General features: G+C 51.7%; 5 protein-coding genes, 2 long non-coding RNA genes and 3 pseudogenes across 17 annotated transcripts; 5 read left to right on the forward strand and 5 right to left on the reverse strand.

Moving 5' to 3' along the window:
- Positions 1 to 10,098: 10,098 nt before the first annotated feature.
- Positions 10,099 to 27,496, forward strand: LOC100065808 (cationic amino acid transporter 4-like). Of its 4 annotated transcripts, none has more exons than XR_011441686.1 (6): positions 10,099 to 10,251; positions 19,752 to 20,773; positions 21,239 to 21,816; positions 22,071 to 22,179; positions 22,287 to 23,393; positions 23,530 to 27,496. XR_011441686.1 is itself a non-coding variant. In XM_070276087.1 (6 exons), exons 3-6 carry the CDS (start codon positions 19,792 to 19,794, stop codon positions 22,352 to 22,354), a joined length of 1,737 nt encoding a protein of 578 aa, XP_070132188.1. In that variant the 5' UTR covers positions 10,124 to 10,251; positions 10,855 to 11,056; positions 19,752 to 19,791; the 3' UTR covers positions 22,355 to 27,496. The 4 variants fall into 4 exon arrangements, 3 of the variants coding, with proteins under 3 accessions (XP_023502514.2, XP_070132188.1, XP_070132189.1); XM_070276087.1 differs by adding an exon at positions 10,855 to 11,056 and having other exon boundaries at positions 10,124 to 10,251; positions 22,287 to 27,496; XM_070276088.1 differs by adding an exon at positions 10,855 to 11,042 and having other exon boundaries at positions 10,124 to 10,251; positions 22,287 to 27,496.
- LOC111774594 (uncharacterized) lies at positions 11,044 to 14,794 on the reverse strand. The gene is made up of 3 exons (XR_002809597.2): positions 14,009 to 14,794; positions 12,904 to 13,128; positions 11,044 to 11,299 (listed from the first exon to the last, which is right to left on the reverse strand). It is a non-coding gene; the product is annotated as an uncharacterized lncRNA (long non-coding RNA).
- Positions 27,497 to 39,516: 12,020 nt separating the features above from the next.
- On the reverse strand, positions 39,517 to 42,807 carry LOC106783473 (uncharacterized). The gene is made up of 3 exons (XR_011441687.1): positions 42,102 to 42,807; positions 41,282 to 41,407; positions 39,517 to 39,685 (listed from the first exon to the last, which is right to left on the reverse strand). It is a non-coding gene; the product is annotated as an uncharacterized lncRNA (long non-coding RNA).
- A 2-nt stretch (positions 42,808 to 42,809) lies between these two features.
- Positions 42,810 to 70,253, reverse strand: LOC138925476 (tubulin alpha-3 chain-like; annotated as a pseudogene).
- On the reverse strand, positions 58,257 to 65,665 carry LOC138925464 (mitotic-spindle organizing protein 2-like; annotated as a pseudogene).
- LOC100056096 (cationic amino acid transporter 4) lies at positions 63,732 to 98,741 on the forward strand. 6 transcript variants are annotated; one of them, XM_005612367.4, is made up of 6 exons: positions 63,732 to 66,194; positions 86,611 to 87,632; positions 88,099 to 88,691; positions 88,944 to 89,052; positions 89,135 to 89,409; positions 93,926 to 98,741. In XM_005612367.4, exons 2-6 carry the CDS (start codon positions 86,651 to 86,653, stop codon positions 94,037 to 94,039), a joined length of 2,073 nt encoding a protein of 690 aa, XP_005612424.2. In that variant the 5' UTR covers positions 63,732 to 66,194; positions 86,611 to 86,650; the 3' UTR covers positions 94,040 to 98,741. The 6 variants fall into 6 exon arrangements, with proteins under 6 accessions (XP_005612424.2, XP_070132183.1, XP_070132185.1 ...); XM_070276082.1 differs by having other exon boundaries at positions 89,154 to 89,409; XM_070276081.1 differs by having other exon boundaries at positions 66,124 to 66,194; positions 85,599 to 87,632.
- Positions 98,742 to 100,722: 1,981 nt separating this feature from the next.
- LOC100056265 (P2X purinoceptor 6-like) lies at positions 100,723 to 167,278 on the reverse strand (annotated as a pseudogene).
- Positions 139,392 to 160,210, forward strand: LOC100056225 (cationic amino acid transporter 4). The gene is made up of 6 exons (XM_070276086.1): positions 139,392 to 139,640; positions 152,265 to 152,427; positions 153,790 to 154,808; positions 155,273 to 155,865; positions 156,118 to 156,226; positions 156,328 to 160,210. Exons 2-6 carry the CDS (start codon positions 152,372 to 152,374, stop codon positions 156,498 to 156,500), a joined length of 1,950 nt encoding a protein of 649 aa, XP_070132187.1. The 5' UTR covers positions 139,392 to 139,640; positions 152,265 to 152,371; the 3' UTR covers positions 156,501 to 160,210.
- LOC106783461 (leucine-rich repeat-containing protein 74B-like) lies at positions 167,277 to 174,121 on the forward strand. The gene is given in 7 exon segments (XM_070275933.1): positions 167,277 to 167,317; positions 168,274 to 168,410; positions 168,822 to 168,956; positions 169,839 to 170,030; positions 172,778 to 172,808; positions 172,810 to 172,885; positions 173,863 to 174,121. Coding segments are annotated over 7 exon segments (732 nt in total). The 3' UTR covers positions 173,983 to 174,121.
- A 13,816-nt stretch (positions 174,122 to 187,937) lies between these two features.
- Positions 187,938 to 206,694, forward strand: LOC100056349 (cationic amino acid transporter 4). Of its 3 annotated transcripts, none has more exons than XM_070276090.1 (5): positions 187,938 to 188,110; positions 200,206 to 201,227; positions 201,692 to 202,281; positions 202,533 to 202,641; positions 202,724 to 206,694. In XM_070276090.1, exons 2-5 carry the CDS (start codon positions 200,246 to 200,248, stop codon positions 203,161 to 203,163), a joined length of 2,121 nt encoding a protein of 706 aa, XP_070132191.1. In that variant the 5' UTR covers positions 187,938 to 188,110; positions 200,206 to 200,245; the 3' UTR covers positions 203,164 to 206,694. The 3 variants fall into 3 exon arrangements, with proteins under 3 accessions (XP_070132191.1, XP_001490182.3, XP_070132192.1); XM_001490132.5 differs by having other exon boundaries at positions 187,939 to 188,110; positions 202,743 to 203,054; XM_070276091.1 differs by lacking the exon at positions 201,692 to 202,281 and having other exon boundaries at positions 187,940 to 188,110; positions 202,743 to 206,694.
- Positions 206,695 to 222,190: the final 15,496 nt, after the last annotated feature.

Genomic DNA, 222,190 nt, shown 5'->3' on the forward strand with positions numbered 1-222,190 from the left:
CTTGGTGGAGCTTCTGTTAAAAAATTGCCTGAGCCTCTTAGTTGGAAATGCATTTTTCAAGATTTTTGTGATGGCCTTTCAGAACAAGCAACATCTGCTTGGTTATGTTTCGGCCACACAGGAGCGAGGTGTGGGAGGTGTCACCCCTGCAGGAAGTGGGAGCCCATCTGAGAAGCTCCTCAAGACAATGTCAGCCAAATACGAGAAGGGAGCAAGGGGCTGGCTAAGGCAGAGTGCTCCAAGTGGCATCATCTGGTCTGTGAGTCCACCACCCTGTCACCAGCCCACTGAGCCAGACAGCCTGCAGGTGCCCCTAACATCCTATCCCACAAACCACGTAGAAACCTGACAACATGGAGACAGTTCTGGGGGAAGAGGATGACTGTTTTGGTTTTGCTTTGCTTGGATGGATTGTCCTCATTTTGCTGTGAACAAGTTAACACCCTGTGACACTAACCTTTCCACTTTCAAAGTGGGAAGAGCAGAAGGACAAAGACTGCTTAGCCCCAGGAATAAATAAGCTGGAGGCTGTTTGTGATGGTCACATGCTGAGACGCATGATGTGTCCCCATGATGCGGGGACTGGTATAGAGCAGATGCTCAGCCCATGATACCTCTCACAGATATCCACAAGTGGGGAGCTGCTGTTAGGCTCCTCAAAGGTCCTCAAGGCTTGACAGGTGCTCCTGGGCTGGGAGGGGCTGCCATCTGAGGGGCCCTAGTGTGCCCCAAACTGGAGGGCTGGAGGTCATCTGCAGGTGTCTGCTTGCCTCCTTTCAGGACACTGTCTGTAGCTGGAAGCTCAGAACAGCCAGCATGAGCTCTGCCAATTCACAGAACACTCCCCATATCCGGGCACTTCCTCATCAGTGGATGAGGTGGTTTCCTGCCATCCCATTGTGCCAGAGGTCAGGGACTGCCCAGGACCTCTCAGCCACATTCAGACCCTCATCTCACCAGCTTTTTGCCTGACTCCTGCAGCCCCCACACCTCCCAGGGTCGAGGGGCCTGGGTGGTGCCCAGCTGGTGGAGTCTGTGTGTTGGGATGAGAGATCAAGGAGGGTGTCTGAAGCAGTGGAAAGCAGGTGGGCTCCAGACCCCCTCCCCATACCTGGACGTTAACCTCCACAGGAATCCTGAGGCCACCCAGGTGACCTGGGCTAGTCACTTTCCTGGTCGCCTGGGCTTCCTCATCTGTGAACTGGACACAGTCATGGGGTTTCCCTAGAACCTGGGATTCTGGTTGACTATGTGAGGTGTAGGTAGGGTGGGCTGAGTGCATGTCTGACTGTGAGGCGGGGCCTGGTGCTGGATCTGGTGCCCAGAGTGGGGCTGACACAGCACACAGAACAGTCGTGATGGTAGGTTAGTTGCAGCAAGTCCTTCGGGGATGGACTTGGGCCAGAGAGGAGGCAAAGGCTGTGGTACCAGTGGACAGTGGCACAGCAGATCTGGCTCCAGGGGCATGTCAGGGTGTAGAGGTGGGGTGCTGGGTCTTGGATGCTGGGGGCAGGGCCCAGAGCACTGTCCACTCCAGGTGAGGTGTGCTGATGCAGCAGCCTGGTGGTGCAGGGGATGGGACCATGACCACTGCCATCTGAGGCCAGGTGGGTGCTTGGGCATAGCCCAGGGCCACAGAGTCGCTCCTCTTCAAGATCCTAGAGGCCGGGCTCAGCTCCAGGGAAGCCTTCAGTTTTCCCCCTGCTCAGAGATCCCAGAGCACTGGAGTGGCTCCTAGTTGGCTTCCTGGGGCTGCTGCCTGCCCACCCTCAGGTCCTCTCCCAAACATGCCCGTGTCAGACTTGAGCAGGCTCCCTCCTTTGCCTGGGAGGCAGGCTGAAGGGATCTCCATGCTTCCCTGTGACCTCCTGCCCACCCTGCTGGCAGCCCTGAGCCTGCCTCATCCCAGTGGTTCCAGGCTTGGGTCCCCAGGGCAGGGTCAGAGCAAGGACTGAAGGCTGGTCAGGACCCAGCTAGGCAACCTGTCACTCACCTCTCACCCTTGTATGTTCTGGCAGCTGGCCTGGTGCCCCTCTAGCTACGCATCATGGCCCATGGGCTGCCCAGAATTGCCAGCCTGGCATTCTTCTGACAAAGGCTGAATTGGCTGAAGGCAGAGGAGGAGACTAATTATGGAGATATCATTGTGTCACCACCTGACCACACTGGACGTGACCCTGCTGGGTGTAGGTGCCATGGGGAGAATGGGCCTCTATGTTCTCATGGGCACTGTGGTGAAGGGGATAGCTGTGGGTCTTCCTCATAGGTGGAACACGCTCCTTGAGTACCTCGTTGGTGGTGCAGTCATGGCCCCTGACTGCAGCAGCTTCCTGGATACCAGCTTCAGCCCCTGCATCTGCAGCTTCACTGAGGCCCATGTGGGCATCTGGCAGGTGTCTTCCTGGCCCAGTCTCCAGACTTTCTGGCTGCTATTGCCATACTTTTGGCTTCCACATTAGTCTCTTATGGAACCCATGTCTCTTCCTGGCTCAACCGCACATTCTCTGTTATCAACTGGGTCATCATCTTCTTCATCATCATCCTGGGGTTTGTCCTGGCCCTCCAGCACAACTCAAGCACTGAGGAAGGTGGCTTTTCACCCCTCAGCTTCACTGGCATCATTGCTGGGGCTGCCACCTGCTTCTTGCCTTCGTAGGATTTGGTTCCTTTGCTGTCTCCAGTGTGGAGGCCCGGAACACAAAGTGAGCTGTGCCTATGGCCATCACTATCTTGCTTGGCTTGTTGCTTGGTGCCAACATCCTTGTCTCCACCCTGCTCACCATCATGGTGCCCTGGCACATCCTAGACCTTGACTGGGCGCTCACTGATGTCTTCAACCAACAGGGCTATTGCTAGGTGGGTTTCATCTTGGAGGCTGGCTCCATCTGTGGTAAGGGGCCCTTCCAGACAAGGTAGGAGGGAACAGGGTGGTGGGACCCTGCCCCAAGCCTCCCAGGGAACACATCTCCATCTGGGCCTGTGCTCCCAGTTGCATGCTGGGCCCAGGAAGCTGCTAATGATTAGAGTCTCTGCCTGGGCTTCTTTGGAGGGACCTACTCATCACCCCTCCCAGTTGCACATAGAACGTCAGTTCTGGGCATGTGCTTCCAGATCCTTCCAGGCAGAGGGACTCAGCCCTCATCAGATTCTCCCATGGGTCTGTCACCTAAACAGGGGTGTCTTATTCCTGAGTGGGGAGGGGGAACAATCCAGCACCCACATACACTCAGGCTTACTCTTGTAATGGAAATTTTGGTCTCTGAACCTGGTGCCAATCCAAATAATGAGAACAGAATCTTGGGTCAAAAGGAAAAGCAGCTTGGCTTCCTTTGCCAGGCAGAAGGAGCAAAGCAATGGCTAGAGCCTTAGGAATTGCTAGCTCTACATTAGGGACTGGGGTCAAGGGGTTTAAAGGTTTGTGAGGAATGTGGCTGCTTGTAGGAAGGATGGGGAGGAAATAAAGGATTCCACAGGTAAATGTCCTTGGCTGTCTGCCTCTGTGGTGGACTCCGGTGCCAGGAAGCTGACGAGCTGGACCTGGGAAGCATCAGTTTCTTGATATTCTCCGGACATCAGCTTCCATGTAGTCAGCTTCAAGGGCCTGCAATTAGCCAAAACTTTTGTGTGAGTTGTAAAGCTCAGGGAGTCAAATGTTAAAAAAACAGGTATGTAAATACGAGTGAAACTAAAGAAGCAGAGAATAGAGATGAGTCTTTTAAGTTTTAACCCCATATACGCTGGATTCAATGTAGGGAAACCTATATCAGGGCTGGTATTAATTGAAGGTCTGTAACATATACCCCACTGTCATTTTTGGGTTCCACCTCTCTAGAAAAGGGGCGTCATGGTCGTCTAACTGCTTCCTGCTGAATTGGGGTGATGTGAGATGGTTTTCATGGTGGAAAGCTTGAACACACTTTTGCCAATTTTTTCTGTGGTAGTTATAGTATCAGTGGGAATATAGGGGAGAACGTGTTTAAACATGATATATATCCCAGCCACCAATAGGAGTATAGATAAACCAAAATGTAAAATGTCAATGTGGACCAGATTCCTCCCAGTATTCAGGAAAAGACACTTGAAAAGCAGTCACCAACACTTACTTTATAGCATTCAGTACCGAAGTGTGATGATCTGACTGTTGGCATTTAATAAGAAGCATTTCTAGAGAGACAAAAGGAAAATAAGCTTAAAGGCAAATTATAAATCAATTTCTGAGCCCAGGCACAACCAGTTAAAAGATCTCTAGGAGTCATAGTTGAAGCATCTTCTGTAGCTTGCCGTTTCTCTGATGGTGTCATCTGGCATTCAGGTATATTTTGATTGGCTTATACAGCATCAGACATGAATCTCTCTTAAGTTTATATCAAGTTGTCCAGCTCCAGTTTGCAAGGCTTCAGGAAAAAGGGTAGGTTCAGTTTTCAATGATTCTAAGTTAAATGATGGGAAAAACAGGGAACGTTAGTTTGGAGGTTGGTTATTTCAGATATTTTAGGAGACTAGAAGAATTCAGGATCCAGTCCAGTTCACAGGTAGAAAAGAAAACCTCAAAGACAATTAACAGAACCAGGATCTAATATCCACAAATGTGTATTATGGTTTCTACTGAAACATAATTTTTTTCTAAAATTCCCCTCATTTTTACTAAAGATAGCCAAATTAAGACTAACTGGTTTGCAAAATAAGTCTAGTCCCAATAAATTTGGCCCAATTATTTCCATAAGGACAGCAAGAATAGCAACGGATTACATAGGCTCTCTTAAATCTGCTTTGCTGGAACTTTTTACTAGGAATCTCACATTGAATTTTAAAGGCCTCTCAAGGCCAGGAAAGCCAAGCCAAGGACTTGTCATCCGATTTCACCTGTAATACCTACAGATTTGTGTGGATTCCTCTCTGTGTGAGGTCTCCCCAAATATTCTGGGGTTCTTTGCACCTGCCAGAGGGAGTGATATTCTTTACTCAACCTTACCAGGTTACTGGGAACCCATAAGTAAGGTACCAAGCCAATATTTTCAAGTGGCTTTATTCTATAAAGTCACCCTTTATTCCGCAAAGGTTGTCTGGTCATATCTGAGTCTGTATGTTTTTCTCAAATGTGACATTCTAGTCAAAGTCTTGGTAATATAGTGTTTCCAATTGTCTCTTGTATAAGAAGAACAGATTCTTATTGAACTTAGGTAATCAATTATATAGGCATGAAAATAAGAATAATTACTTATCAGGAGTTTTTAAATTCTGGAGGGATCAGATAAGGGAGAAAAAGATAAATGCTTCAATTTTGTTTGCAAATTTGTACAAGTTATAGTTTCTAAGAGACAAAGATCTCCTGAAATCTGGGGGTAAAAACCCAAAACAAAACATTTAAAAAACCAGCAATATTTTGAACAAAAAGTCATAAAAGATTATAATTAACCTCATCAATTATATTTTTTAAGAAAGAGAAAGCCAAATTCTAATTCTGTGCCAGCTTATCCTTGATATTGAAAATCATTTATTTAATTGAACTTATTTAAATCTCAACCAACTTGACCATGCACAAAACCTCTCAGGGTTTTACTTCCACAAACGTTCTGTCACTTACTTTTTACATTCAGAATTTGTCCCATGTTTTCTTCCCCCCCTTTTTAAATCTTTTTTAACAAACAAATATTTTCTTAATGAAAACATACATTTTATTTTCCTTGTATACATAAATATGTGCTTTTTTCATAGAAAATTCCACAGCATAACCAACACTTTTATCAATAAACCAAAGCATCTTTTAGTTTTTCAGTAATAAGAAAACAAAAGTAGACAAACTTATATTTAGTAATTAATGTCTAATATCTTATCTTATTTGAAAATGATCTAAATGTTTAATGAATTTTTATCCTTTAAATTAATCTAGCAAAACTTCAAAGTATCAAGTTACCAAAGAGATTTTTGAAGTTATTAAATACATGTTATATAATACAATTATTTTTAAAAGTTTACCCAACACTTTTATCGTTTCACATTTATTTAGTTTATTTACTCCCAATAATTATTTAGATTGCCTACAAAGCTTTGTGAGACATTTGGCAAAATTCTCCATTATTTTAAGTTATTATTTTTAACTAGTTTTGTAATAGAGATGACATCAGCTTATTTGACCAATAAATGTAGAATAAAGGCTGCATGCCTGCACCATATTCAATGCTGATAACTCTGAAAACATGTTTATTTTAATCAACCAACAAACTTAAATGAGCTTTCAGTTACCAAAGATTAATTTTTATCATGTTAATTTAAAAATCATTTGGGTTAATTTCTTTTACATTTAGAAACAATTTGGGTAAGTGCTTACTTTAAGCCAATTAAAGAGAGTTCTTAATTATTGGCCATACTATCTGGAGGGAAAATACCCCACACATATAACATACTATAGGCACACATACACAGTTTCCACAGCTATTGTTTTAAAAACTACTGCCACGAATCATGTACAGTAATACAAAGCTCCCTAGTTATGAATCCAAATTTTGTTTTAAGTCTTTTTATTAATATTTGTGAAGAAGACACTCAAGACACTGTATTTTGGGGGAGGGCATGCTCCTTCTCCTGTTCTTTCCAGGAAGGCCTGTAGTCTGAGTGCATTTTCTGGTGACACCTGTAGTGGGGATGTTTTTTCTTGGGTGAGAAAGTTATCTGGAGCATTCAGTTTACAAAGCAAATCTCACCTTGAGAGGGGAATGGGACAATCTGAGATACATAAAAGCTATGTTTCAGCTTTTGTTTTCCCAAGTTGCGTTCTGGCAATTGCAGCATGGGTCTCTGTTGAGTTTCGCCAATGAGTCCAACAATGGCAACCAAAGAATTACTTAATGATGTCAATTTGCAGTTTAACACTTAATAAGTGCCACCACTATCCACTAGAAAGTCAACCAATTGTGTCCCTACTGTCAGTTGTACCAGGGCTTGTGGGGGACTGTTGGAATGGGAATCACCAGTATTGCAAGGAACCCTGGGCCCCATTGTTGTCTTCCTCTTCTGCGTCTTGGACTCAAGAGCTCATGAGCTTCCTCAGGGAACCGTGATTTTTCTCTTTCGTGCCTTTTTCTAACTTAGGACACTCACTTTTCCAGTGTCCGTCTTCTTTGCAATAGGGACACTGATTTTTCTCTAATTTTTGGCATCCTTTCCTCTTTCTCCCATCCGGGGGAGCTGCATAAATCACTGTGACTGCCTTGGCATTATGCTGCTCTCGAGAGTTATAAACTTTGAAAGCAACTTCCACCAATTGACCAGAACTCATAGCTATGACCTCTTCAACCTCATTGAGCTTCCTTCTAATGTCTGGGGCACTTGCCATCAGTGGTTGTGTCACACTGAAATTAGGATTAAAAGGATTCAACACACTTAGGGCAGCCATGTCCTCATCAAGTTTTCCTTTTTGTGTCTGAACATCTTTGACTAACGGAGGCTTGGCTTTTCTTTGGACCATCAGCTTGGTCCCTGGCTGGTCACCTTCCTGATTATGTAACTGCATAAAAGCCTGCATGTATGGAATCTCATCCCATTTTCCAGATCTCTCATGAAACAACTCCAACTGTAAGATAGTGTAATAACTCAAAGCTACCTCCAATGGCCATCTTTCCTCACTTTCCAAGACAGACATTGGCCAAGTGGTGTTACAATAAAATACCATTTGTTTTTTTGTCTTTTAACTATAGGTTGACCAATCAGCCAAAGTCTTTCCCAAGGGTCTCTTAGGTGGAATACATGTGGTGTCTCCCATGAGTTACTGGCAAAACTCAACAGAGACCCCTGCTGGAACTACCAGGATGCAACTTGGGAAAACAAAGCTGAAACATAGCTTTTTATATATCCCAGATTGTCCCACTCCCCTCCTTGGGCAAAATTTGCTTTATAAATTGAATGCTCAGATAACATTCTCACCCAAGAAAAAAACAGCCCCACCTACAGGTGCTACCAGAAAATGCACCCAGACTACTTTTAAAAGGACAGACAAGCAACAAGCAAAGACCAAGCAAGCACACTTTCCTGAAAACTCAGTTTGGAAGTTCATGTTCTGCTGGATGAGGACGTGCATGAGGCCCATTTCCTTCATGGCTTCCCAGCTCCATTTCAAAGCCCTTAGACATGAGTGACTGTCTCACGTTCCACATCCCCAATCAGGTAACACACAAGGGGCCAGCTTGGGGGAAGCACTGGTCTCCCCACTTCTTACTCTGCTCCTCTGTTTACCAGGCTCCATCTCTCTCCGGCACCCAGCCCTTCCTGCCCCTGGAACTCTTTCTTGGAAACAGTTTGGTCCTTTATCTGTTGTTTTGGTAATAACTTTATTCACATACATAATACTCACCAACTGAAAACCTACACTTCAGTGGGTTGTAGTACATCCACAGCATTGTGCAGCCATCACCACTATCTAATTTCAGAACATTTTCATCGCCCCAAAAAAGAAACTCTGTCCCCATTAGCAGTCATTTCACGTTCCCCTCTCCCCCATCCCCTGGGAAGTACGGATCTACTCTCTGTCTCTATGGATTTGCCTATTCTGGACATTTCATATCAATGACATCATAGAATATGCGCTCTTTTGTAACTGTCTTCTTTCACTTAGCATAATGTTCTCAAGATTCATCCATGTTGTATCACCACTTTTCTCATTCTTATGGACAAATAATATTCCATTGTAAGGAGATTTCACATTTTATTTCTCTACCATGAGTTGATGGACATTGGGATTGCTTCCACTTTGGGGTACTATGCGTAAAGCTGCTATGAATATTCATGTACTAGTTTTTGTGTGGACACATGTTTTCATGTCTTGAGTCCATGCCTAGGGGCAGAAAGGCTGGGTCATACGGTCACTTCATGTTTGGCATTTTAAGGAACTGCCCAATGGTTTTCTAAAATATCTGCACCATCTTATATTCCCACCAGCAGTGCGTGAGGGTTCCAATCACTCCACATCATCCTCAACATTTGTTCTTCTCTGACTTTTTTTTTTTGCTGAGGAAGATTCTCCCTGAGCTAACATCTGTTACAATCTTCCTCTATTTTTTTTTTGTGTGTGAGCCACTGCTGCAGCATTGCCACTGAGAGATGAGTGGTATGGGTCCACACCCAGGAACCAAACCTGGGCCACCAAAGTGGAGCATGTCAGACTTAACCACTAGGCCACTGGGACCAGCCCTTTATCTGACTTTTTGACTGTAGCCATCCTGGGAGGGGGTTGCATGACATTGTGGTTTTGATATGCATTTTCCTAGTGACTAATGATGTCAAGAATCTTTCCATGTGCTTATTGGATATTTATATATCTTCTTCAGAGAAATGTCTATTCAGATCCTCTGCCCCTTTTTAAATTGGACTATTTATCCTTTTACTGTTGAGTTGTAAGTGTTCTTTCTATATTCTGGATACAGTTCCCTTATCAAACATATGATTTGAAAATATTTTCTGCCATTCAGTGTCTTATTCTCTTTTCCCCGTCTTGATGGCCTCCTTTGAGGCACACAAGTTTTTAATTTTGATGAAGTCCAATTTATCTATATTTTTCTTTGTTGCTTAAACACTTGGTGTCATATTTAAAGAAAAGAGTGGGGAGAGGGCAAAAGGGTAAAGGGAGTCAAGGATATGGTGATGGATGGAAGCTCCACTTTTGCTAGGGCACGCTGTAGTGTACACAGATGTTGAATTATAATGTTGTAGATCGGAACCTATACAATGTTATAAACCAATGTTACCACAACAAAAATGAAATAGAAAATAAGGAAAGAAAGAAACCATTACCTAATCTGCAGTCCTTTGCTTTATTCTAAGAGTTTGTGGGAGTTTACCTAAACTTCTCCATAGTGTTGCAGCCTCGGCATCCATTTTCTGTGGCCAAGCAGCCTGCAGGGGCCTTGAAGTGACACTAGCCCCTCCTGAGAGTGCTCACCCTAGATAACCACTGGCAGAGTCACAAGTCAGTGGAAGTTCCTGATATGGCTCTCTCAACTGCCCTGGTGAGACGCATTCTCCCCACCTCCCAGGGCCTTCCCCCTGTGAGTCCTTTAGATAAGAGCCCTGCAAAGCTTAGCACAACCTCTTTTTGGTTTGAATTGACCAATCCAGACTTAGCCCGGGAACCCCAAAACATTCCACCTGAGGGCCCCAATAGAGGCATATGCCCCAGGTCCTGCCATCTCTCTGCCTGCCCTCTGCCTTAAGCTCCTGGTGTGGCCCCTCAAGGTGTGCTGTGGACCTTCTCCAGGACTTGTGAGTAACAAACTTCTCTATTTCAATTTCCTTGTGGCCTTTTGTTGAACCCAATCTCACTGTCCAATATCCCCAGGGCTCTACTTAACAAATGTTAATTTAACAAAGTCACATCACCTTTTGCAGGCATACCTCATTCTATTGTGTTTTCAGATATTGCACTTTTTACAATTGAAGGTGTAGGGGAGGAGGGAGGAATTCTGCCCTTCTGGTTCTCATGGCTGGTCAAAGAATTAGAAATGACATAAGGCAGGATAGCAAGAGAAAATCACAGAGTTTACTATGTGCACATGGGGAACTCACATAAGCATGAAGAATTCCAAAGAGAGCTAGGAAAAATGAGGTGTACGTGTCCTTCTAGACTAAGGAGAGGGAGATAGAGGTCTGAGATTTCAAAGGGGGAGAAGGCAATTTACAGGACGATGAAAAGAATTCATGTCTGGTAAACAAATGCTTCCATTGTCCCATCTATAGACAATGGGACCTAAAAGAGACCTTTTGATAAAGTTGTCCTTGCTAGATGCTTTCCTGCCCCCCATACCTAGAATTATCCATGGTAAGAGTTCCTCCTGGGACAGGCCCTTCTCTCTTAAATTCTTTTAGGCAATTTGGGGGAAGGCAAAATATTCTTCCAGAGTCTCCTGAGCCTTGATTGTCTTCAGCTCAAAATAACACACGTACCAGAGTAAGACATCTTGTGGTGGCCTGTCCTGAACCCCGTCAGTTCCTGTAATCACCAAAAGAGGTCTTCTACTCGCCGTGAGACAAGCCAACACTCAGGAGGCAACGTGGTAAAAGAGAAAAGGTCTTTTTATTACAGCTTGCCAGCAAGGGGGAATATAAGGGATCCATGTCCTAAAGAACTATTTTAAAACTACAAAGTTTTGAAGCCTTTATATAGGGCAAATGGGCTGAAAAAGGGGGGTCTTGAGGTGTTAACCATCAGGAGTTGTGGTCCTTGAGACTACAGAGTATACTTTTCTCTCTTCGCCTGGTGACAGATATCTGCAGAGGTTTTTTCCTGAAGGTCATCACATCCCTGGAGAAGCTGAGAGAACAAAGTTATTGCCTTATCAGAATAGGGAGGTCTGTGTATAAGCCAAGGCTACAAAAATAGCAGAGCAAGCAGATGTGTACTTCTCCACGCTGCATGCAATCTAGAGCATTGCTAACAAGGGAAAGGGGTGTCTTGTTATAGCCCCAACATAGTTCCCCTCTTTGAGATGGCTTCCCTTATGCTAACCTATGTTAACCATTGGCTGAATTTATCTTAGCTATTTAGGTCGCACTAACATTCCCTTCTTTGAAACTTCCCTGGAAGTTTCACATTTTAAAATCTGAGCTGGTGACTGTGGAGAGAGAAAATGAGGTAGTAGCCAGTTAGTAAGAAATCAGCAAAGGGAGAAAAGAACATAGATTAGAAAGAGGATGAACAAGCAGATAGGAAGGGATGGGAGCCCATCTCCTCACATGCCATTAAGCCAGTTCCCGATCCTGTGAATGAGTCAGTCCAATGAAATGGGTGAGCTTCATTCGTCTGATGGAAAACGGGAATCTTCTCTTTATAGATGGAAGTTAGATACTACTTGCCCTGTTTTCACATAAAAGCAACACTTTTCACAAGTGACTACACAAGCTCCTCCTTGCTGGGCAGTCAGTGTGTCCAGAGCAGGTCAATTTTGGAGAAGCACAGAGACTAGGCAGTCAATCTGACTGGAGCATCACCAAGGTTTGTGTGGCGGGGTTGAACTCTTGTTCCATCACCAGAGAGAGACTGAAGACTGCCTTTTCCAACTCATAATTTCCAAAGCTGGGGAAGAAGACTCTCGATCCTGAAAAGAACTTGGAGTTGTGATAGACAAATGGATTCTCTACAATCTCTCAACTGGCACGCTCATGTGGCACAATCTTATGGACAAAGGCACCTGAGTCTGCAATGTGACTGGCATTTAGGGTGGAGTATCTGGAGACAGAAGGGGCCAGGTATCCAAGTCCACATCATCCTGGCCAATTAGCTGGGAGCCCTTTCTATACTTTGTTGTCACATAAAATAAAAAGACCAGTGTGGTTTACAGACAAGGTTAGAACTGAACCTGTAGTCCCCAGGGTCCAGAGTATTCCATGGCCTTTGCCCCTGGTGCTGTTAGTGCCTAAACATCTCCATTTTCCATGTGTTCCTGTCAACTTGGGAGAGCAGAACAGATGCAGAATAGCTGGTACAGGAGGCCTGCAGTCTGATTTGGGCAGCTATAAAGCCTGGTCCTGTCACCTGACCAAGTGAGTTCAGAGTTTGGATCCACCCATATGTAGTTTGTGGTATTGGCATATTGACCATGTGGGCAGCTGAAATACCCCAAGTTGCATAAGGGTGGCTCATAGGCCATCCAGAACTTGTGGTGATTTGGCAAATGTTTGTGCCATAGGGAATAGTGTTAGAGTCACTTACAATTTCCTTGAGAGGTTTAAATATGCCACCTGTGGAATCAAACCATAGAGTCTGATTCCAATACTGTCCTGGTATGTCACCCAGGAAAGGTCCAGTGTCCAGTTTACTTTCAATGCAAAGGGAACAACTTTCACCTACTGTCTTTATCTGGGCAAGGGACAGTCCTGGAGCTTCTATAGAGGTTTTCTGGGGCCCAAGTGACTCACCAGGAGAAGAGACAGAGTGACGTCTTCCTTGTCGTGGACACCATACCCTGTCGTTCATCCATCTTCTGTGCTTAATCCACCAGGTGTTCACGTCAGCAGGAACAGAGACCAGTTCAGGTTCTTCTGTGCTCTCTGGCTGTTGACATAGCCAACAGTCAGACCGATTATTTAGTGTGGCCAGGGTTTGGTAAACTGGCATAAGGGGGAGATTGGTTTGTGCTTGACCTGTTGAGAAAGAGAGAGTTAGTAACAGCAAGACAGAGATTGGAAAAGAGCTTGAAATAGAAGCTTAGGGAGGGGAAGTGGGACAGATGGAGACCAGCACTCTCCAGTCAGCTTTCTAATAAATGATTAAAAGGAATATACATATTCCATAGTAGTAAAAGTGTTATTGTTGTTGTTGTTGTTGTGTATGTGTGTGCATGTGTAGGGAGTTTTAAAAGCAAGGGGCAAAAATGGGTGAAAGATAGATTCCTTGATCCATGATCTTGGGAAATGCTGTCTACTCCATGAGGTCGGCTGCTTCTGGGACCTGGGAACCAGCCCTGGAAATCCTTAGTTTAAGGTCAACTGTGGGGACCGTTTCTGAGTGGTCTAAAGAGTGATGTTATAGGTCTATCTTGTCATGGCTTCTGTGGATGCAGGAAGACTTTTCCTATACTTTCATGGCAGTGTAGGTGGTCAGTAGACTTCATAAGGTCTTTCCCAGTGAGGTGACAGCACATATTTTCTTCTAGAGCCCTGGATGGACACCCGATCTCTAGGTCCAGAGGGAGGGCAAGTTTTGTCAGCAGGTGGGGGCCATGCCTCTTTTAGCTGTTGACCATTTACTTCAAGTAGACCAATTAATTTTTGTCTACAGCTACTCACAGCACCAAATCGTTCACTTAAGTTCCCATAATATTCACTTAATCCAGGTATGGAAAGTTTACCACTATGCGTTGGGTGTCCAAAAACTATTTCAAGGAATCAATCCATGTCTCCCATTTGGAGTCTGTCAGATCTTTATTAGGGCCAAGGGAAGAGGGTCCAGCCACTGAAGTCCCATTTCTTGAAAGACCTTCCTAAAGTCCTTTTGATGTCTATAATTTTACATTCCACTTACCCTGATGATTGAGGATGATATGGAGTATGAAATTTCAAAAGTACCCCAGAGTTTCTTCAAGCAAGTGGTTATCTCTGCTGTACAGTGAGCTCCTCACTCTGCTTCAATCTGTAAAGGAAGCCAGAACAAGGAACAGCTGCAGTTGTTAATTTCTGTCCCATTGTTGTGGCCTCTGCACGTCTAGTCGGATAGCATTCAGCGCATCCACTAACCACGCAGACGATCACCAAACAGTGAGAACAGCCTAAAGCTGGGGCAAGGCTGTAAAGCCCATTTGGAGTGCCACACAGGGCAGTGCGGGCCTGGGAGGACTTCCTGGGGTACACGGATTTCTCCAGAAACTTGGTGAGGTTGGCAAGTGGTGCACTGGGAAACAATTGGGTCAGAAATTTTGTGGCTGCCAGGGTAAAACCAGTCATCTTTTAGTTCCTTAACTCTCCCCTACCTGCACATAGTCCCATTTGCGGAGAGATAATTGCAAGCCAGAAAGTCAAAGGAAAGAGAGCTACAGGAAGTCCCTTTGGTGCAGTGTCTAATCCATCTGACCATTGTTTGACACCTCTTGGTGTCCAATTGTCTTTTTCAGATTGTGGGGCATTTGCCTGAGAGTTAATAATATCAGTCGTGCATAAAGTCAAGTTTAAAAATTGGTAATTATTGGCAATCAGCTATGATAAGAGCTCCTTCCTGGGACAGGCCTGTCTCTCTTGAATTCCTTTAGGCAATTTGAGGGAAGGTCCAAAGTTCTTCCAGAGTCTTCTGAGCCTTGATTGTCTTCAGCTCAAAACAACCTGCATATCAGAGTGGCACATCCTGGGCTGGCCTGCCCTGAACCCCATCAAAGATTTCTAGCAACCCCGCATCAAGCAAGACTATCGGCGCCATTTTTCCAAAAGCATTTGCTCACTTCATGTCTTTGTGCCACATTATAGTAACTCTCACAATGTTTCAAACATTTTCATTATTATTAATTCGTTATGGTGATCTGTGATCACTGATCTTTGATGTTAGTGTTGTAATTGTTTTGGGTTCCCATGAACTGTGCCCAGGTAAGACAGCAAACAATGGATAAATGTTGTGTGTGCTCTGACTGCTCCATAGACCAGCTGTTCCCCTATCTCTCTCCCTCTGCTCAGGCCTCCCTATTCCCTGGGACACAACAATATTGAAATGAGGCTAACTAATAGCCCTATATCAACTTCTAAGTGTTCAAGTGAAAGGAAGAGTCACACATCTCTCACTTTAAATCAAAAGCTAGAAATGTTTAAGCTTAGGGAGGAAGGCGTGTCAAAAGCCTAGATTGGCCAAAAGCTTGACCTCTTGCACCAGACAATTAGCCAAGCTGTGAATACAAATAAATGAATAAAAGCTCTTAAAGGGACCTAAAAGTGGTGCTCCAGTGAACACACAAATAAGAAATCAAAACAGCCTTAAGGCTGTATGGAGAAAGTTTGAGTGGTCTGGATAGAAGATCACACCAACCACAACATTCCTTTAAGCCAAAACCTACTCCAGAGCAAGGCCCTAACTCTACAACCCTATGAAATCTGAGAGAGTGGAGGATGCTGCAGAAGAAGAGGCTGAAGCCAGCAGAGCTTGATTTATGAAGTTAAAGTAAAGAAGCGTCTCCATAAAGTAAAAGTGCAAAGTGAAGCAGCAAGTGCTGATGGAGAAGCTGCAGCAAGTTCTCCAGAAGGTCTAGCTGAGATCATTAGTGAAGGTGGCTACTCTAAACAATAGATTTTCAAAGTAGATGAAACAGCCTTATATTGGAAGAAGATGCCATCTAGGACTTTCATAGCTAGAGAGGAGAAGTCAAGGCCTGGTTTCAAGATTCAAAGGACAGGTTACTCTCTTGTCAGGGGCTAATGCAGCTGGTGACTTGAAGTTGAAGCCAATGCTCATTTGCCATCCTGAAAATGCTAGGGCCCCTAAGAATGGTGCTGAATCTACTCTGCCTGTGCTCTATAAATGGAGCAAGAAAGCCTGGATGACAGAATATCTGTTTACAACACTGTTCACTAAATATTTTACCCACTGTTGAGACCTATTGCTCAAAAAAAGGATTTTTTTCAAAATATTACTGCTCATTGACAACGCATCTCATTGCCCAAGAGCCCTGACCCATTCTGAGTTCATTTTTGCATGTGGTGTGAGGTAGGTGTCTGAGGTCATTCATTTGCATGTGGAGATCCAGTTGTTACAGCACAGTGTGTTCAAAAGACTATTGTTTCCCCCATTGGATTGTTTTGGCTCTCTTGTCAAGAATAAATTGGCCATCAAGAGAATGAGAAGATAAGGCATAGACTAGGAGAAAATATTTGTAAAAGACATGTCTGATAAAATCTAGCAGTTTCTTACAAAACTATGCATACTTTTACCAAATGATTCAGCAACCACACTCCTTGGTATTTACTGAAATGAGTTGAAAACCTGTGTCCACACAAAAACCTGCACATGGATGGTACAGCAGCTTCATTCATAATCTCCAAAACTTGGAAGCAACCAGGATGCCCTTCAGGAGGTGAATGGATAAATAACTGTGGTTCATCCAGACAAGAAATATTACTCAGTGTTAAAAAGAAAAGAGCTATCAAGCCATGAGAAGACATAAGACAACCTTAAATTCATATTACTAAGTGAAAAAGGCCAACCTGAAAAGGCTACATACTATATGACTCGATTCCCACTACATGAACATCTGGAAAGGCCAAACTGTAGAGACAGTGAAAAGATCAGTGGTTCCCAGGGGTTAGTGGGAGGGAGGGATGAATAGCTGCTGCACAGAGGACTTTTAGGGCTTACTGTAATAGTGTGTGCATGTCATTATACATTTGTGAAACCCATAGAATGTACACGACCAAGAGTGAGCCCTAATGTAAGCAGAATTTTTTCTTAACTTCATTTCTGCATAGTTCATTGCTAGTGTATAGAAATACAATTGATTTTTGTATATTGACCTTGTATCCTGCACCTTACTGAACTGGTTTACCACTTCTAATACTTTCTGTGTGGATTCCTTAGTATTTTCTCTACACAGCATCATGTCATCTGAGCCCAGAGATAGTTTTACTCCTCCCTTTCCAATCTGGATTCCTTTGATTTCATGTTCTCACGTAATTGCCATGGCCAGATCCCCCAGTAAGGTGTTGGATACAGGGGTAGGAGGCCCTCCCAATGTTGTTCCTGAGCAAAGGGAAAGTTTTCAGTCTCTCTCCACTGAGCACAGCAGCCAAGGGATTTTCGTGGATGGTCTTCGTCAGTTTGAGGGCGGTCCCTTCTAGTCCAGCTTTGTTGACTGTTTTTCTGTGTCTATTGAGACCATCATGTGGTTTTTGTCCTTTATTCTATTAGTTTGGCATATTACATGATTCATTTTCAGATGGTAAATCAATCTTGCATTCCTGGGATAAATACCAAATGGTCGTTTTTATATGTTTCTGGATTCGATTTGCTAGTATTCACCTGCGCAATTCTGCATCTATATTCACAAAAGATATTGGTTTGTAATTTTCTTTCCTTGTGATGTCTTTGTTGGGTTTGGTGTCAGGGTGCTCCTGGCTGTGTAGGATGAGGTTGGAAGTGTTCTCTCTTCTCGTATTTTTGGTGCTTTCTCTTTACTGTATCTCCATGTGTTGCTCAGTGTAACTGCCTTGCTCGCTGGGGTCCAGCACTTGGCCCAGCCATCTTCCTGGAAGTTTATAGTTTACTGCATCAACCATGCTTGGCCAGGAGTATCCATTGGATGTTGGTACCTGTGAAGGGGGTGTGGTGAGAGCCCCTCTCTGGGTAGATGAACAGTCAGTGCTCTGAAACCCTGCACACCAGCTCTTAGGTGGCCGTCGGTCAGGCCTTGGGGGAGCTCCTCTTACACAACTGCCCAGGCCTCTTGGTTGGAAATGCATTTTTCTGGGTTTCTGTGAAGGCGTTTCAGAACAAGGAACATCTGCTTGGTTATGTTTAGGCCACAAGGAGCGAGGTGCAGGAGGGGTCACCCCTGCAGGAAGCTCCTCAAGACAACGTCAGCCACATACCAGAAGGGAGCAATGGGCTGGCTAAGGCAGAGTGCTCCAAGTGGCACCATCTTGCCTGGGAGTCCACCACCCTGTCACCAGCCCGCTGAGCCAGACTGCAGGTGCCCCTAACGTCCTGTCCCACAAACCACATAGAAACCTGACAACATGGAGAGAGTTCTGGGGAAGAGGATGACTGTTTTGGTTTTGCTTTGCTTGGATGGATTATCCTGATTTTGCTGTAAACAAGTTCATACCCTGTCACACCAGCCTTTCCACTTTCAAAGAAGAAGGGAGAGCAGAAGGACAAAGACCCCTCAGCTCCAGGAATAAATAAACCTGAGGGGGTTTGTGATGGTCAGGTGATCCACAAGTGGGGAGCTGCTGTTAGGGTCCCCCAGGGTCCTCAAGGCTTGACAAGTGCTCCTGGGTTGGGAGGGGCTGCCATTGGTGTCTGAGGGGCCCTAGGGTGCCCCAAGCTGGAGGGCTGGAGGTCATCCCCAGGGGTCTGCTTGTCTCCTTTCAGGACACTGTCCGTAGGTGGAAGCTCAGAACAGCCAGCATGAGTTCTGCCAATTCACAGAACACTCCCCACAGCCGGGCGCTCCCTCGTCAGTGGGTGAGGGTGGCTTACTGCCGTCCCATTGTGCCAGAGGTCAGGGACTGCCCAGGGCCTCTCAGCCACATTCACACCCTCATCTTACCAGTGTCTTGCCTGACTCCCGCAGCCCCCACACCTCCCAGGGTTGAGGGGCCTGGATGGAGCCCCGCTGGTGGAGTCCATGTGTTGGGACAAGGGATCAAGGAGGGCATCTGAAGCAGTGGAAAGCAGGTGGGCTCCAGACCCCACCCAGACCTGGACCTTAACTTCCACCTGCATCCCGAGGCCACCTAGGTGACCTTGGCTAGTCACTTACCTGGAGTCCTGGGCTTTCTCCTCTGTGAACTGGGCACAATCATAGGGCTTCCCTAGAACCTGGGAGTCTGGTCTAGAGCTTGTGCGGTGTGGGCAGGGTGGGCTGAGTGCGTGTGGAACTGGAAGGTAGAGCCAATGTTGGACATCGCACCCAGGGGTGTGGGGAGCCCCATGCACAGAGTAACGATAGCGGCCACACCAGGTGAGTTGCAGCAAGTCCCACAGGGAAGGACACAGGCGGGAGAGGAGGTGAATGCTGTTGTGCTGGCTCACAGGGGCATGGCAGAAGTGGTTCTGGGGGAAGCACGGTGAGGGCATATTGGGGCATACAGCCCAGGGTGCCCCCTACTACCAGAGGGGTGCATTGATACCACAGCCCAGCGCGGTGAGGAATGGGGTGATTAACACAGCTGTCTGAGGCCTGGTGACCACCAGGGCATAGCCCAGTGTCACAGGGTCGCTCCTGTGGTGGGTCCTGGAGGCCTGACCCAGCTCCCGGGAAGCCTCAGGTTTCCACCCTGCTTTGGGATCCCAGAGCACTGGCACCATTCCTAGTAGGGCTCTGTAGGGCTGCCCCTCCCCACCCTCAGGGCCCCTCCCAAACACCCAGTCCCTTGCCCAGGAGGCAGGCCTATGGGATCCCCACACTTCCCTGTGGCCTCCTGCCCACCCTGCTGGCAGGCCCGGAGCCTGCCTCATCTAGCCCTGCAGCTGCCAGTGGCTCCAGGCTTGGGTCCCCAGGGCAGGGTCAGAGCAAGGACTGAAGGCTGGTCAAGACCCAGGGCAGACTGTCACTCCCCTCTCACCCTCGTAGGTGCCGGCAGCTGGCTTGGTGCTCCTCTCAGCTGTCAACCATGGCCCGGGGACTGCCCAGCACCGCCAGCCTGGCGCACTTCTGCCAGAAGCTGTACCGGCGGAAGCCAGTGGAGGAGTCCCCCAGGGAGACACTGCCGCAGCGCCATCTGACCACGCTGGACCTGACTCTGCTGGGTGTGGGTGGCATGGTGGGCTTGGGCCTGTATGTGCTCACAGGCACCGTGGCCAAGGGGATGGCCGGGCCTGCAGTGCTTGTGTCCTTTGGCGTGGCTGCTGTGGCCTCCCTGCTGGCAGCCCTGTGCTACGCGGAGCTCGGGGCACAAGTGCCCTACACAGGCTTTGCCTACCTGTTCACTTACACGTCTGTGGGTGAGATGTGGGCCTTCCTCGTTGGCTGGAACGTGCTCCTCCAGTGTCTCTTTGTTTGCACTGCTCTCGTCCGTGCCTGTAGTGGCTACCTAGACACCGTTTTTGGACACCGCATCCGCAGCTTCACTGAGGCCCATGTGGGCATCTGGCAGGTGCCCTTCCTGGCCCAGTACCCAGACTTCCTGGCTGCTGGCCTCATGCTTTTGGCTTCTGCATTTAGCTTCTGTGTAACCCGTGTCTCTTCCTGGGTCAACCGCACATTCCTTGTCATCAGCGTGGTCGTCATCCTCTTCATCATTGTCCTGGGGTTTGTCCTGGCCCGCCCGCACAACTGGAGCATTGAGGAGGGCGGCTTTGCGCCCTTCGGTTTCTCTGGTGTCATGGCTGGCGCCGCCACCTGCTTCTACACCTTCCTGGGCTTTGACAATATTGTTGCCTATAGTGCAGAGGCCCAGAACCCAAAGCGAGCTGTGCCTATGGCCATCGCCATCTCAGTTACCCTGGTAGCTGGTACCTACATCCTCGTTTCCACTGTCCTCACCCTCCTGGTGCCCTGGCACAGCCTGGACCCTGACTGGGCCCTTGTTGATGCCTTCCACCAGCGGGGCTATAGCTGGGCAGCCTTCATCGTGGCAGCTGGTGCAATCTGTGGTAAGTGGCCCTTCTGGACAAGGGGGGAGGGAACAAGATGGTGGGGCTCTGCCCTAAGCCTCCAGGAAACACATCTCCATCTGGACCTGTGCTGCCAATGCATCCTGGGCCCAGGAAGGGGCTAATGATTAGATTCTCCACCCGGGCTTGTTGAGAGGGACCTATTCACCGCCCCTCCCAGTTGTACACAGAATGTCAGTTCTGGGCATGTTCTTCCAGATCCTTCCAGGCAGAGGGACTCAGTCCTTATCAGATTCTCCAGTGGGTCTGTACCTAATCTAGGGTGTCCCATTCCTGCGTGGTGAGGGGGAACAATCCAGCATCCACATAACATTCAGGCTCACTCTCAGAGCCCAGACAAACTCATGTCCATTTTCCCAAGGGGCCACCCATGCCCTGGCCCCCAGCAGCGGCCCCAGGTGGGCCTGTCCACCATGCTGACCAGTCTCCCACCCTCTGCCACAGACATGACCAGTGTGCTGCTCAGGTACTTCTTTTACCTGCCACACATCACCTATGCCATGGCTGCCGACGGGCTCTTCTTCCAAGTGTTTGCCCGCATGCACCACCGGATGCAGGTGCCCGTGTTCGGGGTGCTCATGGCTTTCATGGCGCTGCTGCTGGACCTCGATGCACTCGTCCAGTTCCTGTCCATTGGTGCACTACTGCCCTATACATGCTTGCCCACCAGCATTATCATTCTACGCTTCCAAAAGTCCCCTCCATCCAGTTCTCAGGGCCCAGACAGCCCTGAGGGCACAGAGGAGGCCTCAGCCCCTGAGCCTGGGCAGCTGCGACCAGCCCTGAGGCCCTACCTCGGCTTCCTGGGTGAGTGCAGGCCTGGAGCCGCTGTGGCTTGGGCCCTGAGTGTCCTGGTGGCCTCGGCCGTCACTCTGGACTATGTGTTGGTCTTCGGGGACTCGGCCCTGCATCTCCCACCCTGGGCCTACACCCTGCTGCTCCTGCTCAGCTCCGCCACGTTTCTGCTCAGTCTTCTCGTCCTTGGGGCCCACCAGCAACAGCGCCGGCAGGACATCTTTCAGGTACTTCCTCCAGCCAGCATGCACCACACTCAGCCCAGCCGGCTCCCTTCGCCCCTTCCTCCTCTGCCGTGGCAGGATGCACCAGGGCTGCAGGGCGGGGGAGGCCAGTACCCCACAACCCGCTCTCTGCATGGCGGGTGGGCCCTTGTCTCTGGAATCTCCAGAGGCAGAGAAAGGCTCTGTGGACTCCCGAGAAATCAGGCCCTGGGCCAGCAGCCCTTCCCTGCAGCCCAGCCCTGTCCTTGTCCCCTCAGGTTCCCATGGTGCCCCTGACTCCCGCCCTGAGCATCCTCCTCAACATCTTCCTCATGCTGCACCTGAGCTACCTGACCTGGCTGTACTTGTCCATCTGGCTGCTGATTGGTGAGTTGGGGCCCAACTGGGACTCTGGGGCAGGGTGCGCTGCAGGAGGCTAGCAAGCAGGGTGGCAGTGCTGGGACTTGCCCCTCACACTTGTGCCACCCTTGCAGGACTTGCGGTGTATTTTGGTTATGGTATCTGGCACAGCAAGGAGAACCAGCGGGAGCGGCCAGCCTGACTGTCCCACTTGGCAGCCTGGAGGAGATGGTGCAGGCCCTGCAGCTCCCAGCCAGGCACCAGCCCAGGACCCAGACACACTGAGCAGCCCACCAGTCTATGAGGACTGCTGGGGCCTGTCTGCCCTCACCCGCCTCCTCAGAAGGCCAGAGGGGTTGGTAGCCCCTCTATCCAGGGCAGCTTGGATTTGTAGGTCTGCCCATGCTGAGGGGACCTCAGGACCTCAGGACCTTAGCCCAGGTGCTGAGCTTTGAGTCTTTGGAAGTGGGCCATGGCCAGCGCTGGTGTGGCAGACTCTGCCCCCCATCCTCCAGTTTATGACCAATTCCAGCTACCTGGGCAGGTGGAGTAGGATGGGCAGGGAAGAGCCTTGAGTCCCAGGGACCCACAATAGGAACTGCTCAGCCAGCCATGTGACCTGCTGCCATGTCCAGTGTGGTGTTCTTTGTGGCACTGAGCCCTCATCTACCGCTGGGATCTAGACGATTGTCCCCAATCCACAGCAAAGGTACTAGGGTTCTGTAAGGGGGAGACACCAGCCCTGGGATGGCCCTGAGTCAGGAACATTCCCAGGCCTGGGTCACAGGGTCCTCCCTTAGGGCCATTGCGCTCTGCCCAGCTCTGAGGGGAGCTACACACCCTAACTACAGTGGGGTCCTTGACAGCGTGGGGACAGGCTCCCGCCAAGGCTCCCCACATGTCCTCTCGGGGGCAGATCCAGAGAGTAGAGCCTGGACCCCAAGAAGGCCGCCTAGAAAGTGCGGTGGAGTTCTGGGGTTCCCTTGGTTTCCCAGGGCTCCCAGAGAGCAGGGCATGTCCTGGGGCCTGCCCCGGATGGAGAAGCCCCCCTGCCTGGGCACACACATCTCTCAGGCACAGGCCCACATGGCGCACACGGTCTCCTGGGCGTGCACCCACGTGCAGACTGAGGCAGCAGCTGTTTCCCAGCTCAGGGCTGCCTACAGCTTCCAGCGGCCTCTCTCCTTGCCGCCCTCTCAGGGCTTTGTGACAAAGGCTCAGGATGGGACACACGCAGGCAGGTGGGTGCACAAGTACCTGGGCCTGCTCCAGGGACCTTCAGCCCACCTCTGGTGTTGGGACCCCATCCTTTCAGGTCACCAGGCCCACCCTGCACCCCCCTGTGGCCTCCCTAAGGCCATGCTCTTTCTACCATAGACACCACCACTTCCCCGTTCCTGCCTGTGATGACCACACAGGAAGCTGCTGGCTTTGGCATCTTTATTCCTCAAGTCTCTGCAGCCTTGGCATTACTTTCTCTGGGCCCCGAGGACAACCAGGGACACGTGATCCCCACTCCAATAATGAAGCCTCAGGACCATGACCTTTCACCCAAGCCCTTCTGACCCTGCCTCCATGGACACGGCCCTGGGGGTGAGAGGCAGCAGGGACCCCAAGGCTTTACTGAGGCTCCAGCTGCCAGATGATTCCAGAAGCTGCCCAGCCTGAGCCCCAGGTCTCCCCTACCCAGCCTGGTCCATGTTGCTCCACCAGAAAGCTGTCAGCATGGCCCTGCTCACCAGGACCCATGAGAAGGCAGCCCCTTGTCTCCCTGGAGTGGCTACCCCAAACGCTGCCCCGTCTGAGACCCAAAGAGGGCTTGGCTCCTGCAGCCCCATCCCTCCCCTCCTGACCGTGGGCCCGGGACACGGGGAAATTCTCCAGCAGGCAGGACTCAGGCCCCCAGGAGGATTCCAGAGCCAGAATCAGGCCAGCCTGCTGGGGGAGAGATAGTCTGGGAGCTGAAGGGTGGCGTTCTCCCCTACCCAGTCCTGCCTGGGTTTCATCCATGAGTCCTCAAGGTTAGGCCCCCACCCTTTTCCGTCCTGAACCCCCAACCAGCAGAGAAAGTCTACAGGCCTCAGGAATGGGCCAGCGAATGGGTCCTAGGGCCACCCTGGTGACGGTGTCCAGCTCTCTGCAGCAGCAGTGGGGACAGCTGTGGGGCCCCCTCTAAGGCACCAGGGCAGCCGGATGTGGGGGTGGGGAAGCTACCTTTCTGCTCAGGGTTGGCAGTTCCCTGAGGGACATTTACCAGCAGATGAGGACAGTACGTCGAGACTCCAGCCACCAACCTCCAAAGTGTAGCACAGGGTCAGGCAGGCCCACAGCCCCCTCCTCATGCTTGGTCCTCCAGTAGAAATGGGCTTCTCCATCCATGTACAACAGCAGCAGGTCACAGCAGAAGGTGATCTGGGAGAGGCAGGGCAGACCCATGGCCAGGACCCCAACCTGCCATCCCGTCGCCTCCCCAGCCCTCACACTGAGACTCAGTGTCTGCACAGGGGGCACAGGGGTACACTCATGGGACACATGCTTGCCGGCAGCCAGAGGGAGCCACGATGGCCAGACTCACCACACCCAGCCGGGCCACTCCAGTGCCCAGAGTGAGGGCTGTGGGGATGAGCCCAAACTTCCCTGCCTGAGAGAGATCTAGGCTGAGTTTCTCTGCCTGTGGCTGTCACCCCCTCCCACCCCCACCCCTGCCTGCCCACATCCTCCGCAGACTGACCCCTACATGCCCAGTGACCAGAATGTCAAAGCGGACCCTACAGAGCTGAGCAGGCTCCGGGCCTCCATGCCTGAGGCCTCCCCCCGGGGAGTGGCTGTCCTGGGGCAGGAGAGGGTCCAGTGACTGCGCTGCCCACTCCTGGGGGGCCTGGCCCTCACAGGCCTCATCTTACTCATCCACTGACTCCATCCACCACCAGCCTGAGTCCTGGGTCACAGCCCTGTGTCACTGCTGGGGACACAGGGGACAAGCAAGCTGGGACCTGCCTCTCACAAGCTCCCTGCCTGCTGAGGGGATGGGGACAGAAGGGTCAATAAACAGACACCAGCAGTGGGGGTGGGAGAGGTGGGGTAGGCCTGCTGCTGTGGGGTCCAGAGAGGGGCACTCAATCTCCCCCAGGAGCCAGGGAAGACTTCCTGCTGGGAGCCCCTCAGGCTGGATTCCCAGGGCTCAGGAAGGAGCTCCAGGTAGAGATGGAGGGCAGGGAGAGTGCAGAGGGGAGGGGGTCAGGGCATGGGCTGGTCCAGCCCCACATGGTTGCACAGGGCTGGGGGGCCAGCAAAGCCAGGCCAGGAGGGCCCAGTGTGCGTCACATGATGTCAGCTCCAGGCCTGGTGGCTGTGTGCACGTCTGCATGAGGGTGACAAGGTGACATGAAGGGTCAGAAGAATGGGACAGGTCTGCTTAGGAGCCTCAAAGACACAACAATACATGCAACAGCCTTGAGTGCATCTTGGGTTGGAAAATAAAAAGATTTAGGACTATTGTTGCCACTACTGGGGAAATTAAAATATTAGATTTATTTGCCAATGTTACATTTCCTGAGTATGACGAGAGGACAGCAGTCACCTGGGGAAGGTCCTCATTCTCAGGACAGCATTGTTGAGGGGTGAGTGTCTGGATATCTGCCACTTACTTTCCAATGGTTTCCTGTGAAATCCATCTAAATATACCCAGTTCCCTAGAGTGGGAGAGAGAAAGTGGGCCCTCCTGCAACCCTGTACCCCATGGACCCACCAGCAATGCCAGGTCCTCAAAGACCCCTCCAATCATGGCCACGAGGTCCCCAATGTGGAACACAGGGCAGTAGGGGCTGAAGTGTAGGTCACAGGAGCAGCACTTGAAATAGGTGTTGTCCCAGGTCTCGAAGGCATTAGACCTGAGAGGGGGTAGGGCTGGGCTTTGGGCCAGGAGGTGACAAGGAGGATCAGGGCCAGCCAGGACCCACCATGCTTACTTGGAGAAGTTGAACCTGCTGAAGGTGACAGTGTTTTTAATGAACAGCATGAAGTTCTCAGCCTGGACCAGCAGGGGCTTCCTGCAGGTGGGGGGAGGTAAGGGGCAGGCTCTGCTGGTCCTGGGACCCTGCCCTGGGTGTCAGGGACACTTACACAGGCACAGTGTCACTCTCCACAGGGCAGCAGGCCCGTGGAGGTCCCATTGAAGATCACACACTGCCCCTTTTTATGCCTTGAAAACATGAGACAAGGTCCAGGCCTCCAATCCCCACAGGGCCTGGGGAGGGAGTGGGCAGCACGCCACTGGCAGAAAGAAGAGATGCAAGGCACCACTGGGCCTGTACAAGCAAGTCACTCAGGGTCCCAGTTCGGCCCCCTGAACCCCATCCCAGGGGAGGCACTGGAAGATGGGGCCCACAGTTACCGTGGCTGTACATCCCCGTCTCCCCTCCAGGACAGTCCTCATCACCCCAGCCAGTCCCCAGTGGCATGGCAGGGGGCTGAGGTGGTGAGAGAGCAGAGCTGTCCAGGCCCAGGAGGTGTCTCCCCTGCATGACCCAGCCCTGCAGTCCCCAGGGACACACCCCTCCCCTGTTTAACCCCCAGGTTCCCTGAGTTTGGGGCACATGGGAAAGCTGGAGGGTGCAGATAAAAGGAGGTGGTCAGAGGGGGAGGGCAAGCAGCCCCCCGGCCAGACAGGGGTGCAGGGCTGTCTCCCAAGGCAGAGCGAGACTCCTTCCCTCCTGACAGTTCTGTCCCTGGGGGGGGCAGAAGTGAATCTTCAAGGCCCAGCTCCTCTGGTCCAATTCAGAGGACAGAATAAGGAAGCTGGAGGGACTCTGGGAGGGTGAGCTCATGCCAGGGTGGAGGTGCTGGGTGTGGCACACAAAGGGCGGGACCCTCAGAGGGGCCTGTACAGAAGTGGGACCCCACACACTGGCCAAGGGACCACAGGCCACTCCCTTCCCATTTGTTCTGCTGTAAACAGGGACATCAGTGCCTGCACAGGGTCACAGAGTTCTGGGCATCAGCCAGGAGAGGGCGGGGGTGAGCTCTCTGAGAGTCCCAGACCCTGGAGAGGAAGCACCCTCAAGTGTCAGGCACTGGAACAGACATGACTCTGCTAGGCGGCGGGTGGATGTTGCTGACCAGGCCCCTGGCTCAGAGGCAGCAGGAAGAACACAGCACCAGGGTGACAGGAAGGGCTAAGGGACTTGGTGGCCACCATCATGGAAAGAGAGCCTCCAAGGGTGGAAAACAAGGGCTGGCAGGTCTGATGGTGTCACTTGTGAAAGCTCAGCCTGGCCTCTGCATGGAGCACACCTGGGGACCCACAGGAAGATCACAGGGACAGCGGGGGCAGCAGGGAAACTGTCACAGATGGAATGGACTGGAGGGAGGGGCAGGGAGGTCTGGACCCAGGTCCAGCTTTGGCACTGGGGACATCATGGCCTCACTGGATGAAAAGAGGCCCCCCTGGGCGAGGGAGAGTGTTCTCTTGGACAAGGTGGGTGTGCACCAGGAGGCAGCTATGCTGGGGCAGGTGTCCCTGGGGTACAGTGTGGGCATCAGCAGAACAGAGGAGACGGGGGCTGTGGAGGATCTGGGTGGAGGGAGGAGGGGCTGGAAGGCAGCATGGGGCAGGCAGAGGAGGCACCAGCCTGCATGGCCCAGGGCAGGGAGGGAGCATTCAGGAGCTCCAGGCCCTGCCCCCTGCCCCCCACCCCTCCCTCAAGCTCAAGTGTTGAGCCCCCAGACCCTCCATTCTTCCAGATGCTCCTTTGTAAATGCAGTCCCTCTAGCCCGGCTTCCTGACTTGTCCCCTTGTCCACCTGGAAACCTCTTACACTTCCCTGAGAGCCTGTCCAGGGCCATTACTCTGTCAGGCCCTCCCTGAGCCCGGCCCTGTGACAGCGCCAGCACCCTCTCTCCATCATGTGCCCCTCTTGCACACACTCACTGCAGGGGTGGGGTCAAAGGTGTCAGCGCCAGGCAGCAGCACCCAGACTCCCACATGTAGTGGCTTTACAAAGTCACCATGTCCTGTAGCTGGTTCCCCAGCTCCTTTTCTGGGTCACGGGAACCCCTTTGAGTTTGGTGATGACAGAAATCTGGGTGTCCAGGTCCTGCTCCTGGTAGCCTTTTGTGACAAGGAGGGCCCACCTGGGGGGGAGGCGATGGGCAGAGCAGCATGTCCCCCACACAGTGGGCAGCAGCAGAGCTGGCCCCACCCACTCAGCCCCTACACACCCTATAGGCTCCCAGCACAGCGTTCAGGCCCTGCCTCTTCTCCAGCCTCATTTCCACACAAACACCCTACACAGGCCAGATGTTCTGGCCACACATCAGAGAGCCATGGGCTCAGAGTGAGCTGGCCACCTCCTTCCTCACCAGCATCCCCCTTCCCCTGCCCTGGCCACATCAGCTTCTTCTCAAAGGCTCCCCAGACCCAGCACAGCTGGTGGCCTTTCTCAGGGGCCTCAGGGCTGCAGCTCTCACAGGGGTCAGGGACTACTTCCTGCCCTTGTGGGGCCTCCTGGGCAGGGCAAGACCATCCTGCTCTGCGCCCAGAGCCCAACATGGGGCTGGGGACAAGGCCCAGGAAAGGGGGCAGGTGGGCACACAGGAGGACACAAGCACATGGCTCGCTCTTGTCCCTGCTGGCCTCTAGACAGACGGAGATCCTTCCTTCTGCCCCTCCCCTGTCCAACATGCCTCCTCCACCACCACCAGCCCAGCCCCTGGAGAGTCAGACCCCCAACCCTCAGCCCAGCAGGACCAGTCAGGGTCCCTCCAGCCAACTGTCCTGGAGCCATTCTCTCACCCACCACGTAGACCAGGACCCCGAGCTCCAGCAGCCTCTGCAGGGCGCTCACCCGCCACTTCCTGGTCACCACGTACTTCTCAGTTTTGTAATCCAGAAGTCCCAGCCTGTCCCGGCCCCTGGGGAGCCCCTGCTCTCAGTTCCTGCTGGCTGCTGGGAGCAGGAGTCAGCACAGCAGCTGCAGCCCCTGCTGAACAGCAGGCAAAGGCAGATGCCCAGGCCAGGCCAGGTCAGCAGCATTAAAGGGACACTCGGGGCAGGATCCAGCGGCACCCCAGCCCTGGGATCAGTCCCAACCCCCAACTGCCCTGGGCCTCCCTTCCTCACCACACTCCTTCTGCTGGGCCCTGGGGCACAGACAGGAGCACCTCTCCCCTGCCCTTTGACCTCACTTCCTTGGGGGTGAGGGCATGACAGGGTTATAGGTACTCTGAGAGGATGCCATGGGGGCAGCAGAGCCCAGAGGAGGGGCCAAGGAAAGCTTCAGGAAGAAGGGCCCTCTGAGCTGACACTGCAGATTCTGAAGTTCAGCAAGCGAAGCTGGGGAGGGATGTTCCTGGTGGAGGAAGCCGGACATCCGACGCTAGATCAGGAGAGAGAACTGGGACCCACAGAGAGACAGCTTGACTCTGGCTCCAGAGAGGAGGGTGGCTGGCCCTGCAAGGTCCCCCAGCCCCTCCTGTGCGGTACCTAGCAGAGTTGCCCCACCCCCAAGCACAGGGACTAAGCACAGCTCTGCAGTCCGGCAGGGTCCTCAGTCCGCGGAAGGGGGGCGATGCTGGACCCACGCGGACGGCAGGGAGAACAAGCGCCCGCCAGGCACCCAGCCCTGCGCCTGGCCCGTGGCGCGCGCCCTTCTGAGTCCTGGCCAGGAGCCGGCTCAAGGTCAGCGCAGGCCAGTGGCTGTGTCCACAGCGACCAACAGCCCAGGGTTGCCCGGGCGACCTAGGAGAGCGTCTCTACTGGCTGCGGGGGGCTCCTGTTCGCTGCCCGCCACACTCAATTGGTCCATGCGGCTGGCGGGTCCGCCCACATCCCCGGCGGCGCTCTAGGTGCCACCTGACTCAGTCCCAGCCTCAGTGCCCGGGACTGTGAAATGTGTGGAACTATGAGGGTTCCTGTGACAGGTCTGGGGAGAGTGAAGAGCGGGAGCAGGCGGCGGTGGTCGCTCGGCGTCCTGCAGGGGTCCGGAGGGCCAGGGGGGTTTGGACGCGGACTCCGACTCTGACCTGCAGGCAGAAGGTGCCCGGGCAGGGGGTTCAGGTCTGTCTCCTCACCTTGGGGCTTCTAGGCACGGGTGGAGGGAGCAGGCCGGGGCTCAGGTGGCAGAGGACCCGTGTCCAGCAGAGAGCACATCCCTCCGTGGGACACCTTCAGCTGGTGGCCCCTCTAGCCCCACCGGAAATGCTCGTGGCAGCAGCAATTTTTCCACCATTAGAACACGCTTCCAGAATGATGTTAAAGTGCCAAAACCAAGCCAAGCAGTCTAAGGAGGGGTGTCCCCCAGCTTTCTGAAATGGTATCAGGGCTGGATTTTTGGAACCCACAGGAGAACTAAGCTAGTGGATGTATAGGGCTTAGAGAAGGAATAATGGAAGGTAAAATAAAACAGTGTTCAGTTTTTGTTTTCATTTTTCTTATTCTTAAGTGACCTAAGAAATTCATTTTGCTCAAAATAGTAATTGTGAAAATACATTTGGTGATAATACTTCATGCATAAGTGGAGATGTTTTATACAGGATGGGAGGGAGGAATTGGGAACACTCTGTCATAAGGGACCTGCACTAACCATGAAGAAACACAGTGTCATTGCAAAGTGAACTGAGGTTAGTTGTAAATTTATATTGTAAGCTCTACAGAAACCATTTAAAAACTTCAAAAGAAGTATAATTGATATGCTAAAAGAAAATAAAAGGTAGGATCTTGTAAAATGCTCAATTAAAACCAGAGAGGGCAAGAAATAATTTAAAAAGTACAGGACAAAATGGAAAGATCAAAAGCATTGGATAGAATCAGTTACAAATGTGGTGGATATTAATCCAACTATAGCAATAATCACTCTAAATAGGAATGGTCTAAATGCGGCCAGTAAGAGACAGACTTCATCAGACCACATTAAAAAAATAAGAACGAACTACATGCTGTCCACAAGAAACCCACTTTCATTGTAAAGACACAGGTTGGTTAGGAGTAAAGGGACAGGACAAGACTAAGTCAGGATAGCACACATCCAAGGAAAGCTAGAGGAGCTGTGTTAATTCCAGATAAAGCCGATTTCAGAACAAGGAAATTCTCAGGGAGAAAGAGGCATTCCATGATGTGAAAGGGGGCACTTCTCCATGAAGACATGACAGTCCTTAACATACATGCCTCTAACAACAGAACATCAAAATATGTGAGGAAAAACTGATAAAACTGCAAGGAGAAATAGACAAATCCACTATCACAGTGGATGGACACAGAACCAGACAACTCCCCACGACAGCACTAAACACCGCTCTTTCAGTGAGTGACAGACGCAGCAGCAGGCAGAACCTCAGGAAGGACGGACTGGACGGTGCCACCCATCTGCTGGAGCTCAGTAACATTCATAAAAGGCCGCATCCAACACAGCAGAACACCCAGGCTCCAAAGCTCACATGCAACATTCACCAGATAGACCACATTCTGGGTAAAAACAATCCCACACCTCAACAAACTTAAAACAATAGAAATCAGACAACGTGTGTTCTCAGACCAAAAAGGACTTTGAAGTAGGAAACAAAAAGAGAAAGGTGACTGGAAGATCCCAAAATATTTGCAGATTAAACAGCATATGGATCAAAGAAAGAAGTCTTAAGAGAAATTGTAAATCTTTTCAACTAAATCAAAATGAACATACAACTAATCAAAATGTGTGTAATGCAGTGAAAGGAATACCCAGAGGGAAATTTATAGCATTGAATGCACATGTTAGAAAAAATAAAGATCTGAAACAATAATCTAAGCTAGAGAAAGAAAAACAAAGTAAGCCTAAAGCAAACAGAAAAAAGGAAATAATAAAAAATATTACAGCAGACATTAATGACACTGAAAATCGGAAATCAATAGAGAAATCGGTAAAACCAAAACTAGTTCTTAAGAAAGATTAAAATAATTGGATGAACCTCTAAGCAGGCTAACTCAGAAAGAAAAAAAAAAAGAGAAACACAAATTTCTCTTCTCAGAAATGAGAGAGGGGCTATGATTACTGACCCCATGAACATCAAAAGGATAATAAAGAAATATTTGACATTTGACATCTTCCCTGATGAGTTCTTTTGGATCTATAGTTAATCTTGAAATGAACAAATTCAAATCTTGCCCTGACCCTTTGACAGCAGTCTTTTAACTCAGATAACCAAAATATTGATGAGGATGTGAGTTAATGTCTGAATCATTTGCAACTAGTAAAACTCTACTACATATAAATTAGACATCGCTAAAATGAAAAACTTTTGGGATTCAAAGGACACCATTAAGAATGTGAAGAGAGATGGGGCTGGCCCCATGGCCGAGTGGTTAAGTTCGCGCGCTCCGCTGCAGGCGGCCCAGTGTTTCGTTAGTTCGAATCCTGGGCGCGGACATGGCACTGCTCATCAGACCACGCTGAGGCAGCGTCCCACATGCCACAACTAGAAGAACCCACAATGAAGAATACACAACTATGTACCGGGGGGCTTTGGGGAGAAAAAGGAAAAAATAAAATCTTTAAAAAAAAAAAAAAAGAATGTGAAGAGACAACCCACAATATAGAGAAAAATTAGCAACTCAGATATCTGATAAGAAACATACCTAGAATATATAAAGGACTGTGACAACTCAGTTATAGAAATACAGTGAATCCAATTTAAAAATGGGCCAATGAGCTGAGCAGACATTTCTCCAAAGAAGACACACAAATGGCCATTGAGCACATGAAAAGTCCAACATCGTCAGCCGTCAGAGAAATACCGATCAAGGCCACAGAGAGAAGCCATTTCACACCCACAGCGTGACTAGAATCAAAGACAGACGGTGAGTGTGGGTGAGGACGTGGAGGAACTGGGACCCTCACACGCTGCTGCAGGAACGGGAAATGGTGCAGGCGCTTTGGAGAAGGTCCTCTGGGCATCCAAACAGGGACACAGAGAGTGACCATCTGACCCAGCAGTTCCACTTCCAGGTGTGCTCCCAAAAGAAATGAAAGCAGATGTCCATGCAAAAACTTGTGCAAGAATGTTCACAGCAGCCATATTCATAAGAGCCACAAAGTGGGCACAACCCAAATGTCCCTCCCCTGAGGAAAGGAGAAATACATCGTGCTACAGCAGCACAATGGATATTCCTCAGCAATCAAAGCAATGAGGGGCTGACACACGCCATGACACAGATGGACCGTGAAACCACTACACTGAGGGAAAGGAGCCAGACACAGAAAGTCACATACTGTATGATTCCATTCATAAGAAATGCGCCAAATGGGCCAATTATAGAATCAGAAAGTGGATTTGTGTTTGCCCAGGCCTTAGGGGCTGGGGGAAATGGGCCTGTCTCCTAACGAGGAAGGTGTTTCTTTACAGGGATGGTCGAAAGCTTCCAGAATCAATTGAGGTGATGTTGCACAGTTTTGGGAATATATTAAAAAACAGTGAATTGCACACCTTCAAGTGTGACTTGTATGTGAACCGTATCTCACTAAAGCTGTTCCCATGATTACAATACAGCATTGTGACTCGTCAACACAGAATGTAAGCCCCAGAAGGGAGCACAGAATCTTGTTCACTCACCTTAAAGGATCTGAACTAGGGCAACGAAACCCAGAGGAATTCTATTAGTTAACATTCTAGGTAGCAGGAAATCCTGAAATATTGACAAGGATTTCCATGTTTTAATTTTTAGAAAAGGCACCGAAGGTTTAAAGACACATATTGACAAATGTCAGGAAAGAATCATCATCGCTCAGGGGGAGGGGACACGGGGAAGTCATCAAACAGAAAGAATGTCAGTTTGGGTCACAGATCTGCACCCTGAATGTGAAGGTGGACCCACATCTATCACTGCTCCACCCCCAGGGGTGACCTCAGAAGTCAGAGAGGACAGTCAACTATCTCTTTCGAAAGCATGTTTATGAAAAAACAAAATATCAAGAAATAAATATCGTGCAATCATTAGGAACTGAATCTTCCAGATTCCCAGTTTTAAAACTAAAAACTCTTGAAGAGTCCATTTCATAGGCACTGAAGGGACGCTCCTCCTCGTGGTTGGAGTGAATTCCAGACGTGACAGATGCTTTAGGAGACAACTGAAAAGAATCCACAGTGTTTGTAAAAGGCTCTTTGTTGACCCTGAATCCAACCCTAAACGCTCTATCAGACAACAGACACAAATGCGGGTCAGCACGGCCAGCAAGCAGAGAAACGAAGGATCATGGGAAATTCAGTACTTTGCAGTGATGGTACAGGGCGCGCATCTATTAAAATCCATCAGGCTTTAAGGTACCCTCCACGAGTGAGCAAACAGAAAGACAAAGACATTGTGGATTTGTCACAAAGCTGTGCACCTGTTCTTCATGCCAATCTTTGTTCCCCTTCAGTTCATGTGACCATCACTGACCTCAATACACTCCCCTGGATGCACACTGCTCACCAGGGCCAAGGTTCCTGAGGTGCTGGTTACACAGAAGTCCCAGCTAGTTAGCCAGTGACACCTCCAACCTCCACCTCCCCTCCTCTCTCCTGGGCAGGTCAGGAGGACATGCCCCCCAGCCCAGGGGCTCTCCAATGGCTGTCATGACATAGTCAGAGTTCAATGCCATTGGGGGCCTGGGGTCACCAAGTATGAATGCATAAAGAAGCTGCCCTGCATGCACACAATGATCACATCAAGGAGCGTTCTTGACACTGAAAAGGAAGGATGTTTCCAGAATAAAGGACAGACCATCCCAGGATACAGCAGTTGCCAAGTTCCCACTGACATGTGCGTGCACATAATATACAAATCGCACTCACCCCACCTTTCTAAGGGGTTCCCTCCTCCCTAAATGGAGATGATGAGAAGCCTGCACCCAGGGGTGTGGTGAGAAACAAGCACAGGATAAGTGTGAATCCAGCCCCAGCCCAGAGCAAGAGGGAAGACGTGTCAGCTACTTGATTCTCACACACACGTCTCCTCCGGGCCTTGATCTGCTCACTGCCCGCCGTCAGGGAAGACTGTCATGGGGCATCCTGGGGCAGAGCCCAGCCAAGGGGACCAGGCCTTGGAGACATCCCGGTGGGGACACCAGGTCACAAGGTAATTGGTGGCCTGCATCTGCTACCGGGGGTCACAGGGCTTCATTTGTACAAAGCTGCTCGAGTCCACTCTGCTCACCCACCTCAGCGCTGACCTGCTTTGTACCAAGCACAGCACTGGGCGGCCACAGTTGGGAACAAGACAGCTCCTGCCCCCCAGGAATGTCAGACCCAGGGAAAGGAGAACCAATGATGGCCTCGGACATCCGATGATCAGTGATCTAGTGCTCCTTATAGAGGTTTAAACAGAAACATAGAGAAGTATGACATTTGAAAATAGGAAACAGAAATTGGAAAGAAACATAAAATGAATCATCTAGCTAAACGAGCGTCGGGGAATCGTTTGCTCGTGGAAGTTTGGCAGGATGCTCGGGGCCTGTGATGGCTGCTGGCTGAGTGTGCAACAGAGGCAGCGGAACAGAACCACTCAGTGAGGGAGCCAAGCACACTGGGGGGAGACTCCACCCAGAGCGGGGCTGTCATCACTGGTCAGCAAATGACCTGTGGTAGAATAGGACCCTCCTCCAACATCTCCCCCAGCAGCTGTTTTATTCATGGAGACCCACGTGAGCACCGTGTGCTTTGAGCTCTGGAATAGCAGGACATCGACTGGCTCACACATACCAGGACCTGGCCTTGGTCCTCTACCCAGTAGGTGCCCTGGTGCCAACAGCAAGCCCACCGTGATCTGCCCGAACCCAATGGTAACAGTAGCAGCGGAGGTGAAACCTTTAATGACTGACAGAGCAGGAGATGACGTCCTGCAGGGACCCTGGCCAGCCAAGAGGAAATACTGAGTTGGTCCCAGCTCTGCCTGGTCCCAGAGGACATGGAGGATGTGGGCTGGGAGATGGGTTGTTGGTGGGACCGGGGCTAAGGGCCACTGGTGACACACCTGTTGTGCTGGTTTGGAGAGCAGGAAAGGGAGGCTGGGGGTCTGAGGCTCTGGGCACATCTCCAAGTGTCCTGGCCTCTCAGCAGAATAGGGTGCCGAGGGCACTTCCACCTCCCTTCCCCCCCAACACACACACAGGACAGCCCTCGGAATGCAAAGAAGGAAATGCTGAGAGCAGAAGCAGCCCCAGGAAGCAGGTGCCTCAGGGCCCCAGGAAGAGCAGAACCACAGCCCTGACCATGGCAGGAAGGCCCGAGGGTCTCACCCTAGAGCAGGAGCCCCAGGGCTCACTGTATGCAGCCCCACAGGAAGGCCAGCAGCACAGCACAGGCGGGCTCCTAGGAGGTGTAGAAGGAGACCAGGAGGGACATGATGGCCATGGGGGCCAGAGTCACATCCAGGAGGTGCCAGGAAGACCTACACGAAGCACCCATGAAGGCAGAGTAGAAGCCAGACTAATGGGGAGAGAGGTCGATGAGCCCCCAGGAGGCACACAGCACGCCCACAGTTTCCCTGGTGTAGACGTCTGAGCACAGGGGTCTGTGTGTCCACTGTGTACATTGGGCACACCAGCGCACACAGGCAGGGTAACCACTGAACCGTCTATCACCCACGGGTGTGACCTGCTGTGATCAGGGGACCTCTTCTCCCCACACCCAACTGGGGCCTCGGGTGCCACCTGTGGGAGCACAAAGGCCTGTGTGCCTCTGTATGAGTGTGTGAGTCTGAGGAAGCGTTCTTAAGGCCATGGTGAGCCATCTTGCTGGCCCCATCACACAATTCAGAAGCAGCTCAGTGCCTGTGTGGACATGTGTGACAAAAGCAGGTATAGGGGCATATGTCACATGCTCTAGATTGTACACTGAGGTTTCTTGGCCCAGTGGGACCAGAGGCCTGGGTGCCCCACGTCTGGAGGGGGCACTGTGTATTTCTCTTCGGCTTCTGGGTGGACACTGAGGCCTGGAGTGGGGTCAGGTCGTGGGTAGGGCATGTGGACCGCAGCAGGGTAGACATCTCACCTGGGGCAGGAGTCAGGCCCCTCAGCACAGGTGGATGACTGGGGAATGACCTTGAGCCCAACCTAGAACCTGGCCTTTAAGTCCATCTTCAGCCACAGCACAGAGTCCTGGGACAGCCAGGCCAGGATGCACAGCCTCCTCTGCACAGCCGCAGGGGGCCAGCAGAGGGCTGGTTGCGCCATGCAGGCACCTGAGGTCCTGGCCTGAGCCAGGGCTGTCACAGAAGAGGGCATGCATTGGGTGGGCCTGCAGGCGACACAGACCAGCCGTCAGGGCCCAGATGTCAGAGGATCCAACAATAGGGCAGGGGTCCAGGGCATCAGGAGAGGCACAATCTGTCTTCCCTCCAGGGGGGCTGACCCAGATGGGTTAAATGCCCCCCGTGTTGGTCTGAGAGAGGAAGCCAACAAGCTGTGCAGAGGGGCCTCCATCAAGGTGGGCCGTCCCCTCCCCTGCTCACTGCTCTCCCCAAATCCCCCTGCCCAAACCCTGGACGCCTTCTCTCCCTCCAGCAGCACTGGCCTGGAAGAACATGATAGAGGATTTCTCAGCGAGAAGCCTGAACGCTAATTAGACTCAAGGTTTGTCCTTCTGGAGGATTTTTTGCTTTAATTTTTCCTCCCCAGGGAATTTAACAGGGAGCAGCGTAGAGAGAAGCCAGGCCCAAGGGGCACCCTCATCTCGCTGGCGGGGAACGGGTGGGAGACCGGCTCCTTGAGGGCCAGGAGACTTTCCAAGTGTGCACCACTCCACCCACTGAGGGGGACGGCAGCGCTGGAGGGGGGTCTCCCAGCCTGAGGCCTCACCTTTCTCAACCCCCACCTGTGGCATTGAATCCCTAGAGAGGCACCAGGGGTTCTAGTTGTTTCTGGGAGAAGGATAGAGGCTCCTCCATTAATTCAGGATGCGCAGCATCCTCTGGGATCCCAGCGCCCCCTGCGGAGAGAACAGCCCTAGACCACCCCTCACCCTGGCCCTGCGATCCTGCTCCGGGCAGAACCAGGCCCCCACCCCCTGAAACAGCTTGCTCTGAACCCTGGGGTCGAAGGGTGGGGATCCCATGCCAGCTAAGGGTCCGCGGCATACTGGGCCCAGCAACGCCAAGAACGGCAGGGACCCGGGTGGGGACGCGGTGGGTGGGGAGCGGGGGTCACCGATGGAGGCGCCCGCTCCCGAGGACCTGCACCGCCCCTGGTGTCCCCTGCCCCCGGGTGAACCCGGCATGTCCCCAACAGCTCGTCCACCTCAACCCGGACTAGCTGCCTGCCTCGGACTCACCTGGCGCCGCAGCTCTGGGTCTTTGGCTGGCGCTGCAGCCTGGTCGCCAGGAGCCACAAAGGAGGGGGAGCGAGGGGCGGGCCTGGAGCGCCATCCTGCGCTGCCCCGGACAGGGCTCCGCTGCTGGGCCCTGGCTGTGCCTCGCGTCCCGGGCGCCACCAGAACGTGCTGTGGACCTTCCGTGAGCGCGAGCCGCCGTCCCGGGCACCGCCTTCCACGGCCGCCTGTTGTTCCTCCAGAAGTGGCCACTCGCCCCTCCCATCAGCGGTCAGTGCCTGACCCCAGCGTGCCCTGCAGCCCCGCTGCCATTCCCTCCCCGTCTCCCCTATGCTGACCTGAGATTCTTCGTGGTGGTCTCCTGGGAGAGGGAGGCAGGGGTGGCCTCGCCCACCTCGGCTCTGCGGGGGTCTGCCCAGCATTCAGCACCCGACTCCTGCCCCCCTACTCTGACCCTGCACCCCTCCCCCACAGCCCCGGGACCAGAGTGACCTGGGCTAACCTTGCCAGCCTCTAGAACTCAGGGATCCACAGATCCCAGAGGGGATGCCAGAAGAGGGGCTGGTGCCCAAGTCACCAGAGACCAGCCAGGGTGCCCAGGGGCTCTCATCTCCTCCCCACCACTTTCTCAGACCACAGAGCTCTGTGATTCTGTGGCTCAGCTCTCCTTCTCCTGGCTGAAGGGCACAGCCCACCACCACCCACCCACCATCTCCCCGGACCCCATCCCCTGCCAGGAACCCCAGGTTTCTCCAGTGCCCTGCTGTTCAGGAGACTTCAGGTTGGTGCCCTGGGCCCAGCTGTCACAAGGCAACCCTGTTCTTTCCTGTTTTGAGGTGTGATCCTCTGCCAGGTTCTCTCTTTCTGATGCTTTGTGGTCTAGCCAGGCCCTTCAGCTCAGCTCTCCACTGAGGGGCTCTCATCGACTGCCCCTCTCCCAGGGACAGGGGCAGAGAATCTGCATGTGGATCAACATACTGCCAGGCCTGGGATTCGTGCTGGAACCTTCCAGAGCCCGGGTGATGCAGCCCCGGGGTCAGGTCCTCTCTTGGTCAGCTGGGGCTGCTGTAACAAACACCAGGCATCAGGCGCTTCAACAACAGGTGTTTATTTTTCACAGTTCTGGAGGCTGGAAGTCCAAGGTCAGGGTCAGAAAGGTCAGTTGCTGGAAAGATTCTCTTCCTGGCTTGCAGGTGGCCACCATCTCACTGTGTCCTCAGTGGTGGAGACAGATCTCTCTCTCTTTTACAAGGCCACGATCCTGCTGGGTTAGGACCACCCTTATGACTTCATTTAGCCTTAATTAAAGACCCTGTCTCCAGATACAGTCACGCTGGGGTTACGGCTTCCACTCATGAACTTAGGGGGCATAGTTCCATCCATGGCAGGTGCACAGCCAAGTGCCGAGACCCTCCCAGCAGGTTTGGAGAAGGGCGGCTTTCCATCCTTGGCCTGCGAGCAGGATGCATGTCAAACGGTGTGACCCCAGCACCTCGTCTGCTCAACTGCCATCAGCTCATGCCCCAGGGCGTTCGGTGGCAGGATGATACCCCAACAGGAGGTTGACCATCCCCTCTCTTCAGGGGCCTCCCCCCAGTTGCTGCTGGGGGAGTTGGGGCAGGTGCTGGCCCTGTAGGTTCCCACTGGCTTCTTCCATGTGCCCCTGACCTCCTCTACTCCAGGACAGATGGAAGAAACTTTGTGTGATACAGCCTGGTGGCAGGGTCCCTGGTGCCCACTGCCCAGCAGTGTGGCCTTGGGTGCTACACCTCGCCTCTCTGAGGCTGACTCGCTTTCCTGTAGGGTGAAGGGCTTGGACTGGACAGTCTTCAAGGTCCCTTTAGGTTTGGGGATTGGTCCTGTCCATCAGTGAGAGGCAGTGGGCAGGAAGTGCACCCACTCACCCAGGTCATCAGATTTGCCCTGTGCATGGCCCTCCTGGCCACTGCCTCCTGCAGTGTCTGCACAGCCCGTGACTGCCCAGAAGTGCACTGCGTCCATGCGTTCAGCCACCACCTGCAAATGTGCCTGCCCGAGTATCATACCTGCTGAGGATTATGCCCCCCATGTGTCATGGTCGCTTGCTAACATGCCTGCCTGTGTACCATGCTTACCCGGCTATCACCCCTGCCTGGCGGCATTCCCCCTCAGGTGTCAGGCCTGCTGACTCTCATGCCCACCCGGGTATCACACCTGTGCAGTCTCACACCCACCCAGGGACCATGCCCGCCTGGGCATCCATCGCCCACCCAGGCCAGCTCAGCAGGACTCCAGGTCTTCCTCCCATGCTCCTGCTGCTCCTCCTGAGCCCAGGCCCCCGTGTGTGTCCTCTGTATCTCCCACCTTCCTCAGAGGAGGGAGGCTTTGAGAGTGGTGGCTGCAACAGCAGTGCCATCACCCCCTCACCCGGACGCCTTGGCCCATTGCAGCCTGAGTCCCTGCCATGCATTCCCCTCAGCCAGCAGCTGCTCTCCCAGTGGCACCAGCCTCCTCACCCACCTGCACCAGGGGAGGTGGGAGGAGGACAAAGAGGAGGGCATGAGAGAGGGAGAGCCCCAGATGCCTCTGCTGTGGGGCACCCCTCCCTGGTCTCTCCTGAGGGTGCCCCCACCCCTGCCGCCCAGCCCCACCTGAGTAGTCCATGTACAGGCTCCACCACCCACCCGTGAGCTCTGCTCCGCCACTCTGTGTGACCAAGTTCAAGTCACTTAACTCTGTGTGCCTCTGTCTCTTCCCCTGTCACATGGGGTTATAATAATGCCTCATCGAGGGCTTCCTGAAAGGTCCATCAGGCAGCTGTGGATGTGCTCCTGTCTGGGCGGGGCCGCAAGAACACAGAGGGGCTTTTCCTTCTCACCTGATGTCTTTCTGGTCTGAGTGTGTGACATGTGTCATGATCCCTCAGACACTAGAGAAGAGCTGGTGAATAGAAGGAGGCTGCTGCTGGTGTTTTCAGTCTGTGACGTGTGCTCCTTACAGAAACCTTGGGAAGAGCAGATAAGCAGAAAGAAGAAAATAAAAGCCCCCAGGGTTGGTGCACATTCTCCCAGTCTACTGTGTTTCCTGCTGATGTCCCACATGACGGACCGGTGGGCCTGTGGGGCGAGGAGGGAGAGGCGGGGGAGACCACCTGAGGTCCCCACCAGGGGCCCAGATGAGTGCCCAAGGCTACAGAGCGGCCCCACCTCCCGGCTGGCAGCATCACAGTGGAACAGAGGGCCAGCACCAGGAGCTCCATCACCTCGCCTCCTCGGGCAGGTGCAGAGCCTGCCGCTGCAGCTCAGCCAGGCCGACGGTCCCACAGTGGGGGCTTCGTGCCACCGTGGGGACAGGCCAGCACCTTCCCTCCCTGCCCCAGAGGGACAAGGTCTGGTCCAGAGCCACCCTCAGCCCCATGCCGCCTGCTCTGAACACTCATCTCCAGGCCCCGGGCCTCCTGGCTGGGTCATGGGTCCATGAGAACAAGGGCCTGGCTACCCTCACAGAGGCCATGGCCGGGCGTAGGGCTTGGGGGTGGAGAAGGGAGCCGAAGGCAGTGGGAGACCATGGGAGCTCTGCACAGGCCTGTCTCCAGCCTCCAGGCATCCCCAGGAGGAAGCACGTGGGGCCAGAGACGGCGTCCCCGATGGAGTTGGCGTCAGGAGGACGGCTCTGTCCTCCAGGTGGGGCAGACTCACTGGAATTAAGCTGCTGTTCAGGAACTCCTGCAGACTCGGGATGACGGGGCGATGAGGGCCGTGTCCGCTCCCCTCCCTCACACGGCCGGACCTCTGGACAATTAACCCTGGACACACGGCCCAGGGTCTTTCGTTGGGATTCTTGGAGTCCCCAGATGATGGGGTGGGGGTGGGGGAGAAGGTTCCAGATTCTCTTAGTTAATCTGTTCAGAGGAAGAGGAGACCCGGGGAAACTGAGGCAGTGGGGATCACAGGAGCCTTTCAGTTCTGGGGGAGGAGGTCAAGCCCAGAGGGCTGTTCCTTCCTGAGGACTGGGGCTCCCTGGGGTTGAAAGGCAGGTGGTGTGTCAGCCGGCTGACGTCAGGTCTCCAGCAGCCACTCCCTCTGCAGGCCCTCTACCTCATAAATTGGGGTCTGTGTCCCTCTCGTGGGCTCCTAGGCCTGTCCTCAGATGTGTGACTTTAGTGTCTGAGACCCTCTGATTCACTGGATCTGGGTACCCATCATGGGGCTGGCGGAGAGAAGCTGAGGACGTGGAATGACGTCCAGAAGCATGGAGGTTCTGGGTGAATCCACCCACAGGAAGGACGATGATCTCAGGCCCCGGCAGGAGGGCCAGCCCCTCTGCCTCCTGCCCCAGTTCAAGGGCAGCCCCCCATCCCCCACCTACCTGCTCGAACCCTGACTCCCATCCACATGTGCCCCACCCCCACAGTGCCTTACTTCATCACTGACACCCCAGCATCCTGAGGTGACCTGGCCACTCACTACACCACCATTAGGCAGGGTGACCAAGGATCCCGGATGGTGGGTGAGCCGTGGCTTGGGTCCCATCCTGGGCCAGAGGTCTGAAATCATGGCATTGGCAGGGCCGTGTTGACTCTGGGCTTCTAGGACCTTCCTGACTCCTGCAGCTTCTGTTGGCCCCAGGTGTCACATGTGACATGGCTGCCCCACTCCAGGCTCTGCCTCTGGTGTCACAGGGCCTTCTCTATGTCTTCTGATCTGCATCTGTGTCTCTCCTCCTCTTATAAGGACACTTGTCACTGGATTTAGGGCCACCTGGGTGCTTCAGGATGCGCTCACCTTGAGATCCTTGTCAATTACATCTGTAAAGAGTCTTTTTCCAAAGAAGGTCATGTTCACAGGTTCTGGGGGGGCATACCTTTTGGGGGGGTCACCATTCAATCCCCTACAAGAGGTGGCTGGCTTCCTCATTGCCCTGTTGGTGCCACTAGTTCACAGTGACCTGGGAAGTGGGTGGAGGTAAGGGATCCTCTCTTCCACCCCCCGCCCAAGACTGTACCTGGTAGCTCCATTGGCAGACGTGGGATTCCAGAAAATAGAATCCAGCGGATGGCAGGTAGCAGGTGCACAGGGGTGACACGGAAGTGCCAAGGGGTGGCTGGAGTCCCTGGAGGGGAGGGCTCAGGCAGAGCTGTGCAAGGCCTGCTCCAGGACGGGGTGCTGGTAAAGCTGGTAAAGCGATTGGCTCAAGTCTGGGCTCTGAGCCCCCATCAACAGCGTCTTCCTCCCTCCGAGACATGAGTTCATTCCCCCTCCGCCCCTTTGCTCAAGCCATTCTCCCTGCCTAGCGTGCCCTCCCCTCTCCATCCCACCACTGTCTTTGTCAAGAGTCCTCCTGCCTGGTGTCCCCTCCTCAGAGGGCCCATGGCTCTTTGTCCCTGGACACCTGAGTAGTCAAGCTCCCCTCCCTGCTTAGTGGGGGTGTCCCAGTCTCCCCATGGTCAGAGGACAAGCTCCTGTGGGACAGGGGTGGCCTCACTGCCTCCCTCCCATGCCCTTCAGGCCTCCATGGATATTCCTGACACAGGCACCTGAGAGCCCAGGTCAGGAGGAGGCGGACGGGGACACAGGCCTGGGAGAGAGGCCTTCCTGAGCACACTCTCGGTCCTGGGCGTGCGCTCACTCAACAGAGGCTGGCCTGGGAGGGGGCCAGCCATGCCTGTCACAGGATAGGGCCCCTGCCCGGAAGATCTGACATCCCCACAGAACAGAGTGCTGGAGGAGACCTTGCAGGTGGATGCTTCCAACTGGCCCATCCCACAGACAGGGACACTGAGGCTGAGGAGGAGGGCTTGGGGAGTGGCCAGGTCCACTGTTGGTCCTGAGACAGCAGAGCCAGCCCTGAAGTCCACGTCCAAGGCCTTCCCGTGCCCACCACACAGCACATCCCAGGGATAGAGAGAGCCTGGGAAAGCCCTTCTGCAGGTGGGACCAGAACCACAGAGGTCAAAGAGCCAGGAGGGCTGGGCTGTGGGTACCAGGGAGGGCTTGCCTGAGGCAGTCATGTCCCCACCACACCCCGAACTCGGCCTGTGTCAAACCAATGGATAGCCTCCCTCCCAAACCCGACCCTCCCTAGGTCTCAGCACTAAGACCTGGGGCTTCCACCTCCTGACCATTAGCTCCCTCTCTGTCACACGCCTGCCACTGCAGGCCACAGCCTCCCCTGCCCACTCATCCTCTAGCTGTCTACTGTCCTCACAGAGCCACAGGGATCTTGTTAAAGTGACAATCGAGCATTAGGTCTTCCCAGAGCCTTCCCAGATCAGCCCATCTAGCATGGGGCCCACTACTGAATCCTGAACCCCCCACATGGCTAATTCCATCAGCGCATGGTCCTGTCTACACCAGCTCTCAGGTTAGCACAGGCCTCTGACCACCTGTCTCCTTGTCTCCACCATGAGGGACAGTGTCTCTGTTGGCTGCTGTGTCTCCAGCATCCAGAATGTGCCACACGCAGTTGGTGCTCAATACATGCTGGGTTTTCTTCATTACAGTTGGAGGGAGGCCATGATGGAGAACATGATCTGCCCAATGAGACGACTGAGGTTGGTGCACGTGGGCAGCTCGATGTCCAGGTTGTGATGACATATGTCATAGATGGCTTCCTTGTCCACCATGAAGGCACAGTCAGCACGTTCCAGGGTCGTGTGGGTGGTCAGGATGCAGTTGGAGGGCTCCACCATGGCCGTGGAAACCTGGGGGGCTGGGGAAATGGCAGGTTCGAGCTTGGACCTCTTGCCATAGTCCACCGAGAGGCGCTCCATGAGCAGAGATGCAAACCCAGAGCCGGGGCTGCCCCCGGAGCTGTGGAAAATGAGGAAGCCCTGTGCACAGATCCGCCTGAGAGAAAGCAGAGGATGGGAGCCTACGTGGGCAGAAGGCACAGCGCAACCTCCAACCAGCCCCAGTCACTTCTCTTCCTCTGCAAGGTCACACCGTTCACACCCTCCACAGTGAACATGCATGGTACTTAGAGGCAAAGCAGACAGACGGTAAAGACGTATGGATGCACTGCAGCCACACTGGAGGGTAAGACTGTCGACTCGTGATTCTGGCCTCGGTTTTGCCAAAATGTCCTCCTGATCACATTCCAAGGCCTACCCTCTTGTGCAGGACAGTGTCCACAGGTGGCCTTCTCAGCGCTCTTCTCACCTGTTTGTGGATCCGGTCCAGGACCAGGTCGACGATCTCCTTGCTGATGGTGCAATGGCCTCTGACGTAATTATTGGCTGCGTCTTCCTTTTTGGTGATCAGCTGCTCCGGGTGGAAGGGCTGCCTATGGGCCCCTGTGCACTTCATCTACAAAGAGGACACAGGGACCACGAGTCTTTAAGGCCTGTTGTTAATTCACCCAGGTGGACAGATTGGGACCGTCCCCTTCTACCAAGCACACACTGTTCCTTGCAGGTCAGCAGCATCGGTGTCTCACAGGAGACATGTCTGTGTAATACACAGACCACAACCTCACCCGATGGCTCTAGGAGAGAGGAGTCAACTCACGGTACAAATGCCAGCATGACTGGTTCCCCAAGAAGGGAGGATAGCTCTTGCACCGCACACAGGCAGCTCTACACGTGCGTGTATCTTCTATCCTCGTAGCTACAGCCAAGGGTGGAATTTAAAAATCCCTTAGGCTAGACAGTCCCCAGCATGACTGTTGCTGGGCAGTCCTGGCAGGGCACCCTATGTGGCCTGGGTCTCACAGGCTGCAGGGTGACATTCTGTCATCCCCTGGTGGCCACTGAAAGGTGCTCTCTTTGCAGCTCTCCTTGGAAACTACCTCAGACTTCTAATCTGGGGGAACCTAATGAATGTTCTATACTGAGCTTTCTATGTCTAAGATGCAGGTCAAGCCTCGTTCCCCAACCTGAGGGACTGCACAGCACTAAGGAGAGACTGGTGCCCGGGCGCCCTGCAGACAGGGTCTCCACAACCAGCTGACCGGGCCAAGGAGGCCATGAGTGACTCCACCCCCAGCCCATCTCACTGCCGGCCAATCTCACAGCAGGTTTTTCTCAATTAGGAGCCTGAGTCACATGGACATTTCAGGCACTAACCTTCTAGTGTGTCACCTAACGAGACCACGGGCATACACTTGTATGTCCGTCCCTTCTGCAAGGAGATCCAAAGGAGCCCACGGAGGGTTTTAGCAAGGCTCTCCCACCCTCCCAGGACAGCCACTGTGAGTGTCCGTATACCTACCAACATGGTGGGCTCCAGGTCCACAAACACTGCTCTGGGCACACTTTTGCCAGCCCCAGTCTCGCCGAAGATGTCGAATGAGTCATCAATTTGATACTTGGCATCTGACCATCAGGTGAATTCCACATTCAAGACAGCACCATTCCCAGCAGGCATTGCCCATCTGGACCTCTGCCTGCCCCACGTGGATAGAGACACACTTTCACTTCGAACCAGAACATAAATGTGAGACCCTCATTTTCAAGCAAATTGTCACTCTATGACATGCAAATGGGACCTGATGTCATAAATTAATATTTGTAAAACATTTTGGTGTCTGGAGGTTTGCTCAGACATTACATCCCATGACTAGCCATGATCATTTCATATCTGAAACCCGCCATCCAATGTGGACAGAGACACACTTGCACCTTGAACAGGAATACCACCATTATGAACTCATCTTCCAAGTGATCTGCAAGTAATATAAAAACTAATATAAAATAAGCAGTCAAGCAATTTTGCTTCCACCTAAGGCTGGATTTCCCACCCTGTTTTAAGGAATGGCTTACAATATCGGAGAAAATGTATGAAATAATAGTTTTTGGTCACTGGACAACAGCAGCAGAGGCAATGATGGCTCAGAGCAGAGAAACAAAGTCAGTGTGTTCTTGCCCCAGAAGCCTGCTGGGGAGTTTCCCGGCTGCAGCAGAGGGAGGGAGACCCGAAGCCCAGGGATCCCCCCGAGTTGTGAAGAGAGGATTTGGGGTTCGGGGAGGCCAAGGCAGCTGGAAACTGTGGTGCTGAGACCAGGGGGAGAGAGCTGCAGGGAAGAGCTCTGTGCAGACCAGTGGGGGGTCCCACAGAGCCCACAGCTGCGGCCGGCTTGGCACACATGTGTGGGGGACTCCTGAGCTCACAGCCGCCATGCTGGAAAGACGTCTCCCTCACAGGCACTGCACAGGGTCCGCAGAAGCGGGGCCCAGTGAGGCCTACACCCCAGGCTGTTCAAAACCCACCTCAGCAAGCTGAAAAGCAAGCCTCAAAGGGTGACACTGTTCCTAGGTGTATTGATAGCATCCCCAAAAAAAGTCTACAAATAGCTAAAGGAACACCAAGAAAATCTAGCACCCAAGAATGTGAAATTCATAATGTCTGGTGTCCAATCTAAACTTACCAGGTATACAAAATAAATCCAGAAAATATGACTCTATGAAGAGAAAAAGCAATCAATAAAAACAGACCCAGAAATGGCATAGATGATAGAATCAGTAGATAAGGACATTAAAATAACTGTTATATACCCACATGCTCAGGAAGGTAGAGGAAAAATTAGCATGATAAGGGGAACATGTTTGACATTAAAATGACTAAATCAAACTGCTAAGGATCAAAACAATAATGTCTGAAATGAAAAACACACTGGATGTATTAACAGCAGATTATATACCATAGAAGATAACATTTGAGGATGATGAAAATGTTCTGGAAACAGATAGTGGTGCTGGTTATACAACACGTGCATGTACTTAGTGCTACTGAATTATACACATAAAAATGGTTAAAGTGGTAATTTTTGTGTCATGTATTTTATCACAGAAAAGGTGATTCTCAGCAATAAAAGGAGCCATGTTCACACGTGCAACCACACGGATGAATTTCAGTCATAGTGAAAGAATCCAAACCACAACAAACAATGAACTCAGTGATCCCATTGACACAAAATTATAGGAAATACAGAAAAGTAGATTTGTAGGGAGGGCCAACGGGGTCAGGAGGGCGGGCTCACAAAGGGGCACGAGGGAACTTGGGGGTGATGGACATGCTCATTATCTCGATGGAGGTGATGGCTTCATGGCTTATCAATATGTTAATCACTGTTAACCCTTGTCTAATTATGCACTTTAAATGACTACTTTATTATTATGTCAATTATACCTCAGTTAAACTGTAAAAGAAATAGCAGGATAAAAATTTTTCAGACATTGAAACACTGAGAGAATTAATCATCAGCAGAGCACGACTACAAGACATGTGAAAGGAACCCCTCCAGCAGAGGGAAACAATCCTAGATGGACAGCTGGGACCACGCAAGGAACGCAGACACCACGACTGCTACATATGGGGCAGATATCAAAGACTTTCACCATATTTTGGAAACACAGTTGAATGTTAAAGCAAAAATAATGATTTATTGTGGGGTTAATAACTCATATAAAAGTAAAATATGACAAACAACAACACCAAGGCCAAGAAGGGGACACGAAAGTGGACCGTCGTGAAGTGGACAGTGTCATCTGAAGGCAGACTGGCACAAACAGAAGATGGAGGCAGGAATCCTCAAAGCAACCACAAAACATGAAATGAAGTGGCTGAGCCATGAAGCTAATATAGGAGATAAGATGGAATCATACCAATAATTCACCCAAAAGAAGGTAGGAAAAGAGGGAAATGGACACAAATGGGATAAATAGCAAACAAACAGGAACCTGGTGGATCTAAACCCAACCACGCCCATAGTTGCATCAGCGTCATTACAAATTCAACATAATTACCTAATAAAGGCGGATTGTCAGAGGGAGAAAAAAGCAGACCCAACTATGTGCTCAGTGCAGGAAGCCCAGAGACAGGGAAAAGGAAAGAGGAGAGAGACCCGCAGGCTGAGGCTCCCCCACAGGAAAGGAGGGCGGTGGCTGCAGGGGCAGTGCAGTGTGCATTCTGTGCCCTCTGCTTTCTGCGGACAGCAGCACGTGCTGAGTGCAGATGGGCCTTGGTCTGGGAGAGGGGAGGCTGGCATGGATGGACCGCCACACCAGGCATCCTCCAAGCAGGGGTAGAGGGAACTCTGCTCTGGATGAGGTGGGACAGCATGGGTGGGGGGACGCATGTGCACATGGAGGGGGCAGCGAGGACATTGCTCCAGGACGCGTGGAACAAGTGCTGATGCTGGGGCCTCCCACTCCACCACTCATCTCATGCTTCTCCAAGAGTGCCACTGTGAGCTCGACCCTGCAGTTGAGTGGGCAGACTAGCAGGAACTCAGGTTCTCTCAGTTCTCTGATGCCCCCACAGGCCTCGGGTTGGGGGTAGGGGACAGGCCTGGCCAGATAGCACCTGGCCCGCAGGGAGCTCCCAGGGAGCAGCACATTCACTGGGGTCCAGTGGGGAGAGCACAGGCCAGGACCAACAGTGCTGCTTTCAAAGCAAAGAATTTCCCAGGGAAAGAGGGTCATTTCATAATAACAAAGGGGCCATTCACCAGGATGGCATCACAGTCCTCGATGGCTGTGTATCAGGAGAGTCACAGCTTCTAGTCCCAGAGCTTCAAATATACAAAGAAAACCCACATAACTGAAAGGAGAAACAGACAGCCCACAGTCCCAGATTTCAACACTCGCTCGATCACTGATGGAGCAGCTAGACAGAGACGAGGACAGATGCGGAAGCCCTGGACGGCACCGTCACCACTCTGCCCGAACTGATGTTACAGAACACGCCCCCAACACAGCAGAGGACACACTCTTCTCACGTGCACAGGGCACATTTGCCAAGAGACCACATTTCCCACCAACCAGAGACAAGTCTCAGTAAACACCAAATAATCCAAAGAAGAGTTTGCTCAGTAGTGGGAGGAAGAGCAGAGCCCAGAGAGCCCTGAGCAGCCCTGCCTCCAGCTCCAGGCTCCGTCACTGCACCTTTGAGGGGTGAGCTGGCCCAGTCACTGTCACCACACCCTGAACAGCAAGGCCAAGACCCTCAGCTGCCCCTGCCCCTGTGCTGCTGACACCAAACCCAGCACCATGGGCGGAGTGCAGGCACAAGAAGGTAATTGTGACACAGGCTTGGGAACAGTAAAATGGTTCAGTGTAAGAAGTGGATATGGTTTCATCCACAGGAAGGACCAGGGAAGATGTACTGGTACCCAGACCGCCACAGAGGAGGAAGTCCAGCGGGGACCTTCACAGTGCAGGAGATGGGGAGACTGTGCAGTTTGATGCTGCTGAGGGAGATGGGGGCAGAGGACCAAATGTGACAGGCCTGGCAGAGCTTCAGTGCACACAGTAAATGTGCAGCACCCTGGGGCCAGCATAGCCGCTGTTCAAGTCAAAGGGGCCTCCACACACCCTCCAGCAGATCCACCAGAATAGTGAGAGCATGAAGAATGTGGGATCAGAGAGAGCTCCCAAAGGTCAGGCTCCATGCCAGCCCGACCACACGCAGGCCTCGGTCCCCACCTCACTACATGTGGAGACCTTACGGGTGACAACCACAGTGTTCCAGCCCTCCTGTGCAGAGAGAAGTGATGGAGGGGACTGACAGCCAGATGCAGGAGAACAAGGCAGACCAGTAGACAGAAGCTGTATCGGGGTATAGACCACAGTGCCGTAGGGGCCTCCTCACCAAAGACAGCCAGAGAGGATGGCCAAGCATATCAGGAAGATCGAGGACAGGAGACCTACTATAAGCAGCCACCTTAACGTCAGCACCGCCGCACCTTCAACGACCGACACAGAGGCCAAGAAATCCCTAGACCACAAGATGGCCAGGAGACGAAAGCAGCTGACCCCCAGCTGAGAACCCCCCTCTCAGGGCTGAGCAGGGCAGCTGAGTAGACACAGGCTTCCCGCCTCCACCACCGTCTGTAGTCATCCAACCCGAAAAGATGAAGACGACATTCCAGCACTGAGAAACGAACAGAAGATCGCAGCGGAAGACCTCCTGGGCTTGCTTTTTGCCCGTTGACCATATAACTGAAACCATCTGCATTATCTACACAGCATGAAACTTTCATTATTTTATCTAAAGACGTCTCTTTTTGGCAATGACAAACTTTGTTTTTTTGTTATGAACCCTAATTTTTCTCAATATATCATTAAAGGTTTTTCGATTGTTTCATATCTGGTCAAGTTCTATTTCTAAGAACCTCATTTTTAATTTGTGATAAAAGTTTACAACTTGATATTTTTAAAAAACTCAAACTGCAAGCACCTATTAGTAAAGGTATTAATAAAAAAATTCAAATAATACAAGAAATGTTTTCTGAATACTGGAATTAAATGAGAAATCAGTAACACGAAGACATCTGAAAAATACCCAAATAGTTGGAAACTAGTAACAAGAGATGTTAAAAAGTATTTTCACTGGAATGAATGTGAAAGCATGACATACCAAAATTTGTGGGATGCAGCTAAAACAGTGCTTAGAGGCAAACATATAAAATAAACACTCATATCAGAAAGAGTTACAAAGGTCTAAAATCAATGACCTATAAAACTCTTATAGAAAATGGAAGCAGAATGAATGTTTCCCGACTCACTCCATGAGGCCAGCATCATCCTTGTACCAAAATGACAGCATAAGGAATGTACAGACAAGTAACCCTCATGAACACAGACACAGGAAGTCGTTCAAAAGTTTCAAAATGAATGACATAAGCTTTCATCTTAAGAAACTGAAAAAGAGGGGGCCGGCTCCGTGGCTGAGTGGTTAAGTTCACGCACTCTGCTGTGGCAGCCCAGGGTTGGGATCCCGGGCGCTGACATGGCACCGCTCATCAGGCCACGTTGAGGCAGTGTCCCACATCCCACAACTAGAAGGACCTGCAACTAAGATATACAACTGTGTACAGGGGGTGTTCGGGGAGATAAAGTAGAAAAACAAAAAAAAGATTGGCCACAGTTGTTAGCCCAGGCGCCAATCTTTAAAAAATAAAAAAAGCAAAAAAGAAAGAAAAAGATGATCAACTTCACAAGTGATGAGGCAATTGCAAATTAAAACAACACAGGTATTATAAAAAAAAGAAAGAAAGAAACTGAAAAAGAGGGGCCAGCCCAGTGGCACAGTGGTAAAGTGCACACCTTCTGCTTCATTGGCCCGGGGTTTGCTGGTTTGGATCCCGGGTGCAGACATGGCACTGTTGATCAGGCTATGCTGTGGCAGGCATCCCACATATAAAGTAGAGGAAGATGGGCACAGATGTTAGCTCAGGGCCAGCAAAAAAAGAGTAGGATTGGCAGCAGATGTTAGCTCAGGGCTAATCTCCCTCAAAAAAAAAAAAAAAGGAAAGAAAGAAACTGAAAAAGAGCCAATATCAAAATTATGCAAGAAAAAAATGAAATAATAAAGAGCAGAAATAAACTAAACAGAAAACAGAGAGACAGGAAAACTAAGAAGTCAATGAAACCAAAACCTGGTTCCTTTTTTTTGTGAGGAAGATTGGCCCTGAGCTAATATCTGTTCCAATCTTCTTCTATTTCATGTGGGATGCCACCACAGCATGGCTCAATGTGTGGTGCTAGGTCCACACTGGGAAAGCAAACCTGTGAACCCTGGAACACTAAAGTGGAGCATGTGAACTTAACAACTATGCCACCAGGGCAGCCCCCAAAACCTAGTTCTTTGAACTGAACAGTCACATTGATAAACCCCCAGCCAAACTGATTCAGAGAAAAAGATACACATTACCAATATTAGAAATGAAAAAGAGGATGTCACTACTGACACTAAGATATTGAGAGGGTAAAGGAATATTATGAACTCTGTGCCAATAAATTGGATAACATAGATGAAATGGACAAATTCCTTACACCTATTAGGAACTCACTCAGGGGGAACCAGAATAAAAATGAAATAGGCAGTCAAAATGGCCACATCGGGATCCAGATCATTTTAAGCATGGGTATTATTTTCTCATCATATAATTATGACCACATTACAGTTCAAGTTCTGTCTGACTCCCTAACCCAGCATTGTAATCTCCTAGCTCGTGAGAGTGACAGTCTGGAAGCCTAGAAATTCTGCTTCTGGGCTCCTCTATAGTAAGTGAAAGACAAGGGGCTAATTCACAGCCAATGGGCTAATTCTGGTTCCAAACTGCAATACTGAGCCAGAAGGAAAATCGCCCTTAGAGGCGGGACAAATTCTCCAGAAGGTTCTCAACTTTGTGAGAAAGCTCTGGGATACAGAAAGGAGGATTTTAATCAAAACTTCTGCAGCTGGGATTTCCATTACACTCATCTTGTGACGCAAACCCTTCAAACACAAAGTATTGTCTCAGAGAAGATCAGTGTAAGTTCTTTTAGGTTAAATTCACACCAACTTGTCACCACCTCCCTCTCACTTGAAGTTTCTTAATTTAGTTGGTGTAACTAAATACCATGAACTCTTAAAATCATATTTAGGCATTTCAACTTGAGAAGATCCTATTATACCAACAAACAACGGCTGAATAGCTCTTCTGAAAGTATTAATCATGGTATTTTTCCTCTTAAAGACAAAGACTTTGCTAAAAATAGTAGCTCCTAAAAATGATGAAATGCACAAATTTCTTCTAATCTAGAAGCTTCCTTTCTTCTGTCAGGTAACAGAAGACACTTTTCCTTTACACTTGGAATACTTCACCTCTGAAAAACATTTTTGTGAGCAGCTTGATTTCATGCTGTGCAATGACCAGTAAACAGAAGCCTCAAAACCAACTTCTACAAAAGGAGAGGTTAACCCAGAGGTTACTGTGAGTTATTATATAGTTACATGCTTTTTATAAAGCTTGGCGGTTACCACAGTGGTTAGGAGGGGAAACTGAGGCTGAGATGATTACCCGTCAGCCTCAGCTCCCTGGGAACAAGTGAAACTTGACCTGGACCGTGTGAAGTCCCGTCCCAGGGTCATTCTGGTCTCTCTCCACATGAAGTTGTCTCTGGGCACTGCTTGTTCTAGAAGCGCACGATGACAGAGGTGATGGTTGGGTTCCACCGATATGTAAACTATTAACATATTGATCCAACAATTACCCAGGAGATACCTGTGAGCTGAGGATACAAAAATGAACAAGCTAAAGGCAGAAGCCTATCCTGTGTGGGAAAACAGGAATCCTCGCATGTGGCCGATGGAAGGGGATCTGCCCATGTCTACAGACTCCCAGCCCTCCGCCCCTGGCAGCCCCTGCACACCCACACGGCAGCGTTCTGGGTCAAGGCTGGAAACACCCGAGTCTACTGGGGGCGGGGCTAGGCTGGGACCCCAATTGCGATTGGCCATTTTCCCCACCAGCAAAATCGATCTTATGATTGGTCTTCCCTTTGGGCGGAAAGCTGAACGTGCGGTGCCGGCTTTGGCGGGGCTGACGGCGGCTGGGCTGGGGGAGCCTTGATGGGAAGGCCGCGCTGTCAGCTCTCGGCGCCCGAGCCCCGTCCATCCGTGAAAGGCGGGCTCCCTGCGAGCAGCACCGGCCGGGAGGGACAGGGCCAGGCCTGTGAGAGGCTCTGCAGCCGGCAGCGCAGCCACCACGGAGGGCTGTCAGCACCCCTCTCCCTGCCGAGGCCGGCGTCCTGGGCTGGGACGAAGCTCCAATCCTGGGCCCGTCAGGGGCAGACGTGTCACCACACTCCTGCAAGCACACGCGGGGCGGACCAGTGCTGAGTCCCGGGAGGAAGCGGCTGGGAAACTCGAGGAGGAAGGTAGGGGTACTTCTGCCTTCTGGGAGACTGGGGATGCGTGAGCGGGTCTTAAAGAAAGTATCATGAGGTTTCCAAGCAGCACGAGGGCAGGGCGGGCTTGGGGGAGCTGTGGGAATCAGCGCGGCGCATGGACTGCGGTGGAGACGGTGACACTGGCAGCTCTTGGCTGGGCTGGTGTCACGACAGCAGGACAAAGGGTTTGGCTCTCCTGGGTGGGTGGAGGCCAGCAGGCAGCAGGTGCGGGTTGGACTCGCCCACTAGGGGGCATATGGCAGCGGGGGAGGATGGGGGCAGAAGACCCCCACGTGGTCACTGAAGGAGGCTGAAGAATTACCCACACCCCACATCTTGGTGAAAGAACATGGGATTCCCAAGGTCCAGAAGGGTCACTGATGCCCTCAGTTTACCACCCCCAGAATCCCCCACTCCTGCTGCTGGTCCACGGGAGAGTGTTGGTTACCCAACAGAGGAAAGAGCCCCTCACCTGGCTATTCTAAGCACGACCTGAATGAGCTGGAATTTTGTAGAGCAGGCAACACCGAAAAGGAGTTAAATACAGAGAATATAAATACATAAATATAAGTTATGTATAATAATTTACAAATATAAATTATATATCAATATATTAATAAATATAAAGTAAAATTTTTTAAAAACCACATATGCAAGGCTGGCCCCTTGGCCTAGTGGTTAAGCTTGGTGTGCTCCACTTCAGCGGCCTAGGTTTGCATTCCAGGTGTGAACCTACACCACTTGTCAGTGGCCGTGCTATGGCAGCAACCCCCATACAAAGTAGAAGATTGGCAGCAGATGTTAGCTCAGGGCTAATCTTCCTCAAGCAAAAAAAAAAGGGGGGGAAAGATTGGGTAGAGATGTCAGTTTGATATTGAACCTGAAGTGAGTTTGCTCACCTGTTGCACAGCAAACCAATCTCTGACACCAGGGGTAGTGGAAGAAAGTAGGAATTTTATTTTTGCACAGCACTGAGCAAGGAGGAAGGGCAGCTAATGCTGAAATCCAAAGCTCCCCAAAAAGCTAAAAGGAAGGGTCTTTATTTGGGGTTTTAGGTAGGGTTTTTAAGGAGCACATGGCCTTGCTGGTTGGAGCTTTCCCACCAGCCTGTCTTTGGCCTTGAGATACTTGCAGAGAGGAGGGAGCTCATGACCTTGCTAGTCAGCAGCTTTCCCACCAGCCTGTATCTCTTTGTGGGGAGGAGATAGTGAATCCAGGTGCTTGCCCTTGGTGGTGTCTGTCTCCATGGAGGATAGTGGATTCTGGAGCCAGGAAGCCAGGGAGTAAGCAGGGAAAGAGTATTTTGGTTTTAACCTCATATATGCTGGGTTTAATGTGGGGAAACTGATATCAGAGTCCGTATCAAGCTTAGGGCAAATCTTCCTCAGCAAAAAGTAAAAGATAAAAAAAAATTTTGTAATTAAAAAAACACAGATGCAAAATGTGGATTTCTTACCCTGCCTACACGGCTAGGCCAATAGATGCATGGAGTAATGTTCTCAGTGGCAAGTCAAATGGCCTGGGTTTCAGCAACCTCCACTTCTCCCACCATGGGTCCAGTGGGACAAACTCTTCAGCTCCCCCTCCTCCCTTGCTCTGGCAGATTTCAGAGTGGGGTGTGGGGGTCAGAAGGGTCAGGCCACTAGCTGGGGCTTCCAGGGAGTGGTGTTTGGAGAACCAGACACGGGACTCTCCCAGGGAGGCCCAACATGGTGGATACAAGGAGCCAGTCAGCCTTGGGCAGAGAGGCTACAGGAATTGGGGGAGGGTGCACCTATGGTCAGGGCTGGAGCAGGTGGGGACAGAGGTGACTGCCATTGCCCAGGTTGGAGGACAAGAAGGAAGGGCTGGGAAACCCATTCATGGTGAGGTGTAGTAAGGATGATTGAAGAGAGCTAATATGGGGCCGCATGCTGGTGGGCTTTGAATGGTGGAGTTTGGGCTGAATTTGGCCCTGGGGAGAATAGCAGACTAGGGGAGGGGACAGCATGGAGACAGAGAGGACAGAAGCTGCAAAGACAGACAAAAGTGGAGGAAAAGATAGAAAGGAGGACTGGCTTGGGAGAAATCTAAGACTTTTTCCCCCAACACCCCCACCTCCCCTACCAAAAAAAGCCCTCAGAAACTGGGGAGGCCTGGACTACCTGAAATGGATGACCTGATTTGAGCAGTCTCATTTGGATACTAACAGAAAGGGGAACTCCAGGAGGTAGGACATAGGGACATCTGGGTCACGTGTGGCTTTGTAGACTCAGTGATTATGAGGAGTGGGGGAGAGTAATGCCTTCACCTTGTTAACCTAAAAATAAAGAGCAAAAATGAGAGGCAGAGAGGCATTTATTTTGGGATAAAAGAATTGTAATTCAGGGAGCACAGATTCAGGTAGAAACCCAAATAGAGTCCCACTAGGGAGTAAATCTCAGGGGCTTTTTAAAGTCACAGATGGGAGGTTTGCATTATAAAGAATGTTAATTAGGATGTGTGGCAGAAAGCTAATCATAGCTAAAAATAATTGATTGCTAAGGCTAGCCAGAGGGAGGCAAAGTCCATTACCCATGATGTTACAAATGTCGATGAAAATAATCCATAACCAATCTATAAATGAAAATTTGGGTGAGTTTATTCTGAGCTAAAATGTGAGGATTATAACCCGGGAGAGTCTTTCCACAAAGGAACAGAGCACTCCAAAGAAGTGGGGGTATACAGGGTGGTTATATACCCTCAAAGAGGATGTTTCACATATGATTGAAATGTCCCTTTTACAATAGTCACGAGGCTGCTCTGTCAGCACAGCGATTGATGGAAACAGCAGATAGGCCTGCTGTCTCAGTGAACACCACAGGTTGGCAGGTCTGTTGCCTCGAGCTGGGCTGTCACAGACGAGCGCTGCAATCAGTTCCCAGCCTAAAGAAAGACACTTAATCTTTAAGGAGATGCCAACGTTGGGAGGGGGAGGGAAGTTGCACCTTCATCTCAAAATGTCTAAGCAGATATACAATGCATGCTCAATGGCCACAGTCAGGCCCTTTTGGAAAAACAAAGTCAGGCCGAATTAGGTTTATACCAAATGGCTTCCTCATATACTCCAATATATCCTATTGCTTGCCATTTTTATTTGTCAGGAGGAAGGCACACAGAGCCTCTGCAAAGGGCTGGGGAGCCCACAGCAGGGTGGCGGGAGGTGTCTCTGCCTCTCTCAGGGGCCACTCCGAGGGGGGCTCTTCCCTGGTCCCCCCACACACACACACCCCCGCAGCAGCCTGGCAGCACTGGGCTGATGGGACATCCTCTGGCCAGATGCTTCCTGGCCGCCGAGTTCTGCCAGTGCCTGGCCTCCAAGTTCTGCCAGTGCCTGGCCTCCAATGAGAGCACTGCTGCCTTTGTTTCTCTCTGAGCAGACATGGGACACTGTCATCAGGAACCAAGGCAAGCTCCACAGTCGCCGCGCACCTGCTGTGTTTGTGTTCTCTGAGCAGCATTAATGTCGAGTACATTTCTGTCACGTTCCTTTCAGCGGGGACCCTATGGCAGTCCTGAGGCTGAGCACCGCCTGGAGACAGCACCTCCAAGAGGAGTCCTTAGCAGAGTGCAGGAGGCCCTCCGAGGAGCCATGGGAAAGTTCTGGAGGTCAATTTCGAGGAAGGGAATCTCGGCCTGTTGACTCCTGCCCTGGGGAGCGCATGCGGTGGGCCCTGACTGCCAGCAGCACAGGAGGGCTCCCTGCCTCCAGGCACTCTTCTCCTCTCCGACAGGACAGGTCAGGAAGCACATACAGACAGGTCAGGAAGCACATCAGCAGTCCAGTAGGGAGGCAGGCTTTTGGATTTGATCTGGAAAGCTCTTTCTCCCACGTTTCCCACCATCCCTCAGCATTCTGCACACACTCACTGCTCAAGCCTCCTGCTCCCAGGCTTCCTCCCCACCCCGAGATGGGCTCCTGCCAAGAGGTGCAGCTGCCTGAGCCTGCCCTGACTGTTAGGTCGCGCACCCTCAGATGGAAGCTCCCCGGACGGAGCCCTCAGTTCAGCTCCTCCTTGCTTTGTCCTTTGCTGAATTTATTCTCTGTGCAGACGGCCAGGAAGATCTGTAGCCACGCCTGGGCCAGGGTGTGGGATTACAAGAGCAGCTGCCCCAGGCTGAGGGGGTGACAGCATCAGTGAGACTGAGAGGACCCCACGGGGACAAACATGCCTGGGAACAGGCTCACGTGCTAGGCCCCATCCCTCCCCATTGAGCCTGCCCCAGCCAGGGCTCTCCTCTGCTCTGGCCTGGCAGGGTCTGCCCTGCGGGCTCTCAGCAGGGTACGTGTCCTCCTTGACCGCAGCCTCCATCCTGGTTCTCAGTCAGACAGCCTGCAACAGGGCATTGTGAGTTCTTGGAGAGACATGAGGAAAGTTCTCAGGGTCCTGTTAGGTCACTTCTGTGTCACCATTTGTCACCTTGAGCAAGTGGAGGCACCTGCATTTGAGACTCTGCAGACCCTGGCTCCTCCAGAAGGACATCAGACTGTTTCATGCTAACACTGACAGCTGAATTCTCCCCAGGATTCCTGCAAGGGTGGGATGGCCCTTCTTAAGAGAATTTCTGGAAAGTTCTTCCTCAGGGGTCTTTGCCGCCTGGTGGGTGGGGAGGGTCACAGTGGTGCCACACTGGGAACTCTGAGGGCTCAGGTCTTCCTGGCTTCGCCTCCCTGGGCCTCACGCTCAAGTGCTCATGCACACTTGATGTGACAAAGGTATTGTAACAAGTTACCCAGAGCCGAGGGGGAGCAGACAGGGGCGTGTGGTGGGTGAAGCTGGGCAGCACAGCCCACGAGTGACTCACAAAAGACAGACGCAGAGAGAACTGTCACCCCCATTTCCTTAGGTGCAAATGCCAGTATTCTGGTCCCCACTGCAAGGGTCCCGTCTCCTACGAGAGCCTGGGCCCCACCACCCTGCAGCATCTCCCAACGTGCTGGTGCCCTCCTGAGGCCACAGCCCCGCCCAGGCCCGGCCAGGCAGGAGCAGGGCTTCTGTGGCCTCGGGCCTGCCCCTGGGTGCTGCGGTGTCCCCGAACTCTCCACAAGGGGCCTTTCCTGAGGACTCGGGAGTACAGCCATGCACAGCTCACCCCCAGCAAGTGGCGGGTCTCAGACAGGGCCTGACTGTGAAGCCAGCTTTCCTTCAGCCTGCCACATGTGAGCGTCCTCTCCCACTCAGAGTAAGGACCTGGTCCTTCTGGAAACTCAAGGATGAGAGGAGAGGAGAGAAGAGCAAACAACATTCATCTTTAAATCTGACAAGGCTCATGAACCCTGGGATAGGAAAGCAGTGTAACTTTGAGCCCCAGAAGGCCCTGAGAAACCATCTAGTGATGACAGCAGGCCATCACCCAGCTCTGTGCGGCTCTCGGAGCCCCTCAGGCATCACGTGCCCCTGGGACTAGTAGGGAGACCCATCCAGGCCTCTTCATTTTCTGTGTGGGGATGGGAGGTCAAGAATGGTCTGCAGAGCCTAACAATGCAAAGACCTCCTTTGTTAAGCCCAGCTCAGCCACACCCTCCCCGGGGGACCCAGCAAGGGACTTTTGGAGCTGGTCACACACCTCATGGAGGGGTTATTATGGTCGGAGGGAATGGAAGGTAGGACTGAGCCAAGGGTGACTGCAGGCTGGGGTGGGGAGCGGGGAGACATGCTCCCAGGCCCAGTTCTGGAGGGCCCCTCTCAGGTGTCACAGACATACAGTGATCACTGAATGTTCAAAACAGTCTGGCTTATTGTCTTCAAGGTCAGGGCTCCTCCCACCCCTAAAGCCAGCTTGTGGCCACTCAGTGTCGGTGACCCTAATGAAGCAAAACCCTAAAACGCACCAGCCTATTGGCCACACGTGACTCAGGAGCCCCTGAAGCTGAGAACCCGGCCATAACCAGTGGGACCCTCCCCGCCATTTCTCTCTGGTATGGCCCCTGTGATCCCCACTCACCGTCCCCTGCAAGCTCTGCCAGCAGAGCTGTTTGACGAGGACAGTTTATAAAAAGCCCAGAGGAGCTGCTGCTCCCATCCCTTCCTGCTGGTCCCCAAAAGCGGCCTTTGTCCTTCATGGTGGGAGTGGCCCCTCATGCGAAAATGGGCCAATGGGGCTGCAGAGGCAAATATTAGTGACTGGCCGTGAGTGTAGACTGAATGCATGTTGCATGAGAGGAAAAGAACAGGGGGCGGGGAGGACAGGGGAGAAATGGGGAGAGCACAGACGCACGACAGGCCTGCCATGGGAGGGCACTGCAGCCAGCATGGCAGCACAGCAGCCACCTGAGATTGTCAAGGCTGCCCGGCAGGGTGGAGGCCAGGGCGAGTGGGAGGCCAGGGCATCCATCGGTGGGTAGAGAGCCCACCAGAAGGAAGGTCTGCACCCACCAGCCAGGCCCGCTGCCCCTCTGGCGGGCACACAGCAGGGGCTTAATCAGCGCTTCCAGAACACATTACAGACATAACAACAGGGACAGATGTGCACCACGGGCATGCACACATGCACTTTAACCCCGGACTGAGCCTGCGCTTCTTGGGAAGGTGTTCTCCCACCTGGATGTGCCTGGTGACCCCTCCCCACATGCGCACACAGCCCTGACGCAGTGTTCTGGGAGAAGTGCTGTGCGAATGTTCTGGAGCAGCACTGTCCAATACAAGGGTGATGTGAGCCACACGTGTAATTTTAAATTTTCTATAGCCACACAAAAAGTAAAAAGATACAGGAAATTAATTTAAATAATCTGTTTTAATTAACCCTGAATACCCAACATATTATCACTTCAACATGGAATCAATGTAAGAATCATGCGTGAGGTGAGATGTTCCCTCTTTGTGCCCATCCCTCAGCACCCGGGCACGTGGTGGGTGCCCACACGCCCAGCACCTGTCACCGCACCAGCCCAGGGCCTATGGCTTCCGCATCATACAGTGAAGCTTCATGCGAGCCCCATGGCTTCCGCGCACCACGTTCGTCCCCCACATCCTGGAGGGACGTCTTTTAAAACATATAGTTTTATAGTTTCAACAGGGAGCACTCCACTGAATTTCTTTCCTCAGCGACCCACGTCCCCCCATGACAAGCATTCCCCCTCAGTGCTTCTGGGGTCTTCTGCTTCCCCCTTTTCTACGGGAAAATGCAGAAATGAGTGAGCTGGTCAGTGACAGTCCCCACGGGCCACCTCAATGGCTGGGGGTCAGGAACCCAGACAGAGTCAAGCCCCTCAGTGGGCTCCAGCCCACAGCCTGGAGCAGCTGCATACCCCAATTCTGTGGGAAACCTAAGCCCGGGGAGTGCCCACAGCCCCAAACTCTCTCATTCTCCTAGGCCACCACGGTCCCCACAGTTGGAAAAACACTCTGACAACTCTTGATTTTCTCCACCCCAGATCCTGCCATTAATGAGGCGGCTGGAAGGTCTCTGTGCATAGACGCTGCGACAGGGGCCTCAGAGATCTGTCTTGTCTGCTGGCCTCGGCCTCTTGGCCACAGCGCATTCCTGGCATGGCCCCTCATCTGCCACTCCCCTCCTCCTCCTCCCCATCAAACCCCTCCCCAGGCTGCCCTCTACCCACACCAGGCATCTCCCCAGGGCCCCTGTGTCCTGGTATCCTGGCCTCTGGCCACCCAGCCCAGCAGGACCCAAGGCCTGAGCACTTGAGCAGAAAACGACACTGTGTAGCCCAGCGCTCCACTCCTGTCCCTGTGCTCGGGGCTTCCTCCCTCAGAGCCCCCACTGACCTCCCAAACCCTTTGTGCCAGTGCTCCCAGCTCCATTCCCAGGGCTCCCCTCCTGACTCTGCTCTCTCCCTCTTCCCGCACCCCCAGCTCAGGTCCCACTCCCACCAATGGCCTGGATCCACTGGATCCACGCTCTACACTGCCTCCCCACCTGCCCTTCCTCTCTCAGCCCCCTCCCCACCTCCCTCCTACAGGGCTGCAGGTCAAGGACACTGCAGCTGGCTCCCAGGGCCCCCCAGCCTGCTCAACCCTTACTGTTCCAGCAAGGCCAGCTGCACTGGCCTCCTCCCGTCTGTTACTGTCGGTTTGTCTAGCCATCTCCCTCCCTGGACCAAGAGCATGTCCACCTCGCAGTCCCACTGCGCCCCCAGCGCTAGAGTTGGCCTGGCACCCAGAGTCCTCAGTGAGTGAGCGCCAACACCCCTCGAGGGAGGAGGGCTCTGTTTCTGTTTCTCCTTCCTTCTGGAAACTCACCCATCGATTCCTCAGCTCAGCCACTAGTCCACCCACCCCTCCCCTGACCTGGCCCGAGCTCCAGGTGGCACCTGGAACTTCCAGGTGGGCGACATGGGGAGGGGTGGGAAGGAGGGTGAAGCCACACCACGTATGGAATCTCAGCCCTCCCTCACACACCCCTAGAAACGGCTGGAAGGTACTCTCAGCTCAGGAACCAGGCAGAAGTCACAGTTTGTCCTCAGGCTGCCCACTCAGGTGGCTGACAGCATCTCAGAGGCCGAGGCGTTTCTCACACCCAGGGCTCTGCTCTGCACAGTGTACCACGCAGCCCCTTCCCTGCCCCCTGGCCAGCTGTCCTCCTCTGGGGTGGGGACACCTCTACAGAGCCGAGTCTCACCCAGCTGAGTTAGCCCCCGGGGACAGGGGTGTTGATCCCGTTCCAGAAGGACTGCGGGTTGTCTCTAATAAAGCGAGCCCTGAAATCCTGTCTTCGGTCTCTAAGCTGATGGCAGGGATGGCCTGCAGGGTCCTGCCCTTGTCGCTCAAAGCTGCTGTGGCTTTCTGGGGCCACGGCAGTTTCCATGGAAACAAGAGAGCTCACCAACCCCCAGAGATAAACCAATAAACGCAACCTGTAAAAGGAGAGAACGGGCAGCAAGAGAACTGGAGGGACCCGGGGGGCCCGGGAGAGAGAGGTGAGTGCAGGGCAGTGGGGCTGTGGAGCAGGATCACAGAGGTCACAGGCCCAGGGCCCAGGAAATGGAGGGCCTTGCGGGGGCTACAGTTCTTGGCAGAAAGAGGCCCTGGAGGTCAGAGAGACACAGAGAGAGCAGACAGAGCGTGGGTCAGTGAGGATGCCTGCACTCGAGTACCCAGGGCCACGTAGGACAGGGGACATAGGAACCCAGGGCCCTGGCTCTCCCACCCACAGGGGCCCAGCCTGCCCTCCACCTGCAGGTCAGCCCTTCTCAGGGTGTCTGAGAGAGCCCCATGCTTCTGGCCAAGCAGCCAGCCAGGGGGTTCGGCTGCAAGTCAGAGGGTTTCTGAAAGCACTTAGGAGCAGAAGGGACACACGGGGAGGAGGGAGTTGGAGCTGCACCATGACACCTTGTCACCAGCACCTGTTCATGCCCCAGTCATGACCCTTGAGAGTGAGGAGGCCCCTCACACCTGAGCCCAGTGCTCTGCCACTCCAGCCTCTGCACCCTGAGTGTCCAGGGCAGCCAGGGGCTGCCACGCTCACTCCTGTCCCACACCCCATCACCCGAGGAGGGAAGCTCATCTGGCCAGACTCCAGAGCAGGACTTCCGGCAAGTGGGGTACAGGTGACGGGGTGGCAGGAAGGCTTCTGCCTGCCCAGCTCCCTGAGCGCTTCCCTGAGGCCGGACAAACCATGAGCACAGGCACCAAAGCAGTCTCGTTCCAGGGTTTGTGGAACGAAGGCAGGAGCGCAGAGGGGAGGGCAGCAAAAGTCCCAGATGAGGCCCAGCCCACTTGGCCTCCCTGGGGCACCCGCTCTGCGTCCACCTGATCCGCAGGTGCTCTCTCCAGGGCGGCAGCCAGGCCGAAGCTGGGGACTGGAGCCCAAGGGGCGAGTCCTTGGATGGCCCAGTGGGTCCTAGTAGAAGACCGACAGAAAGGCCTGGCCACTGAGGGCCAAGGCCGCCCCGTGCCAGGCGCTGCCACCTCGCCGCCCCTGCCACCTCGCCACCCGGGCCACAGGGACGGGGGGCACCGGCCCAACTCTGACCTCTCGACTCAGGCACGCTCGATGAGGCCTGGGGCTCGCTTGGCAGCCTCTGCTCGGCACAGGGACAGAGCATCTGGAGGACGGCGAGGGGCGCCACGTGCAGCGTCAGCAGGGCCACCAGGATCCTGCAGAGACAGACGCCATGTGCAGGAAGCCCTCCTTGCCCCCAGGCCAGGATGTTCGGCGACAGCGGGCGGGCGTGGCCGCCTCCATCAAGACCCGACTCTGCTCGGGGCCTCAGGGGTTCCGATAAGGGCGGGGAGAGGAAAGCAGAGTGTTTGGGGTCGCCGAGCCCGCAGCCCCGCCACGCCCGCTCATTGAACACGGCAGGGTAGATGGCGCCGCCCGCCGCCTGCACAGCTCGTCCGGGTCCGTCTCCTGGGCGCTCAGCGCCTTCTTCCGGCTCAGGGAGAGCTTCTGCAGGGTACCCTCTACCCCCAGGCGCCACCATCGGCGCGGCCGTGGGAAGGTGCGCGACCCCCCCGGCCCCAGCACTGGCTCCCCGACCCCGCCCCACCGGGGGCATCCAGAGCGCCGTCTACCGGCCCCGCCGTCGGTTCCCTTCCCGGCAGCGCTGCCGCCTGGTCTCCCCGCAGTCCGATCCCGGAGGGCAGGGAAGGCGCGTCTCCCCTCGGCCGTTCGGTCCGCAGACATCTCCGTGCCGGCCGGTGTGTTAGGTGCGGGGGGAAACGTGGAGACCTCAGAGACCCGCTCCTTGGCGATCAGGCCTTCCCTGCTGGGCTGCTTCGGTCATTCTCGCTTAGGTAGCAGCACCCAGTGCAGTGTCTGGCATACAGTGGACGCTCAATAAATAGTTGCCGGAGAAAGGACCATCAATGTAATTGCTCTCCGCGGGCTCCCCACTAGGGCACAAGCCTCCATGGCCGCAATAAATGGCCTCGCATCGCACACACGCAGTCCTTGCCGTGGATACAGCGCGTGAGCTCAGGCCCAAGAGGCGCAGCTACCCCCACTACGCACGCGTATTCAGAGGGGGAATCCACACACCCAGCCGACATCGTTCTGCTCACGGGCTTTTTGAGTTAGCGCGCGAAGCTTGGGGAGCGTTTCTAGCTCGGCCAGGGGGCGTGGCTCCTGACGCATCTTGATGACGACATTTCCGCACGCGGAAGCCGAATGGCGGCCTCCGTGCCTGAAGTGTGCGACGCTGTGGACCCCACAGGTGAGTGGCGGGAGCCGCGCGCGGGACGGTCCCCGTCCTAGCAGCCTCCCCGAACCTCCGCCGGAGCCGTCTCCGCTCCTCCGCGAGCCCCGGGCCGGCCCGGCGGCACCCTCCTGCCACCCTCCCGCCGCCTCCTGCGCCTGCCCCGGCGGTGCTCGGTTACCGCGCGGTGAACGGGCCGGAGGAAGGGAGCTCCGATTAAAGTGGAGCCTCGGGTCAGCCAGCGGTGTGGCCCCCGAGCCCTCCTCCCCGCGTGGCTCGAGTTCTCCGAGCCTCAGTTTCCCCATCTGTAGGAGGGGCCCCCATGCTCACCTCACAGGACGCCGGTGAGCCCGAGCGAGAGCAGAGCGGCCGCGGGGACGCCTGGCGCGATCCTGGCCTGCATGTCCACGTGTTTCTCTGTGTCTGTGAATGTGATAGTTACGGTGCAGGTCAGGCCTCCGTAGGCCAGTGCTCAGAGGTGGGGATCAGTAAAACATTTCGCAAGGAGTGTATGAGACACGCCCCAGAGACGCTAGCGGAGCTGTACCTTTGCGGGAAACTCCTCAGTGACTTTAACCAAGTCTTGGCAGCGCTGAGCAAAGGGCGCGTTTACAGAGTCAGCTTTCAGGCCAAGCCTAGAAGACAGAACAAATCGAAAAGATCAGGAGCATATTCGCTTTGCAGCTTTTGCTGATATTCTAGCTCGAATCAAAACAGAAACCCAAGTGCTGGGCAGGAGTCAGACATGCACCCCTGGCCTGATTAACCTAGAAGTGAAGAACGAAAATGAGAGGCAGAGAGGCATTTATTGTGCGATCAGAGAATTGCTATTCAGGAAGCACAGATTCAGTTAGAAACCCGAATAGTGTACCCTAGGGAGTAAAAGTCAGAGGCTTTTAAAGGCACCGGAAAGGAAGTATGCATACTAAGAATGTTAATTGGTTTGGGGGCAGAAAGGTAATCTTGGCTACAAATAATTGATTACTAAGGCTCGCCAGAGGGAGGCAAAAGCCCATCACTGTGAGGGGCTGCAGGTTTCTTGCAGGTTACTCAGTTCAGAAGGTCATGTTCTGCTCCCTGAGGATGTGTATAGGAACCACATTTCCTTCATGGCTTCCCAGCTCCGTTTTAAAGCCCTTAGACATGAGTGACTGTTTCACATTCCACAACCTCAATCAGGTAACACACAAGGGGCCAGCTTGGGAGAAGCACTGGTCTCCCCACTTCTTACTCTGCTCCTCTGTTTACCAGGCTCCATCTCTCTCTGGCACCCAGCCCTTCCTGCCCCTGGAGTTCTTGGAAACAGTTTGGTGTTTTGTCTTTGATTTTGATAATTTTATTCACATACCGTAATACTCACCAACTGAAAATGTACACTTCGGTGGTTTTAAGTAAATCCACAGAATTGTGCAACCATGACCACTATCTAATTTCAGAACAGTTTCATCACCTCAAAAGGAAACTCTGTCCCAATGGCAGTCACTTCCCATTCCCCTCTCCCCCATCTCGTGGCCACCACTAATCTACTCCCTGTCTTTATGAATTTGGCTATTCTGGACATTTCATAGCAATGAAATCATACTATATATGGTCTTTGTAGCTGACTTCTTGCACTTAGCATAATGATCTCAAGATTCGTCCATGTTGTATCACTACTTTATTCATTCTTATAGACAAATATTATTCCATTGTATAGATATTTCACATTTTATTTTTCTGTCATGAGTTGATGGACAATTGGATTCCTTCTGCTTTTCGGCTACTATGAGTAATGCTGCTATGAAAGTCCATGTACAAGTTTTTGTGTCAACACATGTTTTCATGTCTTGGGTACAAAACCTAGGGCTGGAATTTCTGGATCATACAGTAACCTCATGTTTGGCATTTTAAGGAACTGCCCAATGGTTTTCCAAATCAGCTGTGCCATCTTGCATTCCCACCAGCAGTGTGTGTGGGTTTCACTCGCTCCACATCATCTTCAACACTTGCTCTTCTCTGACTTTTGACTGTAACCATCCTGGGGGTGCGTCGCACTGTGGTTTTGATTTGCATTTCCCTAATGACTGACAATGTCAAGAGTCTTTCCATGTGCTTATTGGACATTTGTCTACCTTTGGAGAAATGTCTGTTGAGATCCTTTGTCCATTTTTAAATTGGGCTACTTATCTTTTTATTGTTGAGTTGTAAGAGTTCTTCGTGCTGGATACAATCCCCTTATCAGATAGATGATTTGCAAATATTTACTGCCATTCTGTGGCATCACTTTCTTGAAGTATCCTTTGAAGCACGTGGGTTTTTAATTTTGATGAAGTCCAATTTATTTTTCTTTTTCTTAGGTTGCTTGAACTTTTGCTGTCATAGTTAAAGAAACCATTGGGGAGTAGGGAAAATAGGTAAAGGGGGTCAATTACATGGTGATGGGTGGAACCTACACCTTTGGTGGTGAGCACGTTGTAGTGTATACAGATGTCCAATTCTAATGTTGTACACCTGAAACCTATACAATGTTATAAACCAATGTTACCTCAATAAAAATAAAAACTAAAAGAAAGAAAGAAGCCATTGGGTAACCCACAGTCATGAAGATTTACTCCTATGTTTTCTTCTAAGAATTTATTGGGAGTTTAGCTAACCTACTTCATAGCGTTGCTGCCTTACCTTCCATTTTGTGTGGACAGGCAGCCTGCAGGGGCCTTGAAGTGACAGTAGCCCCTCCCGATAGTACACGCCCTAGATAACCACTGGCAAAGTTGTTACCAGTTTCACCTCCGTGGGACTCGAATCCACAATTGGATGCCAATTCTGCTACCAATTTAGCCTCCCTCTGCTGGTCCTCGAACCCACTATCAGAGGGGACCCGAGGAAGAATCCACGGGTGGGACTTGAACCCACAGTCCCCAGCTCTTCCTTGGAGGGTTCTTTCCTGTTCAGTGTCATAGAGTTAAAACGAGACTGAAGCTGAGCATTCAGTAGCACACGCTTTATTCAATGGCCAAAGAATAGAAAAGCCGGAGCAAATTTCACAGATCAGCTTCTCAGCTCTGGGGGATTAAGCAGCTGTTATAAGGGGTCAAGATAATGAAGGGGAGGAATATTCATAGCAATATGGGCAACGGGGCAGGGTTTTCTGGGGAATGGCCTGCCACCCCTTTTCTTCCCTTTTTGGCCTGAATTTCCAATGAGCATATAATGAGCTGCAGGGTCTGTGTTAGGTCAAGTCAGACTGTCATGTTGCCTTTAACCGATTTTAACTGTTTTTGACCATGTGTCTCAGCCATCTTCTTCTTCCTCTCTCTGTGGTTTCCTGTATGCTCAACATAATATGTTAGGCTTGTTCTGAGCAGGGTTGTGGTTAATGTCCTCTGGAGTTGGGGGGCCAGGTAACTGAGTCACCAGTAAATATCAGTTCCTAATATGACTCCTGCAACTTCCCCTGTGAGAGGCATTCTCCCTGTCTCCCAGGGCCTTCCCCCTGTGCACTCCTTGGATAAGACCCCTGCGAACCTTACCAAAACCTCATTTGGTTTGAATTGACCAATCCGTACTTAGCCTGGGGACCCCAATAAAGGCATATGCCCCAGGTTCCGCCCTGCCCTCTGCCTGCACCTCCCGGTGTGTCCCCTCTAGCTGTGCTATGGACCTTCTCCAGGACCTGTGAGTCACAAACTTCTCTATTTCAATTCCCTGGCAGTCTGTTGTTGAACCCAGGCTCACCATCCAATGCCGCCAGGGCTCTACTCAACAAATGTTAATTTGACAAAGTCACAACACGTGTCATGGGCATGCCTCATTTTATTGTGCTTTGCAGATATTGTGTTTTTTACCAAGACAGTCAGGCAAAATGAGGTATGTATATCCTTCTGGACTAAGGAGAGGGAGACAGAGACCTGAGACTTCAAAGGGGGAGAAGACAATTTACAGGAAGATGAAAAGAGTTCATATGTGGTAAACAAATCTTTGTGTTGTTCCATCTATAGACAATGGGACCCGAAAGAGATCTTTTGATAAAATGGCCCTCGCTAGATGCCTTCCTGCCCCTCACACCTAGAATTATCCATGGTAAGATCTCCTCCTGGGACAGACCCTTCTCTCTCAAATTCTTTTAGGCAGTTTGAGGAAGGTCAAATGTTCCTCCAGAGTCTTCTGAGCCTTGATTGTCTTAAGGTCAAAATACTCTGTATACCGATGCAGGCTCACTGAGCCAAGGAGTTGAAAGAAATCTCTTGAATTCTCAGAGTCTGGTAGTAGTGCTCCTTTATTCAGAGAATAGCATGGGGACAAGACCCATGGGCAGTGAAGAGCTGCAATGGGTTGAAATTTATAAAGCTATATGAGTTATTTCTTTATAAGTCAAAGGAAAGATCATGCAAAAAAAGTCGTTAAAATGTTATCAGTGCAGGTGGAGTCTGCTTAGCAGGTGGTGCTATAACCGGATAGAATCAGGTCAGGACGTCCTATATTTCCTAGAGGAAGATATAGATCTGCACGTAGGGCCAGAACGCCTTGTGCTTTTCTCCCTGGGGCAACCTTGATCCTCATCACATGCCACAGTGGCACATTTTCTGGTTGCCTGCCCTGAGCCCCATCAGTTCCCTTCTCTGAAATGTCAACAAAAATAATCCATAACCAATCTGTAAATGAAAATTTAGGAGAGTTTATTCTGAGCTAAAATGTGAGGACCAGGGCCCAGGGCCTTTCTTCCCGAAGGAAGAAAGGGCACCAAAGAAGTGGGGTACACAGAGTGGTTATATACCCCCAAAAAGGATGTTTCACGTATGATTGAAATGTCCCTTTTACAATAGTCGCGAGATTGCTCTGTTGGCACAGCGATTGATGGAAACAGCAGGTAGGTCTGAAACAGCAGGTAGGTCTGCTGTCTCGGTGAACACAGCAGGGTGGCGGTTCTGTTGTCTGGAGCTGGGTGGTCAAAGGTGAGCACAGCAGTCAGTTCCTAGCCTGAGGAAAGATGCTTATCCCTAAGGAAATGCCAATGTGGGGGGAAGTTGCACCTTTATCTTAAGGCCATTTGTTCTTACCATAGGAAATGTTTTAAAGCAGATATACATGCGTGCTCAACGGCCACAGTCAGGCCCTTTTGGAAAAACAAAGTCAGGCCGAATTAGGTTTACACCAAATGGCTTCCTCATATACTCCAATATATCCTATTGCTTGCCATTTCCATTTGTCAGAAACTTCCCTGGAAGTTTTCTTACCACCCAAGGGTGGTAGGGTGGGGGATGGGGGGAGGGGGTTGTCTTCTGCCCCCAACAAGGCATGCCAATAGTCAGGAGGCAAAGAGGCAGGAGAGAAAGGATTTTTTATTACAGTTTGCTAGCAAGAGGGAAGATGGCCAGCTCATGTCCCAAAGAACCATCTTACAGAACAAAGACTACAAGCCAGTTATACAGGGGGTGGGTCTCTGGGTGGGGCCTTCATCTGATCTGTGGATGGGGCAGGCATCTGGTCTCAGTTCCTGATAGTTTTGTTTTACGGGATATGCAATTAGAGAATGGAGCAATGCCCCATACCCTGAACTTTCAGTTGCCACTGATGATGGCTATCAGCATAGGCTCTCTGCTCCAGGGTTGTCACATTCCTAAGGAACTCAGAAAAACAAAGTTATCAACTTATAGCAGCTGGAAGGGGCCATAAAATCTACAGAGCATTTCTGGGCTAATCAAAGGTCATTCATAGTTACAGTATGGTTTCTTTTGTACAATATGGCTTCCCTTATGTCAACCTTGTGTTGAGCCAGAATTGGTTTCACATATTGAAAGCTGAGCTGGTGACTGTGGAGAGAGAAAATGAGTTAGTAGCTGAATGGTAAGAAATCAGGAAAGGGAGAAAAGAACATGGATTAGAGTGAGGATGAACAAGCAGATAGGAAGGGATGGGAGCCCATCTGCTCACACGCCATTAAACCAGTTCCCAATCCCGGGAATGAGTCAGTCCAATGAAATGGGTGAACTTCATTCATCTGATGGGAAATGTGAATCTTCTCTTTTAATAGATGTAAGTTAGATACTACTTCCCCTGTTTGGTTCACATAAAAGCAACATTTTAAACTAATGATTGCAGAAACTCCTCCTTGCTGGGAAGTATGTCCAGAGCATGTGAATTTTGGAGGACCACACAGACTAGGCTGTTAATCTCTGACTGGAGTATTTTCAAAGTATGCAGGGTGTGTTGAACTCTTCTTCCATCACCATGGAGAGATTTCAGCTTGCCTTTTCCAACTCATAATTTCCAAAGCTGGGGAATAAGATTTTTCTTACTGAAAATAACTCAGAGTTGTGATAGACAAGTAGGTTCCCTATGATTTCTCAACTGGCACGTTCATGTGGCGCAACTTTATGAACAAAGGAGCCCAAGTTTGCAATGTGGCTGGCATTTGGGGTGGAGTAACTGGAGACAGAAGGGGCCAGGTATTCAAGTCCACATTGTCCTGACCAATTAGCTGGGAGCCCTCCTATACTTTGTTGTCACATAAAATAAAAAGACCAGTGTGGTTTATAGACAAGGTTAGAACTGAACTTGTAGTCCCCAGGGTCCAGAGTATTCTATGACCTTTGCCACTGGTACTGTTAATGCTTAAACATCTCCATTATCCATGCCCTCCTGTCAATCTGGGGGAGCAGAACAGATGTGGAATAGCTGGTACAGGAGGCCTGCAGCCTGATTTGGGCAGCACTGAAGCCTGGTCCTGTCACCTGCAAGTGAGTCCAGAGTTTGGATCCACCCATATGTAGTTTGTGGTATTGGGCAGCTTACCCATGCAGGCAGCTGCAATACCCCAAGTTGTACAAGGGTGGCTCATAAGCCATCCAGAACATGTGGTGATTTGGCAAATGTTTGTGCCAAAGAAAATAGTTTTAGAGTCACTTACAATTTCCTTGAGAGGTTTGAAGATGCCACCTGTGGAATCAAACCACAGAATTTGATTTGCAATACTGTCCTGATATGTCACCCAGGAAAGGTCCACTGTCATGTTTACTTTAAATGCAAAGGGAAAACTTTTGACCAATTATCTTTATCTGGGCAAGGGACAGTCCTATATAGGTTTTCTGGGGCCCACATGACTCACCAGGAGAAGAGGTGGAGTGACGTCTTCCTTGTTGTGGACACCATACCCTGTCGTTCATCCATCTTCCATTCTTAGTCCACCAGGTGTTGACATCAGCAGGAACAGAGACCAGTTCAGGTTCTTCTGTGCTCTCTAGCTGTCGACATAACCAACAGTCAGATTAGTTAGCGTGGCCGGGGTTTGGTAAACTGGCATATGGGGGTGTTTGGTCTGTGCTCGACCTGGTGAGAAAGAGAGAGTTAGTAAGAGGGAGACACAGATTGGGAAAGAGCCCAGAGTGGAAACTTAGAGAGGGGGAGTGGACAGATAGAGACCAGCGCTCTCCAGTCGGCTTTCTAAATAAATGACTAAAAGGAATATGTATACTCATTAATAGGAAGAGGTGTTTGTGTGTGTAGGGAGTTTAAAAAGCAAAGAGGGGGCTGGCCTAGTGGTGTAGTGGTTAAGTTCCTGAACTCCACTTTGGCCACCCAGGGTTCACAGGTTTGGATTCTGGGCGCAGACCTAGCCCTGCTCATCAAGCCACGCTGTGGTGGCATCCCACATACAATAGAGGAATATTGGCACAGATGTTAGCTCAGGAACAATCTTCCTCAAGCAAAAAGAGGAGGATTGGCAGCAGATGATAGCCCAGGGCCAATCTTCCTCACAAATAAAGAAATAAAAATAAAAGCAACGAGGAGATGTAGGTGAAAGCTAGGTTTCTTGATCCATGATCTTGGGAAAAGCTGTCTACTCCATGAGGCCAGCTGCTTCTGGGGCCTGGAATTGGCCCTGGAAATCCTTAGTTTAAGGTCACCTGTGGGCACTGTCTCCCAGTTGTCTTGAGAGTGATGTTCTGGGTCTATTTTGGCGTGGCTTGCAAGGGTCCAGGAAGATTTTTCCTTTATTTTGAAGGCAAAGTAGGTAGTCAGTAGGACTTCAAAATGTTTTTCCCAGTAAGGTGACGGCATATTTTTTTTTTCTAAAGTCCTGGATGTATACCCGATCTCCTGGTCCAAAGGGATGGCAAGGCTTATCAGCAGGTGGGGACCACACCTCTTTTACGTGTTGATCATATGCTTCAAGTAGACTACTGAATTTTTGTCTATAGCTAGTCATAGCATCAGATTGTTCACTGAAATTCTTGTAATCATTTAACCCAGGAGTGGAAGATTTAGAGATGCCAGTAGGCATTGGGCATACAAAAATTATTTCAAAAGGAATCAATCCATGTCTCCTATTTGGAGTTTTCTGGGTCTTTATAAGAACAAAGGGCAGAGCTTCTCTCCATTTAATTAAGCCCAGTTTCTTGCCAGACTTTCCTTAAAGTCCTTTTGATGTCTATAATTTTACATTCCCCTTGCCCTGATGACTGAGGATGATACGGGGAATGAAATTTCAATGAGTGCCCCAGAGTTTCTTCAAGCAAGTGCTTTACTTCTGCTGTAAATGAGCTCCTCGCTCTGATTCCATCTGTAAAGGAAGCCAGAACAAGGAATAGCTGCAGTTTTCCCTTTTGCTCATGTGCAGGCTCTAGTGAGAGCTATGATCCAGCAGCTTGGGTGATTTTACAGTGGGCAAGGAGCAAGCTTCGAGCATTTCATGTGGGGAAACTGTGGCATAACCGGCTGTTATGTTTCCCCAGAAACTCCATGTACAGGAGCCGTCACAAAACAGAAGTAAGTCTGGATTGTCTAAAATGGTGTCTGAGAGATCCTCTCATGGCTTTGAGACCATTTCTGTGTTGCAGGGCAATCATGTGGGATGGAGTGGGGTTCTCCATCATCAGGGAGGGGTAATAAGGTAGCTGGACTCAAAGTGCCACGACAATGTAAGATGATGGAAGAGTTGGTTAAGAGCACACTTACAGGTGGTGTGTGGATCTGTAGAGAGGTGTTGTGTCCTGTGAACTTGGAAAAGAGCAGACACAGCATGGGGAACATAGAGATGACTGGGAGAGCCTAATGTCAGAGTACTGGCTTTGTCAATCTGCGTAGCAGCTGTGGCCACCACGCATAAGCATGGGGCATACATGATGCCACAGGGTCTAGCTAGCATGAGAAATATGCTATAGGACATGTCTGAGAGGCAAAAGACTGTCCTAGAATGCGGGCAGCAGTTCCATTATTTTCATGGCAGTATAGATGAAAAGGTTTATCAAAATTCGGTAAGTCAAGAGCCGGGGGTGTGGACAAAGCTGATTTTAAGGCTTCACAGCTGTTTAGTGGCTCCGAAGGCCAGGAAATAGGCTGTGGGGTGATGTCTGGGTGAAGAGCACACAGAGGGTTAGCAAGGGCTGCAGAATCAGGAATCCGCTGGGGCGGTAACCAGCTGCCCCTAGATGTTTACGTAGCTGTTTCTTCATTTTGGGGAGAAGGGTGGACAAAATGGACTCAAGGCATTTCGGGTGAGCTGTTGAAAGCCTTGACATGGCTCCTGTCCCGAGTAGGTCCCAGTCATCTGCACCCACTGAGGTTCAGATCTGGAGGCTTTATGGCCTCGAGCAGCTCGTGCCTTCATGAGAGTGAGGGGTCTGTAAGGGCTCCCTATTTACTCTGATTACAGAGTAGAAGGTCATCCACACACTGAGCAGGAGCAGAGCCTTGAGTGAGGGCTACAGAATCCAAGTGGGCTGTAGGATTGGGGACAATATGAGGGGGACTCGCGACATCCCTGAGATAGTTGAGTCCATGTTAATTCCCTCCCTTTAAGTATAAATGCAAGAAGAACTTGTGAGTTGGGGTGCAAAGGAATTGAAAAGAACACTGAGCTGAGGTCAACTCCTGTCACCCAGGCTGTACCAGCAGGAATTGAGGTCAGGATGACAGAAATTACAAGACTTTATGTCTGAAGCCTAGAACAAATCTATAGACTTGGTTCCCATCTGAGTGAAACTTGCCTTCTTTTTTTCACTGGCAATTCTCGATGCAAATAATCCATAACCAATCTAGATATGAAAATTGGAGTGAGTTTATTATGAGCCAGCCCTGAGGAAGAGCTCAGAAGAGCCCTTTCACAAAGGAAGGGAACACTCCGAAGAAGTGGGGGTGTACAGAGTGGTTATATACTGTCAAAGAGTGTGCAGCACACGTGAATGGAACGTGCCTTTTCCAATAGCCATGAGATTGCTTTGCTGGCACAGCAATTCGGTGAACACAGCAGGTGTGTGGTTGCAAAGTGGGTGGTCACACGGTGAGCGCAGCAGGTCAGGGATCAATCCTGGGTGTAGGGAGAGATGCTTATACTTAAGGAAATACTGATGGACAAGTTGCATCCTTATCATTAAGGGCATTGTTCTTGTCTTTGGGACGTAGTAAATACTTAAAGCAGATTTACAGTCCATGCTCAACAGGCCACATCAGACTGTTTTAGAAAAAAAAAAAAACAGGCTGAGTTAGTTTTAACCAAAATGGCTTCCTCATATACCCATATATCCTATTGTTTGTCATTTGTTTATCACAAGATTGGAGTGTTACAGGGGGAGGAAGTAAGAACTAGTCCACCCTGTTGCAGAAGGGGGTCTGTTATAGGTTCAGTTCCTCACTCTGTGTCTCTGCAGAGCGCGTATTGGACTTCTGATATACACAGTTCATTCTTTGTCTTAGTAATGTGCATGGTAACAATCCTGCCTAATTTGCATGTGTGGCCCAGAGACTAATGGGGACATCCTTTAAAGACTCATCATCTTGGCCCGGCCGGGTAGCGCAGTGGTTAAGTGCGCACGTTTCGCTTCTCGGCAGCCCAGGGTTCACCGGTTCGGATCCTGGGCGCGGACATGGCACTACTTGGCAAGCCATGCTGTGGTAGGTGTCCCACATATAAAGTAGAGGAAGATGGGCACGGACGTTAGCTCAGGGCCAGTCTTCCTCAGCAAAAAGCAGAGGATTGGCAGCAGATGTTAGCTCAGGGCTAATCTTCCTAAAAAAAAAAAAAGCTCATCCTCTTCAGAAGAATTTAAATCAGGATGAGTTTCTAGCAAGGAAAGTAGGAAACTTAGGGTTTGGTCTGAGGGCAGGGAGGTGAAAATGCCTTTGTCATTACAATTTCTAGTGGCATTAAATTCACATAACAAACCTCTGCCAAAAAGGTTTGCTGGTGAGCAGTGGGAGACTAGAGAGGCAGGGTGAATGTTAAGGGGCTGAAGCTGTTGGAGTGGCTGGGATCCGGGCCATGAAGTAGGTAGAGATAAACCCTCTGAAGGGATAGTAGAGAAAGTCATAGCGGTGTCGCTTAAAAAATCTGGTTCTCAATCCTCTATTTTAAGTTTACTGGTGGCTCAGGGGAGCAAGTGAGGATCGCCTCCCCTATTATTTAGGGGAAAATGCCCCTCAGGAGGAGAAAAATGAGACTCCTGGGAGTGCTGGGGCCAAGGGGTGGCATATTTTTTCAGCTTTCCCTTCTCTTAAGAGCAGGACATGGGGCCGGCCCCGAGGTGCGCAGCGGTTAAGTGTGCACGTTCTGCTTCTCAGCAGCCCGGGGTTCGCTGGTTCGGATCCTGGGTGCGGACATGGCACTGCTTGGCAAAAGCCATGCTGTGATAGGCGTCCCATGTATAAAATAGAGGAAGATGAGCATGGATGATAGCTCAGGGCCAGTCTTCCTCAGCAAAAAGAGGAGGATTGGCAGTAGTTAGCTCAGGGCTAATCTTCCTCAAAAAAAAAAAAAAGAGGAGGACACTCTCTTCCCAATGCCCTGGTTTCCTGCGAGACCTGCAAGTGTCTGGAGGCGAATAGAGAGCCCTCTGAGTGGCTTCAGTTTCCTCTCACAGTCACAGTTTTGCTTCTCTAAAGATTCCAGTTGTAAAGTGAGAAGAGTTGCTCTTAATTCTTTGTTCTTTTGCTTTCCTGCTATTTTTAAAATATTGTGTAGCAGCCTCCATTATTACACGTACTGGCTGCCCTGACCAACCAACCACATGATTTGGAATTTGTTTTTTGATATCAGGAAGAAAATTTCCTACTAAAGCAGAAATTGGGAGATTCATATGCTCTGGGGCTTCCGGGTTTAATGCACTGTGCCTTTGAAAAGTGTTCAACAAAGGCGTTTAGATGTTCCTCGTTATGAGTGCATAATTCAATTTTTTTCAACAATTAACTTTAGGAGGAAATGCCTCTAAAACTGTTCCTGCTAGTGACCGGCCTGGTGACTCATCTGTTAAGTTTTCATGTTCCACTTCGGCAGCCCAGGGTTCCTCAGTTCGAATCCTGGATGCAGACCTACGCACTGCTTGGCAAGCCATGCTGTGGTAGGCGTCCCATGTATAAAATAGAGGAAGATGGGCACGGATGTTAGCTCAAGGCCAGTCTTCCTCAGCCAAAAGAAAGAGAGGGAGATTGGCTGCAGATGTTAGCTCAGGGCTAATCTTCCTCCAAAAATAAATAAATCAATAAAAGAAAACTGTTCCTGTTAAACCTTGAGTGTCAGCCTCAAGCAGAGCCACTTCCTGGTCATTTGCAGGAGGGCCTGGGAGAGGGTCTGGCCCTCTATTTCCCCTGTGAGGGGGTTTCCTCCAGGGGGCCCCCTGGCCTGTCTGATAACTACAGTGTAATCCTGGGCTGGAAGAACCCCCTTAGCAGCCAGCCACGATCTCCGTGGGTGGGGTTATGAACAGCCACTGACCTTTCTATGTCCTCTCTAAATTTAGTGGGATCTTCTGACCATGGAGGCAGGAGAGGTTTATAATTTCATAGATGGGCTGTGTCCAGGGGACATGAACTGTCTGCAGCGGAGGTCCAGGGTGCATCCACAGTGGACCCTGCGTGGACTGCCTGACGCCGGCAGAGCCTGGTGACAGAGCCCTGGAAAGCAGGAGGACTTGGAAGGGGCAGGAAACCAGCCTTCCTGCCTTTCCTGGCTGCTTCCACTGAATTCACTTCCTGGCTTCAGCATTTACACCAATGACCTCTGTGCCCCTAGCTTGGGGGTCAGGCCTGAGGGCCCCCTGTGAGTCTTCTGAAGAGAGGGCAGTGAAGATGGGCAGCTGGATGCTGTCTGGAGGAGTTGGGGTTTTAGGATCTGAGGAGAGTGGCTGAGGAGCTAAGTCTTCAGAAGGAGAGTTGAAACCAGGGGCCCAGAGACCCACCAAATCTTCCAGAGGGTCAGGGACAGGGAGCTGGGGGTATAGGGGAGCATAGGAGGGCAGAGAAGGGGAATTTTCCTTAAATTTTCTCTTTAATCTTTGTTCTAAGCCTGACTTTGATTGTTTCACTTTTAGAGATTCCCTCAGCCTAGCCATTATATTTTTGGGCATTTCTTTTCCATTTGATCTTCCCTTAAATACCAGTAAGACAGCTGCTTGTGATAAGAGCTTTCTAAAATATTTTTCAAATATAGAAGTTTTTCCAGTTCAACAGATGGATCATCTGGCCGTTGAAGAGTGGGATCTCCATTTGTGTATTTATTCCACTAGGGATTCAATCGGGTGTGCCTTTTTAAGGAAATACTTGGAGGCAAGTTTCCAGGCTGAGAATTAATCTTTAACATGGATGCAGGAGGCATCCCTGGGGAGGGCACAGATGATGTAGCCCTCATGATCCAAAAAGTTCACTCCTCAAAATAAAGAGCTTCATTGCACAGTGGTAAGGATGGTGTGGTGAAAATGGTGTCTCTACTCTCCCTCCAGAGGATGAGATGCCTTCCGTCACAGACTCACTAATCAAACCAGCCACAACCATCCCTTAAGCCAAAGCCTAACCCAGAGCAAGGCCCTAACTCTCTTCACTTTTACAAAGCGTGACAGAGGTGAGGAAGCTGCAGAAGAAAAGAATGAAGCTAGCTGCAGTTGGTTCATGGGGTTTGAGGAAAGAAACCATCTCCATAACATAAAAGTGCAAAGTGAAGCAGCACGTGCTGATGCAGAAGGTGCAGCTAGTTCTCCAGAAGATCTAGCTGAGATCATTAATGAAGGTGGCTACTCTAAACAACAGATGTTCAACATAGACAAAACAGCCTTATACTGGAAGAAGATGCCATCTCAGACTTTCGTCGCTAGAGAGGAGAAGTCAACACCTGCCTTCAAAGCTTCAAAGGACAGGCTGACTCTCTTGTTAGGGGCTAATGCAGCTGGTGGCTTGAAGGTGAAGCCATTGCTCATTTACCATTCTGAAGACCCTAGGGCCCTTAAGAATGGTGCTGAATCTACTCTGCCTGTGCTCCATAAATGGAGCAAGAAAGCCTAGGTGACAGCACATCTGTTTACAACATGGTTTACTGAATATTTTAAGCCCAATACTGAGACCTACTGATCAGAGAAAAGATTCCCTTCAAAATATTACTTCTTATTGAGAATGTACCTGGTCATCCAAGAGCTCTGATGGAGATGTACAATGAGATTAACGTTGTTTTCATGCTTCCTAACACAACATCCCTTCTGCAGGATCTGGGCAGTCATTTTGATCATGGATCAAGGAGTAATTTTGACTTTCAAATCTTCATATTTAAGAAATACATTTCCTAAGGCTCTAGCTGCCATAGACAGTGATTCCTCTGATGGATCTGGGCAAAGTAAAGTGAAAACCTTCTGGAAAGGATTCACCATTCTAGACGCCATTAAGAACATTCATGGTTTATGGAAAGAGGTCAAAATATCAACATTAACAGCAGTTTGGAAGAAGTTGATTCTAACCCTCATGGATGACTTTGAGGGTTTAAAGACTTCAGTGGAGGAAGTACTTGCAGATGTGGTGGAAATAGCAAGAGAACTAGAATTAGATGTGGAGCCTGAAGATGTGACTGAATTGCTTCAATAGCATGATAAAACGTTAATGGATAAGGAGTTGCTTCTTATGGATGAGCAAAGTGGTTTCTTGAGATGGAATCTACTTCTGGTGAAGGTGCCATGAAGATTGTGAATATGACAACAAAGGATTTAGAATATTACATAAGCTTAGTTGATAAAGCAGTGGAAGGTTTTGAGAGGACTGACTCCAATTTTGAAAGAAGTTCTTTTCTTTTTTTTGTTAGTTCACTTATTTTTGTTTTTTATTTATTTATTTTGGTGAGGAAGATTGGCCCTGAGATAACATCAATTGCCATTCCTCCTCTTTTTGCTTGAGAGAGATTGTCGCTGAGCTAACATCTGTGCCAATCTCCCTCTATTTTGTATGTGGAATGCCACCACAGCGTGGCTTGATGAGCACTGTGTAGGTCCATGCCCAGGATCTGAAGCCACCAACCCTGGGTTGCTGAAGCAGAGTATGCAAACTTAACCACTAGGCCACCAGGCCGGCCCCTGAAAGAAGTTCCACTGTGGCTAAAATGCTATCAAACAGCATCACCGGCTGCAGAGAAATTGTTTGTGAAAGGAAGAGTCTATCAATGTGGCAAATTTCATTGTTGGCTTATTTTAAAAATTGCCACAGCCACCCCAACCTTCAAGAACAGCCACCCTGATCAGTCAGCAGCCCTCAACATCGATGCAGACCCTCCCCCATCAAAAAGATCACAACTCGCCGAAGGGTCAGAGGATGGCTAACCTTTCTTAGCAATAAAGTATTTTAAATTATTGTATGTACATTCTTTTTTTAGGCATAATGCTACTGCACACTTAATAGAGTACAGTATAGTGTAAATAAAACTTTTTTTTTTATTGGCACCTGGGCTAACAACTGTTGCCAATCTTTTTTTTTTTTTTTCCTGCTTTATTTCCCCAAGCCCCTGCCCTGTACACAGTTGTATATCTTAGTTGCAGGTGCTTCTAGTTGTGGGATATGGGACGCTGCCTCAACGTGGCCTGATGAGCGGTGCCATGTCCATGCCCAGGATCCGAACCCTGGGCCGCCACAGTGGAGCACACAAACTTAACCGCTTGGCCACAGAGCCGGCCCCTAAATAAAACTTTTATATGCACTGGGAAACCGAAGAAATCTTGTGACTCACTTTGTTGGAACAGTCATTTTATTGTGGTCTTATGCTTTTGAAACCACAATATCTCCAAGATCTGCCTGTAAAGTTTCAGCTCATAGATTGAGTTCTCTGATCCATTTTGAGTTAATTTTTGCATGTGGTGTGAGGTAGGAGTGTGAGTTTGTTCATTTGCATGTGGAGATCCAGCTGTTGCAGCACAGTGTGTTGAGAAGACTGCTGTTTCCCCCACTGAATAGTTTTGGCTCTCTTGTCAAAAATTAATTGGACATCAAGAGAATGAGGAGAAAAGGCATAGACTAAGAGAAAATATTTCTAAAAGATGTATCTGATAAAGGATTGTTATCCAAAGTATACAAAGAACTCTTAAAAATCAACAATAAGAAAACCAACAACCCAATTAAAAATGTACAAAATATCCAGACAGACACCTCACCAGACAAGATGCACAGTTGGCAAATAAGCCCATGAAAAGATGCTCCACATCCTCTGTCATTAGGGAATTGCACACTAAAACAGCAATGAGATACTACTACCCGCCTGTTAGAATGGCAGAAATCCAATATACTGACAACACCAAATGTTGCTGAAAATGTGGAGCAACAGGAACGCTCCTTCATTGCTGGTGGGAATGCAATATGGTACAGCCATTTTGGAAGACACCTTGGCAGTTTCTTACAGAACTAAACATACTTTTACCATATGAATCAACAACCACACTCCTTGGTATTTACCCAAATGAGTTGAAAACTTATGTTCACACAAAAACCTGCACGTGGATGTTTACAGCAGCTTTATTCATAATTACTAAAGCTTGGAAGCAACCAAGATGTCCTTCAGTAGGTGAATGGATAAACTCTTGTCCATCCAGACAAGAAATATTACTCAGCACTAAAAAGCAAGAAGCTATCAAGCCATGAAAAGACATAAGATGAACTAAATGCGTATTACTAAGTGAAAAAGGCCAATCTGAAAAGGCTACATGCTGTGTGATTCGATTACAACTCTGTGACCTTCTGGAAAGTGAAAACTGTGGAGACAGTGAGAAGATAGTGGTTGCCGGGGGTTAGTGGGGAGGGAGGGATGAGTAGGTGAAGCACAGAGGATTTTTAGGGCTTACTGTAGTAGTGTGCACATGTCATTATACATTTGTCAAACCCATGGAATGTCCAACACCAAGAGTGAGCCCTAATGTAAACCATGGACTGTAGGTGATAATCTTGTGTCAATGCAGGTTCATCAGTTATAACAAATGTACCAATCCGGTGGGGGATGTTGATAGTGGGGGAGGCCGTGCCTGTGTAGGGACTGAGCGAATATAGGAATTCCACCTTCTACTCAATTTTCTTATAAACCTAAAACTGCTCTGAAAAATGAAGTCTTATTTTTTTAAAAAGCAATTAACCATAAATTTAGTCTTTCATTAATTTTTTCCATGATGTTTTCAGCGCACAAGCCTTGCATTTCTTTTCTTAAACTTATTCTAAGTGTGTTTATACATACATTCATTCCTTTTGATGCTATTTAAGCATAATTGTTTTCTTAATTTCGATTCTGGATAGTTCATTGTAGATGTATAGAAATACAATTGATTTTTGTATATTGATCTTGTGTCCTGCATCTTAACTGGACTTGTTTATTAGTTCTAATATTTTTTGTGTGGACTCTCGGGTTTTCTAACATAAGATCTTGTCATCTGTGGTTACAGATACTTTTACTCCTCCCTTTCCAATCTGGATTCCTTTTATTTCGTGTTCTCACCTAATTGCCATGACCAGAGCCCCCAGTAAAATGTTGGATACAAGTGGTGAGAGGACCTCCCGATGTTACTGAGCAAAGGGAAAGCTTTCAGTCTCTCTCCACTGAGCACAGCAGCCGAGGGTTTTCGTGGATGGTCTTCGTGAGTTTGAGGGCAGTCCCTTCTAGTCCAGATTTGTTGACTGTTTTTTCTGTGTCTGTTGAGAGGATCTGTGGTTTTTGTCCTTTATTCTATCTGTATGACATATTCCATTGATTCATTTTTCAGAAATCAGTCTGCTTTCAGTTAAGTCAATCTTGCATTCCTGGGATAAATCCTGCTTGGCCCTTTTTACATGTTGCTGGATTCACTTTGCTGGTACTCAGTTGAGCGATCCTGCATCTATATTCATAAAGATGTTGCTCTGTAGTTTTCTTTCCTTGTGATGTCTTTGTTGAGTTTGGTGTCAGGGTGCTCCTGGCTGTGTACGATGAGGTGGGAAGTGTTCTCTCTTCTTGCATTTTTGGTACTTTCTCTTCACTGCATCTCCATGTGTTGCTCAGTGTAACTGCCTTGCTCGCTGGGGTACAGCACTTGGCCCAGCCATGTCCCTGGAAGTTTACAGTTTACTGCATCAACCACGCTTGGCCACAAGTATCCATTGGATGTTGGCCCCTGTGAAAAGGGTGTGGTGAGAGCCCCTCTCTGCGTAGATGAAGTCTCTGAAACCCTGCACTCCAGCTCTCAGGTGGCCATCGGTCAGGCCTTGGGGGAGCTCCTGTTACACAACTGCCCAGACCTCTTGGTTGGAAATGCACTTTTCTGGGTTTCTGTGAAGACGTTTCAGGACAAGGAACATCTGCTCGGTTATGTTTAGGCCACACAGGAGCGAGGTGCGGGAGGGGTCACCCCTGCAGGAAGTGGGAGCCCATCTGAGAAGCTCCTCAAGACAACGTCAGCCACATACCAGAAGGGAGCAAGGGGCTGGCTAAAGCAGAGTGCTCCAAGTGGCGCCATCTGGTCTGGGAGTCCACCACCCTGTCACCAGCCCCCTGAGCCAGACAGCCTGCAGGTGCCCCTAACGTCCTATCCCACAAACCACATAGAAACCTGACAACATGGAGAGAGTTCTGGGGGAAGAGGATGACTGTTTTGGTTTTGCTTTGCTTGGATGGATTGTCCTCATTTTTCTGTGAACAAGTTCATACCCTGTGACACCAGCCTTTCCACATTCAAAGGAGTGGGAAGAGCAGAAGGACACAGACCCCTCAGCTCCAGGAATAAATAAGCCTGAGGGGGTTTGTGATGGTCACATGGTGAGACACGTGATGTGTCTCCGTGATGCAGGGACTGGCATGGAGCAGATGCTCAGTCCACGACACCTCTCACAGATATCCACAAGTGGGAGCTGCTGTTACGGTCCCCCAGGGTCCTCCAGGCTTGACAGGTGCTCCTGGGCTGGGAGGGGCTGCCATTGGGGTCTGAGGGGCCCTAGGGGTGCCCCAAGCTGGAGGGCTGGAGGTGGTCCCCAGGGGTCTGCTTGCCTCCTTTCAGGACACTGTCTGTATCTGGAAGCTCAGAACAGCCAGCACGAGTTCTGTCAATTCACAGAACACTCCCCACAGCCGGGCGCTCCCTCATCAGTGGGTGAGGGTGGCTTACTGCCATCCCATTGTGCTAGAGGTCAGGGACTGCCCAGGGCCTCTCAGCCACATTCAGACCCTCATCTTACCAGCGTCTTGCCTGACTCCCGCAGCCCCCACACCTCCCAGGGTCGAGGGGCCTGAATGGTGCCCAGCTGGTGGAGTCTGTGTGTTAGGATGAGGAATCAAGGAGGACGTCTGCAGCAGTGGACGAAGAGTGGGCTCCAGACCCCACCCAGACCTGGACCTTAGCCTCCACAGGACTGCCAAGACCACCCTGGTGACCTGGACTAGTCACTTACCTGGTGGCCTGGATTTCCTCATCTGTGAACCGGACACAGTATTACAGCTTAACCAGAACCTGGGGAAGCACTGGTGTTGGCTGCGTGAGGTGTGGGTATGGTGGACTGAGTGCGTGTGTCACCATGACAAAAGGCCAAGCGCTACATCCAGTGCCTTGGGGTTAGGGCAAACCCTCTGGAGCAGAGGGACTGTAGTGGTGACAGCAAGTGAGTCGCAGCAAGTCCTAGGGGGATGGACTCAGGCGAGAGAAAAGGTGAAGCATTTGGTACCAGGAAGCAGTGGCACCACAGACCTGGCTCTGGAGGCATGGCCAGGCACAGAGGGGGGCTCAGGTCCCAGGGCAGCCACCCTCCAGGCGGGTTGAGTTGATACACCTGCCTGCTGGACCGTGGATGCGGGATGAATGCCTCTGAGGCCAGGTGGCTGCCTGGTCTGCGGTAAGGGCCACAGACTTGCTCCTGTTCCAGGCCCTGGAGGCCTGGCCCAGTTCCCAGGAAGCTTCGGGTTTCCACCCTGCTCTGGAATCCCAGACCACTGGAGTGGTTCCTAGCCAGGCTCTCTGGGACTGCCCCTCCCCACCCTCAGAGCCCCTCCCAAACACACCTGGAACCAGACTCCCTCCCTTGCCCTGGAGGCATGCCAAAGAGTTCCCCACACTTCCCTGTGGCCTCCTGCCCACCCTGCTGCCAGGCCCTGAGCCTGCCTCAGTCAGCCCTGCAACTGCCAGTGGTTCCAGGCTTGGGTCCCCAGGGCAGGGTCAGAGCAAGGACTGAAGGCTGGTCAGGACCAAGGAAGCTTGTCACTCCCCTTTGCCTCTTGTAGGTGCCAGCAGGTGGGTTGGTGCTTGTCTCAGCTGCCCACCATGGCCCCGGGGCTGCCCAGCACTGCCAGTGTGGCGCGCTTCTGCCAGAAGCTGAACCGGCTGAAGACACTGGAGGAGCCCACCACAGAGACGTCGCTGCGGCGCCACCTGACCACGCTGGACCTGATCCTGCTGGGTGTGGGTGCCACAGTGGGCTTGGGCCTGTACATGCTCACTGGCACCGTGGCCAAGGAGATGGCCGGCCCGGCAGTGCTCGTGTCCTTTGGCGTGGCTGCCATGGCCTCCTTGCTGGCAGCCCTATGCTACGCAGAGTTGGCAGCACGTGTGCCCCGCAAGGGCTCTTCCTACCTGTTCACCTATGTGTTCATGGGTGAGCTGTGGGCCTTCCTCGTTGGCTGGATACTGCTCATCCAGTGTATCGTTGGGGCCGCTGCCATGGCCCGCTTCTGGAGCAGCTACCTAGATGCCATCTTCAGCCGCAGCATCAGCAGCTTCACCAAGGCCCATGTGGGCACCTGGCAGGTGCCCTACCTGGCCCAGTACCCAGACTTCCTGGCTGCTGGCATCCTGCTTTTGGCCTCTGCATTTGTGTCCTGTGGAGGTCGTGTCTCTTCCTGGCTCAGCCACACCTTCCTTGCTATCAGCCTGGCCATCATCCTCTTCATCATCATCCTGGGGTTTGTCCTGGCCCACCCGCACAACTGGAGCGCTGAGGAGGGCGGCTTTGCTCCCTTTGGTTTCTCTGGCATCATGGCTGGCGCTGCCACCTGCATCTATGGCTTTGTGGGCTTTGTTGCTGTTGCTGTCTCTAGCGAGGAGGCCCAGAACCCAAAGCGATCTGTGCCTATGGCCCTCGCCATCTCGGTTACCCTGGTGGCTGCTGCCAACATCCTTGCCTCAACTGTGCTCACCCTCATGGTGCCCTGGCACAGCCTGGACCCTGACTGGGCACTTCCTGATGCCTTCCACCAGCGGGGCTATAGCTGGGCAGCCTTCATTGTGGTGGCTGGTGCAATCTGCGGTAAGTGGCCCTTCCAGACAAGGTGGGAGGGAACAGGGTGGTCTGGCCCTGCCCTAACACTCCAGGGCACACATCTCCAACTGGGCCTGTGCTCCCAGTTGCATCCTGGGCCCAGGAAGGTGCTAATGATTAGATTCTCCACCCGGGCTTGTTGTGAAGGACCTATTCACTGTCCCTCCCAGTTGACACAGAATGTCAGTTCTGAGCATGTGCTTCCAGATCCTTCCAGGCAGAGGGACTCAGCCCTCATCAGATTCTCCAGTGGGTCTGTCACCTAAACTGGGGTGTCCCATTCCTGGGTGGTGAGGGGGAACAATCCAGCACCCCAGGTGCACTCAGGCTCACTCTGAGTGCCCAGGCAAACTCATGCCCGTGTTCCCAAGGGGCCACCCATACCCTGGCCCCAAGCAGTGTCCCCTGGTGAGCCTGTCCACCATTCTGACGTCTCTCCCACCCTCTGTCACAGCCATGAACACTGTCCTGCTCAGGTACATCTTTTTCTTGCCACATATCATCTCTGCCATGGCTGCCGATGGGCTCTTCTTCCAGGTGTTTGCCCATGTGTACTCCCGGATGAAGGTGCCTGTGGTGGGCATCCTGGTGTTCGGGTTCCTCATGGCTTTCCTGGCTCTGCTGGTCGAACTTGAGGCACTAGTGCAGTTCCGCTGCATCTGTGCACTGCTGACCTACACCTTCGTGGCCACCAGCATCATCATGCTACGCTTCCGAAAGTCCCCGCCAGCCAGTTCTCAGGACCCAGGCAGCCCTCTGGGCACCGAGCAGACCTCAGCCTCTGAGCCAGGGCAGCTGCAACCAGCCCTGAGGCCCTACCTCCGCTTCCTGGATGGGTGCAGGCCTGGAGCCGCTGTGGCTTGGGCCCTCGGTGTCCTGGTGTCCTCGGCCATCACCCTGGACTGCGTGCTGGTCTTTGGGGACTCGGTCCTGCACCTCCCGCCCTGGGGCTACACCCTGCTGCTCCTGCTCAGCTCCGCCACGTTTCTGCTCAGTCTCCTCGTCCTGGGGGCCCACCAGCAGCAGCACTGCCAGGACACCTTTCAGGTACTTCCTCCAGCCAGCACCCACCGCGCTCAGCCCAGCCAGCTCCCTTCGCACCTTCCTCCTCTGCCGTGGCAGGATGCACCAGGGCCGCAGGGCGGGGAGGCCAGTACCCTACACCCCTCTCTCTGCATGGCGGGTGGGTCTTGTCTCCGGAATCTCCAGAGGCAGAGAAAGGCTCTGTGGACTCCCGAGAAATCAGGCCCTGGGCCAGCAGCCCTTCCCTGCAGCCCAGCCCTGCACTTGTCCCCTCAGGTTCCCATGGTGCCCCTGACTCCCGCCCTGAGCATCCTCCTCAACATCTTCCTCATGCTGCAGCTGAGCTACGTGGCCTGGCTGAGCTTCTCCATCTGGCTGCTGATTGGTGAGTGGGGGCCAGGCCGGGACCCTGTGGGGGCTACAGGAAGAGGGCAAGCAGGGTGGTAGTGCTGGGACCTGCCCCTCAGGCTTTTGTCGCCCCTACAGGAATCACGGTGTATTTTGGCTACGGCATCAGGCAGAGCAAGGAGAACCAGCGGGCACGGCTAGGGCTGACGGCCACACGTGGCAACCTGGAAGAGATGGTGCCAGCCACGCAAACCCCCAGCCAGGCACCGGCCCAGGAGCCCGGCTCCATGGAGCAGCCTGCCAGTCCATGAGGACCACGGGGGGCCTACTTACTGTCCCCCACATTCTTTGGAGGCTGGAGGGGCTGGCAGCCCCTCTATCGGGGGCAGCTCAGGTGTGTAGGTCTTCCCATGCCTGGGGGTCCTCAGGACCTCAGCCCAGGTGCTGAGCTTCGACTCTTTGGGAGTGGGCCATGGCCAGTGCTGGTATGGTGGACTGTGCCCAGTGCCATCCAGTATATGACCAAGTCCAGCTACCTGGGCAGGTGGAGTAGTGCGGGCAGGGAAGAAGCTTGAGTCCCAGGGACCCACGGTAATAATTGCTTGGCTCACAGTGTGGCCTACTGTGGTGTTCTTTGTGGCACTGTCCTCATCTGTTCCAGGGACCAAATACTTGTCCCCAGAAAACAACATTGATGCTGAGGTTCTAGAAGTGGGTGGCCCCAGCCCTGAGTCAGGGTCACGGCCTAGCCTGGGTCCTGGAGTCCTGCACTCAGGCAAGTGCGCTCTGCCCAGCTCAGAGGGGAGCTACACATACCAGGCACAGAGGGGTCCATAAAGGATGAGGCCAGGCACCTCCCAGCCTCCCCACGTGTCCCCTCAGGGGTAGATCAAGAGAAAAGAGCCTGGACCCCATTGAGGCAGCCTGGAAAGGGCGGTGGAGTTCTGGGGATCCCTTGGTTTCCCAGGGCTCCCAGTGAGCAGGGCATGTCCTGAGGCCTGCCCCGGATGGAGAGGCCCCCCTGCCCAGTCACATGTGTCTGTCAGGCACAGGCTCACATGTCGCACACGGTCCCCAGGCCGTGCACACACAGTCCCCTGGCCGTGCACCCACGTGCAGACTGAGGCAGCAGCTGTTTCCCAGCCTAGGGCTGCTCACAGCTTCCAGCTGCTTCTCTCACTGCTGCCCCCTCAGGGCTTTGTGACAAAGGCTCAGGTTGGGACAGGTGCGTGCACAAGCACCTGGGCCTGCTCCAGGGACCTTCAGCCCACCTCTGGTGGTGGGACCCCATCTTGGGGGTCCCTAGGCCTACCCTGCACACCGCGGTCTCCCCAAGGCTGTGCTCTGTCTATCATAGACACCACCACTTCCCGGTTCTTGCCTGTGAGGACCACACAGGAAGCCACTGGCTTTAGCATCTTTATTCCTCAACTCTCTGCAGCCTTAACATCACTTTCTCTGGGCCCCAAGGACACAAGGACACGCGACCCCGCTCCAATAACCAGGCCTCAGGGCCGTGATCTCTCACCCTGGCCCTTCTGAACCCGCCTCCCATGGACACTGCCCTGGGGGTGAGAGGCAGCAGGGACCTCAAGGCTTTGCTGAGGCTCCAGATGCCAGATGATTCCAGATGCTGCCCAGCCTGAGCCCCAGGCCTCCCCTCCCCAGCTTGGCCCATGTCATTCCACGAGCAAGCTGCCAGCATGGCCCTGCTCACCAGGGACCCATGAGAAGGCAGCCCCTTGTCTCCCTGGAGTAGGTACCCCAAATCCTTACCCTGCCTGGGACCCAGAGAGGGCTTGGCTCCTGCAGCCCCATCCCTCCCCTCCTGAGCGTGGGCCCAGGACATGGGAAAATTCTCCAGCAGGCAGGATTCAGGCCCCAGGAGGATTCCAAACCCTGAACCAGGCCAGCCTGCTGGGGCCTCCTTGTCCTCTGTTAGGGACATTCTTTCCAGCCCCTGGTCTCTACCTGGGGTCTTGGTCAGAGCATTGTCCTCATGCATTTGCCTCTGGTGTGGTGTGCAGCTGCCCAGACAAGTTCTTGGGTGTGACCTTGGGCAGCAGTGACATTTGTGTCCAGATGTACAGCCTCCCCACCTCATGGCTCCCAGGAGCCCAGTGAGCAGGTTGCAGGGTGTTGTGCTGGGGGTACTAAAGAGACATATAGAAGGCCCCAAAGGACCCCATGCCCACCAACAACCCCTCTACCCGCCTCTCCATCCCAGCCCTCCACAGCCCAAGGGCTGCCACAAGGAAGGGGTTGGTGCTCATCAGCTGAGAAGGTATGGGCCCAAGGGGGTCCTGTGCCCTTGCCTGGGGTCCTAGAGAGTCGGACCATCTGCCGACTACAGTCCTCATTCCGTGGATGAGGCCCAGAGCTGGGAGGAGCCCTGCCCTAGGAACCCAGTACAGAGCAGCTGTGACATCTCTTGTCAGGCTGCCTTCTCCCTTGCCTGGGACTCTGGCTGTGCCGAGCCCAGTGTGGGACAGCTGAGAGGGCAGGGTCTCTCCCTGTGATGGGGCTGCCGGCAGGAGGAGGAGGGCTGGGAGCCAGGCAGGGCCAGAGGCGACCCCGCCAGTGTGGTGGACAGCTGGAGAGCAGGGAGCTGCTGGGAACACTGGAGATGGAGCCTGGGAGAGCGTCTCCAGCCCCAGCCCCAGCCAGAGCCCCTCTGGACCAGGGCCCTGCTCTGTGGTCCCCAAGCAGCACGTGCCGAGGCAGGCGTTGCGGGAGGGACAGTCTGCCTTGTAGCCGAATGGTGGAATATTCCTCCCACCCACTGCCCTGGTCCTGCAAGGGCTTCATGCCTGAGTCCCCTAGGTTGTGCTCCCACCATTTTCTGTCCCCAGCCCCAAATAGCAGAGAAAGGCTGTGGGCCTCAGGAATGGGCCAGCGAGTGGTGTTAGGGCCACTCTGGTAACAGTGTCCAGCTCCCAGCAGTAGCAGTGGGGTCCAGTGCGGGGCCCCCTTTAAGGCACCCAGGCAGCCAGATGTGGGGGTGGGGAAGCTGCCTTTCTGCTCAGGGCTGGCAGTTCCCTTCGGGGCCTTTACCTGCAGATGAGGACAGCAGGGCGGGGCTCCATCCACCATCCTCCAAAGTGTAGCCCAGGGTCAGGCAGGCCCGCAGCCCCCTCCTCATGCTTGGTCCTCATAGAAATGGGCTTCTCCATCCACGCACAACAGCAGCAGGTCACAAAGGAGGTGATCTGGGAGAGGCAGGGCAGACCCATGGCCTGGCCCCCAAACTGCCATCCCGTTGCCTCCCCAGCCCTCACCCCAAGACTCATTGTCACCCCAGGGATCGCAGGGGTCGGGGGGCATGTGCTTACCAGCAGCCAAGGGGAGCCATGTTGGCCAGACTCACCACACGCAGCTGAGCGGCTCCAGTGCACAGAGTGATGGTCGTGGGGATGAGCCCAAACTTCCCTACCTGGGAGAGACCTGAGCTGAGTCTCTGCCTGTGGCTGTCGCACCCTCCCGCTGTCCAACCCCACCCGGCCCAGGCTGGCCCCTACCTGCCCAGTGACGAGGATGTGGAAGCAGACCCTGTAGAGCTGAGCAGTCTCCGGGCCTCCACACCTGAGGCCTCCACGCCTGAGGCTTCCCCGCAGTGAGCGGCTGTCCTGGGGCAGGAGAGAGTCCAATGTCTGCTCTGCCCACTCCTGGGTGGCCTGGCCCTTACAGGCCTCTGCCTTAGTCATCCATTGACTCCACTCCCAGCCTGAGTCATGGGTCTGAGCCTTTTGTCATTGCTGGGGACATAGGGGACAATGCAGGTGAACCTGCCTTTGAGAAGCTCTCTGCTGAGTTGAGGGCGGAAAGGTCCCTAAACAGACACTGGAAGTGGGGTTGGGGGAGGTGGGGCAGGCCTGGGGCTGTGAGCCGGGGAAGACTTCCTGCCGGGAGCCCCTCACACTGGATTCCCAGGGCTCAGGAAGGAGCTCCAGGCAGAGATGGAGGGCGGGGAGAGCACAGAGGGGAGGGGAGCAGGGCATGGGCAGGTCCAGCCCCACAGGGTTGGGGAGGCCAGCAAAGCCAGGCTAGGCAGAGCTCAGAGGGAAGTGTCATGGGCGTCACCTCCAGGCCCGATGGCTGTGTGCACATATGTGTGAGGGTGACGAGGTGACATGAGGAAGTAGAAGGATGGGGGTTCTGCTTAGGAGACTCAGAGACATGCCGATACATGCAGTGCAAGGTCCTTGAGTACATCCTGGATCAGAAAATAAAATTTAGAACTACTATTGTCACAGCTGGGGAAATTTAAATATTAGATTTCTTCTGCCAACATTAAATTTCCTGAGTGTGACAAGAGGACGGTGGTCACCTGGGGAAGGTCCTGTTTCTCAGGACAGCATTGAGAGGGGTGAGTCTTCAGATATCTGCCACTTGCTTTCCAGTGGTTTCCTGTGAAATCTAAATAGATCTGGCTCATTCTGGTGAAACCGCCAAAGAGGCGTTGATCATTAAGTAGCTAGGAACCAAAGGTGGGGGGTTTTTTTGTTTTTTTCTACTTTATCTCCTCAACTCCCACCCCCACCCCACTACATAGTTGTATATCTTAGTTGCAGGTCCTTCTAATTGTGGGATGTGGCACGCTGCCTCAATGTGGCCTGACGGGCGGTGCCATGTCCGCGCCCAGGATCCGAACCCTGGGCTGCCGCAGCAGAGCCCACGAACTTAACCACTTGGCCACGGAGCTGGCCCCCAAAGGTTTTTTAACTTTTTGCAATTACCGATTATAGCTTTTAGCTGTTTAACCCACCCATTGTTAACTGCTGTTTAGGCGATAAGCTAGCTGACACCCACTAGGTTCCTATACTTAACATCTCCCTGGAGCCTGGGTACCATGGTAATGGGCTTGTGAGCTGTTCTTCAGCAATTAGAACCCCTTTGTCCACTCAATCCAGGTTGAGACCACCAACTCATCACCTGGACCCATGCAGATGTCTGATAGGCGACCTTTCGACATCAAGAAGCTGAAGACTCCACCCTCAGATCAGGCTCATACTGCCATTTTGTGAGCACACGTCCTCTAAAGAGGCATGGAGTCTGACCACGCTTGCACAGATCATCAATTACGTCTCCTCACCTCCAATCACCTGTCTCCACATTTCAGACCACCTTCCCCCCATCCTATAAATATCACCGAGCCCCTCTTTTCAAGGAAGCGGGTTTGAGACTCCTGCTCTCGCTTCCTTGCATGGCTGCTTTGCCATTGAACTCTCCTGCAATCGCCTTGTCTCCATGTTTGGCTTTCTGGGCGGCGAGCAGAAATGAATGTGCTGCTGTAACACTTTGGCAAGCCAGCCAGGAGCTAAGTCCAGATGGACCTTTTGGCCCGAGATTCGTCAGCTCCTCGCCAGTGTGGAGAACCCGTGGATGAGTCCAGCAGCTGCCTGGAGCATTTCTCCTGAGACTTCTAGGATTTTTTCCTGGCTTGGCACTACCAACTCCTTTGCACATATTTTCACTTTTCAGTAAAGAAATGGTTTCTTGGTTTGGAAAATGTGTTTTTGGTGAGTAACTTTGGTACAAATGATCGGATTGGTATTTCTTCTTCCTTTGGTCTGACTTCAAAAAAGGAAGCCTTGTTTTGGCAGGAGACACCCTCTATGACTTCCGACAAAGGAAGCCTTGGTCTGGCCTTCATTGTGAGGATCTCGGTTTGGGGGATGCTCCATATTAAGGAAGAATTAGAGGAGCCAGTCACAGAAGTTCTCCTGGCTTGGCTTGGCTTGGCTTGGTTTCGGTTCTAGCTGTGATATACATATACTCTGACCAGCCGTGTCTAAGTTCCAAAACAATAGATAATGCTAATTTCATTCCCACCTGCAGCCCAGGCTGCTTTCTTCAGAATTGGGCAGCTTTCAGTTATGAGTCCAGGAAAAAGAAAAAGATGGTATTTTTCCATAACACCATGTGGCCACAATCAGAGAGCTCTTTCAATGTCTAGTCTTAAGAACTTATGCAAATTTGGAATCTCAGCCTCCTCTCATTGTCTTTCAGATGATAATCAAAGCCCCGCACTCAGCCCCTACCCCAGGAGCTCTCCTCTGCCTGGTTTCACAGAGTCCGCGCTCCACTCCAGGGAGCTCTCTGCTTTTGGGGCACCTAAGTGATTCCAGGTTGGCCCCTCAGTCGTTTGACTGACAGTCTGGAATCCTGTTTTGTCTCCTGTCAAGAACTTGAGTATTTTAGGTGCCTGCTGAGTCAGTTATGGGGACAGGAGATCTGTAAATTATCCCGTAAACTGTCTTGCCTGGGGACTGTTGTTTGTGTGACCCTTATCTGGATAACCTTTGGGAAGAGGCCATGAGGATGAGGCCTCATCCTCTCTCCCTTGTTTGTCTGTCTCATTCATCACCTGTTTTCACCAAGTCGAGGTTAAGTTCAGGCTGGACCTGAACAGAACCTAGACCTGTAAGCTTGGAACTTGAAAAACTTTTTGCCAGGGACTTAACTCTCAACCCTAGCCTTGGAACCCACCCCAGCCTGCTCCAGTCCTTTGCGTCTTGCCTCCCTGGCTTGCCTTGTGCTGGCTCAGGTACTAAGCACCTGGGCTGAATGGGACTTGACTAAATCTTATAACTATGTTGATGCCTGCAGTCAGGCTCTGCACCCTTCTCCAGCCCACTGTCAGTCAGACGCTGATGGTGCTTTGCCACCCTGGGCGATGCCCCCAAGAATCCCGAGAGACTCACCCCTTGGGTACATTTTAACTAATTGGAAACACTTTAAAGTGGATGAGTTATTCCCCCAGAAACTCCTTCTTGGAGGAGAGTCGAGTGGTTGCTCTTTGCCTTTATGATGCAGTCGGACAAGTACATCAACCTATGATGTCATGTGAGTTACAACCCAGCTTCTGAGAAATCAAGAGCAATTATACTTAGAAAATCCTTCAAGACTGGAAGTGCAGCTCTAGAGGCAGCTCAGATTCCACCCGTTCTTTTATCTTAAAAAGGATTATCATCTGCCTCTCCAGGAACTGTTATCTATCCCATCACTAATTCCTAGAACTGAAGGAAAAAAACGGCCATAAGAGTGCCCTTGCCAAAATCTAGCTACTTGGAAGTCTTCTCCACAAATGTTAGTAAAAAGCCTAAAACAAAATTTGGATTCATAACTAAGACTTGTTTTACTGTACCTGATTCATAGTAGTAATTTTTAAACAATAGCTGGGGAGACTCAGTGTATATGTGTCTATATGTATGTTGGATATGTGTGATATTTTTATTGCTGAATGGTATGGCCAAAAATTAAGAGCTCAGTTCAATTTGCTTAAAGTAAGCACTTACCTAAATGTTTGGTTTTTTGTTTGTTTTATTTTGTTTTTTTCTTTTGTTTAGCCTAAATTATTTCTTTTTTTAAAAAAAGATTTTATTTTTTCCTTTTTCTCTCCAAAGCCCCCCAGTACATATTGTATATTCTTAGTTGTGGGTCCTTCTAGTTGTGGCATGTGGGACACCACCTCACCATGGCTTGATGAGCCATGCCATGTCTGCGCCGAGGATTTGAACTGGCAAAACACTGGGCTGCTGCAGTGGAGCATGTGAACTTAACCACTCGGCCACGGGGCTGGCCCCTAACCTAAATTATTTCTAAATGTAAGAGAAACTAACCCAAATGCATTGTAAATTAACATGATATAAATTAATCTGTAGTAAATAAAAGCTTATTTAAATTTATTGGTTTGATTAAAATGGACATGTCCTCAGAGTATCAGCATTGGATAAGGTGCAGGCGTACAGCCTGGGTTTACTAGTCAAATAAACCCATGTTACTCCTGTTACAAACTTGTCAGCAAAATAATAGCTCTGTCTGAATGATAACTGATTTTGTCTAATGTCTCATGAAGTTCTGTAGGCAATGTAAATAGTTATTGGGAATGAGTAAACTAAATAGATGTGAAAAAGATAAAAGTACCGAGTGAATTTTTTTAAACAATAATTATGCATTATGGAATATGTATTTAAAATAAATTCCAAAATTTTTCTGGTAACTTGAAACTTTGAAGTTTTGCTAGGTGAAATTGAATGATAAAAAACTCGCTGAATATCTGGGTCATTTTCCAAATAAGATGAAATACTGAAACATTATCATTAGACATCTCCAGGTTTATCTACTTTTGGCTTCTTATTACAAAGAAACTAAAAGATGTTTGGGTATATTAGTAAACATGTCTTGTATTTTATTAAAAGATTGTACTATGAAGTAACATGTTTTTAGAAATTATAAAAGGTATTTACAAATTTGCCAAACCACAGAATGCTAATGTAAACAACAGTTCATAATTGCTTAGTTTTTAGTTTTCACTAAGGTCTGTAAGGGTTGAAAATTCTAATTAGTATGTGTAATTAAAGCTACTAAAAATTAATAAGGAAAAAAGGTTGGTATTCAAGGAAAGTAAGATGTAAGTTTTCAGTAAAGAAGGTATAAAGAATGGAAATGTTTTTATTTCTGGTGTTAAGAAAGATAAATTTTTCCTAAAGTACTAGAAGGGAAAAAGAGAAGGAAGCATGGGACAAATTCTGAATGTAAAAAGAAAGTTACAGAAGGTTTGTGAAAGAGAAATTCTGAAAAGAGCTTTATGCCTGCTCAAGCTGGCTAAGATTAAAGTAAATCCAATTAAGTAATTGGGTTTTAATGTCAAAAATGAGCTGGTGCAAAAATAAAAATTTGGTTTTCTTTCTCAAAAGGATAATTTTCTTGAACTTTTGGCCTGCTCTTGATAAAGAGGTTATAAAAGGTTTTTCTTTACTTCTGAGTAAGTCTATCTAAAAGACAGAAAATCTATGTTTTGTTAAAATAATTCCCTATGTTCAGAAATATTGAGGTCTTTCTATTAAGATTTTTTGACTGTTTTAACTGCGTTTGCCCTTGGCTGTTTCTGTTGTCACTTTGACTGAATAGAGTGAGTGTTGTTTCCTATTTGACCAAGTGTTTTAAAACTTTTTATATTTTAACAAGCTCCTCCAACCCCAAATATTAAAATCCTGAATAAACGCTCTCTTTTGACCTGGAAGAAGGAAGAAAATTTCTCTAAGGATTTTCTGAGATTTCTCAAAGAGACTTCCTATGAGGAGGAAGATAATAAACTGGGCTTATTTGGTTTGTTAAATTACATGGGAAGCATTGTCAAATAAGTCAGGATGAACCTTCTGTGGTGGTTTTGTGGGTAAATGTAATTGATATAAATGTTTTAGAAATTATATAACATTCCTAAAGTTCTGATCTATCCTGGTTTTCAGCCATAATTCTAGTTATTATCTTGAAGTGTTGTATGTCACAGAAGTAGGCAAGTTTCTTTGTCAATTGTCCTTTTGAGTCTTTTGTCTTTTGCAGATAGTTACTGTTTTACTCTGATGCTTTTTGCTTTTGCAAATATGTTTCCTCTTCAGAGAAATTCATGGAAAGAATTCAGACACTCACTCTAGAATACAGGCTTCTGGTAAACTTTCTGATTATAAAACTGGACTGGGTAAGAAATTACAGAACACTAACAGAGGAACTGATGACTTCATAAAGCTGCTAATAGAAGATTAAGATCAAGAATTGATTACACAGGACTGAATGAACTGATGAGGATGATTATAACATAACTTTTCATTTGAGATATTGCTGGGGGGTTTTGATGTTCTGTTTTGTTTCCAGATTTAAGGAAGTCTTTTTCTCTCATGCTAACTATGACATATGAATTTGATAAATTATACCTTTGTAAGCAGATTTGAAGCATTTATTTATTTTTCTCCCTACCTGATCCCTCCAGGATTTGGAAACTCTTAATGAGTGAGTATTGTTTTCATGACAATATAGTTATTTGCGTAAGTTCAATAAGGATCTGTTCTCCTTATAACAGGACACAATTGGTTCTATTACCAAGGCATTTACTGGAATGTCATATTTGAGAAAAACATAAAGACTCAGATATGGCAAGACAGCTTTTGAGGAATAAAGGTTGACTTTCTGGCCACTTGGAAGTATTGGCCTGACACCTTGTTTACAGAGATTCCAGCAATCTTTCCCAGTAAGTAAGGAAGGTTACTTATCTAGCAGGAGCCTGGAACCTTGAAATATTTTTGGGGACCTCAAGAAGAGAGGAATCCACCTAAATCTATAAGTATTGCAGTTGAAATCTGATGACAAGTCTTTGGCTTGGCTTTTCTGGCCTTGAGAGGCCTTTAAAGTTCAATCTAAGATTCCTCATTAAAAGTTCCAGCAAAGCAGATTTAAAAGAGCCTATATGATCAATGGCTATTCTTGCTGTACTTATGTAAATAATTGGGCCAAGTTTATTGAAATTACTTATCTTACAAACTCATCAGTCTTAATTTGGCTATCTTTTATAAAAATGAGGGTGACTTTAGAGAGAAAAACTAAGTTTCAGTAAAAACCATAGTACACATTCATGGATAGGCACAACAGGAGATTCCCTCAAGATTGAGGATGAACAACAAAAGGGGACACTGATACCAGCTCAACACAAGGTTGACATAAGGGAAGCCATATTGTAGAAAGGAACCATATTATAACTTTGAATGACCTCTAATTAACTAACTCAGACATGCTCTGTAGATTTTATGGCCCCTCCCAACTGTTATAAGTTGATGACTTTTGTCTTTCAAGTTCTTTAGGAATGTGATGCTGCCCAGGCAGAGGCTATGCTGATGGCCATCCTCAATGACAACTGAAAGATCAGGGTATAGGGCGTTGCTCTGGCCTCTGATGCATATGCAGTAAAACAAGAGACTTATCAGGAACTAAGAGCAGATGCCTCCCCCACCTGAAGATCAGATGGAGGCCCCGCTGGATTAGGTCTGTTTTTCAGGGACTGTTAAAATTTGGATTGTCTATACTTCTTATCCTTCTGGTCTGATGCTTGATTATAAAATGTGCCTTTAGATGTTGTTCCAAAACTGTTGAGCAAGGTACCAAATTGTAATAACACAAAATGTCAACATGAAGCCAGGAACAAGAGAATATTTCCAAATGAGTGCTAAACAGTTTCATTCCTCTAACCCAGATCTATGCCCCAATTCAGCAGGAAATGGCTAGATTGGTCGTCGCCCCAAATCTCTCAAGAATGAGGACTACCATAGAATAGGAGGGACTGAAACCAGCAAACAGTTAGCCATTGATGATTAAGTAGCTAGGAACTGCAGAGTTTTTTTCCTTTTTGCGATTACCGATTATAGCTTTTAGCTGTTTAACCCGCCCATTGTTAACTGTGCTGTTTAGGCAATAAGCTAGCTGACTCCCACTAGGCTCCTATAGTTAACATCTCCCTGGAGCCTGGGTCACCATGGTAATGGGTGTTTGAACTGTTCTTCAGCTATTAGAACCCTTTTGTCCACTCCAGGCTGGTTGAGACCACCAACTCATCACCTGGGCCTGCGCAGACGTCTGATAGGTGACATTTTGACATCAAGAGGCTAAAAACTCCACCCTCAGATCCTGCTCATGCTGCCATTTTGTGAGCACGTGTCCTGTGAAGAGGCGTGGAGTCTGACCACGCTTGCACAGATCATCAATTACCTCACCTCTCCTCTCCTCCAATCACCTGTCTCCACATTCCAGACCACCTTCCCCCCATCAATAAATGTCCCTGAGCCCCTCTTGTCAGGAAAGTGAATTTGAGGCTCATGCTCTTGCTTCCTCACGTGGCTGCTTTGTGATTAGACCTTCTCTCTGCTGCAATCTCGTCATCTCAGAGTTTGGCTTTTTGGGTGGCAGGCAAAAACGAACATAGTGTGGCAATGCTAGAGAGGGAGAGAGAAAGCAAATGGGGTAAAATGCTAAAAAACATAATCACAAAAGCTGGTGAACACAGATGAAGGCAATATGAGTTTTCATGGTACTAATATTTGAAGTTTTCTATAGATTCTTATAATTTTTTGGATAAAACCTTAAGAGAAAAGCTTAAAAAAAAAAAAAAACCCTGTGCCATGGAGGGAGGTGATGGAGGCAGGGTGGAGTGGAGGAGGGGCTGGGGTGAGGGGTCCCAGCTGCAGCAGGGTGAGGGGACAGATGGGGTGGAGGCAAAAGGGCTCAGGAGGGAGGCTGGACGGAGGCTGTGCTGGGGGACCTGGAGCTGAGAGACCCTCTCCTGCGCTAGGACCCCCCCCCCCCGCACACACAGCAGAGCGTCCAGAGGGATGGGCCAGGCTGTGGTCTGTCCTGGCCGCCACAAGAGGACAGGTTGGAGAGGGCCTGGCTGAGGAGCAGCCGGCAGGCAGGAGGGCCACACCTGAGGTTGTAGCTCCTCTCCTGCAGCTGGAGGGAGTCATGGGGCCAGTAGTTGGAGCCCCCAGCGTCCAGGTCACAATCCCAGTGGACGTGGATGCCACAGCGCTGCCCTGCACACAGTGCATCACTGATCCACCAGCACGTGGGCCCCGGACCCTCTCCATGAGCCCTCCTGCAGCCCTGCCCCCCACAGACCCACCAGCAATACCAGGTCCTCAAAGGCCCCTCCAGCTGTGTCCACGAGGTCCCCGATGTGGAACACAGGGCAGCAGGGGCTGAGACGTGGGTCATGACAACAGCACTTGAAATAGGTGGTGTCCTAGGTCTCCAAGGTGTTGGACCTGAGAGGGTATGGGGCTGGAGGGGTTGGGCCAGGCAGGGGACAAGGATGATCTGGGGCCAGCCCGGACCCACCGTGCTTACTTGGAGAAGTTGAACTTGCTGAAGGTGCCTGTTTTTGATGAACAGCTTGAAGTTCTCAGCCTGGATAATCAAGGGCTTCCTGCAGGTGGGAGAGGTAATGGGAAGGCTGTGCTGGTCCTGGGACCCTGTGCTGGGTGTTGGGGTCACTTACACAGGCACCGTGTCACTCTCCATGGGGCACTATCCCCGGATCGCACAGGTCCTGTAGGTCCAATTGAATATCACATAGTGACCCGTTTTTGTGCCTTGAAAATACAAGACAAACTCCATGCCCTCCAATCCCCACAGGGCCTGGAAAGGGAGTGGGCAGGGGGCTCTTGGCAGAAATAAGAGAGGCAGAGCCACCACTGAGCCTGGACACAGGAGACCCCAAGGTCCCAGTCCAGCCCCCTGAACCCCCACCCAGTGGAGGCGCTGGAAGACAGGGTCCACAGTTACCGTGGCTGTGCGTCCCCGTCTCCCCTTCAGGACAGTCCTCGTCAGACCAGCAGGTGCCCAGTGGAATGGAAGGGGCTGAGGTGGTGAGAGAGCAGAGCTGTCCAGGCCCAGGAGGCCTCCGCTGTGTGACCCGCCCTGCAGTCCACCGGGACCAGCCCCTTCCCTGCTTAGCCCCCAGGTTCCCTGATTTTGGGGCACATGGGAAAGCTGTAGGGTGCAGATAAAAGGAGGTGCACAGATGGGGAGGGTGAGCAGCTCCCCAGCCAGATAGGGGCACAGTGCTGTCTCCCAAGGCAGAGCAAGACTCCTTCCCTCCTGACAGTTCTGTCCCCGGGGGAGCAGAAGTGACTCCTCAAGGCCCAGCTCCTCTGGTCCAATTCAGATGACAGAATAGGGAAGATGGAGGGACTCTGGGAGGGTGAGCTCATGCCGGGGTGGAGGTGCTGGGTGTGGCACACAAAGGGCAGGACCCTCATCAGAGGGGTCCGTAGGGAAGTGGACCCCACACACTGGCCAAGGGACCATAGGCCAGTCCCTTCCTGGCTTGTTCTGCTGTAAACAGGGACATTAGTGCCTGCACAGGGTCACAGATTTCTGGGCATCAGCCAAGAGGGGGCAGGGGTGAGCTCTCTGGGAGTCTCAGACCCCGGAGAGGAAGCACCCTCAAGCATCGGGCACTGGCACAGACATGGCTCTGCCAGGTGGAGGGTGGACGCCACTGTCCAGGGCCCCTGGCTCAGGGGCAGCAGGAGGAACCCAGCACCGGGATGGCAGGAAGGGCTGGGGACTCGGAGAAGCCAAATGAGACGGTGGGACTTTGTTGGGGTGGAACTTTGAGAAGTGGCATGGGACAGAGTGGGGCCACCTGCTCTGCCTCACTCTCCCTATGTCCTGAGTCTGCCCCTCCTCTCCACCCAGGCTGGGCCACCATCTCCTCCGACAGGACCCCATGGTGACCAGCATGGGCCCCGCCTCTGCCCTCATCCACCTCCCTCCAGCAGCCCGCGTGGTCCATCCCTATGCACAGACTGTCGCGCCCCTCCCCTGAGCCCGTGTGTGGCTCCGCTGCTGCTGGATCCACTTCAGCTCCTGAGAGCGGCTCACAGGGCCCTGTGACCCAGGGCGACCCCGTTCCTGGCCCAGTCCACATCTAGGGACAACCCTACTCAGTGCAGGGAGCCCTGGAGGGGCCTCATCTCACACAGCTCGGGGTCTTTACCCACACAGCCCCCTCTGCCTGGACATCCTCAAGATCCCCCTCCAGCCTCACACCCTGCAGGAACCCTTCCCGAGGCCCCGGGTCACCTGACGTGACTCCCTGGGTCTCCCAGCTGCAGCTTCTGCCCCCATCGCAGGACCAGTCACCTTGGCTGCACTGTCTGTGCAGGAGCTCTGTGAGGTGGGGACGGTGGAGTTTTGCAAGCCTGGTCTGGGGGAGGTTTGACAGGTGTTTGCTGGAGGCTGTGACACCACAAGGACACTGCTTGTGCTGGGAGGAACCAGATGATCAGGCCCCTGAGAGGAGCTGGCAGGAACTCCGCTATTCTCAGGAAGCCGGCTTGTCGGATCTGATGGATTACCCAGCCCTGGCAGTTTCAAGGGAAGGGCCAGAAGCCCAGACAGGGGCAGAAGGGGTCACAGAATTCCAGAAAACACAGACTCATGGCCCCAGCACAATTTCAGGACAGTCTACAAGCCGAACATTAACTAGACATCTCTGAGCATTTAGAAAGGGAAGGACATCGTGTGTATTTCCTAACGTCAGCACATCCTCTGTGCACATGCCTCACTTTGTGGATGGAGCCAACAAAAGACATGTGGCACCCCAGCCACGGTAGTGGGACCAACAACCAGGAGTCAGGGGACAGGTGGACACACAGTTACGCGCCAGCCGAGCAAGCGATTCAGTGTTGGACTCAATTAAACAAAGATGTCACCGTGGAGGCAGGCTTCCAGGGCTGTGTCCTGGGTCCCAACTGTTCACACAAAATCCACAACTGGGGAACCTCACAGAGAACAACAGTGGAAGCATCCAGAAGCCCACTGCTCAGGGGTGCAGACTCCCATCACCCACAGGCTGGAGGCCTTGGGTCAGTGACTCAGCCTGGCTGAGCCTCAGTCTTCTCCTCTTCAATGGGGCCTGCAGTAATTCCTGCCAGGCAGGGTGCTTGGGAGACGAAATGAAATGATTCAGGAAAGGTCTCAGCTCAGAGCAGGGGCTACAGCAGCACATGCTGAGCCTCAGGCACCTGGGAAGGAGAAGGGGGGACACAGCTGTGACCCAGGGCTGGCAGAGGAACCAGGGAAGTGCTGGGAGGCTCCCAGGCAGCCTGACCTCTGGCCATCTGCCCTGAACTCCTTCTGGCATCACAAGGAACTTAGTCACCAGGAAGAGCACTTTCTCTCCCTGGACGGCAGGGGTCAGGGTTGGCCCTTGTTGGCTCCTCCATGGGAGAGTCCAGAAGCTGGCAGCTGGGTTTGGGAGGGAAGAGGTCCTACCCCATCGAGTCATCCACCCTGTGCCTGAGGGAAACGCCTCCAGTGAGGTGAGTTGAGGCTGAGACAGGAGGCTGACTGGGTTTCTGGCCATTTCTGAGCCCTTTTCCAACTCTTTGAGGCAAGTTTTTTTCTCTAGCCACTCTCATTCACTCAAACCAGAATTTTCCACGACCTTCCCGCTCTAGGCACTGAAGATCCAGAGCTAAATGGGGCCAGGCGCCAGCCCAGGCTAGTGGGGAGGTGGACCCTCATTGCACGCATGGCCGGGGGCCAGGGGAGCAGGTGGTAAGCTCTGCCCGGGAAAAGGCAGGGGCTGTGTGGAAGGGTGGCTGGCACCACGTGCTGCCCGTGACACCTCTGCACATGTCGGGGATGCACACCCAGGAAGGAGGGGAGGGCTGGGCAGAGGGCAGCGGGGGTGGCAGCAGTCAGGATCTGCAGGGACTTGGTGGCCACCATCACGGAAAGGGAGCCTCCAAGGGTGGCAAGCAAGGGCTGGCAGGTTCTGATGGTGTCACCTGTGAAAGCTCAGCCTGACCTCTGCATGGAGCACACCTGGGGGCCACAGGAAGACCACAGGGACAGTGGGGGCAGCAGGGAAACCGTCACAGATGGAATGGAGGGGAGGAGGGCCAGGGAGGTGTCAAGCTTTGGCACTGCGGACATCATGGCCTCAGTGGATGAAAAGAGGCCCCCCTGGGAGAGGGAGAGTGTTCCCTTGGATGAGGTGGGTGTGCACCAGGAGGCAGCTATGCTGGGGCAGGTGTCCCTGGGGTACAGTGTGGGCATCAGCAGAACAGAGGAGACGGGGGCTGTGGAGGATCTGGGTGGAGGGAGGAGGGGCTGGAAGGCAGCATGGGGCAGGCAGAGGAGGCACCAGCCTGCATGGCCCAGGGCAGGGAGGGAGCATTCAGGAGCTCCAGGCCCTGCCCCCTGCCCCCCACCCCTCCCTCAAGCTCAAGTGTTGAGCCCCCAGACCCTCCACTCTTCCAGATGCCCCTTTGTAAATGCAGTCCCTCTGGCCCCGTTTCCTGGCCCATCCCCTTGTCCACCTGGAAACCTCTTACACATCCCCAAGAGCCTGTCCAGGGCTACTCCTCTGTCAGGTCCTTCCTGAGCCTGGCCCTGTGACAGTGCCAGCACACCCTCTGGCATCACATCCCCTCTTGCACACACTCACTGCAGGGGTGGGATCAAGGGTCAGCGCCTGGGAGCAGCACCCAAGCACTCACCTGTGGCAGCTTCACAAAGTCCCCACGTCTCATAGCTGGTTCCCAAACTCCTTTTCTGGGTCACAGAAACCCCTTTGAGTTTGGTGATGATGGGAAACCTGGGGGTCCAGGTCCTGCTCCTGGTAGCATTTTTTTGGTGAGGAGGGCCCACCTGGAGAGGAGGCGATGGGCAGTGTGGCCTGTCCCCTGCACACAGTGAGCAGCAGCAGAGCTGGCCCTGCCCACTCAGCCCGTACACACCCTATAGGCTCCCAGCACAGCGTTCAGGCCCCGCCTCTTCTCCAGCCTCATTTCCACCCAAACACCCTGCACAGGCCAGACATTTGGGCCATGCATTGGAGAGCCCTGCACTCAGACTGAGCTGCCCACCTCCTCCCTCACCAGCCTCACCCTCCCTTGCCCTGGCCACACCAGCTCCTCCTCAAAGGCTCCCTTGACCAAGCACAGCTGGTAGCCTTTCTCAGGGACCTCAGGGCTGGAGCTCTCACAGGAGTCAGGGACTACCTCCTGCCCTCCTGGGGCCTCCTGGGCAGGGCGAGACCATCCTGCTCTGTGCCCAGAGCCCAGCACGGGGCTGGGGACAAGACCCAGAAAGAGGGCAGGTGGACGCACAGGAGGACACAAGCACACGGCTTGCTCTTGTCCCTGCTGGCCTCTAGACAGACGGAGATCCTTCCTTCTGCCCCTACCCTGTCCAACATGCCCCCTCCACCACCACCAGCCCGGCCCCTGGAGAGTCAGACCCCCAAATCTCAGCCCAGCAGGACCAGTCAGGGTCCCTCAGCCAACCCGCCCAGGAGCCATTCTCTCACCCATGTAGACCAGGACCCCGAGCTGCAGCAGCCTCTGCAGGGCGCCCACCCGCCAGTTCTTGGTCATCACATACTTCTCAGTTTTGTAATCCAGAAGCCCCCAGCCTGTCCCCGCCCCTGGGGAGACCCTGCTCTCAGCTACTGCTGGCTGCTGGGAGCAGGAGTCAGCACAGCAGCTGCAGCCCCAGCTGAACAGGAGGCAAAGCAGGGCCCCAGGCCAGCAGCGTTAAAGGGACACTCAGGGCAGGGTCCAGCCCCACCCCAGCCCTGGGCTCAGTCCCAACCCCCAGCTGCCCTGGGCCTCCGTTCTCCCTACACTCCCTCTGCTGGGCCCTGGGGCATAAACAGGAGCAGCCCCTCTCCCCTGCCCAGTGACCTCACTTCCTTGGGGCTGAGGGCATGACAGGATTATAGGTACTCTGAGAGGGTGGCACGGGGGTGGCAGAGCCCAGAGGAGGGGCCAAGGAAAGCTTCAGGAAGAAGGGCCCTCTGAGCTGACACTGCAGCTTCTGAAGCTCAACAAGCGAAGCTGGGGAGGGATGTTCCCGGTGGAGGAAGCCGCACATGTGACTCTAGAGCAGGAGAGAGAACTGGGACCCACAGAGAGAGAGCGTGACTCTGGCTCCAGAGAGGAGGATGGCTGGCTCTGCAAGGTCCCCCAGGCCCTCCTGTGGGATGCTCCTGCAGAGCTGCCCCAACCCCAAGCGCAGGGACTAAGCACAGCTCTGAAGTTAGGGAGGGTCCCCAGTCCCCCGAAGGGGGTCGCTGCTGGACCCACGTGGACTGCAGGGGGAACAAGCGCCCGCAAGGCGTCCAGCCCTGTGCCTGGCTGGTGGCACATGCCCTTCTGCGTGGTGGCCAGGAGCGGGCTCAAGGTCAGCGCAGGCCAGCGGCGGGTCCGCAGCGACCAACAGCCCAGGGTTGCCCAGGCAACCGCCGCGGGGAGCTCGTCTCTACTGGCTGCGGGGGATGCCTGTTCGATACCCGCCACACTCGATTGGTCCATGTGCCCCGCGGGTCCGCCCACATCTCCGGATGCACTCTACTTGCCACCTGGTTCAGTCCCAGCCTCAGTGCCCATGACTGTTAAATGGGCGGAACCATGAGGGTCCCTGCGAGAGGTCCGGGGAGAGGGAAGAGCGAGAGGAGGATGCAGCAGCCGCTGGGCGTCCTGCAGGGGTCCCGGGGGCTGAGGGGGGTTTGGACGTGGACTCCGACTCTGACCTGCAGACAGGAGGTGCCCGGGCAGGGGGTTCAGGTCTGTCTCCTCACCTTGGGGGCTTCTAGGCAGGGGAGGAGGGAGCAGGCTGGGGCCGAGGGGGCAGGGGACCCATGTCCAGCAGAGAGCACATCCCTCCATGGGACACCTGCAGGGCAGCCAGCGGCCCCTCCAGCCCCGTGCCCTCCCGGAAACGCTCTTGGCAGCAGCAGTTGTTCCACCATCAGAACACGCTTCCAGAATGATGTTAAAGTGCAAAAACCCAGCCAAACAGTCTAAGGAGGGGTGTCCCACCCCTTCCTGAAATGGGATCAGGGCTGGGTTTTCCCAACCGACAGGAAAACTAAGCTAATGGATGTATGGAACTTAGAGAAGGAATAATTGAAGGAAAATTAAAAGTGTTCAGTTTATGTGTTTCCTATTCTGAACTGATCTAACAGATTCATCTTGCTCAAAAGAGTAATTGTAAAAATACATTTGGTGATAAAAGTTCATGAATAAGTGGAGCCATTTACACGGGATGGGAGAGAGGAATCGGGAGGACTCTGTCATAAGGGACCCGCACTAACCATGAAGAAACAGTGTCATTGCAAAGTGAACTGAGGTTGGTTGTAAATTTATATTGTAAGCTCTACGGAAACCATTTAAAAACTTTAAAGAGAGAGAGAAGATCCAAGATGGTGGCGTGAGTAGTCTTCTTTGTCTCTCCCCCTTTGAATCTACAACTAATTGGACATTCATCGCTTAACAAAGGATATCCATATAGCATCTCAGGACGCCTGAGAGACCCACGCTGCTATACATCAGAAGGCGGACGGACTTGCCTCCCGGAGGAGGTGGATATAGGTAAAAACTCTCTGACCCTGACTCCCGAACAGCCTAGTACCTGCAAGCACCTTTCTTCCAGTGGACGCCCCCAGAACATCGCCACACACCAAGGGTAGGAGGGAGCACACACCACAGGAGCGACAGTGGAAACAGGTGACCAGAGCCCTACCTAAGCCCCCTGCAATTACACCTAAGACCAGAGGGAAGCTCCAGAGTTACACACCAGAGGCGGTGGGGAAAACCCCTACCCGCCATTAGCGGACAGGCCCCACCCAGCATCCACAATGCCAGGAGGCTCCTGGAGAGAATCCCAAACACGGCAGTGGCCTACCAGCTGCCGCCACTGGCCCCACTGACTGGGCTATTTCCTGGGAGGGGCTTGGGACTACCAGAGATCTCCTGGGAGAGGACTGGGGCTGGGTGGAGCTCCAGCAGCCGGCTCCGCAGCCCGGGGGGGAAACTCCAGAGTTCCGTCCAGGCAGCAGGCAAAGTCTCTACCTGCCATTAGCAGAGAGGCTCCGCCCAGCATCCACAACACCAGGAGGGTCACGAAGAGGAGAATCCCAGGCAGGGCAGCAGCCGGCCAGCTGCCACTGAACTTAAGGTCTCCGGCTATCCCCCAGACAGGGCAAGGGGCTCCCCGAGATCCTATGGGAGAGGACTGGGGCTGGGTGGAGTTCCAGTGACCCGGCTCCGTGGCCCAGGGGGAAACTCTACAGTCTCACAGCAGCCTCAGTGATAGCCTCTGCACAGCACTAGTAGAGAGCACCCACACAGCAACCACAAGGCTGGAAGACCCTGGGACAAAAGTAGCATAGCTAGGTGAGCTAATCACAGACTGCAGAAGATGCCCATAGCTCTGCTGTGACCCATAGTGGACAAGTGAGATTTTGTGGGCGCCGACAGTGATAGAGCTGCAAATATAAGTGATCCTGCCCCTGGCCACTGGGAAAGCCCATAACACCGCTGCAGAACCTAAGGAGGGAGCACGTCTAGGTGGTCTGCAACAGTAGGCACCAGCAGCCTGAAGCCCCCTTGTGACGGCCCCCACATCTGAAAAGGGAACCCACAGGACCACTGTGACTACGAGGAGGGGCCCAGGCCCAGTTAGCAACAGCTGATAGGGTTCCTGGTTGGTGCAGTATAAACAGCTGTCCCCTCACCACACCAGTAGAAACAAGTGGAAGCAGTAACTAAACTCTATCTCTATGCAGAGGCACAAATCTACACCATCAAGCAATATGAAAAAATATATTAAATCTCCAGAACAGAAGGAAAATGACAAATACACAGAAAACAGTCCCAAAGACAATGAAATATATAACCTAAATGATGATGACTTCAAAACAGCCATCATTAAAAAACTCAATGAGTTAAAAGAGAATTCAGATAGACAACTCAATGAGTTCAGGAGCTATGTCACAAAAGAGTTTGATACGATAAAGAAGAACCAAACAGAAATACTGGAAATGAAGAACACAATAGAGGAGATTAAGAAGAATCTAGATGCACTGAACAGTAGGGCCAATAATATGGAGGAAAGAATTAGCAATTTGGAAGATAGGAATATAGAAATGCTGCAGGCAGAGGAGGAGAGAGAACAATGACTAAAAAGAAATGAAGAAACTCTCCGAGAATTATCTGACGCAATTAGGAGTTGCAACATAAGGATTATAGGTATACCAGAGGGAGAAGAGAGGGAGAAGGGGGCAGAAAGCCTATTCAAAGAAATAATGGCTGAGAACTTCCCAAACCTGGGGAGAGAGATGGAACTTCATGTGACAGAAGCCAATAGATCTCCAAACTTTATCAATGCAAGAAGACCAACCCCGAGGCATATACTGGTGAAGCTAGCAAAAGTCAATGACAAGGAGAGAATACTAAGGGCAGCCAGGCAGAAGAAATTAACCTACAAAGGAACCCCCATCAGGCTATCAGCAGATTTCTCAGCAGAAACTTTACAGGATAGAAGAGAGTGGAATGATATATTCAAAAATCTGAAGGACAAAAACCTGCAGCTGAGAATTCTCTACCCAGTGAAAATATCCTTCAAATATGATGGAGAAATAAAAACTTTCCCAGATAAACAAAAATTAAGGGAATTCATTGCCACAAAACCTCCTCTTCAAGAAATGCTCAGGAAAACCCTCATTCCTGAACAATCAAAAAAAGGAAAGGGGCTAAAAAACCAAGAGCAAAGGAGATAAGTAGAAGGACAACAACAGAGAGAAGCAGCTCTCCATCAGAACAGACTAAACCATGGGACGAGAAACAAAGGAAATTGAAGAGAACCAGAAAACAAGACATAAAATGGCAGTCGTAGGCCCCCACATTTCAATAATCACTCTAAATGTAAATGGATTGAACTCTCCAATCAAAAGACACAGAGTGGCAGGATGGATCAAAGAACAAGACCCAACAATATGCTGCCTCCAGGAAACACACCTCAGCCCCAAAGACAAACACAGACTCAGGGTGAAGGGATGGAAGACAATACTCCAAGCTAATAATGAACAAAAGAAAGCAGATGTCACTATACTAATATCAGACAAAGTAGACTTCAAAGCAAAACAGATAAAGAAAGACAAAGAGGGACAGTATATAATGATAAAAGGGACTCTCCACCAAGAAGACATAACACTTATAAATATATACGCACCCAACACAGGAGCACCAAAATTTGTAAAGCAACTCTTAACAGAACTAAAAGAAGACATCAACAACAATACAATAATAGTAGGGGACCTCAACATCCCATTAACACCAATGGATAGAACATCCAGACAGAAAATCAACAAGGAAATTATAGAATTAAATGAAAAATTAGACCAGATGGACTTAATAGATATATATAGAACACTTCATCCAAAAACAGCAGGTTACACATTCTTCTCAAGTGTGCATGGAACATTCTCAAGGATAGATCATATTTTGGGAAACAAAGCAAGCATCAATAAATACAAGAGAGTTGAAATAATGTCAAGCATCTTTTCTGATCATAACCCTATGAAACTAGAAATCAACTACAAGAATAAAGCAGAGAAAGGTGCAAAAATATGGAGACTAAACAACACACTACTGAACAAACAGTGGATTATTGAAGAAATTAAAGAAGAAATCAAATATTATCTGGAGACAAATGAAAATGAGAACACGTCATACCAAATCACTTGGGATGCAGCAAAGGCAGTCCTAAGAGGGAAATTCATTGCAATACAGGCTCACCTCACTAAACAAGAAAAGGCTCACATAAGCAACCTCAAACAACACCTAACAGAATTAGAAAAAGAAGAACAAACAAAGCCCAGAGTCAGTAGAAGGAGGGAAATAATGAAAATAAGAGCAGAAATAAACGATATTGAAACAAAAAAGACAGTACAAAGGATCAATGAAACAAAGAGTTGGTTCTTCAAAAAAATTAACAAAATCGACAAACCCTTAGCCAGACTCACCAAGAAAAGAAGAGAGAAATCTCAAATAAATAAAATTAAGAATGAGAGAGGAGAAATCACAACAGACACCAAAGAAATACAAGGGATCATAAGAGAATACTATGAAAAACTATATGCCAACAAATTGAACAACCTAGAAGAAATTGACAAATTCCTAGACTCTTACAACCTCCCCAAACTGAACCAGGAAGAAATGAAGAATCTGAATAGGCCAATCACAAGTAAAGAAATAGAAACAGTAATCAAAAACCTCCCCAAAAATAAGAGTCCAGGACCAGACGGCTTCTCTGCAGAATTCTACCAAACATTCCAAGAAGATTTAATACCTGTCCTTCTCAAACTATTCCAGAAAATTGAGGAAGATGGAGTACTCCCTAACACATTCTATGAAGCCAACATCACTCTGATCCCCAAACCTGACAAGGACAACACAAAGAAGGAGAACTACAGGCCAATATCACTGATGAACATAGATGCAAAAATCCTCAACAAAATTCTGGCAAACCGAATACAGCAATACATCAAAAAGATTATACACCATGATCAAGTGGGATCTGTACCAGGGACACAGGGATGGTTCAACATCCACAAGTCAATCAACGTGATACACCACATTAACAAAATGAGAAACAAAAACCACATGATCATCTCAATAGATGCAGAGAAAGCATTCAACAAGATCCAACATCCATTTATGATAAAAACTCTCAATAAAATGGGTATAAAAGGAAAGTACCTCAACATAATAAAGGCCATATAGGACAAACCCACAGCCAACATCATACTCAACGGACAAAAACTGAAAGCCATCCCTCTGAGGACAGGAACAAGACAAGGGTGCCCACTTTCACCAATCCTATTCAACATAGTACTGGAGGTGTTGGCCAGAGCAATTTGGCAGGAAAAAGAAATAAAAGGAATCCAAATAGGCAATGAAGAAGTAAAACTCTCGCTATTTGCAGACGACATGATCTTATATATAGAAAACCCCAAAGAATCCATAGAAAAACTATTAGAAACCATCAACAACTACAGCAAAGTTGCAGGGTATAAAATCAACATACATAAATCAGTAGCATTTCTATACACTAACAATGAACTAACAGAAAAAGAACTCAAGAACTCAATCCCATTCACAATCGCAAAGAAAAGAATAAAATACCTTAGGATAAATTTAACCAAGGAAGTGAAAGATTTATACAATGAAAACTTCAAGACTTTCTTGAAAGAAATTGACGACGACATAAAGAGATGGAAAGACATTCCATGCACATGAATTGGAAGAATAAACATAGTTAAAATGTCCATACTACCTAAAGCAATCTACAGGTTCAACGCTATCCCAATCAGAATCCCAAGGACATTCTTTACAGAAATTGAACAAAGAATCCTAAAATTCATATGGGGCAACAAAAGACCCCGAATTCCTAAAGCAATCCTGAGTAAGAAAAACAAAGCCAGAGGCATCACAATCCCCGATTTCAAAACATACTACAAAGCGACAGTGATCAAAACAGCATGGTACTGGTACAAAAACAGGTGCACAGATCAATGGAACAGAATTGAAAGCCCAGAGATAAAACCATACATCTATGGACAGATTGTCTTCAACAAAGGAGCTGCGGGCCTACAATGGAGAAAAGAAAGTCTCTTCAACAAATGGTGCTGGGAAAACTGGAAAGCCACATGTAAAAGAATGAAAATTGACCATTCTTTTTCACCATTCACCAAAATAAACTCAAAATGGATCAAAGACCTAAAGATTAGGCCTGAAACAATAAGTCTTCTAGAAGAGAATATCGGCAGTACACTCTTTGACATCAGTTTCAAAAGAATCTTTTCGGACACTATAACTCCTCAGATGAGGGAAACAATAGAAAGAATAAACAAATGGGACTTCATCAGACTGAAGAGTTTCTTCAAGGCAAATGAAAACAGGATTGAAACAAAAAACAGCCCACTAATTGGGAAAAAATATTTACAAGATACTTATCTGACAAAGGATTAATCTCCATAGTATACAAAGAACTCACACAGCTTAACAACAAAAAAACAAACAACCCGATCAAAAAATGGGCAGAGGACATGAACAGACATTTCTCCAAAGAAGATATAAGTATGGCCAATAGACACATGAAGAGATGCTCATCAACACTAATCATCAGGGAAACGCAAATCAAAACTACACTAAGATATCACCTTACACCCATTAGATTGGCAAAAATATCCAAAACCAAGAGTGACAAATGTTGGAGAGGTTGGGGAGAAAAAAGAACCCTCATACACTGTTGGTGGGAATGCAAACTAGTGCAGCCACTATGGAAAACAGTATGGAGATTCCTCAAAAAGTTAAAAATACAAATACCCTATGACCCAGCCATCCCACTACTGGGTATCTATCCTAAGAACCTGAAATCAGCAATCCCAAGAGTCCCAAGCACCCCTATGTTCATCACAGCATTATTTACAATAGCCAAGACATGGAACCAACCTACATGCCCAGAAACTGATGACTGGATAAAGAAGATATGGTATATATACACAATGGAATACTACTCAGCCATAAAAAAGGACCAAATTGTTCCATTCGCGTCAACATGGATGGACCTTGAGGGTATTATGTTAAGCAAAATAAGCCAGACAGAGAAAGACGAACTCTATATGACTCCACTTATAGGTGGAAGTTAACACATAGACAAGGAGAACTGATGGGTGGTTACCAGGGAAATGGGGGTGGGGGAGGGCACTAGGGGTGAAGTGGTGTACCCACAACATGACTAACAATAATGTACAACTGAAATCTCACAAGGTTGTAAACTATCATAATCTTAATTAAAAAGAAAACTTTTAAGAGAGATAATTGACAAACTAAAAGAAAAAGTGAAATCATATAAAATGCTCAATTAAAACCAGAGAAGGCAAAAAATAATTTAAAAAGTGCAAGACAAAAAAGGAAAGATCAAAAGCAACGGATAGAGTCAGTTACAAATACAGTAGATATTAATCCGATTATTTCAATAATCACTTTAAACAGGAATGGTCTCAATGCGGCCAGTAACAGAGATTTCACACTAATTAAAAAAAATAAGAACGAACTACATGCTGTCCAGAAGAAACCCACTTTCGTTGTAAAGACACAGCTGGATTAGGAGTAAATGGACAGGACAAGACTAAGTCAAGATAGCACACATCCAAGGAAAGCTAGAGGAGCTGTGTTAATTCCAGACAAAGCGGATTTCAGAACAAGGGAAATTCTCAGGGACAAAGAGGCATTCCATGATGTGAAAGGGGTCACTTCTCAAGAAGACATGACAGTCCTTAACATACACGCCTCTAAAAACAGAATATCAAAATATGTGAGGAAAAACCGATAAAACTGCAAGCAGAAATAGACAAATCCACTATCACAGAACCAGACAAATCCCCACGACAGCACTAAACACCACTCCTTCAGTGAGTGACAGACGCAGCAGGCAGAACCTCAGGAAGGACGGACTGGACGGTCCCACCCATCTACTGGAGCTCAGTGACATTCATAAAACACCGCATCCAACACAGCAGAACACCCAGGCTGCAAAGTTCACATAAGGGGCTGGCCTCGTGGCCTAGTGGTCAACTTCCCACACGTCACTCCAGTGGCCCGGTGTTCATGGGTTTGGACCCTTGGCGCAGACCTACACACCACTCATCAAGAAAATCGGAAGATTGTCACAGACGTTAGCTCAGGGCCAATCTTCCTCACCAAACACAAACAAACAAAAACTGACATGAAACATTCACCGGATAGAGCACATTCCAGGTAAAAAAAAAAAAAAAGGAAAAGAAAAGAAAATCATATCTCAACAAATTTAAAACAATAGAAAGTAAATACAGTGTGTTCTCAGACCAAAAATGACTTTAAAGTAGGAAACAAAAACAGAAAGATAGCTGGGAAATCCCAAAATATTTTCAGATTAGACAACACATGGATCAAAACAAGAAGTCTCAAGAGAAACAGCAAATATTTTCCACTAAATGAAAATGAATATACAACTAATCAAAATGTGTGGAATGCAGTGAAAGCAGAACCTGGAGGGAAATCTATGGCAGTAAATGCACATATTAGAAAAAAAAGGGCTGGCCCAGTGGCTGAGTGGGTAAGTTCGTGTGCTCTGCTTTGTGGCCCAGAGTTTCACTGGTTCGGATCCTGGGCACAGACATGGCACCGCTCACAAGGCCATCCTGAGGCAGCATCCCACTTGCCACAATTAGAAGGACCTACAACTACAATATACAACTATGTACTGGGGGACTTTGGAGAGAAGAAGAAGGAAAAATCAAAAAAGAAGATTGGCAATAGATGTTAGCTCAGGTGCCAATCTTTAAAAAGAAAAAAGATCTGACACAATAAGCTAGAGAAAGAAGAACAAAGGAAGCCTAAAGCAAACAGAAGAGAGGAAATAATAAAAATCACCACAGAAATTAATTACCCTTAGGGGCCAGCCCAGTGCCACAGCGGTTAAGTTTGTGTGTTCCCCTTCAGCGCCCCTGGTTTCACCAGTTCAGATCCCAGGTGCATATTTATGCACCGCTCATCAAGCCATGCTGTGGTAGGCGTCCCACATATAAAGTAGAGGAAGATGGGCACGGATGTTAGCTCAGGGCCAGTCTTCCTCAGCAAAGTGGAGGATTGGCAGCAGATGTTAGCTCAGGGCTAATCTTCCTCAAAAAGAAAAAAGAAATTAATGACACTGGAACAGGAAAATCAACAGAGAAATCAATAAAATCAAAACTAGCTCTTAAAAAAGATTTAAAAAATGGATAAACCTCAAGCCGGGCTAGCTCAGAAAAAATGAGAGGAACACAAATTCCTAACATCAGAAATGAGAGAGGGGCTATGATTACTGATCCCATGAGCATTAAAAGGATAATAAAGAAATATTTCAAATTTGATATCTTCCCTGACGAGTTCTTTTGGATCTATAACAAATCTTGAAATGAACTAATTCAAATCTTGCCCTGACCCTTTGACAGCTGTCTTCTAACTCAGATAACCAAAATATTGATGAGGATGTGAGTTAATGTCTGAATCATTCGCAACTAGTAAAACTCTATTACACATAAATTGGACATCACTAAAATGCAAAACTTTTGGGATTCCAAGGACACCATTAAGAATGTGAAGAGATAACCCACAATATAGAGAAAAATGAGCAACTCATATATCTGATAAGAAACATACCTGGAATATATAAAGGACTGTGACGACTCAGTTATAGAAATATAATTAATCCAATTTAAAAATGGGCCAATGAGCTGAACAGACATTTCTCCAAAGAAGACACACAAATGGCCATTGAGCACATGAGAAGATGTCCAACATCGTCAGCCGTCAGAGAAATACCAATCAAGGCCGCAGAGAGAAGCCATTTCACACCCACAGCATGACTAGAATCAAAGACAGACGGTGAGTGTGGGTGAGGACGTGGAGGAACTGGGACCCTCACACGCTGCTGCAGGAACGGGAAATGGTGCAGGCGCTTTAGAGAAGGTCCTCCGGGCATCCAAACAAGGACACAGAGAGTGACCATCTGACCCAGCAGTTCCGCTCCCAGGTGTGCGCCCAAAAGAAAAGAAAGCAGATGTCCACGCAGAAACTTGTGCAGGAATGTTCACAGCAGCCATAGTCGTAAGAGCCACAAAGTGGGCACAACCTAAATGCCCCTCACCTGAGGAAAGGAGAAATACATCGTGCTACAGCCGCACAATGGATATTATTCAGCAATCACAGCAATGAGGGGCTGACACATGCCACAACACAGATGGACCCTGATACCATTACGCTGAATGAAAGGAGCCAGACGCAGAAGGTCACACACTGTGATTCCATTCACAAGAAATGTTCAAAATGGGCCAATTATAGAAACAGAAAGTGGATTTGTGTTTGCCTAGGCCCTAGGGGCTGGGGAAATGGGACTGTCTCCTAATGAGGAAGGTGTTTCTTTAGAGGGATGGTGGAAGCTTCCAGAATCGACTGTGCTGATGTTGCACAATTCTGTGAATATACTAAAAAACCATGAATTGCACACCTTCAAGTGTGACTTGTATGTGAACCATATCTCACTAAAGCTGTTCCTGAGATTAAAAGACAGCATCATGCATCGTCAACACAGAACGTAACCCCCAGAAAGGAGCACAGAATCTCGTTCACTCACCTTAAAGGACCCGGATTAGTGCATTGAAACCCAGAGGAATTCTATTAGTTAACGTTCTGGGTAGCAGGAAATTCTGAAATATTCACGAGGATTTCCATGTTTCAATTTTCAGAAAAAGGCACCGAAGGTTTAAAAACCCATATTGACAAGTGTCAGGAAAGAATCATCATCGCTCAGGGGAAGAGAACACAGGGAAGTCGTCAAACAGAAAGACTGTCAGTTTGGGTCACACGGATCCACACCCTGAATGTGAAGGTGGACCCACATCCATTACTGCTCCACCCCCAGGGATGACCTCAGACATCAAAGAGGACAATTAACAATATCTCTTTCAAAAGCATCAGTTTGTGAAAAACCAAAATATTAAGAAATAAATATGTTGGAATCATGAAGAATTGAATCCTGCAGATTCTCAGTTTTAAAACTATAAACTTGTGAGGAGTCCATTTCACAGGCACTGAAGGGACTCTCCTCCTCATGGTTGGAGTGGATTCCAGACGTGACAGAAGCCTCAGGAGACAACTGAGAAGAATCCACAGAGTTTGCAAAGGGCTCTTTGTTGACCCTGAATCCAACCCTAAACGCTCTATCAGACAACAGACACAAATGCGGGTCAGCATGGCCAGCAGGCAGAGAAACGAGGATCACGGGAAATTCAGTACTTGCAGTGATGGTGCAGGGCGCGAGTCTGTTAAAATCCATCAGGCTTTAAGGTACCCTCCACTAGTGAGCAAATACAAACACAAAGACATCCCGATTTGTCACAAAGCTGTGCACCTGTTCTTGATGCCGATCTTTGTCCCCCTTCAGTTCATGCGACCATCACCGACCACAATACACTCCCCTGGGTGCACACTGCTCACCAGGGCCAAGGTGCCTGAGGTGCTGGTTCCACAGAAGTCCCAGCTACTTAGCCAGGTGATACCTCCAACCTCCACTTCCCCGCTTCTGTCCTGGCAGGTCAGGAGACCCCCACCCTTCCAGCCCAGGGGCTCTTCAATGGCTGTCATGACACAGTCAGCGTTCAAAGACTTTGGAGGCCTGGGGTCGCCAAGCATGAATGCATAAAGAAGCTGCCCTGTATGTGCACTATGATCGCATCGAGGAGCCTTCTTGACACTAAAAAGGAAGGATGTCGTTTCCAGAATAAAGGACAGACCATCCCAGGAAACAGCAGTTGCCAAGCTTCCCCTGACATGTGTGTGCACATAATATACAAATCGCACTCACCCCACCTTTCTAAGGGGTTCTCTCCTCCCTAAATGGAGATGATGAGAAACCTGCCCCCAGGGGGCTGGTGAGAAATGAGCACAGGGAGAGTGTGAATCCAGCCCCAGCCCAGAGCAAGAGGAAAGATGTGTCAGCTGCTTGATTCTCACACACACGTCTCCTCCGGACCTTGATCTGCTCACTGCCCTCTGTCAGGGAAGACTGTCATGGGCCAGCCTGGGGCAGAGCCTGGCCATAGGGACAAGGCCTTGGAGAAGGCAGGGTAGAGACACCAGGTCACGACGCAGGGGCCCCACAGCATCATTAGTACAATGCAGCTCAGGCCCACTCTGCACACCCACCTGAGTGCTGACCTGCTTTGTACCAAGCACAGTGCTGGGCGGCCACAGTCAGGAGCAAAACAGCTCCTGGAACGTCAGACCCAGGGAAAGGAGAACCAATGACGGCCTTGGACATCCGATGATCAGTGACCTAGTGCTTCTTATACAGGTTTAAACACAAACATGGGGAAGTATGACATTTGAAAATAGGAAACAGAAATTGGAAAGAAACGTATAATGAAATCATCTGGTTAAATGAGCGTGGGGGAATCGTTTGCTTGTGGAAGTTTGGCAGGATGCTCAGGGCCTGTGACCGGCTGCTGGCTGAGTGTGCAGCAGAGGCAGCGGAACAGAACCACTCAGCCAGGAACCAAGCACACTGGGGGGAGACTCCACCCAGAGCGGGGCTGTCATCGCCGGTCCCCAAATGACCTGTTGTGCAATCTGACCCTCCCCCAGCTTCTCCCCTGAGGGGCCATTTTATTAATGAAGACCCACGTGAGCACCGTGTGCTTCAAGCTCTGGAACAGCAGGACATCGACTGGCCCACACGTACCAGGACCCAGCCTTGGTCCCCTACCCAGCAGGTGCCCTGGTGCCAACAGCGAGCCCACCCTGAACTGCCCGAAACCAATGGTGACGGTAGCAGCAGAGGTGAAACCTTTCATGACTGATGGAGCAGGAGATGATGTCCAGTAGGGACCCTGGCCAGCCAGGAGGAAATACCGAGTTGGTCCCAGCTCTGCCTGGTCCCAGAGGACATGGGCAGACATGGGCTGGGAGATGGGGTGTGGGTGGGACTGGGGCTAAGGGCCGGTGGTGACATGGCCTGTTTGGCTGGTTTGGAGAGCAGGAGAGGGAGGCTTGGCTCTGAAGCCCTGGGCACTTCTCCAAGTGTCCTGGCCTCTCAGCAGAATAGGGGAGGGCTGAGGACCGAGGACACCTCCACCCCACACATACACACACAGGGACAGCCCTCAGAATGCAAAGAAGGAAATGCTGAAGGCAGGAGCAACCCCAGGAGACAGGTGCCTTGGGGCCCCAGGAAGAGCAGAACCACAGCCCCCACCATGGCAGGAAGGCCTGAGGGTCTCACCCAAGGGCAGGAGCCCCAGGGCTCACTGCATGCAGCCCCACAGGAAGGCCAGCAGCACAGCACAGGTGGGCTCATGGAAGGTGTAGCAGGAGACCAGGAGGGAGACGATGGCCGTGGGGCCCAGAGTCACATCCTGGGAGATGCCAGGAAGACCTACACGAAGCACCCCAAGAAGGCAGAGTAGAGGCCAGACTGTTGGGGAGAGAGAGCGATGAGCCCCCAGGAGGCACCCAGCATGCCCATGGCATCCCTGGTGTAGACATCTGAGCACAGGGGTCTGTGTGTCCACTGTGTACTTTGGGCACACCAGCGCACAAAGGCAGGGTAAACACTCACCCTCTATCACCCACAGGTGTGACCTGCAGTGACCAGGGGACCTCTTCTCCCCATACCCAACTGGGGCCTCGGGTGCCACCTGCGGGAGCACAAAGGCCTGTGTGCCTCTGTGTGAGTGTGAGAGTCTCAGAAAGCATTCTTTTTTTTTTTTTTTTTAAAGATTTTATTTTTTCCTTTTTCTCCCCAAAGCCCCCCGGTACATAGTTGTGTATTCTTCGTTGTGGGTTCTTCTAGTTGTGGCATGTGGGACGCTGCCTCAGCGTGGTCTGATGAGCAGTGCCATGTCCGCGCCCAGGATTCGAACTAACGAAACACTGGGCCGCCTGCAGCGGAGCGCGCGAACTTAACCACTCGGCCACGGGGCCAGCCCCTCAGAAAGCATTCTTAAGGCCATGGTGGGTCATCCCACTGGCCCCATCACACAATCCAGAACTAGTTCAATGTCTGTGTGTGACAAGGGTGACAGGAGCAGGTACAAGGACATGTGTCTGCTCAAAGGCAGCCACATGCTCTAGATTGTAAACCGAGGCTTCTTGGGTCCCATGGGGCTGGAGCCCTGGGTGCCCCGCTGTCTGGAGGGGATACTGTGCATTTCTCCTCGGCTTCTGGGGGGACACTGAGCCCTTGGAGTGGCGTCAGGCCGTGGGTGTGGCATGCAGCATGCAGCAAGGGCAGACATCTCACCTGGGGCAGGAGTCAGGCCCCTCAGCACAGGTGGGTGGCTGGGGAGTGACCTTGAGCCCGACCTAGAACCTGGCCATTAAGTCCATCTTCAGCCACTGCACAGAGTCCTAGGACAGCCAGGCCAGGATGCACAGCCTCCTCTGCACGACCACAGGGGGGCAGCAGAGGGCTGGTTAGGTCATGCAGGCACCTGAGGGCCTGGCCTGAGCCAGCACCTTCACAGTAGAGGCCATGCACTGCGTGGGCCTGCGGGCGACACAGACCAGCAGTCAGGGTCCCAGCTTCAGAGAACCCAGCAATAGGGCGGGGGTCCAGGGCATCAGCAGAGGCACAATCTGTCTCCCCTCCAGGGGGTCTGACCCAGATGGGTTAAATGCCCCCTTGCTGGTCTGAGAGGAAGCCAACAAGCTGTGCAGAGGGGCCTCCACCAAGGTGGGCCGTCCCCTCCCCTGCTCACTGCTCTCCCTGAATCCCCCTGCCCAAACCCTGGGTGCCTTCTCTCCCTCCATCAGTGCTGGCCTGGAAGAACGAGACAAAGGATTTCTCAGTGAGAAGCCAAAACGCTCATTAGACTCAAGGTTTCTCCTGGAGAATTTGTTTGCCTTTTTTTTCCCTCCCCAGGAAATTTAATGGGGAGCAGCGCAGAGAGAAGCCAGGTACAGGGGGCACCCTCGTCTGGCTGGCGGGGAGTGGGTGGGGACTGAGGCTCAGAGACTTTCCAAGTGCGCACCACTCCACCCGCTGAGGGGGACAACAGCGCTGGAGGGGGGTCTCCCATCCTGAGGCCTCACCTCCCCTACCCCCACCTGTGGCATCGCATCCCTAGAGAAGCCCCAGGGGTTCTAGTCGTTTCTGGGAGAAGACCAGAGGCTCCTCCCCTGATTCAGGGCGCGCAACATCCTCTGGGCTCCTCAATGTAGAGCCGGCCCCAGACCACCCCTCACCCCGGCCCCGCGAGCCTGCTCTGGGCAGAACTCGACCCCCAGCCCTGAAGCCACTTGCTCTGAACCCTGGGGATGAAAGGTAGGGACCCCACGCCAACTGACGGTCCATGGCCCATTGGCCCAGCAAGGCCGAGGGCAGCGGGGATGCCGGTCGGGATGTGGTGGGTGGGGAATGGGGGTCCCCAATGGAGGTGCCCACACCCTCGGATCCCGCAGCACTCCTCGCGTCCACCACACCCCAGTGACCCTGCTCATCCCCAGCAGCTAGTCCACCCAGTCCAGGAGGCCGGAGGAGGGCATGGGAGAGGGAGAGCCCCCAATGCCTCTGCTGCAGGGGACCCCTCCCTCGTCTCCCCCATGGGTGCCCCCACCTCCCTCCCTCACCCCCACCCCAGTGGTCCAAGTGCGGGCTGGGACTCCACCCATCCACCTGTGAGCCCTTCTCCGCCGCTCTGTGTGACAGAGAGCAGGTCACTTACCTCTGCACACCACGCTGTCCACTTCTGTCACATGGGGTCACTGTAACACCTCGTCATGGGATTGTCACGGGATTAGCCAAGTTAACGCTTTGTATGTACAGCATGCAGCAGGGTGCCTGGCACTCGCCCTCCCACTGTTAACTGCTGTTATGATGTCATCCCAGGAGCTGGAGTGACCATAAGAGCTGCCATTGAAGGCACTTACTCTGGTTTTATTGTGCTAAGAGATCCATCATGTAAAATGTACCATTTTAAGCATTTTTTTCTTTTTATTTTGGTAACACTGGTTTATAACATTACATAAATTTCAGGTGTACATCATTATATTTCGATTTCTGTGTAGATTACATCACATTCACCACCCAAAGACTAATAACCATCCGTCACCACACACATGTGCATAATCACCCGTTTCGCCCTCCTCCCTCCCCCTTCTCCTCTGGTAACCAGCAATCCAATCTCTGTCTCTGTGTGTTTGTTTGTTGTTTTTATTTTCTACCTATGAGTGAGATCATACAGTATTTCACTTTCTCCCTCTGACTTATTCACTTAGTATAGAACCCTCAAGGTCCATCCACATTGTCACAAATGGCCGGATTTCATCATTCTTATGGCTGAGTAGTATTCCAATGTGTATAAATACCACATCTTCTTTATCCATTCATCCCTCGATGGGAAGCTAGGTTGCCTCCAAGTCTTGGCTATTGTGAATAATGCCTCGATGAACATGGGGTGCATGTATCTTTACACATTTGTGTTTTCACATTCTTTGGATAAATACCCAGCAGTGGAATAGCTGGATCACATGGTAATCCTATTCCTAATTTTTTGAGGATACTCCATACTGTTTTCCATAGTGGCTGCGCCAGTTTGCACTCCTGCCAGCAGTGTATGAGGGTGCCCTTCTGTCCACATCCTCTCCAACATTTCTTGTTTCCTGTCTTGTTAATTATAGCCATTCTGACCAGAGGGTGGTGATACCTCATTGGAGTTTTCATTTGCATTTCCCTGATAGCTAATGATGTTGAACATCTTTCCATGTGCCTATTGGCCATCTGTCTATCTTCTTTTGGAGAAATCTCTGTTCAGGTCTTTTGCCCATTTTTTAATTGGGTTCTTAGGATTTTTCTTGTTGAGATGTATGAGTTCTTTGTAGATTTTGGATATTAACCCCTTATCTGATATACGGTTTGCAAATATCTTCTCCCAATTGTTAGGTTGTCTTTTCGTTTTGTTGATGGTTTCCTTTGCTGTGCAGAACTTTTTGGTTGGATGGAGTCCCACTTGTTCATTTTTTTCTATTGTTTTCCTTGCCTGGTCAGACATGGTACTAATAATATGCTGCTAAGACTGATGTCAAAGAGCATACTGCCTATGTTTTCTTCTAGAAGTTTCATGGTTTCAGATCTTACATTCAAGTCTTTAATCCATTTAGAGTTAATTTTTGTGTCTGGTGTAAGATAATGTTCCACTTTCATTCTTCTGCATGCGGCTGTCCAGTTTACCCACACAATCTATTAAAGAAGCTTTCCTTTCTCTAGTGTGTGTTCTTGGCTCCTTTGTTGAAAGTTAGCTGTCCACAGATGTGTGGGTTTATTTCTGGGTATTTTAAGCATTTGTAAGAGTACGGTTCAGTGGCATTAGGTACATTCACCTTGTTGTGCAGCCATCACCACCGTCCATCTCCAGAACGTGCTCATCGTCCCAGAGGTAAGCTCTGTCCCCATTAGACACTAACCCACGTGCCCCCTCCCCAGCCCCCGGACCCTCCATCCTACTTTCTGTGTGTGAGTCTCACTACTCTAGGTCCCTCGTAGAAGCAGAATCATACAGTATTTGTCCCTTTGTGACTGTGATTTCACTCAGCATAATGTCCTCACTGTTCGTCCACGTCGTAGCCCGTGACAGTACCTCATTCTTTCTCAGGGCTGAATGGTACTCCAGCGTGTGCATACGGCACATCTGTCTATCCTTTCATCCATTGGTGGACACTGGGCTGCGTCCACCCCTTGGCTGCTGGACTCATGCTGCCATGAACCTGGATGTACCCAGGCCCTTCCAGTGATGTGTTCTCTCACGACATCACCTTACGGTGAGCAGGTGCTGTATCCCCATCTGAGAGACCGAGGCCGGGTAGGAGGCCTCCGTGCAGAGGGGACTGAGGCCTGTGCACAGACGCTTCCTGAAAGGTCCATCAGGCAGCTGTGGACATGCTCCCATCTGGGCCGGGCTGCAGGGACACAGAGGGGCTTTTCCTTCTCACCTGACGTCTTTCTGGTCTGTCTGAGTGTGTGACATGTGCCGCGATCCCTCACACACTAGAGAAGAGCTGGTGAATTTAAGGAGGCTGCTGCTGTCATTTTCAGTCTGTGACATGTGCTCCTTACAGAAACGTTGGGAAGAGCAGAGAAGCACAAAGAAGAAAACAAAAGGCCCCAGGGTCGGTGTGTGTCCTCCCAGTCTACTGCGTTTCCTGCCGATGTCCCAGGGGAGGGACCTGTGGGCCTGTGGGGTGAGGGGGGAGAGGCGGGGCGGACCTCCCTGTGTGCCAGCCACCTGAGGTCCACACCAGGGGCCAGATGAGTGCCCCCAGCTCCCGGGCGGCCCCACCTCCCCACCTCCCTGCTGGCGGCATCAAGCAGAGAGGAGGGCTGGCACCAGGAGAGCCAGCACCTCGCCTCCTCCGGCAGGTGCAGAGCCTGCCGCTGCAGCTCAGCTGGGCCAGTGGTCCCACAGTGGGGGCTTCATGCTGCCATGGGGACAGGCCGGCATCTTCCTTCCCTGTCCCAGAGGGAGGAGGCCTGGTCCAGAGCCACCCTCAGCCCCATGTCGCCTGCTCTGAGCACTCATCCCAAGGCCCCAAGCCTCCTGGCTGGGCCATGAGTCCATGAGAACAAGGGCCTGGGCTGCCCTCACAGAGGCCACGGCCGGGTGCAGGGCTTGGGGGGCGGAGAAGGGAGCCAAGGGCAGTGGGAGACCGCAGGAGCTCTGCACAGGCCCGTCTCCCACCTCCAGGCATCCCCAGGAGGAAGCACGTGGAACAGGAGACGGCGTCCCCAATGGACTTGACGTCAGGAGGACGGCTCTGTCCTCCAGGTGGGGCGGACTCACTGGAATTAAGCTGCTGTTCAGGAACTCCTGCAGACTCGGGATGACGGGGCGATGAGGGCTGCATCCCCTCCCGTCCCTCACATGGCCAGACCTCTGGGCAGTTAACACGGGACACGCGGCCCAGAGTCTTTAGTTGGGCTTATTGGAGTCCCCAGATGACAGAGTGGAAGTGGGTGAGAAGATTCCAGATTCTCTTAGTTCATCTGGTCAGAGGAAGAGGGGACCTGGGGAAACTGAGGCAGTGAGGATCATGGGAGACTTTTAGTTCTGGGGGAGGAAGCAAAGTCAACAGGGCTGTTCCTTCCTGAGGACTGGAGCTCCCCGGGTCAAAAGGCAGTTGGTGTGTCAGCCGGCTGACCTCAGCTCTCCAGCACCCGCTCCCTGTGCAGGCCTGTCATCCTCTGTGTCACCTTCCATGGTGACCCTCACCATTGTAGACTCCCTCACCCCAGTGCAGGATGTTCTGTGAGAAGTGTGGCCATTGGGAGCGTGGCCTATGCAGACCACAGACTGGACCCCAGATATACAACCTGTGGGATGTGCTGGAAGGAGGGCCCCTCCCATGTTACCCAGATGCCCCCACCTTTCTTCCTCCACCTCATAAATATCGGGTCTATGTCCCTCCTGTGGGCTCCTAGGCCTGGCCTCAGATGTCTGGCTTTAGTGTCTAAGGAGAGACCCTCTGACTCAGTGGATCCAAGTCCGCATCGTGGGGCTGGTGGAGAGATGAGGACGTGGAATGATGTCCAGAAGCATGGAGGTTCCAGGCGAATCCATTCACAGGAAGGACGATGATCTCAGGCCCCGGGAGGAGTGCCTGTGCCTCCGCCTCCTGCCCCGGTTCAAGGTCGGCCCCTGCCCCGGTCCCCGACCTACCTGCTCGAACCTTGACTCCCACCCACCTGCCCCCCAGTGCCCTACTTCATCACTGACACCCCAGCATCCTGAGCTGACCTGGCCGCTCAGGACACCACCATCAGGCAGAGGGACCAGGCTGGGTACAAGGAACCCAGATGGTGGGGTGGGCCATGGCTTGGGCCCCATCCTGGGCCGGCAGTCTGAAATCACAGCGTCGGCAGGCCAGGTTCCCTCTGGGCCTCTAGGGCCTTCCTGCCTCCCCCAGCTTCTGCTGGCCCCAGGCGTCCCTTGTGACATGGCTGCCCCACTCCAGGCTCTGCCTCCATCATCACAGGGCCTTCTCTGTGTCTTCTGCTCTGCATCTCTCCTCTTCTTATAAGGACACTTGTCACTGGATTTAGGGCCACCTGGGTGCTCCACGATGCTCTCACCTTGAGATCCTTGGCAATTACATTTGTAAAGACTCTTTTTCCAAAGAAGGTCATTTTCACAGGTTCCGGGGGAAACATCTTTTGGGGGGGTCACCATTGAATCCCTTACAGGAGGTGGGTGCCTTCCTCATTTCCCTGTTGGTGCCACTAGTTCACAATGACCTGGGAAGGGGGTGGGGGTGAGGGATCCTCTCTTCCAGCCCCTGCCCAAGACTGTCCCTGGTAGCTCCACGGGCAGACGAGGGATTCCAGAAAACAGAGAATCCAGCGGATGGCAGGTAACAGCTGTGCAGGGGTGACACAGAAGAGCCAAGTGATGGCCGGAGTCCCTGGAGGGGAGGGCTCAGGCAGAGCTGTGCAAGGCCTGCTCAAGGACGGAGTGCTCATGGAGCGATTGGCTCCAGCCTGGGCTCTGAGCCCCCATCCACAGTGTCTTTCTCCCTCCTGCGAATTGAGTATGTTCCATCTCCGCCCCTTTGCTCAAGCCATTCTCCCTGCCTAGCATGCCCTCCCCTCTCCATCCCACCACCGTCTGTGTCAAGCATCCTCCTGCCTGGTGGCTCCTCCTCAAAGGGCACATGGCTCTTTGTCCCTGGACCACTGAGCAGTCAATCTCCCCTCCCTGCTTAGTGTGGGTGTCCCAGTCTTCTGTGGCCAGAGGACGAGCTCTTGCAGGACAGGGGTGGTCCCACTGCCTCCCTCCCATGCCCTTCAGGCCTCCATGGATCTTCCTGACACAGGCACCTGAGAGCCCAGGTCAGGAGGAGGCGGGTGGAGAAACAAGCCTGGGAGAGAGGCATTCCTGAGCGCATTCTCACTCCTGGGCATGCACTGACAGCACAGACTGGCCTTGGAGGGGGGCCAGCCACACGGGTCACAGGAAGGGGCCGCTGCCCAGAAGCTCTGACATCCCCACAGAACAGAGTGCAGCCTTAGAGCTGGAGGAGACCCTACAGGTGGACGCTTCCAGCTGGCCCATCCCACAGACAGGGACACTGAGGCCCAGGAGGAGGGCTCGGGGAGGGCCAGGTCCACTGCCGGCCCTGAGGTGGCAGAGCCAGCCCCAGATCCCAGGTCTGAGGCCTGCCTGTGCCCAGCACACAGCACATCCCAGGGACAGAGAAGGCCTGGGGCAGCCCTTCTGCAGGAGGGTCCAGAGCCACAGAGGACAAGGAGCCAGGAGGGCCCAGCTGAGGGGGACAAGAAGGGCTTCACTGAGGCGGTCATGTCCCCACTGCACCCCAAACTCGGCCTGTCTCAAACCAACGGGTGGGCTCCCTCCCAAACCCGGCCCTCCCCAGGTCTCAGCACTGAGGCCTGGGGCTTCCACCTCCTGACCATCCGCTCCCTCTTGGTCACACGCCCCCCACTGCAGGCCACAGCCTCCCCTGCCCACTGATCCTCTGGCTGCCTACTGTCCTCACAGCAGCCACAGGGATCTTGTTAAAGGGACAGTCGAGCATCACCTCTTCACAGAGGCTTCCCAGATCAGGCCATCTAGCATGGGGCCCACTACCGGATCCTCCACCACAACATGGCTGTTAATTCCCTCAGAGCATGATCCTGCCTACACCAGCTCTCATGTTAGCACAGGCCTCTGACCGCCTGTCTCCTTGGCTCTACCATGAGGGACAGCGTCTCTGTTGGCTGCTGTTTCTCCAGCATCCAGAACGTGCTGCACACAGTTGGTGCTCAGTAAACGGTGGGCTTCTTCATTACAGTTGCAGGGAGGCCGTGATAGAGGACACCATGTGCCCAATGAGACGACTGAGGCTGGTGTACAGCAGCAGCTCAATATCCAGGTTGTGATGACATATGTCGTAGATGGCCTCGTTGTCCACCATGAAGGCACAGTCAGCATGTTCCAAGGTCGTGTGGGTAGTCAGATGCAGTTGGAGGGCTCCGCCACGGCCGTGGAAACCTGGGGGGCTGGGGAAATGGCAAGTTCGAGCTGGAGCTCTAGCCATAGTCCACCGGGAGGCGCTCCATGAGCAGAGATGCAAACCCAGAGCCGGGGCCGCCCACGGAGCTGTGGAAGATGAGGAAGCCCTGCAGCCCCGCTCACAGATCCGCCTGAGAGAAAGCAGAGAACAGGGCCAACGCAGGCAGAAGGCACAGCGCAACCTCCAACCAGCCCCGGTCACTTCTCTTCCTCTGCAAGATTACACGGTTCACACCCTCCACAGTGAACATGCATGGCACTTATAGGCAAAGCAGACAGACGGTAAAGATGCACGGATGCACCGCAGCCACACTGGAGGGTAAGACTCAATAAATCCCAAATAATCCAAAGAAGAGTTTACTCAGTAGCGGTAGGAAGAGCGGAGCCCAGAGAGCCCTGAGCAGCCCTGCCACAAGCTCCAGTCTCCGTCACTGCACCCTTGAGGGGTGAGCTGGCCCAGCCACCGTCACCACACCCTGAGCAGCGAGGTCAAGACCCTTAGCTGCCCCCGCCCCCTGTGCTGCTGACACCAAGCCCAGCACCACGGGCGGAGTGCAGGCACAAGAGGGTAATTGTGACACAGGCCTGGGGACAGTAAAGTGGTTCAGTGTAAGAAGTGGATATGGTTTAATCCACAGAAAGGAGCAGGGAAGATGCACTGGTACCCAGACCACCACAGAGGAGGAAGTCCAGCACGGACCTTCCAGTGCAGGAGATGGGGAGACTGTGCAGTCTGATGCTGCTGAGGGAGAAGGGGGCAGAGGAGCAAATGTGACAGGCCTGGTGGAGCTGCAGTGCAGACAGTAAATGTGCACCAGCCCAGGGCCAGCATAGCCGCTGTTCACGTAGCAGGGGCCTCCACACACCCCCAGCAGAACCACCAGAATAGTGACAGCGGGAAAGAATGCGGGATCAGAGAGAGCTCCCGAAGGCCCGGCCCCACAGCACCAGCCCAACCACACACAGGCCACGATCCCCACCTCACTACATGCAGAGACCCTGTGAGTGACAACCACAGTGTTCCAGCCCTCCTGTGCAGGGAGAAGTGATGGAGGGGACTGACACCCAGGTGCAGGGAACAAGGCAGACCAGTAGACAGAAGCTGTATCGGGGTACAGACCACAGTGCTGCAGAGGCCCTCCTCGCCAAAGACAGCCAGAGAGGACGGCCACGCAGATCAGGAAGATCAGGGACAGGAGACCTACTGTAAGCAGCCACCTCAACGTCAGCACCGCCGCACCTTCAACGACCAACACAGAGGCCAAGAAATCCCTAGACCACAAGATGGCCAGGAGACGAAAGCAGCTGCCCCCCAGCTGAGAACCCCCCACCCAGGGCTGAGCAGGGTGGGTGAGTAGACGCAGGCTTCCCGCCTCCACCACCGTCTGTGGTCATCCAACACGAAGAGATGAAGACAACATTCCAGCACCGAGAAACGAACAGAAGATCGGAGCGGAAGACCTCAAGAGCTTGCTTTTTGCCCTTTGACCAGATAACTGGAACCATCTGCATTATCTACACAGCATGGGACCTTCATTATTTTGTCTCTTGGGGGCAGCCTGGTGGCATAGTGGTTAAGTTTGCATGCTCTGCATCCATGGCTGGGGTTCACAGGTTCGGATTCCGGACACAGACGTGGCACTGCTATGGCGGCAGCCCACATAAACCGGCACAGATGTTAGCTCAGCAATAATCTTCCTCACATACAAAAAAATAAATAAATAATAAAGACGTCTCTTTTCAGTAATGACAAATGTATTTTTTTTTAAAGCCTAGTTTTTCTCAACACATCTTTAAAGGTTTTTAAATTGTTTCATATCTGGTCAGTTAAATTTTTAAGAACCTCATTTTTAATTTGTGATGAAAGTTTACAATTTGCTATTTTCAAAAACTCAACAGGGGCCAGCCCCTTGCCTGGGTGGTTAAGTTCATACACTCTGCTTGGGCAGCCCAGAGTTCACCAGTTCAGATCCTGGGCATGGACCTACACACCACTCATCAAACCATGCTGAGGTGGCATCTCACACAGAAGAATCAGAATGACCTACAACTAGGATATACAACGATGTACTGGGGCTTTGGGGAGAAAAACAAAGACGAAGATTGGCAACAGATGTTAGCTGAGGGCTAATCTTCCTCACCAAAAACCAAAAAAGAAAAAGAAAAGAAACTCAACAAACTGCAAGCACCCTTTAATAAAGATCTTAATAAAAAAATAAAATAATACAAAATATGTTTTCTGAATGTTGGAATTAAATTAGAAATCAGTAACACAAAGCTATCTGAAAAATCCCCCAAATAGTTGGAAACTAATAACAAGGGAGATTAGAAAGTATTTTGACTGGAATGAAAAGGAAAACAAAACATACCAAAATTTGTGGGATGCAGCTAAAACAGTGCATAGAGGGAAACATATATAAAACACTCATATCAGAAAAAGCTGGAAAGCTCTAAAATCAATGACCTAAGCTTTCACCTTAAGAAACTACAAAAAGAGCAAATATCCAAATTACATGGGGAAAAAGGAAATAATAAGGAGCAGAAATAAACTAAATGGAAAACAGAAAAAAAAAAATAACCGAATGAAACCAATACCTGGTTCTTTGAGTGAAAACCACATTGGTAAACCCCTAGCCAAACTGATTCAGAGAAACAGAAGACACAGATCACCAAAATCAGAACAAAAAGGATGGCACTACTGATACAGGGATATTGACAGGGCGAAGGAACATTATGAATGCCTCCACACTAATAAATTCAACAACACAGATGAAACGCACAAATTCCTTACACCTACCACTGGAGCTCACTCAAGAAGACAGAACCAGAATAAAAATGAAATAGTCAGTCAAAATGGCCACATCAGGACTGAGACCATTTTAAGCATGGGTATTATTTTCCCATTATATAATTATGACCACATAATTATACAACTTCAAGTTCTTTCTGATTCCCTAACCCAGCACTGTAATCTCCTAGCTCATGAGAGTGATGGTCTGGAAGCCTAGAAATTCTGCTTCTGGCCTCCTCAGTCGGTGAAAGACAAGGGGCTAATTCACAGCAACAGGCTAATTCTGGTTCCACTCAAACTGCAATACTGAGCCAGAAAAAAATTACCCTTTGAGGCAAAACAAATTCTCCAGAAGGTTCTCAACTTTGTGAGGAAGCTCTGGGATGCAGAAAGCAGGATTTTAATTAAAATTTCTGCAGCTGGGACTTCCATTAAATTCATCTTGAGACGCAAATCCTAACACAAAGGGAAAGTACCTGGAATGGCCAACACTGTCTCAGAGAAGGTCAATGTAAGTTCTTTTAGGTTAAATTCACATCAACTCATCACCACCTCCCCCTCACCTGAAGTTCCTCAATTTAGTTGGTTTAACAGTACTATGAACTCTCAAAATCACATTTAGGCATTTCAACTGGAGAAGACTATTATACCAACAATGGCTGAATAGCTCTTCTGAAAGTATTAATCATGGTATTTTTTCAAGACAAAGGCTTTGCTAAAAATAACAGCTCCTAAAAATGATGAAATGTACAAATTTCTTCTACTCCAGAAGCTTCCTTTCACCTGTCAGGTAACAGAAGACACTTTTCCTTTACACTTGGAATACTTCACCTCTAAAAAACATTTTTGTGAGCAGCTTGATTTCATGCTGTGCAGTGACCAATAACAGAAGCCTCAAAGCCAACTTCTACGAAAGGAGAATGCAGAGGTTGGTGTGAGTTACTGTATAATTACATGCGTTTTATAAAGTTTGGAATCTACCGCAGTGGTCAGGAGGGGAAACTGAGGCTAAGATGATTACCCGTCAGCCTCAGCTCCCTGGGAACAAGTGAAACTTGACCTGGACCATGTGACGTCCGGTCCCAGGGTCATTCCGGCCTCTCACCACATCAGGCTGTCTCTGGGCACCTCTTGTTCTAGAAGTGCATGAGGACAGAGGTGATGGTTGGGTTCCACCGATGTGTAAGCTATTAACATATTAGTCCAACAATTACCCAGGAGACATATGTGAGTTGAGGATACAAAAATGCACAAGTTAAAGGCAGAAGCCCACCCTGTGTGGGAAAACAGGAATCCTCGCATGTCACCGATGGAAAGGGATCTGCCCACGTCCACAGACTCCCAGCCCTCCGCCCCTGGCAGCCCCTGCACACCCACACGGCAGGAAGCGGCACATGCGCGGACGCTCACGGCAGCGTTCTGGGTCAAGGCTGGAAACACCCGAGTCTCCGCAACACAGATCAGGCCAACTGACCCACAGCCACGCTCTGGACACCATGCGGGGCAAACGACTGTGCAGATCCTTGGAGCTGCGATGGAGGGAGCCGGACTTTCCGTACAACGAAACCACAAGCACCAGAGCGCATACTGGGTGCTACCTTCGGTGCAAGAAAGAGGGGATGTCGGCACATCTATGCCTGTTTGTTTGGTTTTGCTTTAAAAAAAAAACTATAAGCATAAACAACCAGGGGGAAAAAACACTGTCTAATGGGGGAAGCAAGATTTTTCCACATATGCCAGTTTCTATCTTTCTTATTACAAGACCTTGTAAATACTGCCCATCGTTTAAGCGCCCTCGCGAGCTCCCAGCACAGCAGAGACACGCAGGAGAGAGCTCAAGCGCAACACTCGGTGCTGCTTCCGAAGGAAGAGTCTGGAAGGGCGAGGGCAGAGGGCGACCGCACCTGCACAGTGTGCCCGGTGCCCACCCCCGATCCAAGCTGCGGGGACACGGCCCTGGGTGGCGCCCGGTCCCGGCGCTGCAGGTCAGGGAAAAGGCCCCGCCGCCCCGAGCCACGTAGACCCCCGCCGGCCGCACGCGCGCTCCCATCCCCTCCGGGTCCAACGCCACGTGCCCGAGTGCAGCCCGCTGCGTCCTGATTTGCTCACCTCCCGCGCTACGGCCATTGGCTCTGATCGCTTCGGGGGGCGGGCCCTAGACAGGGTCCCCAATAGCCATTGGCCATTTTCCTGAGCGGCGAAATCGCTCTTTTGATTGGTCTTCCCTTTGGGCGGGAAGTTGAACGTGTGGTGCCGTGCCGGCGGGAAGCTGCGGGGCTGGTGGTGGCTGGGCTGGGGGAGCCCTGATGGGGAGGCCGCGCTGCCAGCTCTCGGCGCCCGAGCTCCGTCCGTCCGTGAAAGGCGGGCTCCTCGCGAGCAGCACCGGCCGGGAGGGACAGGGCCGGGCCTGTGAGAGGCTCTGCAGCCGGCAGCGCAGCCACTGTGGAGGGCTGTCAGCGCCGCCCTCTCACCGCCGAGGCCGGCGTCCTGGGCTGGGACGAAGCTCCAAGCCTGGGTCTGTCAGGGGCAGACGTGTCACCGGACTCCTGCAAGCGCACCCGGGGTGGACCAGTGCTGCGTCCCGGGAGTAAGTGGCTGGGAAGTTCGAGGAGGGAGGGAGGGGTACTTCCGCCTTCCGGGAGACTTGGGACGGGAGAGCGGGTCTTAAAGAAAGTATCGCGAGGTTTCCAAGCAGCACGAGGGCAGGGCGGGCGTGGGAGAGTTGTGGGAGCCAGCGCGGCACGTGGACTGCGGTGGAGAAGGTGACGCTGGCGGCTCTGGGCTGGGCTGGCCTGACGAAGGCAGGACAAAGGGTTTGGCTCACCTGGGTGGGCGGAGGCCAGCAGGCAGCAGATGCTGGTCGGACTGGCCCACTGGGGGGCATATGGCAGCAGGAGAGGATGGGGCCAGGAGACCCCCCCAAGAGGTCATTGCAGGAGGCCGAAGAATTACCCACACCCCACACCTTGGTGAAAGAACAGAATTTCCAAGGTCCCGAAGGGTGACTGATGCCCTCAGTTTACCACCCCCAGAATTCCCCCACTTCTGCTGCTGGTCCACAGGAGAGTGTGTGTTTACCCTACAGGGGAAAGAGCCCCTCTCGTGGCTCTTCTAAGCACGACCTGAATGGGCTGGAATTTTCGTAGAGCAGGCAGCCCCAAAAAGGAGTTAAATACAGAGAATATAAATACATAAATATATTATGTATAGTAATTTACAAATATAAATTATATATCAATATAGTAATAAATATAAAGTAAAAATTAGGAAAAAGATGCAAAATGTGGATTTCTTACCCTGCCTACACAGCTAGGCCAATGGGTGCGTGGGGTAATGTTCTCAGTGGCAGGTCAAATGGGCTGGCTTTCAGCAACACAACCTCCCACACACAGCCCCGGCTCCCCATGGATCCAGTGGGACCAACTCTTCAGCTCCCCCTCCCCCCTTAGTCTGGCAGATTTCAGAGTGGGGTCTGGGGGTCAGAAGGCTCAGGGGGTTAGCTGGGGCTTCCAGGGAGTGGTGTTTGGAGAACCAGATAGGGACGCTCCCACGGAGGCCCAACGTGTTGAGTACAAGGAGTCAGTCAGCCTCGGGCAGAGAGGCTACAGGAATTGGGCGAGGGTGCACGTCTGGTGAGGGCTGGAGCAGGTGGGGACAGAGGTGACTGCCATTGCCAGGGCTGGAGGACAAGAAGAAGGAAGGGCTGGGAAACCAGTTCATGGTGAGGTGTAGTGAGGATGACTGTGGAGAGCTAATATGGGGCCGCATGCTGGTGGGCTTTGAATGCTGGAGTTTGGGCTGAATTTGGCCCTGGGGAGAATAGCAGACTCGGGGAGGGGACAGCATGGGGACAGAGAGGACAGAAGCTGCAGGAGACAGACAAAAGTGGAGGAAAAGATAGCAATGAGGACTGACTTGGGTGAAATGTAAAACTTCTTTTGCCCCATTCCCCCTCCCCCACAAAAAGATCTCAGAAACTGGAGAGAGCCTGGACTACCTGAAAATGAATGAGCTGATTTGAGCAATCTCATTTGGATACTAACAGAAAGGGGAACTCCAGGAGGCAGAAGGACATAGAGACATCTGGGTCATATGTGATGTGTAGACTCAGTGATTAAGGGGAGTGAGGGGGAGTAATGCTTGACCTCGTTAGCCTAAAAATAAAAAGCCAAAGTGATAGGCGCTTATTTGGGGATCAGAGAATTGCAATTCAGGGAGCACAAATTCGGGTAGAAACCCAAATAGTGTCCCCCTAGTAAGTAAAAGTCAAGGACTTAAAGGCTCAGAAGGGAGATTTGTATTATAAAGAATGTTGATAAAGTTGTCATCAGAAAGCTAATCTTGGCTAAAAACAATTGATTACCAAGGCTAGCCAGTAGCAGGCGAAAGTCTGTCACTGTGACAAGCTGCAGGTTTCTTGCATTGTTACTCAGTTCAGAAGTTCATGTTCTGCTCCCTGAGGACATGCATAAGACCCATTTCCTTCATGGCTTCCCAGCTCCATTTTAAAGTCCTTAGACATAAGTGACTCCATTTGATCTCACATTTCACATTTATCCCCTTTTGATCAAGATCTTTCTCTGAAAGCATAACTGATCAGCCAAGATTTGTTTAGTCACACATCGCTGAATGAACCTGTCCTGGAAAGTCGTGTACCATTTCAGGGGGAAAGTTTTATTTTTTCACCCAATGGTTATTCCAAGGAGTGAGTGTCATAAGGGTTAGGCGACTTTTGAGCAACAAGGAGCTGGTCAGGAATGATTCTTAGGCAGTTTCCTTGCCTGGGAATTTCACCTGGTTACCTGAAGGTTCAGATGAATAACTGTTACCTATCAGTTCAACACGTTGAGCGACCATAATCTTGGTGTTTGTAGACGTTCTGGAGCAGATCTGAGTGAGTATTAGCATAAGAAGCTTAAATACAAGTACACAGAGTAAAATTCCAATAATAAACAATAGTTGAAGTCCTGGTCCCATCCAAGCACCTGTGCCTGAAGGAAGCAGCTGAAAACACTGATAGGGAACCAGAGGGTGTCATTAAAAGACACTGGGCTGGAGACACCCTGTGATATTTTTATAATTTTTCCAAGTTCTAACTCAACTTCACCAAAAGAGTTGATGCAGGTACAGCAGGAAGTGTTGGCTACTGCAAGATGCCACCCTGTTCTGCCAGCAGATAATCAAGTGCCGTTCGATTATCCAATACAACCCTCTCTAGGGAATCCAGGGATCGTTGTTGTTGAGCTAAGTTTGAGTGGTAGAATTTGCCAGTGTATTTATGGTTAGGAATAAAATTTTTATGAACAAGTTATTATGGGCAGTGCCAATCCAAGGGACAAAGAGTTTGGCAATGGTAATCAATGGAGAGTAGATACCATAATACCCACCAACTGAAAATGTACACTTCAGTAGGTTGTAGTATAGCCACACATTGTGCAACCATCACCACTATCTAATTTCAGGATAGTTTCATCGCCCCAAAAAGAACCTCTGTACCCATTAGCAGTCACTTCCCATCTCCCTCTCCCCCATCCCCTGACCACCACTAATCTACTCTCTGTCTCTATGGATTTGCTTATTCTGGGCATTGCGTATCAATGACATCACGCAATATATGGTCTTTGTAACTGACTTCTTTCACTTAGCATAATGATCTCAAGATTCAACCATGTCGTATCACCACTTTATTCATTCTTATGGACAAATATTATTCCATTGTCTGGATATTTCACATTTTATTTTTCCATCATGAGTTGATGGACATTTGGATTGCTTCTACTTTTGGGCTACTATGAGAATGATGCTATGAATATTCACATACGAGTTTTTGTGTGGACACGTTTTCACATCTTAGGTACATACCTAGGGGCTGAATGACTAGACCATACAGTAACTTCATGTTTAGCACTTTAAGGAACTGCCCAGTGGTTTTCCAAATCAGCTCTTCCAACTTGTATTCCTGTCAGCAGTGTGTGAGGGTTCCAGCCGCTCCACATCATCTTCAACACTTGCTCTTCTCTGACTTTTTGACGGTAGCCACCCTGGGGTGTGTGTCTCACTGTAGTTTTTATTTGCATTTCCCTAACAGCTAATGATGTCAACAATATATTCTTTGCAGAAATGTCTATTCAGATCCTTTGTCCATTTTTAAATTGGGCTATTTATCTTTTTATTGTTGAGTTGTAAGAGTTCTTTATAAATTCTGGACAAAATCCCGTTATCAGATATATGATTTGCAAATATTTTCTCCCATCCTGTGGATTATTCTCTTTTTACTTTCTTGATCGTACCCTTTGGAGCAAACAAGTTCTTATTTTGATGAAATCCGATTTATGTATATTTTTCTTAGGTTGCTTGAACATTTGATGTCATATTTAAGAAACCATTGAGGGACAGTGAAATGGGTAAAGAGGTCAATTTTATGGTGGTGGATGGAAACTACACTTTTGGTGGTGAGCACACTGTAGTATATACAGATGTCTAATTCTAATGTTATACACCTGAACCCTACACAGTGTTATAAAGCAATGTTACCTCAATAAAAATAAGAAAGAAAAGAAAGAAAGAAAGAAACAATTGCCTAATCTGCAGTCGTGAGGATTTACTCCTGTGTTTTCATCAAAGAGTTTTTGGGAGTTTAACTAAACTGCTCCATAGCATTGCTGCCTTGGCATCCATTTTGTGTGGACAAGCAGCCTGCAGGGACCTTGAAGTGACACCAGCCCCTCCCGAGAGTGCACACCCTAGATAACCACCGGCAGAGTCAGAGTAAATGTCAGTTCCTGATCTGACTCCCACAACTGCCCTTGTGAGAAACATTCTCCCCACCTCCCAGGGCCTTCCCCCTGTGTGTCCCTTAGATAAGACCCCTGCAAAGCTTACGAGAACCTCAATTAGTTTGAATTGCCCAATCCAGACTTAGCCCGGGAACCCCAAAGCAGCCTACCTGCGGACCCCAATAAGGACATACGCCCCAGGTCCTGCCATCTCTCTGCCTGCCCTCTGCCTTCACCTCCCGGTGTGGCCCCTCAAGGTGTCCTGTGGACCTTCTCCAGAACCTGTGAGTAACAAACTTCTCTATTTCAATTCCTTTGTGGACTGTTGTTGAACCCAGGCTCACCATCGGATACCCGCAGGGCTCAACTTAACAAATGTTAATATAACAAAGTCACAACATGTGTTAAAGGCATATCTCATTTTATTGTACTTTGCAGATTTTTTACAAATTGAAGTTGTAGGGGGACAGGGAGAATTCTCTACTTTTCCTGTCGTGGTTCCTATGGCTGGTCAAGGAATTAAAAATGACATAAGGCAAGTTAGCTGGAGAAAATTAAAGTTTTTACACATACATGGGAACTCACATAAGCCTGAAGAATTCCAAAGACAGTCAGGCAAAATGAGGTATCTGTGTTCCTCTGGACAAAAGAGAGGGAGATAGGGGTCTGAGACTCCAAAGGGGGAGAATGCAATTTACAGGAAGATGAAAAGAGTTCATATTTGGTAAACAAATGTTTGCTCGGCCATCTGTAGACAATGGGACCCAAAAGAGATCTTTTGGTAAAAGGTCCCTTGCTAGATGCCTTCCTGCCCCCACACCTAGAATTATCCATGGTAAGAGCCCCTTCCTGGGACAGGCCCTTCTCTCTTGAAGTCTTTTAGGCAATTTGGGAGAGGGTAAAATATTCTTTCAGAGTGTTCTGAGCCTTGCTTGTCTTCAGCTCAAAATAATCCAGTTACCAGAGTGGCACATCTTGGGGTGGCCTGGCCTGAGCCACGTCAATTGCCGTCTCTGACACTTCCCTGGAAGGTTCACATATTGAAAGCTGAGCTGGTGACTGTGGAGAGAGAAAATGAGTTAGTAGCTGAATGGAAGAAATCTGGAAGGGAGAAAAGAACATGGATTAGAATGAAGATGAACAAGCAGATAGGAAGGGATGGGAGCCCATCTCCTCACGTGCCATTAAGCCAGTTCCCAATCCTAGGAATGAGTCAGTCCAATGAAATGGGTGAGCCTCATTCATCTGATGGAAAATGTGAATCTTCTCTTTTAACAGATGTAAGCTAGATACCACTTGCCTGGTTTGGTTCGCATAAAAGCAACGTTTTTCACCAGTGATTGCACAAGCTCCTCCTTGCTGAGCCGTCAGTGTGTCCAGAGCAGGTTGATTGTGGGGGCCCACAGAGACTAGGCTGTTAATCTCTAACTGGAGTATTTTCAAAGTTTGCGTGGTGCTGTTGAACTCTTGTTCCATCACCATGGAGAGATTTCAGATCGCCTTTTACAGCTTGTAATTTCCAAAGCTGGGGAATAAGACTCTCGATGCTGAAAAGAACTTAGAGGTGTGACACACAAGGGGATTCTCTATAATCTCAACTGGCACGTTCATGTGGCACAATCTTATGAACAAAGGAGCTCAAGCTTGCAATGTGGCTGGCATTTAGTGTGGAGTATCTGGTGATAGAAGGGGTCAAGTATCTAAGTCCACATCATCCTGGCCAATTAGCTGGGAGCCCTTTGTATGCTTTGTCGCCACATAAAATAAAAAGACCGGTATGGTTTACAGACAAGGTTAGAGCTGAGCCTGTAGCTCCCAGGGTCCAGAGTATTCCATGACCTTTGCCACTGGTACTGTTAGTGCCTGAACATCTCCATTTTCCATGTGCTCCTGTCAATCTGGGGGAGCAGAACAGATGCAGAATGGCTGGTACAGGAGGCCTGCAGCCTGATTCGGGCAGCTGTAAAGCCTGGTCCTGTCACCTGACCATGTGAGTTCAGAGTTTGAATCCACCCATATATAGTTTATGGTATTGGGCAGCTTAACCATGCAGGCAGCTGCAATAACCAAGTTGGACAAGGTTGTCTTGTAAGCCAGCCAGATAATTGGGTGATTTGGCAAATGTTTGTGCCAAAAGGAGTAGTGTTAGAGTGACTTACAATTTCCTTGAGAGGTTTGAAGATGCCACCTGTGGAATCAAACCACAGAGTTTGATTGCAATATTGTCCTGCTGTGTCACCCAGGAAAGGTCCAGTGTCATGTTTACTTTCAGTGCAAAGGGAATAATTTTCACCTATTGTCTTTATCTGGGCAAAGGACAGTCCTGGATCTTCTATAGAGGTTTTCTGGGGCCCAAATGACTCACCAGGAGAAGAGGCAGAGTGATGTCTTCCTTGTTGTGGACACCATACCCTGTCGTTCATCCATCTTCCATTCTTAGTCCACCAGGTGTTCACATCAGCAGGAACAGAAGCCAGTTCAGGTTCTTCTGTGCTCTCTAGCTGTCGACATAACCAACAGTCAGACTGACTAGTTAGCGTGGCTTGGGTTTGGTAAACTGGCATAAGGTGTGTTTGATCTGTGCTCGACCTAGTGAGAAAGAGAGGGTTAGTGAGAGCAAGACACAGATTGGAAAAGAGTGCATAGTGGAAACTTAGAGGTGGGGAGTGGACAGATAGAGACCAGTGCTCTCTAGTCGGCTTTTGGAGTAAATGACTAAAAGGAATATATGTATTCATTAATAAGAAAAGGGGGGGCTGGCCCCGTGGCCGAGTGGTTAAGTTCGCGCGCTCCGCTGCAGGCGGCCCAGTGTTTCGTTGGTTCGAATCCTGGGCGCGGACATGGCACTGCTCATCAGACCACGCTGAGGCAGCGTCCCACATGCCACAACTAGAAGAACCCACAACGAAGAACTATGTACCGGGGGGCTTTGGGGAGAAAAAGGAAATAATAAAATCTTTAAAAAAAATAAATAAATAAGAAAAGGGGTGTGTGTGTGTGTGTGTGTGTGTGTGTGTGTGTAGGGAGTTTTAAAAGCAAGGGGGAAAACTAGGTGAAAGCGAGTTTCCTTCATCCATGATCTTGGGGGAAGCTGTCTACTTTGCGAGGTCAACTGCTACTGGGGCCTAGAAATCCTTAGTTTAAGGTCACCTGTAGGAACTGTCTCTCAGTTGTCCTGAGAGCGATGTTCTGGGTCTACTTTGGTGTGGCTTTCATGGATCCAGGAAGATTTTTCCTTTATTTTTAAGGCAGTGTCGGTGGTCAGTAGGACTTCATAATGTCCTCCCAAGCAAGGTGACCACTCATATTTTCTTCTAAAGGACTGGATGGACACCCAATCTCCTGGTCCACAGGGATGGCAAGGCTTGTCACAAGGTGGGGGCCATGCCTCTTTTACCTGTTGATGATATGCTTCAAGGAGACTAGTTAATTTTTGTCTATAGCTAGTCATAGCATCAAATTTTTTCACTTAAGTTCCCATAAAATTCACTTAATCCAGGAATGGAAGGTTTAGAGGTGCCAGTAGGCATCAGGCAACCACAAACTATTTCAAAAGGAGTTAATCCATGTCTCCTATTTGGAGTATTTCGGATCTTTATAAGGACCAATGACAGAGCTTCTGACCATTTAAGTCCAGTTTCTTGACAGAGCTTCCTGAAGTCCTTTCGGTGTCTAGATTTTTGTGTTCCACTTGCCCTGATGATTGAGGATGATGTGGGGTGTGAAATTTTAATGAGTGCCCCAGAGTTTCTTCAAGCACGTGGTTACCTCTGCTGTACAGGGAGCTCCTCGCTCTGCTTCAATCCGTAAAGGAAGCCGGAACAAGGAACAGCTGCAGTTGTTAATTTCTGTCCCACTGTTGTGGCCTCTGCACATCTAGTCGGATAGCACTCAGTGCCTCCACTAACCATGCAGACGATGACCAAACAGTGAGAACAGCCTAAAGCTGGGGCAAGGCTGTAAAGCCCATTTGGAGCACCGCACAGGGCAGTGTGGGCCTGGGAGGACTTCCTGGGGTACACTGATGTCTCCAGAAACTTGGTGAGGTTGGCAAGTGGTGCACAGGGAAATAACTGGATCAGAAATTTTGTGGATGCCAGGGAATACCAATTGTCTTTTAGTTCCTTAACTATCCCCCATCTGTGCATATGTCCCATTTGGAGGGAGATAAGTGCAAGCCAAAAAGTCAAAGGAAAAGGAGCTATCGGAAGCCCCTTGGCCCAGTGTCTAACCCACGTGATCATTGTTTGGCACCCTCTTGTATCCAATTGTCTTTTCATATTGTGGGGCATTTGCCCGAGAGTTAACAATATCAGTCAGGGATAGAGGCAGGTTTAAAAATTGGGTGGAGATCGAACTGACTGAGGAGCTAAGTCTTGAGAGGAGGATTGGAAACCAGGGGCCCAGAGATCCAAGAGATCTTCTGGGGAGTCAGAGACACGGAGTTGGGCATATAGGGTGTATAGGAGGGAGGAGAAGGGAAATTTTCATTAAATTTGCTTCTTATTCTTTGTCCTAAGTCTGACTTCTGGTCTTTCATTTTATTAAGAGATTCTCTAAGGGTATCCGTTATATTTTGGGGGGTTTTCTTTTCAATTTGATCTTCTCATAAATACCAGTAAGGCAGCTGCTTGTGATGAGAGGGCTCTCAAATGGTTTTCAAATATGAACTTTTTCCAATTTAAAAGACCCATCGTCTGGCCATTGATGAGGAGGGTCTCCATTTGTATATTTATTCCAATAGTGACTCAATCCAATGAGCCTTTTTAAGGAAAGGCCTGGAGGTAACTTTCCAGGTTTAGAATAAATCTTTACCATGGACACAGAGGCATCCCTGGGGATGGTACAGAGGATGTAGCCCTGATGATCCAAAGCGTTCACTCCCCAAAGTAGTCAGAGAGAGTAAAAACCTTCAGTGCACAGGTGGTAAAGGTGGTGTAGTGAAAATGGTGTCTCCGGTCTCCCACAAGTGCATGGGGCACCTCCAGTCACAGACCCTCTAATCTGTGACACTGGGCAGGCACTACTGGAATGGGATTTTTCCAGGACTAACGAATATGGAAGGTTGAGATGACAAAGGCCCTTTATGGACTGGACCCTTTATGACAAACTCCCCTGAGAGCTTGGCACAGCCAGACAGAGAGTGCTCAGAATCTAGCCTATTTGGCCACCAAGGTGCACTCTGGAAAATTCACCTTCCAGATGGTGGAGACCAAGGAGAATCTTCTCACTGGTCAAAAAGCCAAGTTGTCAGGACATAGAGCAAGATGGGAGGAAAAACCTCTTCCAGTTTTTTTCTTATATGCTGAATCAAAAGACAGATAAAGACCCAGCTTTATCTATGCCTTGGGTCTCCTGGAGCCAAACAAACCCCTAGGAAAGATGTGCCATAGTGTTGAGGATTGTGTGTGTTTTACACACATAAAATTCTCTTTGAGGTTGACAGGGGACCTGTTGTCATTTTCCCTGTTCCATGACCAACTTACCCTATCATGGGATTTTCTTGAGGCAGTGAGCCCCCAATGGCTCTTAACTACTCGACCCATGCCCAGCAATATTGTGGCCTCTTGGCTTCCAAGATATCCCTTAGCAACATCTTTTGCTTCATGTGAATATGAACCCACAGCAAAGTTTATCTCAATAGACACCGGTGTGGTGAGACTGAAAACTCACCAGCCTGCGGGGCCAGACTATCCTATTGTGTTTCCTTCTTATGACATATGACATGAAAGATAGAGACAAAAAAAAAAAGAAAAAAAGCAATGATAATCTCTGGGTGGAAAAGGATCAGTAAAGCCAAGAGTACTCCGCCAAATTTACCAGAGTCACTAAGAAGCACAGGAAAGTAGTTTCTCAAATATTTTCTCCTGCCACTCCAAATTCAGAAAGAGAGAAAGATATTCTCACCACTTGCTTCCACCAGACCCGGCAGATAGAGATTCTGGGAGGCTGACGTGGTCAGAATCTTATCTCGTGCCGGCCTTTGTCAGGTAACCCAGGATCTCCTCCTCTGCCACCATCCTAGGGAGGAAGCAGTCCTTCCAGCCAGAGAGGGCAGCTTGACAGCCATTGGGGATCCTGCTGGATACACCAAAACAGTAGGGGAAGAGGGAGAGTCCCCCTCCTCTTTCCCCTCTGGTTCTTACAGCTGGTCAAATAAATAAAAATGACGTAAGGCAGGTTAGCAGGAGAAAATCAAACAAAGTTTACTATGTGTACATTGGGAATTCACATGAGCATGAAGAATTCCAAAGACAGTCAGGCAAATGAGGTAGTTATGTCCTTCTGGACTAAGGAGAGGGAGGCAGAGGTCTGAGACTTCAAAGGGGGAGAAGACAATTCACAGGAGGATTAAAAGAGCTCATATTTGATAAACAAATGTGTGCATTTTCCCATCTACAGACAATGGGACCCGAAAGAGATCTTTTGATAAAATGGCCCTTGCTAGATGCCTTCCTGCCCCTCACACCTAGAATTATCCATGGTAAGAGCTCCTCCTGGGACAGGCCCTTCTCTCTTAAATTCTTTTATGCAGTTTTGGGGGGGGTCAAATGTTCTACCAGAGTCTTCTAAACCTTGATTGTCTTCAGCTTGAAATAATCCACATAGCAGAGTGGCACATCTTGGGGTAGCCTGCCCTGAACCCTGTCAAGTGTTATGGCAGCCCCGCACCAAGCAAGCCTATCTGCACAATTTTCCCAACAACATTTGCTCACTTTGTGTCCTTGTGTCGCATTTTAGTAATTCTCCAAATGCTTCAAACTTTTTCATTATTATTAATTTGATATAGTGATCTGTGATCAGCAATCTTGATGTTAGTATTGTAATGGTTGCCATGAACTGTGCCCCTGCGACACAGCAGGCTTAACCGATAAATGTTGTGTGTGTTCTGACTCCTCCACTGGCTGGCCATTCCCCCATCTCTCTCCCTCTCCTCAGGCCTCCCTATTCCCTGAGATGCAACAATATTGAAATGAGGCCAATTAATAACCTTATGGTGGCCTCTAACTGTTCAAGTGAAAGGAAGAGTTGCACATCTGTCACTTGAAATCAAAAGCTAGATATACTTAAGCTTATGGGGGAAGGCGTGTCAAAAGTCTGGATAGGCCAAAATCTAGGCCTCTTGCACGAAGCAGTTAGCCAAGCTGTGAATGCAAGGGAAAAGTTCTGGGAGGAAATTAGAAGTGCTGCTCCAGTGAACACACGAATGATAAGAAAGTGAAACAGTCTTATTGCTGATGTGGAGAAAGTGTTAGTGGTCTGGATAGATCCAACCAGCCACAACATTCCCTTAAGCCAAAGCCTAATCCAGAGCAAGGCCCTAACTCTCTTCCACTCTATGAAGGCTGAGAGAGGTGAGGAAGCTGCAGAAGAAAAGGTTGAAGCTAGCAGAGGCTGGTTCATGAGATTTAAGAGAAGAAGCCATCTTCATAACGTAAAAGTGCACGGTGAAGCAGCAAGTGCTGATCTAGAAGCTGCAGCAAGTTCTCCAGAAGATCCAGCTGAGATCATTAATGAAGGTGGCTACTCTAAACCACAGATTTTCAGTGTAGATGAAACAGCCTTATATTGGAAGAAGATGCCATCTAGGACTTTCCTAGCTAGAGAGGAGAAGTCAATGCCTGCCTTCAAAGCTTCAAAGGACAGGCTGACTCCTTGTTAGGAGCTAATGCAGCTGGTGACTTGAAGTTGAAGCCAATGCTCCTTTGCCATTCTGAAAACCCAGGGCCCTTAAGAATTATGCTGAATCTACTCTGCCTGTGCTCCATAAATGGAGCAAGAAAGCCTAGATGACAGCACATCTGTTTACAACATGGCTTACTGAATATGTTATGCCCCCTGTTGATACACACTGCTAAAAAAAAAAAAAAAAGAGAGAGAGAGAGAGAGATTCTTTTCAAAGTATTACTGTTTATAGGAGCCGGCCTGGTGGCGTAGTTGTTAAGTTTGCATACTCTACTTGGCCAGCCCCGGGTTTGTGGTTTCAGATCCTGGGTGTGGACATACACACCACTCATCAAACCATAGTGTGGCAGCACTGCACATACAAAATAGAGAGGGATTGGCACAGATGTTAGCTCAGGGACAATCTTCCTCAAGCAAAAAGAGATTGATGTTGTTTTCCTGCCTGCTAACACAACATACCTTCTGGAGGATCTGGGCAGTCATTTTGATGAGGGATCTAGAAGTAATTTTGACTTTCAAGTCTTATTTAAGAAACACATTTCGTAAGGCTCTAGCTGCCATACATAGTGATTCCTCAGATGGATCTGGGCAAACTAAATTGAAAACCTTCTGGAAATGGTTCATCATTCTAGATACCAGTAAGAACATTCATGATTCATAGGAAGAGGTCAAAATATCAACATTAACAGGAATTTGGAAGAAGTTGATCCCAAAACCCATGGAAGACTTTGAGGGGTTCAAGACTTCAGTGGTGGAAGTAACTGCAGATGTGGTGGGAATAGCAAGAGAACTAGAATTAGAACTAGAATTAGGGGCCGACCCTGTGGCTGAGTGGTTAAGTTCACGCACTCTGCTTTGGCGGCCCAGGGTTCAGATCCTGGGCACGGACAAGGCACCTCTCATTAGGCCAGGTTGAGGTGGCGTCCCACGTGCCACAGCTAAAAGGACCCATAACTAAAAATATACAACTATGTACTGGGGGGATTTGGGGAGAAAAAAGCAGGAAAAAAACAGAACTAGAATTAGAAGTGGAACCCAAAGATGTGGTTGAATTGCTGCCATCTCATGATAAAACTTTAACAGATGAGGAGTTGCTTCTTATGGATGAGCAAAGGAAGTGGTTTCTTGTGACGGAATCTACTCCTGCTGAAGATGCTGTGAAGATTATTGAAATGACAACAAAGGATTTACAATATGACATAAACTTAGTTGATAAAGCAGTGACAGGGTTTGAGAGGACTGACTCCAATTTTGAAAGACGTTCTACTGTGGGTAAAATGCTGTCAAACAGCATCATGTCACATGTTACAGAGAAATCATTCATGAAAGGAAGAGTCAATCGACGTGGCAAACTTCATTGTTGTCATTTTAAGAAACAGCTGCAGCCACCCCAACCTTCAGCAACCACCACCCTGATCAGTCAGCAGCCCTCAACATCGAGGCAAGACCCTCCACCAGCAAAAAGATTTCTTTTACTCGCTGAAGGCTCAGATGATGGTTAGCATTATTTAGCAATAACATAGTTTTAATTAATGTACGTACATTCTTTTTTTAGGCATAATGCTAGTACACACTTAATAGACTACAGTGTATTGTAAACATAACTTTTATATGCACTAGGAAACCAAAAAATTTGTGTAACTCACTTATGTGACATTCATTTTATTGTGGTGGTCTGGAACTGAACCTGCAAAATCTCCAGGGTCTGCCTGCGTAGTTTCAGCTCCTAGGTTTACGTCTCTGATCCATTCAGAGTTAATTTTTGCATGTGGTGTGAGGTAGGAGTCTGACTTCATTCATTTGCATGTGGAGATCCAGTTGTTGCAGTGTGTTGAGAAGACTGTTTCCCTCATTGAATTGTTTGGATCTCTTGTCAAAAAGGAATTGGACACCAAGAGAATGAGAAGACGAGGTATAGACTAGGGGAAAATATTTGTAAAAGTATATCTGATAAAGGATTGTTATCCGTAATCTAGAAAGAACTCTTAAAAATCAATGACAAGGAAGCCAAGAAGCTAACTAAAAATGGGCAAAAGATCTGAGCAGACACCTCACCAAAGAAGATGCACAGTTTGCACATAAGCATATGACAAGATGCTCCACATCCAGTGTCATTAGTGATTTACAAATTAAAACAACAATGAGATGCCACTACCCAGCTGTTAGAATGGCAGAAATCCAATACACTGACAACAGCAAATGTTGCTGAGGATGCAGAGCAACAGGAACGCTCATTTGTTGCTGGTGGGAATGCAATATGGCCAAGCAAGTTTGGAAGACAGTTTGGCAGTTTCCTACAAAACTAAATATAATTTTACCATGCCATAAAGCAACCAGACTCCTTGCTATTTACCCAAACGAGTTGAAAACTTCTGTCCACACAAAAACCTGTACATGGATGTTTACAGCAGCTTTATTCATAATCGCCAGAACTTGGCAGCAACCAGGATGTCCTTCACTAGGTGAATGGATAAATAAACTGTGGTCCATCCAGACAAGAAATATTACTCAGTGCTAAAATGAAAGGAGCTATCAAGCCATGAGAAGACATAAGACAACATTAAATGCATATTACTAAGTGAAAAAGGCCAACCTGAAAAGGCTACATGCTGTGTGATTCGATTATAACTCTATGACCTTCTGGAAAGGCCAAACTGTGGAGACAGTGAGAAGATCAGTGGTTGCCAGGGGTTGGTGGGGAGGAGGGATGAGTAGGTGAAACACAGAGGATTTTTAGGGCTTACTGTAATAGTGCGCACACGTCGTTATACATTTGTCAAACCCATGAAATGTCCAACACCAAGAGTGAGCCCTAATGTAAATCATGGACTGTAGGTGATAATGACGTGTCAATGCAGATTCATCAGTTATAAGAAATACCGATCTGGTGGGGGATGTTGACAGTGGGGGAGGCTGTGCCTGTGTAGGCCCTGCAGGTATATGAGAACTCCACTTGTGCTCAATTTTGTTGTGAACCTAAAACTGCTCTATAAAATGGTCTACTTTTTAAAATTCAATTGGCCATAAACTTAAATTGGTCATAAATTTTTTAAAATTATTTTCCCATGTTTTTGGACTTTCAAATCTATTCCATTGATCTATGTCTCTCCTTATGTCAGTAACACACTGTCTTGATTCCTGTAGCTTTGTAGTCAGTTGAGACATCAGAACATGTAAGTCCTCCAGCTTCGCTCTTTGTCAAAATTCTGTTGGTTCTTCTGGGTCCCTTGCACCTCCACATGAATTTTAGGATCAACTTGACAATTTCTGCAAAACAAGCTTTTGATATTTTGATAAGGATTTCACTGAATCTGCAGACCATTTCGGGAAGTATTGTCATCTTTACAATTTTAAGTTTTCCAGTCCATGAATGTGGGAAGTCTTTCCACTTATTTAGGTCTTCTTTAATTTTTTTCAGTGTTGTTTAATAGTTTTCAGTGTACAAGTTTTGCAGTTCTTTTTTGAAATGTATTCTAAGTATGCCTATACATGAACTTATTCTTTTTTTTTTTTTGGAAGAAGATTAGCCCTGAGCTAACATCTGCTGCCAATCCTCCTCTTTTGGCTGAGGAGGCCTGGCCCTGAGCTAACATCCGTGCCCATCTTCCTCCACTTTCTATGTGGGACACCTACCACAGCATGGCTTGCCAAGCGGTGCCGTATCTGCACCCAGGATCCGAACCGGCGAATCCCAGGCCGCCGAAGTGGAACGTGCGCACTTAACCACTGCGCCACCGGGCCAGCCCCCGAGCTTATTCTTTTTGATGCAATGCAGGCAGAATTGTTGTCTTAATTTCATTTCCGGACAGTTCATTGCTCGTGTACAGAAATACAAATGATTATTGCATATTGATCTTGTGTCCTGCACCTTTGCTGAACTGGTTTATCAGTTGTAATATTTTTTATGTGGATTCCTTAGGGTTTTCTCTACATCAGATCATGTCATCTGTGGTTACAGATAGTTTTACTCCTCCCTTTCCAATCTGGATTCCTTTTATCTCATGTTCTCACCTAATTGCCATGGCCAGATCCCCCAGTGAAATGTTGGATACAAGTGGTGAGAGGACCTCCCGATGTTGTTACTGAGCAAAGGAAAAGCTTTCAGTCTCTCTCCACTGAGCACAGCAGCCGAGGGGTTTTCGTGGATGGTCTTCGTCAGTTTGAGGGCGGTCCCTTCTAGTCCAGGTTTGTTGACTGTTTTTTTCTGTGTCTGTTGAGACAATCAAGTGGTTTTTGTCCTTTATTGTGTTAGTATGACATATTCCATTGATTGACTTTCAGATGTTAAATCAATCTTGCATTCCTGGGATAAATCCCGCTTGGCCATTTTTATATGTTGCTGGATTCGATTTGCTAGTATTCAGTTGAGCAATTCTGCATCTATATTCATAAAAGATATTGATCTGTAATTTTCTTTTCTCATAATGTCTTTGTTGGATTTGGTGTCAGGGTGCTCCTGGCTGTGTAGGATGAGATGGGAAGTGTTCTCTCTTCTTCCTGTATTTTTGGTGCTTTCTCTTCACTGCATCTCCATGTGTTGCTCTGTGTAACTGCCTTGCTCGCTGGGGTCCAGCACTTGGCCCAGCCATATCCCTGGAAATTTAGTTTACTGCATCAACCATGTTTGGCCATGAATATGCATTGGATCTGTTGGCTGTGAAGGTGGTGTGGTGAGAGCCCCTCTCTGGGTGGATGAAAAGTCAGTGCTCTGAAACCCTGCACACCAGCTCTCAGGTGGCCGTCGGTCAGGCCTTGGGGGAGCTCCTGTTACGCAACTGCCCAGGCCTCTTGGTTGGAAATGCACTTTTCTGGGTTTCTGTGAAGGCATTTCAGAACAAGGAACTCTGCTCAGTTATGTTTAGGCCACAAGTAGCGAGGTGCGGGAGGGGTCACCCCTGCAGGAAGTGGGAGCCCATCTGAGAAGTTCCTCAAGACAATGTCAGCCACATACCAGAAGGGAGCAAGAGGCTGGCTAAGGCAGAGTGCTCCAAGTGGTGCCATCTTGCCTGGGAGTCCACCACCCTGTCATCATCCCACTGAGCCAGACAGCCTGCAGGTGCCCCTAACGTCCTATCCCACAAACCACATAGAAACCTGACAACATGGAAAGAGTTCTGTGAGAAGAGGATGACTGTTTCGGTTTTCCTTTTCTTGGATGTATTGTCCTCATTTTGCTGTAAGCAAGTTCACACCCTGTGACACCAATTTTTCCACTTTCAAAGGAGTGGGAAGAGCGGAAGGACAAAGACCCCTCAGCTCCAGGAATAAATAAGCCTGAGGGGGTTTGTGTTGGTCATGTGATGAGACATGTGATGTGTCCCTGTGATGCATGTACTGGCATGGAGCAGATGCTCAGTCCACAACACCTCTCACAGATATCCACAGGTGAGAGCTGCTGTTAGGGTCCCCCAGGGTCCTCCAGGCTTGACAGGTGCTCCTGGGCTGGAAGGGGCTGCCACTGGGGTCTGAGGGGCCCTAGGGGTGCCCCAAGCTGGAGGGCTGGAAGTCATCCCCAGGGGTCTGCTTGTCTCCTTTCAGGACACTCTCTGTAGCTGGAAGGTCAGAACAGCCAGCACGAGTTCTGTCAATTCACAGAACACTCCCCACAGCCGGGCGCTCCCTCGTCAGTGGGTGAGGGTGGCTTACTGCCATCCCATTGTGCCAGAGGTCAGGGACTGCCCAGGGCCTCCAAGCCACATTCAGACCCTCATCTTACCCAGCCTGTTGCCTGACTCCCGCAGCCCCCACACCTCCCAGGGTCGAGGGGCCTGAATGGTGCCCAGCTGGTGGAGTCCGTGTGTTGGGATGAGGGATCAAGGCGGGTGTCTGCAGCAGTGGAAAGAGGGTGGGCTCCAGACCCCACCAAGACCTGGACCTTAGCCTCCACACACCTCCTGAGGCCACCTCCATGACCTGTGCTGGTCACTTACCTGGTGGCCTGGGCTACCTCATCAGTGAACCCAGCACAGTCATAGGGCTTCCCCAGAACCTGGGAAGCTCTGGCCTTGACCGTGTGAGGTGTGGGCAGGGTGGACTGAGTGTCTGTGTGACCACGAGGCAGGGCCCAGTGCTGGTTCTGGCACCCTGGGGTGGGACGGGCACAGAGAAGCAGGTAAGTCACAGCAAGTCAAGAGAGGAGTCGAACGCTCTGGTACCTGGGTAGAGGGGCACAGTGAAACCGGCTCTGGAGGTGGCTGGGCAGTGGTGTGGCTCAACATCGGGGCTGGGCATGGGTCCTTGGTGTCAGGCACAGGGCCCGGGGTACCCCCTCTCCCTCTGATACACCAGCCCAGCAGGGAGAGTTATGCTGGGATGAAAACTGCTGTATGAGGACAGGTGGCCACCTGGGTGTAGCCCAGGGCCAGAGTCATTCCTGTTCAGGGTCCTAAAGGCCTGGCCCAGCTCTGGGGAAGCCTTGGGTTTCCACCCTGCTCTCAGATCCCAGACCACTGGAGCGGTTCCTATCTTGGCTCTCTGGGGCTGCCTCTCCCCAGGCTTAGGGCCCCTCCCAAACATGCTGAAGTCTAGCTCCATCAGGCTCCCTCCTTTGCCCTGGAGGCAGGCTGAAAGGATCCCCACACTTCCCTGTGGCCTCCTGCCCACCCTGCTGCCAGGCCCTGAGCCTGCCTCATCCAGCCCTGCAGCTGCCAGTGGTTCCAGGCTTGGGTCCCCAGGGCAAGGTCAGAGCAAGGACTGAAGTCTGGTCAGCACCCAGGGCAGCCTCTCACTCCCCTCTGGCTCTTGTAGGTGCCAGCATCTGGCTTGGTGCTCATCTCAGCCACCCACCATGGCCCGGGGACTGCCCAGCACCACCAGCCTGGCACGCTTCTGCCAGAAGCTGAACCGGCTGAAGACACTGGAGTCCACCAGGAAGACATCGCTGCAGCTCTGCCTGACCACGCTGGACCTGACTCTGCTGGGTGTGGGTGCCACGGTGGGCTCGGGCCTTTACGTGCTCACAGGCACTGTAGCCAAGGAGATGGCTGGCCCTGCAGGACTCATGTCTTTTGTTGTGGCTGCCCTGGCCTCCCTGATGGCAGCCCTATGCTACACAGAAATTGCAGTGCATGTGCCCCGTGCGGGCTCTGCCTACCTGTTCACCTATGCGTCCATGGGTGAGCTGTGGGCCTTCTTCATTGCCTGGAACATAATCCTCAAGCAACTCCATGGTGGAGCTGCTGTGGCACGTCTCTGCAGCGGCTACTTGGACGCCATCTTCAGCCACCGCATCCGCAGTTTCACTGAGGCACATGTGGGCATCTGGCAGGTGCCTTTCTTGGCCCGGTACCCAGACTTCCTGGCTGCTGTTCTCATAATTTTAGCCTCCATATTTGTCTCACGCACACACCACCTCTCTTCTTGGCTCAACCCCATCTTCCTTGCCATCAGCCTGGTCGTCATTCTCTTCATCATAATCCTGGGGTTTCTCCTGGCCGACCCGCACAACTGGAGCCCTGAGGAGGGCGGCTTTGCACCCTTTGGCTTCTCTGGCATCATGAAAGGTGCCGCCACCTGCTTCTATGCCTTTGTGGGCTTTGATATTGTTGCTGCCTCCAGCGAGGAGGCCTGGGACCCAAAGCGAGCCATGCCCATGGCCATCGCCATCTCTCTTGGCCTGGTGGCTGGTGCTAACATCCTTGTCTCCACTGTGCTCACCCTCCTGGTGCCCTGGCACAGCCTGGACCCTGACTGGGCGCTCGCTGATGCCTTCTACAAGCGGGGCTATAGCTGGACAGGCTTCACTGTGGTGATGGAATCTGTTTCTGGTAAGGGGAGCTGCCAGGCAAACTGGGGAGGGAACAGGGTGGTGGGGCCTTGCTCTAAGCCTCCAGGGAACACATCTCCATCTGGGCCTGTGCTCCCAGTTGCATCATGGTCCCAGGAAAGGTGCTAATGATTAGACTCTCCACCCGGGCTTGTTGGGAGGGACCTACTCACTGCCCCTCCCAGTTGCACACAGAATGTCAGTTCTGGGCACGTGCTTCCAGATCCTTCCAGGCAGAGGGACTCAGCCCTCATCATATTCTCCAGTGGGTCTGTCACCTAAACTGGGGTGTCCCATTCCTGGGTGGTGAGGGGGAACAATCCAGCACCCACATACACTTAGGCTCACTCTGAGAAATCAAACTCATAGCCATGTTCCCAAGGGGTCACCCATGTCTTGGCCCCCAGCAGTGTCCCCTGGAGGGCCGGTCCACCATGCTAACCAGTCTCCCACCCTCTGCCACAGCCATGAACAATGTCCTGATCAGCAACCTCCTTGCCCTGCCACGTATGGTCTGTGTTTTGGCTGCCGACGGGCTCTTCTTCCAGGTGTTCACCCGCATGCATCCCCGGACCCAGGTGCCCATTGTAGGCGTTCTGGTGCTCGGGGTCCTCATGGCTTTCCTGGCAGTGCTGCAAGACCAAGAGGCACTGGTGCAGTTGCACTGCATCAGTGCACTGCTGACCTACACTTTTGTCGCTGCCAGCGTTATCCTGCTGCGCTTCCGAAAGGCCCCTCCATCCAGTTCTCAGGACCCAGTCAACCCTGTGGACACACAGCAGGCCTCAGCCCTTGAGCCCGGGCAGCTGCGACCAGCACTGAGGCCCTACCTCGGCTTCCTGGATGGGTGCAGACCCGGAGCCACTGTGGCTTGGGCCCTCAGTGTCCTGGTGGCCTCAGCCATCACCCTGGGCTGCGTGCTGGTCTTCGGGGACTCGGCCCTGCACCTCCCGCCCTGGGGCTACACCCTGCTGCTCCTGCTCAGCTCCATCACCTTTCTGCTCAGTCTCCTCGTCCTGGGGGCCCACCAGCAACAGTGCTGGCAGGACACCTTTCAGGTACTTCCTCCAGCCAGCACCCACCGCTCTCAGCCCAGCCAGCTCCCTTCGCCCCTTCCTCCTCTGCCGTGGCAGGATGCACCAGGGCTGCAGGGCGGGGGAGGCCAGTGCCCCACACCCCTCTCTCTGCATGGCGGGGGGGCCCTTGTCTCCGGAATCTCCAGAGGTGGAGAATGTCTCTGGACTCCCGAGAAAACAGGCCCTGGGCCAGCAGCCCTTCCCTGCAGCCCAGCCCTGTCCTTGTCCCCCCAGGTTCCCATGGTGCCCCTGACCCCCGCCCTGAGCATCCTCCTCAACATCTTCCTCATGCTGCACCTGAGCTACCTGACCTGGCTGTGCTTCTCCATCTGGCTGCTGATGGGTGAGTGGGGGCCCAGCTGGGACCCACAGGGGACTGCAGGGGGAGGGTACGCAGGGAAGCAGGCCTGAGACCTGCCCCTCAGGCTTGTGCCACCCTTGCAGGACTCGTGGTGTATTTTGGCTATGGCATCAGGCACAGCAGGGAGAACCAGTGGGAACAGTCAGAGGTGACTGCCCCACACGGCAGCCTGGAGGAGATGGTGTCAGCCGTGCAACCCCCAAGACAGGCACCAGCCCAAGAGCCCGGCCACATGGAGCAACCCGCCAGTCCTTAAGGACCTTTGGGGACCTGCCTGCCCACCCTCCCTCCCCTACCTCCTCAGGAGGCCAGAGGTTCTGGCAGCCTCTTCTATCCAGGCTAGTTCATGTTTGCAGACCTGCTCATGCCAGGGTGTCCTCAGGACCTCAGGACCTTAGCCCAGGTGCCGAGCTTCGAGTCTTTGGGAGTGGGCTGTGGCCAGCGCTGGTGTGGTGGACTCTGCCCAGAGCCTTCCAGTTTATGACCAAGTCCAGCTACCTGGGCAGATGGAGTAGGGTGGGCAGGGAAGAGCCTTGAGTCCCAGGGACCCACAGTAATAACTGCTCGGCCAGCCATGGGGGCTGTTGCCGTGCCCACTGTGTCTTTCTTTGTGTCAATAAGTTCTCGTCTGCCCCCGGGAACCAGACTGTTGTCCCCAACCCACAGCAAAGGTGTTGAGGTTCTCTAAGGGGGAAGTTGTAGCCCAGGGATAAGCCTGAGTCAGGGTCACAGCCAGGCCTAGGTCCTGGGGTCCTGCACTCAGGCCAGTGCCCTCTGCCCAGCTCAGAGGGGAGCTACACACACCAGACACAGAGGGGTCCCTGACAGGGCAGAGTCATACTCCCTCCCAGGCTCCCCCACATGTCCCCTGAGGGGTTTCATAGAGCAGAGCCTGGACCCCCGGAGGCCACCTAGAAAAGGCAGTGGAGTTCTGCGGTTCCCTTGGTTTCCCAGGGCTCCAAGAGAGCAGGGCATGTCTTGAGGCCTGCCCCAGATGGAGATGTTCCCTGCCCGGGCACGCACGTCTCTCAGGTACAGGCCCACATGGCCCACATGGCCCACATGGTCCCCTGGGCATGCACCCACTTGCAGACTGAGGCAGCAGCTGTTTCCCAGCCCAGGGCTGCCCGCAGCTTCCAGTGGCCTCTCTCCCTGCCACCCCCTCAGGTCTGTGACAAAGGCTCAGGATGGGACACACGTGGGCAGGTGGGTGCACAGGCGCCTGGACCTGCTCCAGGGACCTTCAGCCCACCTGGTGGCTGTGACCTGGGCCTTGCGGGTCCCCATGCACCCGCAATGGTCTCCCCAAGGCCACACTCCATCTACCATAGATGCCTCCCCATCCATGTTCCTGCCTGTGAGGACCACACAGGAAGCCTCTGGCTTTGGCAGCTTTACTCCTCAACTCTCTGCAGCCTCAACATCACTTTCTCTGGGCCCCAAGGACAACCAGGGACACGTGACCCCGCTCCAATAACCAGGCCTCAGGGCCGTGACCTCTCACCTCGGCCCTTCTGAACCCACCTCCCATGGACACTACTCTGGGGGTGAGAGGCAGCAGGGACCCCAAGGCTTTGCTGAGGCTCCAGGTGCCAGATGATTCCAGATGCTGCCCAGCCTGGCCCATGTCGCTCCACCCACAAGCTGCCAGCACGGCCCTGCTCACCAGTGACCCATGAGGAGGCAGCCCCTTATCTCCCTGGGGTGGGTACCCCAAACCCTGCCCCTCCCTGGGACCCAGAGAGGGCTTGGCTCCTGCAGCCCCGTCCCTCCCCTCTTGACCGTGGGCCCAGGACATGGGGAAATTCTCCAGCAGGCAGGACTCAGGCCCCCAGGGGGATTCCAGAACCTGAACCAGGCCAGCCTGCTGGGGGCTCCATGTCCTCTGTTAGGGACATTCTCTCCAGCCCCTGGGCTCCACCTGGGGTCTTGGTCAGAGCATGATCCTCGTGCAGTTGCCTCAGGCTGGGTGGGCAGCTGCCCAGACATGTTCTCAAGTGTGACCTTGGGCAGCAATGACATGTGTCCAGATATACAGCCCCCACCCCATGCCTCCCAGGAGCCCGGTGAGCAGGTCCCAAGGTGTTGGGCTAGGGCCACCAAGCAGATATATAGAAGGTCTCAAAGGACCCCATGCCCACCAACAGCCCCTCTACCCACCTCCCCATCCCAGCCCTCCACAACCCATGGGCTGCCACCAGGAAGGGGCTGGTGCTCATCAGCTGAGCAGGTAGGGGCCCAAGGGGTCCTGTGCCCTTGCCTGGGGTCCTAGGGGGTTGGAGCATCTGCTGACTACACTCCTCACTCCATGGATGAGGCCCAGAGCTGGGAGGGGCACTACCCTGGGAACCCAGCACAGAGCAGCTGCCACAGCTACTCTTGTCAGGCTGCCTTCTCCCTGGCCTTGGACTCTGGCTGCACAGACCCCAGTGCAGGGCAGCTCAGAGGGCAGCGGGTCTCCCTGTGAGGGGGGTGCCGGCAGGGGGAGGAGGGCTGGGAGGCGGGCAGGGTCAGAGGCGACCACAGCCAGCATGGTGGACAGCTGGTGAGCGGTGAGCGGGGAGCTGCTGGGAACACTGGAGACGGAGCCTGGAAGAGCGTCTCCAGCCCCAGCCCCAGCCGGAGCCCCACTGGACCAGCGCCCTGTGTCTGTTCCCTGCAGTCTCTACACAAAACTGGCTTCTGTGGTCCCCAGGCAGCACCTGCCGAGGCTGGAGCTGGGGGAGGGACAGCCTGCCTGGGAGCTGAAGGGTGGAATTATCCCCCACCCCTGCCCTGGTCCTGCCAGGGCTTTAGCCATGATTCCCCTAGGTTGGGCCCCCACTCTTACCAGCCCAAAATTCTCATCCAGCAGAGAAAGGCTACAGGCCTCAGGAATGCTCCAGTGAGTGGGTGCCAGGCCCACCCTGGCAATGGTGTCCAGCTCCCAGCAGCAGCAGCAGTGGGGACAGGTGCTGGGCCCCCTCTAAAGGCACCTGGACAACCGGATGTGGGAGTGGGGAAGACGCCTCTGTCTACTCAGGGTTGACAGTCACATTGAGGCCCTGTGTCATTGCTGATGATACAGGGGACAAATAAGCTGGGACCTGCCTCTCAGAAGCTCCCTGCCTGCTGAGAGGTTGTGGACAGAAGGGTCCCTAAACAGACACCAGCAGTGGGGGTGGGGGTGGTGGGGTAGGCCCTGGGCTGTGGGGTCCAGAGATGGGCACTCACTCTCCCCCAGGAAGCCAGGGAAGACATCCAGCCAGGAGCCCCTCAGGCTGGATTCCCAGGGCTCAGGGAGGAGCTCTAGGCAGAGATGGAGGGCGGGGAGAGTGTAGAGGGGAGGGGAGCAGGGCATGGGCGGGTCCAGCCCCACATGGTTGCACAGGGCTGGGGGACCAGCAAAGCCAGGCCAGGAGGGCCCAGCGAGCAGTGTCACAGGTGTCACCTCCAGGCCTGGTGGCTGTGTGCACGTCTGCATGAGGGTGACAAGGTGACATGAGGGGGCAGAAGGATGGGACAGGTCTGCTTAGGAGACTCAAAGACATGGCAATACATGCAATGCAAGAGCCTTGAGTGCATCCTGAATCAGAAAATAAAAAGATTTAGGACAATTATTGGCACAACTGGAGCAATCTAAATATTAGATTTATCTGCCAATGTTAAATTTCCTGAGAGTGACAAGAGGACAGCGGTCACCTGGGGAAGGTCCTTGTTCTCAGGACGGCGTTGAGAGGGGTGAGTGTCGACTATCTGCCACTCACTTTCCAACAGTTTCCTGTGAAATACATCTAAATATATCCAGCCCCTCTCTAGAGAGGGAGAGAGAAAGCAAATGGGGCAAAATGGTGAAAAAAAACAACAAAAACAAAAGTGGTGAAAGGAGACAAAGGTTATATGGTTTTCACAGTACTAATCTTTGACATTTTCTGTGGATTTTTGTAATTTTTTTAGATAAAATCTTAAGAAAAAAGTAAAAAGAAAGCCCCTGTGCCATGGAGGGAGGTGCTGGAGGCAGGGCGGAGTGGAGGAGGGCCTGGGGTGAGGGGTCCCAGCTGCAGCAGGGTGTGGGGACAGATGGGGTGGAGGCCAAAGGGCTCAGGAGGGAGGCTGGACGGAGCCTGTGCTGGGGGACCTGGAGCTGAGAGACCCCCTCCTGCCCTGGGACCCCCTCGTACACACACCAGAGCGTCCAGAGGGACGAGCCAGGCTGTAGTCTGTCCCGGCTGCCACACGGGGAGGGTGGGGGAGGACCTGGCTGAGGAGCAGCGGGCGGGCAGTGGGGCCGCACCAGAAGTTGGAGCTCCTCTCCTGCAGCTGAAAGGAGTCGTTGGGCTGGCAGTCGGGGCCCCCCGTCATCCAGGACACAATCCCAGTGGACATGGATGCCACAGCATCGCCCTGCACACAGCGCATCACTGCTCCACCAGCACGCGGGCCCGGGACCCTCTCCTCGATCCCTCCCGGAACCCTGCCCCCGATAGACCCACCAGGAACTCCAGGTCCTCAAAGACCCCTCCAGCCATGGAGGTCCCCGATGTGGAACACAGGGCAGTAGGGGCTGAAGTATGGGTTGTAGCGGCAGCACTTGAAATAGGTGTTGTCCCAGGTCTCCAAGGCATTGGACCTGAGAGGAGGTGGGGCCAGTGGTCAGGCCAGGAGGGGACAAGGAGGATCTGGGCCAGCCAGGACCCACCGTGCTCACTTGGAGAAGTTGAACCTGCCGAAGGTGACAGTGTTTTTGATGAACAGGGTGAAGTTCTCAGCCTGGACCAGCAAAGGCTTCCTGCAGGTGGGGGAGGTAAGGGACGGGCTCTGCTGGTCCTGGGAAGTGCTCTGGGTCTCGGGGACACTTACACAGGCACGATGTCACCCTCCATGAGGTACCAGCCCCAGATCTCACAGGTCCGGTGGGTCCCATTGAAGACCACACACTGACCCGTTTTTATGCCTTGAAAACACAAGACAAAGTCCAGGCCTGGAATCTCCACAGGGCCTGGGATGGGAGTGGTCAGGGGGCTGCTGGCAGAAAGAAGAGACGCAGAGCCACCATCGGGCCTGCACACAGGAGCCACCCATGGTCCCAGCCTGGCCCCCTGATCCTCCATCCCAGTGGAGGTGCTGGAAGACAAGGTCCACAGTGACCATGGCTGTGTGTCCCTGTCTCCCCTTCAGGACAGTCCTTGTCAGCCCAGCAGGTCCCCAGTGGCATGGAGCAGGGCTGAGATGGTGAGAGAGCAGAGCTGTCCAGCCCAGGAGGTGTCTCCTCTGCATGACCCAGCCCTGCAGTCCCCAAGGACACTCCCCTGCTTAGCCCCCAGGTTCCCTGAGTTTGGGCACATGGGAAAGCTGGAGGGTGCAGATAAAAGGAGGTGCTCAGATGGGGAGGGCGAGCAGCCACCGGGCCAGATGGGGTGCAGCACTGTCTCCCAAGGCAGAGCGAGACTCCTTCGCTCCTGACAGTTCTGTCCCCGGGGGAGGGGCAGAAGTGACTCCTCGAGGCCCAGCTCCTCTGGTACAAATCAGAGGACAGAATACGGACGGTAGAGGGACTCTGGGAGGGTGAGTTCATGCCAGAGTGGAGGTGCTGGGTGTGGCACACAAAGGGCAGGACCCTCGTCAGAGGGGCCTCTAGGGAAGTGGGACCCCACACACTGGCCAAGGGACCACAGGCCAGTCCCTTCCTGGCTTGTTCTGCTGTAAACAGGGACATCAGTGCCTGCACAGGGTCACAGAGTTCTGGGCATCAGCCAGGAGGGGGCAGGGGCAAGCTCTCTGGGAGTCCCAGACCCCGGAGAGGAAGCACCCTCAAGCGTCGGGCACTGGCACAGACATGGCTCTGCCAGGTGGAGGGTGGACGCCGCTGTCCAGGGCCCGTGGCTCAGGGGCAGCAGGAGGAACACAGCACCAGGCTGGCAGGAAAGGCTGGGGACTCGGAGAAGCCAAATGAGATGGTGGGACTTTGTGGGGGTGGGGCTGTGAGAAGTGGCATGGGACAGACTGGGGCCACCTGCTCTGCCTCACTGTCCCTACCTATGTGCTGAGTCTGCCCCTCCTCTCCACCCGGGCTGGGCCACCATCTCCTCCGACCAGACCCCATGGTGACCAGCACAGTCCCCACCTCTGCCCCCATCCACCTCCCTCCAGCAGCCCACGTGGTCCATCCCAATGCACAGACAGTTGCACCCCTCCCCTGAGCCCGTGTGTGGCTCCGCTGCTGCTGGATCCACTTCAGATCCTGTGATCCGGGGCGACCCGTTCCTGGCCCAGTCCAAACCTAGGGACAACCCCACTCAATGCAGGGAGCCCTGGAGGGGCCTCATGTCACACAGCTCGGGGCCTCTGCCCACACAGCCCCCTCTGCCTGGACATCCTCAAGATCCCCCTCCAGCCTCACACCCTGCAGGAACCCTTCCCGAGACCCTGGGTCACCTGACATGCCTCCCTGGGTCTCCCAACTGCAGCTTCTGCCCCCATCGTAGGACCGGCCGCCTTGGCTGCGCTGTCTGTGCAGGAGACCTGTGAAGTGGGGACAGTGGAGTTTTGCAAGCCTGGTCTGGGGCAGGCTCGGCAGGTGTTTGCTGGAGGCTGTGACACCACAAGGACACAGTGCATGTGCTGAGAAGGACCAGATGACCAGGCCCCTGAGAGGAGCTGGCAGGAACTCCGCTATTCTCAAGAAGCCGGCTGTCAGAGCTGGGGGATCACCCAGCCCCGGCAGTTTCAAGGGAAGGGCCAGAAGCCTGGACATGGGCAAAGAGGATGACACAGATTCCAGAAAACGCAGACCCATGGCCCCCGCACAATTTCAGGACACTCTACAAACCGAACATTAACTAGACATCTCTGAGCATTTGGAAAGGGAAGGACGTCGTGTGTGTTTCTGAACGTCAGCACATCCTCTGTGCACGTGCCTCACCTCGTTGTGGACGGGCCAACCAGGGACATGTGGCACCCCAGCCACAGTGGTGGGACCAACAACCAGGACTCAGGGGACAGGGGACAGGGGCCACACAGGTACCCTCCAGCCCAGCAAGTGATTCAACGTTGGACTCAGTTAAAGAAAGATGCCACTGTGGAGGTAGGCTTCCAGGGCTGTGTCCCGGGTCCCAACTGTTCAGACAAAATCCACGCGGGGAGCTGTGCGCGAGAAAATGGCTAAGATGGTAAATTTTGTCCTTCTTGTATTTTATGGCAATAAATAAAACTGGAAACAAATACACAGCTGGGGAGGAGAGCAAGTGTGCTCTGTGACAGATGCTGGATCCCTGCGACATCCTAGAGGAAAACGGCTAGAGGAAAAATTGAGATTTCTTGGAAAGTCTGTATTTCTGCATGAATGGACAAGAAGAGGGTGGGGCACTCTGGCTTGACCACAGTTGTCGTGAAAAATACCCAGAGATCATAAGCGACCCTGCACTCCACTAAAGGAGTGTGCTGTGTTTGGCCACAAAAAGGGAAGCTGCCCAAGGACACATTAATAGAGACTAGGGGAGGTGATCTTCCCACTCAGCTCTTGCTATTAGAGCCCACCTAAGGATTCTGCCCAGTTCTGAGAGTTACACCAACAACCTGGAGAGTGCCCAGAGGAGGGGCCAGGGTGGGGAGGGGCCTGGACAACTTACAGAGAACAGCAGTGGAAGGATCCAGAAGCCCACTGCTCAGGGGTGCAGAGTCCCATCACCCACAGGCTGGAGGCCTTGGGTCAGTGACTCAGCCTGGCTGAGCCTCAGTCTTCTCCTCTTCAATGGGGCCTGCAGTAATTCCTGCCAGGCAGGGTGCTTGTGAGACGAAATGAAATGATTCAGGAAAGGTTTCAGCTCAGAGCCTGGGCTACAGCAGCACACGCTGAGCCTCAGGCACCTGGGAAGGAGAAGGGGGGACACGGCTGTGAACCAGGGCTGGTGGAGGAACCAGGGACCTCCTGGGAGGCTCCCAGGCAGCCTGACCTCTGGGCATCTGCCCTGAACTCGTTCTGGCATCACAAGGAAATTGGTCACCAAGAAGAGCACGTTCTCTCCCTGGAGGGCAGGGGTCTGGGCCCATCGAGTCATCCACCCTGTGCCTGAGGAAAATTCCTCCAGTGAGGCGAGTTGAGGCAGAGACGGGAGGCTGACTGGGTTTCCAGCCATTTCTGAGCTGCTTTCCACAAATTTGAGGCAAGTATTTTTCTCATGTTCACGCTCATTCACTCAGCCAGAATTTTCCATGAGCCTCCTGCTTCTAGGCACTGAGGATCCACAGCTAAATTGGGCCGGGCGCCCACCCAGGCTAGTGGGGAGGTGGACCCCTCATTGCACGCATGACCAGGGGTCAGGGGAGCAGGTGGTGAGCTCTGCCCGAGAAAAGGCAGGCGCTGTGGGGAAGGGTGGCTGGCACCATGTGCTGCCCATGATAGCTCTGCACATGGGGGGGGGATGCACACCCAGGAAGGGGTGGGGAGGGCTGGGCAGAGGGCAGCAGGGGTGGGAGCGGACAGGATCTGCAGGGACTAGGTGGCCTCCATCACGGAAAGGGAGCCTCCAAGGGTGGCAAGCAAGGGCTGGCAGGGACTGATGGGGACACCTGTGAAAGCTCAGCCTGGCTGCTGCATGGCACACACCTGGGGGCCCACAGGAAGACCACAGGGACAGCAGAGGCAGCAGGGAAACCATCACAGATGGAATGGACCAGAGGGAGAGGCAGGGAGGTGTCGAGCTGGGTACAGCTTTGGCTCTGGGGACGTCATGGCCTCATTGGATGAAAAGAGGAACCCCTAGGAGAGGAAGAGGATTCCCTTGGAAGAGGCAGGTGTGCACCAGGAGGCAGCTATGCTGGGGCAGGTGTCCCCGGGTTATAGTGTGGGCATCAGCAGAACAGAGGAAACGGGGGCTGTGGAGGATCTGGGTGGAGGGAGGAGGGGCCAGAATGCAGCGTGGGGCAGGCAAAGGAGAAGCCAGCACGCAGGGCCCAGGGCAGGGAGGGAGCATTCAGGAGCCCCAGGCCCTGCCCCCTGCCCCCACCCCTCCATCAAGCTCAAGCTCAAGCCTTGAGCCCCCAGACCCTCCACTCTTCCAGATGCACCTCTGGAAATGGAGTCCCTCTGGCCCGACTTTCTGACCCATCCCCCTATCCACCTGGAAACTTCTTACGCATCCCTGAGAGCCTGTCCAGGGCTACTCCTCTGTTCAGGCCCTTCCTGAGCCGGGCCCTGTGACAGTGCCAGCACCCCCTCTGGCATCACATGTTTGCACACATCGCTGCACCGGTGGGGTCAGAGGTGAGGAACACCTGGAAGCAGCACCCAGGCACCCACCTGTGGTGGCTTCATGAAGTCAGCCACATCCATAGCCGGTTCCCCAGCTCCTCGATCTGAGTCACAGAAAGCCCTTTGAGTGTGGTGATGACAGAAACCTAGGGGTCGAGGTCCTGCTCCTGGTAGCCTGTTTTGGAGAGGAGGGCCCACCTGGGGAGGAGGGGATGGGCAGTGTGGTCTGTCCCCCCTACATGGTGAGCAGCAGCAGAGCCGGCCCTGCCCACTCAGCCCCTACACTCCCTATAGGCTCCCAGCACAGCGTTCAGGCCCCACCTCTTCTCCAGCCTCATTTCCACCCAAACACCCTGCACAGGGCAGACTTTCCAGCCACGCATGCAAGAGCCATGTGCTCAGACTGAGCTGCCCACCTCCTCCCTCACCAGCCTCACCCTCCCCTGCCCTGGCCACACCAGCTCCTCCTCAAAGCCTCCCTTGACCCAGCACAGCTGGTGGCCTTTCTCAGGGGCCTCAGGGCTGCAGCTCTCACAGGGGTCAGGGACTACCTCCTGCCCTCCTGGGGCCTCCTGGAAGGGCAAGACCATCCTGCTCTGTGCCCAGAGCCCAACACGGGGCTGGGGACAAGGCCCAGCAAAGGAGGTAGTTGGGCACACAGGAGGACACAAGCACACGGCTGGCTCTTGTCCCTGCTGGCCTCTAGACAGACAGAGATCCTTCCTTCTGCCCCTCCCCTGTCCAACATGCCCCCTCCACCACCACCAGCCCGGCCCCTGGAGAGTCAGACCCCCAACCCTCAGCCCAGCAGGACCAGTCAGGGTCCCTCCAGCCAACCCACCCAGGAGCCATTCTCTCAACCACCACGTAGACCAGGACCCCGAGCTGCAGCAGCCTCTGCAGGGCGCCCACCCGCCACTTCCTAGTCATCACCTACTTCTCAGTCTTGTAATCCAGAAGCCCCCAGCCTGTCCCGGCCCCTGGGGAGCCCCTGCTCTCAGTTCCTGCTGGCTGCTGGGAGCAGGAGTCAGCACAGCAGCTGCAGCCCCAGCTGAACAGGAGGCAAAGCAGGGGCCCAGGCCAGGCCAGGCCAGCGGCGTTAAAGGGACACTTCCACCGGGGGCAGGGTCCAGCCCCACCCCAGCCCTGGGCTCAGTCCCAACCCCCAGCTGCCCTGGGCCTCTCTTCCTCCCCACACGCCCTCTGCTGGGCCCTGGGGCACAGACAGCAGCAGCCCCTCTCCCCTGCCCTTTGACCTCACTTTCTTAGGGCTGAGTGGGTGACAGGTGTTATAGGTACTTTGAGAGGGTGGCATGGGGTCTGCAGAGCCCAGAGGAGGGGCCAAGGAAAGCTTCAGGAAGAAGGGCCCTCTGAGCTGACACTGCAGATTCTGAAGTTCAACAAGCGAAGCTGGGGAGGGATGTTCCTGGTGGAGGAAGCCGCACATGCGACGCTGGAGCAGGAGAGAGAACGGGCACCCACAGAGAGCGAGACTCTGGCTCCAGAGAGGAGGGTGGCTGGCTCTGGTAGGTCCCCCAGGCCCTCCTGTGCGACGCTCCTGCAGAGCTGCCCCACCCCCAAGTGCAGGGACTAAGCACAGCTCTGGAGTCAGGCAGGGTCCCCAGTTCGTGGAAGGGAGGCGCTGCTGGACCCACGCGGATGGCAGGGGCAACAGGAGCCCGCAAGGCACCCAGGCCTGCGTCTGGCCCGTGGCGCGCGCCCTTCTGCGTGGTGGCCAGGAGCGGGCTCAATGTCAGCGCAGGCCAGCGGCGGGTCCGCAGCGAACAACAGCCAGGAGTTGCCATGGCGACCGCCGCGGGGAGCGCGTCTCTACTGGCTGCGGGGTGCGCCTGTCCGCTAGCCGCCACACTCGATTGGTCCATGCGGCCGGCGGGTCCGCCCACATCCCCGGCCGCGCTCTAGGTGCCACCTGACTCAGTCCCAGCCTCAGTGCCCGCGACAGTGAAATGGACGGAACCATGAGGGGTCCCTGGGAGAGGTCTGGGGAGAGTGAAGGGCAGGAGGAAGGAGGCGGCAGCCACTGGGTGTCCTGCAGGGGTCCCGGGGGCCGAGGGGGTTTCGGAGGCGGGTTCGGACTCTGACCTGCAGACAGAAGGTGCCCGGGCAGGGGGTTCAGGTCTGTGTCCTCACCTTGGTGGCTGCTAGGCAGGGGAGGAGGGAGCAGGCTGGGGCCGAGGGTGCAAGGGACCCGTGTCCAGCAGAGAGCACATCCCTCCGTGGGACACCTGCAGGGCAGCCGGCGGCCCCTCCAGCCCTGTGCCCTCCAGGAAAGCTCTTGGCAGCATTAGTTGTTCCACCATCAGAACACGCTTCCAGAATGATGGTAAAATGCAAAAATTCAACCAAACAGTCTAAGGAGGGGTGTCCCATCTCTTCCCGAAATGGGATCAGGGCTGGGTTTTCCCAATCCACAGGAAAACTAAGCTAATGGATGTATGGAACTTAGAATTATATCAGTGTTTTCCCCTATAAAATGTTCATAAAACATCCGTGGTCTGCAATGCAATAGAAAAGACACAGCACGCACTTCACTGTCAGACAAGCGGGTCCTAAGCCTGGCTCTGCCGGGATCAGCTACTTCTAGCCGTGTGACTTTGAGGAAAGGACTTGCTTTCTCTGAGCCTCGGTGTCTGCATCTGTATATGGGGCAGGAGTCCCTGTTAGCACAGGAGGAAATGGCTCTAGAGGGGAAACAGGCTGGGGAGTGACAGAGGGCAGGGGAGGAGGCAGGCAGCAGTGCCTGGGGAGGGAGCCACACTTAGTCCCTGTCTCCTATCAGGCACCCAGGGCTTGGAGAGCTGGTCAAGGACACCCTCTCCCTGAGGTCTCCCCGGGCCCACAGCGTCGTGCCTGCCTCCTGCTTTCTGTGCCAGGGAAGCGCCCCAGAGCTGAACCTGCGGCACTGTAGCCTGGGGCCCCAGCTACCCGAGGAGGGACCCTGGGCCAGGCTTGGAGGGGAGGACCTGGGGGGCAGCAGCCATGGGAGTGGCCCTCCCTGAGCCCATCCCACACATTCCCCAGCCTTGCTCTGTGCCAGGTATGTCCCAACCCCCACATCTGGGTGGCAGATGGGATCCAGGCTATGACGGAGATCACTCTAGGGGCTGGGGAGCCCCCTAATGCACTGGGGCATCAGGGAAGGCTCCAGGAGGTAAGGTGGAGCCTAGACGGAGAAGCAGGAGTCCCCTGGGCCTGTGGGAAGAGGAGGGCCTTCCAGGTGGAGGGCATCAAGTGGGCGGAGCCCTGGGAACAGGAGCCAGGGTAGTGAGCGGCTATGTGTGAGGCCTTCAGCCCTGGGGAGGACCAGGCCCTCAGGCCCCCCTCTGTCCCAGGGGACCCAGGCTCTGGCTTCCACGCTGACCTCCAATCCCTGTGTCAAGTGGCTGGACCTTCGGGACATTGGGCTGTGTGGGGCTGGCGCAGAGGTCCTGACAGGTGCCCTGAGCAGAAGCAGCAGCATCTGTGGGAGGTGCCCAGCCTGGGACGGGTGGGCTGACTTGAGTCCTCCCTTTCCTGAGGGGTGTGGGCCCCCCACAGCAGTGTCTTCTCCCCCAGGACCTGCTGGTGTTGCTGGGGGAGGGGCCTCAGCACAGGGTGGGGTGGGTGGGGTGGAGTTAGATCCTCTGTGGTGCACCCAATGCTGAATGACACTCCCTTCCTGGCCCGCCCCACCCCTCCAACCCCCTCCTCTGCTGGCCAGCGCCCCCTGCATGTGGTGGCCTCCTGGTGCCCGAATGCAGGGTGGGAGGGTCCTTCCACACACAGAGATGGGGCTGGCAGTGTGAGAGGAGGGAGGGCTGGGTGGGAGTTGGTGGGGCTGGATCCAAATGCCATCTCTGCCACAGAAGAGCAGGGTGACCCTGGGCCAGCAGCTCAACCTTGCCGAGCCTCAGTCTCCAGTCTGTGAAATGGACCCAACAATTCCACTCAGTCCTTGGGGTTGTGATGAGCCTTAAATACTCAGCAGTGTCTGCCCGTGTACGTGCTCCGTACATGGCCCCTTGGGCTGTCATTGCCAGTCCCCAGAGATGTGCAGTGAGGGCTCTGGTGGGGTTATATTGCTGCCAGGCACTAGTCATCAACGGGGTGGCTACGGCTCCATCCCAGCATCCTCCACAACACCACAAAGGAGGTGGCCTTAACCCCTTGACAAAGGAGCTCGTGGACACACGGGGTGGGGTGGGGTATCCAGCCGATGGGTCGCAGAGTCGCCATGCAACCCCAGGACAGTCCGCCTGCAAAGCCCCTTCCACTGCCTCAGGCCTGGAGTTTGGGGGATGGAGGAAGGTGGAGGAAGGCGGTGCCTGACTTGGATCCCACTGACTGAGGAGTGGTGCCAGCCTCCAGATGTGGACCTGTCGGAGAACCAGCCGGGAGCGGTGGGCGCCCTCACAGTGACCCCAGCCAGGCAGAGGGCACAGCTGGCAGGGAACAGCCTGGAGGAGCAGGTGGGCCAGTACCTTGCTGAACTCCTGCTGGCCCCCATGCGCCTGAAACCCCAGGACCTGAGCTACAGTCAGCTGAGTGACCAAGCAGGTCCCGTCTGGCCTGGGCCACCATGGGGCCCATCTTCCTGGGGCAGGGATGGGTGGAGGTTGGCAGGACCACTCTGAGCATCCGTGCTCTGGCCTCTCTCCCCACGTCCCACCTCAGCCTGCCCCTTGCCCACTCCTTCCACACAGAACTCTTACTCCTCCCTGGATGTCTCATTGCCTGCCGCTGCCTGTGCTGGGTGCTGACTTAGCCACTAGGAGCCCAGCAAGAACAGAACAGAGGCCCTGGCCTCAGGGCACGCACATTAACAAGGTCATGTGCCGTAATTATTGGTGCTATAGAGAAACAAGCAGGGAGTGATTCTAGAGAAGAATGGGGATCCTGCTTAGAGGGGTGGCCAGGGTGGCCTCTGTGAGGAGGTGACATTGAAGCTGAAATGTGCAGGGTCCGGAGGAATCAGCCATGACAAGATCAGAGGGAGAGCATTTCAAGCAGAGGAACAGTGAACACACAGGCCTCTTTCTCAGACTGATGGACACCAGCGTGACTGGGCTACTGGGCCAAGGGAGAGTGGCCAGACTGTGAGGTGGAGAGGCCACAGGGGGCTGCAGGGCTACTAATGATGGCAAAAAGCATGAGATTTTATTCCAAGTCTATGGAAGACATCACTGGGACTCCTTGATCTCACCACTTTCTCCCGTGCCCCAGGGCCTTTGCATGGGCTGTCTGCCTTGGGAGGTGCAAGCAGTTCTACCTGCCTGTCCTCAACCACCCTAATCAATTATAAGAGTCACCTGTCACCCAGGGTTAGGAGTACAGATTCCTGGGCCTTGGCCCTGCTGAACCAGACTCCTGGTGGGGATGCCCGTGCACCCACATTTTAGCAGGTGTCCCAGGAGATTTGTCTGATTGAGAAAGTCTGGGAGTCTCTGCTCTGTCTCAAACTGCTTAGAGCGCGTGGGGTGGCACCAGCCTTGGCCTGTGGGAATCAGCCCTAGGATCTGACTGCCAGAGAGCCAGTTTACCTTCTAAGAAAATTGCTGTGGGAAGTCAGTGAAATTACGAGAGAAGCTCATTTCGGACTTTCCGCAAACCAAGTGTAGGCGTCCATCTCGGCTGCGTGGTCAGAGGGCAGGCACCAAAGAGGCAGCCGGGAGGGAGGGGCTGGAGGCTGAGGCCTGTGAAGGCTGCACAAATACGGGAGGGGTGGTCTTCAGCCTGGAGAAGGACAGACTCCACAGGGCCATCCTGTTTCCCCAAGTGTGGCTCTGAGGGTGGGCCCGACTCCCTGGAGGTGGAGGAGCTTGGGTCCAGTTTCCCCACCTGACCCATGGCGATTGTGGCACCTGCCACATAGGGTGGCTGCAGGGGTCACGAAGACCAAGCCTGGGAACCACAGGAGGCCGACTCCTGCCTGTAGAAGAACCTTTCACCCTCCAGCTGTTCAGCAAGGAAGGGGCTTCCCTACACAGCAGGAGACCACGGCCCTCTCCTCCCAGCCTGGAAGGGTCTGAGGAAGGGGAAGTCCCCGCATCTGGGGCTCAGACCCGGCGCGGGGCCTGGAGTCTGCGCAGGCCCCGGGGGTTGGCTGAGCACTCTGCCCAGTCAGCGCATCTCTTTTCCTCTGTGCGTTTCTTCAGACCAGCCTTCCCAGACCGGTGTTGGCTGCTGGGACCAAGGAATGGAGACGGGTCAAATTCAGGTCCCTGAGGGCCCCTGGGCTGGTGAGAGAGACTGGCCAGGCAGAGAGAGGTCTGATGGCCAGAGCCTGCAAGGAGGGAAGCACAGTGGACAGGGGGCCTGAGGCTGCCCAGCCCAGCCAGGCAGGCAATGCTTCCTGACACCATGACCCCAGGTGAGAAGGAGGAGGAGCCATTTGCCAGGTGAAGAAGGGGGTCAACAATTCCACACAGGAGGACGCCCCAGAGGTACGTTGGTCCCTGCACTTTTGAGAACTGGAGGCAGGTCAGACTGGCTGAGTGCTGACCGAGTGGGGAGCAGGGTGGGTGGGGCTTCTGCCCGGTTTGTATGCTAAATATCTCTCAGGGTTTCTGAACCCCACACGGCCCCCATTTTCCTTTCTTTACCACCCCTGCCTTCTCTCCACCACAGCTGCTCTGGCCTTGTCACTTCTTGCCTATGGACTAGAGCACAAGCCTCCCAACAGTCCCCAGCCTCTTGTCTCTGCCTCTGCTGATCCCAGTCCATGCCCTACACCCACCGCTAAGGAGTCCAGCCTTGTCACTTCTTAAAGCCCTCCTTGCCTCCTCACCATCCATAGCATGGTTCCCAAGACCTTTGTCCTAGTATTCAAGGCTCCCAGCATCTCTCAAGTGCCCATGGCTCCTACTTCATTTCACTGGCTTCCCCCTACCTGCCACCAGCACCAGGCCTGTGTGCATATCTGCAAGTGCTCCACGCTCCCTGGGCTTCCACCCATTCACTGGTTCCTGAGTCTGCTCTCCACTGTATATATACATATGCATGGGGAGTCACTCAGTCTTCAAGGTTATTTCCCCTGCCCTCACTTTTCTGAACCCCCAGGCAAAGTGAGCCCCCATCCTATTCCCACACCTCCCTGTTTGAAGTCTACAGTAGCTCACATGCCATTAATTTGTATTTACGTCTCCCCCATGAAATGTGAAATCCTTGTGGGCAGGTCAGGCCCATGTTGGGTTCAACTCCGTGACCCTCATGCTCAGCAGAGACCCTGGCACACAGCGGGCATCAGTGTCATTTTTTGAAGGAATAAACAGTAAATAAGAAGGTCTCTCTTGGTGTTTCTGAAGGGGAGATGTTTGGACCAGCCCTGGCAGAAAACAGGACTCACCGAGCTTGACATGAGCTGGAATCACCTTCGAGGCCCAGGAGCCATGGCCTTTGCCAGGAGACTGGAGGTATGAGGCCCCACCCCTCAGCCCCTCTGGCCTATCTCTGGGGGCATTTTTCCAGGTGCTAGTCCCTGTCTGTGCAGCTCTTCAGAAATGAACCTTGTATCTTTTAAGCACATTGCAAAGAATATTTCCTTAAGTGACTTTAATGTTCCCATCTCCACTTAATGATGACAACGTTCCAACTCCCTGTGCCCACTCTCACATCACTTACTGAGGGATCTGAATCTGACTGTCACACACCTTCCCCAGACATCACAGACACTCGGCTGGTGGGGACATAGTACAGTCTGGTGACACATGCTCACTGTTGGGCATACACAGATGCTTCCCAAGATGACACTCTTGCACCCTTGGGTCCCAGCACACTCTCACATGGCCCACCTACTCCCTTGGATGTGGTGGCTTGTAGGCCTCCGGAACGAGTATTTCCAGCCCCTGCCAGGGTGGCACTGGCGCCTGCAGTGCTCCTGGTACCAGCTCCCTGTGTGGTCCTCCTCAAGGAAGGGCAGCCGCTGCCTTGCCCTCTGACGGGGGCTGACCTGGACTCCTGCCCACAAGGTGGCAGGTCAGGCTCTGTCTTCCCAGCACATACACAAGCTGCACTCTCCTCCCCATCACAGCCCCCAGTAGCCCTTCACTGGAGCCCCCCTGGGCCCCTGGGCTGCTTGAGAGGTACCTAAATGGATTTGGAGCCTCCAAATAGGCATGGGGCCTGATCACTTTGTTTCTTGGCCTGCTGCCACATGGAGCCCCCCAGGCCCTGAAGGTCATTGACATTGACACCCCTCTCTCTGCTGTGCTTCCAGGGGTTCGTCTCTACTGTCCACCACCATCCAAGCCACAGACTCTAAGCTGGACTCTGCCCTTCTGCACTCAGTCTCTGCTCTTTGCACCTCAGGCCTCCTGGGCTCTGAGACTGTGGCCCATGACTTTCTCCACCATCACATGTGGTCCCACGGCTTCGCTCTTTTGCATTCGAGGCAAACATCTTCCTGAGAGTCCTGGACATCCCATACAATGGCTCTGGAGATCCCGGAGCCTCCATGTTGGGTGAGGCACTTAAGACCAACAGTGTGGTGGAGGAACTCAACATGAGGTGAGGAGCATGGAGTGTCCCCATGGTACAGTCTCTGAGCCCATAGCCACCCCAGGGACCAGGGGCTTTATGATCTTGCTGCTGTTCACCACTTTAATTCCCAAGCCTACCACAGTCTACCCATGACGGGTCCTAAGCCGCAATCCGAGAGTGCCCAGCTCCGTCCTTCTCACTCGAGTTCATCATTCGAACACTGGGGCTCGTGATTCCCACTGCACAGGTCGGGGCTGGGAATCGCACACGTGTGTGTGAAGCATCTTCAGAGAGCCTGGTGCAGGGTGGGTGCTCATATGCTCTGCTCAGCTCATGGCTGCTGGGGGCCTGCTGTGTGTGTGCTGCTCCTCCAGGCCCAGGCATGGAACCAGAGCAGGGGCTGCAAGCCAGAGGGAAGGAAAGAGGCAGAGGCCCAACAGGTCAAGGCTGCTGGGGTGAGCAAGGCCTGCCCGCTGCACCTTCCCCACCTTTGCTCCCCATGGAAGGAGCCAAGGCCAGAGGAGGCCCCAGAGATGCTGAAATTCGAGGCCAGAGCTGGGGTCTGAGGAGTCAGAGAGAAGTGGGACTGGCTTCAGGACAAAGTGTGCCAAGAGTGATGCTGAGGCCTGGAGTTCAGGTCCAGCAGGAGGAGGAGGATGAAGAGGATGTGGGGAGGGGGCTGGGTGGTTTTCCAGAAACAGCTGCTGTCATGGTGATAGGGACAGGGTGTCAGCTGGAGCACAATACATGGGAGCACTGCTGAGCTCTGAGGGCAAGGGAGCAGCGGCTGGTCTCCACCAGGGGGGTCACTCTAGGCATGTTTTCTGGGTGATCTGAACACTGGGGGCCTCCGTTGAAGCAGGGTCATTATCCAGCTTTTACTCACTGACCTGCCCAGGGTCCCCAGGACGTTTGTGGAGGCTGGAATGTGACTCCTGACGCAGTGATGCACCAGCACCTCCAGCTGGGACCCTGGGGAGATCTGTGTGCAAGGCAGCACCATGCTCATGTCTTTCTGTTGCAGAAACAACGTCATCTGCAGTGGGAGCCCTGAGCCTGGGCCTGGGCCTCCTGGTCAACCAGACACTGAGGATTCCTGTTGAGAGTGCTGGCCTGATGGGGGAGGCCCCAGCACAGACCTGCCTGTGCCTGTCCACACAGACCCCTCCTCTGTCACATCTCCCCACCCCAGTGGCAGCAGTGTGCACAGGTTCCAGAGCCCCGATGGGGAGGGGGCCTCCTGGCTTCTCCTTGTGACCACTTCTTCCCTTTGCCCACCTCTGGCCTGGCCCATGCACTTCTGCAGACTCCTCCCCTCCATCCTTCCCTCCCAGCTGTCCTTCCTCCTCCTCAGCCCCATGGAGAGCTGCTCTGCTGTGATGGCCGGGGCACCCTCGCTTCCCCTTCACCTTCTCCCCTGCTCTTCCTCTGGCCTTGCTGGACACAGTCTCAGACCTCCTTGAGGCCTTGTGTGCACAGCAGGGGTTCCTTCCTCCAGGGTTGCCAGTGGGGAGGGGCTGAGCAGGGCTGAGAGCAGGAGACAGAGAAGGAAGAGTGAAACAGAGGGTGGAGCAGGACCACGGGGATGACTGTGCCAACAGCACATGCTCAGAGGACACTAACACCAGTTCCATGGATCCAGCCCCGCCTGGCCCTCAGCTCCCTCAACTGGCAGAGGCGCCCCCTAAAGCACACCGTCCCCAACCTGAGACTCACCCCTCTGCTGCCCTTGGCTGGAACCCAGACCTCTCTCTTAAGCTCTAGATCCCCATGCTGGACGGTCCCCCAGATGGAGCACAGGGACATTGGATTCTGAGAGTCTGACCTGGATGCATTATCTCCCTTTAAGGGCTGCGTCTTGGGGAGGAGCCTCCTTCCCATCAGAAGCTGGGCCCAGCGTTTGTCCCCCTCTTGCCCTCATCTCCCTCCTCCGTCTCACCTCCTGCAGAGACCTCAGGCTGCTCCTCCTTCTCACTCCCCTCCTCCAGGCCTGTGCTCCTGCTACTTCCTCCTCTCTGGCCCTTCCTTCCCACCTGCTCCCAGGTGATCTTTCTACCCCAGAAACGTGCCCCCGTCCCTCCTGCTTTAAACCCGTCAGCAGACCCCCTCTGGATGAATCCAGGCTTAGCAGTGTGTCATTCACAGCACGCCCTCAGGATCTGGGCTCTGCCAGCCCCCCTCTTCCCTCCCGCTCTGAAATCCATCCTCTGGCTCCAAGCTGCCTGGAAGTGTCCGTGCACACGGGGCGGTTTCTCCCTCTGCGTTGCTCCTGCTGCTCTTCTTGCTGAAATGCCCAGCTCCGCCCACCTCACCTGCAGAGCTCAGCTCAGGGGCTCTATCCCCATGTGACCTTTACCCCCAGGAAAGCTAGTGCACACTCTCCTTGCACGCATCACACTGCATTTTTATGATGTTCCTTTTCCTCTCCTCCCGCAGTGGGTGATCCCTTTATGGGCAGGAGTGTGTCTTGTGTGTCTGTCTTTGTCCCATGCACAGAGCCGGGCACTGGGTGGGCCTCAGCCAGCATCCACCCCCTTCCTCTCTCCCGGCCCTGCAGCCTCACCCAAGGCATTCTGTCCCATGGAGACACTTCTGAGCAGAGGCGGTGGGGCCGTCCTTGGCCCTGTCAGCAGAGATGAGGAGCCCTTGCTTCCCTCTCATGCTGCTCTCCCGGCCTCCCTGGGCTCAGCTGCTCTCAGTTCCTGCGTGTGTTTCTTAGGTGTCTGCTTTGCTGTTCTCCAGTCTGTGCAGGGGGAACCCAGTGTCTGCCCCAGAACCACTGTATTTCTCTGGAAGAGCTTTTCCTAAACCACCCCCCCGCCTCGGTCCTCCCAGCAGCCCTGTGAGGCATCATTTGAGGGGAGAGAGTAGGGATTGGAGACCTAGAGTGTCCTGCCCAGATGCATGGTGTGGCCGAGTCCACGTTCCAGCCCAGGCCTGAATGTGGGTCCTGATGCCCCTCCAGCCCCACTCCTGCTCCTGACTGGGGTGCCGCCCTGGCCTCACCTCGGACCCCTGCCTGGGTTCTTCACCTGCTGAGAGAGAATAGCTGGCTCAGGGGCACAACGCCCCCTGTCCACTGATGTTTGGGTTTGCAGGTCCAGCCCTCGCAAGACGGCCCCTCCCCCATCCACACTGCCTGCAGGGGGATCGTGGTCCTGGAAGAGTCACTGTGCGGCTGTGAGGGAGACCAGGATGCCTTTCACTCAACTTTGCCTTTTTAATGTAGAAAAAATGTCATTCTTTTCCAAGGCAGTTAAACACTAAGGAGAGAACCCCAAATACGAATTATTAAAAGAAAGTCAAGTCCCAAATCACTGCTTATTCCAACCCTGATTCACTTCAGTCCAGACCTGAGTCAAAGCCTCTCCAGAGACCTGTCTTCACAGCTCCAACCCTCAGGCTCGGGACACCTGGTGTCGAACGTCCTTGTTTCCTTCTCCCTGCCTCGTCTCTATGGCTCCATAACCAGAGATGAACTTGCCTTGACCACGTCCCTCTGCTCTGAGAAGGCCACTCAGCACTGGACTCCATCATTCTAACACAAATGGAATACATGAAATTGTCCTGCAACAGTACATGCTTGTTCAATACGATGTGCAGTTACTGTCAGAAGCATTAGTATAATGGAAATCCCATAGGGTTTCAGTCAGACAGGCCTGGGATCGAATCCTGATCCATCAACATTGGATCTTGGATTCTGAATCAGAGATCAGCTCTAGTCTAGATACAATGTTCTGTTTCCTGTTCCTTCACTGTTGTCATTAGTCTAATCTGGCTAGCCCAGATTTTATCCTCAGCTTTAAGGGAAATCCTTCTGAATCCTTACAGTTCATGTAAAACCCTCTCCAGGACTCAGCCTTGTGTCCATGTGAAATGGGGCTAGGACCTTCCAGCCAGGGTCACTGTGAGATGAGATGAGATGACAGACCCTACAGAAAGGGCCTGTGCAGAGACAGACTCAGTCCTGGTTCTCTTTCCCCAACCTCTCTGGTTTTCATTTCCTGTTGAGGAACAACACATATGCTGCAAAGTGCACATGGATTAAGGGCAAAGACTGCTGAATTTTCACAAACAGCACAGACCTGTGTAACCAGCCCCAAGAAGCCCCCTTGAGCCTCTGCCCTTCTCTGTTTTAATAGTTTGGGGAGTAATGACATTGTCATCCATAGGAGAGAAGCTGTTCTAAGGAGCTTCTTCAAGACCCTCTGTGTGTGAGTGAAAGAAGTCAAGTTCTCAGAAGGTGCTAATGTGCTGCCTGGTCCTGGGTATCTCCTCAGGATGTCCAGGTGAGCAGAGAGTTTGATGACCTCGCCAGCTCAGTGAAGGTCACTCTTCCAGGGTTTGGCATAAAGACTGCTGCCCGCACAGTGGATCACAGAACAGAGTTGCTGCCAGTCTTCAGCCCATCCCCACCACTGTGTGCCCCTAAATGACTGTGGAGTATGGCTTCCTCATCTTCCATCGACCACTTCAACTTCCATGTGGAAGGTTCTCAACCTCGCCATACCTTGTTACTTCCTGAGTCTGCACTGACTCCCCACGTCAACTGGGGGGTAAGTCCTACAGAGCTGGTCTTCACGATGACACAGACACCTGTTACCCTCCTCAGCCCCCATGGTCCCTGCACTAACCTGGGCCTCCCGCTGCTCTCACTCATTTGGTGAATTCACTCATGGGTGAGTTGTACGGTATGTGAATTATATCTCAAGAAAGCTGTTACCAAAAACATCACATATTGTTTGATCCAAATTGTGTAAAAAAAAAATGCATGAGTGTATATACAGAGAGAAAAAAAAGACCAAAAAGGCCCCTGGCATATTAATATTTATTTCTATGTTGTGGGAGTATGTATTTTTATTTTCTTTATATTTTTCTGCATTTTCCACACTTGCTACTCTATGTGTTATTTTAGAATTAGAAAAATAAATAGCACTTAACAACACAATGTGATACAGGCTACAGTTCCATCATGCGCACAGTATGGTTGGAGCCCTGAGGAAGGAGGGCGCTATAGACTGAATTTTGTCCCTCTCAAATTCAAATGTGGAAGCCCTAACCCCAGTGTGACTCTACTTGGAGACAGGAAGTAATTAAGGTTAAATGAGGTCATAAGGGTGGGCCCTGACCCCATAGGATGAGTATCCTTATCAGAAGCAGCACCAGAAAGCTTGCTCTCTCCCCCTCCCCCATGTGAGCACAGCAAGAAGGCAGCCCTCTCTGGGCCAGGAGGAGAGGCCTCACCAGAAATCAAGCTTCCCAGACCTGGATCCGGGACTCCTGGCCTCCAGAAGTATGAGATGTCGACTGAGGAAAAATTCACTACACTTCAAATAGCAGATATTTATTTGGGCAATTAGAATTGCAACTCAGGAGACACAGATTCAGGCACAAACCCAAAATGTGTTCTGAGGAAAACAAGCAGGTAAGGGTTTATAAAGGCCGAAAGACATAAATTACACGGATGGTTTTGCAAAATTTGTGATTGGCGCTGTCAACAACTGTTACTTCTTGGCTGTATGTGATCAGTTGCTAAGGCCGTCTGTAAGGCAGGAAGTTCTTATCTTTGAGAGTGAGTGTATTTCCTGAAAGAACGTCAAGATGACAACAGAGAAGCACAGGTCAAAAGTTAAGATTCCCTCTGGTAGAGACGTGGCATGCCTGCATGAGCTCCGTTTCCTTCATGGGCTCCCAGCTCCATTTTAGAATCCTTGACAGATGTTACTCCATTTTGTTCTCACTGTCCACATTTCCCCTTCTGATCAAGATATTGCAACAGAAAACATCATGGATCAACCATTTGATATATTAACATTTCTCTTGTTGCCAAGAAGGTTCAGTCCTGAGAAGTCGTGTCCCTCATGTAGGGAAAGCTAGATGCTCAATCATCAGTAGGAGTAAGGCAGTCAGAGGCTCTGGCTGCACATAGGCAATAAGGAGGCTGTCAGGAAGTGAGTCTTAAGCATCATTTCTATCTGAAAAAATTTTCAAGTCCTTTGGAGTTTCAAGATTAGTTGATCATCTCAAGTCGCTGAGCAATCATTATTCTGGAGGTAGAGACAGACACACAGCATCAAGAAATGCAAATCCTTAGCAGCTTGAAGGCAACAAAGATCATGCAAATCAGGACAATAATTGTTAGTATAACTTGGAGCAGATCTGAGTGAGTAGTAGCATAAGAAGCTTAAACACAAGTACACGTAGGAAAATTCTAATAATCATAAGCAGTATCTGAAGTCCTCATCTCATCCAAGCACCTGTACCTGAAGAAAGCAGCTGAAAACATGAATAGGGAACCAGAGGGTGTCACTGAAAGACATTGGACAGGAGACACCCTGTGCTGTTTTTATAATACACAGCAGGAAGTGCTGGCTATGGCGCAGATGCCACCCTCTTTTGCAAGGAAATAATTGAGTGCCATTCAATTGTCTAATATAACACTTCCTAGGGAATCCAGAGATCATTTTGTTGAGCTAAGACTCGAGCAGCAGAACTTACCAATTTAGCTATGATTAGGGATAAATTTTTTATCAACAGGTCATTATGGACAACATCAATCCAAGGGACAAAGCCTTTGGTAATGGTAATCAATGGAGAGTAGATAGGATGTAGAAAGTGGGTCTTCAAGTCTTGCCTAGACCTATGAGATTGTGGTTGAGTTTCTTCTTTAACAAGAACTTGAAATGGAAAACTATGGTATCCTAAAAGGTATTGTCCTGCCATATGCAAGCTGTCTACACATTCATAAGCCCATGGTTCCCCATGTAGCCACACACAACGGTGTACCCAGGAGGAAGCACATAGAATGCAATGCCTTCTAGTTCTGCAGCAGTGTCAGTGGTCGGGGCACTTGGTAAGGTCCTTTCCAGTGGGGCTCAAGGGCTGTCCTCCTCTGATGATGCTTCCAGAATACCCAGTCACCAGGCTTGAGACTGTGACCAACAGGATCCTTTAAATTGGGATCCAGGAAAGCATCTTTAACCTGTTGTTGATGGGCTGGGGATAAGACAGAGACTCACAGGAGCTGGTCACACTCACATAAGACAACAGGGGAGCCACAGAAGGTTGTGGACCAACAGACACTGATCTGCTGGTGACTGTCCCATGTGGAGTTAGTCCATGTTTTCCAAAGAGGGCACTGCCAACAGCCAGCAAGGCCGAAGGCAATACCTTAGGCCAGGGGAGTCCAGTCCACAGTATATAATGAACCTCAAAGACAATTAACAGGAATAGAATCTAATGTCTACAAACACACAAACATAATTTTTCTCTCTACAATTACCTTGAATTTTTTTTTTTTTTGCCAAAGAAGATCACAGTAAAACTAATTTGTTCACATTAAAAACTTTGCCTGATGATTTATACAAGTGAAAATAAGAATACTCACTGAGAGTTTCTGAATTCTAGAGGGATCAGGTAGGGAGAAAAAGTCAATGCTTCATCTTTGTTCACAAAGATGTGTCTAAGCAAATTGTTAATGGCTTAAGAGAAAAGAGTTCTTTAAATCTGGAAAAACAAAACATTAGAACATCCTCCTCAGTTCACATAGTCCCAGGTGATTAATACTCGTTCTGCTTGAATCCAGTTCTTCCATTAGTTTTCCTGACTTTGCCTGATGATTGAGGGTGATGAGGACCGTGATAATCCCAAGAAGTTTGCAAAGTTTTCCTTAAGGTTTGTATGATTTGCCCAGTGAGGTGGGTGCCTCAATAACTGGGGATTGTGGAAAGTACATCCCAAGTGGGAAGCACATGTTCTAACATTTTCTTTGCCATTCTGAGGGCATCAGCTTTGCGGTAAGGGAAGGCTTTTTTTTTTGGAAGACTGGCCCTGAGCTAACATCCGTGCCCATATTCCTCTATTTTATGTATGGACGCCTACCACAGCATGGCTTGTCAAGCGGTGCTATGTCCGCACTTGGGATCCGAACTGGTGAACCTTAGGCTGCCAAAGCGGAATGTGCACACTTAACTGCTGTGCCACTGGGCCAGCCCCAAAATAGAACTCTTTTTAAAATTAATTTTGTTAATACCATCTGGAGGTAGAAAAATATCACACATATATAACGTACATACTTATTTATAGACTAACACAGAGATCTTATAGCTTTTATTTTAAAAATTTTAGCCATGAATCAAGTACAATACAAAACTCAGTTTATAAATGTGTCTCTAGTGGATGGAACAAGATAAGGTTATCTGCTTAACATATTTTGTTGTAGTTGTTGTTGTTAATATTTGTGGAGGAACCTTTTAAGATTTATCTTTGCTCTAGATAACGAGGGGATGAATTTGGTTTGGGGTGAGAGGCTCTCTAGCAGCCCACATTTAAAAGGAAAGTTTTTCCCTTTTCTTTCTTTGACCTCAGGCTTCACTGATTGAGGAGCCAGGTTGAGTCTCAGCTGACTGTGGGCTGTTCTCTCCTGGGCTGTTTACATGCAAAAGACAGGGAAACATTTACAACTTCAAAGGACAGAGAGGAAAAATGCAAGTTTGTCCCTAGGGCTTTCAGGGTAATTGGGGTTTAAACTTTTCCCTCAGTCTCAGGAATTGGGGACGGTCTAATAAGGATGCTCCTGGCGAGGGTCCAGGCTTTGAGTCAGACAGGGAGGTGTCAGGATCGGTGATGGGGATGGTGGAACCTGAGCTGCCTGTGGAGCTGCATTTTCAGTTTTGCAGAGATTTGTGAGATGACGACAGTTGCTCTCAGTGCCTCAGAAACTGGGTTGTAACTTAAATGACAACAGAGGTGGGTTTACCCATCCAATCACAGTATCCCTAATTTGCTTCTTGCTCTCTGGGTACAGAGTTTTATTGTAACTTAGGGAAGAAAGCCTGTTAAAAAATTCCTATCAGGCTCTGAATATGAGCTGGCAAATTTTTTAACCATAGAGCTACTGAAAAAAATCCTTCTAAATATCTTTTTAGTTTTTAGCTGGGACAAATAGTAAGTATTCCTGTCAGTTTTAAACAACTCCATTAATTCTATATTTAGTTTCCCCTGGGCTGTTTAAGGGAATGAATAATGAAGCAGCTTACAAGGAAAATTCTCCGTCAACTCTGGAGGGGCCCATTGAGGCCCTCCTACCAGAGTGGATATGAGGGTGTCAGTAAGGCCACTAACTTGATGGACTTCTGTACATGGTTGTCTCGTCTTTTAGGTCCCTCTTACAGATTTTTCGTTAGCTTTTGCAACAAAACTTTCAATGAAGCTATGTTAGGATTTTGAAGCCTTTGCTTTAAATTGTACCTTGCAATTGTCTTATCTAATTAGAATGTTCTCTCTACTGGCCATTGTGATTTTAAATCATCCTCAGTAGTTTTGATCCATTGAGATAGAAATTTACAAGAGAAGGGACCTTAGTTTTGTCGATGAAAATAATCCATAACCAATCTATAAATGAAAATTTGGGTGAGTTTATTCTGAGCTTAAATTTTAGGATTATAACCTGGGAGAGTCTTTCCACAAAGGAACAGAGCACTCCAAAGAAGTGGGGGTATAAGGGTGGTTATATACCCTCAAAGAGGGTGTTTCACATATGATTGAAATGTCCCTCCCACAATAGTCACAAGACTGCTCTGTCGGCACAGCGATTGATGGAAACAGCAGGTAGGTCTTCTGTCTCGGTGAACGCAGCAGGGTGGGGCAGTCTATTGTCTCCAGCTGAGTGGTCACAGGTGAGCTGGGTGGTCAAAGGTGAGTGCAGCAGTCAGTTCCTAGCCTAAGGAAAAATGCTTATCCCTAAGGAAATGCTAATGTGGGGGGAAGTTGCACCTTTATCTCAAGGGCCTTTGTTCTGGCCATAGGAAATGTCTAAGCAGATACGCAATGCGTGCTCAATAGCCACAGTCAGGCCCTTTTGAAAAAAAAAAGTCAGGCCGAATTAGGTTTATACCAAATGGCTTCCTCATATACTCCAATATATCCTATTGCTTGCCATTTTTATTTGTCAGTTTAAACACCAAACCAGCTGGAGTTCCTGAGGGAGAAACTTCTTGAGAAACTTTAGAAAATGAAAGTCCCATGTGAAAGAGAAGGATGCAGGTGGAGTTGACAATAGAGAAATTTCTCAATTTAGCAAGAGTACTCACTGACCATGATGCGGGGTCGGTGAGCCGAGGAGTCGAAAGAAAGATTTCTTGGACTCTCAAGATCTGGCAGTAGTGCTCTTTTATTTAGAGAGTAGAATAGCATGGGGACAGGACCCATGGGCAGTCAGAGTTTCTGCTGCCGCCGCTTCTGCTGCCCCCGCTGGCATGGGGACAGGATCCATGGGCAGGCAGAGCTGGTGCGTGGGGACAGGACCCACGGGCAGTCAGAGCTCCTGCTGCTGCCGCGCCAAGTTGAGGGTTAGGGCTAAATTTAAGGCATAGGTATGTGAGTTATCTCTTTACAAGACAAAGAATATGTAAAAAAGTTAAAATGGTAGATAAGAATCAAACCGGATTGAGTAAATGGCAGAAGTCACCGCTTGAATTTTATCCTTGGCTAAAGACAAAGGAGGATCTGTGGGGGGGGAGGGTCAGTTACATGAGGTTGCCAGACAGTAACCAACTTAAGTTCTTGCCTCTGGCATTGACCAAGAGCCTCTAGAGATAAGACCATCCCCCCCCCCTTCCTGGCACAGAGAGGGAGGCATCTTCACAGATAGAGGTTTCCCTTAGAAATGTAAATGTTTCCCAACAAAGGGGCAAACAAATTCCACTCCTTGGAGCCTGAATCTCATCTGTAGTTTTAAAACTAACCAGCCTCAAAATCCTCATCATAAGCCATTTTAAAATTAAGCAGCCTAAAACTCCTCATCAACCAGAGAAAAAACCCTGCTGAGGGAACCCCCTCCTGTGGCAGTGGCCACTATACCGGACTGAGACAACCATCTCCTGGGTGTTCACCCCCAGCCCCAGAAAAAGACACTGAGGGAGGAAGGAGGTCAGAATCTGCGAGGACCCACAATCAGAAGAGTTGGTGATCCATGGAAACAGTGAGCCCCAGGTGGCTCGTGTTGGTGAAGCCGGGTACCTGAGGGTTACCGTGAATATTCAATGAGAATGTGACTAACTTCAACCTTGTTCCTAACACAGACACAAATGAAAAGAAGTTAACCTTTTTTGTTTGCTGTTTTCTTGTTTAATCTGAGGGGTGACTCAAGGGTCACAAGGATTTATGAGTTTGTGTTGAGAAGAAAAAGGCCTTCTAGGAAGTTACAATCACCAGATACTGCAGTTGATGCCTAGAAGGCAGATTGCTCAAGGGCTGACTTGGAGTGAAAGAAACACACTTTTCCCCTTTGTTTCTCTGAAACTCCTCCTCCTCCCAAGCCCCTTAGCTCTATAAAACACTCTGTTTCTTATTTTGTAAAGCAGCTTTGAAAGAACCTATCCTCCCACCTTCTCCTTCTGATCAATTTAAACAAATCTTTCTCCACCTCCAAGCACTGAGGGCTCAGCGACTGGCTTATTGCGCATCAGGCCCATGAACATGAGATTAAGAGGTTCAGTATCATAGGTACCATATCACATTCCAGGGGAGGGTGGTCCATGAAGGTGAGATCCCTTCAGGTCGCTCATTCTGACACCATGTATGTTAACCTAAACATAAAGAGCCAAAATGGGAGGCAGAGAGGTGTTTATTTGGGGATCACAGAATTTCAATTTAGGGAGCACAGATTCAGGTAGAAACCAGTGTCCCACTAGGGAGTAAACATCAGGGGCTTTTGAAGGCACAGAAGGGAGGTACACATTATAAAGAATGTTAATTGGGGTTGGGAGCAGAAAATTAATCTTGGCTAAAAAGAGTTGATTGCTAAGGTTAGCTAGAGGGAGGTGTAGGGGAGTAAGACATTTTCTCTCCCCAAATGGGGGTTTGTCTGGCTGGAGAACGAATTAAATTCACATGAGACAGAATAGCAAGAGAAAATTAAACAAAGCTTTATGAGGAACCATGGCCCGGGGCCTTTCTTCCCAAAGGAAGAAAGGGCACCGAAGAAGTGGGGTGCACATAGTGGTTATATACCCCCAAACAGGGTGTTTCACATGTGATTGAAATGTCCCTCCCACAATAGTCACAAGATTGCCCTGTCGGCACAGTGCTTGATGGACACAGCAGGTAGTGGGTCTGCTATCTCGGTGGGCGTAGCTGGAGGCAAGTGTATGTCTGGAGCTGGGCGGTCACAGGTGAGCGCAGCAGCAATCGGTTCCTAGCCTAAGGAAAGTTGCTTAATCCTTAAGGAATGCCAACGTTGGGAGGGGGAGGGAAGTCAGTTACAGGAGGTTACCAGACTAGCACAATAAAATGCAGATTTTATGTCCTTGCCTTTGGTATTGATTAAGAGTTTTTAGAGAGAAGGTCATCTCCTTTCTTCTTCCTGGTACAGAGAGGGAGGCAGCTTTTACAGATAGAGATAAATGTGTCCTAAGGAAGGGCAAGTTCCATTCCTCAGAGCCTCCTTCCCTGTCCCAGTTTATCAAAAGCAATCAGCCTCAAATAACCCTGATGCCAAAGAGACATATCTTGGGGTGGCCAATTCCAGGTCCCCACAGAGGCAAAAGTTGGTCACTGTGGTGAGATGCAGGTTTCATCACCCCCAAAAGAAACTCTGTACCTATTAACAGTCACTTCCCATTTCCCTCTCTCCTATCTCCTTGCAACCATTAATCTACTCTCTGTCTCTATGGATTTGACTATTCTGGACATTTTATATCAATGAAATGAGATAATATGTAGTCTTTCATAACTGGCTTCATTCACTTAGCATAGTGTTCTCGAGATTCATCCATGTTGTATCACCATTTTATTCATTCTTATGGACAAATAATATCCCATTGCATGGATATCTCACATTTTATTTATCTATCATGAGTTGGTGGATGTTTGGATTGCTTCTACCTTTGGGATATTATGAGTAATGCTGCTATGAATATTCATGTACAAGTTTCTGTGTGGACACATGTTTTCACATCTTGAGTACATACCCAGGGGCCGAGCGGCTGGATGATACAGTAACTTCATGTTTGGCACTTTAAGGAACTGCCCAATGGTTTTCCAAAACAGCTGCACCATCTTACATTCTCACCAGCAGTGCGTGTGAGAGTTCCAAAAACTCCCCATCACCTTCGACCCTTGTTCTTCTCTGACTTTTTGACAGTAGCCATCCTAGGGGGAGCATCACACTGTGGTTTTGTTTTGCGTTTCCCTAATGACCAATGATGTCAAGAATATCTTCTTTGGAGAAATGTCTATTCAGATCCTTTGCCCACTTTTAAATTGGGCTATTTATATTTTTATTGTTGAGTTGTAGGAGTTCTTTATATATTCTGGACAAAATCCCCTTATCAGATATATGATTTGCAAATATTTTCTGCCATTCTGTGGATTATTCTCTTTTCGCTTTTTTGATGGAATCCTTTGAAGCACACAAGTTTTTAACTATGATGAAGTCCATTTTATCTATATTTTACTTGTGGGGCTTGAACTTTTGGTGTCATATTTAAGAAACCATTGGGGAGGGTGAAATGGGTAAAGAGGGTCAATTATATGGTGATGGATGGAAACTACACTTTTGGTGGTGAGCATGCTGTAGTATGTGCAGAAGATGTCGAATTATAATGTTGTACACCTGAAACCTATACAATGTTATAAAGCAATGTTACCTGAATAAAAATAAGAAATAAAATAAAGTAAGCATTGCCTAATCCATGGTCATGAGGATTTAATTCCTATGTTTTCTTTTAAGAGTTTGTTGGGAGTTAGCTAAACTACTTCATAGCGTTGCTGCCTTGGCACCCATTTCATGTGGACAAGCGGCCTGCAGGGGCCTTGAAGTGACACTAGCCCCTCCCCAGAGTGTGCGCCCTAGATAACCACCGGCAGAGTCACAAGTACATGTCAGTTCTTGATATGACTCTCGAAACTGCCCTTGTAAGAAGCATCATCCCCACCTCCCAGGGCCTTCCCCCTGTGTGTCCCTTAGATAAGAACTCCGGGAAACTTACTAAAACCTCATTTGGTTTGAATTGACCAATCCAGACTTAGCCCAGGAACCCCAAAGCACTCTGCCTGCGGACCCCAATAGAGGCATATGCCCCAGGTCCTGTTCTGTCCTCTGCCTTAACCTTCTGGTGTGGCCCCTCAAGGTGTGATGTGGAACTTCTCCAGGACTTGTGAGTAACAACCTTCTCTATTTCCATTTCTTTGTGGTCTGTTGTTGAACCCAGGCTCACCATCCTACACCCCCAGGGCTCTACTCAACAAATGTTAATCTAACAAAGTCACAAAATGTATTATAAGCATAGCTCATTTTATTGCGCTTTGCAGATGTTGTTTTTTACAAATTCAAGTTGCAGGAGGACAGGGAGGAAGCCCCCCCCCCTTTTCCCTGCTGGTTCTATGGCTGCTCAAAGAATTAAAGATGACATAAGGCCGGTTTGCAGGAGAAAATCAAAGTTAATACATGTACACAGGAATTCACATAAGCATGAAGAATTCCAAAGTCAGGCAAAATGAGGTATATACGTCCTTCTGGACTAAGGAGAGGGAGATAGAGGTCTGAGACTTCAAAGGGGGAGAAGGAAATGTACAGGAAGGTGAGCAGAGTTCATATTGGGTGAACAAATGTTTGCATTGTCCCATCTACAGACAATAGGACCCAAAAGAAGTCTTTTGATAAAATGGTCCTTATTAGATGCCTTCCCACCTACCACTCCTAGAATTATCTATGGTAAGAGTTCCTTCCAGGGACAGGCCCTTCTAACTTAAATTCTTTTAGGCAATTTGGGGGAAGGTCAAATGTTCTTCCAGGGTCTTCTGAGCCTTGATTGTCTTCAGCTCAAAATAATCTGCATAGCAGAGTGGCACATCTTGGGGTGGCCTGCCATAAACCCATCTGTTCCCGAATGTGAAACCTCCCTAGAAATTTCACATATTGAAAGCTGAGCTGGTGACTGTGGAGAGAGAAAATGAGATAGTAGCTAAGTGGTAAGAAATCTGTCCAGCGTCATGTTTACTTTTTCTAGGGAACAGTTTTCACCTATTGTCTTTATCTGGGCAAGGGACAGTCCTGGCGCTTCTCTAGAGGTTTTCTGGGGCCTAGTGACTCACCAGGAGAAGAGGCAGAGCGATGTCTTCCTTGTCGTGGACACCATACCCTGTCATTCATCCATCTTCCATGCTTAGTCCACCAGGTGTTCACATCAGCAGGAACAGAGACCAGTTCAGGTCCTTCTGTGCTCTCTAGCTGTTGACATAAACAACAGTCAGATTAGCTAGCGTGGCCAGGGTTTGGTAAACTGGCATTAGGGGGTGTTTGGTCTGTGCTCTACCTGGTGAGAAAGAGAGAGTTAGTAAGAGGGAGACACAGATTGGGAAAGAGCCCAGAGTGGAAACTTAGAGAGGGGGAGTGGACAGATAGAGACCAGAGCTCTCCAGTCGGCTTTCTAATAAATGATTAAAAGTAATATATATATATGCATTAATAGGAAAAGGGTTGTTGTTGCTGTTTGTGTGTGTGTGTGTGTGTGTGCAGGGAGTTTTAAAAGCAATGAGGAAAATAGGTGAAAACAAGATTTCTTGATCCATGATCTTAGGAAAAGCTGTCTACTCCATGAGGCCAGCTGCTTCTGGAACTTGGAATTGGCCCTGGAGAGCCTTAGTTTAAGGTCACCTGTGGGGACTACTCCCAGCTGTCCTGAGAGCGATGTTCTGGGTCTATTTTGTTGTGGCTTGCATGGATCCAGGAAGATTTTTCCTATATTTTTATGGTAGTGTAGGTGGTCATTAGGTCACTCCCAGAAAGGTGAAAATGCATTTTTTCTTCTAAAGACCTTGATGTACACCTGATCTCCTGGTCCGAAGAGAAGGTAAGGCTGTCAGCAGGTGGGGACCATGCCTCTTTTATCTGTTGACCATATGCTTCAAGAATAATAGTTAGTTTCTGTCTATAGCTAGTCATAGCATCAACTTGTTCACTTAAGCTCCCATAATATTCACTTAATCCAAGGATAGAAGATTTAGAGATGGCAGCAGGCATCAAGCATCTAAACACTATTTCAAAAGCTGTCAATCCATGTCTCCTATTTGGAGTATTCCAGATCTTTCTAAGGGACAAGGGCAGAGCTTCTGGCCATTTAAGTCCAGTTTCTTGACAGACCTTCCTGAAGTCCCTTTCGTGTCTAGAGCTTTACATTCCACTTGCCCTGATGATTGAGGGTGACATGGGGTGTGAAATTTTAATGAGTGCCCCAGAGTTTCTTCAAGCAAGTGGTTGCCTCTGCTGCACAGTGAGCTCCTCGCTCTGCTTCAATCCGTAAAGGAAGCCAGAACAAGGGACAACTGCACTTGTTAATTTCCGTCCCACTGTTGTGGCCTCTGCACGTCTAGTCGGATAGCGCTCAGCGCATCCACTAACCACGCAGATGATGACCAAACAGTGAGAACAGCCTAAAGCTGGGGCAAGGCTGTAAAGCCCATTTGTAGCGCCGCACAGGACAGTGCGGACCTGGGAGGACTTCCTGGGGTACACGGATTTCTCCAGAAACTTGGTGAGGTTGGCAAGTGGTGCACTGGGAAACAATTGGGTCAGAGATTTTGTGGATGCCAGGCAATACCAATTGTCTTTTATTTATTTATTTAAAGACTGGCACCTGAGCTAACATCTGTTGCCAATCTTAATTTTTTTTCTTCTTCTCACCAAAGCCCCCCAGTACATAGTTGTATATTCTAGTTTTAGGTCCTCTTAGGTCTGCTATGTGGGACACTGCCTCAGCACGGCTTGGTGAGCAGTGCTTGGTCCTCACCCAGGATCTGAACTGGCAAAACCCCAGGCTGCTGAAGCAGAGCACGCAAACTTAACCACTCAGCCACGGTGCTGGCCCCCTGGTTGTCTTTTAGTTCCTTAACCATCCTCCATCTGCACATATGTCCCATTTGGAGGGACATAAGTACAAGCCAAAAAGTCTAAGGAGAAGAAGCTACGGTAAGCCCTTTGGCCCAGTGTGTAATCCATCTGATCCTTGTTTGGCACCTTCTTGTATCCAATTGTCTTTTTCAGATAGTGGGGCATTTGCCTGAGAGTTAACAATGTGAGTCAGGGATAAAGGCAGGTTTAAAAATTGGGTGCAGAATGAACTGGTTGAGGAGCTAAGTCTTGAGGGGGAGAATGGAAACCAGCAACCCTGAGATCCAAGAGATCTTTGGGGGAGTCAGGGACAAGGAGCTGGGGATATAGGGGAGCATAGGAGGGAGGAGAAGGGAAATTTTCACTAAATTTGCTTCTTATTCTTTGTCCTAAGTCTGACTTCTGTTCTTTCACTTTATTAAGAGATTCCCTAAGGGTAGACATTATATTTTGGGGGGGTTTCTTTTCAGTTTTATCTTCCCATAAATACCAATAAGGCAGCTGCTTGTGATGAGAGCGCTCTGAAATGGTTCTCAAATACAGAAGTTTCTCCAATTCAAAAAGTCCATCATCTGGCCATTGATGAGGAGCGTCTCCATTTGTACACTTATTCCAATAGTGACTCAATCCAATGAGCCTTTTTAAGGAAAGACCTGGAGGTAACTTTCCAGGCTGGGAACAAATCTTTACCATGGATGCAGGAGGCATCCCTGGGGAGGGCACGGATGATGTGGCCCTCATGATCCAAAATGTTCACTCCCCAAAATAGTCAGAGAGAGTAAAGACCTTTGTTTCACAGGTGGTAAGAGTGGTATAGTGAAAACGGTGTCTCCAGTCTCCCAGAAGAGCAGGGAATACCTCCAGTCACAGATCTGCTCATCTGTGACACTGGGAAGGCACTACTGGAATGGGAATTTTCCAGAACTTACAAGCAAGCAAGGTTGAGACAACAAAGGCCTTTAAGACTGGACCCTTTATGAAAAACTCCCCCGAGAGCTTGGCAAAGCCAGACAGAGAGTGCTCAGAACCCAAGTCTCTTTGACTGGCCGCCAAGGTAACCCCAGAAAATGTACCTTCCAGATGGTGGAGACAAAGGGGAATCTTCTCACTAGTCAAAAAGCCAAGTTCTCAGGACATAGAACAAGATGGAAGGAAAAGCCTCCTCTGCTTTTTCTTTTCTTATATGCATAGCAACTACCCTGGTGATGCCTTGGGTTTCTTGGAGTAAACTAACACCTAGGAGGGATGTTCCAAGGAGTTGAAGATTGTGTGTGTTTTACAGAGTACTTCATTTCAGGGAAATTTTCTTGAGGTTGGCGAGAGACCTGTTGTCATCTACCCCATTCCATGACTAAATCATCCTATCACTGGAATGTTCTTGAGGCAGTGAGTGCCCAAAGGCTCTTAACTGCTCAGCTTGCGCCCACCCCTATTGTGGCCTTTTGGCCTCCATGGTATCCCTTCACAAGAGCTTTCACTTCATGTGCATATGAACTCACAGCAAAGTTTGTCTCAATAGATGCCAGTCTGCTGAGACCACAAGCTCACCAACCTGTGGGGCTGGCCCAGACAATAGGCTTATAAGGCCTATGCCTGCATATAGTACCTTATGGTATTTCTTTCTTATGACATACAACACAAAAAAACAGGGCCGAAAAAGAAAAAACAGTGACCATCTCTCGGAGGAAAAGGATCAACAAAGCCAAGTGTACTCCACCAAATTTACCAGAATCACTAAGAAACCCAAGAAATTAGCTTCCCAAATACTTTCTCCTGCCAATTTAAACTTAGGAGGAGAGAAGAAAATTCTCATCACTTGCTTCCATCAGACCCCACACATAGAGATTCCAGGAGGCTGACGTGGTCAGAAATCTTACCTCTTACCAGCCTGTATCAGGCAATGCAGAGTCTCCTCATCTACCATCGTCCTAGGGAGAAAGCAGTCCTCCCAGCAGAGAGGGCAGTCGTCAGCCAGGGGAGTTCCTGCCAGATGTGCCAAAACCGTAGGGGAAGAGAGAGAATTGCCCCGCCCTTTTCTCTTCTGGTTCTTATGGGTGAATTAAAAATGATAAGGCAGGTTAGCAGGAGAAAAATTAAAATTTAATACATGTAGATGAGGAATTTACATAAGCATGAAGAATTCGAAAGACAGTCAGGTAAAATGAGGTGCATATGTCCTTCTGGGCTAAGGAGAGGGAGATAGAGGTCTGAGACTTCAAAGGGGGAGAAGACAATTTACAGGAAGATGAAAAGAGTTCATATTTGGCAAGCAAATATTGACATTGTCCCATCTACAGACAACGGGACCCACAACAGGTCTTTTGATAAAATGGCCCTTGCTAGATGACTTCCTGCCCCTGACACCTAGAATTATCCATGGTAAGAGCTCCTCCTGGGACAGGTTCTTCTCTCTTGAATTCTTGTAGGCAATTTGGGGGAAGGTCAAATATTTCCCAGAGTCTTCTAAGCCTTGATTGCCTTCAGCTTGAAATAATCAGCATATCAGAGTGACACATCTTGGGGCAGCCTGCCATGAACCCCATAAGGGTTTGTGACAACCCCAAACAAATTCTTCCTTTCAAAATATTACTACTCAATGACAATGCACCTGGTCACCCAAGAGCTCTGATGGAGATGTACAATGAGATTAATGCTTTTTTCATGCCTGCTAACACAACATCCACTCTGCAGGATTTGGGCAGTCATTTTGATCATGGATCAAGGAGTAAGTTTGACTCTCCAGCCTTCTTATTTAAGAAACACATTTCATAAGGCTCTAGCTGCCATACACAGTGATTCCTCTGATGGATCTGGGCAAAGTAAATTGAAAACCTTCTGGAAATGGTTCATCATTCTAGATGCCAGTAAGAACATTCGTGATTCATGAGAAGAGGTCAAAATATCAACATTAACAGGAGTTTGGAAGAAGTTGATCTCAAAACCCATGGAAGACTTTGAGGGGTTCAAGACTTCAGTGGTGGAAGTAACTGCAGATGTGGTGGGAATAGCAAGAGAACTAGAATTAGAAGTGGAATTTGAAGATGTGGCTGAATTGCTGCCATCTCATGATAAAACTTTAACAGATGAGGAGTTGCTTCTTATGGATGAGCAAAGGAAGTGGTTTCTTGTGATGGAATCTACTCCTGCTGAAGATGCTGTGAAGATTATTGAAATGACAACAAAGGATTTACAATATGACATAAACTTAGTTGATAAAGCAGTGACAGGGTTTGAGAGGACTGACTCCAATTTTGAAAGAAGTTCTACTGTGGGTAAAATGCTATCAAACAGCATTGCATCACTTGTTACAGAGAAATCGTTCATGAAAGGAAGAGTCAATCGACGTGGCAAACTTCATTGTTGTCATTTTAAGAAACAGCTGCAGCCACCCCAACCTTCAGCAACCACCACCCTGATCAGTCAGCAGCCCTCAACATCGAGGCAAGACCCTCCACCAGCAAAAAGATCTCAACTCGCTGAAGGCTCAGATGATGGTTAGCATTATTTAGCAATAACATAGTTTTAATTAATGTATGTACATTCTTTTTTTAGGCATAATGCTAGTGCACACTTAATAGACTACAGTGTATTGTAAACATAACTTTTATATGCACTAGGAAACCAAAAAATTTGTGTAACTCACTTATGTGACATTCATTTTATTGTGGTGGTCTGGAACTGAACCTGCAAAATCTCCAGGGTCTGCCTGCGTAGTTTCAGCTCCTAGGTTTACATCTCTGATCCATTCAGAGTTAATTTTTGCATGTGGTGTGAGGTAGGAGTCTGACTTCATTCATTTGCATGTGGAGATCCAGTTGCAGCACAGGGGGAAACTACTATTTCCTCCTCTGAATTGTTTTGGCTCTCTTGTGAAAAGTCAATTGGTCATCAAGAGAATGAGAACATAAGGCATAGACTAGGAGAAAGTATTTGTAAAAGACATGTCTGATAAAGGATTGTTATCCAAAATGTACAAAGAACTCTTAAAAATCAGCAATAAGAAAACCAAGAACCCAATTAAAAGTGGACAAAGTTCTGAACAGACACCTCACCAGAGAAGATATACAGTTGCCAAATAAGCCAATGAAAAGATACTCCACATCCTATATCATTAGGGAATGGGAAACTAAAACAAGAATGCGGGGCCGGTCCTGTGGCATAGTGGTTGGGTTCAGCATGCTCTGCTTTGGCAGCCTGGGTTTGTGGGTTTAGATCCCAGGCATGGACCTACACCTCTCACCACACATGCTGTGGCAACGACCCAGATGCAAACTAGAGGAAGATTGGCAATAGATGTTAACTCAGAGCAAATCTTCCTCAGCAAAAAAACACAAAAAAACAAACAAAAAAAAAACAATGAGATACCACTACCCACCCATTAGAATGACAAAAATCCAGTACACTGATAACAACAAATGTTGCTGAGGATGCAGAGCAACAGGCACACTCATTCCTTGCAGGTGGGAATGCAATATGGCACAGCCATTTTGGAAGACAGTTTGGCAGTTTCTTACAAAACTAAACATACCTTTACCACATGATTCAGCAAGCCCACTCCTTGGTATTTACCCAAATGAGTTGAAAACTCATGTCCACATGAAAATCCGCACATGGATGCTTACAGCAGCTTTATTCATAACTGTCAAAACTTAGAAGCAACCAGGATGTCCTTCAGTAGGTGAATGCATAAATAAACTGTGGTCCATCCAGACAAGGAATATTGCTCAGTGCTGAAAGGAAAGGAGCTATCACGCCACGAGAAGACATAAGACAACCTTAAATGCATATTTCTAAGTGAGAAAGGCCAATCTGAAAACGCTACATACTGTGTGCTTTGATTCCCACTATATGACCTTCTGGAAAGTGAAAACTGTGGAGACAGTGAGAAGATCAGTGGTTGCCAGGGGTTGGTGGGGGGAGGGATGAGTAGGTGAAGCACAGAGGATTTTTAGGGCTTACTGTAATAGTGTGTACACGTCATTATACATTTGTCAAACCCATGGAATGTACGACACCAAGAGTGAGCCCTAATGTAAACCATGGACTGTAGGTGATAATGTCGTGTCACTGTAGGTTCATCAGTTATAACTAATGTACCAATCTGGTGGGACATGTTGATAGTGGGGGAGGCTGTGTATGTGTAGGGGCTGGTGGTATATATATGGGAATTCCACCTTCTGCTCAGTCTTGTTGTGAACCTAAAACTGGCCTAAAAAATAAAGTCTATTTTTAAAAAATCAGTGGCCATAAATTAAATTGGCCATAAATTTTTAAAAATCAATTGCCCATATTTGTGGACCCTCAATTCTATTCCATTGATCTGGATATGTTTATCCTTATGTCCATAACACACTGTCTTGATTCCTGTAGCTTTGTAGTCAGTTTAGAAATCAGAAAGTGTAAGTCCTCCAACTTTGCTCTTTGTCAAAATTGTTTAGGTTCTTCTGGGTCCTTTGCATCTCCACATGAATTTTAGGATCAACTTGACAATTTCTGAAAAATAAGCAGTTGGGATTTTGGCAGGAATTGCACTGAATCTGCAGTCCAGTTTGGGCAGGATTGCCATCTTCACAATACTAAGTTTTCTAGTCCATGAATGTGGGATATCTTTCCACTCATTCAGGTCTTCTTTAAAGTTTTCAATGACACTTAGTACTTTTCAGTGTACAAGTTTTGCATTTATTTTGTCAAATTCATTCTAAGAAGTTTGTACATAAATTTATTCTTTTCTTTTCTTTTTTTTTAAGAAGGGAAGTGGTGAAACAGGGTGAGAACTGAAAGGAGGTATGGGTCAAAGGAGGTGTGGGTTTTTTTTGTTTTGTTTTGTTTTTCTTTTTTGGTGAGGAAGATTGGCCCTGAACTAACATCTGTTGCCAATCTTCCTGTTTTTCCTCCCCAAAGTCCCAGTGCATAGTTGTATATCCTAGTTGTAAGTCATTGTAGTTGTTCTATGTGGGACGCCACCACAGTGTGGGTTGATGAGTGGTGTGTAGGTCCATGCCGGGATCTGACCCAGTGAACTGTGGGCCGCTGAAGCAGAGTGTGTGAACTTAACCACTTGGCCACAGGGCTGGCACTAGGGCTCTTGATTTTTGTGTCCTGCACCTTTACTGAGCAGGTTTATCAGTTCTAATATTTTTTGTGTGGACTCCTTAGGATTTTCTCTACATAAGATCATGTCATCTGTGGTTACAGATACTTTTACTCCTCCCTTTCCAATCTGGATTCCTTTTATCTCATGTTCTCACCTAATTGCCATGGCCAGAGCCCCCAGTGAAGTGTTGGATACAAGTGGTGAGAGGACCTCCCGATGCTGTTCCTGAGCAAAGGGAAAGCTTTCAGTCTCTCTCCACTGAGCACAGCAGCCGAGGGATTTTCGTGGATGGTCTTCGTCAGTTTGGGGTGGGGGGGTCCCTTCTAGTCCAGGTTTGTTGACTGTTTTTTTCTGTGTCTGTTGAGACCATCATGCAGTTTTTTCCTTTATTCTATTAGTATGACATATTCTATTGATTGATTTTCATATGTGAAACCAATCTTGCATTCCTGGGATAAATCCCGCTTGACATGGAAGCACCCTAAGTGCCCATCAACAGACAAATGGATAAAGAAGATGTGGTACATATATACAATGGAATACTACTCAGCTGCAAAACAGAACAAAATCATTCCATTTGCAATAGCATGGATGGACCTTGAGGGAATTATGTTAAGTGAAATAAGCCAGCTAGAGAAGGACAATCTCTGTATGACTCCACTCATATGAGGAACTTAAAAATGTGGACAAAGAGAACAGATTAGTGGCTACCAGGGGAAAGGTGGGGTGAGGGGTGGGCACAAAGGGTGAAGTGGTGCACCTACAACACGACTGACAAACAATAATGTACAAGTGAAATTTCACAAGATTGTAACATATCATTAACTCAATAAAAAAAAAAATCCTGCTTGGCCCTTTTATATGTTGCTGGATTCACTTTGCTGGCACTCAGTTGAACAATTTTGCATCTATATTCATAAAGACATTGGTCTGTAGTTTTCTTTCCTTGTGATGTCTTTGCTGGGTTTGGTGTCAGGGTGCTCCTGGCTGTGTAGGATGAGGTGGGAAGCGTTCTCTCTTCTTCTCCTTGTATTTTTGGTGCTTTCTCTTCACTGCATCTCCATGTGTTGCTCAGTGTAACTGCCTTGCTCGCTGGGGTCCAGCACTTGGCCCAGCCATGTCCCTGGAAGTTTAGTTTACTGTGTCGACCACGCTTGGCCATGAGTATCCATTGGATGTTGGCCCCTGTGAAGGGGGAGTGGTGAGAGCCCCTCTCTGGGAAGATAAAAAGTCAGTGCTCTGAAACCCTGCACTCCAGCTCTCAGGTGGCCATCGGTCAGGCCTTGGAGGAGCTCCTGTTACACAACTGCCCAGGCCTCTTGGTGGGAAATGCATTTTTCTGGGTTTCTGTGAAGGCATTTCAGAACAAGGAACTCTGCTCAGTTATGTTTAGGCCACACAGGAGCGAGGTGCGGGAGGAGTCACCCCTGCAGGAAGTGGGAGCCCATCTGAGAAGTTCCTCAAGACAATGTCAGCCACATACCAGAAGGGAGCAAGGGGCTGGCTAAGGTAGAGTGCTCCAAGTGGCGCCATCCGGTCTGGGAGTCCACCACCCTGTCACCAGCCCCCTGAGCCAGACAGCCTGCAGGTGCCCCTAACGTCCTATCCCACAAACCACATAGAAACCTGACAACATGGAGAGAGCTCTGGGGGAAGAGGATGACTGTTTTGGTTTTGCTTTGCTTGGATGGATTGTCCTCATTTTGCTGTAGAGAAGTTCACACCCTGTCACACCAGCCTTTCCACTTTCAAAGGACTGGGAAGAGCAGAAGGACAAAGACCACTCAGCCACAGGAATAGATAAGCCTGAGTGGGTTTGCGATGGTCACGTGATGAGACAGGTGATGTCTCCCCGGGATGCGTGTACTGGCATGGAGCAGATGCTCAGTCCATGACACTTCTCACAGATATCCACAAGTGAGAGCTGCCATTCGGGTCCCCCAGGGTCCTCCAGGCTTGAGAGGTGCTCCTGGGCTGGGAGGGGCTGCCATTGGGGTCTGAGGGGCCCTAAGGTACCCCAAGCTGGAGGGCTGGAGGTCACCCCCAGGGGTCTGCTTGTCTCCTTTCAGCACACTCTCTGTAGCTGGAAGCCCGGAACAGAACAGCCAGCATGAGTTCTGCCAATTCACAGAACACTCCCCACAGCCGGGCGCTCCCTCATCAGTGGGTGAGGGTGGCTTACTGCCATCCCATTGTGCCAGAGGTCAGGGACTGCCCAGGGCCAGATTCAGGCCCTCATCTTACCAGCGTCTTGCCTGACTCCCGAAGCCCCCACACCTCCCAGGGTCGAGGGGCCTAGATGGTGCCCCGCTGGTGGAGTCCACGTGTTGGGATGAGGGATCAAGGAGGGTGTCAGCAGCAGTGGAAAGCGGGTGGGCTCCAGACCCCACCCAGACCTGGACCTTAACCTCCCCCACTTCCTGAAGCCACCCTGGTGACCTGGGCTAGTTACTTACCTGGTGGCCTGGACTTCCCCATCTGGGAACTTGGTATAGTAATAGGGTTTTCCTAGAACCTGATGAACTGTAATCTAGACCATGTGAGGGGTGGGTAGGGTGGGCTGAGTGCGTGTCTGACCCTAAGGTAGGGTCCACTGCTGAATCTGGTGGCAAGGGCACAGAGCAACAAACAAAGTGACAGCAGGTGAGTTTCAGTAAGACCAAAGAGGAAACAAAGGCTCCTGTACCTGGGGATAGGGGTGCAACAAAATCAGCTCAAATGGTTGCTTGGCATGAGTGTGGCTGCGTGCAGGAGTGGGGCACAGTGCCTTGGCTTCAGGCTCAGGGCCCAGGGCCCACCCCATTTCCTTTGGGGTGGGCTGATTCACCAGCCAGGTGGGGTGGTTCATGGGGAGATGATGACGGCTGTCTGAGGCCAGGTGGTCTCCTGGGTTAGCCCAGGGCCACAGAGTCACTTCTGTTCTGGGTCCTGGAGGCCAGGCCCAGCTCCCGGAAGCCTCAGTTTCCACCCTGCTCTGGCACACCAGAACACAGGAGAAGTTCCTATTGGGGCTCCCTGCGGCTGGCCCTTCCCACCCACAGGACCCTTCTGACACAAGCCCTCCCTTGTCTAGGAGGCAGGCCCAAAGGGATCCCCACGCTTCCCTGTGGCCTCCTTCCCACCCTGCTGCCAGGCCCTGAGCCTGCCTCATCCAGCCCTGCAGCTGCCAGTGGTTCCAGGCTTGGGTCCCCAGGGTAGGGTCAGAGCAAGGACTGGAGGTTGGTCAGGACCCGGCTGGGAAGCCTGTCACTCCCTTCTGGTTCTTGTAGGTGCCAGCAGCTGACTTGGTGCTCATCTCATCTGCCCACCATGGCCCAGGGACTGCCCAGCACCACCAGCCTGGAGCACTTCAGCCAGAAGCTGAACCGGCTGAAGACACTGGAGGAGCCCACCACAGAGAAGTCGCTGCAGCCCCACCTGACCACGCTGGAGCTGACCCTGCTGGGTGTGGGTGGCATGGTGGGCTCAGGCTTCTATGTGCTCATGGGCACTGTGGCCAAAGAGGTGGCCGGCCCTGCAGTGCTCATATCCTTTGGGGTAGCTGCCGTGGCCTCTCTGCTGGCAGCCCTGTGCTATGCAGAGATTGTGGTGCCTATGCCCCACAAGGGCTCTGCCTACCTGTTCACCTATGCATCCATGGGTGAGCTGTGGGCCTTCCTCATGGGCTGGAACATGCTCCTCAAGCATCTCATTGGTGGAGCTGCTGTGGCACGTATCTTCAGCAGCTACCTGGACGCCATCTTCAGCCGCCCTATCCGCAGCTTCGCTGAGGCCCATGTGGGCATCTGGCAGGTGCCCTTCCTGGCGCAGTACCCAGACTTCCTTGCTGCTGGTATCATACTTTTGGCCTCTGCATCTGCCTCCTGCAGAGCCCGTGTCTACTCTTGGCTCAACACCAGCTTCTCCGCCATCAGCCTGATCGTCATGCTCTTCATCATCATCCTGGGGTCTGTCCTGGCCCACCCGCACAACTGGAGCACTGAAGTGGGTGGCTTTGCACCCTTTGGCTTCTCTGGCATCATGGCTGGCACTGCTACCTGCTTCTACGCCTTCGTGGGCTTTGATATCATTGCTGCCTCCAGCAGGGAGACCCAGAACCCAAAGCGAGCCGTGCCTATGGCCAGCGCCATCTCGCTTGGCCTGGTGGCTGTTGCCTATATTCTTGTCTCCGCTGTGCTCACCCTCATGGTGCCCTGGCACAGCCTGGACCCTGACTGGGCGCTTGCTGAAGCCTTCTACAAGCGGGGCTATAGCTGGGTGGGTTTTGTCGTGGTGGTTGAATCCATTTCTGGTAAGTGGCTCTTCTAGGCAAGGTGGGAGGGGACAGGGTGGTGGGGCCCTGCCCTAAGCCTCCAGGGCACACATCTCCATCTGGGTCTCTGCTCCCAGTTGTACTCTGGGCCCAGGAAGGTGCTAATGATTAGACTCTCCACCCAGGCTTGTTGGGAGGGACCTACTCACGGCCCCTCCCAGTTATACATACAATGTCAGTTCTGGGCATGTGTTTCCAGATCCTTCCAGGCAGAGGGACTCAGCCCTCATCAGATGTTCCTCTGGGCCAGCCACCCAAACTGTAGTGTCCCAACCAGGGTGGTGAGAGGGACAGTTCAGCACCCACATACCCTCAGGCTCACTCTGAGAACACAGACAAATTCATGCTCGTGTTCCCAAGTGGCCACCCATGTCCTGGTCCCCAGCAGTGGCCCCCGGTGGACCTGTCCACCATGCTGACAAGTCTCCCATCCTCTGCCACAGCCATGAACAGTGTCCTGATCAGCAACCTCTTTTTCCTGCCACGCGTGGTCCGTATCATGGCTGCCGATGGGCTCTTCTTCCAGGTGTTTGCCCACGTGCACCCCCAGACACAGGTGCCCATTGTGGGCATGCTGGTGTTTGGGGTCCTCATGGCTTTCCTGGCACTGCTGCTGGACCTTGAGACACTGGTGCAGTTCCTGTGCATCAGTGCACTGCTGACCTACATTTTTGTGGCCATCAGCGTTATCATGCTACGTTTTCAAAAGGCCCCTCCATCCAGTTCCCTGGACCCAGGTAGCCGTGAGGGCACAGAGCAGACTTCAGCTGAGCCTGGGCAGCTGCGACCAGCCCTGAGGCCCTACCTCCGCTTCCTGGGTGGGTACAGACCTGGAGCTGCTGTGGCTTGGGCCCTCGGTGTCCTGGTGGGCTCGGCCATCACCCTGGACTGCGTGCTGGTCTTTGGGGACTCGGCCCTGCACCTCCCACCCTGGGGCTACACCCTGCTGCTCCTGCTCAGCTCCATCACCTTTCTGCTCAGTCTCCTCGTCCTGGGGGCCCACCAGCAGCAGCGCCGGCAGGACACCTTTCAGGTACTTCCTCCAGCCAGCACCCACCGCGCTCAGCCCAGCCAGCTCCCCTCGCCCCTTCCTCCTCTGCCGTGGCAGGATGCACCAGGGCCGCAGGGCAGGGGAGGCCAGTGCCCCACACCCCTCTCTCTGCATGGCGGGGGGGCCTTGTCTCCGGAATCTCCAGAGGTGGAGAATGTCTCTGGACTCTCGAGAAATCAGGCCCTGGGCCAGCAGCCCTTCCCTGCAGCCCAGCCCTGCCCTTGTCCCCTCAGGTTCCCATGGCGCCCCTGACTCCCGCCCTGAGCATCCTCCTCAACATCTTCCTCATCCTGCACCAGAGCTACCTGGCCTGGCTGGGCTTCTTCATCTGTCTGCTGATCGGTGAGTGGGGGCCAGGCTGGGACCCACAGGGGACTGCAGGGGGAGGGCACACAGGGAAGCAGGCCTGGGACCTGCCCCTCAGGCTTGTGCCACCCTTGCAGGACTCGTGGTGTATTTTGGCTACGGCATCAGGCACAGCAAGGAGAACCAGCGGGAGCAGCCGGGATTGACAGCCACACGCGGCAGCCTGGAGGAGATGGTGCCAGCCCTGCAGCCCACCAGCCAGGCACCGGCCCAGGAGCCCAGCCACAGAGAGCAGCCCGCCAGTCCATGAGGACCACTGGGGGCCTGCCCTCCCTCCCTTACCTCCTCAGGAGGTCAGAGGTTCTGGCAGCCCCTCTATCTGGGGCAGCTCAGCTTGGCAGACCTGCCCATGCCAGGGGGTCCTCAGGACCTCAGGACCTTAGCCCAGGTGCCGAGCTTCGAGTATTAGAGTTAGCTGTGGCCAGTGCTGGTGTGGTGGACTCTGCCCAGTGCCGTCCAGTTTATGACCAACTCCAGCTACCTGGGCAGGTGGAGTAGGGCAGGCAAGGAAGAGCCTCAGCCCCAGGGACCCACAATAACTGCTCGGCCCACAGTGTGGCCTGCTGCGGTGTCCACTGTGGTGGTCTTTGTGGCACTGAGCCCTCACTTGTACCTGGGAGCCAGGAGATTTCCCTCAATCCACAACAAAGATGCCAAGATTCTCTAAGGGGGATGTGGCAGGGGTCCCTGACAGGGTAGGGCCAGGCTCCCTTCCAGGGTCCCCACATGTCCCCTCAGGGTTGGATCCAGAGAGCAGAGCCTGGTCCCCAAGGAGGCCACCTAGAAAGGGCAGTGCTGTTCCAGGGTTCCCTCAGTTTCCCAGAGAACAGGGCATGTCCTGAGGCCTGCCTCAGATGGAGAGGCTCCCCGGCCCAGGCACACACATCTCTCAGGCACAGGCCCACATGGCCCACACAGTCCCCTGGGCATGCACACCCACGTGCAGACTGAGGCAGCAGCTGTTTCCCAGCCCAGGGCTGCCCGCAGCTTCCAGTGGTCTCTCTCCCTGCCGCCCCCTCAGGGCTTTGTGACAAAGGCTCGGGATGGGACACACGCGGGCAGCTGGGTGCACAAGCACCTGGCTGCTCTAGATGATTCCAGATGCTGCCCAGCCTGAGCCCCAGGCCTCCCCTTCCCAGCCTGGCCCATATCGCTCCACCAGCAAGCTGCCTGCATCGCCCCTGCTCACCAGGGAACTATGAGAAGGCAGCCCCTAGTCTCCCTGGGGTGGGTACCCCAAACCCTGCCCCTCACTGGGAGCAAGAGAGCCCTTGGCTCCTGAAGCCCAGTCCCTCCCCTCCTGACCATGGGCCCAGGACACAGGGAAATTCTCCAGCAGGCAGGACTCAGGCCTCCAGAGGATTCCAGAGCCTGAACCAGGCCAGCATGCTGGGGGCTCCATATCCTCTGTTAGGGACATTCTCTCCAGCCTCTGCTCTTGGTCAGAGCATGGTCCTCATGCAGTTGCCTCAGGCTGGGGTGGGCAGCTGCCCAGACATGTTCTCAGGTATGACCTTGGGCAGCAGTGACGTGTGTCCAGATATCCAGCCTCCCCACCCCATGGTTCCCAGGAGCCCAGTGAGCAGGTTGCAGGGTGTTGGGCTGGTGTCACCAAGGAGACAGACAAAGTGTCCCAAAGGACCCCATACCCACCAACTCAGCCCCTCCGCTCTCCAAATCCCAGCCCTCCACAGTCCCAGGGCTGCCACCAGGAAGGGGCTGGTGCTCATCAGCTGAGCAGGTAGGGGCCCAAGAGGGTCCTGTGCCCTTGCCTGGGGTCCTAGGGGCTCAGAACATCTGCTCCCTGCACTCCTCACTCCATGGACAAGGCCCAGAGCTGGGAGGGGCCCTGCCTGGGAACCCACCACAGAGCAGCTGCCACAGCTCCTCCTGTCAGGCTGCCTTCTTCCTGGCCTTGGACTCTGGTTGCACAGACCCCAGTGCAGGGCAGCTGAGAGGGCAGGGCCTCTCCCTGTGAGGGGGGTGCTGGCAGGGGGAGGAGGGCTGGGAGCCAGGCAGGGCCGGAGGCGACCACAGCCAGCATGGTGGACAGCTGGTGAGCGGGGAGCGGGGAGCTGCTGGGAACACTGGAGATGGAGCCTGGGAGAGCGTCTCCAGCCCCAGCCCCAGCCAGAGCCCCACTGGACCAGGGCCCTGCGTCTGTTCCCTGCAGTCTCTACACAAAACTGGCTTCTGTGGTCCCCAGGCAGCACCTGCCGAGGCTGGAGCTCAGGGAGGGACAGTCTGCCTGGGAGCTGAAGGGTGGAATTATCCCCCAACCCTGCCTTGATCCTGCGGGGGCTTCATCCATGTATCCCCAAGGTTGGACCCCCATTTCCAGTCCCCAACCCACCAACCCCCAACACCCAACCAGCAGAGAAAGGCTACAGGCCTCAGGAACAGGCCAGCGAGTGGGTGCCAGGCCCACCCTGGCGACGGTGTCCAGCTCCCAGCAGCAGCAGTGGGGACAGGTGCTGGGCCCCCCCAAAGCACCTGGGCAGCCGGATGTGGGGGTGGGGAAGCTGCCTGTCTGTTCAGGGCCTTTGCCTGCAGATGAGGACAGCAGGTCTGGGCTCCAGCCACATCCTCCAAAGTGTAGCCCAGGGTCAGGCAGGCCCACAGCCCCCTCCTCATGCTTGGTCCTCCAGTAGAAATGGCTTCTCCATCCACGTACAACAGCAGCAGGTCACAGAAGGGGGTGATCTGGGCGAGGCAGGGCAGAACCATGGCCTGGCCCCAACCTGCCATTCCACCACCTCCCCAGCCCTCACCCCAAGACTCAGTGTCAGCACAGGGGGTTCGGGGGGCACTCAGGGGTCACGCGCTTGCCAGCAGCCAGAGGGAGCCACATTGGCCAGACTCACCACACCCAGCCAGGCCGCTCCAGTGCCCAGAGTGAGGGTTGTGGGGATGAGCCCCAACTTCCCTGCCTGAGAGAGACCTGGGCTGAGCCTCTCTGCCTGTGGCTGTCGCCCCCTCCTGCCCCTCACCCCTGCCTGCCCCCACCTGCCCCGGCGTGACCCCTACGTGCCCAGTGATCACAATGTCAAAGCAGATCCCATGAGGCTTGAGCAGACTCCGGGCCTCCATGCCTGAGGCCTCCCCGGAGTGAGCAGCTGTCCTGGGGCAGGAGAGAGTCCAGTGGCTGCTCTGCCCACTCCTGGGTGGCCTGGCCCTCACAGGCCTCATCTTACTCATCCACTGACTCCATCCACCCCAGCCTGAGTCCTGGGTCTCAGCCCTGTGTCATTGCTGAGGACACAGGGGACAAGCAAGCTGGGACCTGTCTCTCAGAAGCCCCCTGCCTGCTGAGGGGACGGGGACAGAAGGGTCCCTAAACAGACACCGGCAGTGGGGGTGGGGGAGGTTGGGGCAGGCCTGTGGCTGTGGGGTCCAGAGAGGGGCACACACTCTCCCTGGGAACCAGGGAAGGTTAGGGCTCAGGGAGGAGCTCTAGGCAGAGATGGAGGGCGGGGAGAGTGCAGAGGGGAGGCGGGCAGGGTGTGGGTGGGTCCAGCCCCACATGGTTGCACAGGGCTGGGGGGCCAGCGAAGCCAGGCCAGGAGGGCCCAGAGGGCAGTGTCATGGGTGTCACCTCCAGGGCTGGTGGCTGTGTTCACGTCTGTATGAGGGTGATGAGGTGACATGAGGGGGCAGAGGGATGGGACAGGTCTGCTTAGGAGCCTCAAAGACAGGACAATACATGCAACGCAAGATCCCTGAGTGCATCACGGATCAGAAATTCAAAGGATTTAGGACTATTTCTGGCACAGCTGGGGAAATTTACATATTAGGTCTATCTGTCAATGTTAAATTTCCTGAGTGTGACAAAAGGACAGCGGTCACCTGGGGAAGGGCCTCATTCTCAGGACACGGTGAGAGGGGTGAGTGTCCAGATATCTGCCACTTACTTTCCAATGGTCTCCTGTGAAATGTATCTAAATACACCCAGCTCTCCAGAGAGGGAGAGAGAAAGCAAATGGGGCAGAAGGGTGAAAAAATAAATAAAAACAAATCTGGTGAACCCAATGAAGGCTATACGGCTTTTCAGTCTTACTAACATTTGAAGTTTTCTATAGATTCTTGTAATCTTTTAGATAAAACCTTAAGGGAAAAGTAAAAAGAAAGCCCCCGTGCCGTGGAGGGAGGTGCTGGAGGCAGGGCGGAGTGGAGGAGGGGCTGGGGTGAGGGGTCCCAGCTGCAGCAGGGTGTGGGGACAGATGGGGTGGAGGCCAAAGGGCTCAAGAGGGAAGCTAGACGGAGCCTGTGCTGGGGGCCCTGGAGCTGAGAGACTCCCTCCTGCACTGGGACCCCCTCACACGTCCAGAGCGTCCAGAGGGACAAGCCAGGCTGTGGTCTGTCCTGGCCACCACAGCAGGACAGGAGGGGGAGGACCGGGCTGAGGAGCAGCAGGTGGGCAGTGGGGCCGCACCTGAAGTTGGAGCTCCTCTCCTGCAGTTGGACGGAGTCGTGGGGCCAGCAGTTGGGGCCCCCGGCGTCCAGGTCACAATCCCAACGGACGTGGATGCCACAGCACCGCTCTGCACACAGTGCATCACTGCTCCACCAGCACACGGGCTCTGGACCCTCTCCCCAAGGCCTCCCACAACCCTGCCCCCAGGGACCCACCAGCAATGCTGGGTCCTTAAAGACCCCTCCAGCCGTGGCCACAAGGTCCCCGATGCAGAACATAGGGCAGTAGGGGCTGAAGCGTGGGTCACAGCTGCAGCGCTTGAAATAGGTGGCATCCCAGGTCTCCAAGGCAGTGGACCTGAGAGGGAGTGGAGCCGGCAGGGTCTTGCCAGGAGGAGACAAGGAGGATCTGGGCCAGCCAGGACCCACGGTGCTCACTTGAAGAGGTTGAAGTTGCTGAAGGTGACAGTGATTTTGATGAACAGCATGAAGTTCTCAGCCTGGACCAGCAGGGGCTTCCTGCAGGTGGGGGAGGTAAGGGCAGGCTCTGCTGGTCCTGGGACCTGCCCTGGGTCTCGGGGACACTTACATGGGCTCAGTGTCGCTCTCCATGGGGGACCAGGCCAGGATCTCACAGGTCCTGTGGGTCCCATTAAAGACCACACACTGGCCAGTTTTTATGCCTTGAAAACACGAGACAAAGTCCAGGCCTCCAATCACCACAGGGCCTGGGAAGGGAGTGTGCAGGGGGCTGCTGGCAGAAAGAAGAGATGCAGATCCACCACCATGCCTGCATGCGGGAGCCATCCAGGGTCCCAGCCCGGCCCCATGAATCCCATCCCAGTGGAGGCGCTGGAAGACAGGGCCCACAATGACCATGGCTGTGCGTCCCTGTCTCCTCTTCAGGACAGCCCTCGTCAGCCCAGCAGGTCCCCCGTGGGATGGAGGGGTCTGAGGTGGTGAGAGAGCAGAGAGGTCCAGGCCCAGGAGGTGAATCCCCTGCGTGACCCAGCCCTGCAGTCCCCAGGGACACGCCCCTCCCCTGCTTAGTCCCCAGGTTCCCTGAGTTTAGGGCACATGGGAAAGCTGGAGGGTGCAGATAAAAGGAGGTGCTCAGAGGGGGAGGGGAGCAGCCCCCCAGCCAGATAGGGGTGCAGCACTGTCTCCCAAGTCAGAGCGAGACTCCTTCCCTCCTGACAGCTCTGTCCCCAGGTGAGCAGAAGTGACTCCTCCAGGCCCAGCTCCTCTGGTCCAATTCAGACGACAGAATAGGGACGGTGGAGGGACTCTGGGAGGGTGAGCTCATGCCAGAGTGGAGGTGCTCGGCATGGCAAAGGGTGGGACCCTCGTCAGAGGGGCCTCTAGGGGAGTGGGACCCCACACGCTGGCCAAGGGACCACAGGCCAGTCCCTTCCTGGCTTGTTCTGCTGTAAACAGAGACATCAGTGCCTGCACAGGGTCACAGAGTTCTGGGCATCAGCCAGGAGGGGGCGGGGGCGAGCTCTCTGGGAGTCCCAGACCTCAGAGAGGAAGCACCCTCAAGTGTCAGGCACTGGCACAGACATGGCTCTGCCAGGTGGAGGGTGGACACCGCTGTCCAGGGCCCCTGGCTCAGGGGCAGCAGGAGGAACACAGCACCAGGGTGGCAGAAAGCGCTGGGGACTCGGAGAAGCCAAAGGAGACGGTGGGACTTTGTCTGGGTGGAATTGTGAGAAGTGGGCAGGGGACAGTGTGGGGCCACCTGCTCTGCCTCACTGTCCCTACCTATGTGCTGAGTCTGCCCCTCCTCTCCACCCATGCTGGGCCACCATCTCCTCCGACCAGACCCATGGTGACCAGCACAGGCCCCGCCTCTGCCCCCATCCACCTCCCTCCAGCAGCCCGTGTGGTCCATCCCAATGCACAGACGGTGGTGCGCCCATCCCTGAGCCGGTCTGTGGCTCCACTGCTGCTGGATCCACTTCAGCTACTGAGATGAGCTCACAGGCCCTGTGATCCAGGGTGACCCTCTTCCTGGCCCAGCCCACATCTAGGGACAACCCCACTCAATACAGGGAGCCCTGGAGGGGCCTCATCTCACACAGCTCAGGGCCTTTGCCCACACAGCCCCCTCTGCCTGGACATCCTCAAGATCCCCCTCCAGCCTCACTCCCTGCAGGAACCCTTCCCGAGGCCCCATGTCGCCTGCCATGCCTCTCTGGGTCTCCCAGCTGCAGCTTCTGCCCCCATTGCAGGACAGGCTGCTTTGGCTGCGCTGTCTGTGCAGGAGCTCCGTGAGGTGGGGACAGTTCAGTTTTGCAAGCCTGGTCTGGGGTAGGCTCAGCAGGTGTTTGCTGGAGGCTGTGACACCAGACGGACACAGTGCATGTGCTGGGAGGGACCAGACGACCAGGCCCCTGAGAGGAGCTTGCGGGAATCCGCTATTCTCAGGAAGCCGGCTTGTCAATCTGATGGATTATCCAGCCACAGCAGTTTCGAGGAAAGGGCCAGAAGCCTGGACAGGGCCAAAGAGGATCACACGGATTCCAGGAAATGCAGACCCATGGCCCCAGCACAATTTCAGGACAGTCTACAAACTGAACATTAACTAGACATCTCTGAGCATTTGGAAAGGGAAGGACGTCGTGTGTGTTTCTGAACGTCAGCACATCCTCTGTGCACATGCCTCACCTCATTGTGGACGGGGCCAACCAGGGACATGTGGCACCCCAGCCACTGTGGTGGGACCAACGACCAGGACTCAGGGGACGGGGGCCACACAGTTACCCTCCAGCACAGCAAGCGATTCAGTGTTGGACTCAACTAAAGAAAGATGTCACCGTGGAGGCAGGCTTCCAGGGCTGTGTCCTGGGTCCCAACTGTTCACACAAAATCCACAACTGGGGAACCTCACAGAGAACAACAGTGGAAGGGTCTGGAAGCAGACTGCTCAGGGGTGCAGAGTCCCATCCCCCACAGACTGGAGGCCTTGGGTCAGTGACTCAGCCTGGCTGAGCCTCAGTCTTCTCCTCTTCAATGGGGCCTGCAGTAATTCCTACCAGGCAGGGAGCTTGGGAGACGAAATGAAATGATTCAGGAAAGGTCTCAGCTCAGAGCCTGGGCTACAGCAGCACATGCTGAGCCTCAGGCACCTGGGAAGGAGAAGGGGGGACACGGCTGTGACCCAGGGCTGGTGGAGGAACCAGGGACCTGCTCGGAGGCTCCCAGGTAGCCAGACCTCTGAGCATCTGCCCTGAACTCGTTCTGGCGTCACAAGAAAATTGGTCACCAAGAAGAGCACGTTCTCTCCCTGGAAGGCAGGGGTCAGGGTTGGCCCTGCTTGGCTCCTCAATCAGAGAGGCCAGAGGCTGGCAGCTGGGTTTGGGAGGGAAGGCATCCTGCCCCATCGAGTCATCAACCCTGTGCCCCAGGACAACCCTGTGCATCCAGTGAGGCGAGTTGAGGCTGAGACACGCGGCTGGCTGGGTTTCTGGCCATTTCTGAGCTCCTGTCTGTCTCTTTGAGACAAGTTTTTTTCTCTAGTCACTCTCATTCCCTCAACCAGAATTCTCCACGAGCCTCCTGCTTCCAGGCACTGAGGATCCAGAGCTAAATAGGGCCGGGCGCCCGCCCAGGCTAGTGGGGAGGTGGACCCCTCATTGCACACATGGCCGGGGGCCAGGGCAGCAGGTGGTGAGCTCTGCCAGAGAAAAGGCAGGGGCTGTGGGGAAGGGTGGCTGGCACCGTGTGCTGCCCATGATAGCTCTGCACATGTAGGGGGACACACACCCAGGAAGGGGAGGGGACGGCTGGGCAGAGGGCAGCGGGGGTGGCAGCGGTCAGGACCTGCAGGGACTTGGTGGCCACTATCACAGAAAGGGAGCCTCCAAGGGGGGCAGGTCTGATAGTGTCACCTGTGAAAGCTCAGCCTGGCTGCTGCGTGGAGCACACCTGGGGACCACAGGAAGACCACAGGGACAGCGGGGGCAGCAGAGAAATCGTCATAGATGGAATGGATGGGAGGGAGGGACACGGAGGTGTCAAGCCAGGTCCAGATTCGGCACTGGGGACATCAAGGCCTCATTGGATGTAAAGAGGCCCCCCTGGGAGAGGGAGAGGGTTCCTTTGGACAAGGCAGGTGTGCACCAGGAGGCAGCTATGCTGGGCAGGTGTCCCTCGGGTACAGTGTGGGCATCAGCAGAACAGAGGAAAGGGGGCTGTGGAGGATCTGGGTGGAGGGAGGAGGGGCCGGAAGGCAGCGTGGGGTGGGCAGAGAAGGAGGCAGCCCGCAGGGCCCAGGGCAGGGAGGGAGCATTCAGGAGCTCCAGGCCCTGCCCCCTACCCCCACCCCTCCCTCAAGCTCAAGCCTTGAGCCCCCAGACCCTCCACTTTTCCGGATGCCCCTTTGTAAATGCAGTCCCTCTGGCCCGGCTTCCTGACCCGTCCCCTTGTCCACCTGGAAACCTCTTACACATCCCTGAGAGCCTGTCCAGGGCCACTCCTTGTTCAGGCCCTTCCTGAGCCTGGCCCTGTGACAGCGCCAGCACCCCCTCTGGCATCACGTGCCCCTCTTGCTGCAGGGGTGGGGTCAGAGGTGTCAGCACCTGGCAGCAGCTCCCTGACACCCACCTGTGGCAGCTTCACAAAGTCGGGTCAGCCATGTGGCGCAGCGGTTAAGTGCGCACATTCTGCTTGGGTGGCCCGGGGTTTGTGGGTTCGGATCCTGGGTGCAGACATGGCACTGCTTGGCAAGCCATGCTGTGGTAGGTGTTCCACGTATAAAGTAGAGGAAGATGGGCATGGATGTTAGCTCAGGGCCAGTCTTCCTCAGCAAAAAGAGGAGGATTGGCAGCAGATGTTAACTCTCAGCTAATCTTCCTCAAAAAAATAAAAAGACAACAACAACAAACAAAGTCACCACGTGCCACAGTTAATTCCCCAGCTCCTTGATCTGGGTCACAGAAACCCCTTTGAGTTTGGTGATGACAGAAACCTGGGGGTCCAGGGCCTGCTCCTGGTAGCCTTTTTTGGCGAGGAGGGTCCACCTGAGGAGGAGGCGATGGGCAGTGTGTCCTGTCACCCCAACAGGGTGAGCAGCAGCAGAGCTGGCCCCGCCCACTTAGCCCCTACACACCCTATTGGCTCCCAGCACAGCGTCCAGGCCCCACCTCTTCTCCAGCCTCATTTCCACCCAAACACCCGGCACAGGCTAGACATTCAGGCCATGCATAAGAGAGCCATGCACTCAGACTGAGCTGCCCACCTCCTCCCTCACCAGCCTCACCCTCCCCTGCCTCAGCCACACCAGCTCCTCCTCAAAGGCTCCCCTGACCCAGCACAGCTGGTGGCCTTTCTCAGGGGCCTCAGGGCTGCAGCTCTCACAGGAATCAGGGACTACCTCCTGCCCTCCTGGGGCCTCCTGGGCAGGACAAGACCATACTGCTCTGCGCCCAGAGCGCAACACGGGGCTGAGGACAAGGCACAGGAAAGGGGGCAGGTGGACGCACAGGAGGACACAAGCACACGGCTCACTCTTGTCGCTGCTGGCCTCTAGACAGACGGAGATCCTTCCTTCTGCCCCTCCCCTGTCCAACATGCCCACTCCACCACCACCAGCCTGGCCCCTGAAGAGTCAGACCCCCCCATCCTCAGCCCAGCAGGACCAGTCAGGGTCCCTCCAGCCAACCGCCCAGGAGCCATTCTCTCAACCACCACGTAGACCAGGACCCCGAGCTGCAGCAGCCTCTGCAGGGTGCCCACCCGCCACTTCCTGGTCATCACCTACTTCTCAGTTTTGTAATCCAGAAGCCCCCAGCCTGTCCCGGCCCCTGGGGAGCCCCTGCTCTCAGCTCCTGCTGGCTGCTGGGAGCAGGAGTCAGCACAGCAGCTGCAGCCCCAGCTGAACAGGAGGCAAAGCAGGGGCCAGGCCAGGCCAGGCCAGCGGCGTTAAAGGGACACTCAGGGCAGGGTCCAGCCCCACCATAGCCCTGGGCTCAGTCCCAACCCCCAGCTGCCCTGGGCCTCCCTTCCTCCCCACACTCCCTCTGCTGGGCCCTGGGGCACAGACAGGAGCAGCCCCTCTCCCCTGCCCTTTGACCTCTCTTCCTTGGGGTGAGGGATGACAGGGTTATAGGTACTTTGAGAGGGTGGCATGGGGGTGGCAGAGCCCAGAGGAGGGGCCAAGGAAAGCTTCAGGAAGAAGGGCCCTCTGAGCTGACACTGCAGATTCTGAAGTTCAACAAGCGAAGCTGGGGAGGGATGTTCCTGGTGGAGGAAGCCGCACATGCGACGCTGGAGCAGGAGAGAGAACGGGGACCCACAGAGAGAGAGCGAGACTCTGGCTCCAGAGAGGAGGGTGGCTGGCTCTGGTAGGTCCCCCAGGCCCTCCTGTGCGACGCTCCTGCAGAGCTGCCCCACCCCCAAGCGCAGGGACTAAGCACAGCTCTGGAGTCAGGCATGGTCCCCAGTTCGCGGAAGGGGGGCGCTGCTGGACCCACGCGGACGGCAGGGGGAACAGGAGCCCGCAAGGCGCCCAGCCCTGGGCCTGGCCCTGGCGCGCGCCATTCTGCGCCGTGGCCAGGAGCGGGCTCAAGGTCAGCGCAGGCCAGTGGCGGTGTCCGCAGCGACCAACAGCCCGGGGTTGCCCGGGCGACCGCCGCGGGGAGCGGGTCTCTACTGGCTGCGGGGGGCGCCTGTTCGCTGCCCCCCACACTCGATTGGTCCATGCAGCCGGCGGGTCTGCCCTCATCCCCGGCCGCGCTCTAGGCACCACGTGACTCAGTCCCAGCCTCAGTGCCCGGAATAATGAAATGGGCGGAGCCAGAAACGGTCCCTGGGAGAGGTCTTGGGAGAGTGAAGAGCTGGAGGCGGAGGTGGAGGTCGCTGGGCGTCCTGCAGGGGTTCCGGAGGCACAGTGGGGTTCGGACGCGGATTCGGACTGTGAACTGCAGGCACAAGGTGCCCGGGCAGGGGGTTCAGGTCTGTCTCCTCTCTTGGTGGCTTCTAGGCGGGGGAGGAGGGAGCAGGCTGGTGCCGAGAGGGCAGGAGACCCTTGTCCAGCAGGGAGCACATCCCCCCTGGGACACCTTCAGGGCAGCCGGCAGCCCCTCCAGCCTGTTGCCCTCCTGGAAATGCTCTTGGCAGCATCAGTTATTCCCATTAGAACACACTTCCAGAATGATGTTAAAATGCAAACACTCAGCCAAACAGTCTAACGAGGTGTCCCACCCCTTCCTGAAATGGGATCAGGGCTGGGTTTTCCCAACCCACAGGAAAACTAAGCTAACGGATGTATGGAACTTAGAGAAGGAGTAATCGAAGGAAAAATAAAAGTGTTCAGTTTATGTGTTTCTTATTCTGAACTGATCTAACCGATGCATCTTGTTCAAAATAATCATTGTAAAAATACATTGGGTGATAGTTCACGGATAAGTGAGCTGTAGGAGAGCCATTTTACATGGGATGGGAGGGAGGAATCGGGAAGACTCTGTCATAGAGACCTGCACTAACCATGAAGAAACAGTGTCATTGCAAAGTGAACTGAGGTCAGTTGTAAGTTTATATTGTAAGCTCTACGGAAACCATTGAAAAACTTCAAAAGAAGTAAAATGGAAATGCTAAAAGAAAAGAAAAAATGGAATCATATAAAATGCTCAATTAAAACCAGAGAAGGCAAAAAATAATTTAAAAAGTGCAAGACAAAAAAGGAAAAATCAAAAGCACTGATAGAAACAAATATGGTAGATATTAATCCAATTATTTCAATAATCACTTTAAATAGGAAAGGTCTCAATGCGGCCAGTAAGAGAGATTTCAGACTAATATGAAAAAATAAGAGTGAACTACATGCTGTCCACAAGAAACCCACTTTAATTATAAAGACACAGCTGGGTTAGGGGTAAAGGGACAGAACAAGAGTAAGTCAGGCTAACACACATCCAAGGAAAGCTAGAGGAGCTCTGTTAATTCCGGACAAAGCGGATTTCAGAACAAGGGAAATTCTCAGGGACAAAGAGGCATTCCATGATGTGAAAGGGGTCACTTCTCCAAGAAGACATGACAGTCCTTAACATACACGCCTCTAACAACAGAACATCAAAATACGTGAGGAAAAACCGATAAAACTGCAAGGAAAAATAGACTAATCCACTATCACAGTGGATGGACACAGAATCAGACAAATCCCCACGACAGCACTAAACACCGCTCTTTCAGTGAGTGACAGACGCAGCAGGCAGAACCTCAGGAAGGACAGACTGGACAGTGCCACCCATCTACTGGAGCTCAGTAACATTCATAACATACCACATCCAACACAGCAGAACACCCAGGCTGCAAAGCTCACATAAGGGGCCCGCCTCGTGGCCTAGTGGTCAACGTCGCACACGTCACTCCAGTGGCCCGGTGTTCATGGGTTCGGATCCTGGGTACAGACCTACACACCACTCATCAAGCCATGCCGTGGCAGCATCCCACATACAAAATCACAAGATTGTCACAGACGTTAGCTCAGGACCCATCTTCCTCACCAAACACAAACAAACAAACAAAAACTCACATGAAATATTCACCAGATAGAGCACATTCCAGGTTAAAAAAAAAAAAAAAAATCACACCTCAACAAATTTAAAACAATAGAAAGCAAAATAAAGTATGTTCTCAGACCAAAAATGACTTTAAAGTAGGAAACGAAAACAGAAAGATAGCTGGGAAATCCGAAAATATTTGCAGATTAAACAATACATGGATCAAAACAAGAAGTCTCAAGAGAAACAGCAAATATTTTCCACTAAATGAAAATGAATATACGACTAGTCAAAATGTGTGGAATGCAGTGAAAACAGAAGCTGCAGGGAAATCTATGGCAGTAAATGCACATTTTAGAAAAAAAGGGGCCAGCCCCGTGGCTGAGTGGGTAAGTTTGCGCACTCTGGTTCGGCGCGGCCCAGAGTTTCTCTGGTTCAGATCCTGGGCACAAACGTGGCACCACTCATCAGGCCATCCTGAAGCAGCGTCCCACACAGCAGAACCAGAAGGACCTAAAACTACAATATACAATTATGTACTGGGGGGCTTTGGAGAGAAGAAGAAGGAAAAATCAAAAAAGAAGACTGGCAACAGATGTTACCTCAGGTGCCAATCTTTAAAAAAAAGAAAAGATCTGACACAATAAGCTAGAGAAAGAAGAACAAAGGAAGCCTAAAGCAAACAGAAGAGAGGAAATAATAAAAATTACAACTGAAATTAATTACGCCTAGGGGCCAGCCCAGTGCCACAGCGGTTAAGTTTGTGTGTTCCCCTTCGGCGGCCTGGGGTTCACCGGTTCAGATCCCAGGTGTGTATTTACGTACCGGTCATCAAGCCATGCTGTGGCAGGCACCCCACATATAAAGTAGAGGACGATGGGCACGGATGTTAGCTCAGGGCCAGTCTTCCTCAGCAAAGAGGAAGATTGGCAGCAGACATTAGCTCAGGGCTAATCTTCCTCAAAAAGAAAAAAGAAATTAATGACACTGAAACAGGGAAATCAATAGAGAAATCAATAAAACCAAAACTAGCTCTTAAAAAAGATTTATAAAATGGAAACCTCAAGCCAGGCTAGCTCAGACAAACAGAGAGAAACACAAATTCCTAATATCAGAAATGAGAGAGGGGCTATGATCATTGGTCCCATGAGCATTAAAAGGATAATAAAGAAATATTTGACATTTGATATCTTCCCTGACGAGCTCTTTTGGCTCTATAGATAATCTTGAAATGAACTGGTTCAAATCTTTCCTGACCCTTTGACAGCTGGCTTCTAACTCAGATAAGCAAAATATTGATGAGGATATGAGTTAATGTCTGAATCATTTCCATCTAGTAAGACTGTATTATGCATAAATTAGACATCCCTGAAATGCAAAACTTTTGGGATTCAAAGGATACCATTAAGAATGAAAAAAGACAATCCATGATATAGAGAAAAATTTGCAACTGATGTATCTGATAAGAAACATATCAGAATATACAAAGGACTGTGACAACTCACTTATAAAAGACAACTCAATTTAAAAATGGGCCAATGAGCTGAACAGACATTTCTTCAAAGAAGACACACAAATGGCCACTGAGCACATGAAAAGATGTCCAACATCGTCAGCCGTCAGAGAAATACCGATCAAGGCCACAGAGAGAAGCCATTTCACACCCACAGCGTGGCTAGAATCAAAGACAGACGGTGAGTGTGGGTGAGGACGTGGAGGAACTGGGACCCTCACACGCTGCTGCAGGAACGGGAAATGGTGCAGGCGCTTTGGAGAAGGTCCTCCGGGCATCCAAACAGGGACACAGAGAGTGACCATCTGACCCAGCAGTTCCGCTCCCAGGTGTGCGCCCAAAAGAAAAGAAAGCAGATGTCCACGCAGAAACTTGTGCAGGAATGTTCACAGCAGCCATAGTCGTAAGAGCCACAAAGTGGACACAACCCAAATGTCCCTCACCTGAGGAAAGGAGAAATACATCATGCTACAGCTGCACCATGGATATTATTCAGCAATCAAAGCAATGAGGGGCTGACACATGCCACAACACGGACGGACCCTGAAACCATTGCACTGAGTGAAAGGAGCCAGACACAGAAGGTCACACACTGTGTGATTCCATTCACAAGAAATGTTCAAAATGGGCCAATTATAGAAACAGAAAGTGGATTTGTGTCTGCCTAGGCCTTAGGGGCTGGGGGCAATGGGACTGTCTCCTAACGAGGAAGGTGTTTCTTTAGAGGGATGGTGGAAAGCTTCCAGAATCGTTGGAGCTTATGTTGCACAATTCTGTGAATATACTAAAAAACTGAATTGCACGCCTTCGAGTGTGACTTGTATGTGAACCGTATCTCACTAAAGCTGTTCCTGTGATTACAAGACAGCGTTGTGCGTCGTCAACACAGAACGTAACCTCCAGAAGGGAGCACGGAATCTCGTTCACTCACCTTGAAGGATCTGAACTAGGGCAACGAAACCCAGAGGACTTCTATTAGTTAACGTTCTGGGTAGCAGGAAATCCTGAAATATTCACAAGGATTTCCATATTTTAATTTTTAGAAAAAGGCATCAAAGATTTAAAGACACATATTCACAAATGTCAGGAAAGAATCATCATTGCTCAGGGGGAGCGGACCATGGGGAAGTCGTCAAACGGAAAGAAGTGTCAGAGTTTGGGTCACAGATCTGCACCCTGAATGTGAAGGTGGACCCACATCCATCCCTGCTCCATCCCCAGGGATGACCTCAGAAGTCAAAGAGGACAATTAACTATCTCTTTCCAAAGCATCAGTTTGTGAAAAACCAAAATATTAAGAAATAAACATTTTGGAATCATGAAGAATTGAATCCTGCAGATTCTCAGTTTTAAAACTATAAACTTGTGAAGAGTCCATTTCATAGGCACTGAAAGGACGCTCCTCCTCGTGGTTGGAGTGGATTCCAGACGTGACAGATGCCTTAGGAGACAACTGAAAAAAATCCACAGAGTTTGTAAAGGGCTCTTTGTTGACCCTGAATCCAATCCTAAACGCTCTATCAGACAACAGACACAAATGCAGGTCAGCACGGCCAGCAGGCAGAGAAACAAAGGATCATGGGAAATTCAATACTTGCAGTGATGGTGCAGGGCGCATGTCTATTAAAATCCATCAGGCTTTAAGGTACCCTCCACGAGTGAGCAAATACAAACACAAAGACATTCCGGATTTGTCACAAAGCTGTGCACCTGTTCTTGGTACCAATCTTTGTCCCCCTTCAGTTAACGCAACCATCACCGACCACAATACACTCCCCTGGGTGCACACTGCTCACCAGGGCCAAGGTGCCTGAGGTGCTGGTGCCACAGAAGTCCCGGCTACTTAGCCAGGTGATACCTCCAACCTCCACCACCCCTCCTCTCTCCTGGGCAGGTCAGGAGGACACCCCCCCCCCCAGCCCAGGGGCTCTCCAATGGCTGTCATGACACAGTCAAGGTTCAATGACTTTGGAGGCCTAGGGTCACCAAGTACGAATGCATAAAGCAGCTGCCTCTACCCGCACTATGATCGCATCAAGGAGCATTCTTGACACTAAAAAGGAAGGATGTCATTTCCAGAATAAAGGACAGATCATCCCATGAAACAGCGGTTGCCAAGCTCCCCCTGACATGTGTGTGCACGTAATGTACAAATCGCACTCACCCCACCTTTCTAAGGGGTTCCCTCCTCCCTAAATGGAGATGATGAGAAGCCTGCACCCAGGGGTGTGGTGAAAAATGAGCACAGGGAGAGTGTGAATCCAGCCCCAGCCCAGAGCGAAAGGGAAGACGTGTCAGCTGCTTGATTCTCACACACATGTCTCCTCCGGGCCTTGATCTGCTCACTGCCCTCTGTCAGGGAAGACTGTCATGGGGCAGCCTGGGGCAGAGCCTGGCCGTGGGGACCAGGCCTTGGAGATGCCCCGGTGGGGACACCAGCATCATTAGTACAATGCAGTTCGGGCCCACTCTGCACACCCACCTGAGCACTGACCTGCTTTATACCAAGCACAGCACTGGGCAGCCACGGTCGGGAGCAAGACAGCTCCTGCCCCCCAGGAACGTCAGACCCAGGGAAAGGAGAACCAATGACGGCCTTGGGTAACCAGTGATCACTGATCAAGTGCTTCTTGTGGAGGTTTAAGCAGAAACATAAAGAAGCAGGGCATTTGAAATATAGTCAACAGAAATTGGAAAATGACATAAAATGAATCATCTAGCTAAATGAGTGTGGGGGAATTGTTTGCTTGTGGAAGTTTGGCAGGATGCTCGGGACCTGTGGCAGCTGCTGGCTGAGTGTGCAAGAGAGGCAGCGGAACAGAACCGCTCAGCGAGGGAACCAAGCACAGTGGGGGGAGACTGCACCCAGAGCAGGGCTGTCATCACCGGTCCCCAAATGACCTATGGTAGGATCTGACCCTCCCCCAATATCTTCCCTGAGGGGTCATTTTACGCATGGAGACCCACATGAGCACCCTGTGCTTCAAGCTCTGGAACAGCAGAACATCGACTAGCCCACACATACCAGGACCCGGCCTTGGTCCTCTACCCAGCAGGTGCCCTGGTGCCAACAGCAAGCTCACCCTGATCTGCCTGAAGCTGATGGTGATGGTAGCAGCGGAGATGAAACCTTTAATGACTGATGGGGCAGGAGATGACGTCCAGCAGGGACACTGGCCGCCCAGGAGGAAATACCGAGTTGGTCCCAGCTCTGCGTGGTCCCAGTGTACATGGGTGCACATGGGCTGGGAGATGGGGTGTGGGTGGGACTGGGGCTAAGGGCCAGTGGTGACACGGCCTGTTTGGCTGGTTTGGAGAGCAGGAAAGGGAGACTGGGGTCTGAGGCCCTGGGCGCATCTCCAAGTGTCCTGGCCTCTCAGCAGAATAGGGGAGGGCTGAGGCCGAGGGCACCTCCACCCCCCACACAAAGGGACAGCCCTTGGAATACAAAGAAGGAAATGCTGAGGGCAGGGGCAGCCCCAGGAGGCAGGTGCCTTGAGGCCCCAGGAAGAGCAGAACCGCAGCCCCCCACCATGGTAGGAAGGCCCGAGGGTCTCACCCGAGAGCAGGAGCCCCAGGGCTCACTGCACACAGCCCCACAGGAAGGCCAGCAGCACAGCACAGGCGGGCTCATGGAAGGCGTAGAAGGAGACCAGGAGGGACATGATGGCCGTGGGGGCCAGAGTCACATCCCGGGAGGTGCCAGGAAGACCTACACGAAGCACCCATGAAGGCAGAGTAGAGGCCAGACTGTTGGGGAGAGAGAGCGATGAGCCCCCAGGAGGCACGTGGCACGCCCACGGCGTCCCTGGTGTAGACATCTGAGCACAGGGGTCTGTGTGTCCACCGTGTACGTTGGGCACACCAGTGCACACAGGGAGGGTAAACGCTCACCCTCTATCACCCACGAGTGTGACCTGCAGTGATCAGGGGACCTCTTCTCCCCGCACCCAGCTGGGGCCTCGGGTGCCACCTGCGGGAGCATAAAGGCCTGTGTGCCTCTGTGTGAGTGTGTGAGTCTGAGGAAGCGTCCTTAAGGCCACGGTGAGCCATCTTGCTGGCCCCATCACACAATCCAGAAGTAGCTCAGTGCCTGTGTGTGACAAGTGTGACAGGAGCAGGTACAGGAGTGTGTATCTGCCCACAGGCAGTCACATGTTATAGATTGTAAACCAAGGCTTCTTGGGTCCCATGAGGTTGGAGCCCTGGGTGCCCCACTGTCTGGAGGGGATACTGTGCATTTCTCCTCAGCTTCTGAGTGGACACTGAGGCCTGGAGTGACGTCAGGCCGTGGGTGTGGCATGCAGCATGCAGCAAGGGCAGACATCTCACCTGGGGCAGGAGTCAGGCCCCTCAGCACAGGTGGATGACTGGGGAATGACCTTGAGCCCGACCTACAACCTGGCCATTAAGTCCATCTTCAGCCACTGCACAGAGTCCCGGGACAGCCAGGCCAGGATGCGCAGCCTCCTCTGCACGACCACAGGGGGGCAGCAGAGGGCTGGTTAGGTCACGCAGGCTCCTGTGGGCCTGGCCTGAGCCAGCACCTTCACAGTAGAGGCCATGCACTGCATGGGCCTGCGGGCGACACGACCAGCAGTCAGGGTCCCAGCTTCAGAGAACCCAGCAATAGGGCGGGGGTCCAGGGCATCAGCAGAGGCACAATCTGTCTCCCCTCCAGGGGGTCTGACCCAGATGGGTTAAATGCCCCCTTGCTGGACTGAGAGGAAGCCAACAAGCTGTGCAGAGGGGCCTCCACCAAGGTGGGCCGCCCCCTCCCCTGCTCACTGCTCTCCCTGAATCCCCCTGCCCAAACCCTGGGTGCCTTCTCTCCCTCCATCAGTGCTGGCCCGGAAGAACGAGACAAAGGATTTCTGTGAGAATCCAAAACGCTCATTAGATCAGGGTTTCTCCTCCCGGAGAATTTGTTTGCTTTTTTTTTCCCCCAGGGAATTTAACAGGGAGCAGCGCAGAGAGAAGCAGGGTCCAGGGGGCACCCTCGTCTGGCTGGTGGGGAGCAGGTGGGTACTGGCACCCTGAGGCCCAGAGACTTTCCAAGTGTGCACCACTCCACCCACTGAGGGGGACAGCAGCG

The sequence above is a fragment of the Equus caballus genome, chromosome 8 (assembly GCF_041296265.1).
Source record: "Equus caballus isolate H_3958 breed thoroughbred chromosome 8, TB-T2T, whole genome shotgun sequence".
Classification (NCBI taxonomy): Eukaryota; Metazoa; Chordata; class Mammalia; order Perissodactyla; family Equidae; genus Equus; species Equus caballus.

What these genes read in the sequence shown, in the direction of transcription:
- LOC100056225 (XM_070276086.1), top strand. Translation starts at nt 152,372, where the DNA reads ATGTACTGGCATGGAGCAGATGCTCAGTCCACAACACCTCTCACAGAT. An exon ending in CCTCTCACAGATATCCACAG is followed by an intron (nt 152,428 to 153,789) that starts GTGAGAGCTGCT and finishes TGGCTCTTGTAG; the next exon opens with GTGCCAGCATCTGGCTTGGT. An exon ending in CTCCATCTGGCTGCTGATGG is followed by an intron (nt 156,227 to 156,327) that starts GTGAGTGGGGGC and finishes CCACCCTTGCAG; the next exon opens with GACTCGTGGTGTATTTTGGC.
- LOC100056096 (XM_005612367.4), top strand. Translation starts at nt 86,651, where the DNA reads ATGGCCCCGGGGCTGCCCAGCACTGCCAGTGTGGCGCGCTTCTGCCAG. An exon ending in GGTGGCTGGTGCAATCTGCG is followed by an intron (nt 87,633 to 88,098) that starts GTAAGTGGCCCT and finishes CCTCTGTCACAG; the next exon opens with CCATGAACACTGTCCTGCTC. An exon ending in ACTGCCAGGACACCTTTCAG is followed by an intron (nt 88,692 to 88,943) that starts GTACTTCCTCCA and finishes TTGTCCCCTCAG; the next exon opens with GTTCCCATGGTGCCCCTGAC.
- LOC100056349 (XM_070276090.1), top strand. Translation starts at nt 200,246, where the DNA reads ATGGCCCAGGGACTGCCCAGCACCACCAGCCTGGAGCACTTCAGCCAG. An exon ending in GGTGGTTGAATCCATTTCTG is followed by an intron (nt 201,228 to 201,691) that starts GTAAGTGGCTCT and finishes CCTCTGCCACAG; the next exon opens with CCATGAACAGTGTCCTGATC. An exon ending in CTTCATCTGTCTGCTGATCG is followed by an intron (nt 202,642 to 202,723) that starts GTGAGTGGGGGC and finishes CCTGCCCCTCAG; the next exon opens with GCTTGTGCCACCCTTGCAGG.
- LOC100065808 (XM_023646746.2), top strand. Translation starts at nt 10,160, where the DNA reads ATGCCCCAGGTCCTGCCATCTCTCTGCCTGCCCTCTGCCTTAAGCTCC. An exon ending in GTGGACCTTCTCCAGGACTT is followed by an intron (nt 10,252 to 19,751) that starts GTGAGTAACAAA and finishes TCACCCTCGTAG; the next exon opens with GTGCCGGCAGCTGGCTTGGT. An exon ending in GCCGGCAGGACATCTTTCAG is followed by an intron (nt 21,817 to 22,070) that starts GTACTTCCTCCA and finishes TTGTCCCCTCAG; the next exon opens with GTTCCCATGGTGCCCCTGAC.